Source organism: Hoplias malabaricus, chromosome 4 (genome assembly GCF_029633855.1).
Source record: "Hoplias malabaricus isolate fHopMal1 chromosome 4, fHopMal1.hap1, whole genome shotgun sequence".
Classification (NCBI taxonomy): domain Eukaryota; kingdom Metazoa; phylum Chordata; class Actinopteri; order Characiformes; family Erythrinidae; genus Hoplias; species Hoplias malabaricus.
The window spans coordinates 40,994,756-41,214,383 of NC_089803.1; the positions used below are offsets into that span (position 1 = coordinate 40,994,756).

General features: G+C 39.2%; 6 protein-coding genes and 1 long non-coding RNA gene across 12 annotated transcripts; 4 read left to right on the top strand and 3 right to left on the bottom strand.

Moving 5' to 3' along the window:
• Positions 1–78,949: 78,949 nt before the first annotated feature.
• On the top strand, positions 78,950–105,547 carry prickle1b (prickle homolog 1b). 3 transcript variants are annotated; one of them, XM_066669762.1, is made up of 8 exons: positions 78,950–79,213; positions 97,608–97,790; positions 99,961–100,074; positions 100,696–100,833; positions 101,744–101,947; positions 102,055–102,241; positions 102,435–103,280; positions 104,049–105,547. In XM_066669762.1, the coding sequence occupies exons 2-8, from the start codon at positions 97,620–97,622 to the stop codon at positions 104,939–104,941; spliced, it is 2,553 nt and encodes an 850-aa protein (XP_066525859.1). In that variant the 5' UTR covers positions 78,950–79,213; positions 97,608–97,619; the 3' UTR covers positions 104,942–105,547. The 3 variants fall into 3 exon arrangements, with proteins under 3 accessions (XP_066525859.1, XP_066525860.1, XP_066525858.1); XM_066669763.1 differs by having other exon boundaries at positions 78,950–79,209; XM_066669761.1 differs by lacking the exon at positions 78,950–79,213 and adding an exon at positions 94,803–95,013.
• A 57-nt stretch (positions 105,548–105,604) lies between these two features.
• On the bottom strand, positions 105,605–144,004 carry pphln1 (periphilin 1). 2 transcript variants are annotated; one of them, XM_066668913.1, is made up of 11 exons: positions 143,868–144,004; positions 140,504–140,550; positions 140,209–140,273; positions 139,152–139,355; positions 135,674–135,738; positions 127,766–127,900; positions 126,952–127,127; positions 124,694–124,729; positions 122,237–122,313; positions 117,650–117,781; positions 105,605–106,961 (listed from the first exon to the last, which is right to left on the bottom strand). In XM_066668913.1, coding segments are annotated over exons 2-11 (1,086 nt in total). In that variant the 5' UTR covers positions 140,505–140,550; positions 143,868–144,004; the 3' UTR covers positions 105,605–106,766. The 2 variants fall into 2 exon arrangements, with proteins under 2 accessions (XP_066525010.1, XP_066525009.1); XM_066668912.1 differs by having other exon boundaries at positions 135,674–135,741.
• Positions 144,005–144,208: 204 nt separating this feature from the next.
• zcrb1 (zinc finger CCHC-type and RNA binding motif 1) lies at positions 144,209–150,715 on the top strand. Of its 3 annotated transcripts, XM_066669274.1 has the most exons (9): positions 144,219–144,341; positions 144,729–144,791; positions 147,007–147,096; positions 147,354–147,382; positions 147,477–147,588; positions 147,680–147,787; positions 149,308–149,417; positions 149,584–149,659; positions 149,989–150,715. In XM_066669274.1, exons 3-9 carry the CDS (start codon positions 147,013–147,015, stop codon positions 150,127–150,129), a joined length of 660 nt encoding a protein of 219 aa, XP_066525371.1. In that variant the 5' UTR covers positions 144,219–144,341; positions 144,729–144,791; positions 147,007–147,012; the 3' UTR covers positions 150,130–150,715. The 3 variants fall into 3 exon arrangements, with proteins under 3 accessions (XP_066525370.1, XP_066525371.1, XP_066525373.1); XM_066669273.1 differs by lacking the exon at positions 144,729–144,791 and having other exon boundaries at positions 144,209–144,341; positions 149,989–150,709; XM_066669276.1 differs by lacking the exon at positions 144,219–144,341 and having other exon boundaries at positions 144,725–144,791.
• Positions 150,716–153,329: 2,614 nt separating this feature from the next.
• Positions 153,330–166,552, top strand: yaf2 (YY1 associated factor 2). The gene is made up of 4 exons (XM_066668106.1): positions 153,330–153,990; positions 154,377–154,502; positions 160,206–160,358; positions 164,622–166,552. The coding sequence occupies exons 1-4, from the start codon at positions 153,965–153,967 to the stop codon at positions 164,863–164,865; spliced, it is 549 nt and encodes a 182-aa protein (XP_066524203.1). The 5' UTR covers positions 153,330–153,964; the 3' UTR covers positions 164,866–166,552.
• A 411-nt stretch (positions 166,553–166,963) lies between these two features.
• Positions 166,964–174,858, top strand: gxylt1b (glucoside xylosyltransferase 1b). The gene is made up of 7 exons (XM_066668105.1): positions 166,964–167,298; positions 168,299–168,503; positions 168,781–168,912; positions 170,271–170,522; positions 171,494–171,617; positions 171,885–172,057; positions 172,781–174,858. The coding sequence occupies exons 1-7, from the start codon at positions 167,117–167,119 to the stop codon at positions 172,940–172,942; spliced, it is 1,230 nt and encodes a 409-aa protein (XP_066524202.1). The 5' UTR covers positions 166,964–167,116; the 3' UTR covers positions 172,943–174,858.
• A 1,414-nt stretch (positions 174,859–176,272) lies between these two features.
• LOC136694492 (uncharacterized) lies at positions 176,273–177,759 on the bottom strand. The gene is made up of 3 exons (XR_010802211.1): positions 177,616–177,759; positions 176,948–177,021; positions 176,273–176,835 (listed from the first exon to the last, which is right to left on the bottom strand). It is a non-coding gene; the product is annotated as an uncharacterized lncRNA (long non-coding RNA).
• A 1,965-nt stretch (positions 177,760–179,724) lies between these two features.
• Positions 179,725–183,755, bottom strand: LOC136695597 (uncharacterized). The gene is made up of 8 exons (XM_066669756.1): positions 183,393–183,755; positions 182,769–182,818; positions 182,604–182,672; positions 182,404–182,481; positions 182,188–182,286; positions 181,796–181,852; positions 181,607–181,690; positions 179,725–181,503 (listed from the first exon to the last, which is right to left on the bottom strand). Exons 1-8 carry the CDS (start codon positions 183,547–183,549, stop codon positions 181,354–181,356), a joined length of 744 nt encoding a protein of 247 aa, XP_066525853.1. The 5' UTR covers positions 183,550–183,755; the 3' UTR covers positions 179,725–181,353.
• Between the last annotated feature and the right edge of the window lie 35,873 nt (positions 183,756–219,628).

Here is a 219,628-nt window from a genome sequence, read left to right on the forward strand (position 1 = left end):
GAGTCAGTCAGTCAGTCAGTCAGTATGTGTAAATGCTGCTTCTAAGTCAGATCAGTAGGCAGTCCAGCAAAAAGCATTGGTAAACAGTGCAAAAAGCACTGGTAAACTGGTAAATATTTCTATAAAGCAAATGAAGACTCCAAGAAAGAGCTCTGAAAGGATCTAAAGAAATAAGGAATAAAAAAGGAATGAACTGAAATGTAATTATATTCATTCCCTCTCTTTATGGCATTTGGAAGTAGCTTTGTTATTTATGTCTTACCTCCAGTCTCTCCAATGTTTTTGGAGGAGCAACATCCGGAGGGCCTTTATTCAATGTATCATATTACACAGCATCTCAGGAGCTGAATGTGGGCTATAAATACTGTCCGTTTGACCACTGTCAATACACAACGTGGATGTAAGCCAAATGAATCTTTCCTCTTCACTCTGCTCCTCTCTTCCTACATCTCTGACTTAGCCCCTCCCCTCCAAACTGTTTGCACCTGTTTCTGTTTGGTTTCATCTGTGTCTAGTTGTTCTGTGGCTGAAACCCAAATTGCTCCCTATTGGGCATACAGCAGACTAGTTGGGTGTGGAAGTCATAATTTATGACCTATGTAATGCACTGTATAGCAAGTAGGGAATTAGCCTGAGCAATTCCCTTATGTAAAATTTTTAAGTTTTCAGTGTGCTGTTTACCTATTTCTATGCACACTTTTGAGCTATGTGTTCTGTACACATAAATCATCTTGTGAACATCTCTGAAAAACACCTTAAGCTGAGTCTGGAACAAGAATGTTAAGTCAACTGTGGGATGTAAGTGTGAGTGGAGTGTTAAATAATTGAGAGATTTTTATGGTAACTCACAGTAAAAGACTCACAGACTCACAGTTTTTGCAAAGAATGGGGTCTTGCAGGGTCCATATTTGCATGTGCCAAAATCAAAAACGTATGCTAATATTAAACATGATTGATTTTATTGGCACAGCAGGTAGTGTCGCTGTCACACATCTCCTGGGACTTGGGGTTGTGGGTTCAGGCCCCGCTCCAGGTGACTGTCTGTGAGGAGTTTGGTGTGTTCTCCCTGCGTCCACATGGGTTTCCTCCCACAGTCCACAAAAACACATGTTGGTAGGTGGATTGGCTACTCATTGACTACCTACTGGATTGACTTGCGCCTTCTCCAGGGTGTATTCCTACCTTGTGCCCAGTGATTCCGGGTAGGCTCTGGACCCACCGCGACCCTGAACTGGATAAGCGGTTACAGACAATGAATTAATGATTTTATTTGGAAAAAGATTGAGTTAATGGAACAACCATTAAACCAATTAAAACAATTAAACCAACCAATTGAGATGACAAGTTGCCTAACCTGTTTAACACCACAATTACTGCATGTGTTGATTTACTTGTTTGCATCAGTGATAAATCTGAAGCTGCTGCATGGCCTTGTGTTTAACTAATTAATTATTATTTTTGCTTTCTTAGGTTTACTTAGGTTTTTCTCACAGCCATAAATTTCTCAAGCAATGTATCTCAAGCCTGAGTTGAGTCATGAGCCTTTTACAGGGATTGAGTTCTGTGGCTGTTATCATGAGACTGGGTCGAACAGTGTGATACAGTGTGGTACAGACATGAAAAACAGGGATTACGACAAGACACTTATTCTCGGAATCTGAAGAGGTTTTCTTTTTGGACTTGGACTGCTGTTGATACACAGTCAAAAATGTGGCTCTATCCTACTTGTTGGTATGGGTGAAAACAATGCCCAAGCTCACATCACTGGCATCTGTGTAAAATACCTTAATCAGAAATAGCAGAAACACCTTAAGAAGTGGTGGACTCTGAAGGTGTATGGAGATCACATGATTTCATAATCATATTCCTCACAGACGTGTGTCTAATTGGCAGCTCCTCTATTTTGTGTTTTGATATCTTAATCCCCTCTTACTGGATACTAACTGAAATCATGGATCTCTATGTCTCTGACTGTGAGGCAAAGCAGGAGATAATGGACCCTGTTCGTTCTAACTGTTTTATTTTTATACAGCCCACACATGAGAGCAGAGGCAAGAAGGAAGACAGAAAAGGCCTTTTCTTTGAACAAGAACTCACAGAGGTCACTTACAGCCTTCAAGACACATGATAGTCTCATGCCAGCTAAATGAGGATGAAGTTTTTAGGCCTGAATGTACCACAGGGTATAAGACATATTACTGATTATAACTTATCTGAAACATTATGTTCGACAGATCAACATGATGGACAATGAAAAATGGCAAGCAGTGATTTGCACGACTCTGATTTAAATTCCCTGCTGACTCTGTTTAAACAACAATGCCAAATACTTCCAGTGGAGCAAATCCAGCTTAGCATTTCCAGCACACTCGTATGCTTTCTTTTATGCCATATTATTACAGTGATGTCATGTGTTTTCTCTGATAGAAATTTAGCTGATGGAGCACATCTGCTCTCTAGAACAATAATGTGTGACACAGAACAGGACAATGATTCCATTGTTGTTGATGCGTTCCCTTCACATCAGTTGTCTTCACAGTTATTACACAACCACAACTTTACTTTCATGAGGAAAGTAAAGTAAGGCTAACATATTATGGAGATTAACAGAAAGAAAAAAACGAATATACAGGTGCTGATCCTAAAATTAGAATATCAAAAAAGTTGATTTATTTCAGTAATTCCATTCAAAAAGTGGAATGATATATTATACTCATTCATTACACACAGACTGATATATTTCAAGTGTTTATTTCTTTTAAACACTGTTCAGTTCATAAACACTGCATCTGAGGGTCGCTCCCACAGCTAAAGCTCCTCACTCCTGTGGAAAACTGTCTGTGTTTGTTTAGATGCAGTTATTTGAGCACCATTTTGATGCCATAACATGGGAGTCAATGGATATCCAAAAGAACCTCTTTAAAGTGACTCTGCTAGTTGTTTTTTCATCTTTTATTTTTCAAACGTTGATTATATGGAAGACGTGAGTCATTGAATCAACGGCTAAATGTTTAATTGGAAAAGTGCATTTACCGGGCATACGTTCTTTAATAGTCACAGCGTGTTTTCCGTTTTATTCAGGAATTCGAGAAATCTAAAGGAAAAGCTGGCCGAAATTTAGCCTCGTCCAAAAAAAAAAAAAAAAAAAGAAAAATAAATTGCGTTCAGAGGTTTATCTCATATTTTCAATGTTTTCATATAGTATGATTATGAAAATATTTACTTACATCTCCTCTGGTTTTAATTTTATTATTTTTATTTTCTAATTGTTTACTTCTCCTCTGTTCTCTTTATTTATACATCTAAGTGTTGCATTATAATTCTGCTTAGTCATATATTTATGTATTTTTGACCAATAGTTAGTTACTGACTTATTTATCTCTTCTGTTGTTGCTTTTTTGCTTTTGTCTTCACAGTGTCTATTTTGTCGTTATAACATTAACAGAAAAAATGTAGCCCTGTACAAGCACGTGCGCTCGTATACACAAACAAACACACTGAAAGATGTCTCTACAGGAGAGAGAAATTTTGACGGTTCGACCGACACTGCTGCGTTTCTGAAATGTATGCCATTTCTGGGAAGGTATTTGTGTGCTTTGTAAAAGTGGTGATGTGACTCCACTCCGATGAGGAGCCAATCAAATGGTACAACTTTACTTCCCTCCAAGATGATTGGCTTTTCGGAGAGCCACTGTAGGTGGGGCTATCCTCCTTGCTGACTAGATCCCACCCTTTTATCCAAACAGGGCCAAATTCATCCAAACAACATTCAAAAGAGAGATTTCGGAACTGAAAGCAAGAGGGAAAACAGATTATTTATGAATAAAAAAATGGATGAGTAAATACGGAAATATTCTTTTTAGAATTTAACTCTTGATATTAATACCTGTGCCTTACAGAGATTAGTTTATTGTTTGTGGATTCTGCTTTTTGGTTCTCAAACATTTGGCCACCATTATCTGATTCTCCTCTTCAATTTGTTTTTATACGTAGTTATTAAAAATAGCATTTTTAAAAATAACCAGCTCATGTCCTCAATGATTTTATTAATTCATTTATACATTGTCATTGGGCGCAAGGATGAAACACACCCTGAAGGTGTGCTAGTACTTCACAGGGCGACACACACTCGCACATTCACTTTTGAGTTGTCAATCCACGTAACAATGTGTGTTTCCAGGAGGAAACAAGCACCCAGAAGAAACCCACACAGACAGAGGGAGAACACAACAAAATCCTCAACAGTCACCCTGATCCGGACTTGAACCGGACTTGAACCCACAACCCCAGGACCCTGAAGATGTGTGACAGCGACACTACCTGCTGCACCACTGTGCCACCTTTTTATTGGTCTTTACTCATCCCTAAAGATCCAAAGTGACTTTGATGCAGAGTATAAAGCATCAAAAACAGTTTGGATGCTAAAGTAGACATCTTATATAAAGTTTTTTTTTCCCAACTGTAACAAATTCCAGCCAGCTAGCCAACATCTCTCCGCTTCTACCAATCTCAAATCCTCACTCCAATTTAACACTCCACTTCACCTGGATATTAACTTTTGGCTCTCATTCTCTGCTCATCAGATGTGTTCAACATTGCACAGACCCATGCTAATTTGTACTCAGTAACTCTTCTGTTGTTAGTTGATTTATGATTTCAATTCAAAATGTTTCCATTTCCTTCTCCAGTATGATTGACATTTTGGTGTGCTAATTTAGCACATATTCATTAATTCATTCATTCATTGTCTGAAACTGATTATCCTGTTCAGGGTCGTGGTGGGTCCGGATGCCTAGCACATATTTAGTTGTCTTAATTTTGTAAAGCTGTGTGTGATCTCTCTGAAAGCTTTCTAATTCATCTTGATCTTGCCACGTTTCACCTGATGTGTCTTGACTCAGAGGTTTTACAATAACATTATGGAGCTGCTTAGTTTCATAATTCATGAAAGCACAGGCCTGACTTCTTCAGGTTAATGCATGCTGTAGCATAAAAGCCAGTGATAGCGATCATTGACAATTAGGCTAATGAGCTGTAGCACCTGTCTGGGAGGAAGGGAACGGTTTGACCTGGCTCCACTGCAAGTCTGTACAGTGCCCTTCTAATGCATCCATTTGAATAATGTGCAGTTATTTCCTCATACATCTGTGCTATATAGTCCTTTTGCTTTAATCTTGTTAAAGGATATAAGCTTTAAATTTTTCATTAAGGTAAGCTGAAAGTAAGAGTACATTACTGTTTTTGAAAAAAAATTTAAAGGTATGATAAAAAAACACTATGAAATATATGATTATTTGACACACAAATGTTAGTTTCAGTTTCCATTTAACTTGACCAAAAAGCGGAATTCACCCAGTTGAAATTAGATTTTGCATCAGTGTATTTGTTGTTAAGCCACAGAATTAGGTCGCTGGGCTAATTATAAATTTATCACCAAGCAATATGCTCAGTGAGGTTAGGTACTGATGTTGTTTGTATGATTACCTCTGGATCCCAAATGCCATTCCAACGCATACCATACACTCTCAGAATATCAATTACTGCAGAGGTACATTATTGTCAGTAAAGGTGCGAATAGTGTAAATGTGCCTTTTTAAGGTAATTTCTTTTTTAGTTCATACGAGAACTTAAATTTACGTTTCGGCATAGCTGCTCCAGATGAGGGTAGGTACATGAGCTTTGCCTGACGTAAACAAGGACTACTGACGTGTAGACTGACCAATTAAATGTTTACAGAGAAGTTTATCGACCAATAACGGTACTCTACAGTCAGACCGTCCAATCAGAAGATTTTAGGCTACTTCACCACTCCCCCTTCTCACTCAAGCGAACCAATCGGAGTAGTGGAGGGCGGGACTAGTTTGTGAACGAAACGCTTCTCGAAATTCTATGTAAGCTCTAGAAAAACAAAATCCCGTTTGTGAAACTCCACCCGGACATTTTTAAGTCTAAAAAAAGAGGACGTCTGGTCACCCTAGACAACAGAGAAAACTCCAAACGTTAAAAAGCATGGACCGAAATGATGATTGCTCTGGTCCTGCTTTATAGGTGTGTAATACTGACTTATTTTTGCCGTTTCACTTAAGGTGGAATGTCTCCAAACTCGAGAGATGTGTAACTGCATTACCAAACATGCTACAAAACAATTCGAGTTACAAATGAGATTCTGTAGTGATTCAAACAGTGAATATACACGTACAGACAATTTAAACTTCAGCCGCGTACAAACAACAGCTGTTATTCTCTCTCAATCCTAACGTTCCACCTTAAAAGACGCGGAGCTTAGAGCTGCGTTTCCCCACAATCATTCCCTTTACATGTTGCATATGAAATAAACACAGCTATCTACAATAATTATAGAATATGGTACAATTATGTTCCCTAACTGAAAGTACTGTATAGTGATTTTTTTCTGAGGCTGTAGGCTCCATAGAATATAGCGCCACTTTGTACCTCTTTGGCCTGTTCTTGGTATTGGGACAGGTATCTGTAGGTTCATGTCTGTTCTGTAGCTTCCCCAGAGCATCCTATGTTCTTCACAATTTTCTAGGGAGGTGGGTGCAGCTGAACATCTGTATCTACAATGAGTGTGTCTTCAAGTAGCCTCTGGACATATGGTGCACTTATCCCAGTTTTTCATAGACCAATAAACAATGAGTAATGCTCTGTTAAGCTAAGCTAGCACATTCAAATGAAAATTTATTTCTATTTCCATTTCCTAAAACTTCACAATAGTGTTGTAAAATATTTTATTAGGTACAAAGAGTAACTATAAAATACAGTTTGCTTTCCCACTTTAATTACATACAAGCTCAGCTCTGGCCCTCCTCGTGTTTTCCAGAGGGAATTCAGATATTTTCACTAACAGCCTTAAAACCAACTTCCAAAACCAGCTTCCATGAAGCTGATTACTTAGCAATGTCTCAGACTAGAAATTTCTAATGGGAAGAAGTCCAAAAGGTCAACTAACCACAGGGGACGGCTGAAAATGAACCCATATGTCCAGGCTCCAAGGTCTGAGAGCGAGCGTGTGAGTAAGTGAGCATTTATTTGCAATCGGCTCTGTAGAGTTTCCCCACGTAGTCATCACAGCAGCACATGTGAGCTTACTCCAGAAAGCCCCCAAGAGCAGACCCGCCCTTGACCCCCCAGAGTACTGCTCTGAATGCCAAGGATGCCCCCCTACAGCTCACCAAATGGCTGACAGAAGGAAGATGATTGATTGCTCTGAAAGACTAATCCATCCCAGGCCACTCTTAGTCCTGCTCACCAGCACTACCAGGACTACTACCCCAGTGAGAAAGAGGGAGACAGAGAGAGAGGGAGAGACAGAAAAAAGAAGATTAAGACAAAATAAGTGAGAAATTCAAGGAGACAGAGAGCAAACTTTTTATCTCAAATTAATAGAAATGCTTTGAATGATTCTGTGATTAATATTTATTAATATTATTTTGCTTAATAAATACTAAAATAGAAACTCGCTCTCCAGAGAAAAACATGTATCTCCATTTTCATTGACTTTACTACATCAATAGTAAAATACTATATCATTTTAACACCAGCCGTCTTTCACATTGTGTGAATATTTCATGATAAATGGACCAATAGAAATGGTCCAAAAATGACTTTTTTAGGTTTTTTAGTGTTCAACATCCACCCTCTATACTTTCAGGATGTCTGCTTTCTTTAAAAACACTGCAAGAACATCTTACAATCAAATCTTCCCAATTATATTCAGTGATGTTAAGGTCTGTGCTCTGAGGTGGTCAGTCCATTGTTCTGAGAACACCAGCAGCTCATTGTTTGAGTTGTCAGTATTGTCTTTCTTTTATCTCCTTTTGTCAGAAACAGCTTATTGACTTCTCCACATTCTTTCCTATTGTTGTCTTCTCAAACTGCAGAGATGGACAGAAAAACAAATGGACTTTTTTTTTCAAATTTGTACCTTCATTTTGTTTTGTGGCTAGGCATGAAAAGATGAAATTTTAAATACTGCACTTTTTGCTTTATCTTTCTTAACTTCAGCATTTGAAAGCAGGGAGGAGCAACAGTGTCGTTGGGTCCTTGGGTCCTTACTTCAGGTCTTCTCGTCTACGAGGAGTTTGGTGTGTTCTCCCTGTGTCTGGGTAGGTTTCCTCCAGGTGCTCTGATTTCCTTCCACAGTCCATGAACATAAGTTGTTAGGTGGATTGCCTGCTCAAGTGTCCATAGGTGTGAGTGAGTGTGTGTGTGTGTGTGTGTGTGTGTGTGTGTGATGCTTAGTGATGGACTGGTGTGTTCCTTGAGCCCAGTGGTTTCAAGTAGGCCCCATGACCCAATACAGAACTCGAATGAATGAACTTCAGTTTTGGAATCGCCTGTTTATTTCACTTTTGTTTTGACTTCCCACTGTTTTATGCAAGGGAATTAGCTTAAATGTCCTCCAAATTATCATCCTGAAAAAAGATTGACTTCACCATTTTGACAATTGAAAAATAATATTTATCAAAAAAAGCTTGATCTTTATTGTGTACACAGATATGCACACTGAATTACCACTGGATTAGGAACACCTACCTTGTATCTATGCTCGCTGTCTATTTTATCAGCTCCACCGAACATTAAGGAGCACTTTGTCCACTCACTGTTCACTCTATTAGACACCTTTTTGTTAGTCAACCTTGAAGATTGTAAGTCAGAGACAGTAGTTCATTTGATACAGCACAGTTTGTGTTGGTCGCCATCTAGTCCTTCATCAGTGGACACAGGACACTGCTGGATGGAGATTTTTAGTTGGTCGGCTATTCCCAGTCCAGCAGTGTCACTGATCCACTCATACCAGTAAAACACACTAACTCATTACCACCACATCAGTGTCAATGCAGCGCTGAGAAAGATCCCCCACCCAAAAATACCTCTGTGGTGGTCCTGACCATTGAAGATTAGAGTGAAAATGTTGATGAGAAAGTATACAGAAAAACAGGTCAGTGAATGTAGATACATGGTAGGTGTTCCTAATCCAGTGATCATTCAGTATAACTTAATTATGGAACAACACATAATGGCTTACAATATGTGATTACAAGACTCCAACACAAACGCGCGGTTGTAAGATCTCTAAATTTACAGCAGATTTCACATTTATTTTAATTGGACTCACAACAGCCACTCGTAACTTTACCTCGAGGTGTTTTGAAGAGGTTCAAACGCTCCTTGGGCTGATGGCCGACGAAAATTTCTAGTGAAAGCCAAACATGCAACAAGGAAAACTGATCTGTGAGAAATGGGGTGCGAAACCGTGATCAGTCCAAAAAAAACAAAGAAACAATAACATCGCTTAACTTTACCGTCGTCGTTGTTGTGGTTTTCAAAGTCGTCAATTCCTGTTAGAGACAACGTTTTGCGACATCACTGGTTCCATTCCTCGGGGGAGCCCTGCCAGTGGAAAAGCGACAAGCTTTAAGAGAGCCGAGCCGTGTTGAGTCGAGTAGAGCTGGACCCACGTGGTGGAAAAGCACAAATAATAGCTCTATACACACAAGCTCACTCTGACTACAAAGAGTTTTTACTAGGGGCTAGGAGAATAAAGTCCACGTAAAGTCCAGGACAAATGTTGTGGGTGTTTGCGTTCACACGTACAGCTCCTCCAGGTAAACAGCGGAAAACACCTGGATCACCACTCGTGTGAAAGGGCGTTATGTAATTAGGTGTGATAAGGAACAGCATCTAGCCAATTTCAAAATGATGACATATGACGTTATTATCTTTCCTTGACCAGCTCACAGTTCTGACCCTGCACAGAGGCCATGAAATGTAGACATGGACAGAAATGTTGCATCTGAACAGACAGACAGACATCTTTTTTCTCTTGTTCAAAATAAACCATTTTACCGCACTGTTGCTCTTGGCTTCTGTGGTCATCTGGGCCTATGATATTTTTCTCTTTTCCCAAAACCCTGTTTTCCACAGAAGAGCTGAAAACCCTTCTGCAGGCAGGCGGTCAGTCATACTGTCTGTTTGGCTGCCAGTAGGCAGCTCCGCACACACTCGTCCAGATCTTTATCTGTCTCTGAAGATTCACAGAGCACATGTCCTCAGCTTCAATGTGCTCTCTCTTCTCTCACTCTGTTTCTCTCTGTGTTTTTCTCTCAATCTCTTTTCTGTCATGCTCTCTTAATTTTTCTCTTTTTTTGTATGTCTTTCCCTTTCTATGTCAATTCCTCTTAAATCTCTGTCACTTTCTCTATCTCATTCTTTCTTTTCTGTTTTGCTCTCATTCTTTTTTCCTTTTTTCTGTGCATTGCTCTGTCTTTACTTTTTTATGTGTTTTTAAAAACTCTCACACACTAACACCAAATTCAGTTTTTCTCTCTGGTTATGTCTGTCCTTCCCTTTCTGTTTTCCCTATCACATTTCTCTTTATACACTCACTCAAATATTCTTTTTTCTCTCTCACTTTCTTTGTTTCTGTGTCTTTCTCTGTCTCTCATTCTCTCACACCTTCTCCCTTTCACTTTTTCAGCTTTATCTCACTTTCACTCTATCTTTCCATCTCTGGCTCCATTTGTGTCTTTTTCTTTTTTTCTTTTGCTTTGCTCTCTCTCTCTCTCTCTCTCTCTCTCTCTCTCTCTCTCTCTCTCTCTCTCTCTCTCTCTCTCTCTCTCTGTGGGTGTGTAGGGAGTTCTGAGCTGGTGTTTGTGTTTCTTTGTTCCCCTGCTGTAGACTAATGGTCTTCAGTGAAGCAGAAACACAAACCCAGCAGCAGCCCTGCCACCTCCTGATGGATAGGATGAGTCTCTCGCGAGAGCTTTATCAGCTCATCTAAGGTGGATGTTCTCCTGCCGCGTGGAGGGCCAGCCCCCGCACCGCCTCTACACTCACCCTCCTGCCCCCTCTCGCCTTCCCCTCACTGTCTGAGTGCTGTCAAAATTCTCAGGCAGCTGCTTCCAAGGCAGAGGTCTCTCATAAATCCCAGGAGCTGTGATGAGTATCCCCGGAACGCCTAAGGCCCTTCTCCTCTTGGCGTCTGACATTTTATACCGGCATAAAACTTTAACAGTCAAATTCTGAGCAGCTCCAACAGCTTTTAGCACTGTCTCAAATATACAGTTATGGGCAAAAGTTGAAGCACTACTGTAACAATTCCTAAAAAGGAATTAATTAAAAATAATTATTAAAAATGTATACAGCATTACAGCAATTAAAAAGGAAAGAAAAGGCATGATTAAAAAAATTTCAGACAAAAAATAAAAGCATTAAAGAGATGAGATCTAGCACTGCAGAAAGACTGCAGGAAAAGTTACAATTTTTCTAACTAGAGGTGTGTCACTGATTAAAAATAAGTGAGAAACACTTAACATGAGCCGTTTCTCAATACAGGTTCTTGTCTGTACTTGTGTTCTCGTGTTCTTGGGAAACGTCATCAGTCTCAGCCCAAGTACTGTTCCACTTAAAAGTCCACATCTAACCAAGTACAGTTCAAATACCTAGATGCATTATTGCTCCACCCATAATATCAAGGATGCACTGGGGCGTAACTTCTGTAGATGTTGAAAGAGTCAGATATCCCAGAATGCATTTCGCACCAACCTCAGCACTATTATGCTTTTCGCGCCATAGAAACGGTGACTCATCAAATACGCCGGTGTTTCAAGTACATAACGTCCACAGCATCCTCTGGTGTTTGGAATCGCGAGTCGAACTTGCCAAGTTTGTACTATGAAGTACGACAGTTCAAACTTGACTTACTTTGTATTGAGAAACAGACACGGGATCTGTTAATAAGGGAAGTCCCACCCTTCAATTCAAGAGCCTATCAGCTCACTGGGAAAACTCTAAGTAGCAAACTAGCCATACAAATGGATGTTTGTGCTTGTGTAGTATGCAGAAATTAAAATATGTTTGACTTATTTTTGCTATATGTGACAAACATGCAGTTTTTATTCAAATGTTACTTTCAATTTCAAATTTAATTTTGAAATTTTACAGTGGGTTAAAAATCTGTCCTCCTCCAAGGACATAAGATCCTCATTTGAATGACTGGAAATAACTGTTCAGGTTTGTTGCCAAGATGGCTGCTGAATGTAGATTTTCCTGTGGAAAAACAAATCAAGATCTTTGAAACAGTCGATAACTGTTTTTTTTAACCCCAAAATAATTATCTCCTTTTTTAATATTTTAAATGCAGCCAAAACCAAGTTTTTTATATATATAAATTTGTACAGAAATGCATTCTCTAGTGTGAATGTATCAGATTATGTTAACTTAAAATTCATCAAACAAAATTCAGCAGGAGCCCAAACTATTGCATCCACCTGAACAAATACTGATCTGGACACTTGGATTTAGAGTTTTTAATAGAATAACATAGTTTTTGCTGACGATGATTGTAATAGGATGTAACTGCATTATAATTTAAGGGCTGAAAAGTAGCCCTGCAATGGGTTGTGGAGCAATGAAGAGCTGCAGTATAATCCAGTACCATTAGGATGAGTGGGAGTGGTGTTAGTAATGCAGAACTAATCATCCAGCATCCAGATCTGACCTCACATCTGAATGCAATTAAATCCTTAAAACAATGTTGCACTAACTAGTATGAAACCTTCCCAGCAGAGGAGAAGCTGTCTGTGCAGTGATGGATAGACAGAATAATTAATATTCTTCATTTCACAGGATATTGTTTGGCCATATAGAGCAGCTCATTAAATAAACACTGGAATACATTGTAGGCCATAAATGAGATTTTGGAAATTATTTCAGATTTTGGAAATTATAACAGTAGCGTGCTATTCATTGTTTATTCAGTTAACTCACATGGATAAGAATGGAGTAGAGGCTGATGTAGTTTTCATGCATTTCTTTCAACAAGTTTCCTTCCCTCCATCATCCGTCTTAACTCATTCCTTTCTGACAGTTTGGCTTACAGGCCTTTTCCTCCTCTGTGCAGCAAGTTCAGCTTAGCTCCACTTGGCCGTGTATCTGGGAGCTCCACACTTGTTCCAGATTGCCATGTATTTTTTATTTATTTTTTTTTTTTAAGGGCTGTAATTTTCAACAGGCAAATAAATGTTTTATTCAAAAGGAGGAGCTTGCATTGCAGACGCTCATAAATTTCACATTTTCAACTCTCCTTGAGAAAGCAGCTATTTTGGACATGCAGGAAATAGGCTGCTAATTCTTACTTGGAAGGTTTTCTCTCATGGCTCTGATCCCAATTGCAAATGCCAAGAATATTTACAACCATTGCATTCAGATATGGTCATCCATTATCCCACTAAAACACAGTGCAGTGAAGTGTGTGGTACTTTTTCAAAAAACAATTTGAAAAAGTAAATATTGTGATATCATGATATTCTAAAACATTTGCCTAACGCCATTATGCAATTAGCCATAATATGGCATAAATTCGTTGCATGAGTCGTTTAGGCACAGTGAGGTACAGTGGAAAGTGTCTCTGAATGATTGAAATTACATTTGTAACAAAATAAAACTTTTTAATGAATAAAACCATTTAATACTTTTATTACATATATTTCATATCATTCATATTAATATAATTGTTTTGCCTGTTGCAATAGTGTGTTCTTGAAATTAATAAAAATATTTTTCATTGTTTCATCATATTACCAAGGATATCGTTATCAGGAAAATACCGAAAAAAATTTGGTGATATTATTTTAGCGCCATATCGCCCACCCCTAGTGGTAGCTGCTCTAAAACTAACAAATAAGTATTTTGTAACATTCAGAGAGCATTCAACCTACATTGTAGGTTTTTTACATATTTGTGTCAGGAAAAAGTAGAAAAGCCTATTTTACAGTAAACAGAAAACTATGCAGGAAAAATATAATAAAAATATTATTTTATATATTAATTTATGTATTTAATATAATGTATATTTTAAATATCAATGCCTTTATTACAGTGTCCATTCTAATATGGAGATTCTGCAAAAAAAGCTTAAGGAAACAGGGATACATTATAAATAAATACAGGGATCTTTTTTAGTCGTGGAGCTTGGCTGTGTCTTCATCTCAAAGTCTAAAAAATCCCAACTCATGTGCTCTTTTTTTTTCTTTTTCTGTGACTATTTCCTTTCTCGCTAAGGGCTTTTTGACTACTTCACATCAGGTAGTTGAGTTGCCTTTTAATGTTTCTCTCATGGTGTTGTAGCGGTCCATCAGGATTCACATGGTTGTAAAGTGTCATTTTTTTGTCTCTATATTTTTTACCATTTATTATTATTATGCACTTATTTTGATTGATCCTATCCCTTCATTATGCAAAAAGAAATTTAATTATATTGAATAATGATGCCAGAGTTGAGGTGTTGTATTTCTTCACGAGCATGAGAAATGAAAGTGTGACTTAATAATAAACGTAAAGAAGAAAAGCTCTACACAACAGGGAAGAGAGGGATAGATATATGTAAACAGTGAGTTTAAATTTAGATGACTGTTCTAGTACACTGTTTGGTACCACATTTGACCAATCGAACAAGTGACCCAGTAACATAGCCCTTTCCCACTGTGTAACTGTAACACAATTGTAATTCCACTGCCTGGGGCTTTTAATGCAGCCTGTAAACTCTTAATGTATGCACGCCCATTTACCCACACACAGTTTCTGACACCACTTCTATTCAGACTCACAGTAGCCTCATATTAAGACAAAAGCCCTTTTGACAAACAAACACAAGGCACGGCCTGGTTACTTTTACCAAAAAATGTTTAAGCATTGCATCATTCACACATACAACACTTAAATGGTATTTGCGGAGATGAGGGCACTGAATCCTTCCATAAAAATCCTGGTAAATTGCAAGGACCTTAAGGACTGCACCATTTACAGGTCCTTAATTTCTGAATCATAAAAACACACTCCTCCTTTCTTCTCTCTGGAAACAAGTCGGCAGACCTAAACCTGTGAACAGATTTAAATAAATTACCAAATATTTCTGGATGTTTTGTGTCATGTTTGCACAGAAGCTTCAGTTACATTCACTCTGCATCTGTTCCTGTTTAATCGCTTTTAAACAGTCTTATTTCCTTAATTTATTAATTCATTCATTGTCTGTAACCGCTTACCCAGTTCAGGGTCGCAGTGAATCCAGACCTTACCTGGAAACACTGGGCACAAGGCGGAACACACCCTGGAGGGGGGTGCCAGTACTTCACAGGGCGACACACATCTTGTCAGTTCCTGTAAAAATTATAATAAATAAATTATTTCTCTGAAATCCCTGCAGCCTCTACAGTAGTACTGCAAATTAACACTCAATATGTAAGATGTCACCAAAAGAAGGTATGATCTATCTGTTAAAGTGGAGACACTTTAAAAATATCTCAGAAGTGAACATGGAATAGATGAGTGTGTCTCAGATGGTGTATAGTGCTAAGACGTTGAGAAAGTGGATCAGAAACTTCTTGTTATTTGTGGAGCTATAGCAACATTATAGGAGAGATGTCACAAGAACAGATACTCTGGTACTAAGTCGATAACAAAATTCTGAAAACGATAGGGTTCTTGTTTTCTGTGGTATTGGGGAAGCCTTGGCCTAGTGGTTACAGGATTGGGCTCAGTACTGGAAGGTCGCCGGTTTGATCCCCAGGACCGGCAGGAACGTCCAGGGCTGAAGTGCCCTTGAGGCACTGAAACCCCAAATGCTCCTCGGGCGCCGGGGATGGCTGCTCTGGGTGTGTGTTCGCAGTGCTTACTTTAGGCTGTCCCCTTAAAAAATAAACGAAATTTGAGTCTTTCCATCAAAGTTGGACAACAAAGTCGTTTGTTAGTAATCCTCATGATTACTGGCAAAAAGTTTACGGAAAAAAAGTTTCCCGTGTAGCCTAGGTTCTCAGATTTCCAATGACACGTCACTTAAATCTGTAGACCAATCAGGGGCCAAGTTATTACGATGTGCACCCAAGGAGCAGGTTGCAAACACAGCATGCTTCAGCAGAGCGCATTAAGTTTCAGCACCGACCCAGACACCACGAGAGATTACACAAACTGATTTATTTGGCAGCCACAAGCTCAACAAACAATAAGCAAGACAATAAACATGTTTTTAAAGCTTAGATTTCTTTCTCTAACTGCCTTTGTCCCATTGAGATCATTCAAATACAGGAGGGGGTGTGAGGAGGATGTCTCATTCTACAGCCAATCAGGGCGACGCTCCTGCCTCCCAACACGTCTGATATTTAAAGTAGTGTACTGGGTTAGAAATAAGCGTAAATAAACAGAAGAAAAAATATTAACTAAATTGCAGACTTTTTGCTGGAAAAATGATAAATAAATCAAAGCATTTTTAATAAAAGCTTTGTAGAATTTTAGTGGTTTTAATACCTACTAATGATTTTCTGGTATTGTGACATCCCTAAACTATATATAGGAACTATACTATAGTTCCTGATGTTGGGTCTATTTTTTAAGGTAAACTGGGTCCCAAACTCTAGCAGAATTTAATTGTAATGTTGTAGTATTATATTAAAATGCTGTACAGTACAATATTATCTGTATCAGTGTCAACACACTTAGCAAGACTGTATGCACATTTTACGATTAGATTTAAGAATATGGATCTTTGAAGAATAAGCCCAGTGTGTTTGTTCCTGAATGATTCAGACGGTGGCCTTATTCCAAGCACTTTACCTTCACATGAACCCAGTGTCAGGGCCATCCCCCCCAGTGAAACCCTCTGGAGGAGTGCTTTGTCACAACTATAATGAAGTGCTCTTTATTAAAATATTAAACAGAGTCTCAGATGGCGGAATGAAAAATTGAGTAAGACAGAATTTATGAAAGGGAATCATGGACGATTGGGTAAAGATTGTACATGCATTTGAATGTAGTCCTTGACTGGAGAAGACAGACTGAGAATGGTGAAGTCATTAGCAGGTTGCATTACTGTCTAGAGGAAATGAATGTCACTGGCTATTTTTACTACCTTCATTTGTTGAAAATTTCTCTCCAGCCTTTCAGTTTATGCTCCACTCATCCTGAGCCCAATGTACCTTTTGGAGAGTGTGGTGCTCGGATGTGTGACCACAAACCCTTTTCCTCCTCAGGACTCCAATTCAATTGTGCAGATGGATATAAGTGCTTTATATATTCTCCATGTTAGGGAAAAGCCCCTTGTATTTACATCAAGTCACTGTTCACACCTCATCAAGCTCTCCAGGCCCCTGAGCTCTTTTTGGCCCAGACAGCAGCATGGCTCTTATTTTTGCCTGTCTGTAAAAAAGGTGGGCATGGCGTCAGGAATCTGGACTTACATCCCCTCGAAAGACCCCGCTGCCCTGTGTGCTTAGCTTTCTTGGCCAGCAACTGTCCTCACCTTCTCTGAGGCCCATAAAGAAATGCTCCAAGGAACCTGAAAAAAAAGGTCCACTCATCTCCACTCAAGGTTCAACCTTGAGCAATTTGCCAGAGTACAGCTCAGAACTCAGGAAACAAGGCCCCAAGTAACTTTTCGCTTTTGATGTTATCTTCATGCTGTATCCTTGAACTGATGACTCCACAGAGGCAGTCTATCTGGCATTAGCTGGATGTGCACTAAGGCTTGTCCAAACCTATTTAGTCATGGTGTGGGATAGAGATCTAAGAGGTGATAAGACGGATGGAGTAAGATTATGCAGCCACAAGCAGAACCCCCTCAACACTGAAGTTTTATCTGCTCCCCACCCCACACTCCTGCACAAATTCCTTAGGCATTAAATGGAGGAAATTATTGCCCAAATACCCTCTATCAGATAACCTCACTCTGCATACACAATCATCCCCTAAGGCCTCACACATTGAAGTCACAAGGTATAAAATGGTTAGAAATGGTGATTAGGGGATGTGGGGGATCTTTTTGCAGCTTCGAAAAAGCTATGCTCACAATACAGTTCAAATTTGTTTGGCTCCAATCTGATTTTTGATCTTTGTAACCAGTATCTTCACATGGTTAAGTGAATTAAACCTCAAACCTTTGTCCTGAAATGACCCACATCAAGCTCAGAAACTATAGGTGAAAGAAATGTCATGAACAACAACGAAGGAGAAGAACAAGTTGTTGTTGCGAAGGTGCTCATTATGAGGGCTGTTATGAGTATCATCGAAAGGTCAAATGAAGTACTTATCCACCTTTGTTTCCTCAATATAATTCTGACCCTGTGATCATATCAGCAGTTAACAACCTGTGTTGTCCCATGTAGACCGCTCAACCATAACATTATGACCAGCTCCTTTTATATATGCTCATTGTCCATTCTCTCAGATCCACAGACCGCACAGGAGCACTTTGCAGTTACACAATTACATACTGTAATTTATATGTTGCTCTGCATACTTTGTTTCAGGACCACCAAGGTGCAGGTATGATTTGGGTGGTGGATCAATCTCAGCACAGTGACACTGACATGGTTGTGGCGTGTTAGTGTGTGTTATGCTGGTATGAGTGGATCAGACACAGCAGGGCTGCTGGATTTGTTATCCACCACCCAAATCATACCTGCTCGGTAGTGAATCCCAGGGTAAATCTGGGCAAACAACGAATGTAGAGCCTGTCACTATGTAGGTTTCAGTTTATTACCAAATGGTGGTGACATATTATCCACCCGCACAAGAAATAAGGTCACCTGTTGCTTTCTTGCCCCTGGATGTTTCCAAGGGGTGACAAAATGATGAGTATTTGTTTGGCTTTTCATTACGATTGAAATGTTGCTTAAAATGCAATAGTGGCTCCGTCTCATTTCCCACCTCTGATAACGTCACAATACCCAAAGTTCAGTTAAAATAAACAACTACATAAAATATGTGGAAGCATGATTCATCATGTTGGGCAAATGTCAGTTTTGCAAACTCCAAGGGCAAATGTATTATTAATGAGTGGTCTACATCTGCTATATTGGAAATAGCAGTTTGTGTTCTCTTCTTAGTATGATACTTTTCAATGACACAGTGCTAGTAGCAATTAGAAAATATCAATGTGCTTCAGGCCTGTTCATGTTAGGCTTCATCTTACTAGACTGATATTGTGTGATTGGACGAGTCTTGGTGAATGGGTGAAATTGACTAAATGACTAATGAAAAACTACATTAAAAAATACCTAAAAAGAGAAATCTGTATTTTTTTTTCTGTGTCAGCAGGCCCATGAAAAAACTAAGACAGTGTCAGGTTAAGACAGAAAATCGTTGTGTCCCTTCAATCTGGCAGTGTCCACAAAAAGCAAAGTTGGAGAATTCTTGAGTGAAGGACAGCTCAAAGCTTTTGGTATTGTGGCATGCTGAGGGTCTGTTGACAGGTAGTAAATCATGTTGCCATATCAACTTGAGCAATGATGTGTACTCTTACATTCCAGCCATACCAGACAGAGGCCTGTATTTATGAAGCATTTAAGAGTTAAGAGTCCTAAGTGAATATAAACATGACTCAGAGAGAATGTATTCGTGCATGTTACTGTGTGTGTGTGTGTGAGAGAGAGAGAGAGAAAGAGACAGAGAGAGAGACAGAGAGAAAGCCAGAGAATGAACTCAGGAGTCACAAGATAAGTCCAGGAAAGGCCACAGGACTGAGTCAGACCGAACGTCTCGCTGAAGGCCAAAAGTGCAGCTTAGAACATGTGAGCACTGGAGTATTTTCTTCAAAAGTTCGTCTGGACCCCTTGCCCTGACCTCTACCCAGCTCTGGGCATTTAGAGCAGGAGTCAATAGGAGGTGAGAGGACATGACCCTTGTGTTCAGCAACACCACGATTAAGTCTAAGGGTGGCGGGTGATCAAGAAAGCGAAGACATGGCAACCTAAACAAGGCCAGCGGCTCCGTCAGCCCTCAGTGAATATTGTTAAACCTTCCCACTCTCCAGAGCCTCGCTGGAACATCTTAAAACAATTACCAGCGAGAGGAGTTTCCAGAGATATGCTGTCAGAGAGCAGAGGAAACAAATGTGGAGCTAGCCAAGGAGTTGCCTGGCAACACCGATATGGATAGCAGAACCAGAGAAAACTGACTCCAAACTACATCCAAAATACAAATCTATCCCCGACCTGACCCGCATGTAACACAAACCAGAAACACTCCATGTTCTCATGATCAACAAAAATCATGCTTCTCTGAAGGTAGATTTATCCCCTCTTCTCATGTTACATACTGACAAATGACAGCACATGCTTCTCTGATAGAAAGAGTGATACACTTCTAGACTGCATTAACACATGTCTGACTATAACATAGATGTTAATGTAATCTGACAAATGCTCCTCAGTAGGAAGAAGTTATTGGAAGAATGTTTAAGAAACTGTAGCGGTGTAAAACATTTAATGGTAGAAAAAATGGTTGCCACAAAGGGTTGTTTTTGTGCAAGTGCTATAAAGGAACTGCTTTTACCAGGTTCGGAAAGATTCTTAAACCATCTAAATCTCAGAAAAAAGTGGGACTTTATATCGTCACTTTCCCAAAAAAAACAAAAAAGCAAATAAAAAATGAAAAACAGCCATGTATCTCCATTTTTGTTGATTTTTAGTTTACGACATATTTCGTAAAACTTGATGAATGGACCAATAGAAATACTCCTACTGAAAGTTGAAAAAGTGTTTTTTTCCTTCTCCGGTAAAGTTGCTATTTCTGAGATGCATGTTTTTCTTGGCCCCCTCCAGGGTGTATTGCCGCCTTGCGCCCAATGATTCCAGGTAGGCTCTGGATGGTTACAGATAATGAATGAATGACATGTCCCCTTGTCTTAATAACAATGTTAGTCCTGTTAGATTTGTAGCCATCTTTTACTTCTGAGACACCATGTCCTAACTGCAAGCGAGAAGAGCAAGTAACACAGGCATGAAACAATGCACCACAGTACAGTGTTTCTATATAGTACCTCATTCAGCAAGTCTGCACATCAGAACGTTCATCAACTTCTGACCTATCCAAAAAAAAAGCATATATAGAGCATCCTATATACTGTTGCAACTACCCCAAAACACACTGATGTAACAAGTTGAGTACTTCTTTAAGCATTAGAGATAAATCTGAGATCAATACATTTTTCCAGAGAGGTCATTATGTATAAATAAAGGCTCTTTACACACATTTCATTTTCAGAGTTGGCGCTCTGAAGAACCATTCGCTGGGAGGTTTTCCAGGGAAAAGTGTTTGTTCTGTTGCATATGTAGCATTTGTTGTTCTTGCTTATGTTTGGTGAAATCCAGAGAGGTCTTGTTTCTCCACCATTACCGTGTCTGCTAATTAATTTAAAGTATGCTCTGGACTCCTGCTCACACCTGTGGGTTGGCTAATAAAACCAATATGTTTTTTTTTCCAGTGGAGTGAAATTTGCCTCCTAAGTCAATCCTATAAAAGTAGCTCCTTATATTTGGATTTTCTTCATGCAACATGTGAAACAGGATGGAGTTTAATGGGTTTTGTAGACCACCTTGCAGCAAAAATATTTAAAAATGTAATAAAAAATGAAAAGGCAGAAACATGTGCTGAGGTGAATAAAAAAAGTTTTAATAAACACAACGCAAAATACAGGAACCGGGCATGGCCAAGGGAAATGAGGGATAAACATAATCCAACTAAACCAAGAACATACAGAAATGTAACTTGACAAAAGACTATTGAAGACCTTCTAGTTCAAGAAAGCCTGCTGTTTCACTGCTAGAATGTCTGGGTTGTCACGTATGATAATAACCCTGATAGTACAGTTTTGCTCCAAAAGAAAAAAATGTGTCTGAGAGTTCTGTCATTTCTCTTGTAGCACATCTACTAAACTTGGTCAGGAATTTATGCAGTTAATTAAAGGGGATGTATGGATGAGACAAATTGGTACTTTATTCAAAGTGATTTACCTGACCAAATGCCAAACAAGTAGGCTACATAATTAAACACAAACCAGGAGCTGATTCCTTTTTATAGTGATAAAGGTCCAGGGCTGGTCTTTAAACAATGTTCTGAACCACAGATTAAGGTGCTGTAACTGTATTGCTAGGTGTTTGGTTGTTAAATGTGGTTCAGAGACTTAGATGGTGTATTTACTTTATGGATGAACTGAAAATCCATCTTGGAAAATGGTCAAAATTGTTCTTTTGGTTTTGGGGAACTTTGGGGAAAAATTTGCCTTTTAACAATGATTAAATAGACCTAAATAAAGATTATAAATGTCACACAGCTCCAGTGTCCTTGGGTTGTGGGTTCGAGCCCTGTTCCGGGTGACTGTCTGTGAGGTGTGTGGTGTGTTCTCCCTGTGTTCGTGTGGGTTTCCTCCGGGTGCTCTGGTTTCCTCCCACGGCCCAAAAACATGTTGGTAGGTGGATTGGCTACTCAAGAGTGTCAATAGTTGTGAGTGTGTGAATGTGCCCAGTGATTGCAGATAGGATCCAGACCCATCACGACCCTGAACAGGATGAGCGCTTACAGGCAATGAATAAATGAATGAATGAAAAAGATTATAAACATGACTTGTTTCCTGTGATGCTCAGTGTAGATTTGGTACAGCAGCAGATTGATGCTACCATGATGGACTATTTCGTTTTATCTCAGAAAAGAGACTTTTAATCACTGTTCAAGGATTTTCAAAAGAAACATTTGCTGGATTAATGTGGAATGGTGCCAGATTGTAACTTCTGCACCAATTGAAATTTAACATTTTTGGAATTTAAAATTTTAATAGTTGATGAAGCTAATTTATCTGAGTGGCCATCAGCAAACTGCATTTTCAGGAACTTTTCAGCTAGAAAGCCTTGGAACACAAAGTCTGAAATGCACTGCTGTTCAGTTTTTAAAGGGGATGACAATTTTAGAAAAAGTCTCCATAAAAAGTATGAGTCCCCCCTCCCCCCTCCCCAAAGCGCTCTGAGTTACTGCTCTGTCCCTCAGCCCTCTTCTTAGACCTATTTTTTTTTTTCTTTCAGTACATCACACAGCAGTGAGGATCTGCCAGCAACAGTCCTTCCTGACATTACTTTCATTGAAACCATCTGGAAACAGTGCTGAGTGAGAGGGAGGAGGGATGGGGGCGGAGGGTAGTGACCCCTAAGTTTGACCCCTATGACAGTGCAGATGATGTAGGTGTCTGCTGAGGAAAAAATGACTGTTGCCATGATAACATCAGTACCGTTCCCACAGCTAATAAGATGCTATTAGAGCCAAACTCTTGAGGCCTGCTGCAGAGAGGAAGGCTGACATTCCTCAGGCTGCTCATCAAGTATTTTCAGCCCTCAGACAGTGACAACTTTCAAGGCTCCAGGATATTTGCCCTTATCAGTGGATCCTTCAGCACTTGTGAAAAGGAGAGCGAGCACAGATCGTTCAGCACTCTAATGGTAGGAGGGACAGTGGTATCAGCTGGTAACAGCTGATTCTGGACGCTGGACGACAGAGTTAAGAAACTTTGCTGTCATTCATGTCCCCTTTAACTGCCATTTGGTAACTACTATGTTTCTATATATATATATATATATATATATATATATATATATATATATAATGTCTAAACTACAGTGAAGGTTTTTATAATGCTATTATAACACCCATTTTTCACCCAAATAGCAGAATCTATACTCTTATATATAGCACTGAATGCAGTCAGTGTAAATCAGTTCTAAAGTGAATTAGTTAGGCTGACTGGCCCCGAACACTAGTTGCTAAGTACAACACATGGCTTTAATATCTCCTGTGTACCAGTTTTACCATGAGACAAAATACTTATTCACTTGAACAAAGCTTATTTTTTTCTCCCAGGGGAAGGGCAGAAATGTACATGGAGAGTAAAACTCATGTTCTCTGTACTCAATCCATGTGGCTATGTGGGTTATGAGGCTTGCTTTAGAGGGACTCCTATTGCTCCCTCCCACACATTTGCAACCTTGACATTGCTGTAGATGATGCGAATGAAGTGGTGGCTTCAACTAGGAACTGGTTAAATGGCCCTGGGCTTCTTTCTTTGGGAGATTCCTTTACTCTATTGTCATTATAGACTGGCCTGGAATTTAAACAAGACTACAGTGGGTTCTTTGTTTATAGCTATGAATGAGAGACCAACAGCAGGATTTTGGAGGAAACATTAATGAAACCCGCAGTGAGCATTGTGGGTTATTACCATAGAAACGACAGGGAGATTTTTGGCTTTATGTTGGCTGTCTAATCTACATTTATGCTTATGGCATTTAACAGACACTCTTTTCCAGGGCCACTCAAGATTTATAATTTTGTAGACATAGGTGAATGTAGCATTAAGAGTTTTGCTCATGGACCTATGGGTATAGCATAGTCAGCTAGACTGAACTGGGAACTGAACCCCAATGTGCTGTGTGGAAGGCACACAGAGCTATTCTGTGTGACTGCACCCAGATGTGGACATTGTAGATGCATAAACAACCCGTGTCCTAGTTCTTCTAATGCTAATACATCCTGACAATGATCATTACAGACGTCCCTCCCACAGACTGTTGAATGTAGAACTGTACTGAGGCTCTACAGGCTTGTGTGGACTGTAGTATATTTATCTAGGTCAGAGATCTACAGATAGGTATTCCTCTGGCAGCACATGTAACAGTAGGAATGCCACTTTCCCCTTCTTCACAGGCTGTGTGTGTGTGTGTGTGTGGGAAAGACCTTTATGTTTGAACGAAGCATACACATTTTTTGGCTAAGGTCACTCCATGCCCTGCAGCTAATGAGACCACCTCTGGAAATTGCAGATTTAATGTCTAATCATGTGCCCTTTCAAATATGACTGTACTCCTGCTCTGCTCTACTGAAGCTTCCTGTGTCACATACCAAAGCTTCCACTTAACCCCTACAGGTCCGGAGTTACTATAGTCATGTTGCAATAATGTATTATAATTACCTTATTAAATTCATATTGTTTAAATTATATTTCAAACATATAAAACATGGCTAGTATGTAAGAATACATGCTAAAAAGCTTAAGGCTTCATTTATTCTTATGAAACTGTCCTACTATTGCTGTAACAAAAAAAGTTTGTAGCACTTCTGTGAAAATTTGATGGCATTCAGCCACAAGAAAATTAGGTTCTCATAAAGATGGCTACTACATTTGGATTAGTTCTGGACCACAGGCACCACTCAGATTATACCAAAGGCATTTGCTGTACCTCCACCACTTCAGAGAACATGGTTCTACTGTTCCACAGCCAAGACTTTATGCTCTTCTAGTATAAGTTTAGCTTTGGGCATGGTGAACCTATGGTCATATGCAGCTGTTCTAGAATATCTCATACTATTGGGAATGATTGTCTTTATAGATCACACAAACTGTGTGTGCAGATGAACACCAGGAGTCGTTACACAGTGAAGTAACTGAATTCATGCTTTAGAAGGAGTTTCCAGAAACCTTAGGACATATGGTGTATCTGTACACGTCAGTAATTTCACAGGCTACACCAGAATTCATCTAATCTGGGTCTTGGATCCAGGTTCCAGGCTGGGGTTTTAAAGCTGGTATGACACTATGGCCCTGTTTTTTGTGTGAGGTTTTCAAACAGGCTGCCCAAGGTGACACAAAAACACTGACTTTACATTGTCTCTGTCTCTGGCTGAAATTCACTCCCTATACTACATAGTGAATTACATAAGATATAAAGCTAAAGATAGCACTAGATTTCGAATTCCCACATGAATAAAAAAAATATGTTGAATTAGAAATACATAATTCACTATTAATATCTAAATTCTGTAATTTAATTACTTCTGGTCTACACCTACACAAGGAAGTCAGCCTGCCAAGCATGTATTCCAACAGCATTTTAGCTTGTGCACAGTGGCACCCTGTCTAAATACATATCTTTCTAGGCAGATAATTAGGCCACATTCTATTATATTTGGAATAGTGTAATACACTCAGTGTTACCTCTCGGAATAGGTCTGTCAGCATTCATCACTGACATGTTCCATTATTTACTGAACCATCAAACCCTCTACAGGCACACTAAGTGTCACAGAGGTGTTCAATGGGACAAAGACAGGATGATTTTTTTTTTTAACTAATGCTGAGATGTGACTTTTTAACATATTCCTGTTTACACAATACTCTCCCTGTTAAACACCTTGTGTCAATATCAAATACCAAGTCAGAATCAGATGATACAGCTGTGTGTGTTAGAGAATGGATTGAAAGTGGATTTCCTGTCTGTAAACACTTGAAAGAGAAACATGGCACAGATTTCACGCACCTCGCTCAGGCCAAATGGAAACCAGATTGACTTCAATGTTTAAAGAATACTTCTCACTGTTATAAAAGATTAAATTGGACGGTGTCTTTGTTTGCTGACACTTTTCTCTTTCTTGGCAAAAAGTTTTCTCTTTGCAAAGCAATGCGCCATACAGAGGTTGCAAGATGTTTGTACTTTGGATGACTGCTCTATGACTCCTCTTGAATATGGCCATGTAGATTAGCTTGCATTGATGCTTCAGAGTACTTTATGCATTATTATGTTGAATCAGATTTCTCCCCAATTTATTCATCACCAGTTACACCCCTTAGCTAGGACTCACCCAGTCCCACACAATGCCACCAAACTGGGAAGATAAGGGCAAGCACATGTTTCCTTTGAGACATCTTAATCCAGTTACTGCTTCTTTTCAGACTGATAATATCACTAGCTGAAAATGTTCAGAGAAGAACACTAAATGTCCAGATCTTTTATGCTGTCTAGCCATATCCAGTTGTGCTCTCTTAGGACTCCCAGCCTCTGTTGGCTGAAACTTGTACTACAATGTGAACTTGGTTGTATTTCTTTCCTGTGGGCCTGTGTTGTTTGGTTCTGGTCTGTTTATGTTTTGTTTCAGTTGGAGTCGATGGTTGGGAGAGATAATTGAGTTGTGTCTGATGGGCACAGTCTATAAAATATAAAAGTTTTTTTTCCCTTCAATCCAGCCCTGATTTTTATTTCATAGCCTAATGCAGGGTTCCATTAACCTCATCAGTAAGCTTGTATGTTGCAGCTGGGAATGACGTCACACCCGAGCTGAACTCATTTGATCATTAAGCATTCAGAGAATTCTATTTCCTAGGTTTTTTTATTGTTAGCTTTTTCCTCGATTAGAATAGTTAGCAGCATCATTTGATATCAGCACATTATGTAATATTTATACAACCAAACACAATGAAAATATGTCCACACGTAGCATTTACAAAGTATTGTGTTTACAACTGATTTAATGAGGCACAAATAAACTACTGCTTTTACTCACAGTTGTTTAGGCAGCCATCTTGGAATCTGAACTCAGGGTGGATGAGGCTCCTCTGAGGTTCAGAGTAGGAAATCTGACTTGTGGGGGAGTCCCACTTGAAATATTCTACATGGAACGTGGAAATTCCGACATTCAAGCTCAAAGGGAACACATAAGATAAGGTAGTAAAATATGGTGTATTGAGGAGTGGCTGCAAATATTACAGAAGAAAGATATGGTATATTTAGGTCAATAGAAAACATATGGTAGAAGGATATGGTTTATTGAGTTATAGATACCAAAATAATGGCTGAAATATGTTTTGGTTTTGAGTTATAGATAAAGAAGTTATTGTGGAGGGCTGTGGTTTATTTGGAGTATGATTAATTTGGCCATGAGTCTGAAATGCCACATTATCAACCCCCTTTACATGGTTCACTTTCCCGTTTACACACAGACTGACAAGACACTGTGACAAGAGGTCGTTCACAAGTAACCTGACCCAGCCAGGAGAACAGGGTGTTACTGGGCAGGGGTTGTGACCTCCTATGACATGCTGTAATTAAGATTATAACTTTGATGGACCATAGACATTTTCTTAAACTGATTTGTAGCCAAACATTTATGCTTGTGGGAGGTTTCAGAATTTAAGAAGCATGTCAGGTCATTGATGGCCATTTTTCTTAAAACATGCACCTGGTCACATATATTTTACAGCTTTCACTCTATAAGGATTTTACTTTGAATTCATCTGTGCATTTGTGGAAGTACATTGCGGGTGTATAATGATAACTCTTACGCACTGTAACAGAAGAGACGGGTCATTGATTGAAACACTAATGGAAAAGCTTCTTAATACTCATCAATGGCTTTATTTTTGGGAACCGCCTCATGCTTCAATAGAAAGAGCAAATCCAAGATAATGATATACGCACTTGAAGCACATTGTTAAAAACTGCAATCTGGAAACTTAAATCTCAAATTCTCTGCAGCACTAAATCCAGTTTAACTCCCCTCTGAGAGTTTGTTGTTGCCCATTCTGCCTTTCTGTGGATTTACAGTGCAAACATGAGTATTTTGACAAGAACTGATGTATTGTCCTTGCAGATTTATAGGTTTATGTACTACAGTTTTTCAGGGGCATCATAGACCCAATTTAGTGGGGCATGTGCCCCAGTAAAAAGTTGCTGTGCCCCATTAAAATCACTGAGGTAAAAAATACATTTTACACTGGATTGAGGAGCAATCTTTCCAAAAACTTCAGCATGTGTTTCAATTAATGTCTAGTTTGTTTTTCAGCATGGAGTAATGAATGTTCATAAATATTTAGTTAGTAAGTCAGTCACACAACACACAAGGTGATGGTATGTATAATGTATTGTATAATGTATAACCGAGCAAAATACATTATACACCACTAAAGTAAACAGTCTGATATTCCATGCCCACAGATAATAATAGCAAGAGCATGTATCATAATCCAACATAAACGTTTCATGAGCTTGTTAAAGACTGTCGTTTATGAATTGGTCAGTTCCAGATAACTTCATATTAAATAAGACCTGCAGAATGTCAGTAATGACTAAATTCTCTCACATTTTCAGTGAACCCGTTGTGAATATTTGTCAGAGAAAGTAACATGGATGTCGTTGGCCAGTGGTGCCAAACTGAGAAGATTTATAAAGTTTCTGTTTTTATTTGTTTAAGAAAGCACCCATTACATTGCATAAAAATGTATTCAGTGTTAATTGGTTATTTATTTCTTATCCATAGCAGCATAACACCCACTTTACTGTTAAATCGCTTAAACTATTAGCCTAAATGGCCTTTTACAAGATATGAAGTTCAGCCCCTATGACTGATTGGCAAGCAGAGGGTACACATGTGCCCCTCTAAACTCCAGTGGTCTAGAAACACCCCTGCTGTAAATCACTGTGTAAATGATGCATGAGTCTTCCTTTAATGTTTTTCTGAGCAATCAAAGAATCTTATTCAAAGTGTAATTCATACCAAGAAGAACACATTAAAAACGTAATAAGAGAAATGATAAAGCACAATCGATGTGCATCATATTTTCCTTTTTATGAAATAAAGAGTATTCACTGGTTTTGCGTGTCACTTTTTTTCAGTAAGAGCTACTGTGGTTACAGCTTTGGAGAAGTTTTTATGTTGGAACATTTCTGTGATGATTTGATGGCATTCAGTCACAAGAGCCTTTAAAGGTAATGGGTTTTTTGCCAGACTGCCTATCGGGCTGGCCTAGAAGTGGCATATGCTCTGACCGACTGACTGACACCTAATGTTGAATCGTGCATGTGCGAGTAGGAACTGTTAATTCAGCCGTATTTCACAGAGAGGACACAGAGAGAGTTGGCGCCACTACACCACTACAGCGTCTGTTATTAGTTCAGCCATATTCCACATTCCAGTTTGTGAACTAAATTTGGAACCGTTCGACAGTGACCAGAGGTCATCTTTTCCCTGGACAAGTACTCAAGGGGTGTTCTAAGTGTCAGAGAGTTGAGAGCTGAACTGGGACACACTTGTGCCGCTTCTGCGCTGTAGGTCCACCATCCACCGCAGTGCGTCTCAGTATTTTACTGGAGCCTCAAACAGGAAAGTGTTGAACGTTGTTAAGGTAATATTTATCATAGTCTCTTTTTATGTTTGGAGAATGTTTCTGTGACAAAGCCTTTTGTTTTCTACTCTATATTTAACAAACAGAAAGTCATCTTGTCTGCCCCTATAACGACACAAATACATGTTACACCGTTACTGACTTTCTGACAAGTAAATTACATCTGCACAGCTTTTTGTTTAACTTTACACAAAAACGGGTGAAATCTCTGGATTATTAAAGCCAGGACACCAGAGCGAGGTGTTACTCAAAAGCCAGGTGCTATTTAATTACAATCGGAAAACTCAAACCACATTCAGAGGTGAAATTGATCTTGTCCACATTTAAAGGAACAATAGGTAGCAATTTTACCTTAAAATTTCAGCTTCAAAATTATGTTATGCTTCACTGACATGTAAAAGGGAAGACAGAGCCTCTGTCATCATTACTCTGGGCTCAGTAGTGCAGAAAATGCACTATGTAACTTTTGGTGAAGGGTAGGAAACAACCCCCTCGCTCCCTCCTCATCCTTGATTTCAGAACAGTGCTGTATATGGAAATTACAGTGTGCAGTTGCAGGGGCCAGGACCAAAAATACCTAATCTTAACTAGTGTTACAGAATGCGCTTTCCATGTCTGGATAGAGTTACATGAGCAGAAACGCGTGTGTAGTTTTCCTGGGGATTAGTGGCCAGACGTTTAGATTAAGTTGAATGTCCATCATTGTACATGAAGGAATGACAGGAATTTAACATGAATTGTGTTGCATCCGGTGTGTAACAGCCTTTATGGCAAGAGGATAAACAATGAATGATCCTACACTCTACACCAAAGACCAGCCTTAATAATCATGTTATTTCACTCGTTTTTATTTTAGATGGTATGAAGCTACAAGCACAGTCCTCACATTCCTTTGTCTCATTGCAGCAAAAAATTGGATCTTAGATCAGGCGAATCCTGAGCTCTGGGTGTTTAACAGACTCTTGGAGGGTTGCTGTCCAAAGAAAAACGTGCATATATGTCCAGTATAAGATATAAGTAACGTTCAATGGAAATCAGTGTAAAAAATATGTATTCCAAGTAATTTTAGAGCATTTCTATTGGTCCATTCATCAAATTTTCACACAATATGAAGGACATCTCCTGTGCTCAAATGATGCAATGCACTAAAATTCACAAATACATGTTTTTCTTTGGGCAGCGAAAATATGTTTTATCTTTTATCCTTTAACTAAGTTATGGCTAAATTGAACAAAGTAGTTCTCTTTAGTGAGGTACTGTTGTTGGGTGATTAGTTGTGGATCATAAAATCTACTGAAACTCATCCCAATCGTATGAAAGTGAACTCCAGAGAACATAGTTTCTCTGCTTCACTGCTAATCTGTTTTAAATCTGTTAATCTCTATTTTCACCAAATAGCTTAAGGTTCTAATGATTACAGAACAATCCATTAAAAAGTTCCTTAGAAGACCAAAGATGGTTCTTCTATGGTATTGCTTTAAAGAGTGCATTCTGGTGCCTTTATTTAAAGTGTAGCCAAGGCCACACTCTCTAACAAAACTCTGTATGCATGTGTGCCATGTCACGAAGGGGATGGGGGAGGAAGGAGGGGAGGGGAGGGTTTTGTCAAGTCTCCTCTGCATCTGAGGGCCACCTCTGCTCCCATCAGGATACTGTTTCCTCTCCCAGCGCTCAGTTTTGGAATTTACAGTCCGGAGCACAGAGCTAATAAAACACGTGTGGAGGGAGGGGAGTTGGGGAGTGAGCGTTTCTGGCCTAAAAGCTCCTACATCAAACACTGGTTTCAGCAGAGGAGGCTCAGTGCTGAGGAGTCCGAATGAAATGAAGTGTAGCCTCATCTAGTTTCCACCTAAATCAACAAAGGCCTAAGCTCTCCTGGACAGGTCTTCTCTTGGAGGTTTTAATCCCATTTAAATTTAAGTGCTCTTAAGCACACAGAGGTTTCCGAGTTCCACAACACAGCGACACCCATTCATCAGATACAAGACCCACAGTGTTTCAAAAAGTGACAAAATGTCAGACAGGAATTAACCTCTTTCAGGACTATTATTAAGGTATTAATCTTCAGGTGCATTATTCAGTTACTAGGTTTAATATTAATAGATCTTTGATTAATATATTACTGCTTGCAATTTTATTGCACATTACATAGGAGGGGGGACTGGGTCTGGTGGGACCAGTTTAAGTTTCCTGAAATTCATTCATTGTCTCTAACCACTTATCCAGTTCAGGGTCATGTTGGGTCCGGAGCCTACCCAGAATCACTGGGCACAAGGTGGGAATACACCCTGTAGGGGGCACCAGTCCTTCACAGGGTGACACACACACACACACACTTACACATTCACTCATACCTATGGACACTTTTGAGTCATCCAATATGTGTTTTTGGACTGTGGGAGGAAACCGGAGCACCTGGAGGAAACTCACACAGACACAGGGAGAATACACCCAGATTTGAACCCAAAACTTGAACCCACAACCGCCAGGTTCCTGGAGCTGTGTGATTGCGACACTACATGCTGCACCACCGTGCCTCCTGAAATTTAAACAAATAATAACAGGGTTTCATGTGTTTGACAGTGTTTTATTGTAGACTGATTTACACATACAGTAATGAGATTTTTTTTTTAGTTATGGCTTTTTCCTTTCAGCTTGAGCTGTCTAAACGCTATTGGGAAATATTTAGCTGTTTCACACTTAAGGCCTACGTTTATGGTTCAGCACATTGTTAATCAATGCATAGTGAATTTTTATTCCTGCAAAACACCTTGTTATTACATACAGGGAAACCTAAACGTTTTTAAATAAAAATGACATTACAGTGGTGGGCATTGAACCAGCAATCGTCTGGTACCAAGTCCAGGCCACTAACGATTGGGCCACGGCTGCCCATTCAATTTTAACCATCCAATCAAATTGCAAAACATATAATCATGTCCCACCAATTTTACTACCAACAAAAATGTTCGGTATTAGTCAGACACGAAAGAGCAGTGTGTTCTGATTTCTGCTTCATGTTGTTTTTAAATTTATATTTAGGATTACTCAAAAATAAATGTAATGACATAGGCACCACTTGCATAAAGCTTTGTAGGTGTTTAAGGTTGGCAGGGTAGTGAGCTGTAGTTCGCACAGTTGATCAGTAAATACACAAACCACAACTGAGTTCACATCTGACAAGCTTTGGGAATTTCTCAACATTCCACAGCACTGACTTTGACACAGACGGTAGCAACCTGGATACCTTCACTGTACTCTGGAATAAGTTAGCAGGACTCAAATAAATGAAGACAATCAGTCAAATTGAAATGTCAGAATTATGCATACACGTTTATTTTAAGTGTCTACTACTTAATTTAAAATATTTCTGGTACTCAGTACTATTAAGTACTTTAAACAGATTTGTTTGAAGTATTATTAAAGTATTTAACTAAATATTGAATGTTGTCTTAACCTATTGTGTAAAAATCCTTCTAATCTAACTATAAATTCATTCATTCATCTGTCCATAAGTCCAACACATGACATCACACACTCACTATGGATACTTTGGCATGGCTAGTCCACCTATCAAGGGTCAGTGCTTTGGAAGGCAATGTTTTGAGATGAAAGTACCTTTAACTGAACCATTTTAAGATGCTGCAGAAGAAGCATAAGAAAGAAGAAGAATTGCTTTACAAATTCTTACATTTATTTAAAAATCTTTGGGGATTGGTTCTCACAACACAAACACACAGTAGTAGAAGTGTTAGATCATCCAAAACCTGGCCTTCTTCAGTCATAACCAGTGAAAAGTCTTAGTCCAAGAGTGAGGGTATGGAGTCAGTGCAATTTTAAAAATACATATAACAACAGTAAAATACAGTACAGTTGTTTTGCTGGCTAAAGGTACAGGCAGTTAAGTATCTTAGTTTCTGAGAATGTTTTCTCTGTAACCGTGATACATCACCATACTATAAAACTATAATCCAAGCACTTCAAAGTCAAACACAGAGAGAAATCTCTCCAGTTCTAAATAGCAGATGTTTACAGCATAGAAAAAGCTTTGTTGTGTGATGCCAATGGGATTAAGTGAAATTCAATATAAGCGAATGATGGTAGGATTAGGGAACAAATAGCAGCCACATGTCATCGATTTTCAAAGTGCACAAAAGCTCCACCATGAGCAGCAGTTCCTCTCCTTCTGCTCTCCTCTATCATCACTGTATCCACTTTCTCTGTATGGCAAGCGCAGTAGTTTGGATGAAGAAGGGTTTTTTTTTTTTTCCCGGTCATTGTGGCTTGCTCCCCTCACTTCTCACAAGCACTCCAGCAACAAACCAGTGAAAAGCAAACTCAGTCTATTCCAGTTTCCATCTCACGTCAAAACTAATCAGCTGCTGTTTTGAATGAAATGCCTTTATATCTTCACTCTATAAATAAACTCTCTATTTTGTTCATTCTTCAAAATATTTTTTACACCAATTAGCTGTACAGGAGCACTTACCATTGCACACCCTAGTTTCTCTGTTTCTCTTCATACTTTGTTTGCCCCTTTCACCCTGTTCTTCTATGGTCAAGACCCCCACAGGACCACCACAGAGCAGGAATGATTTGAGAATGGATCATTCTTAGTACTCCCATCAACCAAAACTATCCAGCAAACTGCAGCCTGTGTCCACTGATGAAGGACTAGAGTGCAACCAACACAAACTGTGCAGCAACAGATGAGCTGCTGTCTCTGACTTTACATCTACAAGGTGGATCAGTGAGGTAGGAGTGTCTAACAGAGTGGACAGTGAGTGGACAACATGTTATAAAACTTCCATCAGCACTGCTGTGCCTGATCCACTCATAACATCACAACACACACTAACACAACACCACCTCATTCAAATCATACCTGCTTTATGTGGGTCCTCGCACATTATATATATATATATATATATATATATATATATATATATATATATATATATAATATAAATGTGTTTAGAAGAGTTCCCTTTTGGAGAGTTCCTCACTTATGTTTTGAAGGAGTTTTTCTTGCTACTGTTGGGCTTGGTGATGATAACTTCAGAGTGGTGCCTTGATTTGTAAAGCTGCTTTAAGACCACAGTAGTTATAGACAGTACTATACAAAATGAATTTAATTACACTTAATTATCTCATTACATTATTGCCTATTTTGTTTTAATCAGAAAATACCAGCTACAGTGCAAGGATGTCATGATGCACAGATCAAAATGACAGAAAATATAATCTTGTCAAACCGAAGTTTTTAGTTCCTCCTTTGGAGATTTTGAGGTTGTGGTCCAGCGGTAATGTTATTTACTGCATTGTTTTAAACCAGTAGAAGTTGGAAGCAGAAGCAGTTTTCAGTGATTTACTCCAGAATATTAAAATGAGTGATACTCTGCCAGTGACTTGAACATTAAACGAGATACAGCCACTCTACTCTGGTGAATAATTTCCACATGTCTCCCATCTTCATTGCCTGGTCTCCTCTGGCTGGTGTCTCCTCTGTCCCTCTAAATTCCTGTTTATGGGCTGTTTGTTCTAGGTTTAATGCTGTAGATAGTGAATGGAGGAGTGTTCATATCTCCTTCAGGCTTCTCTTCACGCTCCACTCATCTCTAGTAACTCAATCTAATGAGGACAGGAAGGACAGCTGTGCTCAAAGACCCAGACGCTCTGACTCAACCTAATCTCCACTCCACACCAGTGCCATTGTGCCAGGGGTCGTAAGCCTCTGTAGAGGTGTTATGGAGACACAGCCCCACAAACACGACCTACATTTGAACTCATGGAAATTCATAAAGTTTACCAAAGACCTGAGAGTTTCATGCATGTCCAGTGAAGCCAATCTGATTTCCAGTGAGCCTCGTTTATACCGAATATATTTTGTAACATGAAAAATGCCTTTTTACAAAAAAGTTAAGTCCTAATAAACTAGACAATAAATGGTGCTCAACAGAAGTCATTACAGAAAATCGGTTGCTTCAAAATTGATTTTTTAATAGTAAAATAATACACATTTGTTTTTATTTAATATTATAAGTAGAAGTATGTTTGGTAATAGGTGCAGTAATAACAGTAGTAATAGCTGTAGTAGAAGTGGTTATAATAGTAGTATTTAAATTTATTAAAAGTATTAATAGAAGTAATAGTTGTAGTAAAAGCAATAGTTGTCATAGTAGCTGCAGAAATAATAGTGTTATTAGCATTAGAAGGAATAGCAGTGTTTAGAAGTTGTAAAATTAGCAATACTAGAAATAGTACTATTAGCAGTAGTAGGCTTAGTAGCAGCAGCAGTAGTAATAGTAGTAGTACAGGGTGAGTCAAAAGTCGCAGGACACCATACAGTCACTCACACTAGATAATTTCACATAAACCATTCACTTAGCAATGTCTTAAGACTGTGTGAGGAAATCGGAGCACTTAGAGGAAACCAACACAAATACAATGTGATCACACCTCACAGACAGTGACCAGGTGTGAGGACTGAATTCAGGAACCCAGGTCCCTTAAGCTGTGTGGCAGAGACACTGCCTGATGCCCCAGGGTTCTTGATTCTGAATGTAGGCTATTGGATATCAACAGTATTTATTGTCATTTTATCACAGGAACATGAGATAAAATAACATGAGCACTTTTAAACACACTAAAGGTCACAGATGTCATGCAAAAATCACCTCGGATGACTCAATGTACATTTCCATACACTGGGGTACACTGTTTTTATGGAAGGAAAGATTGAAACCCTGCCATTCTGTCAATTATGCCACATGAGAAGCACCAGTGATGGTTTGCATTGCTTCATTCAATATTGATGGTGACAGCCCATAATTTCATGGCAAGTCCCTGACAATCAGCATAGGGTGGGGGTGGGGGGAGGGCATGCGTCATGCTTGTCAAACCATACAGTTTACCCACATAAAATAAGCTATAAAATATAGGGGGAATAATATATGGCCTTGTAATGCTGGAAATAGAGGTAAATACAGTGTGTGAGAAACTGCTGAACAGCTGTCAAATCCAGTTGGGATTTGATGAGTTTGGATTTAGCACACAGGAACTAGTTTGATCAGCACATGAATATATCACAGTAATAACCAATTACTGGATAAAATATTTTATAATTTCTTTAAATCTTTAAAAGCAACTCAGAGGCTTCTATTGGGAGCTAACGCTAAAATCTCACTACACTCATACATCAAGAGCATTACAGTTAGCGATATAGCTAAGGTTTAAACACCCTCTCCCTCTTTTCTCACTTTTGCTCTCCCAAGTAACCACTCTACACCGGGATATCTGCCCCTCTCAGATAGCCAACCTAAAGGAAGCACAAACTCAGGGAACAAAAACAAACAATTAGTGCACCCTATTACATACAATCTTTTTGTCATAAATAATCACAAGCTCATTATTCACCATTAATTTTGTTATATTACTCTGTTGTCTCTTTTTACAGGAGCTACCACCAGAGGACCCACACTAGTTTCAGAAAAACATATATACATATTATTAATAAGGTGATGGCGGCAAGTGGCACAGCAGGTAGTGTTGCAGACACACAGCTCCAGGGACCTGAAGGTTGTGGTCTTGAGTCCCTCTCCAGGTGACTGTCTGTGTGGAGTTTGGTGTGTTCTCCCCATGTCCGTGTGGGTTTCCTCCCACAGTCCAAAAACACATGTTGGTAAGTGGATTGGCGACTCAGAAGTGGTCCTAGGTGTGAGTGAATGAGTGACTGCACATAAATTCTCCAAACTCAAAGATAAATGAATCAACATTAAGACCTTAAAATATGATTATATTGGAAGAGTAATCAGAAAACTTGAACATTCAAATGCTTCCCATTGGAATACATTCTTTCAACAATGTGTAGTGGATGGTTTAGACTTTCCACAAATATCTCAGAAGAGGAATATACATAAAACATTTAACAGGCAGAGGAAGCTCCAAAGTACTGTGGTCAAACAGACTTAAAAACACTCCAACAACACTGGCCTTAACTTCCAGATTTGTTTGCCAAAAAGCATAAAACCTAAAAAGCATATTTGTGTACATACGATACATAGGATATTTATGACTGCTCACCCTTGGAAGGTGTTATTTCACATTTGGAAAGTGCTATTTTTGCCCATTCTTCTGTGAAACAAGACTTCAGATGTTTTTTTTTTTTTTTAGTTGCACCACAGGAGACAGCTGTGGACTGAAGCTATGGTGCTGTAGCATGTTCATGTACACAATGTCTTGCTGAAATAACCATAGACTTCCCTGGAAAAGACGTGCCTAACATATATCTCTCTAAAATCCCATAATACTCCGCAACTTCAATGGTATTTTCACACATACAATCACAAGTCACTATTGACAGATGCTGGCTTTTGCACCTTTCACTGGAACAATTTGGGAAGCCTTTGTCACATCTTAGGAACTCCACATCTGTTTCCCCTAAAACAAGCTGATGCATGGACTCATCTGATCACAGCACGTTTCCACTGTCTTTCAGTCCATCTAGATAAACTTGGGCTCAGAGAACTCAGTGACATTTCTGCATAAAGAGAATATATGATTTTCTCCTTGGGTAATAGATTCTTGATATAGCGCCAAAGTATAAAAGACAATGGCTTTTTGAAGCAGCACTTGTGTATATATTTATCAAACTGATATATTGGTTTCTCATGCAATGCCATTCAAGGACTTGAAGGTTATACATATTCAACAGTACTTTCTAGCCATGCCCTACACGGACTGCACAGTATCATGTAGCATACATTGTGAAAAAATAAATACTTTGCAATGTTGTCCTGAGAAAGGTGACAATTCTCTTACAAATTTTGACACAAAACATTGAGCCATGATCTGTCTTTATTGAAAAGACTTCTTATAATAAAAAAACTTTTTATAATAGCTTGCTCATTGTACAATGTTTTGAAATGGTGTAATTGGAATATTCTATTAACTCTTTACACTTATTTTGCATCTGTACCAACTTTTTTGGAGTGTAGTGCATACAATTCAAAATTTGCTCATATTTACAAAATTCTATCATTAGTCAAATAAAACTATGGAAATCTTTGTTTTGTATTTTTCTCAGTCAAACAAAGGTTCAAGACAATTAACAGATAAAAAAAAAATGGCAACACTGTGGCATGCCCCCAGCCAAGGATATGTGACATTCTATATTAGTAAAGCAACATAACAAAATTAATGAAGTTAAATGACCAGTGATGTTTTCGCGGCTGGGCGGGGTAAGACGAGGGAGGCAGACGTACACACAAGGAATCTTTTATTACAAAGTACAAAACGAAACTATAACAAAACAAACACAAGCAAACTAGATAAAACTAAACAGGACTAGACAAGGAAAGACAGGAAACAGCCGTGAACCGGGGTAGACATAGGTAAACTAAGAGACACGGAAACACACATCTACACACACAACAGACAAGGGAGCACTGAAACTAAGGGACATTTGAGACAGATAATGAGAGCTCAGGATTACAAAAGAGACACAGGTGGAGACATTGACAAGACACTGGCATGAGACAAGGGACACAAACAAACAGAGAGCCATGTGCTGACAGAGCACATGGTAGAACAAAGGAAACAAAATCAGAGCAGGAAAACAAAAAACAGGACAAAAGTGTGACAGATGTCCAACATCTTCTTTATATCTCTTTCTTTCAATAAAGATTGATGGAAAATTAATAATAATAATAATATTAATAATAATAATATTCATTAACAGCAAATTAAAAGTAGACATTTTTGTCAGCCATTGGCTACAATATTGTTCCTCTCAAATGTGGGTGGCGCGGTGGTGCAGTAGGTGTCGAGGTCACACAGCTCCAGGGACCTGGAGGTTGTGGGTTCAAGTCCTGCTCCGGCTGACTGTCTGTGAAGAGGCTGGTGTGTTCACCTCACGGCCTAAAAACACATGTTGGTAAATGGATTGGCGACTCAGAAGTGTCCGTAGGTGTGAGTGTGTGTCGCCCTGTGAAGGACTGACGCCCCCTCCAGGGAGTTTTCTTGCCTTGCACCCAGTAATTCCAGGTAGGCTCTAGACAATGAATGAATGATAAAAAAAAAAGTCTGCAAAATGTGTACACACATACACACATGGGAGTCACACAGAGTTCACTTCAGCATGTTAAATACTCTGTCAGTCAACATAGTCTTGAAGGCAGGTGAACTGTTAGTGCATGATGTCTGAAATTTACAAATCCCACAAGCTTTTATAGACTCATCTTTCATCTGAATAACAAGAAGTACAGTCCGAAGACAATTGCTCACTAAAGAAATCGTTGAGTTTAGATGTATTCCCACAATATAGCAGAAGTCTTTCTTATCAGGATAAAAAGCATGAATGACATTTTAAGGTTAGGGTACATTTTGCTGTAGGCTCAGTGTTAAGAGTTAGGCTATGTAGTTATGTAGTTATGGTTAAGGTTAGAGTCAGTCTACGTCAAATTAATTTAAGTAAATGTAAATTTTCACCCCAAATATCAATCTCTTATAATTAGTGAATAACCTACTCTAGGCTGCACCAATTGTGAGAATTCACTTTATCAGACTTGTGTAATCTAAACATAAAAACATGAAACAATTTGGAATGCCTGGAAGCAGCTATTGATGAGCTTAACATCCCCCTGCCCAAAGCCAAGCATTCATCAGTATTTTGGGATGAGTTGGGATTAGATTGTAATCCAGAACTTATTCAAAATCAGTACCTGACCTTACCTATATTGTTGTGGCTGAATGTAGGCAAATCCTCACCAAAATTTTTTTCAAATTTATTTATATAGCGCTTTTCACAACTGATGTTGTCACAAAGCAGCTTCACAGAATTCCAGTAAGACAAAGATTTGACATGAAATGTAAAAACAAATTTAAAACCCTCAAGTGAGCAAGCCAGGGGCGAGAGTGGCAAGGAAAAACTCCCCCAGCTGAGGAAGAAACCTTGGGAGGAACCAAGGCTCACAAGGGGTGACCCATCCTCCTCTGGTCAATCTACTGGTGATGATAGTTAGTAGTCCATGAGAACTTCAGTGTAGGGACAGCTTCAAGGCACTTGGTGGTTGCTGGAGCGTGGGCAGCTGGTCTGAAGCGTGGAGGAGGATCTCGACAGTCATCCATCAGTGTCCAGACAGACAGGTGGGCAGTTGTTTACTCGGAAAGATGTAAAGGGATGGAATTAAATTTGAACTGTTTTGTGTTTGTAAAGTAGAAAATATGAAAATTTCCAGAGTGTGGCTAATGACTCCGGCAGATCTGACTATGACAGCTTTAACTAAAAGGAGAAAACCAGAAGGACACACAGACACGGGAGCATCCTGAAACACTGGCATCCCTCCGCTCCACCGTCAACAAACCTGAGTGATGGCGAGAAGCGGCGGGACGACAGCACCAGCGTCTCAGTTTACTATAATTCCCTGTGTCCATGGACCCCCCGGATCTGCCGCCTTTATCTATGGAGGAGCATTAGCTACCAAAAGATAAACTAAACAGATGTGTTTTTAGCCTAGATTTGAAGATTGCGACTGTGTCTGAGTCCCGAACATTTTCTGGAAGATCATTCCAGAGTCTGGGGGCTTTATAAGAAAAGGCTCTTCCCCCAGCTGAGGCCTTCTGAATTCTAGGAACAATTAAAAATCCAGTATTCTGTGATCTGAGTGAACGTGGAGGCTCATAATAGGAAATTGTATCTTGAAGATATTCAGGAGCAAGCCCATGTAGAGCTTTATATGTTAATAACAAAATTTTGTAGTCAATGCGGAATTTAACAGGCAGCCAATGAAGTGATGATAAAGCTGGGCTGATATGTTCAAATTTTCTAGTTTTAGTGAGGACCCTAGCTGCAGCATTTTGAACTAGTTGAAGTTTTCTTAAATTGCTGCTGGTGCATCCTGACAGTAGTGCATTACAGTAGTCAAGCCTTGAAGTAATAAAGGCATGTACTAATGTTTCTGCGTCCTGAAGGGATAAGGCATTTCTAATCTTAGCAATATTGCGAAGATGTAAAAAAGCTGTCCTAGTGATACTACCTATGTGTTGATCAAAATTCCAAAGTCTAATGTAAAGAGTTCAGGACAAATTATGATTAATAACCTCAATAGTAGAAAAAGTGTTGTATGACCAACATTATGTCCGAAATAGCTGCCTATTCAATATTCCCTATATTACCCACTATACAGTGCACTTTTATAGGGAACTGAATTCAGGAGGGTAGTGAACAATTTTGCACACTGCCTTATGCAGGTTTTTAACCAAACAGCACAGTGCATTAGAGGTATCTCCTATCCACTAATGTCAGCTAGTGTAAATGAGTTGTACAATACCTTTTGCGGTGGACTGTGCAATTGCTTGAGTACACTGAAAATTGTCCATGTTTAGGACACTACTACAAAATCACAGAAACCCAAAACTGAGTTTTTACAGTTATGTGAAAGTAAAGCCACTACAAAACTATATAACCCCAATGCCAGTGAAGTGCGGATGTTGTGTAAAACAAAACAAAATCAGAATATGATGATTTGCAAATCCTTTTCAGCTTATATTCAATTGAATACACTACAAAGACAAGATATTTAATGTTCAAATGGATAAAATATTCACTCATTTTGAATTTGAGGCCTGTAACGCATCCGTTTGAACATTAAATATCTTGTCTTTGTAGTGTATTCAATTGAATATAAGTTGAAAAGGATTTGCAAATCATCATATTCTGATTTTATCTATGTTTTACACAACGTCCCAACGTTATTGGAATTGTGGTTGTACATTGAAAGTATTATGGTGATCTATGGTGGTTATCTAGGGACACCGATATTCACTGCTGAAGAATTTAGGCAATATTTTTCCTCTGACAGAAAACTCACCACAGGACAACACTGAGATTTAAAACTTCCTAGCCCTGCCTCTGTCTCCACAACATTCATGAGGACAATAAAATACAAAGCTCTGACCTAAAATAATACAATGACCTCTGAGTAAACACATGCTCATTGCACATTTATTAGCACTGCACTGTATTACTATGTAAAGACAGAGACAATAAATGTCTCTATCCTGCTAAATCCTTCTGAATCATGAGATAATAATCACAGTGCAAACTGTGTATAAAGAGTTCCATACAGTAATGTAAGTCTTTGTTTGCATCAAAATCCAGATCACAGCAGGAGGCCTAACTCGGCGTTAATCAGTCCATAGTGCAGCCTTGACACAGATACATCAACATTGCTGTTCATGGTCAATCAAGCAAATGAGGTTAACTGCAAATATTGTTTGAAAAATCTGCAGCTCTGTTAATCCATTGTGTCGGGTCAGCTTGACAGGAGTGATGCCTCTTAGCAGTGGAGCTGTCCAGTCTGACAATTGGTTCAAACCTCTACCACAGACACATACACACACACACAGAATACCTCTCAAATCTGAGGATGCTATAAATTCAGATTGCAACCAGGTTTGGAAAAAGTACTGAAGTAAAAATGTTCTAATAACTGTTGCTGATAGATGTGGTAACTCACCAACTTATTCCAAAATTGACAAAAAATCTGTCTACTCTGCAGCCATTTGGGCAGCACACAATCTGGGCAGTTATTTTCATTCATCCAAGGTCAGGTGAGAACCTTACATGGATAGAGACTTATAAAAAATAATGTAAGTCACTTGTATGTTCGAATAAAAATCATTAAGTACACTGTCGGCAAAATAAGTATTGTACACTATTGTCACAAAAGATACAGTGTTTTTGGTTTTATGTCCCGGGCTGGTTTTCTCAAAAAAGCATCTCAGAACAAAGAAGATTCTTAAGTGGTAGAGTGAGAATCAGACTGAACGCTGTCTCTCCCTGTTGAGATTATCTTAATACTAAGATGGATACTAACTGGACCCAGTAATATACGTACATTAAATTTTAATAGAAAAGGAGAGGTGAATATCTGTAGAATTTATTATAGAACTGTGTAAAATAAAACAACATTATGGTACAGTTTTGTCCCCTACCTAAAAGTACTGAATATGAATTATTGAGGGTACCACCACAGTTTTTCTGAGAGTGTAGTTTGAAAAGTTTGGCTCATATCACACAAAAAGTGGTGTCAGTGTTCATAAAATGTACTTTGTCTTAGGAAATGTTATACCAACTGCCGCTTGTTGGAATAAGCCTTTATAGCGGTTTATATCATCTGTAATAAAAGGCTTATTATATGTATATGTAGCCTTATAAATGATCATGGATAGGTCAGATATCTACTGATTTTTTACAAGCAAATTCATAGATTTCAGTTGTGTCTCATCCATTCATTTTTCAAATTACATAAAAAGAAGCTGAAAGCAACTAATATCATTTTGGAATTGGTGTAAATAAATAATGTAAATTATAAATGTATAAACAAAATTATTACTAAAATGAGGATCAGCCACCATTTAAAAAGTATAATAACACTTCACTAATAAATAAAATAATCATAAATTGCTCTTTTTATCTACTGCATACATAGTAATCTGTATCTGATCTGTCGTATATCGATGCGCTTGTTAAATCACACAGAAAGAGATCTCTATATAATAAAATTTGTGCCTCAAATGTAATTACTTAAAATAGTTTATACTAATGGGAATTTAAGAATGCAGATGAAGATCTGTGATTTGTAGTGTGCCGCCAAATGTGTGCATTTACTCCTTTTAGCTGTGATTATCTGTGGTGAGCAAGCAAATTGAAGCTAATAGAAATGATGTATGGTGGCATGTCAAACGGAGAGACTCTTTGCAGGAAGTGTTCATCCATCAAACTAACTAGCCATCCATTTCCCTCCTGACATAACGGCAACTAAAAGGCCTAATCCAATTGCTTAACACTAAAGGAGAAGTTTGGGGTGAATGGGGTGACCACTACAGCAGGCAGTGGTTTATGATTGTGGTTTTGAGTTTTGTGTGCTTTTTTTGTGCCCAGTGATGTTTTTAATTCTCAAAATATAAATCACCAGCTTTAATGGAAAGTAGGTTCTGATTAATTGCAGTGGTATTCTATGTTAAGATACATCTGTCTAAAAAAAAAGCTATTGAGTCTTTGTAATATGCTAAAATTTCATGATGAATGAACCAGAAGACCCATTCAAAAAGTACCTCATCCAAAAGCACCTGGTGGAAAGAATCACATTGGCTTCTATTACAAGCTAAGGGTGTTTTTAAACTTTTCCTGTACACTTAAGATTTTGGAGGACATATGCAAATGTTTGGGCACATATCAAATTACATGTTGTACAAAGAACACAAGTCTGAAAATGTGAATAAAACAATGTTATCATTTATTTGCTAAATATATTCATGAAATAAAAATGTAACCTATTTTTGTTTTTCTATCTTTTTTCCCCCAATATGTCAAATTCAGAAAATAAACAGGTTTTTTTTATTATTAAAATGTCACCATCCACCAAATATTGGTAAATTTGCAGGACGTGAAAGAAGAAGCTTCTTGTCAATAAAACTAATGTAAGATTTTCCACTGAAAAACACTATTATTTCACCAGGCGGTTTTAAACATTTAGCTGTGACTGTAACAGATCAACACGATGAGCTACATTTACTTTCGGGTTGGGAATGGATATCTGAGCAAGAGTACCTGATGCTCAAACCTCATGGAGAGTTTCTCAGTGTGTTGTTGTGTTTGCACACATTTGGCTCCTTAATGGCAGTGTCAGAACCCATTAGTCAACTGCACGCCCTTCGTCTCCCAAGCTCCTGGTGTGTCGCCACTGCTTCCCTGCGGGACTGATGGCCTCTGACCTACACAGCCTAGAGGTCGTCTCCGTAGTGAACCCTGCAGTTAGAGGGCATGCTCCTGGCGTTTAAGGAGAGTTGTGTAAATGTGCACTTGGACACCACTATAAAACTATCATCAGCTTTTTCGCAGAGCTGATCAAACACTGCTGTAAAATTACAGCATTTTGTTGTTTCTTTTTAAATGTATTTTTACCCAGTTTTGTACCTAATTTAGTAACTGAGTTCCAAAGTTTAAATGCATTTCCCTCAGTCACACAATGCTATCAAGCAGTTAGAGTGAAGGCTTGAACATGTTATGTCCAAGACATGTAAAGTGAACTACTTATGCTACAACATCACCAAGACAACTCAACACGCTTGGAGGAGAATTTTAATTATCCATGTCTGTTATGCCAGCTAACAGACACCTACGCTGGCTAGTGTTGTTCATGTGATAAGGGGGAAAATGAGGGCCATCCTGGCCACACACACAGATAGAAAAAGGTCAGCCATGTTCTCTAAGACTCTTGACACATAATCCTGAAAGGTATTTACTTAAAGGTAGAAAAACGTTCTTTATCATGTTCAATTTCTGAAAAGGGGGATTAGAGTGCAGTCATCATCATGATTAAACGGTCATGGACAGAAATCCAGAAAGGTAAATTAATTATTTCATAGCTGGTTAAAACCAGCAGTCTTAAAAGGTGTAATATGATGTACCTCACAGTGGCAGAATTGTTGCCAAAGACAAATTAGAAATTACAGTAAAGTTCTGACTGTATCAAAAATGTTTATCCAAAATGTCATAATGTGACATGGATTCAACAAATGTCTAAAAGCACTCAATAGGCATCAACTTTGCAAAAAAAAAAAACAAAGCAAGCATCGAGGGATGGGCAAAAACCTACTAACCTGAGGCTGACCCTGGAGAATGAGCCATCTGTATTATCCTGTTTTTCCTAGCCGCTATCATATGGAGCCAAATAATGGTAAAAAAAATTAGAGTTTGTCAGTCAACCATAAATGTCAGTTATAAAATTGCAGTTGTATTTGAGCAGCTACATACATGTACAATTCAAATCCACAAATGATATTTTTAAATTACAAATGACACCAAAGATAATTCAAATGTGTAATACAATATTAACAATATTAATATTAACACAAAGTGTAAAAACACACACACACTAATATATATATATATTAATAAGTCTATGTTACCCACTTATGGAGCAGGAATAGAGCAACATCCTCATCTCTGTTCATGCTTTTCAACATTTGGAGGTCTCCAGGTGCCTCCATATTCCTGTTCCCTGCTGTGAGCAGACACTAGGGCTTTGTAAACACATTTGACTGGTTTCCAGTGCGCAGACAGACTGAAGAGCTAGCAAATGGTGAGGAAACATCCTAAGAAAAATTTGTTTAATCATGAACATGGACTTTAAAGGAGACTTTTCCATTATAAAATACGTGTGGAAATATTCCCCAGATTTTCTTATAATTTGTTATAATATGTAGTTACTGCAAATATCAGTACATTTATGAATGTTGTTCATAAATGAATACAAGCTCCAAACATTTTCTGACCCTTTTTCACTCTATACTGTCATCTCCACACTCTCCTTTTTCACCTTTAAACCTTGTAATTTACAGTTAACTTTCAACTGCAACTGTTTAAATAAAGTGCTGTTATTGCGCAGTGTATATCAGTCTTAGGGAGAAAGCGTTTACCATTAAAAATGGGTTTTGTAGAGTCCATGCAACTTTAAATAGCATAATTGCTGTGAAATATGCTGCTAACAGCTAAAGGTAATGAAGATACTGTATACCCTTGAGGGCAGTCACCCAAGAGACTGTTTAGTGCCTTTATTCTGAGAGTGTGCTTTTACAGATAGAAGCATGATAGGAAGCAGGTCACATTACATTCTGTATTTTTGTTATGTTATCTAATGTGTTGCAAGATCAGAATCATTGTTTGTTTTCCCTGTGACTCATTAAAATCTGCTTCCAAATACTTGGGCCACATAAATGTCCGTGTTGACCATTATAAAATGGATTTGCCTGTGGAACTGGAGCTTTCTGTGAGCTACTGTGTTCTCTGTGTGTATTTCTGTATGAAAGAAGCAGGAAATTGATTCTGACATATTTCACAACAGCATAGTACAGATGATCTATCACACCATGAATAGAACATCACATTACAGCAGTAAAATGCACGTAATAATACAACCTATTCCAATGAATTTGGGACGTTGTGTAAAACATAATTAAAAACAGAATACTATGATTTGCAAATCATTTTCAACCTATATTCAATGGAATACACAACAAAGACAAGATATTTAATGTTCAAACGGATAAACTTTATTTATTTATTTATTTATTTATTCTTTTGCAAATATTCACTCATTTTGAATTTGAGGCCTGCAACACATTACAAATAGGTGGGACAGGGGCAACAAAAGACCTAGAAAATTGATGAATTTGATTGATGAAAATTGATGAAAGTGAATTGGAAACTGGTGAGTGTCATGATTGGGTATAAAGGCAGCATCCCTCGAGGGCTCAGTCATTCACAAGCAAGGATGGGGCAAGGTTCACCATTTTGTGAACAACTGCATGAGCAAATCGTCCAACAGTTTAAGAAAAATGTTTCCCAATGTACAATTGCAATAAATTTAGGGATTTGATCATCTAAAGTCCATAATATCATCAAAAGATTCAGAGAATCTGGAGAAATCTCTGCAAGTAAGGGGCAAGGCCAAAAACCAACATTGAATGCCTGTGACCTTCGATCCCTCGGCACTGCATTAAAAACTGACATCTTTCTGTAACGGATATTACCACATGGGCTCAGGAACACTTCAGAAAACCATTGTCAGTGAACACAGTTCATTCCGTCTACAAGTGAAAGTTGAAACTCTACCATGTACCGGAGCTGGAATCGAACCCACAACCTCCAAGCCCCTGGAGCTGTGTGACTGCGACACTACCTGCTGCGCCACCGTGCTGCCCTGTTTTTATTTATGTTTTACACAACATCCAAACGTCATTGGAATTGGGGTTCCAACATTAAAGCATTAAAGATTAAATGTGGGCATTAGCTTCTATCACCGCGACCCTGAAATGGAGAAGCGGAGAAGAAAATGATGATGATGATGATGATTAGCTTCTATTCTAATATGTTTCTCACTCATTCTCTAGCAGCACCCGTGTAAAATGTCAGCCCTGACACTCACAGTCAGATATGTTTATGTGCTAGAAGACCTTAAACCACTTTTAATAAAGTCAGTTGACTCTTCTGAAGTTAGTTTTGTTCCCACTCTGCTCCTGGGCTTAACACACAGCCGTGTTTTGTTATGTGCTGCGTCTGTGCCAAGATGTTTAGCATGGCTCAGTCTTGAAAGTTGCTATTTTCATTGGACGCTGGATAGGGCAAAAAATCTCTCTCTCTCTCTCTCTCTCTCTCTCTCTCTCTCTCTCTCTCTCTCTCTCTCTCTCTCTCCAGTTGTCTCTTAATCTGCTTCTCTCTTTTTTCTTTCTGTGTGTGAGTTAAACTCTTTTTTTGTGTCTGCTTTTTATTAGCCTTATTTTCATCAAAAGCACTTTTTAGACTTCTCCCCGAGTCAGACAGTCTAGTCGAAGTTTTTAATAATTAAATGAATGAGTAACGAGTGATTTATGGTGTATTCCTTTGGTGTCAAGTGTGGCAGAAGCATGGTTTCATTAGGTTGTCGTGCTGCTCTTAAGTGGGGGGACGCGTAAACATAATGAGGGCCTTTCATTTGAGAGCAGCAGGGGCAATCCCGCCGTAGGTGAAGAAGGGGACTGTTTATGCTTTGTTCAAGGAGCGCTCTCGCTCGTTTCTCAAGCCGGGTTTTGCTTTTCTTGGCACTGAGAAGCTCCAAGGCCATCCTCTCCACGATCCGAGTGAGAGACCCCCCTTTCCAGCTCCTCTCTTGGCTTCACTCAGGTCCTGCACTTTTTGGCAAGAGGAAGAGAAGGGAAAAAACAGTGTATTGTAATGTGAAAAAAACAACCCATCATGCGAAGCTTCAGGTTCAGGAGGTTCGTATTTGTTCTGCTCGGACTCGTTTAAAGACCCCAAATTTCAACGCTGATGCTGTTCCAAGCCCCTATTGTGTATTGCAACATCGAGAAGGTCTGCATTTTTGTGGTTTTCCGTGGGCTGATTGTCCTGTGTGGAACGCGCATCTCTTTGTTCTAAAAGCCCATCTTATTTGTCATTTGTTGGGGGTGGTGAGGGGCAGGGGCAGAGTGTGTGGTGCGGTGCTGTTTGACAGGGCCGCAGTCATTAGGTCTGTGTAAACAATGACTGTGTAAGTATGGGGAAAGTAATATAAGGGCTCTTCGGTGGAAATGATAAGAGGATGTTGATGCAATATTCATCAGACACGGCAGGCCGGCTAAGTGCAGACATAATAGTGGGTGTTATTTCTTTCTTTTTCCTCCTGCCTTTTCTTGTTTTTAACAAGCCGGAATGTGCTTGACTTTCATGCTGAACTTTATTAGATGAACACGCTTAATTAGACGGACATCTTCTCTTATTAAAGCTCTTGAGGTTTTTTTTTACAGAGCCTCTAATGATCTCCCAGTTCACAGCAAAGCCTGGAGGGTCTATACAGACTCTCAGGATTTAGCTAGGCTATTTCTCTCAGCTTAGATAAAAGCTCCTAAATAGGTTGTGGCTTGGATGTGTATGTTAAGACCAAGCTCAGTGGCGTAGAACTTTAGCATTATATGGAGATTCTTTCAAAGTTGAAATGATTCTAATTTACATAGTGGTTCTTTAACTCATTGAAACAAAACTCATTTAGGGTCATTTCGGTTTATTGTGACAATTACGAAATATTTACATGTGATATGTTGTGTTTTATCCGGCGACTCTGCTATGGGGAAAACCAAATGCTAACCAAATCTTAGTACCTTCATGAATCATAGTCTGTAAAAAATACATCATACATTATTTCCTGGATTTAAAAAAATGTTAAATAATGTAATGAATTCTCTCAAAACAATAAACTGTTTCCTCAAATTAGCAGCTTGATATCTGGATTCAGGAATAAAACATAGTAACAATGTCCTGTTTAACAGCTGTAACTCTAAGCATGCAGAGATAAGCTGGTTAAAAGTAAAACTGAATAAAATCCAAGAGCTCAAAGTCACTTGGTTTACTGCATGTTATGCCCTGAAACCAAGATTTATTATGTAAGGGTTTGTATTAAACTGAGGGAACCTTTTATTAAAAAGGTTTCTAAATATTATTTTCCCTACTGTGATACTTCAGGTTCTCTGTAATTTCAGAATATTTTTGATTGTTCACATTACAAAACAACAAACAAACAAACAAACAAAAACTGCTATATTTTTAGACATTTTCAGACTAGACAGAGGTAGATTATAGAGATAACAAAAGACATTTTGGCTTTTCTTCCTCTTATCTCACAGATACTTTGCCACCCACCATTTATGCTCAGAGGTCAGACAGATTAGGCCCTTCTGATGGATGTGACATGCTTATAATGTCTATAATGTGAACCCTTTCCTGAGTTTTGAAATCTTGAAATACAGTAGGATTTTTGGGTCTATTTTCACTTGTATTTCTTACTAATGCAAGTTGACCTGTTCTTGAATTATAAAAGGCAAGAAACACTGCAACACAGGTTAAAGAACCACTGCCTGAAATGTTCTTCAGGGAAACCAAAATGATATCATGTGGCACTGCTCTAAATAACCCTTTGCAGTTGCCTTATTGTTAATTGTATTTCATTTCATTCCAAACACACCTTGTCCAGTTCTATAATAGTATTTACTTCTGTATTCCAAATCAATTCCCGAGATTATTATTAGCACATATGTGTGCACAGTGTCAGAAGAAGATAGGTGTTTTGACAGTGCTTTGACTGTTTATTGGAGCCAGTGCACCCTCATAGTGTAAGTCAGAGAGGCGCCAGAAGCTTCACTTCTATCCATGATTGCCAGCTCACTTGGCATGACCCAGCTTGGATTTATTTCATAGGGGCACTGCAGAACATGATGTGTGAGGGCACGTGACTTTTACAGATAGAGGTATGGGAAGAGATATTATCCTGCATTGGCTGAACTAACTGTTCTGTAAACCTCAGGACAATTGTAATGAGGTCAGTGAGTCTGCCCCATCACTAAGACTGTGAGACGTATGTTAATAAATGCATATGCATATATTATTACTTTCCTTGTGCTTCTCCTGTCCCTGGGCGAAGGGCGACACATTTTCTGTCTCTCTTTGTACTAGCCGAAGGGCCCACAGTGAAGTATGGAGGCGGCGGAGCTGAAGCCGGGAACATGTAAAAGAGAAAAACTTAAAAAGTTAAAAACTATGTAAGTATGTAAATACTCACTGGTGAAATTAGTAAGTGAGTATACATATATTCCAAGTTTAATAATATTAAATAATATAAAATAATAATTTGTTGTACTGTTGCGTTTTAATATGTCCTCCTGCAGTTAATTTAATAACTCTTAGCTCGAGTTGGGTTAGTCCAATTAGAAAAGGGCCGGGGCTAAATTGGTAAAAGTGGACAGAAACCTGCAGTAAGGGTGAGGCTGGGGAACAGACAGTGGGTGTGTAGACTCACAGCTGGAGTAAGGTTAGGGATGTCTGACACAACCATTGGCTGCTGTTAGATAAATGAAGGCTAATGGGACTGAAATACTGAGGTAATACTGGGTCTGTTTTAGTCCTGACCATACATTTTTAAACATTTTCCTTTATATTTTTGGTACTGCTTTTACTAAGACATCACATGCGTTTTTGAATAAATAAACACCAGGTGAGTTATTTCTGAACCCAGTCTGATCCTTGTTGGGTGAACCCTCACCTCTTTGACCAGCACTCTAAATGGGACATCACTACAATGAAAAAGCTATTTTATAGACAATATGTAAAAAATAAATAGTAAATGTATTTGTGGTATGTACTCATTTATTATATACATGTATCAACATCGAGCAGCACGGTGGTGCAGCAGGTAGTGTCAGTCACACAGCTCCAGGAACCTGGAGGTTGTGGATTCAAGTCCTGTTCCCGGTGACTGTCTGTGAAGAGTTTGGTGTGTCCGCGTGGGTTTCCTCCAGGTGCTCCGGTTTCCTCCCACAGTCCAAAAGCACATGTTGGTGACTCGAAAGTGTGTGTGTCGCCCTGTGAAGGACTTTTTCCCCCTCCAGGGTGTGCTCCTGCTTGCGCCCACTGCATCCCTGAACTGGCGCTTACAGACAATGAATGAATGAATGTATCAATATCTATTGATAAATGTATCTTAGCCACTTCCAAATACTTTGTCCCATCAATCATCCATCAAATGTCCCCCACCCCAAAATCTTCTTTCTTGTTCATTAGATGTATGTTTTTAGACGTTATTTCCCAGAAAACTAACTTTTATATATATAAAATAACATATATCTATGAATATACTAACCTAGGAATATCTAACTCCACCCACCCCTCCACCACCCATCTGTGGCTCAAAGTGCACCCCCTTCCGATTTGTCAGGAGTGAGTCCTTAGGTGTGTGATGTAATAAACCCTGGTTGTCTGAATCAAGCTATTTCTGACCTATTTGTCTTTGGGACGTTAGCGTTTCAAAGCAAAGGTTTTCAGCCGTAGTGTTGACAGTTTATTTCTCTCATTATATGTCAATAAGATCAAATGGGCATGTTAACAAGATTAAAAAAATTGAGATGGTCCTTAAATGCAAGTTTCTTTAGGAGATAATTCTGAGTAGATTTGATTAAAATAGTTTAACAAATTTCTCCTCCTTGGATCACCACCTTAACGTGGTGGAGGGGTTTGCGTGCCTGTGTGAGCCTAGGAGCTATGTTGTCGGGGGCAATAGCCCCTGGTAGGGTCTCCCAAGGCAAATTGGTCCTAGGTGATGGGCCAGACAAAGAGTGATCCATAAAGACAAGGATGAAAAAGATAACAACGAGGACACAGCCTCCCTTGCCCGGAGCAGGGTTACCGGGGCCTCACCCTGGAGCCAGGCCTGGGGGAGGGGCTCCTTGGCGAGCGCCTGGTGGCCGGACTTTCACCTATGGGGTCCGGCCGGGCTTAGCCCGAAGGAAATACATGGGTCCACTCTCCCATGGGCCCACCACCTGTGGGAGAGGTAGTAATCCGGGTCTGGTGCATTGTGGATCGGGTGGCGGTCGGGGTCGGGGGCCCTGGCGTTCTGATCCTCGGTTACTGAAACTGGCTTTTGGAACATGGAACGTAACCTCTCTGGTGGGAAAAGAGCCTGAGCTGGTGCGCGAGGTTGAGAGGTACCAGCTAGATATAGTTGGGCTCACCTCGACACACAGTATGGGCTCTGGAACCAATCTCCTTGAGAGGGGCTGGATGCTCTTTCACTCTGGAGTTGCCCAGGGTGAGAGGCGTAAGGCAGGTGTGGGCTTACTCATAGCCCCCCAGCTTAGCGCCTGTGCGTTGGGGTTTACCCCAGTGGACGAGAGGGTAATTTCCCTGCGCCTTCGGGTTGGGGAAAGGGCTCTGACTGTTGTTTGTGCTTATGCACCGAACAGCAGTTCAGAGTACCATGCCTTCTTGGGGACCCTAGAGGGAGTGCTGGAGAACACTCATTCTGGGGACTCCATTGTTCTGCTGGGGGACTTCAACGCTCACGTGGGTAATGACAGTGAGACCTGGAGGGGCGTGATTGGGAGGAACGGCCCAGCTGATCTGAACCCGAGTGGTGTTCAGTTATTGGATTTCTGTGCTCGTCACAGTTTGTCCATTACGAACACCATGTTCGAACATAAGGGTGTCCACAAGTACACCTGGCATCAGGACACCCTAGGCCGCATTTCGATGATCGACTTTATAGTCGTATCATCTGACCTGCGGCCATATGTTCTGGACACTCGGGTGAAGAGAGGCGCTGAGCTGTCAACTGATCACCACCTTGTGGTGAGTTGGATCAGATGGCGGGGGAGGATGCCGGACAGACCTGGCAGGCCCAAACGTGTGCTGAGGGTTTGCTGGGAACGTTTGGCAGAGGAACCTGTCAGAAAGATCTTCAACTCCCACATCCGGCAGAGCTTCGACTGCATCCCGGGGGAGGCTGGTGACATTGAGTCCGAGTGGGCCATGTTCCGGACCTCCATTGTTGAGGCGGCTGAACGGAGCTGTGGCTGCAAGGTTGTCGGTGCCTGTCGGGGTGGCAACCCCCGCACTCGGTGGTGGACACCCCGGGTGAGGGGGGCTATCAAGCTGAAGAAAGAGTCCTATCAAGCCTGGTTGGCTCAGGGGACTCCGGAGGCAGCCGACAGGTACCGGGGAGCCAAGCGGCTTGCGGCCTCGGCAGTCGCTGAGGCAAAAACTCGGGTGTGGGAGGAGCTCGGTGAGAACATGGAAAACGACTTTCGGTCGGCTCCAAGAAGTTTCTGGCAAACCGTCAGGCGACTCAGGAGGGGAAAGCAGTTTTCCACCAACACTGTATATGGTGGGGGTGGGGAACTGTTGACCTCGACTGGGGACGTCATCAGACGGTGGAAGGAGTACTTCGAGGATCTTCTCAATCCCACCAGCACGTCTTCCGCAGAGGAAGCAGAGCTTGGGGACCCCGGGGGGGGCTCGTCTATCACTGGGGCTGAAGTGGCCAAGGTGGTAGGGAAACTCCTTGGCGGTAGGGCCCCGGGGGTGGATGAGGTTCACCCCGGGTTCCTCAAGGCTCTGGATGTTGTGGGGCTGTCCTGGTTGACACGTCTTTGCAACATCGCGTGGACATCGGGGGCAGTGCCTCTAGACTGGCAGACTGGGGTGGTGGTTCCCCTTTTCAAAAAGGGGGATCGGAGGGTGTGTTCCAACTATAGGGGGATCACACTCCTCAGCCTCCCCGGTAAGGTCTATGCGGGGGTACTGGAGAAGAGAGTCCGACTGATAGTTGAACCTCGGATCCAGGAGGAACAATGCGGATTCCGCCCCGGTCGTGGAACACAGGACCAGCTCTTTACCCTCGCTAGGATCCTGGAGGGTGCATGGGAGTTTGCTCAACCAGTCTACATGTGTTTTGTGGATCTGGAGAAGGCATTCGACCGTGTCCCTCGGGGTATTCTGTGGGGGGTGCTCAGGGAGTATGGGGTACTGGGCTCTTTGTTACGAGCTATCCAGTCCCTGTACAAACAGAGCAGGAGTCTGGTTCGTATGGCTGGCAGTAAATCTGACTGGTTTCCAGTCAGAGTTGGACTCCGTCAGGGCTGCCCGTTGTCACCGGTTCTGTTCATAATTTTTATGGACAGAATTTCTCGGCGTAGCCAAGTGGCGGAGGGTGTCCGGTTTGGTGGTCTCAGGATTCCATGTCTGCTTTTTGCAGATGATGTGGTCTTGTTGGCTTCATCGAGCCGGGACCTCCGGCTCTTGCTGGACCAGTTTGCAGCCGAGTGTGAAGCGGTAGGGATGAGGATCAGCACCTCCAAGTCCGAGTCCATGGTACTCAGCCGGAAAAGGGTGGAGTGCTCTCTCCAGGTTGGAAGTGAGATCCTGCCTCAAGTGGAGGAGTTTAAATACCTCGGGGTCTTGTTCACGAGTGAGGGAAAGATGGAGCGTGAGATTGACAGGCGAATCGGTGCAGCGTCAGCAGTAATGCGGGCTCTGTACCGGTCCGTTGTGGTGAAGAGAGAGCTGAGCAGAAAAGCAAAGCTCTCGATTTACCGTTCAATCTACGTCCCAACCCTCACCTATGGTCACGAGCTTTGGGTAGTGACCGAAAGAACGAGATCGCGGGTACAAGCGGCTGAAATGAGTTTTCTCCGCAGGATGTCTGGACTCTCCCTTAGAGACAGGGTTAGGAGCTCGGACATCCGGGAGAGACTCGGAGTGGAGCCGCTGCTCCTCCACGTCGAGAGGAGCCAGCTGAGATGGTTCGGGCATCTGGTTCGGATGCCTCCTGGACGCCTTCCTGGAGAGGTGTTCCGGGCATGTCCAACGGGGAGGAGGCCCCGGGGCAGACCAAGAACACGCTGGAGAGACTATATGTCTCGACTGGCCTGGGAACGCCTCGGTATACCCCCGGAGGAGCTAGAGTCGGTGGCTGGGGAGAGGGAGGTCTGGGTTTCTTTGCTCCGACTGCTTCCCCCGCGACCCGGACCCGGATAAGCGGTGGATAATGGATGGATGGATGGATGGAGTTTAACAAAATACAGGAGGTATAAAGACAGTCAAGAATTATGCAGCCCATCACAGTAGTTTTCACTTCTGATTCATGATGTATTATTCAGCCACATCAAGCTCCATGAAGGACAAAAGGTCCTGGAGGACTCTCTAAGCAGATTTGGAGGGGGACATTAGTGGATATTAGCAAACATTTTAAATAACAGAAGTAGGCTGAGACATGCTTCATATGCTTCCTCACACACCACACCCCAATCAAACAGCTGTGTGATCCGTAGCAGGAATCTAATACACAATAAAGATTACAAGGCTTTATGATATTTAAAGAATAAATGCATTAACTCCACTTACCCAATGTTAGATCAATATTAATATCTGACTGGTCTAGTGAAGGTAAACTTTTTGCTATGTGCTAACTCCTAAATGACAAACTTAGATTTATTGATTGAAATATCAATAACTTTATGGAGATAAATAACATAAAATGCTTTTTTTACAGAATAATTCAATGCAGAATGGTTTGTGTACTTTCAGAAGCGCCACGTCTTTTAAGGTAGATTGATGTTTGAGGGGAAAAAAACAACTATTGTTTGTACATGGCTTAAGTGTAATTTGTCTGTAAGTGTTTAAACACTGTTTGGATTACCACTGAAACCAACTTGAAACTCAAGCTGTTTCCCCAATGTGGTGTTAATTCCATAAAAAAAAAAAGAAGTCAATATTACACACCTAAGAGGCAGATATAGAGCAACATTCTCATCCTTTACATGCTTTTCAAAGTTTGGTGTCTTCTCCACAGCTCAGACACCTCCAGATACCGTTTTTTGTGATTCATTGAGAGTGTGGTGTTGGAGCAAGCCACCACACTTGATTTTCTAGCATGCAAACTGATCAGGAGGAAATATCCTCAGAACATCATAAACCATGAACATCAGAATCATGAACATCACCTTTAAGGTAAGTTATTACATCATCATCTTGTTCTTCTTCTTTTTTTTTTATCTAGCCCTTCTTCTGAAATGAAGAGTATCATTAAGGATTTTTCCCCTTTGATGCAAACCAGCTTGTAGAAAGTCTTTAATCTAGTTGTTGCAACATTATTGTGAGGATCAGATAGCATTCATCCACAAGATCATTATTGAGGTTAGGTACAAATAAATCTCATCCCAAAACTAATGAATGGCGCAACATCACTCTAGTGAACACAGTTCCACAGTTTCACAGTCCAATGCTTGGGGTTTATATACATCCCTCTTCTTGACAACTGACATTCAGCATGGTGACCTTCAGAGGATCACATTTTACTCTAGGAATTTCAATGAAAATTATACAAACTGTGTGCAATATTGAACATCAACATAACAATATTGAACAACAACATAACTTTAAAAAAGTTAGTAACTATATTGTGATTGCAGAAGTGTAAATCATCATTTACACATCACATTCCTGTTACACATTTCATTATTTTTATGGTCCAAATGCTATCAGGAATTTATTGTATAAGACAAAAGGGACACACTGACACATTAAATCTTTTCCTATAAATAATGTCCTATTAAAGGCAATGTAAATTATTTTGGAGAACTACTGTTCTCACAGCAAAACAAACTCCGTCTCCAGTTTGTTTTCATTCAGAAGCTCGGCATCTTTTAAGGCGGAATGGAAACTTATTTGTGACTCGAGTGTTTTTTGTTTGTAGCACCTTTGGTCTGTGTTTACTTTAATTTTGGACCGAGATGCTTAAGGTGTTTTCACACCCACACATTTTAGTCTGGATAAATCACTCTGTTTTGTTGTCACCCTTGGTGTGGTTGGTTTGGGCAGATGTGAAATAAGTAATCACACTTGGATTCAGACATAAACAACCATACTGACACTCTGTTTAATCCCAAATCAACTCCACAGGTTTGAGTTAAACGGCTCTCATAGCCACGTGTGCTTTGCGTATTTGATGCAGCAGGGCAGGTACACAGTGAACTGGGTAAAGTTTAGCCGCTAACGTGCACTAGTCCAGAACACAGGACCTTCTTACTGTCTTTACTTTTTTGCGCCCAGCCCAGTCAGGTCTGACCCATTGGCATTTTAACTGATTCAGGAACCAAGCAAATGAACAATTCTCTGAATTTAATACAAACGGTATTAGATTAAAATCATGAACATTGCCTTCAATGCCATTGTACCTCAGTTCTCCACCAGTCTGTCAGTATAGCCAGAGGTCTCAGCAGTCAGATGTGAAATCCAGGTCCAGCAGAATGGGGCAACCCCTTATAGTAACACAGCTGGTGAAGAAACCTGTGCTGAGAGCAGTGAAAAGGATCTGCATTTTGGTGGATTCTTTATCCGTGCTCCACAATGATTTCAGTGCATGTACCTCTGTTGAGGGATAATTGCACAAGCAAGACCGAGCAACACCAGACAGCAGATTACATTTTCCTCACGTTCAGCAAACTCACTGGCACAGCGTGTTGTTTACATAGTTGTGTACACACTAGGAGATGCCGTGCTATGATGTGGAAATACAAGAAGCTTGTGGAAAAGTCCTGGGCCTGTGAGACCCTGCCAAACTCTCTCTGAAATGAAATGTGCAGCAGGCCACATCACATATACAGGGTGTCTCTCTAACTAATCACGCAACGGCCACAACATGCAAGATATTAAAAGAACACTAGGTAACATTTGGTATTTTTGCTCCTGGGCTCCCCTACAGTTGAAGAGTGTAAATAATATTTATTTAAATCAAGGTTTAGGGAAATTGGGTGGTTTCTTACCCTCCTCGGGATGTTACATAGTGCATTTACTGCAGTGCTGAGCCTGGAGTAGCAACAACAGAGGCACTCTTTTCATTATTACAGGTCAGTGAAGCATCACAATTATTTCCCCTTTGCTGTAGTAACTCATCTAGACTTCTGTAGAGACATTGTTGTGAGGATTTGATGATAAAATCAGGTATAATGTTGGACGATTAGTCCTGGATCAACAAGTTCTTCAAGAATTAGTGCAAATGTGATGAATAAGAGCTCCCCAGATACACACAATATGTGTAAATTATGATTTGTTATAATTATTTTATGATGAGCTCCTGTCCTCTGGTAGCACTTTTTTGCTGAATCCATACAAACCCTCTGTAATGTGCCCATAGGCAGAAACACATAAACAACTCTGTAAACTGGTCTGGGGGGTCTTTTGGGGGGCATTCCTAAACAAGTATATGTCTAAGATTCATTTTAGGGTTAACATTTTTTTTATGCTGAGTAAGCATTACATATTTATAAGAAAACATTTACATTGAGATGAGGATGTTTGGCTCACAAACACCACCTCAACATATCCCAAAGATGAGAATAGTGACCTTTTCTGCATTTGTAAAGAGACTATATAAGCTCTATACAAGACTTAAAGTAGATGAATTCACTAACTGAGTGGTGCCTACACACTTTTGGATATATAATGTACACGTGGCTGCACTGAAGTTATAGCAAGAGACCATATGCTGAATGATGAAAATCTGGGCAAGAGACAGGCACCTCAGTGGTTAATTAGTGAAGTCTTGATGGCAAGGACAGGTGCTGTCTGCAGAGAAATTGGAGTAATGAGCAGCCCCCAAGGAACACAGACACACACACACACACACATAGACTTTCATTCATTTTGTTGAGACTTAGATCAACCCTAACCTAACCCAAGACAAGTCCCCACAATTGTGTTTAATCAAGTTTTGGTCCCCACAATGTGATATATTCCTGGTATACACACACACACACACACACACACACATCATGCAATTACGTAGACTTCTGTTCATTTTCTGGAGGCATATTATTGCATCATACACATGCACTATTAGACTAACCCTCACCCTATAACTCCCTATAACCAAACCCTACACCTGAACTTAACACTCACCCTAACCCTCACATACAGTCGCTGTCCATTCAAAAACATGTATCTCAACTACATCATTTGAACACAGCAGCAGAAATGTTCACATTGTATAAAAATTTCACGATGAATGGACCAATAGATGCTCCAAAATCACTTGGAGTAAAATCTTATAACATTGGCTTGTAAATTTTTTCCTTCTCTTTTAAAAGTTACATTTTTGGGAGATACATGTTTTTTGTATTGTCCAGCGACAATATGTATTCACACTAAATTTCAAGATATACATTATGGGGACTAGCTTAGGAAGAAAGAGACTAGCCCACAGTGTGAGTGTGTTAACAGGTTTTGATCCTCACAACCTGATATAGTCCTGGCACAAACAAACACACACACAGAAGTGTTCTCAGGGAGGCCACACATTTCACCGCAGATCCCATCTCTGCATGCTTAAGACCTGGCAAATGGTCTGTTAGTCAAGTTTTATGTTGAGACCAACTGGATCGCAATCACCACTCCAACTCATCCCAAAGGTTTTGCATAGAGCACCATCTCTCCAGAGAAAACAGCCCATTAAGTTCCTTTGCAATTATATATGATATAAAATGAATCATACACAATTATTAAATGCTTAAACATTAATCTAGAGTTATCTGGGACCTCAACAAGCACAATGTGGGAGCCTTTGAAAGGGCATTGAAATTGCCTGTGTGTTTTGTTCCACTCAGTATCAGAGTTAAACATTGCTGTTATGTAGCACATGTGAAGCTATGTAGCATCTCTGTGACACAGCTTCTGGGGTTGTGGGTTCAAACCCCACCCTGGGTCACTGCCTGAGCAGTTTGGTGTGTTCTCCTCTGTCTGTGTGGGTTTCCTCTGTGTGCTCTGGTTTCATTCCACAGTTGAGGTGGACTGGAAGAGATCTGTAAGCTTTATACAGTTTTCTTAATAATTCTACTGATTTGTTTGTTCATTCAATCATTCATTTTCTGTAACCACTTCATCCAGAACCAGAATCACTAAGTGCAAGGCATCAGCAACAGAAATGTAAGTTGGCTTCATATGTCTCAGACGAAGCATGCTTTTGTCCACCCAGGCTGGTGGCATTGTGCATGAGTGGGGAGTCCTATAGCTAACAGTTGGAAATAAAGACTAAACTGAAGAGAAAATCAAATCAAAGCAATCAAAAACAACAAACACGCGATTTGATTAGGGGTTCCCTATATACTGCACCCTGAGTAGTGAGTTCTCAGGGTTACTGCCTTTCAGCACAAAGCTTTTCCACTGACCTCATCCATACAGCTGCTGAAAGAGCTGCTTTTTAAATGTGCCATCTGCCACTGTTGAGCCCCGTAAAGCAGCTCAGTGTAAACGTGCCGATGTTGGATCCAAAACTGTTCTAAAACCTCCTGTGCTCTGTTCCAGTTGATTTTCAAAGTAATAGGTGTGTAGCAAGTAGCTGCATTTGCTTTAAAGGACGACTGGGTAGTAATTTCACCTTAAATTTACAGCTTCATAATCATTGTGATGATTTCTAATGATCTCATTAGAAATTAATATAATGAAATGGGACAGTCTGGAGCAGCTGCACATGAGCTTCAGATCAAAAGGCTCAGTGCCAATAGTCAGCTAGAGGGGTATATAGCCACTCTTTGGGCTCTGTCTGTTCTAAGTAATTATCCATCATCAGCTGTTTAATGCTCTTGTAGATTGACACAATCAAATCCTCCAATATGGAATGGCCCAACATGTGGTATTATCACATGTTTCAATCAGGGTGAGATGCATGTGGATAAAAGACAAAGCAATTTATTAACAAAAGGGAGGTTGGGGGAGATTTAATCATTCCTTTCCTTATCCGGTTCAGGGTCGCGGTGGGTCCAGAGCCTAGCCGGAATCATTGGGCGCATGGCCTTCACAGGGCGACACACGCTCACACAATCCACCTACCAACGTGTGTTTTTGGACCGTGGGAGAAAACTGGAGCACCCCGAGGAAACCCACACGGGCACAGAGAGAGGAAACTCCTCATAGACAGTCACCCGGAGCGGGACTTGAACTCTTGAACCCTTGTGACGCTACCTGCTGCACCACCGTGCTGGGGGGTATAATCAGAAGCCAAAATATACATAAACTATCAGACAACCAAAACAGACTGTGATTCACTATAGAGTGACTGAGGATGCTGGGAAATGTAGTCCTGAGGCTCATTAGATCTGGCAGGACTGTGAAGCATGATGTGTATAAAGCGGCAGCTGGTACTGGCTTAAAGTTACAGCTTTAGACAATGTGCTGGATGAGCAGCTGTCCACAAACTTTTGGCCATAAAGTGGAATGTGAAGTTAATTACACTTTGGAAAATGTATAATAGTTTTCAATAATGAACGGAGTAAAAGGAATGATTCAAAATATCTTGGATTTGGTCATTTTTGCCTTGACTTTCACTGAAATGTAAGCTTGTTTTTGCTTCTTGTGTAATTATTATTATAGTAATCATAGTGATTTTCATGTAGTTTGAGCTGATATCTGTTAAATTATTTTTCAGTTCATTATATTACTCAATAACAACACAGCTTTCATTAGAGTGTGGATTTAGGACCCTACACACCTCGTGAACATGCAGGGTATATTCATGTAGTCATACGTAGAACCTATAGCTTGTACAGCTATTTTCTATTAATGTTTGTAGTAAACAGTTGCCATGGTTACATGGTGTATATAATTTGTCTCCCTAGAGAGAGATTGGTGTGATAGACATGAGTACAGACAGGTCTCTTGGGGAGTGTGTGTGTGTGTATGTGTATATATGTGTGTCTGTGTGTGTGTGTGTGTGTGTGTGTGTGTGTGAATGCACCTCCATCTGAGGTCACATAGCAGCATGTGGGCAGAGGTGTAGTAACACTCAACAAACTGTCACTGTGGTGGTACATTTGCTATCAATATACACATTACAAACACCTATTCAATACTGTTAGGGCACATACAGTAAGTTTATTAACTGTTAAATAATTTCATACACCACCTCCAGAACTGTAGTGTTTTATTATACACAGTTCTGTAATGAAAGCTTAATAATGTTCATCTATCCTTCTGGGCAATAGAATATAATGCACTTTTAGGGAACACAGCTGGACTCCAAACCACTGTTGTACATTTTTTTAAAGGTACATTTACACTGTGTGTACTTTTAATGACAGTAATGTATTCTATGGTACCTTTTTCTGACAGTGAAAGCTGGGCTTGGGAAGGTACCACACTAATGATGTAATGATGCTTTTGTTCTATCCCCCTGTGGTGGTGTTTTAAATTGGTTCTTGGATTTTTTTTCCCTCAGTCACCCCCCCACCCCCCCCCCCCAAACCCCCCCCCCCCCCCCCCCCCCACACACACACACACACAAAAACCCTTCTAAATGTGTGAGACACTATCAGCATCATTTCTGATGTGTGCTTTGTGAACGAACATAATGAATGCACAGGTGTTCAGCCCCAGGATCATATTATCTGCTACCGCTGCATAACAGTTAATGAAGCCTGTGATGAGGAGAGACTCCCCTCTTCAACTGTGCTGAAAACGAGAGAAAGAGAGAGAGAGAGAGAGAGAGAGAGAGAGAGAGAGAGAGAGAGAGAGAGGAAGAAAAAGAAGAGAACGAGGAGCTAGGAAGATAGAAAGAAAGCGAGGCAAAGATGGGGACGTTATAAAAAGAGGAGAAAGGGATTTGAGAGAGATCAAGTAAAAAGGGGAAAATATAAAACAAAGGAGGGAGGGAAGAGAGAGACTTATGAAAATATAAAGAGACAGCAAAAGGGGAGGGAGGGTACTAAGAGGGATGGAAAGAATGATCCAGAAAGTGATAGAGGAGCATGAGCAAGAGAGAGAATAAGAAAGAGAGAGATACTTAGAAACAAATACTCAGGGAAAGGTGGAAGGGAGTGAGAAATGGAGGTGAAAGGGAAAGAGAGAGAGAGGCAAGTATGTTGGGATATATGACCAGATACAAATAGAGAAACAGAAAGATGACAGAGAGACAGACAGATGTATCAGGATAACAACAGGTCTGAACACACACAGAAAAGTGGGCTTAAAGATTCATCACTGTTAGACAAAGAACACAGACTTATAGAGAATATGGGGGCTGATAAGGTTTGACGTGAGCTGGAGGAATGGATGGATAAGAAAGACAGACAGATAGGGAAGGACACACACACACACACAGAGAGAGAGAGAGAGAGAATGTGTGTGTGTGGTTGCCTGTCTCCAGGAGGGAGACTGAGCAACAGCTCTTAAACACTCTCAAACACTCTAAAACATTCTCCACACCGGGCTCGTCTGACTTGCCCCCCCACCCCCCCACAACATTCCTGGAGCCCATCCAAGTCCACGATACCTCTCTCTCTCTCTCTCTCTCTCTCTCTCTCTCTCTCTCTGGCACGTGCTTGTCTGATTGCTCCCTGGGCAATAGCTTATAAGGACACAGCCATTCAGTCATTAACCCCTTAAACCTTAATGCTCTCTAAGCAATATGTATTACACATTAGTCACATAGCAGTTGCTAAAGCTTTTAAAGTAATTCCTACATAATAAGTATAATAAGAAGTAAGATGGAATACAGAATAATCAGAGGTTAAGATGTTACCACTGAAGTTTGGCTCTTTACAGTAATCTTTTTACAATCTTTTGTCAATCAAAGAATACTATTCTAAACATCCAGTCCATACCACATTCATATTTGGATTGAAGAGCGGATATAGTTTACAGCTGCATTGGGGCATTGTACTAACTTGTAAATGTTGAATATAATTCTATTGATTAGGAGGTAAACAAAGTCATTCACAGTGCTTTGATGGGAGTCAGGATTGTTCACAGCTGTGGTGATAGGAACCAGACTTCTGAAGCATCAAACTGAGCATTTCAGCAGAGGTCCTGTTGGAGAAATTGGCAAATGACGCTTAAATTCAATTAGTGCAGGACAACTCACTTCCCTTTGCACAACAGACTGAGGTTCAGTCCCTTAGAATCAGTTCCACATTAAATTGTCTCAGCAAAAATAAATCCATGTTACCCACCTATGGAGCTGGAATAGAGGAACATCCTCATTTTGGTTGATACTTTTCCATGGCTTGTCTTCGTGCCACCAATCCAAGGGGTGTTTGACCCTCTTCTAAAGACCATGGCATCATTTACAAGCTGCTGTTGTGAGCTGGATAAAAACATTCTCATTCTGATCTCATTTTACAAATTGTGGGTTTGTGCTGGAGGTCTGCATTTCATCTTGACTGACAAGTCTCTCTGACCGATCGGCGCTCTGCAAGGTTTAATACATCATGGTTTAGTCCTAATCGACTCGCTTGGAACCACGAGAGAGCAGTGACTGAAAATGTACCTGGTTTCATATACCATGCATCTAAAATGCCTAATATAAAAGCAAAAATTTTTAAAAAAAAATTAGAGCTGAGTAGAGTTGTGTACATTGTGGTAATGTGGATCAAGTGGTCTGGAGGTAGCTTTTTGGGACACGCCTTGTGGGTGGAAAGAGGTACTACGAAGGCAGGAATGGAATTTCCCCAAAAGTGAGTGATTGTTGTGATGACCAAGATACCAAAGAAACAAATATTCAAAAATATAATGAAAATGATATTTACAAAATATATAGACTAATTACATTTATATATATATATAAATGTAATATATATATAGGAGGAAGACCTAATTATAGTGGATCAAGGCTAGCACTAGATATACTGGATGGCTTGTTAAATCAACCCAGTGAAATAACAGAGTTTCATCATGAAAAATCACAGCAAACAAAGTCCTTTCCTCCTTTATATACCCTATTAGCCCCACCCTGAACTAAACCAATACGAGTATATAGCACTTGGGGTGTTCTTTAAAGAACATTATAATGAACACACAGTCAAGTATTTATATAACCGGTTAGATCTCGATGCATGCATACATTTCCAGATGTTATGGGTAAATATAGTCATTCAATTATATAACAAAATGCATTAATCAATTTTTTTCCTTTTTACAAGTTCACTAGATACCCTGCACCAACTATTGCCCTCAGTCTACTCAGGACTATAAAAGCTGGGTCATCGTGCACTGCCACTCCTAAAAGGACACAGTTAATCTACATCTACAGCCTACACTCTTAGAGGTGTTATTTGGGTTGTGGATTATTGTCAGTGCTATAGTGCACTGAAACACTGGGATGAGGATTCACTTTAACTTGGTTGTTAAAGTATAATCTAGTTTTGCAAAAAAAAAAAAACATCTATCTATGAGCTATGCTCGAGGCAGAAAGTTGGTTATAACTGTTTATTACAAATGTAAACCTTTCTGTAGCAATATACAGTGCGCAATGATGATAGTAACTCTCTTGTAACTGTACATGATTTAAAAACCAAAAGAAAGACCCACACAGTCCGCACTGCTTAGTGCTACATGTATGTAGTGAAAACAACTGCCTGAATGAGTAGTGCTTCCATTAGCTAAGTGTTTTAGAATATGTTTTCTTTTGCCTGTCAGGAGGTGAGCAGAGCTATTTGTACAACTCTGATACAAATGACTCTAGACTTCAATCCAGATAACATCAGAGGTGTACTCATCACCACGGCCTTGCGTCATCATGCCTGAGGACAATGGGTGAACTTGCAGCAGGATTCTTTGATTAATTTTTGTCCCGTGTCCAGGATTACACTCAGAAATATAGAACGCCAAAGTCTCAGTATATGCACGTACATGTGGTATTCATGGGAAAAGCATGTCAAATCAAGAAAGTCTCCCACCCAGAATGAAAGCTTTATGTCACACATGGTAGTAGGAATTATCATCCATATGGGTTTGTTGCTTGAAAATACTGGTGCTCCATGGCCAAAATAGACTGTCTGTCTTGTATAGTTCAAACATTGCAAATAAGGCTTCTCCAATAGTGACATTATGTCAAACTAATGAAACAATGCTCATTGATAAAAAGCAGGAAGACAGAAAGAAAAAAAGAGACTGGTTTATTTTCACATGATTATAGTCCAACCGCATAAAAGACATAAGCAATGTAGATGTGCTTGAGTGATTTTGTAATGCTGAGTTCCAGGGTGGAAATTGAAGGCAAATGTAAGACAGAAATATACATAATCCTATATAAAATTATCATTATTACTATTATTATTGTTGGGTTTTTACCAAATGTTCTTCCCAACAACTCTTTACTTTCTCTTACATCAACTAACAGACGTTCTTATTGCTTAGCCTCATGCCAGTTGATAGTGGAAAGGGAAGACCATCCTATGAATCAAGAGTGAGGCCAGTTGTGCTGTTTTCAATTCTCAGATCTGGATTGTTCATCTTTAATTCATAATCATATATTTATTGATCATATATATTTATATATTATATATATATTTATACCATAAAATGACAAAAGAGGCAGGAGAATGTTTCAATTTTTAATTACAATTATGTTTTACCCAAAACATGCTTTAAAACTTATTTGTACACTTAATATTTATTCATTTGACTGCTTGGGGCCCAGTGTCAAGGTTACAGGCAGTGGCAAGTTCCATATTAGGTCTTATTTTAGTATATTTGAAAATACCACTGCCCCACAGCCTCTGTTTGCCACATCAGTTCAGGTGTTATAATTTCCGGTCATGGAAATAGCAACTAGACAAGAATAGGTCATATCAGGTCTACGCCTAATCCACTTAGCAATACTCCAGTGTTAAACCACTAAGCTGTGCTTGTGCCTGCCTGAATGTAGATCCCATTATCACTATGCCCCCATTCTACAGAGGTTCTTCATTCTTGGGTGGTCATAGGTACAAGGGGCGGATGGAAGTTCTAAGCTTCCAATTTCACGGCTGCCAACTGTGAGAAGAGAAGCCAGGTCTTCCTTCTGGGGTGTTCCTGTGAAGGCTGGGTGAGAGAGGGGTCAGAAGGCTGTGGGGATGGCGAGAGAAACCTAAACCTGCAAAGAATGAAAGACCCTCTGCACCTCATCCCCGGTGCAGGCAATGAGGGTCAGTGAGTTTTCTCAGGGCAGCTTATCTAGGCCACATGAGCATGGCTGATTGTTTAGTGCAAACTTTACCATCTTTAGCCCCCAAAAGAGTCTAAGTCTAATCTGATCTGGAGTCATGGATTTGCAGTTTAGTTTTGGGTCCTAATTTTCTGTATGAATACTGACATATGTCTGAAGGAAGCATGTTCATCATCAACTGTCAACATGAAAGTTGCACTATATTCAGACCAATAGAAATAACTTGCATTTACCCATCAATTGAAACAAAAGCTACCTCTGCTTAAACACAACATTCATGATTGTAATCAAAAAACACTTTTTTAAAATTTTTGATGTTTTCTCACCATTTGTTGCTCTCCAGTCTGTCTGTGTACTGGAAAACTCTCTTTCTCTCTTTCTCTGTCTCTGTCTTTCTCTCTCTCTCTCTCTCTCTCTCTCTCTATTCAGGGGAGTGAAAAAGGCATCTGTCATTTTTTAGACAACAGAGTGAACTCCAAACATTCAAAAGCACGAACCAGGATGAGGATATGTCTCTATTCCTGTTCTGTAGGTGGGTAATACTGACTTATTTTTGCTGTTATCACTTAAGGTGAACATAATCTCCAAATTCAGGAGATGGCTAATCCATTACCGAAAGTGCTACAAAACAGTGACTTATTTTTGCTGTTATGGATTGCTTGTGGTGGAAGTGACTCTAAACCCAGGAGACAGTTGAAAGTAAACACAGACCAAAAGTGCTAACCCAACAACTCGAGGAAAATTCAAGAGCTTTTATGACATTCATTTCTAAAACCACAGTCAGTAATATTACATGGTCTACCACTTTGTAGCTGAGATGCTGTGGTTCCTAAATACTTTCACGTTTCAGCAGTACCACATAAAACCATAGTAATATCACAAACTGACTAGTTGCAATGGTGGCATCCTCCTAAAGCACCATGCTTACATTCTGTGAGGTCTTTGGAATGACTCATTCTATCCAAAATGTTTGCTTAGCCAGACTTCATGAATGAATTCTTGATTTTAAACACCTGTGGAAATGGGACTAAATGAAACACCTGAATCCAATGATTTGGTGATCTGTTCCAATATTTTTGTTCATACAAAATCACATTTCACATCGTGTGAAATTTGCACCATATACAAACCAATAGAAATGCCCCAGTATGCTCACACTAAATCTCTTTACATTGACCGTAAAGTGTAAGAACATTGTGCCTTCCCCTGTAAAGTTCCAGTGTTAGACATGCATGTTAATTTTTGTAAGCGACATTATACATTCCCATGACTGAGTTTAAAACCAAGGTTTGAATGAGTTCACTGGCATGACTAATGGTGCAAAGGAAACTCCTTTCTGCCAGTTAAAGCCAGGTGTTGAAAAGCCAGTCAAGAGTAGACAATTCCATCAAAATTCAGTGCATGGCCACCATAGTTAAGTCTATTTGGATGCACGTCTTTGTTATTCTTTGCAGCCCAGTAGACTTAGAAAATCTGTACTTGTGGCTAGCATTTTTGAAAGGCATTTTCAACACCACTGCAATGGACCGCCCTCATGTTTCCAACACCTAATGTGTACCTCTGGCCTCAGAGTCTCTAAGCTAGCATTTCTTTCATCCACTTCTCTTCTGTTCCTTTCTGTTTTCTCCTCTCTTCCATACCTGCCATTCCACTCTAGATCTTTCACTCTCTTTCCAGCTTTTTCCCTTCATTCCTTCATCTCCTCCTGCCATTCCATCTTTACCCTCCCCCTCTCCTTCAAGCAAACTGCCTTCTACTCTCTCTCTGTCTTTGCCCTTGACTCTCAGGCTTTGGGTGACTGTGACATTCCACAGTTTAGCCCACAGCTACGTGCCGCTCAGCACTTCCTCCACCCCACTGCTGTCCCTTCAGATTTACTAGAGTGTGGTATTCTATCTATCTGCCACAATTAGGTTCCTGTACAGGACCGTGTCCCCATCATGTAAAGACCACCTCCCCAATTTGTTGGACGTTTACATCGTCCAAGTATTTTCTGACCAGAAAAGTGATAAAACATTGTTTATATTATTTACTGTACAAATATGTTGTGCTAAATGTATACACATATTACGGAACCTCAAAATCACTATTGTAAATGCAGCATATAAACAATGCATTACATGTGTAAAATTATCCTAATACAGTAGATCAGTGTGTCACAGCTATGAGAAGAGTTTTGGAAAGGGTTAAATCAGGTAAAAAAAATTTACAAACAGATAATCACTGCTTACTGTAATAATATTATTTGTTTTTATTCTAATATTAGGGTTGTTGTTCTTACTGCTCTTATAAGTGGCTTTTAAAACCTAATTTTCTCAGGTGCCTCAGTAATTTTTAATGACATTTATCAAGGAATATAATAGATATTCTAATATAACAGGTGAGTCCAAACTTCTAGATGATTTTTAGACAATCATTTCCTCTCCAATAAGTTTGCCACCAATCTGAGATTTGGTTATGACAGTGATCTTACAGAGCTCACTGAAGACCAGAAGTCTTAGTGGAATTTTCCACATGCAGTTTGACTGCAATTCTAGAGAAGCCTTGGCCTCTGGTGTCCCCATCCTTGCATTTGCCTGTCATTTGTTTGTTTGTCTCTCAAACTGCGTCTGTAAACTTCAGCACAGAGGAATCCTTAACAGAAACGGTCAAGACTTTCCTGAGCCCAGTGCTCTGTGCTGTTGAATCCCTTTTCTTGCTTAAAACATTTCATTTGCTCTCTTTGGTCATTAGAGTAGCACTAACTGAGTGATGTAAAGTCAGTTTGACTGGTCCTGGTAAAGACTTTGGGTTAATATTGGTTTATTTATTACCAGCAAATGTAATAGCATTAAAAAGAGATTCATTATTAACCTCTGGAGTGGAGGGGATCACCTTAGGGAAGTGGAAGGAGGTAAAACAGGTCTAGAACAGCATTTGTCACCATGTTGAGCCCACCCCCGCTTCAACCAAACAGCAGAAATGAGGTGTGACATTGTGTTATTGAGTTTTGTTACAGCATAACAAATATCTCCAGCAAACTTTAACTCTTAATTCACTGGCATGGCCTAGTTAAGTTCAGCATGCACTGAATATGACACTGCATTTCAACTGACGTCTCAACTGTGACCAACAAAACAAAAGCTCAAGCCTGTTCTTGCGCAGGGTCTGGTGTTGCAATCTTTCACCCTGAAATAGCTTTAATAAGGATGATTCTTATCAATGAGAAGTGAATCAGTAAAAATCACTCAGATTTTGATGTGTACGCTGACATACCTCAAATCAAGAATAGCGGAACCGTTTAATTACTTGGCCTAACTGCAAAGATCTCTGAGAGATTTACAGAGATCTGACAATCTCTGCTTCGGTAAGGGCACTTCTGCTGAACTACACAAATAATTGAAGTTAATGCAGAGTTGTTAAACACTGTCCAAAAAAGAACAGAGAACTTTTTTTTTCTTTTTTTTTCATCTGTAAGCGCTTGTCCATTTCAAGGTCGCAGTGGGTCCAGAGCCTTCCTGGAATCATTGGGCGCAAGGCAGGAATACACCCTGGAGGAGGCGCCAGTCCTTCACAGGGCAACACACACACTCACACATTCACTCACACACTCACACCTACGGACACTTTTGAGTCACCAATTCACCTACCAACGTGTGTTTTTGGACTGTGAGAGGAAACCGGAGCGACAGAGAACATAAGATTCAAATTTTTAAAAAGCATCAATGGAATCAGTACAATATTTCAAAATATTCTCTATGAAATGTGGTACAATCACATTACATATTATGCCCAAATGTTTGTAGACACCCTTATAATGAATGACTTAAAGGAAAACTAGGTAATGTTTTTACCTTAAAATTACAGATTCAGTAACAGTGAGAATAGACCTACTATAGGGTCAGCACTGCACTATGTAACATTTGGAGAAAGGTTGAAAACAGCACACCCCCCTCCCTACACCCTCCTATTTATTAAGACATTGCTGTAAATGTGAATTACACTCTACAACTCTAAAGGGAGCCCAGGAAACAAAATATCAAATTTTACCTAGTGTTCTTTGAAGTTAATTTAAGTAGCATCCACTGTAAACACAAACATTCAAATGATCATTCAGATCTTGCATACCTTTCCTATCAGTCCCAGGCATGGGCTAGAGGGGAATAATTCTTTTAGGCTGAAGTGAAGTGGAATTTGTGATCCAGATCTAATCCTCCAATATCAGTATCTGATCTGACAAATGGTACTCCTCACAGCAACATTCCAGCATCTAATGTGAAGCATTTCCTGAAGAGGAGAAACAGTTTCTGTAGCTAAAGCAGTCAAACCAACCGTTAATACACTTTATTACAGAAGAAATGTTGAAGGAGCGGGTTTCCACAAACATGTGACTATTTAGAATATGCTCCTTTATTAATCACTAAAAAAGCACACTTCAGGGGACTTCTCCAAAAGAAATGAAATTAAAAATTTTTTTCTTCAGTAAGTACTTCATCAATGGGTCCGGAGCCCACCCAGAATCATTGGGTGCAAGGTAGGGACACACCTTAGACAGAGCACCAGATCATCACAGAGCACTGACACACCTATGGACAATTTTGCACAGTCTGACGGCCTGGAGCAACCCAGAGCATTCACTTACAGACAGTAATTCAAGTTAAGGATCAAACTCATGACCCCTGATACCCTGGAACTGTATGGCAGTGACACTATCATGCAGTGCCACTGTACCACCCATGATAAATGTAGTTAACACTTAAAAATTGTTCCCAAAATCCTTTACACATTGCCAAAAAAAAGGCCTTATGAAATAATTCATGGAAGGATTTCCTGTAGAATGATTTACTATTAATTCAACCTGGAATTCATTGTGAAGGTTCTGTAAGCCTGACAATTATATACAGCCGAAGCCAGAAGACTGGCTTGCGAGACATTTTTGGTGAAAAAGCATCAACCGTGTTAATTTAAATGAACTGAAAACCAAAAGGAAATGAACCAAAAAGCTCTGTCTGCAAAATGTGACAGTGAGTCACTGAAATTACAGGCATGACTTGGCCTCAGTTCGGCCCTCCAAAGGAGCAGCAGACATTTTAGTGAGTGCAGGAGGCCTCCGTTCAGTTAATTATGGCCAGGGAACAACTCTAATAAGAACCTTGCTGACAGAGCATTTGAGGGAACAATGTAAGTCAATGTGATGGGCAAACTGGGCAGTCGAGTGCTTAAGTGTGCTTGTAATAGGTTCTCATTTGTTTTTTGAGCATGTCCGGATGCAGCACAAGAGCCTAATTAGAGCAGGTTAGTGTTGCAGTGGCCTCTGTGGGGGGGCAAACCAAAGCAACAAGCTTTCTAAAAGGGATTAAGAAAGAACAAGTAGAACCCTGGTTCTCAGTTATAGCCTGAGATAAATTGTAGATGGCAGGAGGAGGCCAATTATTGTGAGTGTGTGTGTGTGTGTGTGTGTGTGTGTGTGTGTGTGTGTGTGTACGTAGATGGACCTCTGAATATGCGTACTTTGCATTCACTGAATAACTCATGACACCATAGCACTTTGGCTTTTCTTCGTTTTCCAAGTGTATGTATATTTATGATTTGTGTAGTCTGATTATGTGTAGTATCATGAACAATGCCCCTGGTTGTCTGTCTCTAATGCAGTAATGTAGAGGGTGAATATTTCAGGATGTGGGTGGGTGGGTATATGCAGGAGCTTGCCAGAGTTTGGAGTGAATCACTCGCTCCAAACTCATCTGTCTCTAAAAAATACTGACTTGGATCTAAGTATCAACAGGCTCTTTGTTGACGTTGCGAGTGTGTAGGGCAGTGAAGGAAGTACCTATGACTGGTCTGATTATTTCAAAGTAAGCAGATTTCTAAAGCTGTGATAAACAATGTTTTTCTTTCACTTTCATGCTGTGGTATGGGATTAGAGAAAACGAATAGAGAAATAGAACTGACAAAAATGTATAAACAACTATCTCAGTTATCTGTCTTGTTTGGTGCAAAAAGACTTGAAACTATGATGTTAAATTAAGGTAAACTTTTCTGAATCAAAAAGCTGAATCCATAACCACAAATTCAAAATTTTGTAAATTAGAGCACTGTCATTTAGGTCAAGGGACAATGTAGTTATCTATATAATTATTTTGTTAAAAGGATATGTCTGAAACCACTGTGGTTGTAAAAAAAAAGCACAATATTCCATATAGTATATAAATTTATATAGTATATAACTTTAATATTTATTATTAAATTTATAGTATATACATTTTTAGAGCAGCGGTAGATTTTTTCATGAGCAATTTTGGCTGTTGCCCAGGGCAGCACCTTGACAGGGGCAGTATGTAAGTCTGTGTATATTTTGGCTGTTTGATTTTCATTTTAAAATTAGAAAATGGGAAAAACTGCTTATCCAATTTTCATTTTAAAAGAAAAGAAAAATTAAAGGAAATCAAAACAGGAAAATGCTCCATTGTTTGTTTTCTGGGGCAGTTTCAAGTCATGTTCGTTTTCTACTTCTCTCACTGTTCACAAGCTCAGCAGGATGCATTTGGTGAAAAAAGTTTTACCTAGAATAGCTGAAGTTGGCCCAATCTTAATATGTAAAAAAGATTTTCCTGACTATCATGCAACCGATATGAGGCTGATGTTATAAAATATTCAAAATGATTTTCAGAATATGGTTCCAAAGCCATCTCACTGACCAGCATCTCTGAACAAAGTGAGAGCAGGTGGGAAAAAAAATCAGTGTAAATGTATTTATTGATGAGGAGACAACTACCAAAGAATCAATTGTTCGACTCCAGTGTGTCTGGGAGTCTGGATCAACACTTTGCCGATGATTTTGAGGGTCAAATGTCGACTGTACTTTTGCTGCATTTTGCAACAAACTTTGAGCTTGACAGAACTTGGCAGATCACTACGATCTGAATCCACTCTAAACAGTGGATAAACCATGTTTAAAGGTTTATTCCTAACTCTATCCTTTTATCTATGGTGTCTATTGGAACAGTGAGAGCAGAGGAAAACAACCAAGTAAACACACGCTGAGTCACCCTGACAGCAGCTCCAGAAAAAAAAACGACAGAGAATTTTCCTAGTTATTTTTGATTAATTGTTTTTTTTCATAAATATTTTTAATAAGAAATGATTAAATATACTTTGTTTTTCCAAATAACTTAACCCTTATACATTATATTAACCCTTATACATTACAGTTTCCAAAAGGCCCACTCATTGTTTGTGGAGGATATAATAACAGTGGTTTCCCAGGGTGCCACACAAACTAGAGCCACCAATGCTCCAAGCACATCATCAGTACATTGTTGCTTTTAGTTTTATCCTTTAACATAATTAAAATGACTGTTGTGTGACTAATGATAAAGATTGTGAGCTTTATGGTCGCATCATTTTTGCAACCAGCTAAGAAACATTGTCTCAAATTTAAGCCTCGACATATTTTATTTGTTGTGTATTGCATAACTAAACATGCTAGGCATGAAGCAGAAAAATAAATAAAAGCTCAAATACCATGCACACTGGTAACTTTGCTCTAAAACACAGGACAATAATGTCAATAGTAAACAGATGTGAAACATGCTTTTGGAATACTGTGAAATACAGAAAAGATAAGGGTTTTTAGTTGGAAGGCACTGCATGGATTCTTATTCATTCACTCATTCAGTCACATAGAGATGTACATACTCACTCACCAAAAGTTACAATTTGCACAAACGTTTAGCTAATTGTCATATACTCTTACATTTAAGAAGTGCTCACACCACCCCACCTCATCCCAAACATTTTGGATGAAGCTCCATCACTCCATAGAACAATATCACTGCTCCACTGCCTAGTGGAGACCACTGAGCAAGGTTACCTCTTCCTACCAAAGGACTCCTGACTGGTATTGAATGAAATATGAACCCTGTGATCTAGATGGAGTATGAACTCTCTCAGACATTACAAATGAAAAACAAGAAATGGAGGTCATGACCCAAAGGAACCTTAGGCTATCTGTATAACCGCAGACTCTGTCACACAACATCATCACACAAACAGTATTACTCCCATCACGCTGCAGTCCGACTCGGCATGAAGAACAGTTCATGTTTCAGTTGAACTGACATCTCAGTACGGATGTAATCAGATCACCTTCCTGTCTGGCATGGTTTGATTTCGGTGTCAGATTGATTGAGTATCCTGCGTGGCTCATGCTTGTGGTTTCTTGTTATTTTTCCCCAGCTGTGTTCTGCAAGACCACATACACAAGACAAACAGGACCACACTAGCCTGGCACTGAATTCAGTGAGGATCGTTTTCAAAGCAAACTCTAAACCACTACACATAAAAAAAATACAGAGGCCAGACTTGATCTGGATCAGCCACACGGTAATTTTAAGTGAAGTTTCATTGTCACTGTCTCATCATTGTGACCTTTACCTGTGGATGGTGTAGCAGCAGAAGTCTGTCACTTGTTCAGTCTGTCCTACGGTAAAGTGTAGTTTTATCTTTTTTGGCCAAACTGCATTCATGGCATTTGTTCTGGGAATGTCTTGAAATAGAATAAATGTTGTTTAGGTTTCTGCGACTTCTCAGTTTCCAGGTATGTGGCATTTGATATTGAGATATAGAAAGTGAAATAGTAAAGGAGGTTAGAGAATGAAATTTGGATTAGATGGACAATAGTGTAAAAACCATTATCATATCTGGAATTCTGAGCAATCTAAAATAACAAGTGGAAATTATTGAAATCTCTAAGTTGAAGTATCAGCCTGGATAATTTGGGATAAATGCAAAAAAAATCAGTGATTTGATCATTCTTATTTTTCTGATAAAAACACAGAAAAGAATTCTAATATTTTTATTGTGATTCGATTTTAGTCATGTGGTGGGCACTGATCCACGCCCCATGAGAGTTGTCGTCTTTTACATTATTGCTGATAATGGTCAGGTTTGTCCCTTCAGTGTTAGGCATGGAAATTTCAACATTTCGAAATTTCAACATCGAACATCCGATGAGCTCGGACACAGAGAACCTGGTGGTGTCTGCATACAATTGATATATGTTTTCATTTTATTCAATAGCACTTCAGTAGGACAGGATGGTCAAAAAAGGTGTCTAATCTTGCCCTATATGGAATTATATTTCTTCTGATTTCCTCAGTCTTTTCACAAAGTTATGTAAAATAAATGATGAAAGACCTACATTCTTTGCTGTCTTGCACTGAAGAATGTTCTGTTTGGACTACTTGATAGTTCTCACAAAAACTTTGTCACAAGTGGTGAACCACAAAGCATTTTTGCTGTGGATAGATGCTTCTTTTATAACTTTTATATTCACTTGCTTATAGAAGAATATTTTACAGTGCTGTGTACAATGGTCTAGACATTTTTCCCTCTTATTTTGCCCCATCTCATCTTTTTGCAGTTTGTTGCAGTTACAGAGTTTTACGATTGGTTTATATCTAAAAAAAAATGCAATAGAGTTGATCACTGACAACATTGTAACTTTGCAAAAGTAAATTACTTATTGTCTTTGTTATTAGAAATATACATTGCAGCTAGGGTCTTTGCCAGTCTATTGTGCTGGAAGCACATGAGGCAGGTTAAGTGCAATAAAACTGTTAAACTAAACAGCCAGTGGCCTTTAACAAAATAATTAAATAAATAATAAAAATTTAAAATAAAACAGAAACGGGCTAATAATTCATAAGCCTTTATATGGTCAAATTTTAACTGATGTTTGTTTTCCATATGTTCCATTCCATATATACTACCCCCCCACACACACACAAAAAATAAATAATAATAATAATAATTGGTTATATCCAAATTGCCATAAATTTTTAAAAAATTATAATTTATAGCATTTGGCCTTGCTGTCAGTATCCCTTAAAATAGTATTCAGCTAAAGTACAGCAATGAGTGTTTGATGTAAAGTTTGTTTTTTTTTTTTTTTTTACATGTGTTCACTATATTATGGCGATATAAAATGATTGTGCGTGAACTGAGCCAGTTAGGTAAACCCCACAATGATTTGTGTGGTATCGACAAAGCACACCAACTGCACAGGGATTGGCTGATGCCATATGCCACCTACTACCAGATTGGCTGACAGATCCTGTAGTAGAACTAAGGACCAATCCGAGCCCTGGAACGAAAACGGGTGTTAAATAAACAGATGACTGCTTTAGAGCGGGTTTCAAGCGAGAGAGGAGGAGAGTCTCCAGTGCTGTGCGCTGATTGGCCGGTGTTTGGCTCGTTTCTAACCAATGAAAAGAGAGGAGCGCTGCTGCGTTTTTAACGGCCGTGCACGCGCAGCTTCTTTAACTGCAGATCGGAGGTGAGCGGCGGTTTGAACTGTGTACAGCTGGGACTCAGACCCTCGCTCACTCTCTGTTTATGTACAAACAACACCATGGTGGGAGAGCTGTTGACCTTTTCTGGATCCTGACCGCTGTGTTTTCTCCAGGGGGACATTTTAATCTCAATTTTCTGGACGGGTGGACTCAGCAGATGAGAAGAGAAACGTTGTGATTACTGTGTAGCTTCTGCGGAGAATCCTCGTTAACATTAAGGCTCTGGGTTCACACTTCTGAACTTGTGGGTATGAAAACATATTTACATGTTTTGTTCTCTTTTTGTGATTACATTTAAAACGCTAACATGTCAAATTGACAGCGCTGAAAATGACAGGTTTTCAGTTACATGCGGTCGAACTGTGAATATTATAGGCTCCCTTCTGCCTGCAACACCGTGTAGAATATAGAGCTCTAGACCATAAATGTTACTATATTATATTATATTATTAAATTAGATTAGATTATTGCAGATATTGAATGTTTTGGGTGCATAAAGTATATATTATATTATGTATGTAGTTATGTAGCGCAGCAGCGTTGAGCTAACACAGGATTTAGAACATTCAGCAACGTTTTAAAAATGTTCTAAAAAGTTCGCTTGTAATGTTACAGACTTAACATTCAATAAAGGTTGTGAAAACCTTTTAATAATTGTTTGGTATTAGAAAGTAATGGTTTGTGTTTCTGACGTTGCACGTGTAACGTTCTGTTTGTGTTGTATACTAATAACTTGGGTTTAGGTGTTATAGTAGTGAAAGTGTGTGTGTGTGTGTGTGTGAGAGAGAGAGAGAGAGAGAGAGTGCGTGCGTTTTGTGAATTAACTGACGACTCAGACTAAACTGAATTGACAAAGCCAAGTTAAAAGCCGTCTTTCTGTGCTGTGTCCTGTTGGCAGTGGTTTGTGAAGTTAGAGAGTTAGTTTGGTGTGCGGGGTGCAGATGTGTGTGGACTCAGCTGTTGCCTGTCACTCAGTTTAAACGCCGATATGTCACTCACGGTTGAGGTTTGGCTGTGTACGCATGCGCCATCTCTCTGTCCAAACATGCCTTTCATTTCACTTTCACAAAACCTGATTTACAATTTCGATGCAGAATCATTGCCTCTGCTGTGGGCACCTTAATGCTACTTTGATGCCTGTTTTTAATCTTACAGACCCCCTCCAGGGAAAACAATGCTCAGGGAGCTGTCACGAGCGAAATGAGGAGTGAATGTAGTCTGACACAAATGAATTCAAATTGCCATGATTTACGTCATAACTCTGAGCTACTAACTTATGGGGTGGGGTGGGGTTTCCAGCTCAAAACTGCAGGTGAGCAGCAGACTTGTGAGTGGAGACAGGCTGGAACTGTTTGCATATTCATAGATTCGCTCATATTGTTTGAAGATGAAGGTGTAGTTATGTATGAACCACTTTTAAGGCAGTAGAATATTTTATTTCTTAGAAATAACTCACATAATTTTGATGAACAGAGATGGGTTTTAGGGGTTAAATTGGTGACTGGAAGGTTACTTAAAGGGCCAAAATGTCCTAATTTCCCCACAAGGGAAGCTATATATAGCTTGTTTTTGTTTTCATTTACCAAACATATATCCAAACATTTACACGAAAATTTAACAGCCTCTCTTTTCTCTTCAGGATTAACAGACTGTTTTTATTAGACTAGTTTTAGAAATTGTAAGACTGAAGTCCTGGTGTTAAATCATCTAATAAATTTATTGTGAATGGATGGGGCTAAGCTGTTGTTGTCCAAACAGTTGGAGGTATGCAAATGTGTTGTTTTTTGTGACTTCACAAAAAACAACTGTACCACAACAATAGAAGCTCAGCTTTTGCTGCTTAATTTCCATATATGGAAACAAAGGGCTGAGGAGTGGATGATAACGCTTTGAGGCTTAAACAGTGCTTGTGTTCAGTATATTTTTACACAGTGAAGATTGTTTTATATTCTACAGACCCTTAAAACATGGAAAATAATGTATTATTTAACATATTTAGCATTTTAAAGTTCGGTTAACTTTAACTTTCAAATTTTGGTTTTATAAACACGGGTCGCCTTAAAAATGTGGAAGAGAAAAGTTTATTTTCTCCAGCTGTAGGCTTTAACTGAGAGAAATACATCATGATGTTATGATTAAGTGGTACAATGGGAAGTGGTGTCACCTAGTGGTTAGACTGATAATCTTGGCTTCTCAGAGGTCTGTGGTTTGTGGTGAGGGCAGTGTGGATGAATATACTTCCATCTGATGTGCGATATCTGATTATATTGATCTGAGCCCACTCTTCCAGTCCTGTTCCCTAATGGCCCCATGTGGACTCCACTCTACTGAATATGAGAGTCAATGACAAACCAGTTAACCAGACCCAGGGGGGTGGTCAGGTGATGCCATTGGAGTATGTGGCAGGTGGCCAGGACTGAGTCCTGAGATTTGAGAGCCATGTTAATAGTGGGTTAATATATGAACCATTGCGAACCCATGTGAAGCGCTGCCTCAGCTGACTGGAATGCTGTGAATGAGTTGGTTTGTTGGTTCCGGCTGCAAAGGTCCTCATGAGAGAGTTCCAGCACTCGGGGGGGTCTTGTGGCAGCTCGAGGAGGTCTTATAAATATATATATAATCTCTCTCTCTGCATCGTTAAATGTGTACTCATGTTTTGCCTTAGTCTTTCTTCTGATCTTTGTGACCCTAAAAGCAAAAGCAGACTGCAGGTTGTATCAGATCTGCTGTGGGGTGTTCTATAGAAAAAAAACTTTTAAGTAATTTATACCTGCACGTCCCTGACAGCCACGGCACAAGCTCTGCTTCATTATCTTATTATTTCCTATAAATATAAAGACTAAAGCCCTATTCGGACAGGATTGGTTTTACCTGTTTGGGGGTAAAGTAATTATTACCTGAGTATTTCAGTAGTTTTAATCCTGTCCGAAAAGACCATTTCAGTCGTTTTTTTTCCGGAGTGCGCGCTCCCGTTTCAGAAAAATATCCTGAGCCTTTTACCTACTGTAAAATGAGCAGTAAAAATGACCCCGGATTCAATTAATCTCGTCCGAATTGAAATGTGGGGTAATATTGCGTCATATCCCGGAGAAAAATAGTTTTTCGCGGGTTTTCTCAAGAACGGAAGATCTGAGGAAGGCTTTTAGTGATGAAATATACGGTTTAAGTAAACGCTCAGAGGGTGAACGAATTAAACGGTTTATAATATCGGTAATAATAACTGTGTGAAGGGTTAGTAAAGTTTTGCCACCTTTTTGTCCGTTATCTATTATGAAGGACTAGAAGATAAATTTATTGAGGGCTGTATGTTTTCGGTGGAAGGGCTGATCTCAGACCAGTTGTGACAGTCTAAAAACTCCAGTAATTCTGCTGTGTCTGATCCACAATGTGTGACGGCAGTAGGTTAATCGAGTAGCCCCTCCCATCTCTGTTATTTTCACAGAGAGTTCTTATCCGTGCGAATCAAGCATGAACATTACTGACGTCTTGGAGGAAAATGACATTACCCATTCGGACGGGATTAGTTTTACTCCCCATGTAAAACTAATCCCGTCCGAATAGGCCTTAATAATGATTAATGTAAGATAAAACTAACCCTATTCATTATTTAAAAATTGCAGTCATTGAAAATTTGACGTTGATATTAATTTTATGATAGTTCAGTTCTGATTGGGTCTTCGTTTATGTGTACAGGTACATATGTACTGAATGTGTGTGTGTGTGTTATAGGACAAAAATGAACCAACGATACTGTGTAAAACATCATAATGTTATTTCACCTTTAGAGAAACCCAGTACTCTACATTCTGCACACCTGGGTTTGGCAAGGCTTTAAATAAATTTGTTCACTGCCTGACAGAGGCCTATCTGTGTGCATGAGCACACGTGTGTGCGTGTAAGGGGCATATTGTGTTACTCCACAGCCACATCCACCACCCCAGTAGCAGTCAGGATATGCGATGCACAGGGGTGTACACGTATATGTAGCCATGTTGATTTACTAGCCAGGAGTGGAGAGGCAACACAGGGGCCTATTTATGCTGGGAGGTGCTGAGTGTGTGCTAGCCTATGTAAATCAGGCTCGGGCTCAGACACATTTGGCAGCCTTTTAGCTGCTTGGGACGTGAATGGTGCCAAGTCTGCGCAGGGGAGACAGACAGGCCTTTGGCTGTCCTGAGAGTACTCAAAGGTGTATGGTTCGAAGTGGATCTGGCATAGCTGTCCCCAGTCAATCAAAGGGTCCACTGAAGGTGAACTTGGAACTGTTTTATGATAAACATCAATAACCACTGTGAAAATCAAGGTAAGTGGAGCTTGTTAGGGGAAAAAGAGAAATGCAATATAGTGTTATTATTTTGCCAGTGGCAAAAGGTAGTTAATGGTCTAAACAACCCTGAGTTAGGATGAATATGAGATGCTGAGTAGGACTTGCAAGTGACATTTGTTTTAAGTGGGTGTGCTACACATTCTTTAAATGATGGTAAAGCTGCGCTGGGGCATATATCATCTATTATCTATCATCTATTGTTTGAGCAGTATATTGGATAGATGATGAGCATTATAATCCACGATAAAAGCTATATAATAGTGGACTATTTTTTATTCACTTCACTCATGGTTACCAGGATGAAACTGTGATAATGCTATTAGCTGGATGTTCTACTTTATTGCAACAGTTTAAAATTTGTAAATATTACATTTATAATAGCGATGGGTAGTATCCACATTTTTCATTCCAACATACATCTCAAAATATTAGCACAGTATGCTGTATTATTGGGGGGCATGTGTACTGCCAGGTTTTGCTGAGCTTCATATCTGTCAGCACAAAGTTGAGTGAAGGGTTTTCAGAGTATTTGTGCAGAGCTGTGCTGCTCGACATCACACGCCACCAGAGGTGTTGATGATAAAACTCATGTACAGAAAATGTAAAAATAAGCTAAATAATACAGGGTCTGTATTGTTTAGAAGTGTAGCTGGCCAGCTAGGCTTTGATAAGTAAGCTTAGGCTAAATGATACAGCACAGACCGTGTTCCAGTGAACTGAGGCTCAAATTACATGTGTTTAAAAGACAAAGCTTCATATCTGTCAGCACAATGTTGGCTGATGGTTTCTGTTTTCACCTTCCATCCGTGCTCTCTTTTAAAATGAAAGAGGCGATAACTTCACAGTTGAGGTGGGCTACTGAGTTTGTCTTTCCCCCTACCACCCACCCCATGACATCACCAGCCAGTGAGACCTTACAGTACACCCTCACTGTGGCTTTCTTAAAACTTGTCTTTAAGTTTGCATTCGCTGTTTAAATTACCACAGAAACTCATTTGTAACTTGAGTTGGTTAGTTTTGTAGCATTTTTGCTCTGTGTTTACTTTAATGCAGTTAGCGCTCCTGAATTTGATGCAAGGTCCACCCAAATAATCAGAAAAAAGCACACACAAGTCAATATTACCCACCTATGGAGTAGGAATAGAACAACATCCTCATCTCTGTTTATACTTTTCAATGTCTGGAGGCATAGCAGACAGATGTTTTTTTAATCATTTAAAGACACTAGGGCTTTATAAACATCAGATATTTAGATTCTTTAAGATACAGCCTCTGAATTTTTATAAGAAAATGAACATTACCTTTAACGTGGTCAGACAAAACAGAAATTTGCCATACCAAACATGTCATAACTTTGAACTACCATCCTGATTATACCGTCCACATTTTTACACTAATTTATAGTGTGTAGCTCTTTATGTAGCCTAAACATTGACTGTGTAAGGTATCCTTTAGTGTATTTTTGTACAAGACAGGTTATATCACGCTTGAAAGACATTAATTTAGCTTAGATTTCCATCACTCAAAATGCTTAGGTCAATTATTATTAATATCAACTTAAATATCATTTGATACCGTGACATATTTAGAAAATATTGTAATGTTGAAATTAATCTCTCAATCTGCACAGGGACTGAAATCGCTCAGATCTTGCATAAGTAACCCAAAACTATAATCAGCCGTTGTGGAGTGATGTAGCTTCAGTGGTTGTCTTGATGAAACCGGAGTAACAGCGAGTTGATTTGACTTTGTGGTAATTACCCGTGATGAGCAGTATCAGTGTGGAGATTAATGATGGTCGGTGATTTAGCACTGTTGGGCAGACAGCTGGGGGCTGCCTTGTTATTACACTTTAAAGATGAGACAGAGGCAAACAGTCTGGCAGACGTGCAGCAGATCCACAACGTGTAGATACAACCGCATCATAACGGCCGCGGAGCTGATCAAACTCTAGCTGTGACAGCTGAGAAGCAGCTTTATGTGTGAATGAGGGCTTACGGTTTACATAGGGAGGCATTATTCAGTCTTCAGATCAATGCTATATAGCCCTGCGTCAATGTAGAATGTCATCATCTTTAGTACTTAAAATGTACAACAAGGGATGCAGGGGAGATTCCAAAATTATCTTAGATTTTCGGTTTTGTTTTAATATCAAAATATGTATTTTATACTGTCATGGCATTGTGGACTTCAAACATACATTTTCCAGTGACAGCTAACGTATTGTGCACTCAGTTAGCTTATCTTAATGCCTTTCTTTTGTTTTTACTGGCCTTATTTAGTTTGACAAAGGAAAAATGCACCCGGTCTCTTCATTCTAAAGTAACTTAAAACATCTGTTAGGGCGTGTGTTAAAGCAGATTTTCTTTTGGCTTTAATTATTCTCATATGCTTGTTATCAAATTCTAGATTTAAAAAAATAATTAAAAAAACCCAGCAGAGATCTTAATGCTCAGTCCCAACCCTAATAATGAGAACACTGTCTTCCTGTTTCACACATAGCCACTAAACTAAATTAGCTACAAGAAGAAGCAGCATCTTCGGCAGAATGTCCTGTGTTCCACTTTAGTCTCCCTTTGGAGCTGCTGAAGCAGGGATTAGCATAGCGTGTGTATCACTGATACCAAGTGCAGTCTCTTCCAAGCATTTTAAAGACATATACTCTATATAGTAATGTGCAAATGCCATTAAAACAGATTCTTCTCAGAGCTTCATCAGCTCGTATAAAAGATATCAGTCTCTGCTTCTCTCCCACTTCAGATTTACTCCCATAAATAAATCTGCAGAGCGCAGGATGGAAGACACACTCATAAATTCACTGTGGTTTGCTAATGAATGCTCGGGGCTTTCCAGGCAAGAAACATTCTAACAGAGAATTTATTGTGTACTTGTTTGCACTGGTAAAAGTATGAGGGTTTAATTGCTTGCATAGTAATGAGACTGTAACGAGGCACCATGTGTGTTTATATTCATGACCCATGAAACTAGACTCCCTGCTTTCTCCAGCCCAGGAAAAAAAAAATTATATATATATATATATATTACATCAGACCAAGCTTCATTATCTTAAACCATTCAGCTGTGAAACGCAACATGTGAAGGCCTGTCTGTTTGTATGTGTTCTGTATGTCTCCCTCTTGCTCTCTCGCTAAAACACACACTGTTGTATGCTATTAGGTTTTGTGGAATCCCCCTCAGGGCATCTGACATCTGGATGGAGACCCAAAGCTTTTTACCTCTCAACAATATGCTTGTTAATCTTCAGAGACAACCTGATAGAGATCCTTATAAGTTACTTTCCCATGTGCCATGTGCTCCTTCTAAAAGATCTAATTCATTCTCTCTCTCTCTTTCTCCCTCTCTCTCTCTCTCGCCATATCTGTTTGTGTCTGTTTCCATCTGCAGTAAATTACCAGATTTGTTTAAAGGCTCTTTTCAGAACAAACTCAAACAAATAAACTTTTGCTTGCTATCAAAATACACAGGAAGGTCATATTTTGGCTGACTCTTAACAAGGCCCATTGCCCTTTCCACAACACACAGTAACACAGGGACCATGCACTGTCCACAAGAGCAGACTTTCTCCAACATGTTCCGTTTAAGCTGGAAGGTTAAAGTGAAGTTGCTCATGAGTGCACCAGAACAGGAAACTGGAATAATCTCAGGACGTCTTCAGCTACTCTCAGTGTTAAATGCCTTCCTGCTTTCCTGACACTATGTGTAAATTGATGTGGAAGTAGGGCAGAGCACAGCCTGTCAGAAAGCTAAACAAATTAGGGTGGGTCATCAGTTACTTGCAAATGTCATGTAAGTGGTTTATAAATGATGGGAAAATGACTGAATTGCATAATATCGTATGGGTGTGTGTGTGTGTGTGTGTGTGTGAGAGAGAGAGAGAGAGAGAGAGAGATCAGCATGCCTTAGGGGACAGTGTCATTACTGCTGTATACCCAGCCCAATCTCCCTAAGCCCACATTTTTCTTTGAAGAGAAGAGAAGCAATAATTACCATCCAAAGGGGAGGTGATGCAAGATAGCGCCCAGAGTTGCTTAGTATGTCATGACAATAATTTGAGTTCTTTATTTAGTTCTCAATTTTTAAAGAAAACTGTAACTAGTATTTATTTGGTTGCTTAATATTTTCTAAAAGACATTGATGAAAGACATTACGAAATCTGTCATAAATCTAAAGGTGTATCAATCACACCAAATGAAGAGCAGTTTCACCATCCTTGAGTTCAAATGCACACAAGGGCTTGAGGCCAAGAAAAATACACTAATAACCAAGCATAAACACTTCTAGCTTCTCCCTCGCAGCCAAATGTAATACGTCCTCCCCCGTAAACACAGATGATATAAACTAATTCTTGTCTGGATAGTTTCCTCTGTGTGTGGACATTGGAGCATTATATCGCTAATAATCCAAGTCACCAGGCTGCTCATTTGGAGCAGATGGTATCTGTTGTTTTAGAATTGCCTAAATGATTGTAATTAGCAGGAGTGGAAGGAAGGGTTCTGCAAATGCTGAAGTCCAGAGGATCAGCTTTGGGGAAGGTTGTTCTGGGTGGTCCCCGGCGACTGCTCAACGTTTATATTTAAAAAAGGCAGGTCACCACAGTTTTCCACCCCCAAGCCTCCATCCAGTCTTTCAAAATGAATTGATCAGCCAAAACAAGACGTTTTTGAGGGGCCTTGATTTTAATAGATTTTGCAGTGATTCATTTGCTATTGCATGTTTAACCAATTAGCTTCATGCAAACTACACACATAGACACGTTGTTAATGTACTTGCGGTCCCTAACATTTTAGAACATGCTGTTCTTTTAAAAGATCATTATAAAACAGACATTTCTGATCCTAAAATCTGATTGGTTGAGCCATGTTTGAAGCAGTTGTAAAATACACGTCCATGACCACATCACCACATCTGAATTCTATATTGATGTGGGTCTCCTTAGTGTGATATCAGGACAGACAGTGTTATAGATCACTGTGTTAAACCATTTCAGCTTAAAAACCTTGAATACCCATGAACAAAATTTCTTTCATAGAGTGACAAAGCTGCATTCATGTAGTTAAACCGTTGCACTCATATTGCCTAGCAACAGCGCTGACTGTTAACACATTACATTTGTGATTTAAGTTTTATTGTAAACTAATACGTCTATGAAGTTAACATTGATGTATTATACAATATTTTATATCCACCATTTTGTAAAATGAGTAGACACTTGAGACACTTGAGAATTTTTTTCACTGTGAAGGAACATGCCAAAAACACCCTTCCCCATGATGAAACTGCAGTAACACACAACCTCTCGCTAAACACACTAAGCTGTCACTGGTGTTAGTGATCATTTTTTAAAATATATATATATTTATTACGTTTTCCAGCATAAAACAATTATCACATAACCCCAAAAATGATATTAAAACAACCTACTTGCCTTTGTTTAAGAAAATAAATAAATAAACAAACAAATTTGTAAATTATACAAATACCCTTGTTACATTGTTTGAGAGATCTGACCCTATATTTGCCAAAAAGAGTACCTACATATATGAAGAAAATATTTTTTTACATATTATAAGCATGTCAAATTGTCTGTACACTCGAAAACAACTCAGATGTTATAGAGGGTATTTTGTCTGTTATAGAGTGTTTTTTTTAATCTGTGAACATCTGAAATGTTATTAACTGTTATTATTCATTGCAGTTTTCCTGTGTGGATGCTGAATGGGCACAATGAGTTTACACACAGTGACTATGTGTAGCTCAGCTTTCCCAGAGGAATCCCCAATGTGCCCTTAAATTGAAATACATCAGTTAACAATATCAAATTAGGCCACCAGGAGGGCCCTAATGCAACAGGGTCCTTTATGAGCTTACACACACACACACACACACAGCGGCACACAGGCTAACTGGGGCAGCAGCTAAAGCCCTAGGGATGAAAGGCTAGACTCAGGCAGTCACTGACCCATAGCTCCATCTCTACCTCACAGCTCGCCCATACATATCAAATGGAGTGTAGCACTGCATATGTTAACGTGAAATATTACAGAGTTTGTCCACGGTAGGTCCACACTGGTACTCTGGAACAAATGCTACGCTGATAGCTGAATGATGTTTGTTTGGGTTTGGGAGTGGGGGAAAAAAAAGAGAATAAAAGTGTTTGTATTTGCTTTCCTATGCAGCACTCGGGTGGGTTCCTGGCTCCTGTTGACAGATAACGCAACTTAGCATAAAGACACTTCCCGTCTTTAACAACGTAGCTTTATCTGCCTTACGCCTCCTGCTATTGTGTCTGTGTTGCACATAGGATAACACATAAATGCCTCTTTGTCTTTTCTGCTAGGACTAGCTTAACCCTTCTCAGAAACGTCCACAGTAATTCCTTTTATTTGCATTGTAATTATCGTCCATATAACAGTATTGATTACTGGGATTATGAGAATATAATGACAAGCTCTTCCACTGCCCCGTCTCTGTGGGTTTAAAGTAAGACATTTAAAATGATTTATCTCTGATTACGCTAGATAACCAAATGCTCGTGACTACAGTACTGAAAGGATTGCTTTGTTACAGTGAACATAAATCAGTTTATGAATAAACCATTGTGAACCATTTCAGTCTGAATCCAGAATGGTAGGTTTACCTCGTCTAGACATCTGCAAAAGTAAAGCTGCAGGTGCAAAAAGTCAAGTTTGAATGCCTTCTATTTTATAAAAGAATTCAGAGTATTTAATTATGCAGAAGTGACTTAAATTAATAAAGTGTTTAATAACATATATATATATATATATATATATATATATATATATATATATATATATATATATATATATATGTTTTTTTTTTTTTGCTAAGATGAAGAAGGTCACAGTGTTAGATGTAGAATAAGCTGACCCATGTACATGATACCAGAGCAAGTCAGTGCACACAGCTGTGAAGTGTGGAAGCTGTTGGCTTATTCAGCCTTTTTTTTTTGCTCTAAGGGCATTCAGGGCTGTGATTATAGAGGAACGTTGGGCTTTTTTTATTGTGTTTTATGGCCCTGTTCTATTGTCGCGGAGGTGTCTTGATAACACCCCTTGGCAGTTATTAAGTCTTGGCACGCAGTTTGTCATTTTACAACCCAGTATCTCACACAAGCCTAGTTATTATGCTGCTCAGCGGCTCTAAATATTAACACAGAGCTGCAAAAAAGCAAGGGCCAATCCCTCAAACGCTTACTTTACACCTGGCAGCAATGTCTGAAGAGGAGTGAAGTCCGTGCCAACTGAGCCACATTGGGGTGTGAATCATCAAATCCATTCAAATTCAGACTTCAGTAGTGAATGGGAAATGTGGCGTGTGAATGGGTTTCTAATGGACGTGCGTTGAGACAGTGTAAACTCTGCAATGGTTACTGATCTGAATTGCAAAGGGTGATAAAAGTCACAGTGTGGATAAAGATGTACATGGATCTTCACTAATCTGAGTGAGTTTGACGCAGTGCGAGAGTTTATTATTATGCTTTACTGTGGTTTGTAGTTTAGAGCTTTTTTTTAAATGAATGGTTAAGATATGGGTGTAGGAAGCCACTAATAGACCAGTGTACAACAGCAACACATACCTACAATTATGTTACATTTGCATGGTCATGTTTCTGTTAGGACATGTTCAGTTATTCTGCTCATTTATTTGATTTGATTTTTAAGGGCATGAGTGCTTTTGATTGGATTTGCGAAGGATACACTGAAAGATAATTGATGGTGCCACTGTGGGATTGTGCTAAATCATATTTAAGACTTAAGTATAAGTGTGAGGTTTTTGCTTTGGAGGACCTCTGAAGTATTAAAGCACATATGACTCTGCAATATGATGAGAGCAGCATTATTTCTTACTCATTTACCAAGTGTATCTGGTTGCTTAACGTCTGCAAGACATTTTCTTGTAATTCAATGAGAATCCTCTGACTCCTCTGATTACTGTGTTTGAAAGACCAAGTCTGAAACGTAAATATCTGGAATACAGTATTTTCCCATTTGAATATTTCATTTCCTGTTTCAGTTCTAAAGCATCCAAGATAAATGCTTTCATCCGCACAAAGTGTATGGATGCTTTTGATCTGTTGACCTGTATTATTCAAGCTTGTACTAGAGCAGTTGGTACAGATCTGGCAAATTCCTGTACGTGTTAACAGTGATTTTAACACATATAAACAAACCTCAGTGTTTTTGTCTTTATCATAACAATGGTCACCAACAGCTTCATAGAGCTGACCAAGGGGGTCATTTAGGCCTCCAGGACATCAGCCATTACACTGTGAATGGTGCTTGTTTACTCAGTTTCCACAGAAAGGCTAACTTTATTATTGATACTCCTTATTTATTTATTTATTTATTTAGTTTTTTCCAAAATAAGAGCATGTCTTCTGCAGTTATTGGTTGTAGTTATATTTAACATATTGTAAAAGATAAAAAGCATTTTAAATATACCATGACCCTGGAATGAGAATGATTTTGGATATTTTATGTATTTTTACGTAATTATATTATATTATATAGTATATTAAGTAAACATAGTAGGAAGTTCATAAATGAAAGCAAGTAATAAAAGGAGAAGAAGGAGTTGAACTTATAGCACCTTCCAAAGACCCCAAGGGTACTTTACATTTCAAGGGGGAAAAAAAGAGGAATATTTCCAAGAGAAAGAGGAAAAAAAAAAAGGTTTTAAAGGTTTTAGCCAGCTGAACCTGAGGGAAATGAGCAAATCGAAATTAATTAAAATGAACAGAAATGAAAAGGAACCATGCATTAAATGTTCAGAAAACACATCTGCCATTTTCTGAGCAAACTGTGTCCCCAAACCTGACCAGAAAGAGTTCTGACATGAAAAGCTAAGAGAGATGAGCAAAGAGGACTCAGGGTGTGTGCAGGGGTCAAAGGTTGGTAGAAAAAAAAGCGTCATTAGTTTAGATAGCACTGACATGTGAATGCAAAGGGACAGCATCCATTCTTAAGCAGTTGTCAATTGGTGTGGCAATGTGGTGAAATATGTGTTATCACGTATAATGGCTTTGCAGGAGAAGGTCACCCCATTTTTACAATAGGAAGAAGAGGATGTCCACCCTAGGTGTTTAGCACATAGCTTCCTCTTCCTTGAAGATAAAGCTGAAGCAGCCATGCAAGGCTGCTGATGATAGTTTGGAACTTAAAGTTCTCGAAGGAAACAGGAAGGGCAGTGCACTCCAAGCAATTCAGCACACATTTAACATGTGCTCTTGCGTACAGACTTGTACGTGGACACGTGAGTGAGAGTGAAACTGTTCATTCTGTGCAGTCAATCATATCCAGTAGGGCGGGACAATAATTCAGTATCAGTATATTAAGCCAATAGGTTTATGTTTGATGGTGATGTCACGTCTCTTGTGTGTTCTTAGAAGTTTTTCTACTGTTTGCATTGATATCGGAATTATATCGTATAGAATTAAGAAATATATCGTGATATATATTTTGGCCATATTGTCCAAACCTGAAATCCATTTACAATTTCATTACCTTTCTGTTTTAATTCATACTTCCGCACCCAGTGGAATTACTTTATATAGGACATAATCTCTGGGTTCACTGAGTTCATCTTGATTGTTCTACCTTGAACGGAGTTGGACTCAGTCCATTGTGGCATTTCAGATTTGTCTGTGGTAAGCATCTTCAGGAAAGGGAGACTTTAATGGAGCACATGTCAAATCTGAAAATTGTATTTATTTTTATTCCTGCCATCAGCGCTGGATTAAGTTCTGACTGTGAACTGTGTGTGATATTATCTCGGTTAAACATTGTAGAGCAGCGCTGTTAAACTCCAGTGTCCGGCAGCATTTGCTAATTCTCCTGCTCAAGTGCTCCCATCAACAGATTAGTAGGTGTGTTTAAGCAGGAACACCACCAAACTGTTATGGACACAAGCCCTCCAGGACCACATTTGGAGACCTGACTTGATTTGCACAGCCTTAAAGTCGGTCTCAGCTGACATTCAGATGTGTTGGCCTAGAGTGTGAAAGTTCTCTGCGCTGGTCTCCATGGTAAATTCAGAGAGCTGCTTTTGTCCAGGAAACAATGATGAAAACACATTTGTCATGTGACTTCACATGAGCATTGAGAGGCCTTTTCGAGTCCATATCGTGATCAGTGGCAGAAGCATACATCATTAAGGTCCTTATATTTAGGTCTATACGTACGAATCGGCTGTTGTTGGATTTTTTTTGAGGACTACCTTAAGTGGACAAAAATCTCACAACCTCATCCTTCATGAGCGTCATGCATTTAGAGGGAACGATCACAATGAGAAGTCCCTGGCTGAAGTGTAAGAGAGAAATGAGCCACAGGGGCCATTGTCACTATTAACTCCATTGGGCCGGACAGGAGAAGGAGGGGCTGATGGAAATGTCACTGAGCAATCGTGAGAACTAACAACCTTCTCTAAACGTCTCCGCTCCATTCGCCACTGATGTAATAAAGCAGTGTGTTTTATTTCAGCTAAAATAGAAAACTTAAAAAGAGCAATAAAACGTCATTCTTCACAAGCCTTAAACAGTTGTATTAATACAATATGAATCTTGTAATGCATAATACTTCATGGTGTTCTAATGTTTTAGAATGTGTTCACATTCGATGAAAGTCAATGTAAAATAATTTTATCATGAAGAGCTTTTCTCTTGGTCAATTTATCATGAAGTTTTACAAAGTGTGAAGAACAGCTGCTGTGTTCAAATGATGTAGAAAACTAAAAATCAACAAAATGGAGATGATACACAGTGCCCCTAAAGGCTTTGTGTTCATAGTGTTAGGGAAAAAGCAAACTCATTTATTTTAAATATGCCATTCCAAAACTATTTATTTGGCCTGTGTTTTCTTTTATTTCACATGAGGTTATTGTGTTTTTTATCTTTTACAAATTTAACATTTTCTTTGCCAATGTTTATCCAAAATGCCTTGGTACACTTCTTATTGTAGGTTCCGTTCAGGAGGAAAAATATTTCAGGAACATTTCACGAATATTTTGAAGAGGGCAATTCCCTTAGGAGTCTGTTTTACAATGGAGCAACTTTGGTTTTACCTCCCTTCTTTGATATGACCTGTGTTTTTCAGCAGCAGCAGGAAATTTGGCCACCGGTGGAGAACAATAAGCTCACAGAGACTTACACAACTGAAATTCTCCGTCATGAATTAATTGCTGTGATTGACTGGTCCTCTTGAAAGATTTCACAACAAAAATGTAAAGTCTGTCAGCTTCAAGTGGGCTTGCTGCCTCAAAATGTGGACTGTTCTCACAGTAGGAATGTATGTGAGTGTATGTGTAGTGGTGGTGCTGGTGGTGGTGGGGGGGTGTTGTCTGGAGTTTGTGTTTGAAGTGCAGTGGGAGGGCTTGTGGGAGAAGGGGCTGGCCCCGGGGTCTTACCAGGGAGAGAGAGAGAGAGATGCTGGAGCCACACACACATTACACACTTACAAAGGCAAAAGAGACAGACACGCTTTCTGTCGTTCCAAAATCAGCTGTTTGAGGACTGAATATGAAGGAGCGAGGCCGCTGCTGATAAGAGAACTCTTCAGATGGGGTCAGAAAAGCCTTGAGGCCTTTCGAAGAGGAACTTGAACTTTGTGTTTTGAATATGTTTTGTAGGAACTGGGTCTACCACCATCATTAGCTACTGGATTAGTCACTATGCATTACACTGAGGTAAGTTGTTTTGGCATTTAACCTAAACTCAGGTATGTGTATTCTGAATAAGGTTTTATGAGGGGTTTTGCATCCCCTTTTGAGTCAGCAATTGTTGTCCAAGGAGGAGGATAGTTGTACTGTGTGTTGGACAGTGAAGCTCTGAAGGCTAGTGGTATTGGCTGTAATTATGCTATACTTCTTAAACTGAATTACACAATGTAAGGTTAATTATTTAGTTAGTTACAATAACATTTGAAAATCAGTTACATTCGTTATTGACAAGCCTGAATTTGCATTTGAAATCATTATTTTGGTTTCAATGCTCCAATTTCTTGGCATATTTGAATGAGTAATGAATAAATGATGTCAATTAACACAATTTAAAAGTAGGATAGATCATTGCTGAATCCTAGAGAAACTTGGCAATGAAATATAATCAGTGACATGAAACTGAAGTGTGACTTCAAGAGTTTTTTCTTGTTGGTGGTCTCTCTTTCTCTTTGATATCAGCCTAATGAGCCCATTTGGCCTTAGAATAACACATTAGAAAGAGCCTTTTGACCAGCGTGGCCCCTTGATCTAGTCCATCATAGTGTTGTGTGGTTTACAAGGCTACGCACACGTTCTTCCCCGTGTATTTTCATAAAAAAAGATAAGTGTTGTGTGGTGAAAGACGGGTAATTTTGGGCTAGGGATCACACTCAGAGTCCTCGTTCGTTCTGCTTAAGCAGCTTAATGTATGGTTTCCTTTCGAGGGGCATTAACTCCTGAAACTTTACCACAGCGGTGATCGTGGAGCATGGGTTTGTTTAATATCTGCTTCAGGTGGAATCCAAGATTGAGGTGTGTTGATGTTCTAAGTGCTTTCTATTTGACTAAGCATATCCTGGCCTGCGCTGAGCACTTTCTCCTTCTTCAGATGTGCCAGTCAAACCGCTGCTCCACATCTGGAAGGTGTTTACTTTGCACAGTTGTTGTGACTCTTTCTAAAAGACGCCTCCTTCTCTTTAATGTAGCCTTCCTGCGGTGCCGGGGCTTTGGAGAGCAGGGGCAGGGGAGTGAGCAGCCCTGTTTTTGTTTTGCCACAAAGCCACACATTGTGTGGGTGCCAGAGAGTGACAAGGTGTAATGTGAGTGCCTGTATATGTTGGCTCTGGAATTCGCTGTGGCCGCTTCCTACGTACTGGAAGGAGAGGGAAGAAAGGCAGGCGGAGAGAGGTTATTAACAGAAAATGTCATGCTTTTGAAATATGCCACACCTTAAGTTACAGGGCCAAATAAACACAGTGAAAAAAAAAGTTGAACCTTCCAGGCCTTGGAAACAAACTCAGTACATTGTAGTGCAAGTCTAATGAAGGATTACATGCATACGGTAGGGGCAAAGTAATTTAATTCATTTAACTGTAATAAATCATGAGAGCTAATGTAATATATCCATATATTCCTATGTGCAATCCCAGTACCATACACCCTCTCTACCTGCTCAGTGCAAAGGTCCAATATAGGATCCTACAGTGCCGTATCTGATGAGCTCATTTGCATCCAAATGCAGTTATGTTGTGGTGAAGCAGGGAGGTAGGAAATGAGGTAGATATTGTGCAGCATAATTTGCATTTCCATTTGACTCGGGTCACGGAAGGGCAGCTGCACTGGGGTCAGCTTTAATGATGTGATGCGAGTAGGAGAAGCTTGAGCAATCTTTGGGAGTAGTTATTTCAGAGAATTTATTGCTGAGAAATATATGGTGTACAAATTTGTTTTAAAACATTTTTTGTTTAAATGCAAAATTCCAATAATCCCCTGTTTTAGTTTACAGTAAATGTTGTGTAGTTTTGTAGTTTTAAAAATGTCAACTTATTTATATATTTGTATTTAATAAAAAAAGATTCACATAAAAATGACATTAATTTACTACTTTCCCAATCACTAACAATGAAATCGCCATCTTTAAATCGTCTTAAAAGCCAAAACACACATCATTTTGGATACAATATTGTCCCTAAGAACAAATCGATGCACATTCTCAGCACTTTTTTCATGATGGAATGCATTTTGTTCTCTCTTACCATTGTCAGACTACTACATTTTTAGTTTTTTTTTTTTGGACTAAAATTAGTTTTTGAATTTGAATTATATGATACACAAATGCTTTAAAACATATTTTTACACCTAATAATACCAAAAGTCAGAACTTAGATTAGTACCTTGAGCTAAGAAACAACACTTTCTTTCTGTATGTTGGGCTCATTTGCAAATCAAAGAATTTCAATGGGACAGAAGTGTCTTTTTCAACACCTGGGAGGGGGGAATCCTTGTTATCTGACAAAGAGCACTCTGTGGTGCTTCAGCACAAAGATAAGAAAAACTGAAAGACACTGAAGTGTTTAATCTCTCTCTTCATGCGTGCCTCTATCTTATCTACAAGTAAAGACATGCTTAGACTTACAAAAGTAATGTCTCCAACCTGTCACACTGGTCAGTGTCCATCCCTGTGCTCTATTAAATTTGGGTCTGCATGAACTGAGTTGAAGTACACTGTCATTTCTGAGAATAAAATCAGGGAAAAAAAAACAAAAAAAAAACGTAATTTATTTTGTCTTGACTTTCTCTAGTGCCGCCATTTAATGAGTCTGGAGTCTGCGTCACCGCTCCGGCCTTTTGCCAGGACTCTGGATATGGAACCGCGGGGAGCCAAGAAATCCCTGGGTTTTCAGAGGAGTTCTACGTCTGATGATGACTCTGGCTGTGCTCTGGAGGAATACACATGGGTCCCTCCTGGACTGAGACCAGACCAGGTGCGTTTGACTCATTTAATAGGGCATTGTTATGGGTCTTGGAAATAATTAGCTCATTTTCTGTTTCTAGTTTACATTCTGTGTATATTATCTTCGTTTCTAGTTTTCAGAGTGAACTGTTTAAGGTTTGTCTGCCATCAAGAGCTGTTTAAGTACTTTCCAGGACATTTATCTTTATATATAAAACTACAAAAAATATCTCATCTCACCTCCTCAGTTCAGTCCTTATCTTATTTCACTGCTACTGGAGTCTGCTGCTTTGAAATTAGTTACGATTTTCACACAGCAGTGAATTAAAGCAGGAACCCTGTCATGAAATTTAAAATACCTCTCAGTAGAATGCTCTGGTTTTCAGCTATTAATGTCGTACTCCTACTCTTTTCAGGGTTTTGTAAGAATTGGTTTTCCTCTGATAAACTGTTTGGCTCAGTATGATCAAGTCTGAGTTTATTCAAAGTTGAATAACTTTATTTTCATGGGAGACATTTAAGCATCAAGATGCATTGCAGGGGCACATGCATATTTTCAATGCACGTGCACCTCTTTGCTGGCGCAACTTTGGCAGACTGCCTTACTGCTTTCAGCCTGCCTGTCTCTGGATACTAAGTACCTGAATTAGGGAGCTCAGTTTGACTGACAGGCCGTTGACACCCAAAGGAAAAGCAGAAGTCAACGTGGAGCCTAGGTGTAGGTCTGTAGCCATGAGGTGCACTTATCTTCAGGCAAAAAAAAAAAAAAAAAGCAAGCTTGTAACTTTCCTTTCTGAGAAGTGGAGGCATTCATCCACTGAGGTGAAGTGAAGGACGGCCATCAACAGTTTTCGAGAGTGGGGATAGTGGATTAGGGCAGCCAGAGTGTTTTGAATGAAGGTAGCAGTGATTTGCCCATGTTTATAATGCGGGAAAAGGCACGTGTGGAAAGACAGACAATGCGTCGGCCCACCGCAGATGCCAACAGTCTGTTTCCATATTTTCTGCTCTATATCAGGCTGAACAGAATGGCCTCACAGGCATTATGTATCACTGCAGAGCGGCCTGAGTGGGTTAAGTCAGCCGTGACCAAATGCTTAAACAAACCACTGCCATACGTAGGCTTTAAGGCCTAATGCAGCGCATCCAAAAATACCTCAGCTTCAGCATGAAAGATATGTCCTCCCATGACTTATGGATCCTCTGGAAATCTTTGAGGCTGTAATCTTATATATAAACATATTAATTAATATATATTGAATGAATAAATAAATAGTATTATTCTGCTTAGAACCTATATACACTGCTGCAGTCGAGGTTTGCTTTAGGTCTATTTTATATGGAGATCAAGAATAGACCAGTCTAGAACATTAACCCTTCCATTGAACTATGAATGAGAACAATCCTTTCTAGTAGAAAATAATTATAATAAAAAACTCGTCATGGCAACTCAGGAGTTAATTAGTACGGAGTGTCAGGCTTGGGCTTGTGTGGTTCAGACAGTGTGCAGCCATTAAGATGAGCTCCTTTTTGCTCCTGCTGCTTGTAGTCAGGGGAGAAAAAAATAAAAAAAAGTCAAACCCATGTCCGGAGGCTACATGGCTCTTTCCCAAAGCAAGGTGGGCGGGCCTCGCATCCACACATGGAAGCAATGAGGAGCACTAGGAGGAGAGGGGGATTGAGAAAGAACTTGGAAAGGCTTGGAACTGAGCCGCGTATGTTTTTCTAACCTCTCATCTTCTCTTCCTTTCTGAAAGTGTGTGGACCGCAGCTTTTCTGATGTATTCATTCAAGCTGTAGAACTTTGAGAAAATATGAGGGGAAGGAAGAAGTTTTTGTAGAGATAACCATTAAGAGGGGACTTGACCGCAATTTGTACAGCACCAGCACCCACACACGACCAGATTGTTGCGGAATTAACGGCAGCCATTCAGCACGTGGGTGACACTTAACACAAGGGACATTCCAGTAGGCATCTATGGCCTCCTTTAATGGTCCCTTCCCCATAAATATCCCTCAGGGTCACTGCTGACAATTGCTGCTGTTTAAAATGCTTTACATGAGTAAATGATATACCCACTGGCCCCTTGTTGGGGAGACAATAGGGGGGAGATTATATGACAGCCTAAATAACACAGGACTGATGGATGCTTGTCTTTCAACCCTGAAAGCCCATGTTAATACCTCTTTCTCTACCTCAGGTCCAGCTCTACTTTTCCTGTTTACCAGAGGAGAAAGTGCCCTATGTCAACAGCCCTGGAGAGAAACACAGAATCCGACAGCTCTTGTATCAGCTTCCTCCACACGACAACGAGGTACTGACCTTAACCAGAGCTTGTGCTGTGAAAACGGTCCGGCGTTTAGTGCTGTTCCCATGCTAATAGTGTGTGGTTAACATTTTTGCCAAAAGTATGTCTGAGTCACTCTTCATGTAGAGCTTGTACGTGGAGATGTTTCGGTGGAATCCCAGAGGGGGGGGTTCCTTTGTCCTCCACTTAAGGGTGTCCTTGAACAATAAACCATTTCTCTGTGTGATTTTTATGATGTTTGCTGTCAGACCCACTGCTAAATACTAATGAGAATTCCTGGCATAACAGCGGTCTACGTACAAGCTTCGCACGGCTAGCAGCACTGCTCTGAGAGCCCTTGTGTGCGAATCGGCTATTTACTGCCGTGTGGTGCCAACCAGACCTGATTGTTTGTCTCCTCTCTTCTTTTATCAGCATGCTGGATTTTTTTTTGCTTTATCTAAACACCGGACATGATTTGTATACTCTCCAGCTCTGCTAATCCTGGGTTGAAATGAGAGACAATGACCCCATCCAAAGTGTTTTCACTCTCTTTTAGCAAGACGTTTATTCGTGGTTCAAAGTGGCCCATTGTACTCGTCTGTTTCTTATCAGGGTAAATAAACCTCCCTATTCCCTTCATCCCAGATCCGTTATTGCCAGTCTCTCAATGAGGAAGAGAGGAGGGAGCTGCACATGTTCAGCATGCAGAGGAAGAAAGAGGCACTGGGCAGAGGGACTCCTAAACTTCTGACTCGAGCCCTGCAGCACGCCATCTGTGAATGTGTAAGTATCTCACAGCTATTCCGTACGGAGCATACACCACCATGCCATCGTCCACATCATTAAAGTGTTTGGAGTTACCCAAATGCAGTGGTTCCTAAACATTTTCTGCAGTGTTCCTCTGTTTGTGGCTGAGAATATTGCCCAGCCTCCTCACTCCCAACACACATGTACATGTCTTTTGATTTAAGACTGTAATTAATATAAACCTGCAACCTTTTATTGAACAAAATAAAATGAAATCACAAATCACATACAGTGGAATTATTAAATGATATTCATTATGCATTTGCCTTGCTGCCGATTTTAGCCGGGGGTGGGGGGTGACCTCATCATTAGATGTTATCATTATAAATACAGTGTCTATGGACAAAACAGGGCACTTACGCATATGATGATTTCTTCTGGGATTCGCTCAATTTCGTGCAGATAATTGTTGCACCACCCTACCTTCATGTTCCTCATGTTGTGCAAGGACTTTAATCTGAGCAACAAATGTGTCCCATCATGAGCTGTCACATGCGATACCACAGGCCTGTGCTGATAGTCTGTAGTCTCCAATTTCTGTTGCCAAAAAATTGCAGGACACTCAACACCCCCCCAGTTTCCAAGGCCAAGTTTTAATAATGGGAAACAGCTGTGAAACATATACCACGGCCACAGTGGTTACTTGCGGCCTTGTATTTGGTCATGCGCTGCTGAGTTATGGAAGGCAGCTTAATCTTTAAAGGGAAGAAAAGAGTTATGGGGAATGGAGTTTGATGTCAGCTCTTCAGAAAAGCAAACAAAGTCCCTTTTAAATCCAATCCTTTGTTTACTGACTCCTCTGTTTGCAAACATTGAGTGTTGCAGTAAGCATGTAGCCCTTGGCTACTTGGAACTAGGCTCATAAGTTTTTGATGGTAAATTGCAGTGCAAAGAAACCATCAAAGGGGGAGAGATGGCGGTGTTTGCCTCGAGGGCTGGCTCTGGGCTTTGCTGGCACCCGGCGTGCTTCAGCTGCTCCACCTGCCATGAACTTCTGGTCGACCTCATCTACTTCTACCACAACGGCAAGATCTACTGTGGGAGGCACCATGCTGAGCTGCTGAAGCCGAGATGTTCAGCCTGTGATGAGGCAAGTACCAACCTTTCCGCTTAAAATTAAGAGCATCTGGAAGGATTCCTTCAAAGCTTGTTTTAAGGTGGATCTAATGTCCTTTCTTTACCTACTTGTTTTTGTAGATCATTTTTGCAGACGAGTGCACAGAGGCTGAAGGACGTCACTGGCATATGAATCACTTCGCTTGTTTTGAGTGTGAGACGGTATTGGGAGGACAGAGATATATAATGAAGGATGGACGTCCCTTCTGCTGCGGCTGTTTCGAGTCCCTGTATGCAGAGTATTGTGAGGCCTGTGGGGAAAACATCGGTAAATTAAAAGCTACTTGCTTCATTTGTTAGGTGTACGAGGAAGTAATTAGTGCTACATCCCGAATACATCCCGAATTTTAGCTTTATATTTCTTGATAAGAGCCAGACGATGTTTGAAATTATAACTACTGTTATATGTTACACAAAAATGCTTTAAATGCTGTACTCTTTATCTTTCTGCTTTTCTCCAGGGGTGGACCACGCTCAGATGACATACGAGGGCGTACACTGGCATGCCACCGACAAGTGTTTCTGCTGTGCCCAGTGCAAGACTTCTCTCCTTGGTTGCCCTTTCCTTCCAAAGGAAGGACGTATCTACTGCTCCAAAGCTTGCAGCCTTGGTGAAGACATCCACGCTTCCGACTCCTCCGATTCCGCCTTTCAGTCTGCCAGGTCTCGAGAGTCCCAGCGTAGCGTCCGAATGGGCAAAAACAGCCGGCCTACGGGCTGCTACAGACAGACCCAGCTTTATTCAGCACCATCTGACTACAGAAGCCCAAGTCTTTGTGAAGACAGCCCTGAGAGCATGCGTCATCAGCTGCAGCAGCTCAGCTTTGCAGAGGACAATGGCTGGAGGGACAGGGAAGAGCAAGAACCTGCAGAAGATCCTTTGGAAGAATGGGCAGAGCATGAGGATTATATGACACAACTGCTGTTGAAGTTCGGTGACCGGGGAGTGTTCCAACACTCGGAGGAATCCAAGCCTGGAGAGCAGTGGATGCTGACAGACCCCAGCAGAGTCAAGCAAGACATGAAGATGAACGGCCATAATCTGGCCAGCAAAAAACATCACATAGATACATATTGGACCCAGTCTCAGGATGGTCTAGGAGACTCAGCCTATGGGAGTCACCCGGGGCCAGCCAGTGCCAGGAAGATCCAGGAACTGGACTTAGACCAAAGAGCAGGCGCTGGCTTTTGGTCAAAGCCCAGGCAGTGGTACGAGGACTCTCTGGAGTGCATAACAGATGAGCTAAGGAAGGCTGAGCAGAATGTAGGCGACTCCATGGACTCCCTAGCGCTCTCAAATATCACAGGTAAGAACATGCTTCCTCTTGGAAGGTCTTCAGCAGAACTGTCTGACTTGCACTCTAGGCTACGTTCATATTACAAGCCTCATTCAGCAATTTATTTTAGTGTCTTTGTGGTTCACATTCATAAATGTCATGTATCTGTCTGTAATGTGAACCACGCACATTGATAGGTTTATGCACATCACCTCTTTCACCAACAACACAAACATGGGTTTGAGAGACAACCCATTGTTTTAAATCTACAACAGAAACATTAGTGGCTTGTGTGCATCACAGTTTGCTCAGAAGGACAACAGACAGCTTGTAGGTGGTGCACAGTTAGGACGAGAAGGAGAAAAAAGAAGGTCTGCTTTTACTGCTGTGCACAGAGATTAGCTGCATCCCAAATGTCTCCCTACACACTTTGTAGTGCACACAGAAGGTCATAAAATAGTGGTTTCTGCTAGGGTTGGATGGCATCCAAATTTTTAATGCCGTCATACTAGTGCCTTGTCAGTGTGTAGTCATTTTTATAGTCTGAAGTGCACTATGTAGGGAGTTTGGTGCTCAGAATTTGGGACTCAGCTCAAGCCTCTCCTCCATTGTTTTGCTGTGCTGGGCTAGGTAAAGCTCTATGTGCACGTATACAGTTATAACATTACTGTTCGCATTCATGTCACATACCTACGAATCGAATACGTATCAGATCTAGAACCATATTTGTTTTGACATGTGCAAATGAAGGTATCACTAGGCAACAGCATTTGACCTCCTCTGAACTTTGTTTTTCAGGAGCCTCAGTGGACAGAGACAGCAAAGACAGACAGCCCACCTATCCCCTCCAAGGCATCGGCCCACAAGAAGTGGACGAGTGTGATAAAATGAGCAACATGGGCACGTTAAACTCCTCCATGCTACACAGGAGTGCCAACTCCTTAAAGAGCCTCAACTCCTTGCTGGACAATGAGATCCTAGGAGAAGATGAGATAGAGCAGGATGCAGATGAGGAGCTCCCAGCTCCTTTTCATCTTCCTGCACTGAGGAGGACCAAATCCCAATCCCAGTCTCAGCCTCAATCCCGATCTCAGCAGGTGAAGTTCTCCGAAGACGTTGTGGATAAGGGATATTACGGAGAACCTGAAACGCGGCAGCCTCCGATGAGCGAGAGGACACGCAGGCGGACGTGTCACGGCGCAGAGGAATCACAAAGACGTCTCAGTCATCACCGGCACAACCACAGACGCAGACCGGGGCGGATCACCTGCTCCGAGAATGCCCTCCACCTGTCCGTCAAAGAGCAAATGGAAGTGCACTATGAGACTCAGATAACATCTAATATCCCAGAGACCAGGAAGGGAATTCTCCTGAACTCTCCTGGACACAGGTCTTACCACCAAACCTCATCAGACTACGCACTACAGAGCATGGTCCAACTGGATCGCTCTCAAGGCTTATACGACGATGACGAAGACGACTGGTGCTCCACCTGCTCCTCTTCCTCATCTTCTGAGTCGGAAGAAGAAGGATTTTTCCTGGGCAAACCCATTCCCAAGCCTAGGTCCCACAGTTTTCATTATTACACGGAAGACTGCCAAACCCGCGTCACGGCATTATCCCCTGTGTATGGCTCACGGACCAAATCTAAAAAACGAGGCCATAAGGGAAAGAACTGCATCATTTCGTAGATTTTTCCAGAGCTCTGTATGCCCTTAATGAACTGTTACACGTTTGACTGAACATGACTTCATACAGGGACAGAACATAAAGACCAGGACCTACATGTCAGTCTCCACAGAGTACGGTGCCACTACAAACTTTCCTTTATTTTATTTGAAATAAATAACTTCCCATTAAAAGTGGGCTGGATTTATAGTGTCCTATGAACCAATGAATAGCAAAAGCCTTGTTAGTAGCATAGAGCCTGACTAAAGTTATTTAACAGAGCGAACATTAATGTATATTTGTTAAATTAAGACTGGATTGCTGATATTTTTTATACCCCAATGTGAAACTGATGAACTAATCCTTTTCTGTTCTATTAAATGTTTATTACAGAGTATAATTGCTTCCTGCCATTTTGCTAACCGGGGTTTTGTAAACTAAAACATTGTACTGTTCATTCATAATAATGGCCTTGTCATAGCACGGTACCTTGTGATGTACTCCAGGAACTCTGCTCGCTGTCGACATGCTTATCCCCTTTAAATGAACGGGGAAAGGCACTTATTTTGTTGTTTTGTATACATTATTGTTCATTTTAGACTATGTCATAAAGATTTAATAAATATTCTTTACTATCATAGGTTGTATTTTTGTAGTGAATTTAAAAGAAAAGATTAACCTGATACTTAAGTTTGCATACTCTTTATTTCATTACAGACAAAGAAAAAAAGTACTGACCAATGGCAACACAAATCTACATATTTTACATTAACATTTCAAACCAAACACCCAAAATGGTGACATAAGTTATTTCAAATTCATGTATATTAAATGTAGACATTGAGGTGCTGCAAAAAAAATGGTATGATAGCACCTCAGAATCTCTGAATCAATACATAAAATGAAAAAAAAAAAAAAAGATTTTGAAAAGAATGGCTCAGTTAAATATCTAATTAACAGTTTTCTACATGTTCCCTAGATGTAGTCGTTCAGTGAGATTCAGCTTCATTTGTTTAGCACTGGAGCTACAAGGCCACTAAAGTTACTAAAAAGCATCAGAAATAAAATGACAGCCACATTTTTGTCATAAAATTATTACGAAAATATCTGCAAACCAACTCAAATGCATCCAGATCTTGTGATGATCCTGCAAGGTCTCAAACAATCAAAACTCTACTAACTGAACACAGTCATGGGTCGTGCGAGCATGTGAATTATTGATTGTGTCGCTCCAATCTCATGAAAAGTGGATATCAACCAAAATAAACAGAAAAAACAAATCTAATCTGTGGATCCATACTTCTGTGGAGAGTTGCAGCACAAAATCTAAAATGGCTACCTGTCACATTAAGATTCATGGTGAAATAGATACGATAGCCAGAATGCATGCTGCAAGTAGTAAGTAGTAATGCTATGGTTAACAATGTTAGCCGTGTAGCTCCAGCCCAAATTATAGAAGCTAAGTTTGAACACCAAGTCTATTTTGATAGATTGACACAACCAGGGGTAACCTGTGGAAATCTGATTTCATTCCAAACAGCTCCACTAAAAACAAACAGAAAACACATTAAGAAATCTAATCCTTACCGTCAGTTTTAGACACACCCAGTCGTGTATAATTTCATACTGTCTTAACAGCCCTCTTGAGTTTGAGTTGGTTTTCTCTTGTGTCGGTTGCTTCCATACTGCAGACATCTCATAAGCTTAAAAAAGACAACCTCGTTTCGTGATGTACAGGGAGGAAAAATGTCCCAAATGGTTGCATGTCTCTGGCTCACAAAATGATCGGAGTCCCAAACCTCCAAACTAGTGTCCTGAAGGTCCTTGCTCAGCTACAGTGCCTTCACCTTAAGAGCTGGGTTCCGGTTGCCGTACAACCTCGTCCAGTTCTGAGATGAAGTGCCTCAGGTCCTCGAGACACCTCTCGCGGATCTCACTCAGGTTCTCTTTCAGAGGGATCTGCAGGTGCTTCTCCAGACTCGGCTCCTTGGCGACCAGCATCTTCACCACCATTCCAAACGTCTCGCAGTCTTGCCGATACACCTGGGCAACAAAAAACAGCAAAGGTGGCATTGCATTACAGTCAAATGTGAAGGTGGTTGCATTTATTATCAAAAACAAAACAAAAAAAAGAGCATGCATGTACACTAGGCCTAACATCTTCAGACAGCTTCTCATTCAATATTCCTTCTGAGATGAAGAGTATTAACAGTTTGTCCCACTCTTATGCAGCACAGCTCATACTCTAGGCCGGCTTTAAGACCAATTTATGTTAAACCTACGCAGTAAACAATACGTAGGTACAACATAGACGTGAACCCTATGGCGTACCATACACTGTAGCCTTACATGCACCTCCCAGGAAATGTAGACGAACCTGGTTCAAGTTGAAGTGAGGAAATATGAACTCCTCCACACAGACTCCACAGAGACTGCAGACAGCAGCTAAATTCACTGCCAGAGATTTCCTCTGACTTTTGTTTGGAGGGGGGAACTTGCTAAAAGCAAAGTGAACACGGGGGTTTAAAGTGCTGGCTCATGTAAACCAACGGTCTGTTACAATTAGTGTCCTACTCCCTAAATATATTGCTACACCACTACACTGTGTACTAGATAGGATGGGAGAAGATATTTGTGATTCAGCCCTGGTGTTTTGGTAGTATAATTGCAGAGTGACGCAGACACACCAACGCACAAGAATATGTAGTCACTAGTATAAGTACGAGTATATGCACTCAAAACAACATACAGCACTTGTGCAAGCTACAGCGTAGGGTCTGTGTTGAGTTAATGCAGAAGCATGACCCGGTCTTCAGATGTTGAAATGAATCAGGATGCTCTGGACTACAAGAGCCTATGTTAAAGGCCAAACAAGGGCTAGACGCGTATAAATTCATCACCTGGAGAGATGGAGTTCCACTCAGTCCCTTCAAAATAAGCCTGAATGGTGTTTATAATTCAGAACTAATCTCCCCAACATCAGGAGCTCACCTCACTAATGCTCCTGTGGCCGAATGCAATGAAATCCTCAAAGAAATGTTCAGACACCTAGTGTAATGCCTTCCCAGAAGAGCATGAGCTGAAGCAACTGGAATAAGCAAGTGTCCACAGAGGAGGAATTCACAGCACAAAGAATTTGACTGGAAGAGGAATTACGTTTCACAAACGGATTGCTGATGTTGGCCAAGGATGCATACAATCAACCGCCGACACTCATCACACAATGATGTTGCTCACTAGAGTAAGCCTTTAATCTGCTGCCTAACAGCCCGAGCTCCTTAATGATGGCGGGCAGAAATGAGAGGTTTCGTTGTGTGTTTGGGTGGAACCCGTAAGCCCTGTGATCAGATGAGTCAAAGCCAGATTTCTTACAGCTGGTCTAAGCACCTTCTCCATGTCTCTGCTCACACGCCAGGCCCTGAGGACCATGGCTCTCCAGCTGAGGAACAGCACAGCAAGCAATGTCTGAGAACACAGTCCAAAAGTAAGGTGTACGGCCAGAGAAAGAATTGAATGAATAAATAAGGCTGTACTCAAATGTGCAGTGTAAACATTTTGTGGGTCTACAAGAGGTGAAATAGCTACATATTTTATATCAAATCAAAATTTGAAAGAATGCATCTGCAAAATCGCAAGAACTTCCAAACAGTGTTCAAACTAAAGCCATATTCTCTTGGTCGTCTTCCATATAAGAACAGGCCTAGGCTTTCGTTAATAGAAAATAATTACAATTAAAATTGCAGTATTGGTTTGAAAGATCACAATTAGGCCGATCTTTCACAAATTGTTCGACCCTTTGAGCAGAAATGGGATACAATATACAAAGAATCTGATTCATTTAGTGTATAAACACCAGTAACCATGAATGGTTCATTAGCTAATAATGAGCCCAACATCTCTACACTTCTAGCTTGGCTTCCGCCATGTTTTAACAGTAGTACAGAAAGGACAAACCAAGCCCTGAATCTAGAGAGTTTTTCACATTTTACTTTGAAGCAGCAGTCTGGAAAGTGAAGAGTGAGGGAGGGGTTTTCAGCTGGTTTCAATCTGAACCTCATCACCGGGTTCCTCTGAATCTTTTGGATATTTGCATATGTTTATAAATTAGCACTCGCATGTAACATGTTCCCTGCATACGAATCAAATCCCTCAGGATCAGATGCTGTTATCTTTCTAGTGCCATTCCAACACTGCTGCAGCAAATCCAGCAGTACACTTCATACAAGCCATTATACCTGTTCCTCAGATGACATCTGTATGAAGAATGAAGGACTTCCAACCTGATGTGTAAGTTCTTAATGATCTCTTGACTGTCCATCCGTCAATTTCCAAATTCCAAATGGGACTCTGCAGAAGAGGTCTGCAAAGCCGGACCTTGGATCCTGGTTCCAGATCATTATTTTAAAATGGTCGGTTGGTATGACACTCTAGTTGCAACTGCTATTATACCTGACAAGTTTTTACCTTATACCAGCCAGCAACTGTAAAGTACCGGCCTGGAACCTGAGCCGGATTTGAAATCCTCTGCTCTACAGACTCAGAAGAAAATGTTAGAATCAGATTTTCTGTATTATTGCAAAGATATTAAAACAAACCCATAACATAAACATCACATTTGACTAGTGGGCCAATATGACCCTTGAAGATTAAACTCACATTAGAAAACAGAACATGAACATGTCAAAAGGCTGTGTCCACCAAACTTTTTAAAAGTGTACCCTAATGCAATGTCAAGAATTTGGTGATAGCCAATAATCAAGTAAACATTTGTCAGTTTGCAATGATGTCACAAACGTGCTGTGTAGAAACCTATTTATATATTTTTTTCTGCAAAAACTTTAAAACTTCAGCTTCCACTGAGAAAAGAATATAAGTGCATTCATGCCAAAAAGATGATACAGCAGGGAGTAGGACATTCAGATTTTGATCTGAACCACATTCCAGACACTGCCTACTCTATGAATAACTTGCACATACACATTCTCTCACAATAGAAAAGCAGTGACCACTCCTAATGATGCTGACCGGAATGATCCAAAGGCTCTGCATATCCTGTCTTTGGCTGATAGAGGAATGAGGTAACCTGTTTCCAGTAAATGAGTCGGTCCCACACACTGCGCTGAGAATGTTACTGTGGAAGGTAATTAAGCGGTATTCCGAGTGGTTCCTGTAGAGAGAGTGGTCCTGTTCTGAGAGTGGCTCTGTCAGAACGTTCCAGACCTGAATGGTTTGGACAGATACAGGAAGCTCAGGAGCCCAAGGCAGCGCAGGAACACACACTGCTCTTACACAGTCACACTGGAGGAATGCATCCAGCCAGGAACAGCCTATTAACCCTATGAGCACTGCTGCTAAGGCCCTCGTGCTGTTTTTAGAGGTTAATCAACTCATTTTATATACATATATATATACATATATATATATATATATATATATATATATATATATATATATATATGTGTGTGTGTGTATGTATGTATGTGTGTGTGAAACTATAGATATAACATTTATTTTGTGAAATACTCCACAGTAATTTATGATATTAATGGTATTATGGTAAGTGATTTCCTCAAGCTCTTACTGTATGAGAAAAAGAGAATTTAAAATATGCATCTTCGAACCTGCCACTAATAATAGATTAAAAGTATTACATTTGAATGCTAAACCAGAAACAACTGGTTAATCATAAGTCTTAAATGCCAAACGTGACAATTTACTCATTATACTACATTAACAGTTCAGCTGCAGCCTATCGCTGCTGCTTCAGTACTTTGTGAATTGTCATGAGAACCCTATTAAATCTTTCTGCAGAGGGCTTTGAATTTGAAACGGTGGATACAAGGATATGAGAGAAGAGAGGAGGGTAAAGTAGCTAATGTTAATTTGGATAGGTTTTACTTTCGAAATTAACATTTCAGAAGTAACGTAAAGCCTGTTGCACACGAGTGGCGCTGCTCTGCGTCCAAATATTCAGACCTCCCACTGGCATTGCGTCTGCATGACTCGGAGCTCGGATTAATATGGCGTCAAAATATGTTCAGAGAACCAAACAACAGAATCCATAACCAATAAATGTCATTTTATAATTGAGAAAACTGTAATATTCAGAGTTATAAAAAAAGGTCTATAAACAGAATATTTCTGTATATAATCGTCTATGTTGAGTTTAATATTCTTGAAGAACACGTTTTCGCTTCTCTCAGTCTTGCTTTCACCTCCAGAAGTTTCTCGCTTTCGATTTTTGACAAAGGGCGGGATCGAGACAGTCATTGGCTGCTGAAGTTAAGCCCCGCCCACCCAGCTGATTCTGCACACCACGTTACGTCAGCGAGACGGCGGCAATCTTACCCTGATTGGAAAAAACAGACCGGCAAGACAAATCAAAATTTTTTAACGATTATGTCTTTTAGTAACGCACAGTTCGTCATAAAGACTTAGAGTCATTTTACAACAGGTTTATGACGTGCAGAATCTGCTGGGATGGGCGGGGCTTATCTTTAGCAGCCAATGACTGTTTAGATCCCGACACCGTCAAAAGAGAGAAATGTCTGGAGGCGAAAGCGAGACTAAGAGAAGTACAACCGGGAAAAGGTGGAAAGAAAGCGAAAACACCTATTTTGACGCCATATATTAATTCCTTAGTATGCCACAACACTCCACGTAGCCTTCTGACAGTGCTACATTAATTAAAAGCTACACTGAGAGCACAGAAATCCGCAGTCTCATGTGACTGGAAATTTACACGGAGAAAAGCAGCCAGTCTTTTGGTAAACAAACACTAAGGCCGTTACCTAAAGTAACGTTATCCTATCCCTGTACAGCTCGGATTTTTGAGATCCAAAACAGCTAGTTTGAGAAGAGGTAGTAAACTAATAGCAAATGTGATAAGTGATGCTGAACATTGTATTTCATTTATTTTATTTTATGGGGGAGAGTTGGCTCTCGCCACTGCTGAAAAAAATATCATACTGGGAACACTGCATATATTAAAAAGCAGTACGATATTACATTCTTACATTATGTAGTGTGCCAAGAGCTGTCTAAGTCAGCACAGGGGCGGGCAAACTAGGCCCCACAGAAACAAAATTTTTAACTCTCACCCAGACAATCATGACTTGACTTGGACTCTCATGAAACAACACATGAAACTCTCTGGTTTCCAGTAGATAACTCTATCCCCTCAGGCATCTGACAGGGGTTTGTGAAGTGATTTGAGCGCCAAGGTAGTGTTACAGTATCACAATGTCATCGACATACAGAAGAAAAGCCCTCTTCTCTGTGAGCAAAGTGTTCACTCAACAGGCTTCCTCACTGGGGGAAGCCAGTACAGCTGTTCTGGATCTGTGTAGCACGGCCAAACTCAGGCACTCATCACAGCATGCATGACTGTATAAGAGCTAGGATTCATTAATTATTTTCGCTTATGACCACTTATGACCATACTTTCAATATAAAGTATCACTTGATACTGAGTCATTTAATTTAAACTAATACATGTTCTTTAAGTGTTTGCCTAAAGTGGCACTTTCTGATGTTACATTGGCTTTAAATGAGAATTGTATAGTGTGCTTAATATTGTCTTGAATCCTGGATTTAAATTGCTGCAGTAAAACCGACTCTCAGCTTTTAACATGCTTTAAATGCTAATGCTGTTTTCAAACCAGTCCTGATTTGTGTGTAATGCATTACAGGTCTTTTACAGTTTTGGTTGGTCTTTGTGGGAAAAGACTTTTTAAAATGTAGAACAACCTTTGTTAGAACTGTCAAATTCTGTTCTGGCCGCAATTAATTTTGATACACATCAAGGCTCTGTTTTGGGCCCCATTATTTTCCTGTAGATAAAAGAATTTTGTACTTTCAATTTAATAGTCTCAAGAATATTAAATACCAGATATTCAACATCCTCTACCTGTTAAATGAAGAAAATTTGACTTAAATATTCCAGAATAGCTGATGAATTCTGGCCACTTTCTGTATCTTTGACTCTACTCAGAAAAGTGACATGCTATGAAGTGGTGAGAAAGAACTTCTTGTCACCATTTAAAGACAAGTTTTTACATCACAATGTTTTTAAGATTCAGAAAACCATTTATTTGCTTAAGTGCATCCAGACGTAGGACATGTGCTGGTCTCAAGCCTATGTACAAACCCTCCTGTGCTTAACCACAGACAGATAAACTCTTCAGATATGCTGGAGTTACAGTAGATGTTTACTGTACATTCACTTTAATCAACATGTAACAGCATCTATTCTGGTGCTGATAATCAAAACAATGAGCTTTTCCAAGGGGCAAAATAGATTAAAAGGGAACTCTCTGGAGACATAAACAAGTAGACCAAAGTTGAGGAGCTCTTAACAATTGAGAAGGGTCTTCTGAGAGTGCATTGTACTTTCACGCACGTCCTGTAACCCCACACCCGTTACCCAATCAAGCAGGAAAGTTCTACTTTGCCGTAGGTATGTGCTTTCTACATGTCTTTTTTCTGCTTAGCCTTTCATCTATGTCCTAATTTGCTGGGTAGAAATCATGGAGACACAGAGGGAGCAAATACGAGAAAGGCAGATATGCAAACACACACTGATAAACAGTCTCATCAAGGCCAAACTCCACACCCACTTCATGATTACAGTGAGTCTTCCTCCTCGAAACAACAGGAGAACAGAGGCCAGATCACAGAAATCTCTGCACAACAGACGGCGTGGGGGCAGCTCTGGGGCTGCCACGCTTCAGGATTTAATCCTCTTCGTCAGGATAGGTTATGGGGCACAAAGTAACAGGACGTTGCATAAGAAACAGGTTAAATAAGCAATCTATAAAGGAAACCTGAGAAGATAGCATCTCACAGTCAGGATATCTAGACCATGCAGCTTGGAACACACATTCCCATTCTGTGATGAAATGAAATAAAATAAAAGCCAAACAACAACACTTTCTAACACATTTGACCTTAGAAACAGGGCCTGTGAATGGAACATTTAGCAGAAAAGTAAATGCCATGTAACAGCGAGGAAGCAGATAAAGGCTCAATGGCCTCTGGTTAATTGTATAGAACTCAATCATTTCCTCTGCTATTTTTGCTTCAGCGCTGACTCTCACATTTTCAAATCAGATATAAACCTGTTTTAAAATCCCAGCAATCAAATATGGCCGGTTCTTCTAAGAGAAATGAGATTTTGCCCTAGATGCAGTTCCTCTATAATCATGGACTGGAAAAAATATTACAAATATGATTTCCCAATTACTTTGCACCATTTGCTTGAGCTGAGGGTTAAAGCTGGCTCACAAGAGCATCTGATTTGACCCATCAAAATGTTAACCCCATTACATACCACTCACCCCATGAGAGAATATATTTTAATACTATAATGAATTATTCAATTCTTACTCTCCTTTTAAAGTGCATTTTAAAGAAAGTTATTGATAAATTATAATGTTAAAAAAAACAACTTAAGACAATCTTGTTTTGTCTCTTTATCCTTCAGACCACCACACACACACACCTTTTTACACACACACACACAACAAAAACAAACAAAAAACTGATGACCTACAACTCTAAATCAACTGATCGTAAATTGAACCATTTGTGAAAACTAAGCAACAGCTTGGGGAAATAGTTTTAGTATTCCTTGATTTAATGGCCATGGGGGTCTATGACCCTGCATTCAAAATATGCTATAAATGCAACACAGAGGGAGACATTATCTTTCAAATTATCAGCAGTTTTCACACATTTCTGCTCTTACTTTAAAACTGAAAAGACTGATCCTTTATACTGAGATAAGTAAACAAAAAAGAGTTAAAACCAAGAAACAAAAGAGTGAAATGTAGCACATTTTTGTGGACGGGGGCGAAAAAGACTGATGTAGATGAAGGTTCTTGATTGTTTATATATTCACTGCAAGCCAGCTTAGGTATTTGTCCAAAAAAAGGAAAGAAAAAAAGACTGGTGGTAGTGGCACAAAGTGTAGATATGGCTTTCAGATGGCTAGACTAGATATAGGTCAAATCTAAACATGTGGTGGCCATTCACTAACCAGAGAAACCGTACAGTGTCCATTATAAAACCACACATGGCAAGTTATAAACACAAAACATGAAATAACAGGCTCAGTCCTGACAAGCATTCACACACCATCTCTAAACTAGGGGGTAAACCCAAACAGGCTTCAAGTTATCACAAGTGAAAAAAAAATCCTACACCAAAACCAGAAAACAGAGATTTAAGTTCCATGTGGGCATTCCTTTTGAGCATCAACTGATCCAGAAAAAGATGGAAAAAAAAAAAGTACTATCTTTCATATTGTTCAGGAATTATCTCAATTATTCCATGAAAATGCAAAAACACATAAAGCCAGGTTTTGAGTTTAAATGTTATTATTTAGTTTTGCGATAGAGGTACAAGACTAACTAACTAGATTGTCCTAAATCTACACCAGAATAATAATAAAAAGTTACTTGGGTAAATAACTCAAGTAAATGTCGCTGTAGCTGATGGGAAAAAAACGTCTTGTGAAGAACAACAAAAGTAGTAGCAGAAACATAACATCTTTCAGAAAAGCAGAGCTTTTTAGTCCATCCATCATCTACCAGCATAGCAACTAAAATGTATTCTATGGTTCTCTTGGTCTATAAAAACAAGGGGTGTGACCAAACTTAAGGCATAAATGCCTTCATCAAGTCAATATCAATCAGATTTAACTGAGTTGCATTCGATGGTAATAAAAGTCACTCCATGCTAATGTATAAAATGTAAAATGTTTCATTAATATACTCTAGGAGAAGTGAAATTAATACAATGCAAGCACACAAAAATTATAATTACATGCACTTGGGTAACTGTAATTACTATATAGCTCTGGAGATATGTAACAGCATGTTGTCATCAACTGTGCAAACTCTTTCTAAATTACTACATTTCTGATTCTCTATGGTATACTGCATACTGATGAAATTGAACAGAAGTACATCATCTACCTACAAATAGCAGGAGCAGCTCTGAACTCAGGACCTGGGCCCATTCTGTTGAGCGAAGTGCGTGAACTGACCTATGAGCAAACTTGGCACAGCAGAAAGTTTTAAAATGTTTAACGGTTAAAACTCAGACCCTCATATTTTCCTTTAAGGAGTCTGATCTGTTTTTAAATACTTGAGTTCCTGCAGTGTCAGCAGCTCCTGGACTGAGTTTTAGGACTGGTGCTCTACAGGAGGGCTGAAGCTTTGCTCCTCAGCAAAGTATGCCCCTCATTTCATGAGAGCAATAAAAAAAATATTTCAGGACAGCACAGCTAAGAGGGCATGGGCGTAACTATAATGATCCAGAGCAGGCACAGCCACCACCCCTGCCCTCACTTCCCTTCCCCTTTTCATTTCATTTGGAATGGCAGGGTGTGGGGCAAACGTGCAGGGAAAAGCACATACATGTGACATTCATTAGAGGTAAATCCGGTAAAGGCCAGGGGAAAGTGAAAAAGGAAGAGGAGTTGGGAGGGGAAAAAAATAACCTCAAAACATCTACAGGACACCATGCTGAAGAGTTTAGTGCAGTAAACCTATTAGTTCCCTGCTTAGTTCTAATCCACACTAATGAGATCATACTGGATGCATAGTTTCCTAAAAAGGTTGTGTATAGATTAATTCTGGATTCCTGCAGTAAATAATAAAAAAACTGATATTATATATGATTTATTTTTTTTATAGAAAGGGCTGTTAATGTAGTAAAAAGTTTAAAATCCAGTAGTTACTCGCTATGATCGGTACAATGAAAATCACGCTGCTAAATAAACCCATTTTCAAATCTTGTTTGTGTGACGTCACTAAAAGGACAGCATCTGTTCAGCCTAGTGCTGCTTTCAACAGATCAGTGATGTTTTATAAGATTTTAACCTTTTTCAACATAGATCACTTTTCAATAAGACACAGTACAGGGCCAATCATAACAGAGGTCACTTACATAGAGCAATTTTAAAACAATATAGGTTGGTGAACATAATTAAAATGAATTATAATAATAAATTATCATTTGCATTTATAGAGTGCCTTTCAAATACCCAAGGTCATTTCACAAAAAGAGGGGTGGGGGGGCAACTACTTTAGAACAGAGGACACAACAAGCGGAACTGAGAGAAAAGTTTGCTTTTTAGCTTTATAAAAAGAAAATTAAGAGCAGATGCTAAGACTTTGCCATAACGCTGAATGATCTACCACCAACAGTAACTAATCTGAATTTAATATCTACAATTTCCTCCAGGATCAGTAAAGTGTTATCTCGTTAGGTACAGACAAAAGACCACTACTGGAAGAAGTTCAGAGAGATAGACTGGTTCCAGAGCATGTTTAGATCTGTATGTCAGCAAGAGAACTTTAAACTGAATGCGGAGCAGGACGGGTAGCTGGTGAGGCTGAGAGTTGAGGTGTTATTAGTTGATTTTTAGAATGAGAAAGAACTCTTGTAGCAGAGTTCTTAATGTACCATAGGGGGCATATGATTTGTTAGAAAGGCCCGTGAAAAGGCAGATGCAGCAGTCTAAATGGTATGAGATGAGTCAAAATGCACCCACAGATAACAAACCACTGGAGATGATTTTACAGCCCAACCATCCTACTATTTTGTGTTCATGAACCTACACAAAGGTAAGAAGCAGACCTCTAGTGGAAAAACAACACTACAGAAAATGTAAAAACTGGGAGTATGAACCATTTCACATGTGACTGCAGTATAAGCCAAACCTTTTCAATCTCCCGTGCTTTGGCTGCGATGGCTTGAGACCGGCGCTCATGGAAGTCATCTGTAACAGTGGGGCCTTCTTCTGTAGCAGCCAAAGGTTCTTCTGTCAGACCCTCCATCACAGGTATCTCTTCCTGCACACCACACAGAGCTTTGTCAGCTTGGACAGTTCACAGAGACAGAACAAATAACTGTATACACACATTCTCATTTACAGATATGAGCTTCAAAAAGGAGTTAATAAAGGTGTTCTGCTTTTACACTTGAAATTTGAATGTTTACATGTGTGGTTTAAGAAACAGAATGAGATGTTGGAATGATTTTCATTTTAAGACGTTTAGAAAAATATATCCATTCAATTTATTCCACCTACATGAAATATTCTGACTTCCAGTAAACACTCAAAGAAGGTGTATCAGAACAGTTTATATTTAGTTAATTCATGATGATCATATGCTCCTAAGTGCTATCTACAATCACATTAAAAAAAAAAAGAGATGAGCACTGAGGAGAGTCGGTTCAAAACACCAAGGCAGGAGATTTGAAAATGCCAAAGAAAGCCATCCTACTCCCCAGAAACAGTCCCAAGTAATGGAAAAAACAGTCAAACCATATTACACAATATAGGAGTAACAGTGTGGAAAAACAGGGCCAAAAGGGACCACTGGAGATGCTTCTTTGCTCAGGCTATGAGCAGAGGGCCAGAACATTGCTCATTAAACAAACACAGAGCTGGGGGTTTACATAGCTGGAACAAAGCCACATTTGCCTCCTTGTGTCCACCACAAGCCAGAAAAACGGAACAAAACAACTGGAGCTATCCTTAAAATACACACAGTTCCTTATTTACCATCCAATTATTCTGTACTACATTTGTCTTGACAGCACATTAGCCGGCGGATTCAGTGCATGAGCTGTTCACAACTATATATTACAAGGCTGAGATAGACTCAAATATGGCTAAGAAAACAGCCTGATCAAGACTAAATATTCCACAGAAAATGTCTTCTTCCAGAATTGTATATTTTCTTAATGTAAAACTACAGAATATAGAAGTGACTGCTCAGGTATTTACTCTGACATAAGGCCTGTCACAATAATAAATGTTTTGTGGTTGATATATTGTCCCAGAAATAATTGTGATGAACAATATTATTGTCATTTTAAGATAAGCGCATGATAATGCAATTTAAACCTTTTTAATACCCTGCACGAATAAGCCATAAATGAGTTTTTTAAACAATGTTTTAAACAAAGAATAGAGAGGCCAGAGAAAACCAGGGAACATGTCAGCAAAATTTGAGGAAATTTCATATGTTGCATGATAAGTCAATAATGTAATTATTGTGGAATTATTGACCTAATTGACATTAGGATTGCATTAACACCTCAAAATCCCAAGCTTTTTCCATAGTAAAGCTTATTATACAGCAACTGCAGGGACTACAAAGGAAACTGATGACACTACCCTTAGGTTATAAAAGTGTGTAATAACTAACGTGGGACTAATTAATCAAGCAATTAATTAAAAATCACGTTCTTCTAACTAGCTCACAAGACAACAAAAATAATCTAAACTCAATCATAATAAAACATCTCTTCACCTTTCAAACTGGAGTACTGGGTGACATTAGATAATCTTTCAACTGAAAATGAGTAACTGGGATTATATATATATAGGATGTAGGATGCAATAAGCCTGGATAAGGATGTAATTTTCGAGGTTAAATGAGGACCTTTTACTACAGAAGGGATATTCAAATCCATGAAATGATTCTGATGTCTTATACGCAGTTGCCCCACTATAACTGGATAATAAAAGAGTATGCCCACCCCATGACTAATTCAACCACAAAGGTACTCTGTGGTAATGTATTAAAACATATCCTCCACAGATATTTATGACTGGTGTGAGGTATGTTTGCTGGTGAGTGAACAAGTGTCGAGTAGTTCCAGTCTATATCTTCTTTGTTCTACAAACAATGAATCTCAAAAAGCAAGAGTGTTTGTTGAACCCACGAGGCCGCACATTAGGAGAGGTTTACACTGGGCCTGGCCTTTTCATCTTCACTATGAGGTTATGGGTTATGCCCTGGGAGAACCCTCATGTGGAGAGATCAAAAGATCAGAGAGGGTGAACAGTGTGTGTGTTTCGGGAGGCTGCAGATAATGCTATTTGTTTTGCTATATGGCACACATTACAAAGAGTTTACCCATTGTTGGCAAGCTAACAGGAAAAAAAATTCAAATGGCTTTGCAGCCCTAGCATCAACATTTAACCTGAACTTGAGGCAAAGTAAAATAACATGAATGTGACATTAAAACAAATTCATCACTCACAGTGGTGACGATATGTTTTTATATCACTGCCATTGCAGTACACTCCAGAAGAAAGGAAGAGAAGAAAAGGCAGAGAGAAAATAAATTCAGTCCGAGCTGTGAGAAGTCCCTGGAGTGGGACCAGAGTGCTTTGTGCCTTTGATAAGATCGGATGATAAAGCCAGAGAGTCTGAGTTAATGGATTTTTCCCTCTCTTCGCAGCTTCAATGCGGCTTGGGTGGCCTGACTGTCCTTCCAGCTCTCCATTTCGCATTCTCCTGAGTTTAGTGTGTGAACTCTGCTTATGACGAGGCCAAACACAGAACAGACAGTTGGCTTTTCATAGACAGAGGGAGTACATTGTAAAATCGGTGTCAAATATATGGAATATGTCCATGGAATATATCTCAGTGTGAGCAAATGGCTTTTTTTGATTAAAAATTGACTATTGAAGCAAAAAGCTGGCAGTTTTTTTGACATCAGTCACAATTTGAGGCAAAGGACAGTTATTTTTGAGAAGCCAGCTCACATTACAGGATTGAAGTGGCCCAAATCTGATTTTCTGCCAAAATGTCACCGATTTGGGCTCATATCCTTCTCTGTAATATTGGTATTAGGTTGCATTTGAGTTTTTTTTTAACTGTCACCAACACACCAGCACACACTAAAGCAATTCAAAACCAAATCACTGCATCTGTTTCTGTTTGGTTTTGCCACTGAACATTGCCAGTTGGGCTCCTTAAAAGTCCTTAAATACACTAATATATATACTGGGCTGTTTATGTAGTGATCCACTACAACCACTTATATTGCTTTATTCCAAGGTGGTATTAAAACAACACTAGGTATGGTTTGCTATTCTGATTAAGAGCACCCCCTACAGTTACAGTGTATAATTCACATTTACAGCACTGTCCTGAATCCTCCTCCAGAAGTTACATATTGCAGTTTCAGCAGTGCTGAGCCTGGAGTAGCAGCATCAGAGGCTGTATTTTCCCTTTTACAGGTCAGTGGGTCATCACAATGGTTCTGAAGCTGTAATTTTAAGGTAAAAATATTACCTATTAGGGGTGGGCAATATGACCCTAAAATAATATGATATTTCAGGGTATTTCTGGCGATAACAATACAATTCAGAAGAAAAAACTAATAAATGTGAAAACATTTGCTTATTTTGTAAACAACCGTAAATTACCAAGATGATATTGTATAAAAATATTTAGAATATTGATATTTTATTTCCAAACCACCTCCACACGACTGAAGTCACTTGTCTTTTGGAGCAAATTTTAAATTCAGAGGAAATTTTCCATCTTACAGGACAATCATCACAATTTGTAGCACATATACTCTGTAACACAATTGGATTAATTGAATAAAGTTTGATTTTAGTGAGCAGTGGATTAAAGATTACCGAGTCATTGAATCTTGCACCAGTAGTAAGTCCCAACCTTGTCAAGTTGAGATAAGGGAAATAATGGGATTAGAGGCTAAAGAGGAAAAATACGACTACTAATGTCAACAAAAAATTTATGTTGATACTATTTTCAATTTACATGATGTTGTACACTGAACAATCACTGGATTAGAAACACCTACCTTGTATCTAGACTCACTGTCCATTTTATTAGCTCCACTGACCATACAGGAGTAAATTAGTTCTACAATTGACTGTAGTCCACCTGTTTCTCTACATACTCCCCACACTGCCACCACAGAGCAGCAATGATTTGGGTGGTGGGTCATTCTCAGCGCAGTGACACTGACATGGTGGTGGGGTGTTTGTGTATCTTGTGCTGGTACGAGTGAATCAGACACAGCAGGACTGCTGGAGAATTTAAAGCCCTCCGTGTCATTTTAGACTGAGAATTGTTCACCAACCGAAAATATCCAGCTTCCAGCAGCATCCTGCATCCATTGATAAAGGACTAGAAGACGACCGACACAAAACTGTGCAGCAACAGATGAGTTAATGTCTCTGACTTTACATCTACAAGGTGGACCAACGAGGTAGAAGTGTCTAACAGAGTGGGCAGTGAGGGGACACAGTGTTTAAAAACTCCAGTAACACTGCTGTGTCTAATCCACTCATACCAGTGCAACACACACTAACACAATAAGTATGTGAATGAAACTATTGTGTTCAAATACTGTTTGAACTATCTTCCTAAATCTAAGCTGTAACATCTTGAATAAGAACATGATGCCTGAAAATGATGTACTGGTTAGACCCTATATGTGTGTATCATGTATTCCTTGACGTCACTTACCTTGGAGGCTGACACAGAGCTGTGGGGTGATCCATCTCGGGAGGCACTCACTGAGGGGCCTGGGGCTCTTTCTCTGTCTATGCAAGATCAAAGAAAAGGAAAAAGGAAAATAGGATGAGAGAAAAGGATGAGGCAGCAGAAGGAGCACTTGCTAACAATGCTGCTTTAGTTTGGACATGCATCAGAAATCCTCCAGAACAGCAGTTTGTAGGGTCATCCTTGACTCAGTGGGTGCTATAAACGTTTGCACGTGTTGAGGCGGATGCTGGAGGGCCTGAGGGCTGCAGAAGCAGATGGTTCTCTTCATGACGAGCACAGAGCTGTCCTGCAGGCACACAAAGCCTAGACACAGCCCACACTTCACTATAAAACACTGAAAACCAAAGTAAACTTTTAGGACTATTTCAAGAATTTTATAGAACTGGAACTGATCTGGCATTAGTTAACAGGGTATAGTTACATGAAAAAGAGGGAGATGATTGTAGACAAGTAATCTTACTCAATGTAAAGAGAGAGTGGAAATTCTGATCTCTAATTCAGTTCACAATTATGGAAGGCAATAACAAAAAATGATTTTCATATCAATAATCACACATTCATTGCTCATAGAAGCAAGCAGATTATGTCTGTGTACCAAGTATTCTAAACTTCAGATGATACCAAATAACCATTTGTGGCTGCCCTACTTGAAAACTTGAAATAATCATTCATTTATACAATTTACATAGCATTGCAAGAGGATAACAATATATTATAGGTTACATATTAAATACAGACTTGTAAGAACGAATGTCTTACAGACTTATTTTAGATTAGCTCACTTTTGGTGCAGTGGCCTGGCATATGGTGGGCACTCACTGCATTTCTAAATTAGCAATCCATTTCATGAGAGGTCAATTACTACATTTCATTACAGAGATTCATTACTGAACATGCCTGTCCCACAACCATCCATCCTCAATGTGTCAAACCTCGACACACAATGTGAGCTGGGAAGCGTTTCACAATTCTAGCAACTAATGAAACTGTTGTCTATTGGCACTTTTCCACTGCATGGTACCTACTCTACTTGGTTAGTTGGTTTCCCAATAGAACCCAAAAAATAGCAGACATTGCAAAACACTGTCTCTAAAATGAAATGCAGGCTTTGGAAACCACTACATTGGTGGCAGTAACATGAAATGTTGTTTACTTGTCATGTATTTGCATGCTGTTTTAGGTTTTTGGGACTGAACACAGCCCTGTGGACCAGTTTAGACACATCAGCAGAGTTTTTTTTTTTCCCTCGTTGCACCTTCTGGCTCTTGCTGGACTCTTTTGTCGGACACTTATCCAAGGATTGGTTGAATCTCTTCAAAAAGCCACAACATTATTTTATGAGCTGCTGTTGTTAGTCAGATAAAAACAAATGTTATCTCTACTAAAGATTGGAGATTTTGCAGATGTGTAGTTTATGATGGGGATCTGCATTGCGTTTGTGATTAACAAGTCTCTCTGGACAGTCAGTGCTCTACAAGGTCACGTTAAATGTCACGTTAAATCCTTACTAAAAAAGTACACGGTTCTAGGTACCAGGTACCAGATTTCCCTAATGGAAACGCAAAAAAAAACACATCTGAGCCCAGCCGAGTCAAGTAGGTACCATGCAGTGGAAAAACGACATGTAAAGCTTATCTTTATCCAAGGAAAATGTAATGCAGAAATAAAAGAGATAAACATTCTATTAAGCAAACATCCAGAGAATGAAAATGACGTTGGCAGCTATAACCTGGTTTCCATAAATACTAAAATTTTACAACAGCAACCATTAAAATAAAATTCTAAATTTAACTCCTGCACACAACACTGAACAGAATAAATCAGTGCAGCAGGCTGATTAGTGACATTCTCCCAATCTGCTTACTGTATGATGTGTGACATTTCTCATACACAGGAATACAGCCTCTAAACAGTGGAACAGTGCATTCATGGGGGTTTACATTGCCTGAGACGTAAGTGTAATTCTGCTTATTAAGCCAGTAATATGAAAAGTGGGATCCATTTACATACTAAAACCCTGTAAAATTAGTATTCAAGTAAGTGTCCTGTATTTGGAATGATCAGAATTACAATCCAAGGTTAAGATTCCATTTTGAACAGGAACCTGCAATTCAGTGTAATCTATATTATCATTAACACTCACCTCACAAGTTTAGAAATGTAATCAAATATCACACATTTCATAAAATGGCTGTAGAAGAGTTGGACATTAATATGAAGAAACCAAACACTGTATCTGACTAGTACTCTGGCACAGTACTTTAACCATTCAGCCCTCAAGCCAGAAAAAGAAGATATTTTGGTCTTGTTGGACAAAAGCCATTAAATTTAAAAACTGGTCTGGTAAGTAAAATTTAAATTGCAGTTGCAATACTGGTCTGAAAAACCTCAGGTTACATTATGACATGTTTAACTCACCTGCACTTCTACTAGGGCCAAATGGTTCTTCAAACCCTAAAACAATACAAGAAAATACAATTTTAGTATCAAACTGAACAGACAGAATAAACTTCAGATTTAGATTTAGCACACCTTATTAAATCTATTACAGCTGTCTTATTTAACACATACAAGGCACAGTCTGGCTTGCCTCTGGACACCAACACTGACATGCAGAGTATCACATCACCCCTTAACAGCCATGAGGAAGAGAAAAATTCAGTCAGAATTTAAAGAATATTATAAATGCACTTCTGAAGAGTAAAGTCAGATCACCATGTCTGTTAAGTTTGATGTTTGATTCTGGTTAAAAGGCATTACAAAACAGCATACATATTAGAGATAATACGCTCTACAAAAGCTTGCTCTCTCTCTGAAACAAGTCATGAACTATAATGTATAATGGTGTAACAGAGGTAGTGGACAAGAAGAACTCAAACGTTCAAAAAGAATCCCAAGTTTATCACACTGACAATATAATGCTATATATACACACCATATTGCCAAATGTTATCCTAAATGTACTGTATGTAACCAAGTCACACTTGATAACACAGTTCCACTGCTAAACCGCCCAACACTTCGGGCTGTGCTCCGCACTAGGCTTGGCATAGAGTATCCCATTTCATTTCAGGAATTTTTGCATTTTTTGCAGACTATAAGCAATCAATTTTGTGAATTTCCTTTGATGTGTTAGTTATATCGAACCTGTGATTTAGCTGTTAAATGTACATGCAAACGGCCTAGAAATGCATTCCTGAACAGAGACACAATTTTGAAAGGAAAATGTAGTGTAGTTTAGGCTTAATCCATGTCTGGGAAAACCAATTGCTTGAGTGTGATGTGAGCACTCTGGAACAGGGTCCTTCCATACTAGTTTAACCTTATTAAAATCTATCTTTTGTTGTAGTAGTCTTAAGTGTATGTTGCATGGATGTATAGGTATGTATGAATGGATGTGTGTGCATGGGCGTATATGTATATATAAACATATACACATCCTTATGCATAGTGTTTTTATGTAGACTATATTCTTTATTTATTTAATATATTCATATTTTTCTTTCTAATATTTTCTGCTTATATTCTTTTTTTTTTGGTTAGAGAGACACTATATTTTGATTCTTGCATTTTTCATTCTCATAAAACCTGACTGTAATAGGTTTAGCAAAAATATCAGCTCCAATGTCATGCCACAACACAGCAAAGTGCACCACACACTGACCCCCAGCAAAATCTTTAGTTTGAGTGCAGGGAAACCCCCACCACTGAGCACTCTCCTTAGGAAAGACTGCTTGACTATGAGGAAAATCCATACCTGCAAACAGCAGGGTTATTACACATCCTTTATTTTAATTCTGCTCCATGCATTCAGTCTGGCAAATATCTGTGTCTACAGGTGTTAATGCTACAATTAGTTCCGTGATGCACAACCATCTTAAAAAAATTTTGTGATAAGATACTTTTAGAAAACGCAGGCTTGGCCTGAGCTGGTCAGACAGGAGGAAGACAACAAAAAGGTACATCAATATAAAAGCAGCTTTTGTTTTGTATCCTCTTGTTTTTCTACATTTTTTAAAACTAATATACATTTATTCATTTATTGTCTGTAACTGCTTATGCAGTTCAGGGTCGCAGTGGGTCCAGAGCCTACCCGAAGTCACACCCTGGAGGGGAAGGCAGCCGTTAGCGAGGAGACACACACTCTCACATTCACTCGCACCTAGGACACTTTTCAGTGCCCAATCCACCTACCAATGGAGGAAACTGGAGCACCTGGAGGAAACCCACGCAGACACAGGGAAAACATCCCAAACTCCTCACAGAGGGTGCCCAAGGCAAGGATTGCACTCAGGACCCAGGGAAACTTTGAGCTGTGTGGAAATGACACTACCTGTTGCGCCAATGTACTGCTCTTATATAACATATTCAACAGAAAAATGTTTCAGAATATGCACTATTTTTCTTTGCAACTTATTTCTTACAAAATATTTACCACAATGACAGCTCCCTACACAGACCTGACAGCCAGATTGATTTCATGAAGGAAAAAAGTAAACAGATGAGATTCTGCATGTTTTCTCCCAAGGCTACCTGAGATCTACCCTTGAGCTACTAATGACAAATATCAGGAAGGGATTAACCTAAACTGGAAAAACAGCTCAAACAGCACCCACTCACCAGGAGGACTCGAGAGTTATTTGAGAGGGAATAAAAAAAAAAAAGAGTCAGCCTACTTTTGCCCTGAGGAGGTTGATACTGAATGGTCTTGGACCTGTCGGGAGAGTAGCTTCGACTGCTGACGCTGGAACCTGAGCGACTGTGAGGGGAAGGGGGCACGTCCCGGCGGGCAGGGGAGCGGTCTCGCACCGGTGGAAAGGGTGCTTTACGGCGCAGACCCTCCCTCTCTTCCCTGTGGAAGAGACACAAACACATACAAACATTTAATTATAAATCCAAGCATGATTCTTTTGCTTTCTTTTTCTGACAAAGAACCAGACACTTTAGGGTAATGTGGCAAAAGTGGTAGAAATGCAACTACCTACAGAAAAAAAAATGTAAACCAGAAAGTGAACTTTAAAATGGCCATACTACTGTGGATCTTTTTTTTTTTTAGCTCTGTTCACTATAGATTAATCATTGTGTTAATCATAACTTATGTTAGTTATTTATATTTTGACATATTTATATAGTAATTATTTCATTAGAAAAAAAACCCATTGAACATTGTTCTATAAACTCATTTTTAAATAAATAAAATAAATTTCTTCTGAAACATTTTATGGAAATAATTTAAACAATTTAATGATCAGACCTTAGCATTGGAAGTAATACTTCTCCTGGCAAGAATGGATTTTGCACTTAGAATCTAAGAATCAGAGACATGAATCATTTTTACCGAGCTCAACATGAGTTCACAGATACGTTTGAAGTATGACTGACTACTGATGCTTCACATTTCAAACTTATCTCTATTTTACACATGTAACTCTACTCTGACTGTGACCCATAATGTACAAAGCGATGTGTTATCGAGGGACATGTACATACCCACGGTCCAGGTTCATAATGGCCTGTATTAGTGTGTCGTCTCCAGGGTCAGGGCCCAGAGCAGACAGGGATCTGGGTGCAGGGTACGAGCCCTGGACTCGAACATTGGGAGGAGGACCAACTCGATTACTGCCTCTATAAGACACAAGGGGACAATAAAATCCACACGCATAAACAATTTGTTACATATGTATTAGAGTGAAATGAAATAGGCATTTCTTAAGTAGCATTTTGTCCCAGTCAGAAAAAAAACAACAACTCACAGCTCACAACTCCATAAAAGTAACTTTAGTAGACAAGCCTCGAAGTAATGTTACCCCCCTCAATTTTAACATGATTTTATTCTAAGTTCTATTGTTTTATTGAGAAGTTGCTTGTTCTATCCATTACAACTTAACACAACGGTACTTGGAGCTTGTATTCCCATTATGTAAAACAAATAAATAAACAAATGAGACACACGGTTTGTTTGTGAGTGTATCATACTAAAGAACAGAAATATAAAAGTTAGAAAAGCAAGCTCTTTCATGTTTTTTAAGACTACTTACTATTCATGGTTAAAATGTATCAGACCCAGGCACATTAAATACACATGATGGCTGAAATTAAAGCCAAACTTCAGTTATAAAGGATTAACAATGACCAGTAAGTCCTTTTCTTTTTTTCCCCTCTTTGTGTTATTACTGGAAATCCAATAAACAGAAATTGTACACTAAAATAAAGGATGGCCGGAACATTTATTTTCACATACAAGGAACCATACATCATGTTTTCAGTCTCTTTTTACACTGCATATCACTACTGTGCACAAAAAAATACAGTCATATCAACTAAGGATGTGACTTGTTTTTTTATTGATTATTGATTGCATAAATCATCATGTATAATTTAACCTCTCAGTTACATGCTGTATGCAGTGCATTATTTCACACAGCTAGACAGAAGAAAATCAACGGCTTTCAAGTGTGTTACTGGTGTTAAAAGACCCCATATTAAAACTGCACTATTATGATGATTTTAGACATATTTCATATTAAATCTTATTGCTGTGTTAATTATGAATGTATCATTATGTTAATCAGGAGTGAAAACCATTACTGTGAAGATAATGGTCCTATTGGCCCTTGTACAGAGCAAAAACTCAAACAGACAGTCCTCTAGCACATTTTAAGCAGCAGCTAAGTGGGCCTCCTAAATAGTCCCCATCTAAGGTCTTGTTTAGAGACCTCATGCCCTTATCCTTGAAGGGTCAATGTTGCAGGCTGCAGCATCCAAGGGGCATTAGATTGGACGGAGGGAAGTGCACATTTGTCCTCTTTCCCCACCAGCAGGGAGACTGGTTTGATGGATTGTGTTCAAGCAAAACCCCTGATGCAGAGAAAGCACCAGAAGTTGTAACCAGCCTTCAAAAGGAAATGTGGCCCCAGACCTAGGGAGCCATTGAAGTTCAGGTTTACTTTCACACCTCCCTTTTACCTCACACTGTTCAGTGCTTTTTCTTTCACACAGTTGATTCCACTCCCTCTCCAACAGACACTGAGCAAAATACAACCTACATAAAATAATGCAAGCTATAATTGAGACTGTGGGCTACAGTGATTAGGAAGTATTAGCACATAATGATAACACAAGCTGAAGAAATGTCTATTTGGGAGAAAATATTCACATTAGAACAGACTCCTGATCTTGTCTAATGTTTATTAAATTCCTGAAAGTTAAATTGGCTTAAGTCTTCTAACACGTAACAATTACATTTCCATAATCCAAAACGTTTACATTGTTTGATTCAAATCAAAACCTAACAAATGTAAATAGGCTCCTGCTCCTCCCTTTATGCCAAACATCATGAGAGTCAGTTTGAAGACAATGGTTCTCAGCACATAATTGTAAAGAATTTTAGTCTTTCACTACTAGTTACATAATATAATGAAAAGATTCAGGGAGTCAGGGGAAATCTGAGTGGGGGATATCAGTGCTCATGACACGTGTGTTCTTCAGATATATGCAGGTTCCATTGCAGGGTTATATTGGTACTTAAAAGAGAAATAATGCTGCCATCAAGACAACATCTTATCCCAGTGACTCCAGTCCTTGTTTACAGCAGGAAAATGCAAAGCCTCATTCTGCATGAAATACAACGTGTCTCCATAGCCGTAAAGTGTGTTTGCTTAACTGACTTTCCTGCAGTCCAGCTGTGTCTCCTATTGAAAATGTATGGTGCATCATGAACAGCAGAGTCAGGCATAGACTGTTGAACAGCTCAAACCTTGTTTAAAGCAAGAATCTCTTCAATTCCCAAACAATTAAAAGGTGCAATTAAAAGAAAGGGTGATGTGACCCAGTAGTAAACTCCTCTGTACCAGCTTTTTCTGGGTTTGTTGCAGTCATCATCATATACATTTGTTTATATTTAACAAACAGGATTATGCTCATCAATAAAAACTGTGAAAGAGATAAGAGTGACCTTGAGAGTTGGAAGTTTGCTTTATATATATATATATATATATATATATGCAACAAATGAATCATCCTAGGCCATGTGTGGCTTCTGTCTCTATTACCTGATATACTTATCTTTTCTGTGTGTTCTGCTGCACTACAAGAAATTCAGAGGTACCTATGACTAGATTTCTTTAGCTACCTTTGTTAGCAAAACTGATCTGTATTTAATATTAAATCATCCTGTGGACCTGGCTTGTATACAACTACCACATTCAATGGGCTGCCATTACCACTCAAGTGGCTTCTCAATGGTGCTTTTTCTGCAATGGTGCTTACATTGATACTAGGTATCAAATCAGTGCCATATCTTGTGACCGCTACTTTATTATGAGAATACTAATGGCAAAGACCTTTCTTTACAATGTGGGAGCTACCAACCTCATTTAAGACTTTGCATGTTTGTGTTAGAGTCACGCCAGAGGCTACACATCCTGCTTGTAAACTCCAACATGGTTTAAGCCACACAAAGAGCCAAGGCCTCATAAAACAAAAAAACAAACAAAAAAAAAAACTGCAGAGCCTCCTGAACTGAGGAGCTAGCCTGTATCCATGTCGTTCATTAACACACATCTGTGGAAAGAGCAATAAAGGGTGAAGTTTACGTTGCACTGGGCCTGATTTCCCTGTTTACTCCTTCCGGTTGTGCTGCTTAAACGACCCGCTATACAGGCCAGGGTGCAAGGGTGGGGAACGGCCAGGAACGAATTAAAGGCACCTGGTCTGTGTGACCTCGGCATGAACTCTTAGCCACCTCTCTCATACACACACATCCACATGAACGGCAGAAAAGGCCACTCATAGTGACCTCACAAAATTTTAATGACCCTGATTTTTGTTTGAAGTGTACATGACCCCATCTGCCCCAGACCCACAGAGCAAATTACAACATGTCTGTCTTTACTGCCAATATTATGCCTAGGTAAAGGAGTGTTTTAATAACCTTCAGCTCTGAAGCTGCAATCAGAAACCTAGAGGTAATAATCACAGACCAACATGCCAGTATATATGAGAGTGTTGAAGGCTCAAAGTGAAGGTCACGTGCTTCCAATACTGTTCCAGCACACAGGCTTAAGCCAGGGGCTATATTTCCATCAGGTTTATAAAACTGAATAGCAACTAAGGATTTTTTATGCAGGCTGCCCACCACCAAATGTAGCCTCCAGCATGACTAAAATGATTAACAGACCATGTGCGTGAGTGCCATAATTCTACAGTGAAAAAAGTCATCAGCATTGTTTGATGACACCACTGCCACCATGTGGTAGAACATGGCTGCGTTTGAAACAGAAGGCAACAATTTTTTTTGATGTGTTGTTGTCTTGCTGTCTCACAAGTGTAAGGTAACTGAGTCGCATGAGAGACAGGCTTTAAAAGCAACAATATTTCAATAAGTTACCATTTTATACATCTTATGTTATCATTTTTTAGTAAATTAACATATGGATTTACAGAAAAAACTAATAAAAATATTGTTTTAAACAAGCACCAAATTCTAAACGTAGGGATGAACTGATTTACTGGTTTGTGTTAGCTGATTTCACACTGTGTGGATAAATGCACACATCACACATTCTAGAATAGCAGAGCATGGAGTCATCTACAAAACAACAATGAATATCCCATGCAGATGTCTTGTTAATTTTTCTTAAGGGAGAATAAATGAACATCCTATAAACTGAACATTTATTCATTGTCTGTAAGCACTTATCCAGTTCAGGGTTGCGGTGGGTCAGAAGCCTACCCGGAATCATTGGGCCTCATTATGAATGCTGCGTAAACACCAGATTTTTTTAGTAGAACATGTGCATGTTAGTGAATCCCAAATGTTCGCAAATAGGGAGATATGCACTTTCCTTTGCAATCTGAGGAACCAAAGGCACAAAGCCTTACAAATCTCTACAGGAAAGCAAAAGAAAACAAATGTTCTGAGCAGAAATCAATTTTATTGAAGTGCATTCAAATCTGGCCTTTTTAGTTTCGTTCCATGTTTATATTTTTACTCACTTATGGGAAATTATAGTGATTGAAATCTGAGTTACACAGTTCTGTGCAAAAGTTTTTAGGCACCTGAGAAAAAGAGATTGAGGGATTAAAAATTCATGTTGCCAAGCACAGAGAACTACTGCACAGGTTCAGGAACAGTACGGGTTTTCAAAATGATGCACAAATACAAAAGTAAAAAACGGATCTCGATGGAGAACTGTCCATGGAGCTGTCCATTAAATCCAATAGCACAGCTATTTACACAGGTTACAGACTTCAAACTCTTATATTGCAATGATCCGCAATAAGTAACCGTCTGACTGAGTAACAAAATTATTTAGTAAACTATTGAGTTTCAGCTACTGGAAATATAACAGACTGTATTTGTAAGATTTTGTGAAATGTAGCTTGATTAATTATTCATTCAGTTTGTGCATTTAATGTTAAGTCATGTTGGATGATACTTTCAACGTCTTTCGGACATAACGCACACTTTAAGCGTTTTCAGGAGCATGTGTAAATTTTGTTCGTAACTACGAACATTCTGATGAATCTTACCCAAAAACAACGCAATTTTGTTCTGCGCACGTTTCATGAATGAGGCCCACTAAGGCAGGAACACACCCTGGAGGGGGCAGCAGTCCTTCACAGGGCAACACACACACACACACACGCACTTTTGAGTCACCAATCCCTGTTGTGCACCCGGAGGAAACCCATGCAGACAGCAAAATTACATGTAGTGACACTGTGCCGCCCTAAACTGAATAAAATCTAATAAAATAATTTAAAAATTTAGTGCACTAAATGTAATAATGTGTGAAAAATTAATGGAACGGTAGGTACGAACGATATAGGTTTTTTTTGCTCCTGGGCTTACCCTAGTGTAGTTCATTTTCACAGCAACTGTAATTAAAATAAATGGGCAATGAGGGTGGTCCTCCAGAAGTTACATAATGCAGTTTCTGCAGTGCTGAACCCAGAGTAGCAACAACAGAGGCTCTATTCTCCCTATCACAGGCCAATGAAGCATCACAATTATTTTGAATCTGTAATTTTAAGGTATAACTATTATGTTGTGTTCCTTTAAAACATGAAACATAAGATGTGTCTAATCTTTTATGTTAAAAAATAATAAAATAAAATAAAAATAAATAAAATAAAAATCACCAGATGGTTTAGACGACCAGAGGTGACCAGAGGCGTCTAAATTTTAGCATCATCATTCATTATAAGGTGTTAAGATAAACTTGTCTGTAGCCACTTTAAACTTACAGTACATGGTTAAATGTATCTGTCAAAAAAATATCTGATCATGATTTTCAGCAGGGGCTAAACAGAGTCTACCTTCAGCACATTTAACTGTAACACTGAAATACTATTCACAGGCTGAACACACTAGCTCCCAGATCTAGGGAAGCTAAAAGTCAGGAGTCATGAGGATCGTTAAGAAATAATACGGCAGCATTCAAAGGGATTGAAATTATTCTCCTAATGTAATATAACATGACAGGGCAAACTTTCTCTCACAGGGATAAATGGTTATCCTATAAATCCTATAATGTATAATCAAGCTGAGAAGAAAAATCTGAGTTTTAATTACAGAAGATGGAAAGAGGTGGCATGGGGTGAGAGAGATAAAGAAAAAGCCACTAGGAATCTCCCTAAACTAACTCTTAAACCACAGTAACTCCCCTGGGTGCATTCCCATGAGACTAAAGCCAAGAGCGCCAGCAGAATGTAGGTCAGGCATTAGCTTGATTTATGCTCTCTGTTAAGGCATACATGGGCAACACTCGCGCACACACACACATACCTGTTTTTTTTTTTTTTATAAATATAAAATCTGCATATTTTATGTACAGTACCATTCAAATGTTCGAATACACCCACTCAGGGTGAGTCTCCTTTGTTTTAGGCCATTTCCCACAATGTAAATGTACAGTACAAGTCAAATGTTTGGACATTCAATGGTTTTTCTTTGTTTTTTATTATTTTCTACATGGTAAATGAATATGGAAGACATTAAAACTACGAAGGAACACATGGAATTTTTCTTAAGGGAGAATAAATGAACATCCTATAAACTGAACATTTATTCATTGTCTGTAAGCACTTATCCAGTTCAGGGTTGCGGTGGGTCAGAAGCCTACCCGGAATCATTGGGCCTCATTATGAATGCTGCGTAAACACCAGATAAACACCAGAAGGAACACATGGAATTGTGTAGTAAACAAAAAAGTGTTAAACAAACCAGAATATGTTTTATACTTTAGATTCTTCAAAGTAGCCACCTTTTGCTTTGATGACATCTTTGTACACCCTTGCACACTCTCAATCAGCTTCATGAGGTCGTCACCTGGAACGGTTTTCAGTGAACAGCTGTGGCCTGGTCAAGAGTTCATCTGTAGAACTGCTCACCTTCTTAATGTGTTTGAGACCATAACTTGGCTTGTGCAGAGGTAGGGGCTGGTAGACAGCTCTATACAGTGAATAGCCCTATTCCAACAATGACTAATGAGAATGTGTGTCCAAACTTTTGACTGGTACTGTATAACAAATATTCCCTTAAAAAAGGGGAACTTAAGCAAATCCACTTAAGTACAAAACCCATTTCCAGGGAAGTTGGGACAACTTGTAAAATGCAATAAAGGACTAAACTGTCCTGGCTCATTCATTCTCTCTGATCTCCCCTCTACCTAACAGCTGACATGTTGTGAGCGTACATGTGCGCATTGACTCGCATCATCCAGGTGGACACTGGACATTGGAGGTGGTTGAGGTGAATCTCTAATGTTCCAAAAAATGTAAAGCACTCTTGGAATCAAGAAAGCATTATGATTAAACCATTCATTTTAATTTCTCTAATAAAAGGAAGTTAGATGTAAAATGGCACATAATGGTATATTTAAATTTCTGTCTAACACTCACTCACTTGTATCTCATAAGAAATAAATGTAAGTAGCACTTTATGTGCTTTGGACTGAAAATCTTAATTAATATTAATAACTTTCTAACATTAATAACTTTCTAATTAACTAACTCAGTCTAAGCCTATTCCACATGTTATGTCCAAGGAACAAAGAATAATAAGAAATTATATTTACATTTTTAAATTACAGATTTTTAAATCAATTAGATTTTTTTATATATATAATTTTTTTAAACCTGTCCTCACAGTCTATATAAAAAAAAAACTTTACACTCTTTGATGGGATAAGGCAATGCTGCCATCTGCTGGAAAAAGGGATCGAATTATCATTTAAAAGATCAAGGCATAGCATGGATCATGTAAGAAAATCCTGACAGCAAGCCAGAGACGTTATTATATCTTTCCATGCTCTATTGGGCTTCTAAGGGCCATGTTCAGACATAATACTGTCAGCAAAGACAGACAGCTCATAAGACATATTATGTTAATACCTGAAATCCACTTGCCGTCCAGAGTGAGGTTCCTCTCTGGGTCCTCTGTAATAAGGGTAGTCCTCCTGCTGGAGACACACACAAACACACACACACATATTAAATAACAAAAACAAAATGCTGTTTTATTCTGTTACATGCAAAACGTAGTATTGAAAATTACACAGAGTGGAGACACTGAAATCTATAAAGAGTTTAGTGGTAAATATCGTGGATTTATATGGAATTTATCCCCTAGCATCCACTTCTTTGGAATTACAAATCACACTTCACACTTTAATGTGGGTTTCATGAATGCCAGGAACACACCACCTACTGGACTATGCACTGAGCAACCCTAACATTATGACCGCCTCCTAGTTTCCACACTCACTCATTTCACTCAGCTCCACTATAGAGGAGCACTTTGTAGCTCTACAATTACAGACCTGTTGTTGCTCTGCATACTTTTTTATCCACATTTCTCACTGCTCTTCATTGGTCAATATTCCACAGGACCACCACAGAGCAGGTATGATTTGAATAGTGGAATTTTCTCAGCGCTGCTGTGGCATTGATGTTGGTGTGTGCTGCTTTTTGGTTTGGTGAGCTTTGGTTTTTAAACGCTGCGCCCACTCCCTCGCCATGCTGTTAGATAGACCTACTGCATTGATCTGCCTTGTAGATGTAAAGTCAGAGACTGTAGCTCATCTGTTGCTGCCCAGTTTGTGTTGGTCGTCCTCTAGTCATACATCGGTAGACACAGGATGCTATTGGCTGGATATGTTTGGTCGCTGGACTATTCTCAATCCAGAAATGACATTGAAGATTTTAAAAACTCCAGCAGCACAGCTGTTTTATCCACTCATACCACCACAACAAACACCAACACAACCACCACCATATTTGTCCCACTACAGCACCAAGCAAGCTCCACCATTCAAATCACATTTGCTCTGTAGGGGTCCTGACAATTGAATAACGGTGTGAAAAGGAGCAACCAATGCATGCAGAGCAAGAGGTGGATAACAGTCTGTAATTGTTGAACTACAGAGGGCTTCTAAATGGTCAGTAGAGCTGAGAGAAAGGACTGTGAATGTAAAAACAAGGAGGTGGTCATTATGTTATCAGTGTACGGTGATAACAGTAATGTTTGATGGTGAAGGCAAAATATCTGCACTTCTTCGGGGTTTGGTGTAAGCCTCCTAGTTCCTGTCAAGTGTTATTTTACTATGTGCAGAATCTCTTTGGAAGTCTGTATTGAGGAAAATCTGCATCCTCTATGACAGCATAGGCAGTTCAGCACTTAATGGCACTGCTCAGTGAATCTACATGGTCTACTGGTTTGTGGTTTAGCTGTTGTTATTAGACAATTCTATTTCACAACAACACTAATAGCTGCCCAGGCCGCGTCTAACAGGTCAGATATTTCACAAAATTATTTGTGGCATCTTATGACAAAGTGACAATTATAATCATTCAGCACATCTCATTTTACTGACAATTGTCTATGAAGACTCATACATAGTCTATGGAAATAAGTTTGGCTGACATTACGGTTGTTCGGTAAAACAATAATTCCGTATACTGCGGTATTTAAAAATGTGAACAGTATCTCAAAATGAGGGCGGTATTTATGACGTGTGCGCGCTTTGTGAAATTTCTGTTCTGTGTCTTTGAGAACATGGCACTTTTGTGCATTTATGTGAGACACAGGGAGAGGGTGCTGTGGGAGCTCACTGACTAAAGACGTGACAGTCTGAAAACGGGTGGAGAAAAACAAGCCCACCGTAGTTTAACACTGAGCTGGGTAAAGAGGGGAATAAAGATGAAAACAGACAAAATACTCAGAAGACGCTTCACTCGAGTTTGTGCTCAGAGGTATGAGGCTTTATCCTCAAATTATGTGTGTTTTGAGCCTCAGTTCACTGAAAATTATGCGCTGTGGTGTGCTAAAGTTTCTGTTAGCTGGCCAGCTCTGATTTTAAACCCTGTAGAACCGTCTTAGTTCACTTATTTTCGAACGTTTCTCTTCCTCCAAAACTAGTCGTTGAAGTTTGCTCTCTAAGAAACGTTTTTTTTATCGTCAGTACGTGTGTTGGTGTGTACTGACTGGCACAAATACTCAGAAAACCCTTCACTCGACAATGTGCTCACAGATATAAGGCTTAGGGCACCACACCCTCTCCACGGTAATACTGTATACCACACTGACATTCTGAGACCATATGTTGCATCACTAAGTGCAATGCAAAACAGTGGATGCAGTGGTGTAAAGCACGCCACCACTTAGGGCTTGGCATTTAATAAAAAATGAATCAAAATTGACATTCAGAACTTATAACTGACATAATCTTGTCTATATTGATCATATTGATTCTTTTTATTCTGTTATGTCCCCACTGTGTGTTCATGTACTGTCCCTTTAAAACCACACTACCACGCTGTAGTCGTGATTCTGCCCCTATCTGCCACACGGAAGCCACTTAAACGCAGAGGCCGACCAAGCATCTGGAGCAGCTCATACCAAAGACCAGCGTCTGTGTTTTGGACGTGCTGTGTTTTGACAATAATTAAGACGACACTAAACAAAAATAAGTGAAACGTAAACACTGAGAAAAAACAGTTTCAGCGACCAAAGCACAATCACACACCAAATATAAACAGCACTCAGAACAAGCTGTTTAAAAAATAAAAAAATAAAAAATATCCCATATTTACTACAGGAGCATATTTACAGTACAAGCCTCGACACTGAACTCTGAGGGTCCATAATAAAAAAAAACAAAATAATAGTTCATTAATCGTAATCATGGTAAAATGTACAATTAATCGTGATATTGATTTGTGCTCATATCACCCAGGACTGCCGCCACTGGACTCGAGCAGTGGAGACGTGTTCTCTGGGGTGAGGAATGGATGAATCTGGGTTTGCCGGTTGCCAGGAGAATGGTACTTGACTAACTGCACTGTGCCAAGTGAAATGTTTGGTGTAGGGGGGGTTATGATGTGGGGTTGTTTTTCAGAAGTTGGGCTCAGCTCCAGTTAAAGGAACCTTTAATGTACCAAGAGATTTTGGACAATTTCATGCTCCCGAGTTTGGAGATGGCCCCTTTCTGTTCCAACATGACTGCACACCAGCGCACAAAGCAAGCTCCATAAAGACAAATATAAAGAACTTGTCTGGCCTGCAGAATCCTGACCTCACAAATGCACTTCTGGCAATAATGCTCAAAAAATCCAGAAGAGTTGAAGCTGTTTTAGCTACAAAGTGTGGGCGGACATCATATTAGAACCTAAGAATTAAGAATCGGATGTCACTCAAGTTCATATGTGTGCAAAGGCAGACATGCGAATACTTATGGCAATGTAGAGAGTGATTGGGGCAGTGTTTAGTCTATGTAATATATCACACTTTATTTTGTGTTTTCCGTTCAATCTTGAGATCTTGAGGTGTTAAATCAGTGATGGGTTTGAGAGTTAGGGCTCCTGCACTTACTCTCCGACCAGGTGGGCCGCCTCTAGGTTCATTACTGAAGGAGTGATGGCTGTCACCATGATACCCTCTCTGATCTTCACCATGGTAGTTTCTGGGTGCATCATTTGGGTAAAAGCGAGGGCCATCAAAGCTTCGATTGTAGTCATCATCTGGGCGTCCGAAACCTGGTCTTCTTTCCCCTCCACCTCCTCTTTGATACTGGGCCTAAATAAAGTAAATTAGAGTCATTCAGGTTGATTTGATGTGACATGCTAAAGAAACATATTTAATCAAAGTCCCAATTAGGACTGGATTAATTTTTCAGTGGGGATGTAATAAAAATGCTATGTGCCTCCTTGGTAATGAAACTCTGGCATCCAGACAGCAATGAAAAACTAGAGGATGAGCAAGTTTCTAGTCCCAAAATAATATGTTGTGTTGTAAAGAAGGTATGATTAAAAAGGTAAAATATTTAACTCAAAAAACTTTGTCAATCCCAGGCAGCTGAAAAAGTTGATAAAAATGATATCTGAATAGACAAATAATGCTGGATACCAGCAACTACTATTATAATCACTGCTTTTATGAGTTCGTTTGATCTCCATTTTCTCATTGATTTTATTTTTTTTTAACCCCTACACCAAGAAATTCTTCCATTTTCATAGTGTTTCATTGTTACTTTTGGGGAATATCTATGTAAATGTGCACTCAGAGGCTAAATACATTATGCAGCAGTACACACACTCTTCTTTTATCCAAGAAGATGCAAGATCTGCCTGTTAAAATGCAGAGATATGCATCTGGACAGGATAAAAAAATTATTGCACCAGATCAATGAGTTCAGTAAAAAACAGTAGGAAATTCAGCCTGTAATTGTCTCCGAAGACATCAGGGAAAACACAGACATGGTCGATTCGAATAGAAATAAAATTACAGAGGATCCCCCAGTAAAAGAAAAAATTACCCCAAGACCCAATGGAAATGTAATCCGGTCCAGATAGGGCTAAAGATATTCTTTTTATATACAGACTTCAGAGAAGTTAATAGTGTGTACTGTAACTGACATAAAAGTCCTTACAACTCTTTCTGGATGGAATCGCTCTTCATATATCTCTCTGATGTTTCTGTCTCTCCTGAACGCCACTAGAAGGACACAATACAAACATGAGGAGTGATACAGTAGCTTTCTGCTAAATGACTTGTACATAAAACAAGAAGACATGATGCTTTTATGGATTGAAAGCAGAAAATAAGAATTTTCTTAGAAAACATGTATAATGGAAATTGTATATAATAAATGAACTGACGAATTTTATTACATAAATATATCGCATAATGAAGTTTATGTATATTGGCTACAATATTCCACCTACTTGCTTTTCCCAGGAAAAAGAATCTTCAGCTGTGTGATCTTAGGTATCTGTAGAGGAACAAATTGAAACATTTAGTAGCAAAAATCTAGAGTAACTCAGGCTGAAATGCATATTTACAGATACAATACTTTCATAGAGATAGGTTTTAAATACATAGGTTCTTTTAACTCTTCAAAATAGAAAAGGAGGAGGAATGTGCATGTCTCTTAAGTGTGCCCCACTTCTGTACTGGGAATCACATTTTTTAATAATAATAAAGTCTTACAGCTTTGTAAAAGACTGATTAACAAAATATTTAAGCTGGAAGTTCATGTTATACTGTGTTTAATGTCCACCACTTATGAGGAAGATTATTTTCTAAATGAGTCAATAAACCTATTACCCCACCTAGTTTCCCAGAGATGCAATCCATACTGGAGATAGGATTACAAAATGAATAATTAATATAAGGTTCTGTAGTACGACTACTGTTGTATCTGGAAACATAGCTTTTCAAGAACTGGAGTCCATATGTACAGAGTAGAAGTGTTTGTAAATTCACAAACAGTTATGGCCTTCAACATCTTGTAGAATCAGCTATTTGTAATAGGAATGCAAAATTATACTGGAATGATATTGATAGACACAGATAAATGTTTAAAATTTGTTGGACAGTGACAGCCTTTTTCATTCCACTATTTTCATATTAACTGGACCAATTCTCAAGCGGGATTCTAAGCAATTATCAATTGGCCGAACATGAGTGTGGACTGATATTTGGACTTCATTAATTCGAGGTGAAAAATGGCACATTATTTAAATGAGGCATGACTGACTAAAATGTATGGTGTGATTGACTACTCAATCTCAATCAACATATTGGCCACCCCTGCACAATAATATATACATAATAAATAAAAATATAGGAATTTAGTCACATTTTTAAGGGTTCAGTCCTTGGTCCGTTATTATTCACTCTTTATATCACAGCTGTATTTATTTATTAATGATATGATAATTATATTTATTAATTATATATTAATTACATTAATTATATGAATGACACATACAAGTCCTACACAGTGGTCAGAGGGATTGTAAGCCATTCTTCTTGCAGGATAGTGGCCAGGTCACTACATGATGCTGGTGGAGGAAAACGTTTCCTGACTCGCTTCTCCAAAACACCCCAAAGTGGCTCAATAATATTTAGATCTGGTGACTGTGCAGGCCATGGGAGATGTTCAACTTCACTTTCATGTTCATCAAACCAGTCTTTCACCAGTCTTGCTGTGTGTATTGGTGCATTGTCATCTTGATAAACGGCACCACCTTCAGGATACAATGTCTGAACCATTGGATGCACATGGGTCTTGGGTCTTACTGGTGCAATGTGCAATTATTGAAGATTGGCCACCAGGCTGATCCAATTTAGCCATGAAACCTCCCGCACTAAAACGACAGGTGTTCCGGTTTCATTGTCTAACCCCTGTGTGTGTGTGTGTGTGTATATATATTATTTTTTTGATTATTTGTACAAAGCAGCTATTCTTCAAATTGTGTCAAAATTTCATGTAAAATGGACCGGTAGAAAGGCTCCAAAATGACTTGGAATTCAATCTTTTCACATTGATTTCCATTGAAATAAGGTCTATTCTTTCTCCTATAAAGTTACTTTTGTGGAGACATGTTATTCTTTGGGTGGCAGCACGGTGGCGCAGCAGGTAGTGTCGCTGTCACACAGCTCCAGGGTCCTGAAGGTTGTGGGCTCACGTGCCGTTCTAGGTGACTGTCTGTGAGAAGTTTGGTGTGTTCTCCCCGTGGGTTTCCTCCCACGGTCCAAAAATACACGTTGGTAGGTGGACTGGCTATTCAAAATTGTCCATAGGTTTGAATGAATGTGTGAGTGTGTGTCGCACTGTGAAGGACTGGCACCCCCTCCAGGGTGTGTTCTTGCCTTGCGTCCAGAGATTCCGAGTAGGCTTTGGACCCACTGCAACCCTGAACTGGATAAGCGGTTTCAGACATTGAATGAAGATATGCTCCCGCTGCATGGAGTAACTTGTAAACATGCTATTCAAAGACACTGAGTTGCAAAATCAAATTAACAGAATGTCTAATAAAAATGGCTGGATTGCACACACATTTCTCCTTCTAAAATATTAATACTGGTTACCAATACTGAGAAAAGTATTACCCAGTGTCACTGATAAAAACTTTCTTGTTTTTGACCCAACACTCACATTTGACACCCACTTATCCAACATAATCAAAACCACCTTCTTCCTCTTATGTTATATTGCCAAACTTTGACACACAGCATCTCTAAAAGATGCAGAGAAGATAGTGGATGTATTCAGAGCTTAAAGGATTGACTACTGCAATGCTCATATTGCAGGGAGCTCATGAAAGCATTAAATAAGCTTCATTTAGTTCAGCATGCAGCAGCTAGATTGATAACAAGAGCTAGAAAATTTGACCATATTAACCTGGTTCTCTCATTCACAAACTTGCTGTTAAATTTTGTTATAATTTTAAATAACACTGAACATGGCTCCTGCACTCACCCACGGCTCACTCACTCATGACTTGCTTTCACATTAACCATAGATTTCCTGTTAGATGTGTTCTATTTTATTGCTGTTTTAATACATGTGTTTACCAGTGTCAAATATAGGGACAGAGGAAATGTTCACCATTCTGAATCTTGGTTCAAGAAATTAGCTAAAAAACGAATTAGAAGTTAATTAGATATAACTCTACATTTTTTGTCTCTATTCAGTATGCACTCATCACTCAATATGAAATTAATCCTGCCTCAATCTGCCACTTGCAAACCATATCCTAAAATTGATGGGATTGGTTGCTTAGGTATATGACATAAGAAACCCTAGTCACTGCGGTTCCAAAGCAGAAAAGCTCAGTCAGGGCACTGTTTATTACACACATTATACATCACTTAGCAAATCCAACACCACAATAACACCCAATAAGGTTAAAAAAAAAATAAAAAAAATAAAACAACTTGAAATTATTTGGAGTAGGTCTCAAGGTCTCCTAAGCTCTGAGGAGTTGCGACTGTGAGTTGTCCTGGGAGTCAGTGTGTGGTTTGATTAAAAGATCAGTTGAACTGTAGATTATAGTGTTTGTAGTAAGATACATATCCTCACAGTAAACTGTGAGATTATTGATAAGTGTGCAGGTGAAGGAAGTGGATTTCATTACCCTGCGATAACGTTACCTCTCTCCTTCTCCATTTCTAAACTGAACAGGATTGATCCACAGTGTGGATTCCATGCAGTAGGTAACGAACCGTTGTCATTCAGCCGTAGAAAATAAATACCTCACACACCGGAAACCAACACAGTTCACATATAAATATATTTACCATTCACGGCGCTGAGTACTCCTCTTCATTCAGCGAGAGGCGAAAGAAAAAGACAGATTTTCTCTTCAACAATTCACAATCAGCGCTGTGAACAACCCAACGGAAAGAACAATCCATATCCCGCTTTCCACACTAGCACACCGCCAAAATAAGAGTCTCGGGTTCACCGAGACAATGTACCAATTTAACACCAAAATCAGATATTGATGATGATGCTACATAGTGGTTAAAGATATTATTGTTGGAAACGTTGTAGCTTTGTAACTGCCAATGCCTTTATCTCTCACAGTACACTATTTTTTTAAAGAGTTTGGGCTTTTATTTTGAATTTTAGTCTTCTTAAAAAATAGTCTTGCTGTTTACATGCTGCTATAATTCCAGTAGCGTAATGTATGTGTTCATGTAAATAATCTATACTTTTCAAGTGGACCCTCCGTATATAACTATATACACACTGGGACTCACACTTGTTCGGTAAGAGTGCAGGTGTTTGTGGGATCTGGGCTTCTACATGTTTTTTTTTCTTTTCACTTTATGGAATGTTAGGCATGAGGGCCCTTTCTGGAGTTGAGAGGCCCAGGGCAGTGGACCCCTCACTCTTTCTCTCGCTTAGGTTTAGAGAGATGAGATTATTTTCCAGATGTTCCTATATATTTAAGAAAAACAACCGGCCTGTTTAAGCCGAGAGATTTGGGCGGGACAGGCAGAGGATTATTTGCTGGAAGCATCTCATAAGCAGCCCAGAGTGCTGGGTTTGATGCTGTTCTTTCTTTATAAATAAACATTTTTTATAAAAGTAAAGACGGTGTCAGTGGAGACTTCAACACTTTCACATCATCGCTATTTATTAAACATCAACAGACGTGTTGTCGGCGTCGCCCACAGCTTCAGCGGACCTACTCCCGCACCGAGCCGGTAAACACGGTGAGCACCTCTCACATGATCGCGCTGGTTCGTTTGTTGGGGCTGTTGTGTGTGTGTTTGCTGTTTGGTCGCACCATAAAAATCGTTTGTGCCTGCCATGCTGTGTTGATGTTTGGAGTGGTGCTCCCTTCTTTATTTCGTTGTAAACACTGCAATGGGGGTACAATTAAGATATAAAAGGAACTTTGAAGTAAAAGTGTAGAGTAGTTTAATTAGTGACGGTAAAGTGAGCTAAATAACACCATGCGAGATTAATCTTCTTAACGGTGAGACCAGTAGCGGTAATGACATGGAAAGCTCGGGTGACAGTGACATCGACATCTTCCCTAAACATTAGGGTAAGAGCGTGTAGGTGAACTGATTCAAAGAGAAAAGCCTCAAGTCATGAAGATATCAACACATTTGTGTCATTTAAAAATAAATGCTCCTAAATGATGACATTTCTATCGATTTTATACCAAATTTATTAAAAAGGAATTCACCAATTTCATGTACAAACGAGTGCACCACCTAAATGTGTCAATCATTAAATATCAAGGCATTCCTTTATGTCATTTTAAAATAAAGGCCCTTTGTGTCACATTCCTGTAACTTTAATTCCAAATGTAGTTGAATTACAATTTTAAAGAACTATGAAAAACACAGCACTAGGGAAAAAAATTAAATATAGTATATTTTTTTAAGATTTAGTGATATTTATTATTTATTTACTGAAGAATAAAAAATATTTAATGTGCCCGGCCATTTTTAACTTTTTTTCTGCAAGTTAAATTAATTAAAATGAAGAGATGTTTGTTCCCTCTAATGGCTATTAATTTATTGTCACTTAGAAAATCAATAAGATTCAGGGGTGTCCAACCTTGCACAAGACTGACAAGTAAAAATATTTAAGGGAAATCTGGATTATATGTGACATGCTATTCAGAAAGTCATAATGGTCTTGGTTGAAATATGAGCTTTCAAGTACCTGACATGCAGTGTTGTAATTGTCAATGACATTGGCATATGCCACCGTCACCCGTACGTAAGATGTCAATGCCACTGTCACCCAAACATAAGACGCGATTTCATGTTATTAATGCCTCTGTTTAAGACGTTTCTGTAAGTCACTGCATTAAAGTTGGCTTTGAGGAATAGTGGGATTAGCTTAAAGGTGAAAAGTAACAAGCCCTGGACCCCAGGGACATTGGACAGATGTTAAAAGAGAAAATAAATACATGAGAACGTAAGAGTGAAGAATAAAAGAGCAATTGGAACACAGAAAACGAGAGAATAAGAGTTCAAGAGGAAAAAGCATGTTATAAGGACAAGTCTCTCTCTCTCTATGTCTGTGCAGAGCTGGCCTCTGTGTTTGTGTGGCATCTGCCATATATAGGTAGTGGTTGAGAACAGGAGATTTAGTCATTCATAAATCATATTTTGTCTTACTTATTAGCCACTTTTAAGAGGACATTTCTGTATTTGTTGAAATGGATCAGACACAGCAGAGCTGTTTGACTCTGTAAAGCCCTCAGTGTCACTGCTGGATTGAGAATAGTCCACCAACCAAAATATCCAGCCAACATCGCCCTGTGTCCACTGACTAGAGGACGACAAACACAAACTGTGCAACAACAAATGAGTCTCTGACTTTACATTTACAAGGTGAACTAATGAGGTATAGGTGTGTCTAACAGAGTGTTCACAGCACTGCTGTGCCTAATCCACTTGCACCAGAACAACACACACTAACACACCACCACCACGTCAGTGTCACTTTAGCACTGAGAATGATATAGCTCCCAAATTATACCTGTTCTATGGTGGTCCTGACCATTGAAAATCAGGATAAAAGGGGGCAAAAGATAGACTGCATTCTGTAATTGTACAAATAAAAGTTGAAATCTATGGTCAGTGGAGCTTATAAAACGAACAATGAGTTTAGAAATAAGGAGGTAATTTTAATGTCATGGCTGATCTGTATATTTTTCAAAGATTTCATGCATCAGTGGCTATTAAATATGATGCAGTTATATGGAAACCTATATATTATCTGATATTTAAATGTACAGGTAGGGCACAAACATTTTATTAATCTGTAATCCTGTCAATAAATTACACAAAATAAATGGACACTACTATTGTATTGACATTGCATCATGTAATAATCATTAACTATAAATAACAGATAAAAAGTAACCTGGATATTGTTAACAGTCTTTATTCTTATTGTCAGATCAAGATGAGTGGTGGATTAGCACCAAGCAAGAGCACAGTTTATGTTTCCAATTTGCCATTTTCTCTGACCAATTGCGACTTGCATAAGGTAGGTTATTGCACAGTACAAACTAGCTATAACAGATAACACAGATTTTGCAATGCACATATTGCAAGTGTACAATAATGCATGTTCATGTAGACTGGCATTGGTAAATAAAGGGGTAGTCTCTCTTGCTTTCTTAAGTAACCAATATAACCCAACATTCTTTAAAATAAAGTAATAAAGAACGTTTTGTTAGAGTATTTTTCAATCTTGTTTTACATTACTTTGCTTACTTCAAAATCCTCTCGTTTTTCCTCAAGTTATGCAGTAAATATGGAAAAGTTGTGAAGTAAGTATACCTTTATCATATTTTACTGTATTATATCTTTAGTAAAACAATACGTTGTTTGTGATCGCATATAATTTCTTTGTGTTGTTTCAAGGGTGACCATTTTGAAAGATAAGCAAACACGAATGAGCAAAGGTGTTGCCTTTGTGCTTTTCTTGGACAGAGAGTCAGCCCATAACTGTGCTCGAGCACTGAACAACAAACAAGTAAACAATGGCATTGCTTCTCCATTTAATTATTTTTTTGTTATTGCTGTATTGTCCCAGTTCTCCTTTAACCTTTCAGTCTGTCTTACAGTTGTTTAGTAGGACAGTGAAGGCCAGCATTGCTATTGATAATGGAAGAGCTGCTGAATTTATTCGAAGGAGAAATTACTCAGACAAGTCCAGGTGTTATGAGTGTGGGGTAAGCTTTTAGAAATTGTCTGGTAAAATATTCAGTCTACAGATTTTAGATTTTTTTCTCAGTTTTTACTATAAAACGTATACACACTGAACAGTCACTGGATTAAGAAACGCCTACCTTGTATCTACATTCATTGTCCATTTTTTTCAGCTCCACTGACCATGCAGGAGCACTTTTTAGTCCACCTGTTGCTCTGCATACTTTCTTATCTCCATTTCACTGTTTTTTTAATGGTCAGGACCCCTAGAGCAGGTATGATTTGGATTGTCGATCATTCTCAGTGCTGTAGTGACACTGACGTGGTGGTGTGTTAGTGTGTGTTACCCTGGTAAGAATGAATCAGAGTTTTTAGACACTGTGTCCACTCACTTTCCACTCTGTTAGCCACATCTACCTCTTTGGTCCACCTTGTTGATGTAAAGTCAGAGACATTAGTTCATCTGTTTCTGTACCATTTGTGTCAGTCGTCTTTTGCTGTTGTCACATGGCGAAGCGTAGCGGAATCGGTATCGATATCAGCGATACTGGCCCTGTATTTGGTATCAGATTGATACCAAAATTCCCGGTATCACCCACCTCTAGTTTTTAGTCCAGCAGTGACACTGAGGGCTGTAAATTGTAGAACTAAAAAAATGCTCCTGTATGTATCAGTTCATACAATGTAGATACGTGTTCCTAATCCAGTGATCTTTCACTCACACAAACACACACACACACACACACACACACATAGTAGTGGATTGGCAACTCAAAAGGTGTCCATAGGTGTGTGTGCGTGTGCGTGTCACCCTATGAAGGACTGGCGCCCCCTCCAGGGTGTGTTCCTGCCTTGCACCCGATGATTGTAGGTAGGCTCTGGACCTATATATAGTACTGTGCAAAAGTTTTAGACACATGCAAAAAATGTTGCAAAGTAAAGATTACTTAAAAAATAATGGAATTAATTCTTTATTACTTGAAAGAATGTGCTGTAAACATTAATAAATGAAAGAAAGTCAGTTATGTGATGACCATTTGCTTTATTTTTTTGTTAAATATTAGTGTCTTGGAGAATATGCAACAGTTCTCTTGAAGTTGGATTGTCACAATTTTTTTTTTCATGCAAAAACTCAGGAGCTTTCATTAATTTTTTTTTATTGAACGTCACCTCTTTTTTTTTTTAATAAGTTGCTTTCTTTTCAGACAATTTTTTGTTACATTATTATTATTATTATTGGTAAAGAATTCATAAAATATATATTTATAACAGAATTTGTGCAAAAAAAAAAATAATAATAATAGGCTGCTTAAAACCTATTAGACTGGAGTCCATCGATTGCCTCTTTGCTAGTGCTCTGCCATGAGACTGTTGTATTAAAATCTCCAGCTGCACTGCTGTGTTTGATTGTTTTTAATTGTAGAACTAAAAATTGAAACGAGGTGGTCAACTTAATGCTTTGGCTGATCTGTAAGACATTACCCTAATTTATCAATTATAATTCATCTATTGAATCACTTGATATTGTGGTCATTTATTACAGGAGGATGGTCATTTAAGCTACTCTTGTCCAAAAAATTTGCTTGGAGAAAGAGAACCTCCACCAAAAAAAGAAAAGAAAAAAAAGAAAAGGGTGAAGCAACCTGAAGAAGTGTAAGTAACATTCAATATATATATATATAGAATTCAATTTTTAGTGTGTTTTATGTGTTTGTTCTTTTGTTTGTTTTGTGTGTGTGTGTGGGTGGGGGATGGGGATGGGGTGGTGATGTTGCTTGCACTAAATACATTTTGGACCTGTTTTTATCTTGCCCACCAGTGAGCCGGAAGTAAGTGAAGAAGAAGAAGGAGAAGACCCTGCACTAGACAGCTTAAGTCAGGCAATTGCTTTCCAGGTCAGTGAAAAGAAGGTGTCAGAGTGTTCCTCTAACCTTTTTTTTCATAGATACACACAATAATGTGGAATGTATCAGGGCTAGCTGAATAAATGTGGAGGTGAAAAAAAATATTTATGTATTAATATTATCTCCTGAAGTTACACAATTTTTTGAGGTGGGCAAAGGTCACTATATTTAGATGGAACACAAGGATATTACCTTTGAAGTAAAGTGATTAATTTTGCTTAATATGAACAGAGAAATTAATGATTTAGTTTTGTCCAACTCCATGTTTACTCCATGACAACAAAACTATTAATTAATTATTTAATAATATTTTTTTACAGCAAGCTCGAATTGAAGAGGAAGAGAGACGAAGAAAACAAGTCATGGAAGACTCTGCCCAGGCTTCCACTTCAGATGACTCTCATAAACCCAGGATCAAAAAGAGTGCCTACTTCAGCGACGAGGAAGAGCTCAGCGACTGATGAATATTTTGACATTCTCAGGACGTGTCTTATTTTTCAACATCAGTGAGGTTATACATCAGATAAAATTTCTGAAGAGCTTCCTCAAAGGATTCAAGGTGATGGAGGTGAAATATCATTACCTCAAATGAAGTTTTGCCACTTGGTGCAGTGCAAATGTGTAGTTCACTAAACTTAATTTAAAACCTCCACTTGTTTTTTTTGTTGTTGTTTTTATTCTAAATGGCATCTGTGTATATTTTTTTTCATTACTGTCATGTCTTATTTTGTAAATATAGTACAGTATGTGCAGTATGTACAAATACAGTACTACCTACCACTCTATCACATGAAAATAAAATTGAATGGCTGGTCTTACCCCTTTAAAGCCAAATGTATCAAATATGATTCTATTGTTTTTGGGCAAATGTTCCGAGTTCTCTACACCGAACTATTAATGAAGTGGAAGCATTTCTATGCATTTACAAGCCATTGCAATATTGATGCTATCATCATGAAAACACAGGAGAAAATATCAAGAGTTTTTTTTTTTGCCAAACTGAAGCAATTCCAGGCATTATTTGAATGATGTCACTTGTAGTAAACCTAAGCATTTTTGTTCCATTTCATAGATTTAGTGTTCTGCCTGTGACATGCTCATTACTTATAATACATTTTCAGAAAATTCAAACTGTTCTTTACAGCAGCAAAATGCATTTAGACAATTTTACAAAGTATTTTCATGAAACAAAAATATATTTTTAGTTTTCCAAAAGCCTTTGTGTGCAAAATGTGTTGGCTCAGTTGTTAACATAGATTTTGTGAGACAGATTTAGAGGAAGAAGATGATGATGAGCATGGGAACTCTGTTAAATGACCTCATACCTCAAGCCAAGATTCAGACAGTAACAGATCAACAAAAAAAAGAGCCTTTGTGGTTTTGGTGTTTTTATTATCACCAGTGTATGAAATATAAAAATGTCAGAATGAAGAACAGAGTACTAGTAGGTCAAAGACCTCTGGAGCGGTGTTTCTCATCGGCTCAATGTTATGTTCTGAAGAACACAGACAATCATTTGCTAGTCATTGTTTAATGGAAGTCAATCAAAATTAAGAAAAGAAATGTAAAGAAATCTGAAGAATGGTTTTAAATTAACTAAACCAATTAAAGAAAAAAAATGCCTAAATATGATGCATCCAGAAATTACATGATCCAAAATTTATAAATGAACATTTAGAGTTTTAGTTAAAAGGGCCACATAATGTGTGATTTTCCAAAAAATCTGTTTTATTGTATTAATATTTAATGCGTCAGGCTTTAAAGGGTTAATCCTATCCTCTTTTTGTTCTCCTAGTTCAGTTTAAGCCATGTTTAGCAACATCGCATAGCAGGCCCTCCAATAAATTTACAATGTGGGTTATAAAACCTTTCAAAAAGCCCGACCATGTAGCACTGTCAAATGCCTGTGTGCTCAGAGGAGAATGCTAAACATTTGACATATTGTACACCCATGGGAAATTAAAATGGAATGCCAGTTTCACACTTCTATGTGCAATAGAGCTTTGGTGAATTAAGCTTTTTATATAATATATATATATATATATATATATATATATATATATATATATATATATATAACCGAATGTTGTATTTGTATTGTGCCCTCCTTAATGAAAAGTCCCCCACACATCACCAAGTGTCATGGGATTTGTTAAGACTACAAACATGGTAGTCAGTGGCAGAATTGGACTAAGTCTGATTTATAGGGCTGAGGCTGCGGTAGACTCCAGAGCCTACTTTCTGAGTTGTGAGGTAGTGCAAGTTTAAGAACCGCAGGAACCCTGAAAATGATAATGGTGTTATAACATGTCATTTTACTGGGCTTTATTGTATAATTTAAACCACATTTCAATTTAAATAAGATTTTTTTAAAGACTTTCTAGAATTCTTATGTTCTGTGTAGTTCTAACCAGTAAATACTTGATTATAACTAAATCCCAAGTAGCTCCATACTCTCCTCATAATGTGAATTTTAGTAGTGAACATGGAGTCATTTGGGATTAATCCTAAATAAAACACTACAGTCACTTTTTTTTTATTAATATTTTACACTAAACCATATTTCTATTAATCTGTATTTTAATTGGCAAGGTTTTAGTATTTCCAAATTTTGGGAGCTACATTTAATTTATATTTTGCCATCTGCAATGAGCTCCATGTGGATTTTGGACCTTAGGGAGCATGGCCGTGCAGAGATCCTCTCTGCCCCAACTGAAAGAGAGACCAAGTTTTATTGTTTGTTGTTTTTTTTCATTTGTGTTGTCCAGACTCCTCACAAATCCTTCCCTTTAGTGTTAACCTGCCTTGAAACTTGTGTTTGAGTAAGGGTTGGACTGGGTGCTTTTATAGTCTTTGAAAAGAGTGGGCAATTTCTTTGCTTAATTAAAGAGCATTCTACCTAAACTACTTTTTGTCTGACACTTTCTTTAACACCAATTCCACATTGTTTACAGAATATGGATGAGGCTGGAGAGATGGAGAGGATTCAGCAACCTTCACGGCAGGAGGCGTTGAAGAATGAGTCCTCAGAACACACTGTGCCTGCCCCTTGACTGAGAATGGCCAGGACCTCGGCGCCCAGCAAATGGCTGAGGACGACAGATTGGGAGCCCATCGGATGGCAGAGGATCAGATCCAGTGATCAGATCTATGAGGATTCAACTGTCCTGCTTCTAGAACAGTGGCGCTTGGGAGATTACTGTACACAGCTATGCATAACACAGGCAGATGAGTAAAAGCCATGTGGGGGCCTCACCGCAGTGATAACAGGTATTTTAACGGCAGATCAGCTGAGCTCTAGATCCTTAGGCAATGATCTTGCAACTATACGAATGGTGGAGAGGAAGAGGCCCGTGTCTTGCAGCTGAGCTAACAACTATGGTGAAGCAGGCCCAATGTAAGCATGCACTAGTTGCTTTTATCAACACCCTACTACTACCTGACGATCAGCTTCATGGTGCAGGCAGGTGCCAGGGACCCTTGACAGTAGACACAAGCAGAAGCAGAGATGGAGGAAGCAGTGTTTATCCTGTGTATAAGAACATCAGAGCAACAGCCTGAGTTCTCTTAAGAATAATCTGTCTTTAGCATCTTTGATGCAGACCAGACGCCACAATATTATGTTGTAAAGGCACCTGGACAGGTATCCTGTTTTTTCACAGTTCTTCTATTTCTGCCAAAGAACAAATAAGACCAAAAGTAATAAGCAGAGCTGGTAAACCTTCACTCTTAGAAGCTCTTCCACTAAAGTTCAAAAAGAAACTCAGGTCAAAACAATTGAAGGGTTATCTGGTAATTCTTTCTAGGACTGTGTATTTATCGCCCCATTCTTTATTTGTTGGCCTAAAGATTGTGAGGCTACTGTCAGTGCCGTTCTCAGAGCAGATTTGTTGTGGGGTTTCTCCTTCGTTTGACAGAGGCTGGAACGTTTTAGACGATTGTGATTGGCTGAGAAGCAGGCCAATTATAAAAGTATTGCATTAAGAGACACTGCACTAGTTTTTACTCATACTCTAGTCACCATTTCACAGAAATACCTTCCTGTTTTAGAGCGCTGCACTCAGGGATAGGTTTGGGTTTGTTAGTGCTTTAGTCTCCGAGGCTCGGTGCTGAACCAGGCGACCCGCTGGCCGTTGAGGTTCCCGCTGATTGGCTCTCCTCGGTCACGTGAGCGTCGTCCTCGTAACTGGACTTTTCTCCGACAAGGAGCCGCGGCCGCTCCGCCGTCTCTCACAAAAGCACACACCGATCCGTCGAGAAACCGGGGAACTGAGAGCCGATCACAGAGTGAGCGCCATGGGGGACAAGAGGAGCCCGACGAGGTAAACACAAACAAACAAACAAATAAAGCCCGGCTCGTGTGGCTATGGCCGCAGCTCACCTCAGTCTCAGAGGACCCGACACGCGCTGTGGACGAGACTCAAGTTCGCTCCCAGCGTATGGTCGCCAGCGTATGATTCGAATCTTCCGTTCCACCTTAAACGGAGCCCTGCGCGAGCGCTGGAGCGTGTCCGCTGCACCATTTAAGGTGGAACGGATTATTCGAATGAGGAGTCAACTTCAGTTTGGTGCGCCGCCGTGCTGAGAGGTGAACTGCGGCCATGACGGCTCTCCTTTAGTTACAAATACGAGTGCGCCTTAAAAAAAACGCAGTCACCCTTTTCGGTTCAGACACGTGGTGTGTGTGTGTGTGTTTTCGTTCTCTCAGGCCGAAGCGACAGCCCAAGCCCTCGTCCGACGACGCCTACTGGGACTGTAGTGTGTGTACGTTCAGAAACGGCGCCGAGGCGTTCAAGTGCATGATGTGTGATGTCCGCAAGGGCACGTCCACACGGTAAGTGCTATTCTTACGAGGATTTCTTTAAGTCCATTTAACCTCGTTTTGAGTCTTAACTGCAGCATTTCAGACTTCTGTGAAGCTTGGTGTAGTGTTAATGTATGTTTGAAACAACACTGATGAATGGCTCTCACTGGTCGCTGTATCTGCGTTTAAGACTCTATTCTGGCAGTTTCAGTTGAAGCACATGAAAACGGCTATTATTTATGTATTTTCAACGCTTTCTTTTCGAGCTAATTCTGTAATATATGCTGGTGGGGAACGATTGAGTGTGAAATTGATTTAACGTCTTGTAAACAAGAGTAAGGGGCAATGGTCCTGTACCACATCGTGTACATAATGTTGCAGTTACTGTACAGTTGGTCATGTTATCTTTAGCTCCATTAAGCGGTTCAGTTAGACTGTTTACCTGACCATAACATTTAAAGACTTACATATTATGTTGTCCTGTTTAAATCAATTTTATTTGATACTTTATGAGAGAGCCATGTACTTTTGGAGCAGTGCCTGTTTCTGACCTGCTGCTGTCAGTAGTATTTTTCTTGACATAAGATGAATCATTTTTGTATCCAATTCACAATTTTAAAGAGTGAAAAGGACTGTAGTTTTAATCCTGTCCTCATTTATTCCGCATTGTCTAAGGTTTGAGTGGGAAATGTATCCTAATACAGAGCTCATGAATTGGGCAGCTGCAACACTACAATGACTATTCAAACCTCAAGCCAGAAAAATTGATGTACCTCACCCTTAGGGGGAAAAAAAGGCGTTGAGCCTATTTTTAAAGAAAATAATTCAATTTAAAACAGAACTGCAATGTGGGTCGAAAATATTTTAGTCATTCTCAGCAGATCTTTCAGCCCCAATTCATAGCTCAGAGATGTGAAGTAGAAAATGACAATCTTACACATAGGTTACACAAATACATTTGAGATGTTGTTTCTGCGTTTAAGTGCTTGACTCTTTGGTTTGTTACTGGCGATTGCACAGTAGTAGGTTCATTAATTACATTTTCTTTTGCTCCATCTGTGTTGTCATTTGAGCAGGGCAGTATGGCAGAGAGAGAGAGAGTGTGGCTGTTATTCTGGTAAACTCCAGTAGCAGCTGGGTCCCAGACATCCATAGCTCATTAGTATTCAACAGCTTAATCAGGCGCGGTGTCATCAGAGGCAGAAGCACCTCATCAGGACATTTAACCACTGACTCGCACACAAACGTGGACATTCTTCCTCTCACCCTCCGCCTCTTTTATGGTGCCACTGAGATGGCCGTTGTTGATGAGCTTTAATGATGATGTGCGCTTTTTTCTGTGTCAGAGACAGCCTGTTAATTTACAAGTTGCTGCACCAAAAGAGAAATTCCTCACACACAGACCCCCAGAAGTGAAACATATTTAATTTGTGTGTAATCTTAACTTAATTATCATGAGATATTTATTAAATCCTTCTTTAAGATTGTGTCATTAGATAATCCCTCATTGTGTCTTCAATTATTTGTTGGTGTTAATAGTTTTTTTTTTTTACATTCTTATTTATTTATTTATTTTTCCTGTAAACATGTTGCTGCAGTTCCGTCCTGGAGTTAGCATATGAGGATGAATGTGTTTTGAGGCAGAGGTTTAACCGAGCCTGGCTGGCAGGTGTTGTAAAATAAAGCTGTAATTGAAAGGACATGTCAGTCAAGGCGTGGGGCCTAAGAGGCGGAAGGACAGTGTGAGGGGGCTGCTCAGTTGGATGCAGTGATGATTTAGTCCATTTATGCACAGCTCACAGTCATCAGGTCAGCATGAAATGTTCGGTAGCTTACTCTCTTTGAGGTGTGTTCACAGAGTGCCTTTTCAGCATTGGCTTTATTTGCCCTCATTTTAAGGGTGGCATGTTTATCTGGTGTTGACAGACTGACGGGTCACTGATGAGGTGCTGGTGAGTGTTTGAGGCCAGACTGCCGCTGCAACAGTGAGTGCTCCTGCTAATCTAAGTGCACTGGCACTTTCTGCCCCCCAGCAAAAACACACGGCTGCTGAGCACATGATGCCAAGCTGCTGCCACTAGTTTGGGGAAAAAAATAAAAATTCCTATGTATTTTAAACCTAGCTTATATCTCTTCTCATATTCTCTGTTTGCTTTTAAATTGAACAGGCAGTGGAATGTGCAGAGGTTGTAGTTTCCTAATGACAAATTAAAATTATGGCTACCTGGACATGTGAATGTTTGTTTTCTCTTCATATTTAGTCAGACAACTGAAATGTGGACAGATGTATAATCACTTATGGTGACATCTTTCACATCTGAAGAGTTATGATCTGGAGCCAGGCTCAGTTGGTAATGTTTTTTAGTTTGTTTAATCAGGCATGAATTTGATGGCATTGACTAATATATTAAGGAGAAATATGATATATATTTAAGCCTTTTTAACACTGTAGGAGTTAAGTGCCCTTTTCTGTCAAGCCAAAACTAACAGTGTGCAAAAGGTCTCTTCAAACAGCTCTATTTGTGGGATCAGAAGACAGCACATTAGCTGCCTTATCCACTGAAGAAATCTTTCCTGAAAAAATGAGATAATACCGCAGGCATGATACAGCTAGCCAAGGCATGACTAGTTCTGTGGTTGAATTTATGACAAATTCTGACCTAATTTTGACTAAGAGAGAAGTCGGAAAAAGGAGGAGAGTATGGGGAGGGGGGGGGGGGGTAGATGAACATGAAAAAGAGAACAGATGAGGGAAGACTGCAAGAGAACAGAGAAGGAGGGAGAGGGCAGGAGAAAAGAAAAGGCTAGCAGAGGGGAATGGAAAGGAGGTTAGGGGAGGGAAAGTGTGGAGCGGCAGGAGGTGCAGGGCCATCTGTCAGACAGGGGGTTTGGCACTGGAGCTGAGGAGAAAGCAGCATGCTGATGGCATGCTCACACAGTGTAGCACATTAATCATACTCCTAGTCTCCTGACTACACATTGCCTCACAGCACAGTCATCACAACGTAACACCTGATGTGATCACCACTTAGCAGGGAACATAAAGCATTTACTATGATGATACTAACAGTACCATAAATTAAACATTTACAGAATGTTTGGTGAATCATTCTTGCAAATATTGGCTTTTTAGTAGCTGCTATATGCAAATAAGCTTACTGACCCAACTTGTTATTTAGATGCAAAACACCTCCTGGAACTGGCTTATAACACACTCACATAGGAATGGCACCATAAGGAGCAATGTTTCTAACCTACTCATCCACATTTAGTAGACTTGGGCTGATAAATGATATTACAGAATATCATGATCATTTTGGAGACAGTGACAATTATAAACAAATTATTGTGTTCCATTGCCACGTGACTTAATGTTTTATAGTTTTATTTATTTATTATTTTTTTATCATGCATTTTTACCATTGGCTTTGCACACGCATCCTAATCTATATATTAAAAATGACCTGTATAACAGAAAAGATGTCATTTAGCGTCATTCATCAGCCCATCACAATGGCACATTGGTATACCACATCTTTATTAAATAATATGCATCAACCTTTTCTCACAAGAAAAAAAAAGTATAAAATTTGGTCCAAACTCACTGGTGATTACTAAGACGCTGGATTGAGAATCGGTCCAACAAAATAAACGGCTGTTTCTGTGAGGAAATGAAAGAGGCTGTTGCTGAAATGAAACATTGACAACCCAGCCATCCACCACGCCGGGTAGTTCATAATGACCTGAATTTATTTGATTTCATCATTAAAGAGGAAGTCTATGATAGTGGGGAAAGGTGCTTCTCTCTGTTTTTTTTACATTCAGAAGGGTGGAAAAGTGTGTTTGGGGGAGAAAATGACTGTTTGTATGTGGCTTAAGTTTAACTGGTCTGTAAGTTTTTATTCCATGTTTGATTTACCACAGACATTCATTTGTAACTTCTGTTGTTTTGTAGCACTTTGCAGGAATGCAGTTAGCCGTCTCTCGACATTCTCAGGCGTTCTCTCAGTTGTCCAAGGAAGTCCAGATGCTTTGCTCAGCTGTAAGCACACAGAGTGAAAGGGAGGGAAAGTATCAGACCAAGTTTTTTGTAGCCATTACCTGACACCAAGGCTTCGTAAATGCTTCAGAATGGTTTCTAGTGACCAATGTTAGCAAATGGTGAGGAAACCACTATTTGATTTTTATAATGTGTTTTTAAATATGGTCATGAACATTACCTTTTAAATTAATTTTGCTTAAGAATAAATTTGTATTAAAGTAGATCTTCAGCCAAAAAGGTTTGGGCACCCCTGACCTAAAGGAGCGGCAAAGAGTTTATAAAAAAATAAAACTGTTCACCTCCGGCTGATGCCCCAAAACGTTAGCAGGGGTCGATCAAAATCGACTCATGAAACCTGAGCTTTCCATGAGGCAAAAAAGCTGTGGACTCTGCTTAGTATTTGCACTTCAACATTTAGCTACAAGTTTTGCTCTGATGTCATTGGTCAGCACATAATACCATTGCTTTGCATTTGACTAAATGTGTGAATGGAAAAGACTGCTCTTATACAGTAAGGGGTAAATGTTAATTCAAGCAGATTGAGTTTGCACCAGTTATGCTGCTCTTTTAACATACTGCACCCAACACACCCCCATGAGCTTGCCCAACCAGGCAAGTGATTTTTCATGCTGAACTATACATTTAGTCATATTTATTTATTTTACTTATTTAATGACACAAACAGTTGGGTAACTGATTTAAGTAAAATAATTTATCATAATAACAGTACATTGCATCTTATTGTCCATCCTTACTTCCAGACATATATATGTATGTATGTATGTATATGTATGAGAGAGAGAGAGATATGAATGGAGTGATTAATTCTTTAATGTAAATCAGTCCAGTGGTGGTGATGTAATGTTTGTCTTCTTAATTACATGCTTTATAGTGCAAGATCTTGTTGCAGCTAGTTTTTCAGAATGAGGTAAACATGTTAGCTGGTGTAAGTGGATGCCAGAGCTGCTGTGATGTGGTGTCCTTTGTGGCTTTGTGGGTGAGAGAAGAGCTTGACATCAAAGTACAAATCTAATCACAGCAGCGTTTTCCATGCATTAGTTGTGAAAGGCCACTGTTGCTGTGTCTGGTGAAGTGGTTAAAAACAAGACCAGGTTTTGGAAAGCAGGTCTTAGGCCAAAGCAAAACAGCATACTCTTCCTGGAACTTAAGCACTGTGTGTGGTCCACATTCTTTCAGACTGACTTTAATCCCACAGATGATGGAGCACATCAAAACTCCATGGATTTAATACTTGTATAACAAATGCTGTGGAAATAGGCAATGGACACACCGTGATCCTGAACTGGATAAGCGGTTATAGAAAATGAATGAATGAATGCCTCACTTGTTAATTTATGTTGTTTTAGTAGCAATAGTGCTTTGTTTTTATGCAGTGGATTGTACAGCCACAAAGCCAGACATTTCACAACCACTAATATAAGGTTTGCATTCTGATGTAAGAGGTATAAATGGCAAGCATGGATTAGCATGTAACTTTCTCACAATTCTCTGTACTATATTGGATTTCTCAGATGGTTTTACATAAGCTTGTCTGAACTTGTTTTTTTTTTCCAGGAGTGCTTTTTTTTCAGGTGGTCAGCTTCTTTGGCTTTTCTTGAATTTCTGGTTTTCTCACTCAGATTTTTCATCTTATTTTCTCACACTTTTTTTCCCCCTCTCTTTTCCTGCAGGAAGCCTCGTCCTGTCTCCCAGCTGGTAGCACAGCAAGTAACGCAACAGTTTGCTTCGCCCACACATCCAAAGAAAGAGAAGAAGGAGAGGACTGATAAGGACAAAAATGAGAAGGAACCCACACTGAAAAGGAATAGCCACAAGAAAATGAGGTGCATTTTTTTCAGTGTTTGCTTGTAAATGGAATGTCTTTGGATAAAGTTCCCATGGTACAGTCGCAAGGTAGCACAGCACTATACAATTTGTGTTTTTGTATAGCGCTTTTTACAACCGATGTTGTCACAAAGCAGCTTCACAGAATTCCAATAGAGACAAAGTTTAGACATGAAATGTAAAAAATATAAAGAATGTAAAACCCCCAGGTGAGCAAGCCAGGTATGACCGTGGCAAAGGAAAAACTCCCTCAGAGCTGAGGAAGAAACCTTAGGAGGAACCATGGCTCACAAGAGGGGGACCTATCCTCCTCTGGTCAATCTATTGGTAATAATAGTTGTGAGTCCATGAAAACTTCAGTGTAGGGTGGGTAGCTCCAAGGCAATTGGTAGTGGCTGGAGTGTGGGCAGCTGGTCTGAAGCGTGGAGCATTAGCTCGACAGTCATCCATCAGTGTCCAGACAGACCGTGGGCAGGCGTTTACTCGGAAAAAGGTAAAGGGATGGAACTAGTTTTTATCTGTTTGGGTAAATGTAAAGCAGAAAATGTGAACATTTTCAGAGTGTGGCTAATGACTCCGGCAGATTGGACTATGACAGCTTTAACTAAAAGGAGAGAACCAGAAGGGGACACAGACATGGGAGCATCCTGAAACACTAGCTTCCCTCCACTCCACCGTTGACAAACCTGAGTGATCACGTGAAGTGGTGGAACGACAGCACCTGTTTACAGTTTACGTCTCAGTTTACTATAACTCCCTGTGTCCATAGACCCCCTGGATCTGCCGCATTTATCTATGGGGGAGCATTAACTACCAAAAGCTAAATAAATAAAGTTTTCAGCTTAGATTTGAAGATTGTGATTGAGTCCCAAACATTTTCTGGAAGATCATTCCAGAGTTGGGGGGCTTTATAAGAAAAAGCTCTTCCCCCAGCTGAGGCCTTCTGAATTCTGGGAACTATTAAAAGTCCAGTACTCTGTGATCTGAGTAAACGTGGAGGCTCATAATAGTAAAAAATATTGTGAAGGTATTCAGCAGCGAGCCCATGTAATAACAGAATTTTGTAATCGATACTGAATTTAACAGGCAGCCAATGAAGTGATGATAAAGCTGGGCTGATATGTTCAACTTTTCTAGTTTTAGTGAGGACCCTGGCTGCAGCATTTTGAACTAGTTGAAGTTTACTTAAATTTCTGCTGATGCATCCTGACAGTAGTGCGTTACAGTAGTCAAGCCTTGAAGTAATAAAGGCATGTACTAATGTTTCTGCGTCCTGTAGGGATAAGGCATTTCTAGTCTTGGCGATGTTGCGAAGATGTAAAAAAAAAAAGGCTGTCCTGTTAGGCTAGTGATACTGCCTATGTGCTGATTGAATGATAAATCCGGGTCAGTTTTTTGCCGCTGAACCAGGTTTAACTGGAAAGTCAGCAAGATTTAAAATTAAATCTGATCATTTATTTCTTGCCATTTTTGGACCAAAAAGCAGTACCTCTGTTTTGTTACTGTTTAGAAGGAGGAAGTTGCATAACATCCAGCCTTCCACATCTTTTACACAATCCTCTATTTTCTTTAATCTGTCATTGGGCCTGGCTGATGTATACAATTGCCTGTCATCTGTGTAACAGTGAAAGTTATAATGCAATGGTTTCTTATAACTGTGCCTTGCGGTTACATGTATAATGTAAATAATAACTGTCCTAAAATAGAGCCTTGTGAAATTCCATATCTTACTTTAGAATAATTGGAAGATAAATTGTTCATCTCTACGAAGTGGTTACGTTCCATACGTTATGTACGTAAGATTTAAACCATGATAGGGCTGTCCCTGTGATTCCAACCATGTTTTCTAGTATAATATTGTGGTCTATCGTATTGAAAGCTGCGCTGAGGTCAAGAAGCACCAGCAGGGATACGTGGCCTTGATCAGAGGCAAGAAGAAGATTGTTACATTGACTAGAGCTGTCTCAGTGATATGATGTGGCCTAAATCCAGATTGGAATTTTTCATATATATATATATATATGATTCTTATGTAGATATGAACTAAGTTGTTGGGACACAGCTTTTTTTTTCTAAGATCTTGGATAGAAATGGCAGATTAGAAATAGGCCTGTAATTAGAATCAATATTTGGTTTCTTGATCATAGGTTTAATAACTGCTAGTTTAAAAGCTTTGGGTACATGGCCCAGGCTAAGGGATGAGTTTACTGTAGTTAAAAGAGGATTGATAATAGCTGGTAGTAATTTTGTGGGAATTTTATCAAGTGTGCAAGTTTTACAGTTTGCGGAGGTGATAATCTTCTCTAGTTCTAACTGTGGGAGTGGGGAAAAAAGTCTTCAAGTCTTTCTTTTACAATTTTAAGATTTATATCAGCCACATCAGATGACAGCCAGGTCAGATTTAATACTGTGGGATTGAGTTTGTTGCCTAATATTTTCTAATTTATTATTTTTAAAAGAAAGTCCATAAAAACTCTTGAGATTTGCTGGAATTTGTGGTTCAGTACCTGCCTGTTTTTTGTAGTTCTGGAAAACACACTAAACAGTACTCTAGGATTATTTTTATTGTTGTAGATCAGTTAAGCCAGATACGCTGCGCGAGCTTTAGTGAGAGCATTTCTATACTCTATAAAACTGTCCTTCCAGGCAAGTGGAACACTTCCAGCTTGGTTGATCGTCATTTCCGTGTTGCTTGTTTTAAGGTACAGGTTTCGTCATTGTACCATGAGGAGAGCTTTTTCTGTCTCCTACTTTTTTTTTTATTAAGGGCTTAACAGTTATCTGGTGATTTAAACTAAACATTTACAAAAATGCAAATATTCTAGAGTGTCATGCATATTCATTTTTACACCCAGTTTTACTAGGGTGTTTCATGACTTAAAAAATACATTTTTTTGAAGGTTAGCCACAGCAAAACACAAGCTACACAGATATGTTAAAGCAACTGTATATCATTTTTGTCAGTATGTTGTTGTTCACAGCTGATGCTAATTGGCTAGTTAACTATTTGGCTGCTCAAACTGAACTTTTAATCACGCCACTGTGTTCAGTGTTGTGTATTTTTATGTGAAGCTCTGTGTAGTGGCCTCTGAGTAACGTCAGGTGTCTTTATTTTTATTTATTTGGTTTTTTTATACATTGCCAATAGCTAAATTAGCTTGCAGCCTAAATCACAGATCACTACTCTGTCAGACAGACACACCAGTTATCCACTTTATTTACTATGAATCTGTGAGATGCCATATATTCCTGCTCTTGGTTGTGACAGTGCACGTCCTGATTAAAAACTGAAGCACGTTTTTGTTTTCCCCATAAAGTCAAACTCCCTGTATAATGAATTTAAAGGCATAATTCACGATTGTAATCAAAATCACACTTTTTATCAAATTCAGATGTTTCTTCAGCATTTGCAAGCTCTCCAGTCTGTTTTTGTGCAAAGACAAAGTTTTTGGAAATCAGTCTTATGTGTTTATGAAGCCCCAGTGCCGGTAAATGTGTGAAAATACTGGCTTGGTCCAGTATGCTTGCTATTGTCTCTTTTTTTCTTTCTTTTCTCTCTCTCTCTCTCTCTCTGCTCACATCTGGAGTATTTTTAGACAACAGAAAAAACCCCAAACATTGGAAAGCATGTAATGAAATATTGCTCCATATGTGGTTAATATTGAATTATTTTTGCTGTTTCGGATTACTTAAGGTGGAAATGTCTCCAAATTTGGGAGATGGCTAACTGCATTACTTAGTGTTACAAAACTAAGTGGCTTGATTTTCAAATGAATTTCTGTGGTAGTCCAAGCAGTGAATAAAGATGTACAGATAAGTTCATCTTTAGCCATGTACAACAACAGTAGTGTCTCCCCCCCCCCCCATTCAAACCTGCTGTTCCACCTTAAAAGATGATTTGTGTCGGAATGTAAACAACCAGAGAGAACTTAGGGAAGTAAATTATTACGTTTTTTTTTTTAAATCAATGAATGTATAATGTAATAAATTGCTATAACTTTTTAGTGCCCAGTCCCAGTAGAAGTCTATGTACATTATTTTATTATCTCTTTTTGCTTCTGTGCGAACAGTTTAATAAATGTTTCATGTTAAGTTAATATGTTGTAAAATGCCAGTAGTACCTCATATTAAAAAAAAAAAAAAAAAAAAAAGTTCTTGGCCCACATGTGTCTAGAAAACAATGAATTGCCAATAATTGGATTTTTATTTCCAGTGCACCCACAAAATGTTTAATGTAGCCTTTTTGTGCCCTTGCCCCACAGGCCCAGATTAAAAAACGTGGACAGGAGCAGTGCTCAGCATCTGGAGGTGACAGTAGGTGACTTGACAGTTATCATCACAGACTTTAAAGAGAAAACCAAGCCCTGTTCCAGCTCCTCTTCTAGCGCCACCTCTGCAGACCATCACAACCAGAGCGGTTCCAGCTCCGACAACACAGAGAGGGGGTTTTCTCGCTCCTCCTCGCCCCGGGGGGAGGCTTCTTCTGTTAATGGAGAGGCCCATTAAGAGTAGAACCTGTAGCAGACCCCAAACTCCCCCGCACCTGTGTTCTCTTTGCACCTGAACATGCACAGAAATGTGTGTCTGTATGCCAAGACTTACCACAAGATGCAGACTGACCCAGGCACCCACAACCAACTATTTACGTCTAGACACCTAAAGGATCTAGGCTCAGGAATTCCCAGGACTGATTTCTCCTGCTTTGTTACAAAATAGCCTGTTTGTTACAAGTGCTGTGTCACCTGACGTAAACTACTTTTTACAAGACTTGATGATGATTAAATATGACGATAAATTCTAACAAAATTTACAGATGGTACAGTGCAAATATGATAATATGCATCAGAACAGTGTTATTTGTCAGTTGTGTTTATACACATGTCCATCTAATTTTGTTTTGAGTAATGTAGCATGGCTGGGTTTTTTTTTTTTTTTTTTTTATTAATTAAAATTAATTACACAAGTGCAACACAGGAATGCAAAAGTAATGCCTTTCTGTGATATTACAGTCCTCTGTCAATAATTAACTGGTAGCAACAGTTTTTGTTTTTGTTTGTTTGTTTGTTTTTTCTCTCTCTCTTACTCACTTGTTCATTGCACCTGCTGGCACTTGGTGTAGTTTCAAGAGAAAAAATAGTTTTTGTTGTTTATTTTTAATGTCAGATTTTGAAAGAACTGCATCAGCATTTCTTCCACCCACATATACTGTAACATGTTGAAACATTTTGGTTCTTTTCACCAATATGGTTAAACAAAATGAAAACATTAGTAAAAATGGGAAATGTATTTGTAAGATGTTGCCTTTGCTTTATTCCCTCCTTTATAATGAACAGTGGTATATAAATATATGGCAGTATAGGATTTATCTCTTAATAAAATTTAATATTTAGACATCTACTGTATGTATCTGTTTATAGACGCTGGAGGAGGTCTCTATTTTAATAACGCATAGTGCTGTTTGATATATATATTTTTCACTTTGTGTGGTCTATATTTTGTTTTTTCTATTTAAATGCTCATCTTTAGAATTGGTGTTATTTGTTTACAAATGTTTTTGCCAAAATTCATAATTAAGTCTTTGAGATGTAAACACTCAGGGGTTTGGTGTAAAATACTCGGTTCTGGGGAAAAGTCAGAAATATTCACAAAGGAGGTAAGGAACCAGATATCTGAGGAGTTTGTGCTTGTAAATGCTACTTAATTTTTTATTTATTTTTTTGATAGATAGATGAAAATGCAAGTTACTGTCACTATTGTAAAATGTCTTGTTATTCCACATTACAAACAGAAACATAACATAAAAGTGCAGGTTCAGCGATCACTTTTGTCATTGTAAGAGAATTATTATTGTTGTTATTATTATATATATTTTTTGATTAAGTAGACATTGTGGCTTCAGGGTCCTATCACCCAGTTTCATATTAGATTCAGAATAAATTTGCTTACATCTTCACACTTAAGCTTTGTATGATATAATATGTGTTGGTACAAGGTGAAGTTGTCTGGTTACATTAGTAGCTTAGCTTTGTGAAACACTTTACCACTAAATCTTCACAGAAGATCACAGAATGCTGTAGACTGGCCTTTATTCTTCTGTTTTTGCTGCAAGATCAGTATCCACAAACCGACATGAAGAATTGATAGTACTAACATTTACTTAGCTTCATGGGTTAATGGGTTAGTGACATGTTGGTGTATGACGTGATGTGATATATATATATATATAAATGAATGAAAAAAATCTAGGTTTACATTTTTTTGCTATTCATATTTAGTGACCGTTCCTTTTAGGGTTTAATTTGTAATGTTTTGCTGATGTGTTACTTTGTGACTTCTCCCCACAGTCATTGGAGCTTTAGCACTGTATTTTGGCCCAAACTGCATAAGGTCATAATTTTCTATGCTATCATATTAATAACTTTAACTGTATCTAGTTAGTGCTGAACATTTGGAGCTCCTACTGTTCTACGGCATTTGTTACTTTGGACTGTACTTTTATACGAGTCAAGAAAAATACCAAGATTTTGAGTGCTCTGTCCACCTTTGGTGAGATATTTGCAGTCCGGTCCTTGCAGGGTCTTTTCTCGGTGATCCGGAGCGGGTGGTGGTAGTGTGGGTGGGGGGATGGTGGCTGTTGTAAACTCAGACGAGGAGTTGAAGGTTTGAATGTTGTTATCCACTTTGGAATGTATTTTGTAGCCAAAAGTGGACATGTCGTGTCTCCCGAGCTGATTTAGAGGCCTGTAGGTGAGAAATAATGCAGAGATATGTGCGGGTCCTGGCCTTGTGCTCATTTTTCGCTTTTCTCTCAGTCCTCTACGTGCTGAATGAGCTTCATGCTAATACCGCTACCGCTCCTCAACGACCCTCACAGAGTTCTGCAAATGAAAGAGACCATAAACCGACACACAACGACGGAGAAACGCACACACATCTGAGGTAATATGTTTAACTTTCTGAATAGCTACAAATTTACGGTTAAATCAGTGTTGAAGTCGATGTGTTTGTTGTGCTGAACTGGCTCATTTCGAAAACGGCCACCGTTTGAAATTCAGGTCGTTTCACTCACGACCTGCTGGGGTCTTTCTCATATTATGAGAATACAGTGCTTTGATTTAGTGATACGTCTGCATATTACGCCAAGTCCTGTGACATTTCAGGACGTTATGAGATACGTTAATGCTGGACTGTTACTTTAAACTCCCACCAATGATATCTCCTTTTTTTTACATGTAGCTACATATCCACAGTGTTGATATTCTGGAAGCCACCATTCATCAGGAGCTCAGAATGGGCAGATCCACTGCAGTTATGAAGAAAGCCCTTTTTAAGGACGTCTCCAGCACTTCAGGCACATTTTACGTCAGCTTAATTGTCTCAAGCTTGAGCCATTTGTCAGTGTGTGTTGCATAAAGAAGACCATTGGCTGCTGGTGCCCCCAATAATATCATGCTGGCACAAATACTGCGAACAGTCACCTTCCCTTTTCTGTGATTTAGGTGATGGTGAGGAAAATCGTGACTGGCCCTTTACTCCCTTCACACAGTTCTCTTCCAGCGGTTTCCTCTACACTGGAGAGGGGGGTGTTTTAAAGACACTGACCAACCAAAACCAAAACCAATGCATCTCTTTTTTCCAGGCCATAATCCTACTTTCTTATATCTTGTACTTGGCCAAAATATATGCTGAATCTGTGTGCAGTCAAACATGCACAGCAATGTTCTACCTACTCTTATAAGTCATTTTTCTGAAGAGTAGTGGCTGAAACATGGAAATATGATTGGATAATAATAAAGTAGACCTGCAAGTTAGTGACTGATGAGTGAATATTAACATGCAGTCAGTGCATTTTAACCATGCTCTGGTCTTGTACCCTGCTCTGTTTTACATGATCACTGTTGTAGTTTTTAATGGACTCTAAATCGTGTGTTATTTGTAGGCCAGTTCTTTTTAGAAATGCTACACGGAAACCAGATTCTGCTGGGAGACAGAGAGAAGAGAAAATGCATCTGGCAGTGGTGGCTTGTGGGACGAGGCAGGAGGAAGCGGTCAACCTGCTTAAGTCTGCAGTCATGTTGAGCAAGAGAGCAATGGAGTTTCATATATTTGCTGAGGATCAGCTGCACAAACAAATAAAGACAGTTGTGAGTACTGTTTTAACCCTGAGGCTGTTTAATCATATCAAGTGTACCAGCCTCTAACTGTAAGAGTTTTGTAAAGTTTAGCATACTGTTATGTAGGGTGCCTCATTCAAATTAACTGTTGTTTAATCAGTGTTATTATTCTCTAATATTCTCTAAAAGTATTTTTTTTCCCACAATCACTATATGATTTTCAGTGATGACCTGTTTTCGGAGCAAAATAAAGCAGGTCTGGCTCAGAAGTAATTATTCCTCTAACTCCCCTGTTCCTCATATGCAGCTGGACTCTTGGCCCACCTCCATTAGGCAGAAGTTCAGCTACACTCTGTATCCGGTCTCCTTCCCTAGCCAGCACCAGAGCGAGTGGAGCAAGCTTTTTAAGCCCTGTGCATCACAGAGACTTTTCCTGCCTGTAAGTTCACTTTCTAGTTCTTGTGAAAGATCTGTGCCTTGATTTCAACATTGTTTGGCCTGTTCATACAGGTCAGCTGGTTTCACTCCAAAGTGTGCATCAGGTACTGCAGCACTGATGACTTTTATATACCCACAGTACTGTACAAAAGTTAAAGGCCTCCGTTTATTTAAGATTCTTGGCAAGAAGGGAGTTCAGTAAAACTTGATTGTTAAAGAAACACTAGATAGTAAGTTTTACCTTACACTTACAGCTTCAAAGTCATTGTGAATCTTCAATGATCTGTCCTAGCTGCTCTGGGCTCAGCATTGCAGAAATTGTATTATGTAATTTTGGAGGAAACCAGCCCTCTCCACTCGCTCTTGATTTCAGGACTGTGTTGTGAATTACCCTCTGCAACTGTAGGGGGAGCTCAGGTACAAAAATAGAACTTTATTAATAATTTTTAACGTCTAATTAATTATTTCTTTGATTTTAACCATCCATCTTGTTTGGAAAGACATTTCAATACATTTCTGAATTTTTCCAGTTTGTTCATCCTTGCTGTGCTGAGTCCCAGTCTCTCTCTCTCCTTTGTTGTAATAATTCACCAATTCATGCTGAGCTGAAATCCCAGCTTTTCTTTAACTGTCCTTAGAAAGGTCTCCAGGTCTTCCAGAGTTCCTGAAATGAGTCTTGTGTCATCTGTTTATCAGAGGCTGTTGATGTTTCTTCCATCAGTTTTGATTCCTCAATCATCTTCCTCCAATGCCTCTCTCATTATATGTTCAGCATACAGGTTGAATAGGTATGGTGACAGAATGCAGCCATGCTTCACTCTGTTGCTGACGAGGTCTGTTTGTTCATTTTCAGTCATGAAGAGAAGATATTCAGTCAAAATAACATCTAAGTTAGTCCAGTTTCATAATAAAAAGGAACATCCATGTGATGCCTCAGTCATCGGGGGCTGGAAGTCCAAGAAAACACCACTGGGCTTGCTCTCTCTAAATCCTTTGAATGGATAGGATGGCTGTCCCTTTCCCCTCACATTTAACATGATGCTGGCCAAATCAGGCTTTTGCTTTTTTTTTTTTTTTTTGCTGTTGCAACAGTTTTGGGCCGTTAGCATGCTCAAATGCATTCATGTGTCCTTTGCTTTGTGTTGGCAGTACTTTGAAAAGAAACATAAGAACATTTTGAATAGAAATTAAATAAAGTGGTCTTTGACTTATGTGCAGCATTTACCAAGCTCACATTAATGGTGGATTTAGTTTGTAAATGGGTCGATGAGATGTAGGTAGGTGTACATAAATAATTGACAAATCATTTCATGTATTGCACCATGGATTTAATGGCTCTCCGCTCTTGTCTTAATGCAGATGATCCTAAAAAAGGTGGACTCTCTGTTGTATGTGGACACAGATGTTATCTTCCTGAGGCCTGTGGAGTTGCTGTGGGATCTGTTTATGCAGTTTAATTCTAGCCAGCTGGCAGCGATGGCACCAGAGCATGAGGAGCCACGCATTGCCTGGTACAACCGTTTTGCCCGCCACCCATATTATGGAACGACAGGCATCAACTCGGGCGTCATGCTGATGAACCTGACCCGAATGAGACAGGCCCACTTTAAGGTAAAAAAAAATGTATGTAATAACCACTGACGTCCAGAAGATGGTGACAGAGTTAGAAGAAAGCAGTGTTGCTAGCCCGAAGTTCTACCAAAGACTGCAGATGCTTAAATGCTTTTACTATAGTAAAAGCATTTAAGATCACATATTAAAATAATAATATTAATAAAAATAATAATAATATGTTGCTATGAGTGAAATATGACAAAGAAAGTCCAGTACATTTGTACAAATAGAAGAGCTGCATATGGAGAAAAAAAATATACCTAAAATCTTGTTTCAAAGCTGAAACTACCTCCATATTGTATGGAGTGTATAGTATCTTTACAAAAAGAAAAACACTTATTTGGAACTTAATTATGACTGCTTATCCAATTCAGGCTTGCGGTGGGTCCAGAGCCTACCTGGAATCACTGGGTACTATGCCCGAATACACCCTGGAGGGGGTGCCAGTCCTTCACAGGGCAACTCACACATTCACTCACACCTGTGGACACTTTTGAGTCGCCAATCCACCTACAAACGTGTTTTTGGACTGTGGGAGGAAACCGGAGCACCCGGAGGAAACCCACACGGACACGGGGAGAACACACCAAACTCCAGGTCCCTGGAGCTGTCTGACTGTGACACTACCTGCTGCACCACCGTGCTGTCATCACCAATATTGGGTTTTCCGAATACTGGCACTGTAGTGAGCTTCAACTCATGCTTGCTCATAAAGGACTAGGCCTTTCCTGGATGTCCATCTAATGATGCGTTACTTCTAGATATTCTCACAGTAACTCACAATTTTTTTTAGTCTACAATTTTTTTTGCAGGTTACAGGTATCAAGCTGAAGTGCATTTAGAAATCTTTGCTTGTTTATTTTGTTTAATCTTCTTTTTTTGCCATTGGATTGCATCTTTTTTGTATTTATGCTTCTAGTGTTCTGTTTACTAATTAAATGTTCTCTGTAATTCCTGTGTGTGAACAGAATGACATGACAGCTATTGGACTTAACTGGGAGGAACTACTGGTCCCACTGCTGCACAAATATAAGCTAAACATCACCTGGGGAGACCAAGATCTCATTAACATAATTTTCCATCATAATCCAGGTAGGCCTCAATATGCTTAAAGTTGACTTTCACTGATTCTTCAACATTTTTGCAGAGGGATTATTAAATTGGGTACATTCAATATTTATTAACCTACAGGGTATAGTACATAGATTCGGGATAAAACGAGACCAATGGAGTACAACGTTTTGACAGCAGAGCTTCATTTAAATTATACTTTTTTTTAATAATGATTAATAAAAAGTTCAGTTTAAATTTTTAGTAAGTTATAGCTATTGTGAAGCGTGTGTCTTTGTATCATAACAGAGAAGCTGCTGGTGTTCCCCTGCTGCTGGAACTTCCGCCCTGATCACTGCATCTATGGCAGTAACTGTGGGCCAGCTGAGCTGGAAGGGGTGTTTGTACTTCATGGCAACAGGGGAGTATTCCACAACGAGAAACAACCTGCATTCAAAGCTGTGTATGAAGCTGTGAGACAGGTGAGAGATGCAGTGTCCTGTCTGAAGTTCTGCACATTTTAATATGATTACAGGCTCAGGTAAAAAGATAAGCACTCACGTTTAGAACATGGTATATTTATAGAGCCCCATCAGGATCTATTTAACTGTCATATTTCATTGTTTATCATTTCTGTCCATCTCATATCATTACTGCTGTCCAAGATTTAGGACGGCGGAACTTTGGTCACACTTCCATAAAACATTGGTTAAATGCATTAACAGTCAATGCAGTTAAAAGTAAAAAAAAATATCATATAAATGTTGACTGCTTGCTCTCCATTACACATGAAAATCCAGTACACTTCTAACACATAGTTCAACTGAAAACCTCCAAAATCTACCGAATTTGCACAACCCTTCACAGGGTTAATTAATTAATTATTCACAAAACATCTTCGAAATTTTAAGTCTGGATAAACTTGCATTATAGTCCACTAAGCTCCTTGAAGCCTGTTTAAAATAATGGTAACTTTATCCAGACTGAACAATATTTGTGATGAATTAATTGGTACATTTGTTAAACTAGATCTTTTGATCTGCTTTTGATAAGCAGATAGGATATCTTTTCTTTTTGCCAGGTTTGGGTGATGATTTTGCAATCTTAGTTTAACTGGAAGTACTACATAAATATCTCTAAAAATTGTTAGATAAATATAGCAGTGATGTTTAGTGACCAAGTTTTGTGTTATATGTTTCCTGTAGTACTCCATTGGAGAGGATTTAGTTAATTCTTTCTGGTCTCCCCTGGAGGAGAAGCTAAATGAGACCACACACACATACTGTGGAAAGATCAGTCATCTCTTCACTAAGGGGCTGAGCCGAACGATGACGTCCACCCAGAGAACCACTCCACCAGACGCTTGAGGTGTTTTTGCAGAGACAAAGCTTAATGCACAGAGCATTTTCCCAGTGCACAACAATGTTACAGACTACACGTGCCTTTGAAATGATGATTGAGATTAGCAACTGCTGGGGATAGGGGGAGTATGATGCCACTACACACATGAGCAGCAATCCTGTGCCACCAATCTTCATCCCTCACTAAAGTCATGCTTTTGTAGACCTTTCTTTACTAGCAAGTGACATAAATAAAAGGGAAGCTAATGTATTTTGTTAAACAGTGGAGTTTGTTCCACATGGTATAAATGGCTACCTCAGTTAACACGAGGGTTTGTGTGCTCTGTACCAATCTGATTTTGCTGCCTTTTAGAAATGCAGTATATTTTGTGGAAGGATAAATATACAGATTGGTATTTCACCAATTTTTTTTCCTGCATAGAAACACCATCATCATACTTTGGAAATATTACTCTTTTTTATATACACACACACACAGATGCTTTGCATCATAAAAGGGTTCTTCAATTGATGTATAATGTGCTATAGATGGTTCTGTACTATAGCACCTTTATAGAAATATGGTTCCTCAGTCACAGTGTAAAATATGTAACAATAGAGGAAGGTGCTATATAGAGCCACCTATAGCAGATTTCACATCAGTCTGAAGAACCCTTTTTAGTCATGCAGAAGGTTCAGGGTTTTACAGAGGACCTTTTCTATCATTTGTAAGTGTGTAGAGTTTGCAGCTGCACTTTAAAATTTTAAAAAAGGTACCATTTTACCAGAGGTTTCTTGGATGGACTATCAAGAGTGCCTGGGGTATTGCAGTGTATTTTTAGTTCCAAAAATGTGTCACACTGTGAACATGAACACTGCTTTAGATAAAATGGTAACAAATGTGTGGCTCCATAATATCAGCACTACAGCACTACAAGCATTTATATATTAAAATCAGGGGGTCCGTTTGGCTTGATATTTGAATGTAATTGCATTAAGAACCCATGTTCAGTATGAACAGGATCAGCTGCTGAAATGCCTGGTTGCAAAAACATAAAGCAGATTTATATTTAATATTTTAAAAAATCTGTTCAATCTGCTCTACTATTATCTACTTTTATCAATAAATAAATATAAAGCTAAACCTCAGTATTTGGCAGGTACAGGCAATGCAGATTATTGATGTCAGCATGAAAGAGTATCTGTTCCTCCTAGTCTAGGAATCAGGAAGTAAAAATATACTACAAAAATCCTTCTTTTAGATAGGGGTGTAACAGAACATCGATATGCCCTGTTTATTGATAAATTATCAAAACACTGACACCTAATATTGGTATTTATATTGAAACATGCAGGCCCTCTATACAGACTCCCCCTCCAATCATGACTCCTCCACATGGTGGCGCCAGTCAAATGACTAAATGAGAAAATAAAAGTCAGGCAGGCACAGTGCTTTTTCAAGTACAAAGTCTGGGCCACTTTGGCGTTTGCAGCATAAACTGTACTGTTACACTAAAATACACAGACAGTGCAGTGAACATGTTCAGTCACCACAGAGTTGTTTTAATTTCTCTCAGTTTATGGCTATTTTACACTGAAATGTTGACCCACTTAGACATGGTCAAGTTGCAGTGTGTGTTTCAGAGGTATTAAGCTAAGTGATGCACTTTGTTGTACATTGTCTCATATTGGTTGTCAGATTCTGTGAAACTGACATTAATAAATGCATAATTACGGCCATTTGCCTGTTTAGAGTATTTTACCTTTTTCACTTACAGAGATATTGTGAAGTATCGTAACGGATTGTCTTGCAATTTATTGAGTATTGCAGTATTAAGAGATGCCCTGTGATTCCCACCCCTGTTTTAGAGTGATGTGTGGATGACAGGTTATGTGGCCTTGATCAAACAAAAAAATACTCAGGGATGTAAATTTGTATATTTTGTAACAAATGATTTAAATAAACAATATTGAAAATGTTGTCAGTGATGGGAAATTTAATGACCTGATGGTGAATGTCATATATATATATATATATATATTTTTTTTTTTTAATTGTCCTATGATTTATCCACTTTACAATATGCTATAATATTTCTCTCCATTATTAAAGCATTTTTGAAAATTTAGACATTCCTTAGCTAGATTTTTATTGGGCAGTGTTAAAAAATATGAATATATTTTTTTCCTGTTGAGGTTTCCATTACCCAAGGCTAGGAGTCAGAGAGAGCATTATGGGCCTTCCTCTTTCTGGGTAGAATAAGTGGCCCTTCCTCTTCCCTCAGCACAATGCTAGCCAGTGTGGGCCCCCCGTTAATGTCCTCTAAGTGTCTTGAGCTGTCCATTGACATGTTGGGTGCAGTTTGAAAAGATCCAGGAGCTGTCTCAAATGCCTCTTAGGAGAATAATTTGTGCTTGCATTCACCCTGTCAGCTTGGAAGCATTGTGTAATTCGAAACGTAATGGGTAGAATTGGAAATGAGTAAAATTGGGGAGAAGACCCGTTAAAAAAATTACGTGTGCATGTGTGCATATATGCACGCACACATGTAAATTTTCTCCCCAATTTTATATATATATATATATATGGGTTCGATTCCCGCTCCTGGTGACTGTCTGTGAGGAGTTGGTGTGTTCTCCCAGTGTCCGCGTGGGTTTCCTCTGGGTGCTCCGGTTTCCTCCCACAGTCCAAAAACACACGTTGGTAGGTGGATTGGTGACTAAAAATTGTCCGTAGGTGTGAGTGAATGTGTGTGTGTCTGTGTTGCCCTGTAAAGGACTGGCGCCCCCTCCAGGGTGTATTCCCGCCTTGCGCCCAATGATTCCAGGTAGGATATGGACCCACCAAGACCCTGAACTGGATAAGCGGTTACAGATAATGAACGAATGAATGAATTAATATATATATATAGTAGTCCGGAAAACAACCAGCAGGGGGCAGCATGGGTTCACGTCACAAGAAACTATTCTCAAGAAATTGACACCAGAAAAAAAACACTATTGTTCATGCAGTAAATCTACTCATCCAGTGGATGTCTGGTTCTCCTGTGTAAGAATTCATCAGGGACTAATTTGTGTGTAGATACCTGAGCTACTGAAGGCTCTGTAATAGTGAGCTGGCCATAAACATAATGAGCAGGGCTGTAACCAAGCCCTCTTGTAGAGAGCCTCAAACAATAATGAGTGAGGAAAAACATATAAGCCATACAGCCTGAACCAGACACACAGTCTAGAGAAGAGAAAAACGAAATTTGAGTTTACTGTTCCTTTCAAAGCTTAACACATTTTAATGTATATTAGACATCGTGTTCTGGAAGTAACAGGTCAGGTTTCTTGTCAAAGAGGTTAAAAGTTCAGGCCAAAGTCATCAATGGCCAAAATTCAAGACCATGATTGTCATGACCCTCTTTTCTCCCATCAGACAATAGGCATAGTTCTCCTAGCATGTTAAAAAGTTCATCTTCAATTTGAAAAGATGCTTTGGCACCAAAAGAATAAAATAGACTTTACATTCACAGGTAACTTAGGGGTGGTAAGTAAGAACTACAATGTGGTCCTGTATGTTCATTGGAGCTGATAAAATGGACAATGAGTGTAGAAACAATATAGAAGGTCATAATGTAATGTCTGATTTTGTGTGTGTGTATATATATATATGTAGAGGCAGTGCTAACAAACACTTCCCTGCTGCTCTCTTCTGTCTGACCTGAGACATAACTAAGCTGAAACATCCCATAGTTTGAGCTGCATGCACTTTAGAACAGAACACCACCCTTCAGCAGACGTAAAAAGGCAAAGTGATTGAGACATCTGAAGCCAGCTCAGAATGTGAAGAATTGTCAGAGTTTCCTGCTGAATTATTTAAAATTGCCTGCTCACTTTGACAGCTAGCCATCCTTGCCCTGGGAGATATTTCCATCCTTTGTAGTTGGAATACCGTAGAGGGGCAAAAATATTAGTGTCATTGTTACAGCTTCAACTACAGAACATGAAAAAGAATATTTCCCAAGGACAATGAGGAGAAACACGCACCTCTTTTTAGAGCTCGCCGGTCAGCTAGCGTTTACAGCTGCACCTATTATAAGGTGTGCAGTTGTTCCCTTCAACTAATTTGTCAGAGTGAAAAAAGTCATGTGAAAAACATCATAACCCCAAAGTCTCACTGTCTTAACAGTATTTAAAAACAAAACGTGTTTACATTGTTTGAACATGTCTAACGTTACTAACAACAGAAAAGGGCAGTTAGCAGCAGTTGGAAAAAAGGTGGGCCTAGCTTCACATGTTTCATAGGAAGCATGTCCTTACTCTAATAGCTTGCTGATATATTGTAAGAAGGGGAATTATAGCTAACCAGTGGAACTAGCATTGACTAAATTTCCAAAAATATTGTTTGTTTGTTTTATCCCCTACAGCTCCCTAAATCACCTGCTTTCTTAACTTACCTGTTAGCTTGATAGGTTAAACAGTGCTCTTAATACCTCCGGGGTTAGCTTTAGCATTAACATCTGACAGTTTCCATTGCTATATAAACAAGAACCCCTTATTGCTTTGTCAGGCAACAGCATTATTATCTAGGTAAAATTTAAAATGGTTTCCAGAATGCATTTGCCTGCTTTTAACTGGTCCACCATCCTATGTTTTCAGTTCTTAAACCTAACAAAAAAACAAAACAAAACACTATTTATGAAATGTTTCCTCACCATGTGCTGGGTCTCCAGTCTTTTTGCGCATTGGAAGAAGGGCCACCGTTTGTACACAGCCCTGGTTCAGTAAGAGGGGCATGGGAAACAAAGAGTCTCTGCCTGACATAGCTCGGAGCTCAGAGGGGTCGGAGCTCAGAGCAGAAAGTGGACACACGTCGCCGCACGCACCTTCTTGTGCTTACATCACTTTCAGCTGAGCTCCACATCACAGTGTTTGGAGCTGCGAACAGAATTGTGTTGAAAGTTATTAAGGCAATTCATCGTAGTCTCATCTTCGTTTGGAAGAGTTCCTCCAGTCACATCTGCGCAGTTTTTCTCTTTAACATTAACTTTAGAAGTAAACATGTCAACTCTCCGGATCATTAAAATCAGAACAGGGGAGAGACTGAATTATAGCTCTCACAAACAGCACTTTTTATCAGCCAGACCTTATAAAATATGAAATATAAGTATTTTTACATAAAGGTCTGGATGCTAGCGATGCTCTGATCATTTATCGAGTCTATATTTCTTCTGGTTGATAAAATGTGGTGCTTGTTTTTAGTAACGTTTAAAAAACACAGTCAAAAAGTAAACAAGTCGCTTTAATACAGGGCTTCAGTTTTGAAGTTTGGTGTGAACAGAAAATAACAGGTTTCAATGATAATAAACTGTCAAGAAATGACAAAACTATTATTTTATTATTTTTGCTTGGGGCCAAATGTTAAATGGAAAGGAATCTGTCCAAAAAGGCATTTGTTTTTTTATCTTGTTAACAAGTATCTGTTTATGTATTAAATTTCGGCAGCAGAGTTGGTTGTGGAAGCATTTGTGATGCCAACCTGCCTCATGTGTCCTCTTTTTTTGAAAACTCATATGTGGTCACCCTAGTTTACACTCAAAATGTGTCCGATACGGCCGTGTTTTAGGCCACTGCCCTGATCGAAATAGATTCAGAAACTGAAGCCTAAACACCTCCAAGAATACAGAATAATTCCAGTACCATATACTGATCAGTGGCATCCAATAGTGTGTGGCTAAATCCAGTAATGTCCAGTAGAATCCAGCAATGCCCAGTTATCTCAAGTAGTGTTCACTAGTGTCCACTAGTAGTCTGTATGTCCAGCAGGATCTTTTTGTGTCCAGTTATTTGAAGTGTCTAACATTGGATAATACGTGATTGTGTTCATTAGTAGACCATAGTGGCTCTCACAGACAGGGGGGAAAAAAGAAAACACAGAGCAGAAGCACTCCCTACGAGGATGTTTTAGCTGATAACAGACATATTCTACACCTGTTCTATAAAATAAAGGAACACTACGTAATATTTTTACCTTACAATTACAGCTTCAAATTCATTTTGATGCTCCACCGAGCTGTAAAATCGAGAACAGAGCCTCTGTTTTTGCTTTTTTTGTGTTCAGCACTGCAGAGAGTACACTATGTACTCACTCCTTCCCCAGTACAGTGCTGGAAAAAAATGACACTAGGGGGAGACTAAGAAGCCAAAAACCCAGACCATACCTACTGTTTCTTTAACACAGTTCTGGGGTCTTAATGAAATATGTTACATGCTCTTGTCAAAATGCCACAAAGATCTAACAACACAGAACCTCTTGCAAACTTTATAGATGTTCGCTCTTATTTTACCCTGTCCCAATGTATTTATTTATTTTTGGAGTGTGTTGCAGATATGAAATGTGTTAATGTTTATAAAATACAGTCAAGTTGATATTTGAAAACACTGGAAATCTGTCAGTTAAATAAAAGTTCAAGACAGTGAACAAATCACAGATTCCTCTTTCGTCTGCACTTCTACATCTAATGTCTTCTACGTGGTCAAAGAAATAAACACAATTTCAAACAACATACAATCCTAATTGACATGTAGTTTGTCTCGCAAAAACTTATGTAATGAATGAAATAAACCTCATTTCCAGAAAAAGTGGTACTTCTTGTAAAATAAATGTGTGATTTGTTCATTCTCTTGAGCTGTATTTAACTAATAACATGATCATAACGCTAACAAGTAAAGAGCACACTGGTAAATGAAAGTCAGACAAGAAACTGAGTTTATAAAGGTTTTATTTCATGCTTTAACCAGGATATTTATTTTTGTTACTGCACATTGGATTATATAAAGAGGATTCATCTACTAACCTAATTAATGACACTATTGTTAGAGTTAAACATGTTTTTGAATAATTTATGCATAGTAATATATAACCTAATAAGTGCTGTTAATCTGCTTGCGATATCAAAAGTGCTTAAGTATTATTATTATTATTATTGTTATTATATTGTTTATTTTTTGTTGTTATTAAAATGGAATTTGTCATTTACTTAAAATGCAGAAATATAATCACTTCAAAATACTTTTTGCAAACTAATTTACTACAACCAGCTTTTACATTAAAATTATCTCTAGGTTTACACACTCATTGTCCATTTGAGCAGCTCCACTGACCATATGGGTGCCCATTGTAGTTCTACAACTACAGAATATAATCCACTTGTTGCTCTGCATACTTTTTTGCCCACTTTCACTGGCTGTAAATGTGCATTTTGTAGTTCTACACACACAGACTGTAGTCCTGTTGCTCCACTCCATGTTTGGGACCTCCCAGTGTAAAACCCCAGAGCAGGTATTACATGTGATGCGTCCTTCTCACTGACTTGGTGGTGCTCTGATAGTAAGTGATGTGCTGGTGGACATAGCAGTGCTGCTGTAGTTTTTAAACCCCACAGGTTGTTGTCCTGCATACCTAGCCATTTTTCAGCCTGTTGGTCAAAGGTCAGGATCCCCCCAGGACAGTGTGTGTGGTAATGGTGTGAGTGGCTCAGACACAGCCGTGCTTCTTGGGTTTTTAAAGCCCTCAGTGTCACTGCTGGACTGAGAACAGTTTATTAACCAAAAATACCCACCCAACAGCCTCCCGTGACCAAAAGACCAGAGGATCTCTAACACAAACTGTGGACGATGCCTGGGTACATTTTGAAAACTCCAGCAGCACTGCTGTGTCTGATCCACTCATACCAGTGAAACACACACTAACACACCACCACCATGTCAATGTCCTTACAGCATTGAGAATAATACCTGCTATGTGGTCATCCTGTGGGGGTCCTGCCCATTGAAGTACAGGGTAAAAGGGGGCTAACAGTATGCAAAGCAAAAGTCTTTCATTGTAAATCTACTAAATCCACCAATAGTCAGTGGAGAAAAAAAATTAACAATGGTTTCTACTAGTTTTGTGAACTACTTACTAGAAGCTACAATTTTATAATACGCTAAAAACATGTTAATTATTAAGTTAGATTTGGCTTCTAATTACTTTAAAGCAGTACAGTAAAATCACTTCCTATTTGGTAGGTCTAGTTTATCAGAGTCTAATGTAGCTTTTTGGTTTTTTACTTATTACTTCTTTTTTAACTTTTTTTTTTCAGAATCCTCAAAAATGAACACGAACAAAGGAGTATTTTAAAAGTAGAGTTAGAGAGTGGAGAGAGAGAGAGAGAGAGAGAGAGAGAGAGAGAGAGAGAGAGAGAGATATGATGGTGGAAAGGCTGTGACACCTGTAAAAAAAAACAACACACACACATTTTAATAAACATGTAAAATAACAGCTGTGTACATGTAAAATGACTAAAGCAGAATAAGAACAGCTGTCACAGAGTAAACTGTATGCTACACAATTCACTAACTAAAAAGTAAGTATAATGAAAGATGCTTTAAAGGATATGGTAAAATGTGGTTCAGTGGAACCCAGGTGGTGGTCCAAGAGGTCTGGGAGCTAGCTGTGGAACCACTGGAGTCTCAAGGATATGGGTGCTGCTGGACTCAGAAGAACGAAAGCACCCATCCTCGGTAGTGACTCCTCTGTACGTCTTGGACACTTTCGTTTGCTGGAAAAACACATAGAAAACAATAAATAAATGAGGTACAGGAAGTCAGAATGTCAAGAGTAATTGCTTATTTAGTGAAAGTACATCATCAGGAAACTCTTACAAGAAACTGCGAGCGGGTCACAGAGGTGATGGTCGACTCTGTGCTGAGGTTGGCAGTCAGCACAGAAATCTGGCGTCCAACGCACTGAAAGAGCAGAGGAAGTGTTTTATCACAATTACTCCACAATCATTTTGCCACTGATCATTCTTTGGTGAAAAGCTCCACTATTGAAACTGGTACTAGCTTTACCTTAATGTAGGCCACAGCCTTCACGGTGGCAAAGTGCATGGGAGGGAGCTGTGAGTCCTGCAAAAGAGACAGACCTTCTATTTTCATACTGCACAAATAATAGACAGATTTTCCTCAGTGCCGCCCGCTGAGGTTGCAGACAGCGAATTTTCCATTCAGCTGCTTGGATAAGCGGTTACAGATAATGGATGGATGGATGGATGCTTGATTAGCACAAAGCTAGCACTAGCACACAGACCTGGAAAACAATGCTTTATTTATAATTCTTAAAGCAGATGTAAAGTCATTAAAGAAAGTTTATCAAGTCGTGAGTTATTATCTTTAAACTATAAAAGCATTGACAGACTGATGAACACCATAAAGATCATTTCCATTCATTTCTATAACGTTACCTCTGGAAACAGGTGGTAGAAGTCATTGGTGAGCACCCACCAATGTTCACTTTCCAGGCCTCTATACACAGACTTGTGCTGCATAGTCACCTTCACTTGCTGTGAACATTAAGAGAGAGGTAATGAACAGTAATGACCCATGGAGAAAGAATAATAACGATGGTATTATCACTCTGTTCTTAGATGTCCACTCTTAATACATAAATAAGTACAAACCTTTTCACCATTAGAAAAACTCCGAGAGATAGTTGTGGCCTGCATCCTGTGGACACGCAGAACATACCCACAGCTCTCCTGTTGGACCAGAACAAAGAGGAATGAAAACTTTATGGACAACCAGAACACTTCTGATTAAAAGCTTGAGAAACTAAAGAATAATAATTTTGTCTAAACAGCAGACAGGCTGTATTTCTCACCTTCAGTGTCAACCGTGGTATGATCCACAGCCGGCTGGAGGGCCCCTGGGCATCTGGTGCAATGAGATCCTGAGTAAGAAAATATATTTGCAGTTAAATATGAAATTCAGAGCAAATAGCACTATGTTGTCTGAAATCTATGAATGGTTTATAATGTGATTTTACCTCATAGCTTTGGTCAGCCACTGGCAACGTAACAGCCAGCTCCTGTAGATCTGTGGTCAGATTAAAACAACAGAATAAACACATTCATCATTACAACAGATAAACTAGCAACATGTAAATGGTAGCATTTCAGGTTCTGTGTAATATATATATATATACAGAGAGAGAGAGAGAGAGAGAGAGAGAGAGAATATAAGAGAGAGGGAGTTTTATGTGGCGTCAGAGCATTTGAACTGATTCAAAGAATCGACACTGGATATCCGGGCATCGACACGTACTCGAATCACAGGCCGTCGCGTTGCCATGACAACAAATAACAAAAAATGCTGAAACACATAATGTTTTGCCATTTTGCAGCAATAAAACACTAAACTAAATAAAGTGAATTACTTTTGTCCACAGCCGCATCTACTTATGAGTTTAGAAGTCCAACAAATCCTCAGAAAATTGCATTCAAGTGGTTTACAGTGCCGCTTAATGGTCGATGCGCGTCAATACAGCTCCGTAACCACACTAACGCTATCAAAGGGTTAAACAAGACACAAGCCCACAGGGAGCGGTCATGTTTTAAGTATTTTGCTAAGTATAATTACTGAGTGAAGTTTTGGGAGAAAAGATACTTACCCTCCAAGTGGTCCGCTTTCAGAGCTACTGCAGCTGACCGCTTCGATTTGTGCCTCCTGTGAAGAAAAGCACAGAGAGCTACAGCTGCAGTGGTAAATCCAGTGAAGTACAGCACTGGACGCAGACTGAGCCCACGACGAAAAAGTGGAAAGTCCATCACAGAAAGCGCAGAGTCTCGAGAGTAGAGCAGTGTGCGTCTGTCTCTGAGAAAGTCGGTGAACGACTGAAATTTAAATAATAACAGTACGTTTAAAAGTACACTCAATGGAACACACCAAGGTTCTACTGCAGCGTCCTTCAGCCTGAGAGATGACGTCTGAGTCCAAACCTGTTTACACAGGGTGACCAGACGTCCTCTTTTTCCCGGACATGTCCTCTTTTCGGTACCTAAAAAAATCCTCCCGGCCGGGATTCCAAAACTGTCCGGGATTTTGCCGTCCACAGTCTTTCTCCTGTCCCAATTATTACAATAAGCCCTAATCCCTTTTTTGAAGAGTGCACTTCGATGACGTTGTTTTAGGGGAGCACAATGGGCCCTGCCGGGATCAAGTGTTCAAGGGGTCGGAGCTCAGTGCAGAAAGGGGACACGCGCACCTTCTTGTGCTTACATCACTTTCAGCTGAGCTCCACATCACAGTGTTTGGAGCTGCGAACAGAATTGTGTTGAAAGTTATTAAGGCAATTCATCGTAGTCTCATCTTCGTTTGGAAGCGTTTCTGTGTCACACGAGTCTTTCACTTTCTGCTCTATATTTTACAAAACTGAGAGTCGTCACTTCTATCCCTTTAACGACACAAATACACGGACACATCTGACCGTTGCAGACTTTCTGAAGAGTTCGTCCAGTCACATCTGCGCAGTTTTTCTCTTTAACATTAACTTTAGAAGAAAACATGTCAACTCTCCGGATCATTAAAATCAGAACAGGGGAGAGACTGAATTATAGCTCTCACAAACAGCACTTTTTATCAGCCAGACCTTATAAAATATGAAATATAAATATTTTACATAAAGGTCTGGATGCTAGCGATGCTCTGATCATTTATCGAGTCTATATTTCTTCTGGTTGATAAAATGTGGTGCTTGTTTTTAGTAACGTTTAAACAACACAGTCAAAAAGTAAACAAGTCGCTTTAATACAGGGCTTCAGTTTTGAAGTTTGGTGTGAACAGAAAATAACAGGTTTCAATGATAATAAACTGTCAAGAAATGACAAAACTATTATTTTATTATTTTTGCTTGGGGCCAAATGTTAAATGGAAAGGAATCTGTCCAAAAAGGCATTTGTTTTTTTATCTTGTTAACAAGTATCTGTTTATGTATTAAATTTCGGCAGCAGAGTTGGTTGTGGAAGCATTTGTGATGCCAACCTGCCTCATGTGTCCTCTTTTTTGAAAACTCATATGTGGTCACCCTAGGTTGGAGCAGCTAACTGCATTAAAGTAAACAATACTGGAAGTGTCACAAGTTACAAATGGGTTTCTGGTGTGATTTTAACAGTAAATAAAATCTTACAAACTTTAACCATGAACAAGCTACAAATTCTTACACAGACATATGATCACAATAAAATCACAATGATTTTAAACCTGAAATGTATAGGGTAAAGTATTACGCAATGTTCCTTTAATAATGCTTTGTACTACTGATCATTTTAAACTGTTGGCACAAAGTGTTAGCTTATGTATATCCCGATAGTCTGAACTGAAATGATGCAGCAGAGTAACTAAAGGAGGTGGGACTTCATGAGATGTTTGGAAATTACCAATTGTTATAGCACCTTACATTATTTTGAAGTTCTAAGAACTTTAAATATGTATGTACACTCACACTTACAAAACAAGTATCCCTCTCTCTACAAAGGAACCTTTTTTACAGGCCTCTTTACAAGCGGCAGTCACGTTAAGTCTGACTCGTGCTGACCTGTCCATTGACACCACAGCCCAAGCTTGTTCTGATGATTGGTCATGGATCCTTTGTTGAATGTCTGAACCTGGTCTTGATAGCTTCAGTTCAGGTTCACAAGACAGGAGAAATGCTGTATGGCCTTTGGTTTCTTTGATTCTTTTTTGTTCTTTTATTTTGTTTCTTCAGCCCTTTTAGTTCCATTGAATGCGGCACAGCTTCACAATACCTTTCCAATTCCATCTCCCAGTCCCCAGCCCCCTGCCAGGACAATATTTACCTCAGTGAGCATCAAATAGGTGTGTTTTGGATCAACAGAAAGGCAAGCCTGTGGCTGGGCGGCAAGTAATAGACCTTATCTGAGTCGCACTCATTCTCCCCCTGCAAGACTTTCAATTAGGTAATTACCAGCGTGTGAAAGGAGTCTCGGCGGATGGCCCCCACTGCATTGTAGGAGCACCTGTCCCCTGCAGATGCCAATTACTCGCCAAGCGAGCTGTGTCTTTGTGTGAGCCCCTGGACGCGTCCAGGACTGCAGGGAAGAGCCCACCAGGCCAATCTGGACCCTAACCAACAAGTCAAATCTTTGAGAGCCAGGTATGGACACAGTACACACAAAATGGGGATAGAAATCACAACACAACATCAATCATGTCTGGTGTTTGGCCATTCATCTATTGTTCCAGTTGAACACACACTAAACCCTATAGTCCAGAGGAAATCAGCTATGGTCCTGGATGCCAGGTGTCCAGCAGTTTGGTGAAATTTCTGTACAAACACACATTCAACTCTGTAAATTTCCAATTTAGTGGGTGTTTTTGAGTGGAAGGATCACCATACTGGACTGAACAGCAGTCTTTCAAGAAACTAACTAATCATTTAACACAATCTTAAAAGAGTTTACAAGTGTACAGAGGCCCTCTGAGTCATATTACAACATTTATTAAACAAACAAAACTCAGATCACAATGCAAATACTTAACAAATGTTTAAAAGTAGTTTAAAAGAAATTCTAAGGTGAGCAAATTACTTTATTTTTGATTGAAATGAACCTGATATTTTTTTGTTTACGTTTTTCTTTAATTAAAACATGGATTACCCACTCGGATGGTAGCATTTCCAGTGTGAGCTTTCCTCCAATGCAGTGTGGGTGACAATGAATGTGCCTCATTGACTCATTGACCTCCTTGCGTCTAGTGATTCTGGGTAGGCTTCAGATCACACAATTACAGACAATGTATGAATTACTTTATAATGAGTGAGTGAGTGAATATGTGAGTGTGTGATTCCCTCTGATGGACTGGAGCCCATCTAGGGTGTGTTCCTTCTTTGCATCTAGTGATTCTAGGTAGGCTCCACACCCACTGCGACCCTGAACTGGATAAGCAGTTACCAGCAATGGATGAATCAATTAATGCATGTGAGTTCCAGTCCACAGTGACCCTGATCATGACAAAGTGGTTTTAAAAAGTATATGAATGAATGTATGTAGTTATGCGTGAGAATTGAAGTCTCTATACAGTGATCTCAGACTTTAAGGGGGTAAATCTAAGTGTCTTATCTTTGTGCTTTTGTCTTAATCCACAGAATATATCAGTGTGAGCACTAATGGCACTCAATCACTCAACCACTCTTCCAGTGATAATACATTGTCTTCATACGCCCATTAAAACACAATACAGTGTAACTGTAATTATATCATGTCACCTTTGTGTGTGTTAAATCTCAATTAATAGAATGAATGTTTAAGTTAAACCTGGATATAAATCTCAGTGTGCAGCAGGGGAATGTGCTCTGTGTTCAGCTTTTCATTGATGTTACAGAGAGCTCAATTGATTTGGAGCTCGATCTGTGTGGCCTGGCTGGGGAGTTCAGTAAAGCTCAGAGCTAATGTTTTTTTTTTCCAGGGCCAAACACATAGGAGAACCATGGGGAAAGCTACAAAACAGACAGAGCTCATCAATCGTCATTCCCACAATGACAGAGGCTCATTTGCTTCGTTTACTTTACCAATGCCTAACCACAGCCTAAAGAGGCTACAACGACATTATTAAACTAATCTAAAGCACTTCTACACAGCTAGCTTCATGATACACATTTCTAGTTCAGGGTTGCTGTGCATCTGGAGCCTACCTGGAATCATTTGGTACAAGGTGGGATAACACCCTGGAGGGGGCACCAGTACTTCACAGGGCAACACACACTCATACATTTACTCACACACTCACAACTATAGACACTCTGAGTCACCAATCTACCTACCAACGTGTGTTTTTGGAGGAAACACTCGCGGACACGGGGAGAACACACCAAACTCCTCACAGACAGTCACCTGGAGCAGGGCTCGAACCCACAGCCTCCATGTCCCTGAAGTTGTGTAACATCTGCTGCACCTCCGTGCCCATGTCAAAATAATCATCATCATAATCTGTTCCTCTTAATCCATTTCAGGGTTACAGTGAGACACAATGGTAATCCATTTTTTGTAAAACAGACCTACCGCTAAACTTTGAAAGAACAAAGGGCTTCCTCCGGTTGCTCTGGTTTCCTCCCACAGTCCAAAATGCACATGTTGGTGGGTGGATTGGCTCAGCAAAACTCCTCTCTAGTGTGAATGGGTGAGCGTGTCATGCCCTGTGATGGACTGGCACTCTGGGTAGGCTCCGGACCCAACCTGAACAGGATGGAATGGTTGCACACAATGAACAAATGAAATGGTGCCATGGAGGATGTTTCTGAAACATTTCTCCAGCATCTATTCGATACAATTTTAAATGTTTGGCACCTTTATTTTTAAAAGTGTCGAAAATATTGTTTTGCTCAAAAGCTGAACTTTTATATCCACAAAGTTTAGTGTAAAAGATGAGCAGAAAGAGAAATTTTCTTTTAGACTGCGATGATAAAGCTTAATAAGAAGGCTGTGACAACTGTCAGTGAGGAAGATCAGATCAAGGTGAAGTGATCAGAGACACAGGAGACCCTCAGGGAGATATCCTGCTCCAACCCACTTTGATCACTTTGAAAACCTGTGAACTAGACCAGACAGGTTACATAACTAACGCTGTGAGTCAGTGGGCATGTGTGTGTGTGTGTGTGTTCACACATGGGAAAATCAGTCTGATTGTAAAGACATTTAAATCAGCTACATTTAAAAGTTTTTAGTGTTCAGACCCAATTTAATGTTTTTATATAAAAATCACCCAAGCTCAAAAAATTGCTCCCTGAAGTTTGTGACACCTGACACTCTTCCCCCCTTACATACTTACGTATATCTCTATTGTTTTAGTTGACAAAGGTTTTGATATAACTAATTTTAAAGAAAAAAATATTGTTTTTACAGCAAGGATATTTTTTATTGGTAGAGCAAATGTCCTTTATTCTTCAAAGCAAGTACTCATTTGATATAGCAAAGGAATCTTATTGATACAACAAGACAACAAGGTCTTAACGTTATTAACGTTATAACAAAAACACATTCATATAACAAAGTATTCTTATTCATATAGCAAGGACACTTACTGTTATAGCACTGCACTCTCATAATTAAATGGCTCTTTTTAATATAACAAAGACCTTTATTGATACAGCAAAGACTCTTATTTGTACAGTTAATACTTAATATATAGTATAGCATGGTCAATTTATTCAGACAGGGAACTGAGCCCTTGCTGCCACACTGAAGGAAGCCGTATCCACTGTCCACATTCCATTGAAGAATTAACATGAGAAACATTGTAATGTAGTAAAATCCAGAAAAATTGGGATGATGCAATGATGTGCAAATCATTTTTATCAACAGTCTGTAAGTGTTTAGGAACTGAGGAGACTGTTATTCTGTCGCTGTGATTTTGACAGTGAAATGTTTTCCTGTCCTTATTTCATATAGAATTTAAATTCTTAACAGCTTGGGTCTCACTTTTAGTATTTTACATTTCATAATGGACCAGTTGTTTTAGTTAATCAGAAGAGCACGGTGCTGCAGCAGGCAGTGTCAGTCACACAGTTTGGTGTGTTCTCTCTGTGTCCGTGTGGGTTTCCTCCATGTGCTCTGGTTTCCTTCTACAGTCCAAAAACACACATTGGTAAGTGGATTGGCAGCTCAAAGTGTCTGTGGGTGTGTATGTGAGTGAATGTGTAAGTGTGTGTTCCCCTGGTTCTACAGTGCTAGAACCACAGATAAACTGTTAGAGTCATGAGTAGGTCATATTTTATTCTTTGATAAGTGTGGAGTCAGACCTGAGTGAGATATAATACTGTGTAAGAGTTCAGAGCTGTCCTGCTGAGATTGTGAACAGCTGAGCAACATAACTAAGAGCTGCAGCTCTGACCAACATGCATTGTATCGTGTCTAACAACACCAGAAACACACACAAATGGGGAATGTTCCTGTATGAAACGTGGTAAATGGCCCCATCCAGCTCCACTGCACAGTAACTCTTTCCTGAGTTACTGAACCTCGACACTCCCATGGACAACATCACAGTTCGCACTGAAAAAAATACTCTTCTTTAATTCCAGCTGGGAAAAAAGTTTTCTGGTTTGCGAACCAGTTTATGTGGGTGGAAATACGCCAAATTATTGAAAATTTAGTTTGCAAACTGGAACCGTTCTGGTTCCTCGTTGGTGGAAAAGCACTCTGTTTGAATTCCAATGTCTGAGTGCAATAATGAGGAAGCTGTACTGAACAAATTATGCTGTATTTAAACAGTCAGTCTTCTTAGCAAGTTCAGCATTTGTGACAACATCCGTCAACATGAGATGTCTCCTCTATTGGCGCCTTTCCATTGCAAGGTACCTCAGCTTGCCTCGGCTCTGCATATTTGCTTATCCACTAGGCAAATCTGGTCACATGAGCTGAGTAGGGACTAAACCATGATGTGCAAACCTTGCAGAGTGGTGACTGGCCAGAAAGACTTGTCAATCATCATGAAATGCAAAACTCCAGCACAAACTAGACATCTGTAAAATCTCAATTTTACAGCAGTAATTGCGTTGGTTTTAATCTGACTCAAAATGGCAGCTCGAAAAATTATGCGGTGGTCTTTTAAAGGAGTTCAAACACTCCTTGGATTGGTTACTGATAAAAAAAAACTCTAGTGAAAGGCGGACGTAAAACAAGGAATAGAAAACTCTGCTGATTTGTGTGAACTGAGGCATGGAGCCATGTTTAGTCCAGTTCTTCCTCATAGATTACAGATTTCACTGTGAATGAATTCTGACCATGTTTGCTGCAGAGAAGACACTGGCAATTTGGCCTCTTCTACCTTCACATTTGTTTTTCTCCACATCATTTCCTTTTGCCCCTTGGCAGCGCATTCATTCTACAATCTCTCTTAATGTTTCCATTATTTCCAAAATTGTTGGACTTTGTCTCCTTAAAATTGTGTATCTGTGAACTAGGCCATGACATCTGTAACCCTTCCCCCCTTGAATGATTCGAGGAATGTGCGCCATCTTTGTGCACCCCTCACACCTGCCGGTCTTGTCTCCACAACTGCTCAGCCACTCTCAGCGGTTTCCATACTCAACACAACCGCAAATGACCATTTGAAGCTTAGCTCTGTCTCTGATAACATTTTCAATGGCAAACCTCACTCCAAAACTTTTACTCACAAAGCAGTCACGGCACACTTCATTCAACGACACCCCAAACCTACCATTCACACTGTTTAAATTTAGCTGCATAATGAGTTACAGTTGCGTTGTTTCCTTTTGTTACAATGACTGAAACAAACTTTTCTGCAATGAGCAGGAACTTAGGCTCAAAATTACCTCTCAAAGTGTCCACAATGTCTTTATAGCTCGTTGTTTTTCTTTTGGCTTTTGCAGCCACATTTAATTCCCAAACAAGCCATATGTTGCACCATCCATCACGCTTAGAGAGGTGGCTACATGCTTGATTTCAGTGATGTCATTCACTACTAAGAACGGTTCCAAATATTATATGAAAGCAGATAACAGACACATATTTGTGAATTAAATATGTACTTATATTTAAAAATAACGTTTAACGTTTAAAAATAACGTTTATGGAGAAGACATACACTTACAATACTTCCATTCATCCATCCATTTCAAATTACTGCAAAAATTACATACATGAAGTCAACTTACAACATTTACCAAAATATTCATAAAAGAAAGAAAAAGCCCCACCTCTAACCCAACCCCATGAATGCTACTTTGTCATTAACTAAGCATTAACTAAGATACGTGTTGAACTTTATCACAATCGTTTTGAAGATAGAGATCAGAGAGTGCCATGTCTTATAAAACATAGTAAATTTTTCCCTCAACATATATTTAATTCTTTTCAAATTTAGTGTATTTTTTAACTCAATGTAGCAAACTACAATGGCGCTTCAGCCCCCTTCCAGTTGCAGAGAATACATTATCTGATGATGGGTAATCCATAGGAAGTTGCATTTGTCATGTGGTGAAACATCTGATGCAAATTTATGTGAAGATGGCTCTAAGCAAATTCACCTATAGAGCCTTCGTGAGACATTGCACTCACTTCTGCTTATTTATCTGTATTGCCGCTCATTTTAATTCTTTATATTCAACATATTTCAGTAAAGAGCTTCTTTAGTTCTCCACTGAAGCTTCTCTTGCCAATATGAACTCCCAACACATTTTGTGCCTTTGAGATGTATCTACAAGAAGGTGAAATATTGAAATACACAAAACATAAAGTCACCAATACACCACAATCTCTAAGACTAAGCTCCCAATGGTCAGAGCAGAGCTAAAATAACTTCTAGCAGAGCTTTTTCTTAAACTCATCTTCAAGTACATAACATGCATAACAGAAATGTAGTGTGGATTTACTGAAACAGCGTTACCAGTGAACAGCGATCATAAAAGAACTGAAATAGTCTTCATGTATGTGTATTCATTTTCTGAGATTGTGTTAATGTATATGGGATATATAACAAACCTGTGTGTGTGTGTGTGTGTGTGTGTGTGTGTGTGGGAGTGTACGTGAAATCTCTTAATGTTCGGCAGCTCCAAGGTGAACGAATGCCTCCCCACTTCCTCCAAGAACTCATTCCATTAAAGCAATCAGATACATCATTTGCTTGTCATGACTCCCTCCAATTCATGTTTTAATTAGCATTTGTAATGGGAAGACCTGAAATCTGCAATTGCTCAAAGATATTTATGGACATGGGGATATGAGAGCATTAGAGATAGCAGCATTAAGATGAAAGAAAAATAAGCCGCTTGTGCTCAGCTGCTGCTCATTCTTCAGAAAGTAGAGCATCAAACTTTCATCCACCAAGTTCCAGTCTATTCGTCGACTACAGGCAAGGCTTTAAACCCACAAGCTGAGAGATTTACAGAGAAATGAATCTGATTTATCTGCTCTGGCCTGTAAAGTGAATATCAATTCCAGTCAAGAAGTGAGGTATCTCTGATTAAATGTAAACTGCACTTTTGCAGTCTCAGTAAGAGAAGGATCCACATTGTGGGTGGTTTGTTCATTAGGGAGATGGGGCGACTAAAAACCAGAAGGTAAAAGGAGGATATTTTTTCTTTAATTCTCCCACACTGTTGATCCAACTTTCTGTATTAACCAACTCTGCGAAACGGTTTGACCTACCTCTGAGAATCACAGTCCACTCTTTTTGAGTGATTTCAATGTGGTGTAAAATTGTACCTAACCTCTCTCATAGACTTTCACGTTAAGGCTCGTTTTCAAGCTGCAGAGCCTTCAGTTCATGCACTTGGCTCACCCCAATATGCTTTTGATATACACAACGTGAGGCATGTTCCAAATGGCCTACTACTCTGTACACTCCATTGTCCATTATGTAATAAATATATAATGAGTAGGGCACAAATTACTTTCAGGCACAACCCTGTACAGGTAATTGAAGGAGCCGGAGCCGTGTAGAGAGAGCAGTTAGTGGTCTGGTCAGTGTAGCTACAGTAAACTTGAAAATACTCTTAATTCTGGATCTCCTGCACCTAAACTAAAATGTTATCCAAAGAGTGGATAATGTATATAGGGTCAAAAGTTGCAGGACACCCTTTTGTTTCATTGATATGCTACATGACCACCTTCTCATTGGAAAAACTTGATCCAATATGACAGCTTTTAAGGTGGCGGCCATGTTCCGAACATAGCCTAAAAGATAGATTACCTCATCTATTACTTGCTGGGGTATTCATATAAAATGGGGTTCTGTGACTGTTGACTCAACTTGTAGACATGTATATGAGTAATAATAAATCTGGTATGTCTTCAAAATATTTGTGAGGGTGACTAAATGACAGTTTATTTATGACCATAGTTGATTGTTCAGTCAGTGTAGAGGCAAAGTAACTTTATTAAAAAATACCTTGTATAATGCCTTATGAATCTAGTAGTTACTGATGGTATTTCTACATGAGGTGACCACAGAAATAAAACTCTTCAATGTTAGATGGCAGTTTAAATTAGTTAGTGCAGTATTCCAGTTGTCTAGGTGGTTAGGTCTTAATTTACCCATTGAACATGATGTCATTACAACTTATTTCCTGATTTTTTCCTCACATTCCTATGGCAGCTTCTTTTGATGTAATGATTTAACAACCTCAAGGTTGCTAGTGTACTGTACATACAGTAGCCCAATTTGAGAACATACTCAATGTAACTTCTAAAATGAGAGTGTTCAGATGTAGTCTGTCCACCTTTTCTCAGTAACAGCTTGTATTCTTCTGAGAACATACTCAGACTGGAACTTTGTTGGGTGGATGAAATTCAGTCATGTGAACATGAGAAAATCAGTGAGGTCAGGTACCGATGTCATATAGATTAGTTCTGGATCATTTCAGCTCATCCCAGCTGTACTGGTTGAAGCTCCAGAAAACACAGTTTCACTGCTACACAACCAAAGGCTTTGGCCAGTGGAGGTCCCACGGCTGCTTACAAACTAGGCTGCATGGTGAAATTAACCGCATCAGTATTTCCACTGCATGGTACCTACACTACCTGACTCGACTCTACTGTTCAGCTTATCGATTACTCAAAGTTTGTCTCTGGTACCTGGAACTGGGAACTTTTTTAGTATCTGTTCACTCCTGGTTCCAAGCGAGCAGAGAAGGAACTAAACATGCTAGAGGGACTTATCAGTCATGACAAAATGTAGGCATCCAGCACAAAATCACCATTTGTTTATATGGACCATGACCATAAAGGCGGAAACAGGAAGGCAAACTCAAATTTATTCTGGGCTGGAATTTGACTTGGATTAACAGTGTGCTTCCCACCGTTGGAAGGAGAACAGGAGAAAAGAGAGGGAGTTGGGTTGGGGCGGCGGTAGGAACGAGTTGTCCAACACCAGGATGACATAAGGTTGGAGGGTACATAGGGCTGAGGGGAGGGGTTTGTGCATGGTCCTACACCCAAAATTAAGTTAATACACAATTCCAATTCATGAAATCTCCAAACTACAGTGATCATGATGGATTATTTTTTTGACTAACAAAGACAGAATCCAGTGAGAGCTGGATGGTGCAACAAGGAACAAAAAGCTGATCTGTCTAAACTGGTGCACGGTGAAGCTTTGTTTAGTCTCTAACAACAACAACACTGCTGATTACATGATGAGCAAATGAGGGGGGGACAAAATGTGGGTCTCTGTCCACACGTTTATGCCAAACAAAGGCTTCAAATGGCAGTATTCACTCAGAGCCATCAGAGCTGTTATTCGTTTTGATGAATGTTAATTGTGAAACCACCCTTATAAGCAGGAAAACCCTGGAATGAGGCTTTAAAACTAGCAATGCACAGTTTAGCAAGGAAAAAAACATAATTAATTTCCATATCATCCATCTCCATGCTGAAAATGTGCCTCCACATGCACTCAAGAAAAAAATGGGCAGAGCTCACAGAGTCAAATTGGTTGCCTCCCCATCTCCATATAGGCAGAGAGTAATTAAAGTGTCACTTTAAGATGACGGAGAATGCAGCAGTGGCTACAGGCCCCCCCATGTGGGGGGCTATTAGTCACTCACAGATGACTTCTGAATGGCTTCATTTCCTCAGCCACACATCTGATTGGTACCCTGACTTATGCTCTGATGTCACTGGCATAGCTTTTTCTTTGTTCCAGCACATACGAATCTTGTTGGGGCCCTACCTTACACCGAGCATTTAGACAGAGCTTCAATCAGTCTTTCAGCCACCTATTGTTTACACTGGCTTGAGAGAATCGTGTGCATTCATGTGTATGGTTGGCCATCTTGGGCATCATTGTGGCAATCTAGCCCTGATTTATTATGCAGGGATAATCACATCTCTTAATTGTGCCTCATGATAAACTCATTATGATTTTGGCTGTCGTTTCTCTGGAGTCACGGCTTCATCAGACAGCAGGGCGGATTAAAAGTAAATTCATATTTAGCTCATGAGATATGTTTTCAAAATACACTCACTATCCTCTTTATTAGAAACATATAGATTTTAAATACACGTACCAACTTACTTCTTAAGAAGGGTGCACTTAAGCTGTTTTCCACTCTATTGTAAGTACCTGAATATCTGCTACTGCAACACTTCCCTGTCCACTGGTCATTAAACCAGTTCTAAATTCCAGTTCCAGGTTTATAGTATTTGGAATCTACTTAAGATATCTACCAACCGGACCCCATGTTGCTTGAGGGGGGTCTCTCTTTCTTTGGCAGATCCTTGCAGCTCGTATTGATTAAGGGAGAGTGACTTCAGCCTATCATTTGCACTATATTCAGTGCCCCTAGTAGATATGCATCAAGTACAATGAAGTTGTCTTTACACACACCAGTGTCCCTGCTGGACTAAGAGTAGTCCAAAACCCACAAATATTAAACCAAAACCAACTCTGTGGTCAGAAATTGAGCAATATTTGAGGACTAGTTCAGCTAAAATGTAGTCCCAATCTGAACATGAATAAGATGGATATACAGAAGTTTTCCAGTATTGTGGCTACTGTGTGCGTAAAGCTAAGCAGAATTAAATCATAGGTTCCAAATTTAATTAACTCTACTTTAACATGGTTGCCATGTGATCACTAAGTGCACACTTATCATCCATCTCTGCTAAATAAGGAAAGACGAAAAGCTTGGGTGTCTTTTGTTTCCCCATTTCATTCTGGAAGTGTCTTAATATTCATAGTTGTCTTACTGTAGTGCTGGGGACTGCTCCCTTTCTATCTCCATTCCCTGGGACCACAAATCTCTGCGTCTCTCCATGTTTAATTATGGATGAATAGGGAACAATAGGCCTGTAATTGATGGACCTCTTCTCCTCATCTCCTCGCGTTCCTGCTTTATCTACCGCACAGTGACAGAAATCACAGTCAGCTTCTCTTGCCGCCACCTTTCAGCTCATTCATGTAAGACTGGCTTTATTGTCCCAGCCCCTGCCTGAAAAGCCACTGATTATGTTAACTGGTTATCACATCTGCAGTAAAAGAGGTGAATAAAAGCAGCCGCATTAGTGACTAGGAAGAATTGTCTGTTTGAATGTTGGAGATTAGCACGGAGATTAGCGTTATTATTTTCCATTGCCATTTGGGAATGCCATTCACATCCCTTAATGACCTTGGAGATTCTGTGTCTCTGAACACTGGAGGAACTGTATTTGCCTCAATTTTAAAACCTTTCCAGGTCCCACATGTACAATGAAACACCTTTCCCTACAATTCGTTTAATACTTTCTCACTTATTGCTCAATGAATCAAGCTGAGAATAGTGGAAAGTACACATTCTAAACCTTCAGTCTGTACAAAAATGTATATTTTACTATGATTTGAATTATATTTAATGTTACTGTATATTGGGGTTATTGTTTATTATTAACACTTCACATTTGCTCTAAAATGAGTTTTTCTATGTCATTGCTCCAAAGATATAGTTGCATATCGGTATGCAGCTGGAAATGCAAACAAAGTGCAGGTATGTGTGTAGACCCATATTATACTACCTTTCACTGGCTAATAAAAACAGCCAGAAAGTATAAAGTAGTCATGTTTCTGTGGATAGTACTGAGAAGATGTAGTCTACTTTATTATGCATGTTTTCCAATCTGGAAATGTTGCTGTTTTTTTCAAAACAATGCCCTAGTCATGACATTGTGATAAATCTGTGGATATAGATCACATTTCCATGAAATGTTTAAAGCAAGTCATCTGAAAAAAAGGAAAGCTGTAAGAAAGGCAAATGATACAAACAGTAAGTTCTGAAAAGCAAATAATATATTTCATTATTAATGCTTCTGTATAATTTTCTGTATTGTTTTTTTGCTTTTATTTGACTTTGAAAAAAAAATAACTTCCTAGCTGTTTGCAAATGAAGAAATGAAGGGGACATTTTATATACTGTTTAATTTATTACTACTAATAGTTGTCCTTCATAGAGAATATTCATTTAAAAGTCTGAATGAAAAGGTACCATACAACAGATAACGTGTACTTAAATCAAACACATTTACAACTAAATTCTGTATTAAAGTATGACATTGTGCTAAATAATTATGACTATGTTCTAAATAAAACAAAAATCACATACCTACTATAGAGAAGTGTGTGTGTGTGTGTGATGCAGGTTGACAGAGCTAGTGTGTAACATGAGTGAGTCTTCTCACCTGAGGCAGAGAGAGTGTCCTTCAGACCCATCTGCCTGTTTCCCAGCGGCTAATTAATTTCCCCTTCACTACACACTGCGGACTTCTGACAGCTGCTGAACAGTAAGAGACACTGGAGATATCTGGAGAATAAAGCAGTGTCAAAAAATTGATGTGTATCATCAGGAGAATACACTGACACCCTGCTACAGTCCCTAAGTCTTATGAAGAAACACAAAGCCAAGTGTGAATAGACCATAAAGAGACAGATATCCGCACAGAATCTAAGCTCTTTCCCCACATGCTGATATACTTAATAACAACACTCTTATAGGTTACAGTATGACAGAGTGCCCTGCAGCTTTGCAACCCAAGCTCCAGTTCACTTCACGCCAGGTGTGTCACAAATGTTGAATTATGCATAATATGTTGAACTTTCCTAAGAGTTTATGGGATTCTTCGTGATGTCTTAGAGATGTCCATATTAGAGATATGTACTCTCTGTAGTTATGTTTTATACAAATTATAACTGTAGTGTTGTATATTTGCTATTGTACATTAATAATGTTTCTTGGGAGGATAAAAGTCCCCATCAGTTCCACCACACACCAAGCCCAAATCGCTGCTTGTACACATGCTCTTTTCTGCTTAGTGCCCTTGTAAGGGAACTAAATAAAGTTTGCTTTTTTGCAGTAATAGCTCTTTTCCCTGCCTACGGTGGTGATACTACTATCATGCAGGCATGCAGATTTATCACAACTGAACATGTATATTTCATATTATCTAACTTTAAAAGTACTTTTGCAGTTACTAAGAGGGTAAAATATACTTGAAATAGGTATTTTGTATTTAATGTTATTCATGCATTATGAGACGTGCATTGCAGATTTTACTTGTTAACATGGGCTTAACTCTACTCAAAAAGTGAGTATTTTGTCAGTGTAAATACAGTGTCAATACGTAATTCCTTATTCTTATTGATTATTTATTTGATTTTTATTTATTGTTTTGTTTAGCTCTTGACCGAGGAGACTTGAACTGGATATTAACAGGGTTCAGAGATGGTGCAACTGTTTATTTAGCCCTGTCATATCTGATCAGGAGTCAGAAAGAACACAATTATCCATCAATTAGAACATAACAGGATTGGTCATTCTCCTCCAACTGTGTTGAAAGAGAGTCAAGTGAAGTTAAGCTGTTGACAGTTACAGAAGAGGCAATACCCAGTTTCACATGTCTAAGAGGAAGCATGTGCAAGCCTTCAGCCTCCCAGCTTTGTAGCACCACGTCAATAGGGAGACCTTACTGGGTGGGATGGGCAGAAACTGAATTGTAAAAATTGGTTGGGCAAAAACTTTTAGGCAAAATTCGAGAGAAGCCCCCCAAAGGTTTCACATGAAGCCAGATGCAATCTACATTACAGAAGTATTGGATTGAAATATTGTGACCCAATTGTCTCAGCAGATGTTTCTCAGTGAGGTGAGGGGGTCCATTATTAATCTTGCAGGGCCCAGCGTATGCAGCACAAGCTGACTTTTGTTTTTGTGCAATCTGTCACTGTCAGACTGTCCAGAATAATGGCGATTAAATATTAAGGGTGCCCCAATTGGAAAACAAAGTTTAACACAAGATGTTTCCAATTAGGGCCAGGCACTCTCAGGAACGCTCTATTATAACCTGCATTCCAATAAGATCTGCAATCATACACACTCACCTGCCATCTTTATCTGTGTTATTAAGGTTTGCTTATACTGTAGGTTTACTTCATGTCTGCTTTTTAGTATTAGAGGTGATATTATATTGATATATTATTATGAAATATACAACAAATGCACTCAAAGAGGTCAAAGAAGGTCAAGTGCCAAAATTGATGTGAAAAAATAACTCGTGTAATCCATAAAGATTAATGAGAGGCGCACACAAAAAGGCCATATATTAGAAAACACTTAGCCGTCCCAAGCCCCCCAAGGACAGGAGTTTAATGCATCTATTTTTGCACTTTGTGCAGTACTACAAAGCATTGAATAAAGAAATATTAATTAAATTTTAATAAAATTAATAAAATTAAATTTACAATGTCATATACAACATGATTCATTTGAAGCTAAATATATTGCAAAAACCATGTACATGTTAAAAGTATATACCTACTTCTCAACTAGGCTTTTTTATTTTTTTGAATACACTACGTCCATTTATTGGTGGAGTTTAACATGTTAGAAAACAACAAAACATAAAATAGAATGTATATGATTTCCAGGATGTTGAACTCAGCAAATAAGCAAAAGTGTGGCATTAAAATCTGTTTTTAAAAACATGTATCATTTATAAAAACAAAAATCCATGTTATATTCCAGGGTGGCCCACATTTTTGTGCACATATGCACATAGCTATATACATTAGCTATACACCCTCAAATGATTCCAAGAAGGTAGGTGTTTCTGATATCGTGGCCAGTGATTGCAATACAGTGACATCAACAGAAATGAGCATCCTTTGAACCTAAAAGAATTTTTGCATAATTACATTGTTAATTAACAAAGTTGGCCATTCAGAATGGACTGATGTGAACTGTTTAATGCCTCTAAAAGCTACATTACAGAAGGTTGATTCTCAAATAGTAAGCTATACACATTACAGTGTAATAAGCTGCAATATTTTCCTTTATTATTTTTTTCTATAAAGCACAATTCAGATGAAAAACCAAATGATTATGTAGTCCATGAATGAACCAGATTATGTTCATCAGAGCAGGTGTCCAACACATTTTTAATGTAGGTCAGAATCACAGACACATCCAAGCCAATGGATTTCAGTTTAAAAGCCTTTTTACAATGTGAAGGAGAATCACTGGAGAAAATTACAGACAGTTTCTTTAAAACACTGATAGACTAGAGGTGCATACAAAGTATTGCAAGGCAAAATAGACTCTAATTAACCTTGAAAGTTTCAGAACTAGCATGATTTTACCTTTAACAACATTACGTGAAAAAATATTGAAGACACATGTAGATTCCCATTCCAATGGTTATAGTTGTGCTGTCAACATTGTAACCCCTGGTTTCTATAACTATCAGTATAAGAAAGCAGAGATGGTAAGTTTCTGTACAGTTCACATCAAACTATTTTGCATGATTTTGTTTACATCTCAGCCATTGACTTACAACAGAAATAGAAGCGATATGAGACCCTATGAAGATAATACATTTATCCAATTCTTCAGATGGTGCTTTTTCAGACAATTTGCATTTATTCCACAGATCTATAGCGGTAAACACTAAAGAGGCCCCTCAGATTTAGAGGCATCAGAATTCATGCTGAGAATAAGCCAGACTCCCTGTGCTCTAAACTGAAGCAAGTACAAATCCGATCTCAGCGTGTGTTTTCTATCAAAGCTATGGGCTGGTTAATTATAGAACAGCAGCGAGAAGGAAGGCACATCTATCACTGTGGGTGTGACCCACTAAACCAGATTATTCAAAGTGTGTGCTGTCTTTTGTCTCTCTCTCTCTCTCTCTCTCTCTCTTTCTCTCTCTCTCTCTCTCACAAACACACAGATATATATATATATATATATATATATATATATATATATATAGAGAGAGAGAGAGAGAGAGAGAGAAACCATAATATATGGAAAAAATATTGTGGTTATCCAAAGCATGCAGTTGTCCGTCTCACTGTGTAAAGTTTGTGTAAAATTTCACTGAATGAAACAATAGAAATATTGTCTTGCATTATATTACATTAATTATAGGATGCCTATGCTTTGTTTGAAAAATGTATAAATTTTGAGAGATATTTACTGCAACAAAATGGTCACTAATAAACTTCCAAACTATACACAAGATTCAAAATGAAATCATTTCCCTATAAAAAAATAGCTTTTAGATATACATATAATCCATTGTCAAACAGAATTGATTGACACCTACTCTTCCAATATTTCCTCTGAATTTAAGGTTATTATTAGGGCCACTATGGGAAGGCTTTTGATTCCATGAGGATTTGAAAAAATTAGAAAAATCAGGTAATGATGTTGGATGTTTAATTCTGCATCACAATCATGACTCCAGTTCAAGTTTGATATGATCAGAAAAGCCAAGCGGTTGGAATGAAATCCTGGAGAGGGTTTTTTGGAGAGTACACGTTTTTTGACACCTCGGGTGTCCTATCATTGTCCGTAAATGTGGGTGGACTGCATGTTGCTGCTACAGGTAGTGTCACTGCCACACACTCCAGGTTCCTGGGGTCCTGGGTTCCATTCTCTCCTCAGACCACTGTCTTTGAGGAGCATGGTGTGTTCTCTCCTTGTCTGGGTGGGTTTCCTCTGGGGGCTTCAGTTTCCTCCCATAGTCTAGACACACATGCTGGTAGCTGGATGAAATTGGCTGTGTGAAATTGTTCACAGGTGTGAATGTGTGAGTGACAGGGTGCACACAATGCTTTGGTTACACCACAGTGATGAGGATGAATGAATGAATTAATGAATTTAAAACATCTAGATTAAGGTCGATGTAGATTTGTCTAAGTAAAGAAAATTTGAATATATTCTAAGGATTTAAAAGATACATCTGTGGCCCTAGTTATTACCATTTTTAGACATTTTTAAGCTTTGCTTTAGAAATAAATAAAAAGGAATAGAAGGCAATAACTCGTGTGCTGACATTGGAGCATTCTTTGTTATGATTCTGAGCACAGAGGCAATCTTGTGTTTCATTAATTAGCTAAATCGATAGCTTCATGCAGCCTTGTTTGTCTTGCTGTCAGATAATAAACTTAGGCCTCCCTCCGGGTTGCGGCCAGTTTGATTGGGATCTCACTTCCATTTTTCAAATGAATCTTTTATTGATCAGAGAATGGGTGAAGTGCATGCACACTTTCCACCCGCCCCTGTGAGTTGAGGGTGTCTGAGTCCAGTGCAGTAGATATGGAGGGGCTGCTGTTACATAGTGATAAACAGGACATCATTTACAATGCCAAAGATTCGGAAAAGTAAGGTTAGATCAGATTACAGTAGAAAATAACTCAGAAGTAATTTTGAAGCTAAAACAAACAAAACCAAATGCAGAGCCAATGCATATGCAAATGTGGGCAATAAATTATGTTTATGGATGCTATGTGATGCCCTGAAGCAGCTATACATGTGCTTAAGTTCACCATTTGCAATGCAAAAATTAAAAGTGTGTTCTAGGAAGTGTCAGCATTATCCAGTACATTTGGGATGAGGGGTGCTGGAGGTTTGTGTGTGTGAAATTCAGGACTAATCATCCATTAACAGTGCCTGACTGAATACAGTCAAAACTTCACACAAATGTTCCAGTACCAAGGTCATGTTGTCAATTTGTACTTGGTGTTACGGCTGGTGTAAGTGGGATTTCTCTATGAATAAAACATATGATAGATATATATATATATATATATATATATATATATATATATATATATTACCAATTGCTACATTTATAGAGAAATCATTGTCAAAAAAAAAACATGTATCACATTTGCCAATTTACAGTTTATTACATAATTTGAATACTGTCTTTCATATTCTGTGAAAATTACACTGGAAATGAATGGAAAAATAGAAATGCTTCAGAATTACATGGCATAAAATCTTTTTTCATTGTCTTTCATTAAAAGTTAGGAAGATTTTTTCCCTTCTCCTATAAAGTTGCATACATGTTTTTCTTCGAACAGCGGCAAAATGGAAATCAGATATTTGAACTTGATTTTTTTTTGCTCATGCTGTTTTTGTTGAGTGTCACAGTGGTTTGGGCACAGGTAGCATTGCTGCCACACAGCTCCAGGGTCCTGGGATTGTGGGTTTAATCTTCACTTTGCATCACTGTCAGTGAGCAGTTATCCTAATGTCTGTGTGAGTTTCCTCGGTTAGGTTCATTGGCCATGTGAAATTGGCGCCCCATTCAGGGTGTGTATGCCCGATGATTCCAGGTCGCCTCTGGATCCACTGCAACCCTGAACAGAATGAAATTGTTATAGAAATTAATGAACTAATGAATGTTTCTTGTTGGGATATGTTGCTTCTACTTGTCATTACTTAATTGCATTGAAAGCATTTCAACTGAAGTGTGCCTTAACATTACTCCAACCAACTCTGTTCTAATGCGAGAATCAGAATGTGAAGTGAAGCTCAGCCTTAAATGCTACATAACAAAGTTCTAGCAGCATAAGTAAGTCTGTAGCAAGGTGCTCACATCTTGTAAAGCCAAAACATGCAAACCCAATCATCTTGAGTGGTTCCTTCCATTTGTTTTCATTTGCTCTTCATTTTTCAAAGCTTCAGGGGGATTTGTAAAGGATTTTTAAAAGATGTACCATCTGTGTTCTCCAGGAAAACAGGACCAGAGATATTCAGAGCCAATAGAATAGAATGCCCAGCCACGCTCCCCTTCCATAAACCAGTTTGACTCCTTCAGAGTAAATGACACTTAAAAAGTTAATGGTCAGAACCGAGAGATTATAAAGACTTGGGACTAAGGGACTTCATGGTCCATATGGTCAGAAGCCTTTTCGAATTTGATGCTGAAAGCACTAAGAATACTGGTCAGAACCAATGCATGCTGTTTAGTTCAATATGCAAACATATTTCAAAGAAAAAAGAAACAACAGTCCCTAATAAACAACCTCTTGTTTATAAAAGTTGTTCTCTGTTGTTCAAACATATACATTTCACACAATTAAACAAAACCATTATGTAAAACAAACATGCTAAATCCATTTATTAAAACCTGTGTCTTACAGTGTTAATTTAGCACTATAAAAAGGTGGGACAGGATTATTGACAAAGGGTATGTTCCAATTCCTAAGCTGCCACCTACATAGGCGCAGCAGTGTAAGTGGTCAGTGTTCCAGTCAACGTCCAGGTTTATAAGAGAAGGTATAAAGATGGACATAGATATCACCTCAGAGTTTACTCAGCTCACACATCAGAAAATAGGAGAAACCTTAACATTTTTCATTTCATTTCAAGAAGTGAGTAAATTTGAATGGCATTCATAGTCTGACCAAAAAAACACCAGGGTAGGAGAACACTCATTATATTATAAGCATTGGACCTAAGAAATCAAAGCTCTTTCTACCACAAGAAAAATGAGAAAGGTTTGCATTTACGGTAACCTGAGGAATTAAAATACTGTTTCATGGCAGCTTAGAGGCATAGGGTTCATGCATATTAATGTATTTAACCTCAGGCCTAGCAAGACAACACTAGCAAGACAGCAGACTGCCTGTGATCTGTGGTTTTCTTTTAGAAGATGAGTTTTTCCAGAAGCGAAGGTGTGGACGACTCATTGGGGAGTGTTCTATAGAGATAAAATCACTAGAGGCACAGTAGTAAATATGTTATCATGAACGAAGGAGAAGTGTAAAGTGCAGCCGAGGGAAAAGATTAGCCTGGAAAGAGGTTTGTGTGATATATCTTCTCCTTGTCCCAGAATCGAAAAACTTATAATGTACTTATTGTGCTGTATTTCTTTATGAGGTTGGCTGGTATGCTTATAAGGATTGAACAGCAGACAGTCAATAAGATAAGTGTGTCTTGCTGCAGTTCAAACTTTGCGTGGAAATTCAGCTGAGAATCTGCAAGAGAAGCAGGTTTTGAATCGTGCGTGTAGTGCTTGCTGCCTGCATGTGTTATGTATTTGTTTCCCAAGTTAAAACTCCACTGTTGAGCTTTCTTGTTGGCAATAAAGATCGAAGGACTGTTGTAATTCAACTACTTTGCTTAGCTAGCTATATGAGGTGTCACGGGGGACGTGAAGAGTGGAATTACGGGAGGCGGACACACTCGCTACAACACAGATAGTTTAATAATGAAGAGATAACAGAACGAAACAAACTTGAAGGGAACGACGAGATAACATTAACGAGCAGGAAACAAAACTACAAGACTGGGGCGTGAAACAGGCAGGAGACAGAACGAGGCACGAGAAACGAGAAACAAGCTAGAGAAACAAACGCTACAAAATACAAACAAACTAAAGGGTCATGAAAGGAATAAGAGAGCGAACGAGAAACAAGAAACAAACGACAACGAAAACAAACAAACAAACAAACAAAATGACCGATAACAGGAAGTGAGGGAAGAGGGCTTAAATAAACGAACTTAACACGAAACACCTGACACAGATAACGAAGGTAATGAAGGAATGAACATAAACAAAGCCATGTGCAGGGATAGGAAAACAACAAAGAGAGAGCCACATAAAAAGGGAAAACAAACAAGAAAGTGCCAGGATGTGACATGAGGAAGCCAGCTCACATTCCCAATACAGAAAGTATTGCAGAGGCTGCGAAAGACCCTTCCTCATGTCTGAGGAAATGAGGAAGAAAAAAGAGAGTGACTGGGCAAGAGATTCGACAAGAGTAAAATACTGGATCGGCTTTTAGTTGTTGGTGTGAGCTAAAAGAGATAAAAGGGCGAGAGATATGCTGACCATGTTCATGTTGGTCTAGTAAGTAATAAATGATTTTGTTACACTACATTTGTTAAGTTTTGCTTTGTTAGAGGTAAACAATGAAAATCTGAAAGCAGAGCATACGTTTCTGCCAGTGTTATTTTTGAAAGATTTTTGTGAAAACTGTACAGATTGTGCTCCTAACAACATTTTTCAAGATGTTTTTGTTGCAATCACACCTCAAACCAAACAATCTGGTCAGTCTTTGTAAATTGTTTGCCCAAAGAAATCCTTGTAAGTGTGCAACTTTTTTTTTTTTTTTTGTAATTACATGGATCAAATTATATTATGAGATAGATATATATATATATATATATATATATAGACTATATAATGCTGTCAACAAAATTATATTTTAGTACGCACATTCCCCATGCTCAACTTTCAAAAGCTAAGCAAATATTTCATTCATTCATTCATCATCTGTAACCGTGGTGGGTCTGGAGCCTACCCGGAATCAATGGGCGCAAGGTAGGAATGGGTGGGGCCAGTCCTTCACAGGGTGACACCCACTCACACCTATGGACAATTTTGAGTAGCCAGTCCACCTACTAACCTACTATGTGTTTTCCGATCTTGGGTGGAAGCCGGAGTACCCAGAGGAAACCCATGTGGACATAGGGAGAACACACCAAAGTTTAAAACACACAAGCAAAGATCAAAACCAAGCGAAATATCAAGGCAAACTAATCCAAGGGAGAATCCAAAAGGGAATAAGGAGACTTCAAACTGAAAGTCAATACACAAACAAACGAAAACTGCCCGGTAAGGCTCCAAAACATGAGGCAATACTTCACATTGAGCCTGTGTACACATGGTTTAAAGGCATAAACACAGGTGAGAATAATCACCTCTGGTTGGTGTGGGAGCTATCAATCAGCACCTTGTGACTCCTGGTGGAATCCTGAAAATCTTAGTTTCACAGAGACAGAGACAATGGAAACTAGACTGGAACCAACCTAATACAGAACAAATAAAAGTGACAAATAAAACTGATAAAATATGAGAGAAACAGAGAACCAGCATAGTAAGCCAGAGAACATGCCCTATTTGGACAGGATTAGTTTTACGTGGGAAGCTGGGGTAATTTCATTTTACCAAAGACTGCAGTCACAAAGTGTAGATTATACACAGCACTGTTACTGGAGTTTTTACACTGTCACTACTGTTCTGAGAACAGTCCTCCCACCAAAATATATCCAGCCCTCAACAATTTTATCTCCTTGTCCTTCAAAATAATGAGCATTTTGTGAATATGAGTGCGGGGCTTTGTTCCGAACAGAAACAACCTAAACTGGAAAATGAGACCAAAACAATAAGGAGGAAAGATAAGCTGTGACAGAGTGTAAAAGGGTCCACAGGTGTGTGAGTGACTCGCTGAGTATGTGATAACATGACAGACTGGTGTCCCATTCAGGGTGAGTTCCATGACTTGTGCCCAGTGTTTTAGGGTGGGCTCCGGACACACTACGACCCTGAACAAGATGAAGCAGTTACAGAAAATGAAAGGTTAAGAATGTGCATTTACCCCTTGCATTAGCATTTAATGGAGGTAAAGGAATGCTTACAAATTGGGATGTCATGACTCTTATGTGACTCCTTGTAATAAGTTTTTACATTAGCAAATCTCTTTACTATACACAGGGCCCTACGTTTTCTCATGATGGATCCAGTGTGGGTTTTTTCCAAGTTTATAAATCAATCATTTGTGTTTGAAAGTCAGACCAGGGCTACTTTCTTTCTGCCAACAGACAGACACACACACACACACACACACACACACACACACACACACACAGACCAGGCATGAAGCCAGTAGCCTTGCCAAGATATACAGCTGTGCATCTTTCCACATCCCTCCTTTTCTCATTCTCTTTTGTCTTCTCCATTATTTCTCCACCTCAACAGCGTTATAATTATTCCCTTTGTTCTCTGAACCCAAGCTTCAGCAGGTTTTGTTCAGCTAAAGCCTAGAAAATGAAAATTTAATGCAGGCTTCTGCACAGTATCTGTGTTGTTGATGGTGTTTTATAGTAAATCTCTGGCTGAACTCTCTATGACTGCATTCAGCTGCTAAAACAGTGTCTCTCTCACAGATTAACTTCCATCAGCCAAACTCAACACAGACACTTCGGTCCCCTGGCACACACTCGTCAATCTCAGACATATTCAGCTGTGCTGTTTCCCAGCTTTGCTCTTTCCCCAGCATGAAATCCACAGGTCTCGTTAGAGACTGTCACCACGCTCAAGCTGCTGGAGCTGAGACGAAACTCTGCAGGAAAGAGCGAGAAAGCAACTGTGAAAAAGTGCAAAAACATTTTGATGAAGGACCTAAAGACTTGAGGAAGAATCATTTATATTTAAACACAACCGTTTAGCTTTGCATTTTTTTTCATGGGGAAGACTGGAAATAGGATTCTTCACAGAGGATCCTCAGAAGTTTCAGAAACAGGAACATGAGGTTTATGGGCAGTTGGAAAACTGAATCCCAGCAAACTTCAGGCAATTCAGGCGGTGCTGTCAACAAAGACAGGCTCTTTAAAGAATTACCCACTAAAAAGTCCTTAGGGAACATCTTTTTTTTAATGACCTCCATGTGTGTTTAAACATAACAGACTATCATCACATATACAGTGAAACAGAGCACTGCAAATATTTGCAACACTTGTATATGACTAATTATGAGTCCTACTTATTTTATGCTTCCATCCGCTGATAGTGCTGTTTCTGTAAGTCCACACAGCCGAACTGTAAGTTGAACGGTATGTTTGACAAAAAACGACAACTGTTTGTGGCTTAAGTTTTACTTGTCTGCAAGTTTTATCCAGTGTCTAAATTACAACAGCATTTCATTTGGAACTTGAGTTGGTTAGTTTTTGTAGCTCTTTTGGTATGTGTTTACTTTTGTTCAGTTAATGATTTAAGGTCATTTTACTTCATGTGCAGTGACTGCAGCCATTAATACTAGGGCATGCACATTACATACAGTTATATTAAAGAGTTTTGTCAAAAAGCAGCTGGCATAACCCCAGTGAATGAACTGGTTCGTCTTGCATGAATTAGAGAAAACATTTGTTTTCATAACAATTGTTAAATGGTTCCCTCTGATTCATTAAAGTGTGCACACAGTCACTCTATATATATACAGAGGTTGGACAATGAAACTGAAACACCTGTCATTTTAGTGTGGGAGGTTTCATGGCTAAATTGGACCAAATCCTAAATCCTCTTTAATTGCACATTGCACCCGTAAGAGCAGAGTGTGAAGGTTCAATTAGCAGAGGGTAAGAGCACAGTTTTGCTCAAAATATTGCAATGCACACAACATTATGGGTGACATACCAGAGTTCAAAAGGTTCAAGAGGACAAATTGTTGCTGCACGTCTTGCTGGCGCATCTGTGACCAAGACAGCAAGTCTTTGTGATGTATCAAGAGCCACGGTATCCAGGGTAATGTCAGCATACCACCAAGAAGGACTAAACACATCGAGCAGGATCAACTGTGGATGCGAGAGGAAGCTGTCTGAAAGGGATGTTCGGGTGCTGACCCGGATTGTATCCAAAAAACATAAAACCACGACTGCCCAAATCACGGCAGAAATAAATGTGCACCTCAACTCTCCTGTTTCCACCAGAACTGTCCGTCAGGAGCCCCACAGGATCAATATACATGGCCGGGCTGCTATAGCCAAACCTTTGGTCACTCATGCCAATGCCAAACGTCGGTTTCAATGGTGCAAGGAGCGCAAATCTTGGGCTGTGGACAATGTGAAACATGTATTGTTCTCTGATGAGTCCACGTTTACTGTTTTCCCCACATCCGGGAGAGTTACGGTGTGGAGAAGCCCCAAAGAAGCGTACCACCCAGACTGTTGCATGCCCAGAGTGAAGCATCGGGATGGATCAGTGATGGTTTGGGCTGTCATATTATGACATTCCCTTGGCCTTGGCAAATGAAGAAGTGTGATTCCTCACTTCAGAGAACATTTCTCCAGTATTTTAGAGTCGAGTGGGGGCATGTTTTACATCACTGCATCTAATGCTTTGCATTACCCTTGGTGATGTAAGGCTTGAGTATAGCTCCTTGGCCATGGAAACCCATTCCATAAAGCTCTCTGTGCACTGTTCTTGAGTCAGTCTGAGCTAATCTGCACTATTCGGCTAAATAATGTTGAAAGTAGACTGAACACAAGGGCTGAAAACAGCATAAATTAACTCTATAAGTGAAAGGGTTGCCACACAGTCTAAAGACATAAATGGATACACCTCAGTATGTTTCCACCATTAATTGCTATCAAAAAAGTTAAAAAAGAAAAAAACAGATACACTGTACAGTTATAACACCACTGTAAAGGAAGAGATAAAAACCTAAGAAAACAAGAGCACAAAAAATAAACAACCAATTCTCACGTGAAATATAAACCTCAAATCAGGTAAAAGGTCGCTTTAACACTTCATTCATAAAGGTCGGAAAGATTTTAAACAGTCTTGTGAGTAGAAAAGGAATCTATGTATTTATGTTGTCAGAGAATCTGATGTTCTGATTGCTATTGCGGTGTAAAGAGTATTTCAAAAAATAGAACAAAAACTGCTTACTTTTGTCACATGATTACAAATGTAAGTTGCTACGGGTAATCTGCCAAATGCTATAAATGTAAATTGGCTTGTCAGCTACAGACAACAAACTGTAATGTTCAGAGCTACTGAGAACTCTCTGAGCTATGGCTTTTTATATTTAGCAGCAGAAGGTAATGCATAATTTTTTGAATATTATAGATAATAGGATATTAATAGTAAAAAATATATGGCAGTGTTAGCAACTATATTTTCTCTTTCTCTCTCTCTCTCTCTCTCTCTCTCTCTCTCACTCTCTCACACACACACACACACACACATTTCCTTACTGGCTCTTCATCTTCCGCTAAGTGGGTTCAGCTGTTCCTGTCACATGCCTAAAATCAATCTGACTCGCTGTTAATCAATTACCCAGCCTCACCATTCAATGATGTATATATATCATTAATAATGGCAGGAAAATATATCACAAATTTTAAATGCAAGCTTATTTTGCCAGATGCCATTTCACCAATTCCATATGTGATGGCTTCTGCGTTGATCCCAGCTACAAATGTAGCGTTTCGCTTAGCTAAAAAAAAAGGTCTCACTGTTAGTTACAGCACTCATAAAGTTTAATTATGTGCTTGGTCTACCAATTAATGAGTGTAAGTGTTAGTGATGATATCCTTATAAACACATCGTACCTGTATTAGCCCTGTTGGAATAGCAATGCTTGAAAATCACAGTACTTTAATACCTCCCAAGGTCCAAAAACACACATTGGTAGGTGGATTGGTGACTCAAAAGTGTCCGTAGGTATGAGTGAATGTGTGAGTGTGTGTCACCCTGTGAAGGTGTGTTCCTGCCTTGCCCCCAGTGATTCCAGGTAGGCTCCGGACCCACCGCTATCCTGAACTGGATAAGCGGTTACAGATAATGAATATTTGTATATTTATGTCCCAATTTTATTTTTTTCCTTCCAAATATCTATACATTACCAGTTCCACCTCTTAGCTAGGAATCCTCCAGCCACACCATGCTACCATCCTAATTAAAGGGTTTTAACAAGAATATTGTATTCATCATTCAGGAATTTCTTCCATTTATTTAAAGTCCCATTTTCACATTCTCAAAAGTAATTGGACAATTGACTGATAAGCACTTTCAAAGTGTGGTCTTTTCCCTTATTATTTCATGAATAATTGAGGAGATTAAAGGTGTAGAGTAGATTCAAAAGTATTAAAATTGCTTTTGGTAGCCGTTCAAGGGAACACTATGCAGTCCACAAAGGTGTCCAGGCTAGCGAACGAGGCCATGAATAGGCTGAAAAAGTACAAAACACACCTCTCAGAGGGATATCAGACATGTTAAAAATGGCCAAGTATTCATTTGATACATTCTTAAAAACAAAGAACGCATTTTCAAATTCAGCAACACAGAAAAGTACAGAAGACCATGGAAGACAAAAAAGGGGATCACATAGTACTTTTCATGATAAAAAAAAAAAAACTTCATGTCAAAAACACGCTAAATGTAGCCATATCACTGTCCAAGATCACAGTCTAAGAGACTTAAGAGGAAGGGCACATGATCTGAAATATACCACCATCTTTCAGACATGATGTAGACAGTGTTATGGCACATTTATTAATTATGTGACTGCTATAGAAGCCATTAACTACAAAGGGTTTGCAGCCTTAATTATCTGTAACTGCTTATCCAGTTCAGGGTCGTGGTGGGTCCCGAGCCTACCTGGGATTATTGGGCACAAGGCAAGAACACACCCTGGAGGGGGCACCAGTCCTTCACAGGGAGACACACACTCAAACATTCACACACTTGGACACTTTTGAGTGTCCACTTTTTGGACCATGGGAGGAAACCAGAGCACCTGGAGGAAACCCACACGGACACAGGGAGAACACACCATATCCTCATAGACAGTCACCCGGAGCGGGACTTGAACCCACACCCTCCAGGTCCCTGGAGCTGTGTGACTGTGACATTACCTATATACTATAGTATGTGAAAATACTACTTTAAGCCTATATTGCTGTACATTGTCATACCCACATTGAATTTAATTTGACTATGTGTGCACTTGACAGTGTCAATCCTATCAGGTAAGGACTACACCAGATTTTTTTCCTGCTATTTGAATCTTCTACTTTATACATTTTTATACATTTTTTAATGTATAATTGGCAGGATTGATGCTATAATTAAGACAAACTGAAATATAACCAAGTGTTGTAATTTTTGACAGTTACAGCTGACATTATATTGTTGCCAGTTTATCTAATGCACTTGTCACTAACAAACAAGTATCTCTGCTGTGCTTAGAAGAGTCCACCCCTTGTCATTGTTGATGGGTAGGGTAGGGGTGGGCTAAGTTGTGCAGCAACTGTAAATCTACATAGTGCAGTCATTTATAATAAAAGGGTTGATGAATAAACGTGAAACCGAAGACCTCAGTAAAAAGATGGAGTCCTAAGGGGCTGAAGATGGCATTGTCAAAGAAAAAAAGCTGACAAAGGTAAGAAAATGGTGACGCAGTTGAATGATGGAGTGACCCTGGGGTGCTGAAATGGTTTATAGGGTGCATGATAACTGATAGGAGTAGTTTGGGAATGGTCCTTTTCCCTAACCTCTGTTATTAAATGACTCCATTAATATTAGAAAGTAGATCAAAAACAAAAATATGAAGAACATACTTGAGTTCTGAAAGGTGTGAGTAATTTTGTAATAGACCCTAATACCATCTTTATGCCCCAGTAGTGCACACCTTTCATGTAAATATGTAAAATGAAGTGTTTCACTTGTTTTGATGTTGGGGTGACTTGACATTCATTAAAGGTCTATATCATTTAAGGGGTTTCTGTGCTGATAAACATAACGAGTTTTTGAATTTTTGAAACTTCAGACAACACAAGGGTTAATAATAACTACAAACCGGATTCCAAAAAAGTTGGGACACTAAACAAATTGTGAATAAAAACTGAATGCAATGATGTGGAGGTGCCAACATCTAATATTATATTCAGAATATCTTGTTGAAAAATGCAGGGTCTTCCCTGAAAGAGATGACATCTAGATGGGAGCATATGTTGTTCTAGAACCTGAACAAAGTTCTCTGCATTAAAGGTGCCTTTCCAGACATGCAAGCTGCCCATGCCACAAGCACCCATGCTTCAAATTGTGACTCATCTGACCACAGAACAGTCTTCCATTTTGCCACACTTCATTTTAAAAGACCCCTGGCCCAGTGCAAATATCTGCGCTTGTGGAGCTTGCTTAGAAATGGTGGATTGTGTTCACTGACAATGCTTTCTGGAAGTATTCCTGAGCCCATTCTGTTATTTCCTTGACAGTGGCATTCCTGTTTGAGGTGCAGTGACGTTTAAGGGCCCGGAGATCACAAGCATCCAGTAGAGTTTTATGGCCTTGATCCATCCATCCATTATCTCGAACCCACAACCTCCAGGTCCCTGGAGCTGTGTGACTGTGACACTACCTGCTGCTGCTGATAACTTAAAGTCTTTGTATTTTACACTGGGTAACACCATTCTGGTATTGCTGCAGTATCTTTCTGCGCAACAATGGTGGAACTGGTGGTCCTCTTACCATCTTGGCTTCAGAGAGACACTGAAACTCTGAGAAGCTCTTTTTATACCCAATCATGTTGTCAATTGACCTAATTAATGTTAATTGGTCTTCCAGCTGTTCGTTATATGCTCAATTTCCTTTTTCCAGCCACTTATTGCTACTTGTCCCAACTATTTTGGGGATTTGTTGACACTGTGAAATTTTGAATCAACATATTTTTCCTTTAAAATGTTACATTTACTCGGATTAAACTTTTGATCTGTCATCTATGTTCTATTATGAATAAAATATTGACATTTGCCATCTCCACATCATTGCATTCAGTTTTTATTCACAATTTGTTTAGTGTCCCAACTTTTTTGGAATCCGGTTTGTATGTAAAATTGTCCAAGCAATGAGTCAAAAAAGAGGCTGGATGTAGTTGCTGACATAACAATAAAATAATAAAACATTCATTCATTATCTGTAACTACTTATCCAGTTCAGGGTCACAGGTCCAGAGCCTAGCCAGAATCATTGGGTGCAAGGCAGGAATACACCCTGGAGGGGTCGCCAGTCCTTCACAGGGCAACACACACACACTTTTGAGGCACCAATCCACCTACCAATGTGTTTTTCGACTGTGGGAGGAAACCGGAGCACCTGGAGGAAACCCACGCCAATACAGGGAGAACACACCAAACTCGCAGGACTTGAACCCACAATCTCCAGGTCCCGGGAGCTGTGTGAGTGCGCCACCGTGCCGCCCCATAATAAGACATATGAACTCAAAAGAAACAGACACTCACCACAGTGCAGTTTTAAGGTACAAAAAAGTATGCAAACAAAGAACTAGTGTAAGTACTAGCATACGTAGACACAAAGAGCAACAGCTGAACACTGGGGCAAAGACAAATGACTAGAAATGAATGTAGGGCTGTGAAGAGCCCAAGCAGTAAATATATAGAAAAATAATTTCCTATATATTTATACACCTTTATATTCTTTAAAATATCTGTCATATCTCTGACCATTTACAGGTAGAACTCACTGTATATGTGCTTAACTTTCCCGCCAGATCTTTTTTTTTTTTTTTTTTGGTATGCAAAACTAGCATGAGGCCAAATACTGTGCATAGAAAATACTTGAAATGACTTCCATTTTTTGTTTTCCTTTCCCTATAAATTTACTATATGTAGATACGTTTTGCTCTGGACAGTGGTGATATAAAAACCTTAACATTTTGTAGTGTGATGCTGCTTATTTGCCGCCCTCCACAGATGAATAAAAGTATTATTTTTTGCCCACAGGTGGAAACTGATGTATGCATCTTCAAGAACAATAAACATTCTGCAGTGTCTAGAATGTTATGAATGGCATGCCATTGACCAATACTGTAAAAACACTGGTCAGCATGTGATGAAAGAATGCAAAAGGCAGAATACAATTTGTGGCATTTCATGCGCTGCCAGTGTGAGCTCTGAAACACCTAGGCATTATGAAAGAGCGACAGGAAAGAATGTGAAACAGACAGCACCTCTCACTGTCACCCACACAAAATCCCAGTCTGGTGTGAAATCACACTGAGACCAAGCTAAAGTAAAATTTATTCAATTATCTGCGGTGTGAAAGTCAGGATTAATCACATCCATAAGAGAATAGTGGAATGAGAGAATGAACCGTCCCTGCCATGCTTTCATTACTCATTACTGCAGAGAGAGAGTGAGAGAGAGCGAGAGAGAGAGAGAGAATAAGAGAGAGAGAGAGAGACAGAGAGAGAGAGAGAAAGAACCTCCTTTGATATCCCCCTCCCCAATCCAGCTCTTCTCCCCTGTCAGTCATGTAGAGTAGGTATGAATAAATGAATATGGAAAACTGCAATAACAAGGTAAATGCTGATTTTCTGATAAACCAGCAGGCGCACATGAAACACGACCTAGCTCGCCATATTCCATTTGTGTGAAAAAATTATTATTGTCCTGACGTTTGTGCACAGCTGTGGATTACAGTCAGTCAGAGACAGATGTTGCACCTGCATAGTAATTTAAGGCTGATTTTAAAAATGTGGCTTTGGTCAGACTCCCATAAAGTAACTAACAATATTAATTATAAGTAATAATATAAGTATAAGTAATTACAAAGAAATAATATAGACATTCCAACATGTAAGACTTACCTTTGTCACACATGGTCTTGGTAAAATCAGTAGCCAAGCTGTTGCAGCTTTAGCAAGCTTTCACAGGTAATAACAACAATTACTGAAAATAGAATAGAATCTGCATTTCCTTGAGTATTACATATTTTTAAAGATAGATTTACTAAATTCTGGGAAAAACATTAATTTTGTCTCTATACACCTTCAGACAATAAGTGCAGAACAGTGTTCTTTATGTTTTCGCTACCTGACTTTAAAGAACATATCAGTAACACATTCCGTTATATTTACTTTAAGTTGCACTGACTTCAACCCCTACAGGGTGTTACTCGCCTTGTGCCCAGTGATTCCGGGTAGGCTCCAGACCTGCCACGACCCTAAACTGGACAAGCAGTTACAGACAATGAATGAATGCATTGCACTCATACGCCTTGTACTGAACCTGGGCATTTTTTTTATTATTATTTTGGGCTCAAAAGAGTATTCCAAAGATAAACATGTCCTGAAAGACATGTTGTAAAAGACATTTCTAGTGGGTGATTCAAAATGTTGGCTTTACTTATCAAGCTAAATGAAATATCTTCTTAAACATACTGTCTGTCTTAAAGCCAAGTATATATAGGAGGAATGTTTCTCGTCTGTTATGTCACTGAAGACTGTTTAGATTTTGAAGGATGTTTTGAGTTTGTCTGAAAAACTGTGGCCTTCAGTTTCTGAGAGGAACACAACTGATGTATTATTTGAGAATTTCAAGTAGCCACAATTTTTGTGTAGAAGAGAGCTGAGGAGACTTTTTTATAGTGATATGCAGAAGTGTGGGCATGCCTGTGCAATTCATATTCTTCATATGTTATGTGTTAATATATAAAATGTATTCACTTAGAAATTCAGACATTTGCATACACAGTCCCCTTCACTTTTACTTTAAGGGCCCAGCTTCATAATCGAGCACATCTGATTCAGCTTATGAAGGACTTCATAATTAGCTGAGAGCTAAAATGTGGGAGTAAACATTCACACTGGTTAACACAGTGGTCCCCAAAGTCATTCAACTTCTCTTCTGTAAAACACCTGACCCAGCACACGAGGAGCTTGTTAATTAGCTAATGAGCCAAATATGGTGCATTCGATGCGGAAATGTGTGGCGTGTGTGGTCCCTAGAGCTGGGATTGGAGACCCCTGGATTAACACCACCACTAATACTTTTGTCATGTGTAGAATAATCATCAGACCACCTCATGACCACCCAGAGCTCCATAGGCAAACACCAAGCCATTAGCTACGGTGTATTATGAAGCATTTCCATATTTGCAAACAAAGCACCTGCTGTTTCCACCCCATCCCTGGCAGCATGAGCTGTTTTGAGAGTTCATACTGAGGCAGGGGACTTTTAGTATGCTGCTTAATCAGTCTGGTGTCCAAAATACAGACTGGCTATGCAAGGTCAGGATGCTCAGATAAGGGATAAGGGACAGCTTGCCAGGCCAGAGGCTGATGTACCTGCTAATTAAGCACATTCAATTGGTAATATGATTAATACTACATATATGTTTTGTGTTTATATTAATACAACCCTCCAAATTATTGATTAGAACTCTATATAGATGTTCTAGCTTGTAACACCTCCATAGAAAAACAGCGACAATATAATAGGATGCTCTGAAGCAGGTACACATGAGCCTAAGGTCAGTATAACACAGATAGCACAGTATAAACCCAAAGCCCTGGGGTGAGTCATGGAATGTCTTCTGCAGTATGACAACACACAATTAAGTGTCTCAGATGAGCTGGAGAGATATTTGCAATCTAGAACTAATAATACAGGATCAGTTCCTGATTTCTCTAATGATGTAGCTGAATGCAATCAAATACTCGCAGCAATGTTCCAACAAGACTCACAGGGCCGAAGGCGAAACAAACTCCTTATAAGAACTTTTGGTTGAGCTGAGCAGGTGTGTACAAACCTTTAGCCATCTGGTGTTTGTCTTAATGAGCTCTGCCTTTGTAGGTTGCTTTGTTAGAGGTTCTTTTAATTGTTTATTATTAATGAGTGCTGATTTATTTACCAAATTTTCATGCAAATTTCATTTACACTCTTTTCTAGCATCTGGCAAGCCATATATAGGACTACACATTTACAAATTTACCAAATTTCAGAGTGCTGAGAAGAAAGGTGTATCATGTATCAAGTCAATCAAACATAGAATCTTAACATCAGAAACATGCAAATCTTCTGAAGCTACATAGGTTTGTGCCTGGCCAGTACTTGGGTGGGAGACCTCCTGGGAAAGCTTGGATGGTGGCGGGGGTAGTCTTGTTGGGGCCTACCTGGGTGGTTGTCCCAGTGGTCTGTGTAGATCCCAATGCCTGAGTGCAGTGATAAGGACACTGTACTGAACAATTGGCGCTGTCTTTCAGTGAAAAATAAAACCCAGGTCCTGACTCTTTTATCCCTCTTCCACCTGTGTGGAATTTGGAACCATTATAAATAATAGGCTCTTCAACATGAACTGTGACATAGTCCATCTAAAGAAGCTCCAGAAAGAACTCAGAGCCAAAAAAAAAGCCTTATAGTGGAGCTGGACAGGGTTCTTTAAAGAAATAAAAAGAAATATAACAGCAATGTACTCAGTTTCTGTGTTTTCTGGGGTTGTGTTCAGTGTGATACAAGACATGTTGGCTGTTTCACAGGACAGAAATCAGCAACTGTCAAATATCACTAGGATGTGATCCTGCTGTAAACAGTGGATTAACCATGACTCTATCTGTTTATCTTTGATATCTGTGATGCTGGATCTGAGATGCCTAGCAATGACAAACCATATACTTGGTTCCACATCAAAACTGGTAGAAACGTGGGCCGGTTTGCTGGATGGCACTAATATTCCAAGAATCCTGAAAAGAACTGGTTCAAGAACCAGAGTTCTTTTAGTGGAACAGGGCTGTCTGAGGTCAAAAGGATTC

Excerpts from the sequence above, each read along its gene's own strand:
- yaf2 (XM_066668106.1), top strand. The coding sequence starts at position 153,965 with ATGGGGGACAAGAGGAGCCCGACGAG. Across the intron at positions 153,991-154,376 it reads GACAAGAGGAGCCCGACGAG|GCCGAAGCGACAGCCCAAGC; the intron begins GTAAACACAAAC and ends TCGTTCTCTCAG. Across the intron at positions 160,359-164,621 it reads AATAGCCACAAGAAAATGAG|GCCCAGATTAAAAAACGTGG; the intron begins GTGCATTTTTTT and ends CTTGCCCCACAG.
- zcrb1 (XM_066669273.1), top strand. The coding sequence starts at position 147,013 with ATGAGTGGTGGATTAGCACCAAGCAAGAGCACAGTTTATGTTTCCAAT. Across the intron at positions 147,589-147,679 it reads GAGCACTGAACAACAAACAA|TTGTTTAGTAGGACAGTGAA; the intron begins GTAAACAATGGC and ends TCTGTCTTACAG. Across the intron at positions 149,660-149,988 it reads GTCAGGCAATTGCTTTCCAG|CAAGCTCGAATTGAAGAGGA; the intron begins GTCAGTGAAAAG and ends ATTTTTTTACAG.
- gxylt1b (XM_066668105.1), top strand. The coding sequence starts at position 167,117 with ATGCAGAGATATGTGCGGGTCCTGGCCTTGTGCTCATTTTTCGCTTTT. Across the intron at positions 168,913-170,270 it reads CACAGAGACTTTTCCTGCCT|ATGATCCTAAAAAAGGTGGA; the intron begins GTAAGTTCACTT and ends GTCTTAATGCAG. Across the intron at positions 171,618-171,884 it reads AATTTTCCATCATAATCCAG|AGAAGCTGCTGGTGTTCCCC; the intron begins GTAGGCCTCAAT and ends GTATCATAACAG.
- LOC136695597 (XM_066669756.1), bottom strand. The coding sequence starts at position 183,549 with ATGGACTTTCCACTTTTTCGTCGTGGGCTCAGTCTGCGTCCAGTGCTG. Across the intron at positions 182,673-182,768 it reads TGGCTGACCAAAGCTATGAG|GATCTCATTGCACCAGATGC; the intron begins GTAAAATCACAT and ends TTTCTTACTCAG. Across the intron at positions 181,853-182,187 it reads TCTACCACCTGTTTCCAGAG|GACTCACAGCTCCCTCCCAT; the intron begins GTAACGTTATAG and ends TCTCTTTTGCAG.
- prickle1b (XM_066669761.1), top strand. Across the intron at positions 100,834-101,743 it reads AGCACGCCATCTGTGAATGT|TGCAAAGAAACCATCAAAGG; the intron begins GTAAGTATCTCA and ends GGTAAATTGCAG. Across the intron at positions 101,948-102,054 it reads GATGTTCAGCCTGTGATGAG|ATCATTTTTGCAGACGAGTG; the intron begins GCAAGTACCAAC and ends TTGTTTTTGTAG.
- pphln1 (XM_066668912.1), bottom strand. Across the intron at positions 139,356-140,208 it reads GATTCCATCCAGAAAGAGTT|GCCCAGTATCAAAGAGGAGG; the intron begins GTAAGGACTTTT and ends TACTTTATTTAG. Across the intron at positions 124,730-126,951 it reads TCAACCTCCTCAGGGCAAAA|GGTTTGAAGAACCATTTGGC; the intron begins GTAGGCTGACTC and ends GTATTGTTTTAG.